The sequence below is a fragment of the Gordionus sp. m RMFG-2023 genome, chromosome 1 (assembly GCF_954871325.1).
Source record: "Gordionus sp. m RMFG-2023 chromosome 1, tfGorSpeb1-WG-v2, whole genome shotgun sequence".
Classification (NCBI taxonomy): Eukaryota; Metazoa; Nematomorpha; class Gordioida; order Chordodea; family Parachordodidae; genus Gordionus; species Gordionus sp. m RMFG-2023.
The window spans coordinates 26,341,751-26,630,108 of record NC_088775.1 but is presented as its reverse complement, the minus strand read 5'-3'; the positions used below and the strand labels follow the sequence as shown (position 1 = coordinate 26,630,108).

General features: G+C 26.9%; 4 protein-coding genes and 1 long non-coding RNA gene across 21 annotated transcripts; 1 reads left to right on the top strand and 4 right to left on the bottom strand.

Moving 5' to 3' along the window:
- Positions 1 to 2,510: 2,510 nt before the first annotated feature.
- LOC135923630 (uncharacterized) lies at positions 2,511 to 5,891 on the bottom strand. The gene is made up of 4 exons (XM_065458484.1): positions 5,691 to 5,891; positions 4,837 to 5,639; positions 4,242 to 4,696; positions 2,511 to 3,961 (listed from the first exon to the last, which is right to left on the bottom strand). The coding sequence occupies exons 1-4, from the start codon at positions 5,889 to 5,891 to the stop codon at positions 2,511 to 2,513; spliced, it is 2,910 nt and encodes a 969-aa protein (XP_065314556.1).
- A 26,519-nt stretch (positions 5,892 to 32,410) lies between these two features.
- On the top strand, positions 32,411 to 58,725 carry LOC135922922 (uncharacterized). The gene is made up of 13 exons (XM_065457456.1): positions 32,411 to 32,549; positions 32,608 to 32,861; positions 32,944 to 33,054; positions 33,098 to 33,316; positions 33,360 to 33,498; positions 33,580 to 33,974; positions 42,844 to 43,397; positions 43,523 to 43,587; positions 43,687 to 43,977; positions 48,306 to 48,463; positions 54,904 to 55,228; positions 55,505 to 55,723; positions 56,510 to 58,725. Exons 1-13 carry the CDS (start codon positions 32,444 to 32,446, stop codon positions 57,694 to 57,696), a joined length of 4,023 nt encoding a protein of 1,340 aa, XP_065313528.1. The 5' UTR covers positions 32,411 to 32,443; the 3' UTR covers positions 57,697 to 58,725.
- Positions 58,726 to 63,861: 5,136 nt separating this feature from the next.
- On the bottom strand, positions 63,862 to 216,301 carry LOC135922630 (GTPase-activating Rap/Ran-GAP domain-like protein 3). 12 transcript variants are annotated; one of them, XM_065457041.1, is made up of 31 exons: positions 106,154 to 106,252; positions 104,343 to 104,404; positions 103,374 to 103,467; positions 100,950 to 101,082; positions 99,812 to 99,895; positions 99,094 to 99,181; positions 93,773 to 93,897; positions 93,218 to 93,282; positions 92,876 to 92,939; positions 92,487 to 92,513; positions 91,605 to 91,680; positions 90,380 to 90,478; positions 82,171 to 82,274; positions 81,703 to 81,823; positions 81,146 to 81,191; positions 78,536 to 78,642; positions 76,954 to 77,084; positions 76,158 to 76,265; positions 75,317 to 75,391; positions 74,228 to 74,291; positions 73,840 to 73,890; positions 73,283 to 73,381; positions 72,674 to 72,787; positions 72,308 to 72,471; positions 71,735 to 71,887; positions 70,982 to 71,054; positions 70,566 to 70,646; positions 68,978 to 69,096; positions 68,419 to 68,602; positions 66,316 to 66,588; positions 63,863 to 65,456 (listed from the first exon to the last, which is right to left on the bottom strand). In XM_065457041.1, exons 5-31 carry the CDS (start codon positions 99,878 to 99,880, stop codon positions 65,089 to 65,091), a joined length of 3,048 nt encoding a protein of 1,015 aa, XP_065313113.1. In that variant the 5' UTR covers positions 99,881 to 99,895; positions 100,950 to 101,082; positions 103,374 to 103,467; positions 104,343 to 104,404; positions 106,154 to 106,252; the 3' UTR covers positions 63,863 to 65,088. The 12 variants fall into 12 exon arrangements, with proteins under 12 accessions (XP_065313117.1, XP_065313119.1, XP_065313109.1 ...); XM_065457042.1 differs by lacking the exon at positions 106,154 to 106,252 and adding an exon at positions 105,897 to 106,040; XM_065457049.1 differs by lacking the exon at positions 99,094 to 99,181 and having other exon boundaries at positions 106,154 to 106,251.
- Positions 216,302 to 218,786: 2,485 nt separating this feature from the next.
- LOC135922659 (uncharacterized) lies at positions 218,787 to 233,115 on the bottom strand. Its single transcript, XR_010570988.1, has 3 exons — positions 233,038 to 233,115; positions 219,384 to 219,531; positions 218,787 to 218,894 (listed from the first exon to the last, which is right to left on the bottom strand). It is a non-coding gene; the product is annotated as an uncharacterized LOC135922659 (long non-coding RNA).
- An 8,893-nt stretch (positions 233,116 to 242,008) lies between these two features.
- LOC135931221 (WD repeat-containing protein 18-like) lies at positions 242,009 to 276,016 on the bottom strand. Of its 6 annotated transcripts, XR_010572971.1 has the most exons (12): positions 275,920 to 276,016; positions 275,636 to 275,878; positions 275,482 to 275,589; positions 275,306 to 275,439; positions 275,109 to 275,265; positions 254,414 to 254,560; positions 254,265 to 254,314; positions 253,518 to 253,642; positions 253,288 to 253,448; positions 252,635 to 252,710; positions 251,442 to 251,672; positions 243,509 to 243,564 (listed from the first exon to the last, which is right to left on the bottom strand). XR_010572971.1 is itself a non-coding variant. In XM_065468178.1 (11 exons), the coding sequence occupies exons 1-10, from the start codon at positions 275,920 to 275,922 to the stop codon at positions 252,681 to 252,683; spliced, it is 1,158 nt and encodes a 385-aa protein (XP_065324250.1). In that variant the 5' UTR covers positions 275,923 to 276,016; the 3' UTR covers positions 243,423 to 243,564; positions 252,635 to 252,680. The 6 variants fall into 6 exon arrangements, 5 of the variants coding, with proteins under 5 accessions (XP_065324249.1, XP_065324254.1, XP_065324250.1 ...); XM_065468178.1 differs by lacking the exon at positions 251,442 to 251,672 and having other exon boundaries at positions 243,423 to 243,564; XM_065468180.1 differs by lacking the exon at positions 251,442 to 251,672 and having other exon boundaries at positions 243,435 to 243,564; positions 252,653 to 252,710.
- Positions 276,017 to 288,358: the final 12,342 nt, after the last annotated feature.

Here is a 288,358-nt window from a genome sequence, read left to right as displayed (position 1 = left end):
GCTCAACCCATAATAATTTTGAAAATTTTGTCCTAGCCCGGCCGATAATAATTTGTATAAGATATTCCCAAGTCAGGTGCAAGCAAATATTAATCTTGAGGAATATTTTTCAAGCCCAGTCCATCCCATATTAAGTTTCAAAACTATTTCCCAAACCCGGAGATAGTTAAATTTCTAAATAATTTATAAGCACATGAAGGGGAAATCTCGGATTTACCAATTAGTGTGTTAACTCCTTTTATCAAAAAATTTGATAAGGGCTATCTATATCTTTTGTTAAGTACAAAAAAATGCCATCTATTTAAATTACAAAAATGCCATTCAATACTAATGAAACTTATATGCAATTTATTTATATATTTTTTAAGAAATTTTTTTTTCTTGCCATATAAATTTAGGTAATTTTTTTAAAAAATGATGAGGATTAATTATTACTCTGTGTGTCTGGTAAAATTAAGAGCAAATCCTTTATGACATTTTAATTTTTGATGGAAAAAACGACAAAATAAATCTGGGCAGTCGTCTGCAGAAGAAAAAATTAATGTATAATATCATCCCATTTAGGGTTTTAGGTGAAAGTAATGGATAATGACGGATTACCAAAGCAGTGTACAACACCCATTGCGTCCTGATAAAGCTGAGGCCCTGGACTACTGGTAAAAGAAGAACGCGAAATGATATTTCTGCCAAAGTGTCAATTTTGGTATCCCCCTCTAAAATAGAATCATGAACGACATTGTCAACTCAACCATAAAACGGTCGTAAGTATTGTTATAAAGGCCATGACAAAACTACCGCATAGTTTCCCATTAATAATGTTAATGAAATTGGCCGCACTACACATTCACGTTTGAACATCTCTCTAAATATTAATGAAAGTTCCTCAGGGAATCGGATAAAGTATTATTTATAATAACTCCTAATGAGGTGAATGATAGTAGAATTAAATGCTTATATTTGTTAAAAATTAAGCAGAGGTGGCATAGGGATTGTGGTAGTGGTGATAGAAATATCATTTGGAGGCAACTGGGTGTATAAAATAAACATATAGATATAAAACATTAGATAAAAAACAAAATAAACCTCCAGAGGAGTTCACAGTGCCTTATTATCTTGGCCACCAGTAACTCTAGAACGGGTAAGGCGTTTGTTGAATCGCCATTTTTTCCTTTGCTTATCTTTAATAATAGATTCATCATGTTTGGTAGCAATGTGAGGGATTAGGGTTAGCCTAGACAAATAAAGAAATCAGGCAAAAATATAAATATACTATTGTTGAAATTAAACAAACATTAAAATAATGTAAAACCGGTAGAAGGGTCAATATTAGATGCATATTTCTAATAAGTTGGAGGGCTATCATCAAATAAAATTTTTGGGGGACTTATCAAGTCTATTATGATATTATAAAAGTTAAAAAATAACATGATAAATGTAATGTTATTAAGATAAAGGTTAATTAATTGTAAGGTAATTAAAAAATTAGATTAAAAAAGGGGGGAAAAAGAAGGTATAAATTATTATATTATATAAATTAAAGGTGATAAGGTTTTGAGAAATAGTTGTTAATAGATAATAGAGATAGAAAGAAAAGAATGAGATAATAAAATTTAGTGATAAATAAAAATGTTTATATTTGTTAAAAAATAGGTGGAGGTGGCATAGGGATTGTGATAGTGGTGATAGAAATATCATTTGGAGAACTGGGTGAAAATAAAATAAACATAGATATAAAACATAAGATAAAAAAAACCTCCAGATGAGTTCATTTCAAGCGTATTTCTTTATTATTTTGTCTACCAGTAACTCTAGAACGGGTAAGGCGTTTGTTTATTCGTCATTATTTTCTTTGCTTATCTTTAATAATAGAATCATCATGTTTTGTAGCAATGTGAGGGATTAAGGTTGGGTTAGCCTAGACAAATAAAGAAATCAGGCAAAAATATAAATAAACATTATTATTGAAATAAAATGAAGATTTTTTGGAATAGATATAAAATAATATATAATATTATTTATAATAAAAATAATGTACTATGTATATTTTTTGTGCGTTATACAAAATAATCAGCAGGGATAATAGAGCAATGGTGGATCCGACAAAATGGTAAGCTTTTAAAAAAGTAGGATCCTTAAAAATTGTTATATTAATTTAGTTAAATTTTAAAAATGTACTTTGATATAATTTTCAATTAGACAAAATATTCATAAGAGATAAAAGGGCATATTGAGCGGCCCGACAAAAGGATGCTTAAATAATATAAAATTGTTTAAATTATAAAATAATATCATACTAAATAATGTTCATTTTTATTCGTATAAACCGGGATTAATCGGATATAACCTCATGATATACCACATTGGTAGTAGTCTTTGTTTTATCATTGGTTATAATCTTTAATTTATGTGGAGAACAAACTCGAGATATAGCCACATATAGCTGTCCATGTGAAAAAACAGGATGAGGTAAATAGATGCCAACTTTGTTCAACGTTTGTCCCTGAGCTTTATTAATTGTCAGCAGGTCTCACGGGAAATTGGCGGCGCTTAAAGGAAAATGGCAAGCCAGAATCTGTAGGAATTAAATTTATTATAGGAATGAGAACTTTAGTACTGAGAAAACTACCAGAAACAAATTCCGCCTCAATTATATTTGGTAGCAAAGAAGTTATAATCAATTTAGTCCCATTATTCAAACCAGAAGCAGAATTTAAGTTATGCATTAATATTATAGGTACCCCGACTTTGAGTAAAAGTTTGTGAGGTGGTAATCCTGATATACTTAAAGAGTTTAAAAATTCAGTGTGATAAAACGTCGCTTCATCCTCGGTTATCGTTTCATCAGCACTTATGTATGTAATTAAATCCCCCGGAATTTCGTTAATCAATTTAATATTTATAGAATCGACATCTACGTTTTTAGGGGTCAGGATTGCATTTTGAGCAAATGATGTTCGGTTAAATGATGAATTATCTTTGTCTATATCGTAAACAAAAGCAATAAGATCCTCGATATCATTGGAAGCTATACAACAATCTTGAGGAATTTTTATTTTATCCCTGGAGCCATCGAATGTTTCACAGCCTTCACCAACTCTTAAAAGAAATTTTGAGTATTTATTATTAATAAGATAATCATTTGCTTCCTGAAATTGTAGAAGTCTCATATTAATACATAACCTTAATGGCACTATATGTGACCATAAATAGGATCGTTTTAAGGTTGAGTTAACAATGTCGCATCTTCCACCACGTTTAATAACAGGTAAAATCTGTCTAAAATCTCCGCCAAAAATAATAATTTTACCACCAAACGGTTTGTCTAATTTCATTATATCCTGAAATGACCTATCCACGGCCTCGAATATATGTTTATGAGTCATTGATATTTTGTCCCATATTATAATTACCGATTGTCTTATCAATTCAGCTATTTGGCTTTGGTAAGTAATATTACATGAGGAACTTTCATGAATACTTAAGGGGATGTTGAAACGTGAATGTGCAGTATGGCCATTATGAAAAAGAGTTAAAGCAATGCCAGAAGATGCAACAGCTATAGCAATTTTACCTTGAGCTCTCAAGTTAAATAATATTGTATTTAATAGAAATGATTTTCCAGTACCACCAGGACCATCTATAAAAAATAAATTATGGTATGGAGTGGAGGGTACCGACATAATTTTGGCATAGATAATATTTTGATCCAGATTAAATAAATTGTAGTTAGCCAAATATTTTTTATACATATCATCAGTATCGTAGGAAATTTCCTCCCGAATAAGGTGACACCTAATATTAACTGTAGCAGATGGAGATTGGGTGGATAATAAAGGGATAGGCATTCCCAAAAAATCCTTAAGAGATTTACCATTTTGAATCAAAATTTGATTGATGTGGCATAGCGCGAGATTTTCGGTGATAAGGTTATCCGGTTCTGGTGATATTTTCTTGGAAAAATCTTCACAAAGATAAAATTTAAAAGAATTCCATAGGCCTAGAGGATTTCTCGGCTCACAATGTAATAAAATAACAGAAAATAACTGGCGCAATTGATATGGCATCTTAAATGAAAGACCTTCCTCTAAACAATGGTTCCATTCCGCATCATCTGATAACAGACCACGTCGAATACATGTATCTTTAAAAGTGTTAATAATAATTCCACTAAAAGAGCGTAGATCTTCAAAGCATATAGGCCCAGCTACATAATTATAATATTCTTAAATAAAAAACCTCACCCTCTTTAGGAGAAACTGTGCGTATACGGCCTATATCTTTATCACCACCCCTTTTTCGTTTTATCCACTGTTTAGATAGAGGTTTCCACACATAATATCTTACAAAATCTGCATAAATATAATGTCTGGCATCTGTGTCAAGTTGATTAATTTTAAACCATTCGGTTAATCTTGTACCAGGATTTTTAGTTAAGATATTATTTATATCAGTATTTGATTGAAAAAGGATTATATGTTGATTGGGTAGATGAAGGTCTAAACGATAGACTGCAGGAGAATGATCCTGCATTTCAAAATCCAAAGTACGCCATAGCGATTCTATGGCGGATATATATCGAGCATCAATGAACTGGGTAGTTTCATCAACATTATTAATGGAAACGGAAGCAGTAGTTCTGTCATGGCCTTTGTAACAATACTTATAAATGTATTTTATGGACTGGACAAACAAATTTCTACATTTATATGTGCATTATATTTTTTTGATAAATGTTTATTATAAGGAATAATCCAACTGTTGTTAAATATAAATCCGTTTAATTTTTTTTGGAAGGTAACGCCATCATTTCGTCGCTTATATAAAGGATAACCATACTTATCAATAGAAGAGGTATCCACAAATGATTTAGGATATTTTTTTGAGCATTTTCCATCAATCATGCAGGGACTATTAGGAAATGTTATACCACATGGCCCATGTGTATTAAAATTGCTAATAATTTGAAACAGCTTAGGCTCAGTTATTTTGTTAGGAATCTCAGAACAAACTACATCATCATAAGTATCAGCCGTTGGTAGCCTATGAGATTTATATAGTATAAGGCACATATGACAATGAGGCAAACCTCTTTTCTGGAATTCTATGACATCTATATAAGCGATTACTTTGCCAAGAACATGATAATAGAGCAAAACCTTTTTTAGACATTTTAATTTTTGACGAAAAACGCGACAAACTAAATCTGGGCGGTCGTTTGGGGTCTGATGAGGAAATAATTCACGCATTATTTCATCATTTAGGGTTGCAGGTGAAAGTAATGAATAATGATGGTTTACCAAAGCAGCGTACAATAGCCATTGCGTCCTGATAAAGCTGAGCATATGCCTTGGGCCACCGGTAAAAGAAGAAGGCAAAATTATTCTTCTGCCAAGATTGTCAGCATTAGTATCTCCCTCTAAAATAGCATCATGTATGCCTTGATAGAGTACGGCACGTAATTTGGATTGATTATTACGTATAAAATTTAATCGAAGCGTTTCCTGTTTGGCATAACTGTCGACGATAAATTGGTGAAAAAGACGTTTGGATCTTAAAATAACAATCTCATCATCCTGCCTGACTATAAAGCGATAGGCATAGTGCTTTCTGCAGGTAACATATTTATTAGTTGAGTTTCTCTAATGAATGGATGGGTGGTATCCAATTTTCGCTCTGGGAAATAGAAGAACATATTGCAAGGGATCGTATGAGGAATGGAGCTCATTAATACGAGTTTTTAAGATAATATCTCTATGGGCTATATGATCACTGCCATCACCAGGTAATAATACTGCTATTTCAGATGAGGTAGGTTTATTGCGATAACGTACGTCAAAACTTGGAGTAGATTTTAAGTTTAAGGATATGTTAGGAACGTCAGTAGCGATCATAGAAGATACTCTCAAAAATTGAGAAGCAAAGGGGTTGTAGGTGTGAACAATGTACCAATATGGGATTGATATTTATGCTGAGGCTAGTGGGAGAGACTGAATATCTATGGAACTAATAATAAATAAATAAATAAATATATGATTATTAATAATTTCTAATACTAATTCACTACTTTTACTCTTTATTCAACTTCTATCAAATCCAAAATAATAATCAAAATATAGTCTGTAAATTAATAATCAAAAAAATCATCGGTCAATAAATAATAAAATAATTTTCGAAGAATCCAAATTATCCAAAAACTGAACTTTTTTGAATTAACAATGTATATATATATATAAAAAAATTAAACAATTTTCGAAGAATTAAATATATAAAATTTGCATATTTGAATATATATATAAAATTTATAGAAAAATATTATGTTCAATTTAAGATTATTTACATAGACAAATTACCCCAAAAATATTATCTTCGTCTACCATTTATTTATGAATAATCACTTTTCAAAATTAACATTCGAATTTGCATATACAACACCTCCTTCCTTTAGATCTCCCTTGCCCCCGAAGTGTTCGCTGATTCCACCATATTTCGCATCGGTAAATTCGTATTATTATTCGCTGTCAACTCTACACTGGGACAATATCGTAACTTGTGTCCTCCCTCACAAGCCCAACATTCCACTCTCCTTCTTGTGTTATATGGTGCTATCCTGTGAACCCCTCTCGTTGGCGTCTCTTGTAGCCAATCTCCATATCTTTGTTTTGCTTCGTTCCTAGCGGCTTCTACCCATCTGTTGGACTCTTCTGAACCGTCAACCTCTCGGATCTCTATCTTCATTATTTTGTTACCCACTATAACATAGGAGGCCATCTAAATCAAATACTTTATACACATATATATATATATTCTTCGACTTTCTTCTCTAACTCTTTATAAAATATAACTCTCCTAATTAAGTCTAACATCCCTTTTATTTCCTACAACGTATGATTCTCCTACTACGTCTATCATCACGTTATTCCTTTCCAAATTATGATTCTCCTACTATGTCTATCATCAATTTATTCCTTTCTAAATTATGATTCTCCTACTATGTCTATCATCAATTTATTCCTTTCTAAATTATGATTCTCCTACTATGTCTATCATCAATTTATTCCTTTCTAATTCTTCGTATATTTCTCATTTCTCTCTAAGGCCTTAAGCTTCTACACCTTACTTGCTTCAGGTGCCTTGTAAAGGTTCCTTCTTGTCCTTCAATCTTTACTTCTACTTTTTTCTTTCCTATATTTTTGCTTATTACCCCCTTCCCCCATTTAATAGGACCATCAAACAACAATACCCACACCAAACTTCCTACTGGAAATCTTTCACTCTCTGCTTGTTCTCTCTTATCACTTTTTCCTTTAAAAAATCTAATTCTGATCTCGTCTTTCTTCCTAAAAATATTTCAGCTGGTGACTTTCCTTTTGCTGTTTCCGTACTGTTGTATGCTAACAATGATAACCACCATTGACCTTCTCCATATTTTGCCTTTTTCAACCAACTCTTTACTAAAGCTACCATTCGTTCAGCTTGTTCATTGCTTCTTGGGTAATAAGGTGGTGATAATAAATGTCTAATATTCCACCTATCACAAAATTTATCAAATGCTCTACCTTTAAACGCTGGACCTCCATCTGATACTATCGTCTTCATCAAACCATATTTGCCTACAAAATCCTTTATCTTGTCTAAAGCTACTCTTGTTGATAAACCTGAAACTTGCTGACAATCTATCCATTTTGAACCTGCATCTACCATGATAAAAAATCTTTTCTTCTCATATTCTAAAAAATCTACATGTATTCTTTCGCATGGAATGTCTGTCTTTGGCCATTTATCTTCCTTATTCTTTGCTGGAACATTAGCCCACATGTTACAGGTTTCACAGCTCCTTGTTAACTCTTCTATTTCCTTATTCATCTTAGGCCACCACATATATTCTCTTGCTTTATTTTTCATTCTTTCTATGCCTTGATGACCTGAATGTATTACATTTAAGGTTTCCTTTCTTAATTTATTCGGTATCACTAATCTATATCCTCTCAATAAACAATTGTCTTCTATATTTAATTCACTCAACTTTTTTAAACGCTTTATCTTCATTTTTCCATTCTATATCTCCTTTTAAACAAGCTTTAATTCTTATTAATTCTTCATCTTTTTGGGATATCTTATCTACTATATCAAATGTTATAGGTTTTTCTCTTGTATCTATTCTCACCGCTCTTATAATATTACCATTTACATTTTCTTCTTCTTCTATATATTCTAAACTATTGATTACTGGTTCTTTGTCTTCAATGTCTTTATTAAACAATCTTGATAAAATGTCCGGTAAGCAATTTTGTTTACCTTCTCTGAATTTTATTTCAAAATCGAAATTACCAACTAAAATTAGCCATTTTTGCAACCTAGGTGAAATCATAAGTTCCTTATTCTCTTTTTTAAATAAATCTACCAACGGCTTATGGTCCGTATACAATAAAAACCTTTTTCCTATCAGATATTCCTTACATTTTGTAAGCCCGAATTTCAATGCTAGAGCCTCTCTTTCTATCGTTGAGTAATTTTTCTCAGTGCTATTAAATCGTCTCGATAAAAATAAAACAGGTTTCTCCACATTATCTATCATCTGCAACAAAACTCCTCCTATACCTTCATTAGAAGCATCTACTGCTAAAATAATATTTAATTTCTCATTAAAACAACTTAAAATAGGCTTCTCTACCATCTTTATTTTCAACTTTTCGAAACTTTTCTCCTGTGCTTCTCCCCATTCAAATTTTTTATTTTTCTTTAATAAATCATACAACGGTGTAGCAATTTCTGCAAAATTTTGAACAAACCGATGATAATAATTTGTTGCTCCTAAAAACGCTTGTACCTCCGCTTTATTATTCGGGGCTCTCATATTCATGATCTTATCTATATTCTTTCCAATTGGCGTAATCTCATTTCCCTTTATAACATGTCCTAAATACTTTATTTCTTTTACTCCAAAAACGCTCTTCTTCAAATTAGCTTTTAAACCATTTTCTACTATAATATTTAACACTTTAACTAATCTCGCATTGTGTTCTTCTTCTGTTCTACCAGATATCAAAACATCATCTAAATAATACATTATTCCTTTTATTCCTTGAAATAACGCCGTCATCGTTCTTTGAAATATTGGCGCTGATATTTTCAAACCAAAAGGTAATCGACAGAATGCAAACAAACCTCTATGAGTTGTAATCGTTAGTATCTTACTTGTCTTTTCACTCACCTTAATTTGCAAATACGCATTCGAAAAATCAATCTTTGAAAACAGGGTGTCTCCTCTTAAATTCGCTAGCAGTTGTTCTATTCTAGGTAGTGGATACTTTTCATTTATTACGCACTTATTAACTGTTACTCTATAGTCTATACACAATCTTAAACTGTTATCTGGTTTCTTTATGGGCACTAAAGGTGTTGCCCATTCACTATGCACTATTGGTTTTATTATTCCGTCTCTTAACCATTTATCTAATTCTTTATCTATCTCTTCTATCCAAGAAAACGGTAATCTTCTTATGCCGCAAAACTTAGGTCTATAATTTTCTTCTAATCGTATATCTACTTCAAAATTTTTCAGAGTGCCTAATTCTTCTTTAAAGACTTCATTATACCTATTCAAAATAATCTTTATTTCTTTGTCAACCATATCTTCAACAACATTCTGATCTACCATATTATTAATTTCTTGTTTAATTTCGACTGAATTTACCTCTATTATCTTTGTATCTCTTGTTTTCTTATTTTCTTCTAAGTTGCTTCTATATTTAATCAAAAATTCTGGTGTTCGATTTCTAAGTTTATCGAGAACTAATTCTTGTTTATCCTCTATAATAGGTAACTTAAATCTATCGAAATCTATCCTTTCACTATTTTCATCATTACTTACAGGGATAGTATCGAAAAATTTCCACCAATTATAAACTGGACCTAACGTTCTTATATCATACCATCCTAAAATCGGTTCAATCTTCAACGTCGTTATCCACAAATTTATACTTTTATTAACTCTTGGTAACCTTACCCTATAATACCCTAAAATTTTCACCATGCTACCATCCAGTTGTTTGGCTCTTATCTTTTTAGTAACAAACTCTTTCTCTGGCCAAAATCTCATAAAATCCTTTATACTTATTAAACTAATTTCTGCTCCTGTATCTAATAAAAAACAAATTTCTGCTTCCTCCATGTTTATCTTTACTCTAGGGCATATTTTTCATTAAAAAATCCTCTAATTCCATTTTTAGTACGTCTACCCTAGTTGCCTTTTTAATTCTATATATTTCAAAATCTCTACTTTTTATCTTTATATCACTTCTATTAATATCAACGTTAAAGCACTTTTTATCATCGCCAAATTTCTCGTTCTTATTACCATAATTATTCTTACTTGCAATAGCATTATTAACATTATCAAAATTATCATTATTAAAATTAAAATCTTTATTCTTATTTTCTACTAAATTATCAACGTTAAAAAAATTATTATCATTACCAAATTTATCATTATAATTAAAATATTTATTCTTACCTGAACTAGAATTATCAACCTTAGAAAAATTATTATCATTACAAAATTTATCATTAAAATTAAAATATTTATTCTTACCTGAATTAAAACTATCAACATTAGAAAAATTATTATCATTACAAAATTTATCATTAAAATTAAAATATTTATTCTTAACTGAATTAAAATTATCAACCTTAGAAAAATTATTATCATTACAAAATTTATCATTAAAATTAAAATATTTATTCTTAACTGAATTAAAATTATCAACCTTAGAAAAATTATTATCATTACAAAATTTATCATTAAAATTAAAATATTTCTCTCTTAGTCATTTATTGCAATTTTCTTGTGTGTGTCCTTCTTGGGCACAATTATTGCACCTTACAATTGAATTGTTTACTCTGCAACTTATAGCCACATGGCCATTCTTGCCACACCTCGCGCATCTTAGATTCTTCGTTATCTCACACTGGCGCGACATGTGGCCCGGCTGACCACAACTATAGCAAATTATTTGTCTGTAATTATCCGTTCGTATGAAGTTGTTTATATTTCTTTTCTTATCTTCCTCTCTTAATATATTCTTAATATTTTCTAACTCTTTAATCTCTATCTTAACGTAAGTCGTATTTCTTCCTATAATTAAACCTAACGTGAAACTTAAAATTAGCACCAAAAATATAATTATACTTATATTTTCAAGTATTAAACTTAATAAATTTATTTGCGTAATATACATTAAAGTGTACTCAATAACCACTTGATTAAAATAATTTTAACTAATCTTAAACAATTAAATAAATATAAACATACGAATAAAACCAATACCAAGATCCAAAATTTATATAACATCAATAAGAGAACCGAAATTATCAAAAATTTATATATATTTTTTATTATTTTTTTTTACCTTGTTCCAATGTATAATTAGACTGACTTTTGATCTTCTAAAGCCTGGATCAATCGCTGTAAGGCACCACTGTACCAATATGGGATTGATATTTATGCTGAGGCTAGTGGGAGAGACTGAATATCTATGGAACTAATAATAAATAAATAAATAAATATATGATTATTAATAATTTCTAATACTAATTCACTACTTTTACTCTTTATTCAACTTCTATCAAATCCAAAATAATAATCAAAATATAGTCTGTAAATTAATAATCAAAAAAATCATCGGTCAATAAATAATAAAATAATTTTCGAAGAATCCAAATTATCCAAAAACTGAACTTTTTTGAATTAACAATGTATATATATATATAAAAAAATTAAACAATTTTCGAAGAATTAAATATATAAAATTTGCATATTTGAATATATATATAAAATTTATAGAAAAATATTATGTTCAATTTAAGATTATTTACATAGACAAATTACCCCAAAAATATTATCTTCGTCTACCATTTATTTATGAATAATCACTTTTCAAAATTAACATTCGAATTTGCATATACAACAAACAATATCCTGCAATTCCATTAAAAGACAACGATCTAAAAACGGAACCTGGTTATATCTGTTTTCTATCTCATTTATACTATCATGTATATATAATTGGGCAAATTTAGGTGTTTCCCCTAATGTTGCTAGGAGTGAACCAATGCGATGATGAACCTGTCCATTAATTTGAAAGGTATAATTACCTGATCGCGAATTGGATAAATTATTATTTATATTAACTCCTAGTGAAGTGAATGACAGTGAGGAAATATAAGCTCTTATGTTTGTTAAAAAGTGGGATGATGAACAATGATTCCCGGTAAATAAACGTAATAAATTTGGTGGTAATTGGGAAATTTTAGATAAAAATACCTTCCCATTCAAACAACATGTAGAAAACTGAATATTTATACATTAGCTTTTTGATAATTTTTCTCCATTCCACATTTTAGCATTGCAGAAGGCGCATATTTCTGTCATATTTCCGATATTTAATATAGGTGAGTGGTGGTCATCAAATATATGTCGAAATATACATGGTAGAGGTGCCATAGGGAATGTGGTAGTGGTCATAGAAATATCAGTTGACGGTATCTGGGTGATTATAAAATAAACCTATATATATAAAACATTAAAAACCTGCAAGGGAGTTAATATCAGGCGTAGGTCCTTATTATCCTGCATACCTGTAATTCTAGAACGGTAAGGCGTTTGTTGAGTCGCCATTTTCTTCTTTTACTATCTTTAATAGAAATATCATGTTTTGTAGCTATGTGAGGGATTAAGTTTGGGTTAACCTAAAAAAAATAAGGAAATCAGGCATAAATATAAAACATTATTATTGAAATAAAATGAACATTAAAATACTGTACTGAACCTGTAAAGGGGTCAATATATGCATATCTCTAGTAGTTGGGAGGCTATCATCAAAAAATAAAATTTGTCTAGTTGGGGACTTGTCAAGACTATAGTGTTTTTCTGAACATATATTTTGTATTTGTTGATTATTAATGGTAGATATATCAATATTTAAACAATTATAAGGAGAAAATAAAGAAGGGTTTGTTATCTAAAATAAAAACAAAAGAATAATTTAAAAAATATAATTGCATTGAACGTGAAGAGGAGTCAATATAAGGTTCAACTCCCTAGAAATAGTGGGGACATTATCAGAAGCTAAAATAGATGTATTCTATAATATAAAAGAGTATAAAAAAATATATATATAAGGCTAACTTTATTTTGAGTTGTTAGTAGATTTTGTAGGGCCTTGCTATCCCTAGTGCGTTTCTTTTTTTGATTGATCCGCCATCTTTTTCTTTTATTAATGACGGATAAATCACCACCTGTACAATCAATAACTGAGGTTAGGACATGGCTTGTTATCTAAAATAAAAACAAAAGAATAAATAAAAAAAATAAATGCATTGAACTTGATGAGGAGTCAATATACCACCTGTACAATCATTAAATGAGGGTAAGACAGGGCTTGTTATCTAAAATAAAAACAAAGAATAATATAAAGAATATAAATGCAATGAACCTGAAGAGGAGTCAATATTAAGTTCAACTCCCTAGAAATAGTGGGGACATTATCAGAAGCTAAAATAGATGTATTCTATAATATAAAAGAGTATAAAAAAAAATATATATATAAGGCTAACTTTATTTTGAGTTGTTAGTAGATTTTGTAGGGCCTCGCTATCCCTAGTGCGTTTCTTTTTTTGATTGGTCAGCCATCTTTTTCTTTTATTAATGACGGATAAATCACCACCTGTACAATTATTAACTGAGGTTAGGACATGGAGAATAAATAAAAAAAAAAAAATGCATTGAACTTGATGAGGAGTCAATATACCACCTGAACAATCATTAAATGAGGGTAAGACAGGGCTTGTTATCTAAAATAAAAACAAAGAATAATATAAAGAATATAAATGCAATGAACCTGAAGAGGAGTCAATATTAGGTTCAACTCCCTAGAAATAGTTGGGATATTATCAGAAGCTAAAATAGATGTATTCTATAACATAAAAGAGTATAAAAAAAATATATATATGGCTAACTTTATTTTGAGTTGTTAGTAGATTTTGTAGGGCCTCGCTATCCCTAGTGCGTTTCTTTTTTGATTGATCTGCCATATTTTTCTTTTATTAATGACGGATAAATCACCACCTGTACAATCATTAACTGAGGTTAGGACATGGCTTGTTACCTAAAATAAAAACAAAAGAATAAATAAAAAAAATAAATGTATTGAACCTGATGAGGAGTCAATATACCATCTGTACAATCATTAAGTGAGGTTGGGACATAGCTTGTTATCTAAAATAAAAACAAAAGAATAAATAAAAAATATATTAATGTATAAACCTGAAGAGGAGTCAATATTAGGTTAACCTCTCTAGAAATAGTGGGAATATCATCCATCATAAGCTAAGTATTCTAAAATGAAAAGTATAAGCCTTTTTAGTATATACAGATGAATAACTTTATTTTGCATTTGGTAGATTTTATTGGGCTTGATGTCTAAAAATATTTTCTATAAAAAAAATAAAATAAATTCAATAAAAAAATAAAAATAAAAATAAGTACGTACCGATGACATGACGTAGCAATGACATGACGTAGCAATGACATGACGTAGCGATGACGTAGTGAGGACATCGGAAAATTATAATATAGATTTTGGTTGTTCATATGATTGTTCAAGTCGTTCATAAGTCATTGTAGTCGTTGGCTTGATTCTATCACGTTGGTTTGTTAATATCGTTCTGAGTACGCTGGCTCGTCGTCAAGCTCCGTCGTTATCATTGTCAATTTTACAAAATTGTTATTATCACCAATTGTAAAATTATCATTATTAAATAGGATTTCGGAATATATGAATAATTAGAGAATCAATCAAATTTGGATGTTAAAATAATAAAAGGATGATAAATCAACAAGGTTGTTTGATAATATTTTTAGCGTTTTTTTATTTTTTATATATATTTTTTTAATAAAAGATGATAAGATGATATGTATATCTGTACATCCACGTCTGTACATCCATCTCTCTCTTCAGAAATTTAAACTTTATGCCCTTATTTTTTAATTTAAAAAGTATTTTGAAATAATAATTATTCATAAGATTGTTTTTAGTAAAAAAATAATTTTTTGAGCCTTAAATTTTTAGAAAAAGATCTCTCCATCACATCCTTGAGTATTATTCTAGAATGAAGATGTTTAGTTTTTATTTGACTTCTCTTAGTGATACTTTTAATTGTCTTCAAATTTATAAGTCTCAATTTTTTTTATCGCATTTAATAAGAGTTTTTTTAATTTTATTATTTTCTTTAATCTTTGTTTCATTGTTTTCTTTAATGTTTATTTCCTTTTTTCCTATAATCACGAATATTTTAAATTTTATAAAAATTTATATAAAAAAAATCAATCTACACAATTTATAAAAAAATCAATTTATATAAACATTAAAAAAAACAATTTAAAGGTTAGTATTAATCGGTCATATCAACAATTAACTTAATATTTACCTTACGGACTGATTTTATTATTTTTTTTTATCTACATTATATTAACTTAATAGTTCCTTATATTAGTCGATTAACTGATTGTTATTATTATTATTTTATATTAACCGATTAAATAAATTCTTAAGTTAAATTTTATATCTGTTATAGATTGAGTAGTTGAAATTTTTTAATATTAAAATAAAAATAAAATGTTCATATAACTTTTTTATTTATTGTCTTACTCATTGCCTACCTTAACAGTACATAAGAAGTATATCACAAATAGAATTATACATCATTAAATATTTGTGTCACGAAATAAAATACCATCTCCATTTTTTAGAAAAATGTTTGCTAATAAATATATATATCTATTTTATTAATCGATAAAATAAATAATAATAAAATAATAATTAATTATTAAGTTACTCAATATGTAAATGAAATGTTCTTTGTTTAAGATTAAATTTAACTTAAGTAATAAAATAATAAAAAATGTAAATTATAACGATAAAATAAAACAATTATATAAACTGATTTTTATAGTTAAGAAAAATTTTTTTTTGTTATTGCGTTAGGTATAAAATAAATATCTTTGAAATAAAACGAAAACTTAAAATAAATATATCTAACATTCCACTCTCCAAAAAGAAACCCCGCATAGGTTCTCCTTGGACATAAAAAACATTTTGCTCGTGATCTTGTACGCAAGTTTGTTCAAATCGTCGCTTAACGGTTTGCCTCTTGTCCATTTTGTTTATAACGATATTGTCATATATAATGATATATGTGATGTGAAATAGAAAGAATAAAGAGGAAATGGAGAGCATTCATTCATTATGATCATGCGAGATTTTTGATAATTTTATAATGATTTTTGTTTTTACATTATATTAATATACTGCTCTTTATTTTCTTATATGTATATACACCAAATTGGTATATACTTATAACAAGGGTGCCGGTGACCAAAATCATTGAAATAACGAACCTGAATTACAATAAAGAGATTTTTAGAAGAATTTTGAAGTAATTGAAGTATAAAAGGTATATTAAAGTAATTGACATAAATATAATTTAATAAATGGAGGGATATAGTAGATGAAGAATTAGATAAATAGGTTAAAGAAGGTATAATTAGACAGGTTGGTAATAGTGAGTGGGCTAATCCGCTGGTTCCAATAAGGAAGCCAAACGGAGATTTGAGACTATGAGCAGATTTTAGAATAACCCTGAATCTCTGTATAATGGAAGTTAAATATCCATTACCAAGGATTGAAGAAATATTAGCGGCCTTAAAAGGGGGAAAATATTTTTCCAGATTAGATTTTTTAAACGCATACTTACAATTGCCGGATAGTAGATAGACCAGTAGGTTATTGACTTTAACCACGCCAAAAGGATTATTTACTTTTTTAAGATTACCGTTTGGTTTAAGTATTTCAGCTCCAGTATTCCAAAGAACTATGGCTGGAGGAATATAAAGGATTAGTTGGAGTATTTTTTTACATAGATGATGTATTGGTAACAGGAAAGACTAAGGAAGAACATGACGAGAGATTGGAAGAAATGTTAAAAAGAATAAGAGAGAAAGGATTGAGAGCAAGTAAAAGGAAGATTATATTTAGGGTGAAGGAAGTTGAATATTTGGGCGCAAAATAAGAGAAGATGAAGGACCCGTTAAATGGCAATATAGAAAGTATAAAGAAGATGAGACCACCTAAGAACAAAAAAAAAGTACAATTCTTTTTGGGTATAATAAATTATTTCATAGGTTTATAAATTCATTTGCAGAATTGTCTAATCCGTTATTAGATTTGAATGAGGAGAGGAACAAGATGGTAATTTTAATAAACTTAGGAATTAATATGAAGAAAACCGATTTTAACTTGTTTTGATAGAGAGAAAGAAGTAATATTTGCAATAGATGCTTCAATGAAAGGAATTGGAGGAGCATTATTACAGTTAGTGGATGATTATGAGAGACCAGTTATTTTTTTTTTCGAGGAAATTGAAACTAGCAAAGGAAATTTATTGGGTAATAGAAAAAGAAGCATTGGCTGTAATTTTTGGTTTATTAAAATGTAAAGAATATGTTATGGGTGGAAGATTTACGATTTGGACAGACCATAAGCCCTTAGTAGGATTATCTAAATGGAGCACGAGGATTGATGCTTTACACTAGGTTACAAAGATGGATCATAATGGTAGGAGGTTTGATGTGGAGATTAAATATAGGAAGGGTAGAGAGAATAATCTTCCTGATGTTTTGTCAAGAATGACAATAGGGGAGGGTAAGGAAGATGATAAAGAGGGGGTAGAAGAAGTTATTAATAATCAAATGTAAGAAGGATAACTAGGATAATTCAAAATAATAAAGTAACATGGGAAGATATAAAAGAAGAGACTTTAAAGGATAGAAAGATAAGTAGGGTAAAGGACTGTTTAACAAGGAAAGAGAAATGTAAAGAGCAGATAAAAGAATTGACAATAGAGGATGATTGTATATTAAGAGGTAGAAAATTAGTGATTCCAACCAAATTAAGGCAAAAAATAATTGTGTTGTTACACGCAGTTCAACAGGGGATAGAAAGGATGAAAAGATTTGGAAGGGAGTATATGTGGTGGCCAGGAATGAATGATCAGGTAGAGGGAATAAGTTGAAGATGTGAAACGTGTAAAAGATGCCGATAATAAGGAATAAGGATAAGTGGGAACCGTCGAAGGGACCAGGAGAAAGAATAGATATAGATTTTTTCGAAATAGATGGAAAAAACTTTATAATCACAATAGATAAATTTTCTAAATAGATAGAGTGGGAAAAGGTGACTGGGTTAACGAGTGAAATAACGATAAAGAAATTGGAGTTATGGATGGGTAGATATGGGTTAATAAAGACGTTATTATCAGATGGAGGGCCGGCATTTATAAATGCCAAGTTCAGTAAATTTTGTAAAGGTTTAGGTATTAAACATATTTTATCACCACCACATCCAAGCTCTAATAGACAAGCAGAGTGGATGGTAGGGTTAGTGAAGTCGTGGTTAAAGAAATCGAGAGAAGAAGGGGGAGAAATATATATTTTGTGGTTATATTACAATAATAGTATAAATGATATGGGCAAGACACCGTCGGAAATGTTTTTGGAAGGAGAACCAGATTATTTTTAGACACATAAAGGGAAAAGGATAAAGAACGGAGAGAACAGTGTTTAACACGATTCGTGGAGGGTCAGGCAGTTTGGGTAAGAATGTTTACAGGAATAAATAGATGGGTGAAAGGAATAATAAATAAAGTAGTGACAGGGAGTAGAACTTATTTAGTATTAGTTAATGAAGTTAGTATGGTCAGACATGAGGATCAATTAAGGAGAAGAGAATAAGTAAAGAAAGGGGTAAGTAAACAGTTAAACCCATAAAGAATTACGAAGGATGTAATATTTTTGTATTAATAATCGATGCGGAGGTTGGCGAATATAAATATAAGTATATTCGTAAGAGTCGAGATGTAACATTAAATTATTTGATTTAGGAAAATTCGCCAGAATAGAATAATTGAATTGAGCCTTGAATAAATAAAGTAATTCGACGAATAATTTGAAGAAGTATTCAAGTCGAAGGATTCAAATTGAATAAGCTAAAGTAGTTAACGACTAATACGAAAGATACGATAGGAGTAGAACAACGACTCGATTATTGAAATTATTCGAATGGGAAACAGAAGGAAAGAAGAGGGAAGAAGGAAATAGAAGACAGGGTCAATGAAAGGGGAGGAATATAAGGAAATAAGATGAAAAATTGAGCAAGAGAAAGAAGAGGAAGGAAGGAGAGATAGGAGATAAGAAGTGGAATAAATGGACGTTATATTAAAAAAATTAAAAAAAAGAAAGAAGGATTTTGTATATATAGATAAATTAAATGATTCATAAATATTTTTTTTATAAATACAAAGGTTAAAATAACAACATTTGAATATTTGTAGTCAATTGATAAATTTGATAATATATATTAGATAAAATAAGGACATTTGAATATTTGAATGAAATTGTTTTATTAATAATGAATGACACATTTTTAATTTAAATAAATAGCATTTTATGTTTTTTAACAAAAAGATATGACCGTTATCAAATTCTTTGATAAATAATTTCGGAAATTTAGGATATACAATAAATTTATCTGAAAAACAACAATAAGCCAAAGGTATACAACAATTTATTTTTTAGATATAGTTTAATTTTAATTGATCATATTACAAAAAAGTATAAGAATCATTTTTTTAAATATAAAAACGTGAATAAATAAATATATTAACTGCATATCTCCAATAAAACGAGGTAAGATTTGGGTTAATGATGCTTACTACCAAGTGAATGTATGGAAATATTTTAAATACCAATCTAATTTGCTAAATACCGACCAAAATTTATTAAAATGTAATAAGACCCTTATTATTTAATATATTAATACGGAATCACGTGGTCGAGTCCGGCCTTTTATATATCATCCCCCCAAGGATGGAACCACCAAGTTAGAATAAGAAAAAAAACATAATCATTCCCGGGATTCGAACCCGGGAGCATAGGATAAGTAAGCTAAGCTCTTGCCTACTAGGCCATAGAGGCTATCCAAAAATCACGATTTTTCAAATATATATTGTAAATATATTTGGTAGTGCCTATCCAAATGAAAAATGAACAAAATTCAAATTTGATAGATGGTACCTTAAGGTACCAAGCATCATTAACCTAAGATTTGTTATTTCTTATTAAAATATTAGGAAAGACCTGATTTTTTTCAGGATTCTCTATTAAGAGGTGTGCCCAGGGTTTTCCAGTTTTTCTATTACGTATTAACGTTTTTTTTGTATTTATACCATGAGCTAACCGGTAGAATGCCTGGTGAATCAGAGATTTCTCTTCATTTGATGATAAATTAATTATAAATTTAACTATCATCTGGTTTGGGAAAATTTTTTTAAATTATTATGGGTTGGACCAGGGTTGATAAAAAATTTCAAAACTATTTTGGGCTGGGCTTAAGAAATATTTTCAAAATTATTAAGGTCTTGGAAGCTTGATAATTTTTTAATATATTGGAAAAAATTTTTGCAGACCTGGACCGGATCTGATCGAAAATTCAAGGCCATGAAGATCTCTGATTCTGATTGCATTTTTAAATGCATTAATATTTTTTAAAAATTTTATTTTGGTTCTGAACTACCAAAATTTATGGTATTGGACCGGGCTTGGGGAAATTTTTTCAAAATTATTATGGGCTTGGACTTGGCTTGGAATTTTATAATATTAAATATTAGCCATAGGTAATCAGTAATATTTTAATAAAAAAATTTGATATGGGTCTCAATTAAAAGCTAATTTTAATATATTTTGACTTACAAAATATCACTCTTAGTCTTAAAGGATTGGACTTGGCCTGAAGGGGAGGTGGTAAAAAGAATAAAAATTGGCTATTGTTTTTAAATAAGCGGTAACATCTATCGAAGAACGAAAAAAATTATCATTACCTGTCATTTTTGACAGGCTATCTATTAGTATTAGATAAAATAATGACATTTGAATATTTGAAGTCAATTGATATAAATTTGATAATATATATCGGATAAAATAAGAACATTTGATTATAAAGTGATAATGAAAGATTAATGGAATAAAATTTTTGGAGTTAATAAGGATATGAGAAAACAAGAGGTTTAATTCGATTACATTTATAGTTGTACATCAAAGTACAAATAAGCCTACATGTTAAGGAAATTAGGGTAAGGGTGAAAATAAAGAAGTCTCTTTATTACGATTGTTGAACCAGAATTATTTATAGGCGTACATCATAATACAAATAAGCCAACATTGGAATTAAAGAAAGTAAAAGGGAAGGTTATTTTATTCAATTCTGGTTGAATAATTTTTTATAGGTGTACGTCATAGTACACTAAAGCCTACATTACGAATTAAGGTAAAGGGGGAAATTATTTTATTTAATTCTGGTTGAAAATGTTTTATAGACCATGGTTGGAACAGGATTTTATTAATTAAATTTTTAAGAATAACGTGGAACTTTTAAAAGAAAATAAAGAGGAATGATAACTTTATTAGGATTAAATTTTCTAATATAAAATTTATTAATAAAGTAGAAGAAAAGAGTGAGAATCAAGATGACGGATTTTGATGAAATTCTCACAGTTAAGGGAATAATAATTTTAAATTTAGAATTCATATAAAAGGGTATAAGGGAGGAAGGCATAGGGAGGACAAATTTATATATTATAATATTTTTAGAAATTATGGGGAAAATAATTTTATAGTGAAGGAGAGTTTGATGTTATAAATAGGGAAATTTAATAAAGAAGGGATTTAAAGGTTTATGATGTGGTGTAGGGGGAGGAGTAGTTGGAAATTTTTAGGTTAATTATTAATTATTGGGAGAGAGAAAAGAATCAATGGAAAGGGGGAAGAAAGAATGGAAGTGATGAATAATGGATAGCAGATATATAGGCTAATAGGAGAGGGGTGATAAGATAACATCGAACATGAAAAACAAAATAGAGACCGAGAAGCAAGCAATAAAGATTAGAATTTTCTTATATTGTATTATCTATTATATTTAAATTTTATTTTGGCCTTGATTGTAATTAGTCAAAATTATTTATAATATGATGTTATATTTTCACTATCATTCAGTTTTATACAATTCAGGGAAAATAGTGATAATTATATAATTTACTTAGGAATTTTAAGTTATAATGGCTCTATCTATTTATTAACTAAATGGATCAGTCTTTTTTAACATAAATTTATATATCTATATAATATTGTAATACACACGCACACAAACAAAGTATACCATAACCATATTGTTATAATCATAAACAAAAATACCCGATATTGTATTATATAAGACATACATAAACATATTAATTTGTAATTCACAATTACTTAAGCAAATTTCCTTTATTGTAACAATGATCATCATCAATTAGACTTATGCACGATTATTTACTACTAAGATATATAGAGGAAAGGAATTTTGGGGGAAAGAGTGAGAATGGAGACGAAACGAGAAAAAGAGCCGTTAAAAGAGGAAAAAGACAGATGATTGATAGGGGAAGAAATGGCGTGTAAAGGAAGTGATAACGTTGAAAAATAAGACAAATGGTGATGATGGAACAAAGGGAATTGTATTAATCGAAATATGATGATGATGAAAGGATTGGAGCATTGATGTACGAGTACATCAGATGCAGGAAGTATTGAAAAAATAAAAACCTGGAAACTAGTGATCCCAAAGTTAGGATTTTAGTTGTAGGTAAGTCAATACTTAGAGAGTAGGAGGAGAGAAACACGGAAATGATGAAGGGGGCAGGGCGAAATAAAGAGGGGAGATGTCATATATGATGATATATGTGATTTCGAATAGAAAGAAGAAAGAGGAAATGGAGAGCATTCATTTAATATGATCATGCGAGATTTTTGATAATTTTATAATGATGTTAAAAAATTTGATTATATTAATTTTTTGACTTACATTTTTTTTTGGATGATAATTATAAACAATAAAGAAACAATAAAGGTTAATTTTGTTTTTACATTATATTAATATACTGTTCTTTATTTTCTTGTATATACACTAAATTGGTATATACAAATAATAGAAGTCATCAGCTAGTGGCGTCACTATAGAGGGGCGCACAGGGGCTCGAGCCCCCTGAAAAAATTTTCAAAATTAATATTAGCTTGCACCTGACTTGGGGATATCTTTTACAAATTATTAAGGGTTGAGCTGAGCTTGAAAAACTTTTTTAAAATTATAAGGTCTTGGATGCTTCCTAATATTGTGAGCTTGGATCGGCTCTATCGTAAAAAAATGAATAAAAATCTCATCCCCTGTCATTTTTGACGGGCTTTCTACTAGTTTAAATTATTATATAATTCTAATTAAATATATATAATAATTTATTAATTGACAATTAACAAATTTAATATTGCAATTAGCCGAGTTCAAAATCATCAACTATTTTATTCATTTTTAAATTTAATTACCATGCCTCTTCCAAAAAATATTTTCAAGGTCCAAATAAGTATAAAAGATTTTTTTATAAAAAGTAGGTTAGATATATAGTTTATAATCCTCTGTTATATAAAATTGGCTATAAAATATAAGGTAAAATGCAACTTTTACAAGCTTATGTGACAGTTATAAAATATATTACAGTTAATATTTTAATAAATTTTACTAATAAATGCTTTTGAATATAAAATATAGGTATCAATTTACGTTCAATTCTTTAACGCCATCTATTTATTTAAAAATATTATTAAAAAATAAATATCTTATTATTCATCCCACAATAGATGCAATAAATTAGCTATCTTTCTTCTCTTTTTTTTACGTGTTTTTAGAAAAGCTATTTTTTATTTGAAAAACAGTTTTGAGTTAAATTTTAATACGAGTATATTTTTTATATTGTTACAAACTACTATTATTTTAAGTTATAATAATATACCAACTAGAGGTGGTGCGACAATAATATATAAAATTTTAATTGCTTTCAACATATCAATCTAGTTTTTATTTTATAGTTACAATGTTTCATTTATAATATGGCATAATTGCTGTATAAATAACTTAAGGCTTCAATATATTTGCATAATTTATTCTAAAGATTTTTAGTGTTTAAGTTTTCAATTTATCTAACAATAAATTCTGATATGAGTTATCATCGTAGCTATGACTGCAAATTAACCAGCATATAATATATGTGTGGCTATGTAAGTTAAGGTTATTACTACAGCTGCTGAGAACATATGATTGCATATTTTAGATAAGCAATAATGGTCAACTGTGTAATCGATTAAATATCATTAAAAATGGAAGATAATCTTGTGGAAATTTAATATCTCACAATAATTTTTCGATTACTTATCTAGCTACCATCATGTCATCTAAGTGGAAACTCTAACCATCATATAGTTTTATGATTTTGATTGGTCGTTTATATTTTCTTATTCAAGAATTGTTGATTTGGTTAGGCCTATAAATTTTTCTTATTAGTCCATTCTATAAAACATTTTCCAAAATAGGAGTTATATTGGTTTCATATCTTTTATCAATGTAAGTTGCTAATAATTATATTATATTATGTGGTTTTTAAAACCATTATCAATTGAGGCATACGTTTTTTTATTACTTGTAATTTTTAGACGCTAAATTTTTTATATCAGCAATCGAAAATATAGATTTTGTATTAAAAAATATTATTTTTAGAAATGTCTTATATTGTTTAATTATTTATATGCGAGTCTATTTTGTATGCATTATGAAATTCAGAATAATTGTTTAGAGTTAGCACATTTTAAAAAGTACAAAGTAGTTAAAATATAATTTTTAAATGGATCTAGATATAGATACAGATACATAGTTATCACGTTTTCCGCTTGCAACTATTAATTTACTACAAATTTTCTTTATTTAACCAAAAAAAAATATTACAATTTTTTAAAACGAAAAAAATTAACTGTTAAAAAAATTAATTCAAAAAAATGAATTCAAAAAGATGAATTGATAATTTACAATTTCGCTTCCCTTTTATAAGCAATAATCATCACAAATAATTAAAATTTAAGAATCTAAAAATATCTTCTTTTATAATTATAAAGGACCTAATCATTCCTATTAAAATTATAAGATAAAAATACATTTTTAGAAATTATAAATTATCCCATCATCATAATGACTTTACAATAATTAACTTTTATAAATCTAAAAATAAAATGTTAACGTGATTAAACTAAAACATAAAATTATAAAAATAACAATGACTCACCAATTTAACTAAAACATAAAATTATAAAAATAAAAATGACTCATCAAACGCAATACATACTGACTTTACCAAAAATCAAATTCTACAAATCAAAGTCTCCCAATTATGACACCCCCCCCCCTCATCAGCTTGATCATTTGGAATAAACGTATACGAGATTATATGAATCTGATAAGAATGTTGGAATATTTAAAATTATTGAATATTGAATTCCTCAGGATGATATTAATCTAAATTTGAATAAGAATTTCATAAAGATATAAATGTATTCACGTTTTATGTTTTTTCTCAAATTTTTAATAACTTAAATATTTAAATATATTGATCCAAGAAGAAGAGCAGAGAATAGAGCTTCTCCCTCCTTAAAGTTTCAAGGAATTTTAAATTTGAATTTTTTCATCTTTAATTGAAATAAGATTTTAAAGTTCTTACCATTACTTTTTTCTTCATAAATTTTATCCTTAAAATATAATGTACACTCTTCGTTCAACCCTAATATTTAAATTCCCCATTCCTCTTGGAGTTTATGAAAATGGGATCTAAGTCCTTATCGAAAATATTCTAAATCTTAAATTTGATGAAATAGCATGGACACAAGCCTCTTTACCCACAAAGATGGGAGGTCTCGGTTTCAGATCTCCGTCTGATCTCGCCTTAACAGCCTTCATATCCACTTGTCTTTTAACTAAAAATATAGTAAATTCTAATTCTTTAAAACCCGACTCGTCTTATAATAATGCAATAATCGAATGGAAGACTCGAATTATTGCGGATCTCTCCCTTCCTGAATCGAATAGGACTAGGATAGGCCTATTATTGCATTTTGCATTGAATCCCTCCTTTCCAGAATGCAATTATCCGACCGTCCCTTATTCTCCTCACTGCTTAATGATTCAGGCCATGCTTGAAGCTATTCCGTCTATTAATCTGCAATTACAACTGAACCAAAACGAGCATTACTAATATATATAATATTGTATATATAATTTATATTTTAAATGTTTTATTTAATCACATTTAATATCATTTATAATAAAATTTTAATATCTAATTTAACTATGCAATAAAAAATATGCAATATATTATTATTGTTATTTAATATTTTACATATAATTTTTAATATATACTAGTAGAAAGCCCGTCAAAATGACGGGGAATGAGATTTTTATTCATTTTTTACGATAGATGTCATGCCAGGTTCAAGCTTACAATATTAGGAAGCATCCAAGATCTTATGAATATTAAAAGGTTTATCAAGCCCAGCTCAACTATTAATAATTTGTAAAAGATATTCCCAAGTCAGGTGCAAGCTAATATTAATTTTGAGGTTCCAAGCCCAGTCCTACCCATTATAATTTTGAAAATTTTTCCCACCTCGGAGATAGTTAAATTTTTAATTGATTTATCATCACATGAAGGGCTGATTTACCAATTAGTCTAATATGCAAAAAAAAATATGTGAATTCCGTATTAAGGGAAACTGGGAAGGCTTGGGGAACTTATTAGAGAATCATGACAAATAAAATAAAAATAACCATCTCTTATACTTTTTGTAAAATGATCAACTAAAATTATATCTAAAAAATGAATTGTTGTTTATTATATAGGGTTATTGTTGTTTTTCAGATAAATTTAATGTATGTCTTGCATTTCCGAAATTATTTGTCAAAGAATTTGATAAGGGATATATATTTTTTTATGTTAAGTAAAAAAATGCTGTCTATTTAAATTACAAAAATACCATTAAACACTAATGAAACTTATATGCAAATTATTTATATATTTTTTAAGATATTTTTTTTTATTGACATATAAATTTAGGATAATTTTTTTTAAAAAATAATGAGGATTAATTATTATGTATTTGATAAAACTAAGAGCAAATTCTTGTTGACATTTTAATTTTTGATTGAAAAAGCGACAAAATAAATCTGGGCGGTCGTCTGGAGAGGAAATAATTAATCTATAATTTTATATCATTTAGGGTTGTAGATGAATATAATGACGGATTAACAAAGCAGTGTACAGAACACATTACGTCCTGATAAAGATGATATGCCTATGCCTTGGGATACTGGTAAAAAAAGAACGCAAAATAATATTTCTGTCAATGTCAGTATTAGTATCCCCCTCTAAAATAGAATCATGAACGACAATGTTAACTCAACAATAAAACAGTCGTAAGTATTGTTATAAAGGCCTTAATAAAGTTGATGAAATTGGCCGTACTGTACATTCAAGTTTGAACATTCCTCTAAATATTCATGAAAGTTTCTCAGAGAATCGGATAAAGTAATATTTATATTAACTCCTAGTGAAGTGAATGATAGTACAGAATTAAATGTTTATATTTGTTAAAAAATAGGCGGTGGTGGCATAGGGATTGTGTTAGTGGTGATAGAAATATCATTTGGAGAAATGGGTGAAAATAAAATAAACATAGATATAAAACTTAAGATAAAAAAAAACAAAATAAACCTCCAGATGAGTTCATTTCAAGCGTAGTTCTTTATTATTTTGTCTACCAGTAACTCCAGAACGGGTAAGGCGTTGGATTAATCGTCATTATTTTCTTTGCTTATCTTTAATAATAGATTTATCATGTTTTGTAGCAATTTGAGGGATTAGGGTTAGCCTAGACAAATAAAGAAATCAGGCAAAAATATAAATAAACTATTGTTGAAATTAAACAAACATTAAAATAATGTAAACCAGTAGATGGGTCAATATTAGATGCATATTTATAGTAGTTGGAGGGCTATCATCAAAATTTTTTTTTTTTTGGGGGGGGGGACTTATCAAGTCTATTATGATATTCTAGAGGTTTATTTTGCATTTGTTTATTAATGGCTGATATATCAATATTTGAACAATTATAAAGAGGAAATAAGATATGGATAGTTTTCTAAAGTAAAAAAAAAAAATTTCTCAAGTTAATTTTATAAGGTAGGATTAAAATAAAATACCATTCGGAGAGACCAATTGGCAAACTTAAAAAAAATAGGATCCTTGTGAATAGGTATAGAATAATTTAAATAATATATAAATACCGTAATATGTATTTTTTTGGAATAAATATAAAATCCTAAAAATAGAAAACTCTGTTTAGTATTTTTTACTGAAAGAATAAAAAGGAGTATTGTTAAAAAAGGTAGGATCCTTAAGAATAAATATATAATTTAATTGAATAAAAATAAATATTGTAATATATATTAAGTTTTTGGAATAGATATAAAATCCTATATAAAATTATTTATAATAAAAATAATGCACTATGTATATTTTTTTGTGCGTTATACAAAATATTCAGCAGGGATAATAGAGCAATGGTGGATCCGACAAAATGTTAAGCTTTTAAAAAAGTCGGATCCTTAAAAATTGTTATATTAATTTAGTTAAATATTAAAATTAATGTACTTTGTATATTTTTCAGTTAGTTAGACAAAATATTCATCAGAGATAAAAGTGCATAAATGGATAGCTTTAAAAATACATAGGATGCTTAAATAATATAAATTTGTTTAAATTATAAAATAATATGGTTAATGATGCTTGGTACCTTAAGGTACCATCTATCAAATTTGAATTTTGTTCATTTTTCATTTGGATAGGCATTACCAAATATATTTATAATATATATTTGAAATCGTGATTTTTGGAAAGCCTCTATGGCCTAGTAGGCAAGAGCTTGGCTTACTTATCCTATGCTCCTGGGTTCGAATCCCGAGAATGATCATGTTTTTTTTCTTATTCTAACTTGGTGGTTCCATCCTTGGGGGGATGATATATAGAAGGCCGGACTCGACCACGTGATTCCGTATTAATATATTAAATAATAAGGGTCTTATTACATTTTAATAAATTTTGGTCGGTATTTAGCAAATTAGATTGTTATTTAAAATATTTCCATACATTCACTTGGTAGTAAGCATCATTAACCAAATAATATCATATACTAAGTAAATTCTAACAATATATTTTTTATAATGCTTAATGATTTTTATATTTTTTTTGTACTGTGATCAAGGTTATAATTATATTTTGATTTTATAAATTTATAAAATGCTTTTATAAAAAAAATACTATTTAAAAATAAATTAAGACTGTTGTATTTTATTGAGTAAATGTATAAAATATTAATGATTATATGAATAATTTGTAATATTTTGTAAAAAAGATATATTTAATGTATTACTTTGATATCCAATACTCATGAATATTGTAATATAATGTTATAATGAAAATATTATGTACATTTATAATTATTTTCACTAATAGCAGCTTCTTGAGTAATAATGCTTAATAATTTTTATACATTTTTTGTACTATTGGGAAAAATTTTCTAGCATCCAAGATCTTAATAATTTAAAAAAAATTTCTCAAGCCCACCTCAATCCCTAATAATTTTGAAATCCAAGCCAATATTAATTTTGAAAAATATTTTTTAAGCCCAATCCAACTCATAATAATTTTGAAAAAATTCCCAAGCCTGGAGATAATAAATTTATAATTAAACCCAGTCCAACCCTTAATAATTTTGAAAAAATTTTACCAAGCCAGGAGATATTAAATTTATAATTAATGAATGGGAAATCTCTGACAAATTAATCTATGAGTTATTCCTGTTCTGCAGCAATATTACAAACGTACATGAAAATATAATATTATAAAAAAAGACGTTAAAATATAAAATGGGAAATACATAAAAAATCATGACAAAATCAGGTTTGCCCTAAAATTATTATAAGAAATAACAAATATTACCTATTATTATTGGAGATAACTCCAAAAATTAAGTTATGGAGAAAAAATCTCACATACAAGTTAAATTATATAAAAAATTAATAATTTGTAATATTTTGTAAACAGATATATTTAATGTATTACTTAATAATATTTTGTAAATAGATATATTTAATGTATTACTTTGTAAAATTTTGTAATGATAAATTATAAGAATATTTAAGGTCTTAATATGGCATCCTACAGTTGCATAGAAAACTTAATTTATAGGATCACCTGTTTGCATAGAAAAAATAAATAAATAATAAGTTGTAATATTTTGTAAATAGATATATTTAATGTAATACTTTGATATCCAATACTTGCATAGGTTGTAAAATTTTGTGATGATAAATTATAAGATTATTTAAGGTTTTAATATGGGATCCTACAGTTGCACGTAAAACTTAAGTTATAGGATCATCTGTTGTATGGAAAAAATCAACAAATAAAAAAAAATATAAATAAATACGTACCGATGACATGACGCAGCGATGACATGACGTCACGATGACGTAGTGAGGACATCGGATAATTATAATATATACTTTATTATCAAATGATTGCTTTATTTTCTGCAATCGTAATAAGAGAAAAGTAAAAATAGTGGAAAAGGAATAGTTAAATAAAAATAAAGAATTGAAAAAAGATGACAAGAAAAATATAGAAATTAGTTTAAAAAAGATAAGAAAGAATAAAAAAAAAATATGAGAGGAAAAATAATCGAGAAAAGACTGCGAAAAATATATTAGAAATGACATAAATTACAGAGAGAGCAAAAATAGGAATTAATTATTAAAAAAAATAAAAACAAATCTAACAAAAAATAACATTTCAGGATAATTAATGCCTAACAAAAAAATATTAAAAAAAATATAATAAATATGATTTTCCTTTCCTTTCCTTTTCTGAATGTGAATTTTATTTTTATTTAATTGAATTTTTTTTCTAGTAGCACTTTTGTTAAATAGAAGACTCACCATTACTGTTGACCCCAACTATGGATTCCATCCCCGCCTCAGATTCCCCTTGAAATATGTAGATCGAAGTTCCTAAGCATTATCTCTTCTTTATGGCGACATATTCTTTTATATAATTGTTTATATCCAATTTTTATATAATATATGTTTTAATAAAATCTTTTAACATATATTTTTTAAATAAATTTTATGAGTTTAGAAAAATTTTCTTAATGGATATATTAAAATTATGCTAAAAAAACAATTTGCACTTAAAAATATAAAAAGTAAATCGTTAGTAGACCATGCCGTTTGGGTCTATATTGTGGGCTACAATTTATTTTCCCTCTTCTTATATAATTTTATCCAAATTATCTAGCGTGATGTGAAGATAAATTAAAATATATAATAATTTAATAATATATATTTTTAAAACTAAAATTAATGCTTGATGTGGCTTATGGAGAAAGAATAATAGTAGTTTACAAGAAAATACAAATTCTAAGAAAGATCTAAAATTTAAATATCACATGGTATCAAAACTACTACTACACTTGAAAAATTAAAAGGATTTCGAAATTTGACTTGCTCCAGTTAAAACGCAATCCTGTTAAATTATAAGATAAATATTTGATTTTAAAGGTGTAATCTGATTGTTTGTTAAACAATAATAAAATAGATGATCAACTGCTTTAATATAATTTACACATATGGAGCGTTTTGAGTTGTTACTGATGTGATATCTCTTCCCCTATTATATAATTTTATTATTTTATCGTACACACATTTTTTTTTTGCATTCTTTATAGTTCAAATATATTCTTTATTATAATATGAAATAATATATGATTAAAAAATTAGATATACATAATAGTTAATAAGGTAGAAGTTGAAATAGATTATCGCAAAGTATTAAATATTAGATAATTTTAGTATTAAAACATATAAAATGTAGAATATTAGGATATAATATAGCTATTTAATATTTGTATTTACATCGGAATCAATGTTTGTTGCAAAAAAATTATACAATAGGACCTAGAAAAGAAATAAAAATTTAAAAAAACTTAGAAACTTAATAAATATTATTACAATAATCAATTGTACAATATGCAATATCTTTTTAATTAAAAAGTTTACATTAATTAATAAATTATGGATTCTATTTATTTTTTTAGCACATTTACATTTAACGCGTTCAACAATTTTTTAAATCTACAATTTCATTTTTCCAAATGTGTTTATAAAGCTAAATTTATTAAAAATGTTTATGATTGCTTATTTTCTTTAATGTTATTTTATGGACATATTCAATTGGTTTGATTTATTATAATATCTAAAAAATATTATCGCAAAAATATACAATTCGTTTAGTTTGGATTAGCATGTAATAAAAAATGGAGTTGGATTCATATTCACGTTTCGATAAATTATATAAAAAACTTCTCAGTATTGGGTTTGATGAACAAGTGGCTGCTTATATTTCGAATTTGGAGAAAGAAGGTAGTATACATGTTTATTATTAAATTAGAGATTTTTTATTAAATATTGGATTGCTTAGGCATGATAACAGATGATGAATGGGATACAAAAGCTCTCGAAGCATTAAAATCGCTCCCATCAAATGCCGCAATATCATTATTAGAGAATCTCAAATCTAGCAATTATCGAAACGCCATAAATAAAAGCGCCTATCTATTCAGTGCAATTAAAGCACAAAGACAACGTTTAAGTGGCGAAAGAACGAACACCCCGACATTATCCACTAACGGCAATATGAGAACACGTTCATCTAATTCTGAGCAAAAAAATTATGTTATTATTTTTTTTAGAAATATATGTTCTATTTTTTTTTACAAATAAATATGTTTTAATGGAAATATACATTAATTTAAAGCGATCAAACGAATCATCCCCATCCTTTTACACAGGGATGGCACTTAAAAGATATAATTTTTCACACTCAAATAATTCACGTATTACTGGTTATCCAGACAAAGGATCAGAAGTAGATTTCATTTTTACTTTTATAAATTTTTTTGATTGTTAAGATTGTTTGTAAAAACATCCCTAGATGTGTTAAAGAAGATGATGTATTAGGGTTAATGGAAAAATTAGGACAAGTGTGGGAGTTGCGAATTATTACTCATGATCCCAAAGCAAATTATAATAGTTTAAATGGGAAAAGAATTAAAGATAAAAATAATTGTTATGTCACTGTTTATGTCACATTTATGACTAAAACAGATGCTGAAAAAGCTTTAACAGAGGTTTTAAAACTTTATTTGATACATCTAATTCTATTTTAACTAGCTCAATGGTCAATATGTACAAGGAAATACAATTAAAGCAAGCTGGCCTGAAAGTGATGGTCCAAGACGTTTACAGTTATTTAATTTTGATCATGAAAAAAGCAAGCCTAAAATATACGAACAAATATCATCATTAACAAGTAATATAAATATTTGATATTTGAACAGGTCAATTATGCTATAAAAAATAATTATATTATTATTTAAATGTAAACACAAAGATGGCTTAGTAGATGTCATTTATAAACCTGCCAATGATATTTGCTTATTGGAATATGAAACCCATTCTTTGGCTCAGATTGCCCTTGAAAGATTATTATCAACCACTGTTAAAAAGCAGAATTTTTATAATTGTAATGATGGTAAGACTCATGAAAATGGAAAAGGTTCCATGTCTTCATCATCATCACTCTCAACACCAGAAGGTGATAATGAAGAAGAGGAAGATGATGAACATTCTATGTTTGTTGTGGATTGGGCATCTGGCAGAAATTATCTCAATAACAATAGCTTTAATAATAATACAATAGCCAATTATACAAACAATAGTTTGTCAAATAGTTACATAAACAATTTCAACAGTACACTTGCCTACTATGAATCTCGACCTCAAGAAGTAAATTTATCTTTATATATTAAATGATACTCAATTTAATGAAATTTTTAATAGTAAATACTTTTTTCAATATTAGATAATATCTCACTAATTTATTAATTATCTCACTAATTTATTAAAATGCTATTTCATTATGATACGAAAATTACCTTCTTTGCCTTTGTTTCTTATCTTTTAGCATTATGCAATACATATATTTTTTTTATGTATAATTTATTTTTATCATATATTAATTACACAAGATTTCCCCAAATTTTATTGCCAATATTGGCCCCATTTTTTATTTGCTTTTGGACTTTGTGGAAATAAAAATCAATTTGATCTAAATCATAAATTAAATCAAGCAATTTTTTTCTTTAAAAATTAATAATTTTAATTAATTTATGCGTGAAATAGGTTTAATTTACAGATGCATGCTAGATAAAATTCATTAAGTATTGATGCTTGAGTTATAGCTAGCTAAAAACTAACCTAAACCATTTTTAATCAGCTACAACTAATACCAGCTATTATGTATAATACAATACATAGGGTATATTGGATTCTTTTAAATGACCTCATGCACATTTTAAAAAGAATTTTGCTTTATTATTTTTTAAAATTTGTGATGGTACTTGACTTATGAACTGTAGACAATTTTGCTATAGAATTTTGGAGTAACCTTAGTTAAAATTAAAATTGATTTAAAATATGATAAAGTTGTCTGATTCATTTTTTAAATGATTAACTATTAAACGTTAAAGATTTCAAAAATCTTAAATTAAAATACTCCAACATATAAATTTTTATTTTAATGTGTAAATAAAGAAGATTGTTATTTATTAACTTATTATTATAAGGGAAACTTATATTCATAGTTTTTTAAATATGATTTTATAGCTTTAAATTATTTTCATAGTTTTTTAAATAAATGCTTAGTTTTATTTATTTCATAGTTAATTAAATTTGCAGTTTAATTTTATTAGACACCAATCCCACTACATTTGATAAAATTTAACAGTTACTTTGCTGAGAAGCATGAAGTAGCTAATAAAGTTTGTCGTTTTTACCTAACTACATGGTCCAGGCAAGACACCAAACTCTTGAACTGCATGCAAGTAGCTTAGAACTATGCAATAAAGATAAGGGTTAGTGTTTATATTAGATGAGGAATAATAGTAATTTTATTAGACATCACACCCATCACATTTGGTAAAATTAAACAAATACTGAATAATTCTATTTGGAAGAGAAAACATGAATTAAAAATTGAACAAATTGGTTTAAAAAATGTGAAATCAATTATAATAATATGAAAACCAAAACATGAATTAAAAACTGAAATTGTTATAAAAGTGGTGAAACCAATTATAAAACTGAAAACATGAATTAAAAATGTTAAATCAATTATTATAAAACCCTTAAACTAATAAAATTGTGAAATTTGATTATTTATACCCCTATTATATATTTCTTTTATATTTGACATGGTCTTAGTTTTAGTATTTTTTATTAAAAATTTTATTTTTGGAGTGGAACTAATATTGTTAACTAGTGAATAGCTTATAATTGAACTGTATTTATTATCATTACATTTTGGAATTCTTTAAGTAGAATTAGCTCATATGTCATTTATTATCTGTATTTCAATATCATTCACCTACTTATTTTTGGTTTCACACAAACTTTGATGTAAATTATGAATAGGGGAGACATGGGCTAGTTAGCACAAGGGGCTTGTCGATTCAGCAGATTTTATTTTAAAACCAGATATGTTTAGAAATTAAAATTTAATTATGTAATAGCATTGTATAATATGTATATTTGAGACTAAAAATATTTTATATCCCTAAGCTATTTAAAAATTTTTATGATAAAATATGCTTAGGTAAAAATCAAAATGTTTTTACACCACAATACTAGGTGGCATTAAAATATGAAAAGTTTAAAAATAATAAAATTTGAAATTTAAAAACCCTTTTTTATATTTCAGAAAGTTTCATAATCATGTTTCGTGTTTAAATATATTTTTAAAAGGTATTAATAATATTAGTAAATAGGGGCTAGTAGAATCAGGGCTAATTGGATCAATCAAATTATGCTTACAAATTTGGTATTTTATAGAATTAGGAAAAATAAAAAAAATTTAAAAATTTTACACATTTTTCATAATTCAAGTAATGAAATATTTTGTCATTTTTATATGAATTATTTTTATGTAAATGGTATATTTGTATATCAATATAACATTGATAATGAAAATAATGGAATAATAGTATTAATTTTTGGGAGACTTAATAAAGTAATTGAATCTATAAGCCCCAGGTTTGGAGCTTGTTGGTTCAAAAATTTCCTTTACTAGAATCAATTTTGAGAAAAAAGTATAAATAATTTTTTAAATTTAGTTAGGTAGATGTTTGGACTATTTTATGGTAATTTGTAAATTTAAATACAACAATATTTTTCTTGACCTATGATGATTTTGACAAAAATTGTGTTGACTAAATGTGGTCTCTACATTTTTCACTGCTTGATTATATTTAATTTAATTAAGATAAAATATCAATAACAATATGTATCAATCAGCTGATACCAATTACAATTTTAATGAAATATGATTAAAAAAACTTAATTTTATTTGAAATAAAACCTTTTTCTCAGTCTTCTTTCCTACATGGATAATTTTTAATTATTAAAAATGTTTTTTTATAATACAAATAATTTTTTTTAAAAAAATATTTTGTTCAAGGGGAATAATTTCAGAGATATCAAGTTATTTAATTATGCATAAATTATTGATTCCTAATATAACATAAAATATAATAAAAGAAAAATAAAGAAATAATATAACATAAAAAAAACAATTAATCAATAACATATATGTCAAATTGCAAATACTATATATATTCTTTAAATAAAATAATTATGCAACAAAATGTGAAAGTTAAATACTTATTATTTCTTATCTCTATAAATTTCAATTTTTTTCTTAAGTATTAATGGTTTAATTTGGAGTCAAGTTTTTAAAAAAAATAATGATGTATAATTATTAAGTTGGATATTGGTTACTGGTATTCGTTATTTAAGTTCATACCAATATACCAATTAGAAATTGTGGGCTTGAATATGCCCCATAGTAATTTTTGAATTATTTATGCTTGATCTGACCTTAAAAATAATTTTTTAGCTTAATTCTGATCTTTAAAAGTTGTTATATGATGTGACCTTGCTTGTAAAAATATTGTGCACTGTTATCCAGTGCTTGACTTTTATATCAATAATAGGGCTTTTGGCGAATAGAGCACCTTTATATGTCTAGTAATTTCTACAGCAAATAAATTCAATTAAGATTTTATCACTCAAAATGTCACTGCAATTTTTAATAAAAGGGCAATCACATGTCGAATTGATAATTATATAACCCTACTTGATAAAATTTTTACATAATGAGAAAACATCAATTACAAGGGTTTTACAAAAATATAATTGTAACTTGTAGTAACCTAATTTATAGAATGGCAAAAGTTCTTTTATAAAATAAGCCAAATATTTGTATACATAACATTCACCATTTTTTATGATAATTTCTCAAATTGTTAAGATCATATTAGTAATATTACTACCATTGGGGTTAATAGAATTGTGGCTTGTCAGCACAATCAAACAATTTTTTATAATATGATATTAAAATATATAAAAATTCCAAATACGAAAATTTTAACCATAAAAGAATTATGAAGAAATAATAAAATTGTGTGAAAATGATATGTCATAATTAATATATATTAAGTTAAAATATGATATTTTATAAATATAATTATATATATATAAAGATTTTAATTTTCAAGATGTTTATTTATGCCTGATATTATATTTATTTTAGTGATCTGCATCGGGCCTAATTTTTCAAGCCCGGCCCGGCCCAAAATTTTTTTAAAAAAAGTTTTGCCGTACTGAACCCGAAATTATTTTAAAAAAATTTACCGGCCAGACCCGAATTTATTTAAATATAGAAATTAATTTTTATAATTACTTAAAATAAAAGACATATGTTATATAGCGTTTAGTTTCAATAAATTAAATCAAAAATTTTTATTATACATAAAAAATTCAATATAGAATTGATAAATTTAGATATATTTAATAAAATTTCCAAGGTCCGACCCGATCTGGCCCGAAATTTTTTTAAAAATATTAGGTCTGGCCCGAAGTCCGTTCGGGCCGGGCTTAACTTTGCAGATCTCTAATTTATATTATGAAAAATTACATTGATAAATTTATATATATATTGTGATATGATATATAAAAATTATATATTATTGATATATATAAAATTAAATATCTTATGATTGACATATTTGATTAATTCAAATTATTATTATATTAATCAATCAGATATGAACACTTATTTACCATATATAAATTAGCCTGATAATAAGAAATTCTAGCAAACAAAGATTTATATATATCGTTGGCCTAGAATTGAAGTGTTCCACTTGCACAAATGTTTAAAATGAGAAAATCAACATTAAAGTTTAAAATAAAATATAGGAAAACTATTGATCAATTCTGACAGAGCTATAACTTTGGCAAAAATTAATAATTTTTAATCTAGTTTTTATTTTTATATATATTGGGAATAAATAAATTTATGTCCACTTCTAACTCAAAAATTTTGAAAATGTCGAGTGGAGCATTCCAATTCTAGACAAACGATATATCTATTATATGATTTAAATTATTACATCTAAAGATATTTGACCTGATAATAAGATTCAAATATTGTTATATACAGAAGACAGGTTCTTCGAAAAGAATCGATAAACAAATTCTTTATGAAAAAATAAATCTTCACATACCAGTATCTTTTTCAAAATATTAAATAGATACTTGTATCTTTTGCTAAATTCGAGTATTTTTAATATATGATATTTTTAAATTATCATTACCAATTAAATTAGAATAGTTTATAAAATACAGTTTTTATTATTTATTTGTTAACATAAACACATATATATGAATAAATATTTACAATAGTTAATAAAATATTTAATGATGAGTTATTTATAATAATTAAGCATTTTAATATTAGTATTAGCCTATTCTTAATATGGATAGGGAAGGGATACTAGTATTTGTTGAAATAATTTGCAAAAGAGTATTTATAATAGATTTATTATTTTATAAAATAATCAAATTTTTCAAATAATTTACCATTAGATCTTTGTCATTTTGGCGTACTTCATTGTGTCAAAACTAAATAACCTATGGCCAAAAAATATTTATATGTATTTCATCTCCACCTTTAAAAGCTTATTTGACGGCCATAATATACTCAAAATATATAAGTAAAATGCAACTTAATTTGTAAAAAATATAAAAAACTTAAAATACAATCGAATTTAAAAATTATTGCGATTATATAAAAACAATAAGAAGGATTTATGTTGAATGTAGAAGATAATAGTTGTAATTAGGGATGTACCGATATTTTTTATCAGATCGGATCGAGCCGATATTTCACCCATTTTAAAATATCGGTTATCGGCTAATAGTATAAAATTTTCCGATCCGATATAAAATGGAGTCTTTAACAATAATAAAATGTTATAAAATTAAAAAAAAGTTATATCGAAAATCATTTATTTTTATAAATAAAATCGAAATCCATTTTTATGTAATATTTTTTTAATAATAATAAATTAATTAATAAACATTCTGCCATATTGTTATTTTTTGGGCATTCTCTTTAAAAAGTGTGCGATAATCTCTTCAGAATCAGTTTTTAGTGAAGCTGGTGATATTGACAATTACCATCGCCACAGGCTGACCTCTGATAAATTGGAAATTTTGATATTTCTAAAAAGAAATCTTTGATATATTAATGTTAAATATTATTTTAAATATTTATTTCAAATTTTATATATATTTGTTTATTACTTATTATGTATATTGATTAATATGTATTACTTATTATATAAAAGTGATTTAACAATAAAGATATTTTATTGAATTGAATTATAAACTATAACTGATCATTATAATATATTTAAATGACATAAGTTATGGTATAGTTAAATTATAGATGCTATACTAATAAAAAGTATATTAAAAATTAAAACCATTGGTATCTTTACAGAATACAAAATCAGATATGATATCGGATCGGTAATCGGTGGATATCAATTTAATTAAAAATTAAAACCATTGGTATCTTTACAGAATACAAAATCAGATATGATATCGGATCGGTAATCGGTGGATATCAATTTAATATTGAAAATATAGGATCGGCCTCCAAAAAGTGGTATCGTATTTATAAAAATAAATGATTTTAGATATAACTTTTTAAAAAAAATTTTATAACATTTTATTTTTGTTAAAGATGCCATTTTATATCGGATCGGAAAATTTTATAATGTTGGCCGATAACCAATATTTAAATGGGTGAAATATCGGCCCGATTCCGATAAAAATATCGGTGCATCCCTATCCCGAAGTTTTGGGCACAAAAATAGTTAAGCTGCGAGTTTAAGTTTGGATGAGCTAAAAAACTCAATATTTTGTGATAGATAACACATATATCTTCTTGAACTATTATTTTTAAATCACCCTCAAGTTCATCACTCTCAATTTTAAAAGACATCAGAAACTTGATAAGGTCCCTCACCATTTCATTCTATATTTTTTCGAGCCTAATCGACTCTTCTAGAACTGAGAATCTCCAATATTTCATTGAATTGATTAAAAATCGATTTAATCATTATAAGTCTGCTATTCCATCGAGTCTCAATACACAAATGGAGGGTTTTATCAATCTGATTAAATAATCTAAAATTTAATGTTATATTTTAATAAAAAGTTGATTTAACATACCCACTCTGTTTCATTATATGTCTGAACCTTGAGAATATTTTTATTATCAAAGGTTTTCCTTAATATTATATATAAAAGATGAGAAGTACAATTCAATCAGATTTTCAAATGCTTTAATCATATTAGCTCCTTGGTCTGTAATGAATTGCATTTCCAATAAATATGCACTTACTGTTTTGATTTAAAAAATACATTAATTTTTATAATTATTTTGATGAAATCAATGTCTAATAATGTGAAATTTCTACTAATTTCCTTTTTAATATTTTTACCCAAATTTTTTTTTCTTCAAACTTGCATGTAATCATTACAACTTTATTAAGTTTTCAAGAATCGTTTAAGAAATCCAAAAGTCTGTGGTGGCTATAAAAAATTGTAAATAATTTAACCATATTTTCATATATATTGTTACTAGCACATCTACCTTTTTCATATATGCATAATTTCAAAAATAATTTATTGCGTATACCATCAGCAGTATCTATTAAATTTCTAGAAGTTGTCTTGACTTTTAACATCAATATTTCTATATATTGAGCCAATTTTGGCAACAATCAAAGCCTTTCCCATGAATTGTGTCAAATGATCTTACCACAATGGTAACCACCTTGTACACTCTTTTTTAAAATTTGGTACAACTTTTCAGTTTTTTGGGATCAATATCAAAAAGGCTATCAATTGTTAATTGAGTCTTTTTACTCTCTATTTTTTTGTCCTTTTTAGTTGATTTGTGCCTAATAATTTAATTTCCAATCCTCAGATTTGACATTTATTCATTTATTCATTCATTGCTTTTAATCTTTTCACCAATTTTTTTTAAGTTGGCATCCATTAAAATAATTTTTTTAATATGAAATTGTGCCTATTTAATTAAATATATAGTAAAAATATTTTATTTAACTTGATACTATCGTTTTAACTCTGCAATGCAACAAAAATATAATTAAACAAAATAATTTTTTATATGGTTGTTATGTAAATTACAAAATAATAATTGAAAATGACATATTATTCTGGTTGAACTTATTAAAAAATGATATGGGGTTATAATTGACATTATGAATTATAATTATTTAGGATATTTATATTTATTTTTCGGGCCGGGTCAGACAGCTATTACAACCCCCCGAAATTTCCGGGTCGGGCTACGAACAGTTCGCGCAGTATTGGTAGTATTTAATGAATTTTTTATTATTCCTCCCCGTTAAATTAGAATTCCGCAGATAACGCATTTTGCAAAATTTTCTTTGTCTTGTAAAATATTTTCATAATTCAGATGCCATATTTAAAAATAGTATAAATAGTAAAATTGGCCTTATTATTTTAAATTTTTTTAAAAATAAATAAAGCTTTTGGTGTTCTTTTCCATTTTTATAAAAAATAAATAAATCCTTTTTTTTAAAATAAATAAAAATTTATTTATAATTTTTTTAAAAAAGATTTCGAATCTTCAATTTTTCGATTTTAACAGGTATCCGCCTCATGCGATATAAACGCTAAATATCGGTGCCTATCTGATATTTTTATTTATTATCGGCACAGCCCTAAAAATTCTTTTATAAGTAAACCTTTTATAATTTTCATGCTCAAGAAATTTTTCAAGATAAAATAACAAATTTTTAAAAAAATATATTCAAAAGATTCAATCTAAAATTTTTTTAGAATTTTTCATTCACTAATTTTTCAAAATATTTTTAAAGAATTAATTTTCGAATCGAATAATGTTTTTATTATTCAATTTGTACAAATACGAATAATAAAATTATTCAGTTTGTACGTATACAAATAATAAAATTATTCTATTTGAAAATATGAATCGAATATCCGTAATGTAAATATTCGAATTGTATTTTTGTAGGTATAAACTCATAATCCACGTTGTCATAACATTATATTTAAGGCCGTTTCATAAAATTTATTTGTTTAGAAAGAATCGAATTCCATAAATTATAAATTTATTATTAAATTTTATTCTAACATGTTTTTATAATTATTTACACTTCTTTCCCACCAGATAAAGGCTCTCCATGTACGAAACCTGACGGAGCAAGTAGGTGAAGAAGAATTACGAAAAGCGTTTGAGTCCTTTGGCAAAGTTGAGCGCGTTAAAAAAGTTCGTAGTTTTGCGTTTGTCCATTTTCAGGATCCCCTACGAGCCTTGCAGGCCATGCGCGAGCTCAACAACACAGCCCTGGTTGACGCCCGAATCCAAATTACCGTTGCCAAAAAGCCGTTCAACATTGTCATAAACTCTCACACCCATCACCATGCTCTCAATTCGCATTCCAATCCCCACACTCACAATTCTATTGGGTCTGTCTCACCCAATGGGCACACATATAGTCCAATGGGTATTGGGACAGCGTCTCTCATTAATTCGACTAAAATTGACTATAAAGAAAACCAATATCACCGCAATTACTTTTCATCCCCTGCAGCTGGTGTTAAAGCTGAAGGTGGAGGGGTCGCGTCACTTACTGGCTATCCTAGTGTTGACCCTACAGATAACAAGGCCGCTTATCAACATCACCTTGATTTCCCCTATTCTAGCCATGAAGTGGCCAAAAAGTTTGCTCCACAAATTTATCTTTTTATACACCTTAATCTCCATTAAAATATATCCTTTATTCGTTTTAGCTGTAAATATATTTTACATTTATAGATAATTCATTTTATAAAATATAATAAAAAAGCTATCTACTCATGCCAAGTTCGGGTCCCACAAAATCTCACCAACGAAATTCGCATTTACCGAATAGTTAAATCATCTTTCTATTGATTAAATATGTTTCTTAGAAATATGAAAAACCATCATGAATAGTCCATATTTTTTTTTGTTGATAAATCAAATAACTAGGTTACTTGACGCAGGAATTATCGTCATCGTTGCCCTCAACATACCAAAAATATTACGCCAATGATCTCAATTGTTCCGATTCTCCCATTGCTAATGGAAATATTTACGCGCCCGTTCCGCCCCCATTCCATCGCGACTCTCAGCATTCTCATTCTGCTGTACCATCCACCAAACAGGGTTTTGTTCTGGGACGAAATCTTATCAGCTCGACAAAAAGTAAAGTAGCTTCCCTTCCACCCCTCATCTCCAAGCTCCAACCCATTATAGATAACGTCAAGGAGCCTCTTATAGGTAGGTATCATCTTGTTTTGTTAAAATTTCAATAAATCCTATGAAATCTTCTATCCTGATTACTTATAAAAAACAGTTGAGTTTCTATATAGCATAATGAAATGGGATTGCATAAGTGCAAAGCCCACCAATAATGAACGGCTGAATCAGAGTTTTATCTTGTATTTAATTGCTGAAGAATCCGAAATTTTCCTATCTTATAATAAGCTTATATACTTTAAAACTTGACGGTTATCGGTTTTCAACCTAACATTTGTAGCATATAAAAAGAGAAAATGATATAATGGAATTTATAATATAAAAAAATTTACCAAAAATGTAGGCAACAGATATTTCCAAAACTGCCAAAGATACAGGATTTTTACTCATTAGTCTGGTATATCTCAATAGGAATTTCCTATTGCCCAAATCAAATATAGGCTTGAATTTCTCTTATTCGAATCAAAATTTATTATGAGATTACTTTATAATATTTTGGGGATGTTTTTATGATATTTCCTATATTCTTGTTTCTTTTTCCAATAAAATTTTTTTTACATCTATTATTGTTTGGGGATAATTTATAAATTTTATGAGCAGTGTTTAGGATTAAAAACAGGGGTTCAAACCGAACTTAACCACAAAACGGAATGAACCGTTATGATTTTCTGAACCGTAACCTTAACTGAACCGTTATGAAGAAAATATTAAAAGAGCGAACCAAACCATTATAAATATTTTTAACCGGTTCAAAACGGGTTTAAAAATAATTAATTTAAAATTATTAACCTAAATTTAAAATTTTAATTTTCCTTGGGGGCATTTTTTAAATTGGTGATTTCTTTTCAAATTAAATATTTCCATATTATCAACATTATATATCAAATTAAATATTTTTATATTATCAACATTATATATCAAATAATACCAGGTTTGTTGTTTTTTCTTTGAATACTTAATTTATAAGAGATTAGAAAATTTATCTGTTAATAAGATAAGATATCTTAAAATCAGACATAATTATTCTTGGCTAAATTAAATTTTTTATCTCATTATAAAAACTTGGATCATAGAATTTAAATGACAATAAATAAAATAGTCAGCAATATTTTAATGATATAATAATTTTTTATTTATAATCATTGTTTTTTTAAATTCAGAATTCTAATATTATAAATTATTTATTATTATTATATGTTAGTTAGCATTTACCATTATCATATATGCAAAATAAAAAATGAATATTTTTCTAAATCTGTATTTTTAAAATCTTACTATAAATCGTTTAAATAAGTTAATTATATTGCATTAAATTATTTTTATACTTTTATTTATTTATTAATGTGTTTTATATTTAAATAACTTACAGTGAATTAAAAATAGGAATTACATTTTGATGTTAAACTAAATATAAATACTATAGTTTAACTTAAATTACCTATTCTGTCATATTATATTAACATCTAACAGAAATAAAGTACTGACCAATTTTTATATAATATTGTTTTACAATAATTTCTTATTAATTGATATATTCAAAAAAAGTTTATCTTAGTTTATATAGAATATATCAGAGTGGGTAATTTGAATTAAACTATACTAGTTATATTTAGTTTAACATCAAAATGTAATTCCTATTTTTAAATGTAAGTCTATTTAATATAAAACACAAATAAATAAAAGTATAAAATAATTTAATGCAATGTTAGTTAACTTATTTAAACTGAAGATTTATAGTAAGATTTTTATTATTTAAAAATACAGATTTAGAAAAATATTCATTACAAATGCCATTCTTTAATCATATTTTTTTTTATTTTGCATATATGATAATGGTAAATGCTAACTAACATATTATTTTAATAATAAATATTAGAATTCTGAATTTAAAAAAAAATATGATTTTTATAAATAAAAATTATTATATCATTAAAATATTTATTGCTGACCATTTTATTTATTGTCATTTAAATTCTATAATCCAAGTTATTTAAAAAAATAAAAATGAAGGTAAAATTGTTTCTATTAAGCTTTTTTATTTATTCTATTTATATAATAAAAGATTTTCATCTATCATCATATAGCTTTTTAGTTATCTATTAAATGTTCGGGAAAAGCCAAATCCTGTGCGTTCCTATTTTAAATTAGATATCATAAAAAATCAATCTATTTGTAAAATAGAAGATTGTGGTAAGATCTTAACTGGAGACCATGCTGCAAATCTTGAACGACATATAGAAAGATTTCACAATAGGGAATTCAAATTTTTAAGAAAAAAGAAAGAAAATTTGACTATTAAAAAAAATTCAAATAACCCAGTATAATACAATCCAAGATGCTTTTAAGTCCAACACTACTACAATACAAATCAATATAAATAAAGAAACTCTAATAACAGTTCACGGTAGGCCAATAAAATCAATTGACGACAAAGCAGTTCGAAATATTATAGATCCAATAATTATAGGATTGGGTGGAAATTTAACTATCAATTCGGAAAAAAAGATTTTTCTCTAAAATTAATATATACATGGTTAATAATGAATTTTTTTTAAAATTAAATTTATAAAAACCGGAACAAACCGAAAAGAACCGTTATAAATTATGAACCGAACCGAACCGATATGATTTTTTTTAAAAAACCGAAATGGAACAAAACCTTTATAAAATTTTAAACTAAAAACCGGAACGAACCGAAACGTTATACTAAACGGTTCGAAACCCTGATTAAAAATCACCATTCATTGAACGTTTATTTATATTTTATAGGAAAACATTTTGTAGCCAGGATATTCATTCTATCAGCGTCTAAAAAGCATGTTATAAAAAAGGCAGAGTAAATCTTTTGCTAAAAAATTAAAAAATCTTTTAAGATTATGATATCTGAATATTTTTTACAATGAAGATTTTTTGAGAATGCTCAAACTAAATTTATGATCATTTTACCTTTAATTCCAAATTATTTTTGTAAAAAATCTTTTGTGAATCTTTAGTTCAATAAATCTTTCACAATCAAATGAAGTTTTGTATAAAATATAATATAAGTATATATAATATTATTTTTAAACTATGAAAAAAGGTATAGGCGAGAATGCTCAAACAGAATTTAGGTTACCTATAATTCTAAATCATTTATAAAAATTTTTAAAATATATTTTTTGTGACTTTTATTTATTTTTATGTATTAATAGTATTCTTAAACTCAAAAAAAGGTTTAGCCAAGAATGCTCAACAGGATTTATGATCAAATTTTACCTATAAATCCAAAATTTTTGTAAAAATATTGTGTAGTTGAAAATGTTCAAATTTTATCTTATAAATCTTATAAATCTAAAAAATATTTTATAATTAAATCTATATAAAATATAATACATATGATAAAATTTTTAACCTTGAAAATTTGTAGTTGAAAATAATTTTGAATTTTGAAAAGGGTGTTGATAAAAATATTATATAGTAGTTGATAACTAATAAAATTTTTAAAAAAAATCAGTGCATTTAAATATCGAATATCAATGTAAAATTTAAAGATTTCTTATTCATCTAGCATAATATATAATATTAATTACTATTCAATTTTTAAAATTATTTACAGAATGGGAAATAAATAGATAAAAAATACATCATTCATAAGAATTCGTGGGGCAATAGTAGTCGGTAACTCGTAAGGTCGATTCCAACTCCTGCTATTTTTGTACTTTTTCACAAAATGTGTCATGGCCTTTATAATGGATATAATAATTACAGTGTAATATATCATCAATTATTGATGCCATCGATTCATTTATTAGTACATGAAGCAAATCACACCTTCCAGTGAGATGAATCTCCTTGTCATATCACTAAATCTGCATTCTTGAAAGGAAGGATTTTTTGAAGAATAAATTAGAGTCTATATACAAATCGATATCTCAGAATTACTAGAATTTTATTAATTCAATGCCACAAAGAATTATTGTCGTTATAGAGGCGAAGTAACACGATTTTAATATATGGCAAAAACATCACATTTTAGCATAGTAGGGCGCTAATTTACAGTTAAATATTAAATTATATATGCTATTGCTAATAATTTAAATATATCCATATTAAATTATGTTCATTATATATTGGTATTTTATAATAGTATAGTTTTTGAAAGATTTTTGAGTGTTCATGAATTTATTTTTTTAAGTAAGACAAAAAAAATTAAGTGTGCCGGAGTATCAATTAAGCCAGAGAGTATATGTATATTGTAATCTTCTGGAAATATGGAATCAATTGGTTACTTTTATTCTAACTTATTAATTACAATTATTAGCATATTTAATGATTAAATTTATTTCGCCATTATATATTTTATCACACAGGCCTGAAATATATCACCGAGTACCATTCTTACAGCAATGGGATACTAACAACTCGTTACGAATGCTCTGTTTGCGACATAACTCTAAACACCAATAAAATACCACAGCACAAAATATTAGATCACATTCGAAGCAACGACCATATTAGGGCCTACATTGTAATAACAGTAATTTTTTTCACTAACTACCACACTGCTATAAATTATGATAAAAATAAATGCTACATATTGACTTAGGATTTTTTTTAGATTTGATTTAAAAAATTTTGGCTTTTAAAATGTCTTCAAAAAGGGAAAAAATAATTTTAAACAAAATAAAAAAATCTCTAATTTTAAACAAAATAATATGATGATTTTACTTTTTTTTATGTTTATATCTTGCACATTTTGAAAAATAAATAAAAATTTATCAATAATTTTTTCTAATCATAAAAATAAAATATATTAATTTTGATAAAGATGACTTAAAATAACAAAAAAATAACAATAAATGCGCAAAATTAACTTCCCTTCCCCTAAAATAGATATAACTGATACGCCCTTACTAATCGAAAACCGAACGTCGCACTTAACTTCACCCCTGGCTTAATTATTTCATCGTATTTTCAACAATTCGAATGGTAGTTATTTGAGTATCCTCTCATGTTAATTTGCTTGTTCGTAAAATTTACGACCCGATTTTGTGCTCAGGTAGGTCAGCTCTGAGCACAGACCCTGGGTTTAGACCTGGCACAAAAGCCCATTTATTTTTAGTTGTTTTTGTTGAACTTAGAAAAGTATATACAAGATTTGTTCATTAGGTGAACAAGCATTCCCCATCAATAGGCTAATTCAGGGCTTCGGAGGTCAGGAATATTATCCAAAATTATAATATGGGCATCAAATAAAAGGTGTTTTAATTATATCTCGACTGTAATCATAATTATTCTAAATGGGCGGGTCTAGGTCTTGAGGGCTTAGGAATATTTTTAAAGCAAAATATTGACAACTGATTACGATAATCTATTGTGTTTATGAATATATTTTAACATTATATTTTCTAATAGGCCTAGGGCAAATATAATATGCGATAAATTGTAGGATTTTTTTTTGATTTCCTTTAAAAGAATTTGTTGATGCAAATTTAACTAAAAGAAATCAATGATTTTAACTACAATTCTTAAAATATGTGATTATTATATCAATTTTCTTATTCTAAACGTAATAGCTACAAATAGTATATAACACATTGTTTTAGATATTAAAAATTATTGTTTATAAGAGACAGTTTAAAATTTTTTTAACTTTTATTTGTTATTTAAAATAATAAGTAAACAAAAAAATGCTTCATGAGATTTCATCATTTATAATACCATAGTGATATACTGGCCATTCCTCCAGATAAAAAAATAAAATAGATAAATTTTGCCAAAGTAACTTATAAGTATCGAGGTGATAAACTTATAAATTCTATGGTAAGCAAGATTTTAGAAATTTTGATATCTATTTTTTAAGAGATATTGTTCTTTCGTAGTTAACATAAAACATCTTAAAAATCGAAAAATGTGATGATATTTTTTTATAATTTATATTTAAACAAACAAACGAATACATATAACATAGTATTATGATAAACATATGAAATAAAAAATAATATAATATGCATCTAAAATATATATATTCAAAACGCATATAAAATGAATGATATGTTAATAATTCGATATAAGTTTATTCCATTTTACAATGTTGCCAAATTCCGATAATTATACATTAGGAATGAATCTTGCAAGGTAGATAAACATAGCATAAAGCCCCGCTTCAAATAATATTTTAAACAAATATATAAATATTATTAATTTTATTGAGATAAATAATATTATTATATGACATGCATGAGCATGACAACACACTTAGTGTTGTTAAATGGCTCTAACTTAAGAGATTTTTAGAAACAAATAATTCACGATTTTAGCCAAATAAATATTACGTGTGCCTGGAGTTTAACACGAATAATAAATTTAAACTATTAATAAATTAAGCACAAAATAGCCTATTAGCAAAAATATTATTTATTAAATCAATTTCTAAATAAGTGTATTACATGTATACCTGACAAGTTATTGCCATATTTCATCATAAAAAGACATTATATCTATGTCCCAGGAAGAAAGTGATATGCATTGTTTTAGTATTGAGTGAACCATCCTGTTCCTCAGTTTGGACATAGTATTACTGGCCAGTGAAAAACCTTTTTTCGATGCCACCAACGTTTGTTGGCATAAAAAGTCCTTGGCCATCATTGCTAAATGAGGAAAACAATCAGCATTCCCTCTCCACCAATCTAATGTATTCGTTATCATCATTATTACCATTTGATGCTCCTTTTCTAAATATATAAAATCTCAAAGATATTTGATTTTATCCTAAATCTGATTTTATCTTCTCTTTTTATAGTCAGAATTATTAAAAAACAAATATTAAATAATAGACACATATGTGAATGTTAATTTTATTTCAACTTAGAATCTTTTTCTCTTCTTAACGATGCTTCAAATTAATTTTTATTTTCATTATTTATTCGGAAATCAAATTTTAAATTTAGCGTGAAGTTAACCCCCGATATTGCAATTTTGACATTTTTCATAACAGATGAAAAAAAGTTACACGAATGACATGGTGGGATCTATGTGACCCCAAGCTCCAAAAAAACCCTTATAGCTCTTGAACTACTGAAAAAAATCAAAATCAATTTTACACACGCACTTTATTTAAAAATGTTAAGCTATTAAAAGATTCATTCAAAAATATCGAAACAATTTTTAAGTAATAATGTTTTAAAATAACTGGGGTCTGCATAACCCACCTATGCAATGAAGGGCAGAGCCAGTCTGATATTTTAAATATGATACATTTTTTAAATTCAGGCTTATATTTTGAAAATAATTTAAATTCAGGGGACTCTTCAAATTTTTGAGAGGACTCTATGCTATAGATATATTCGAAATTAGGCATATATTTTTAGAGACCTGCAGAGATACCATTTGCACGGCCCAAATTTAAAAAAAAAATTTAGCCCAGCCCGGATTATTTTAAATATTCTATATTTATTTTTAATTTTATAGATAATAATGGCAATTTAAAATTGGTTTTTTAAAAGAAAATTTTTAGGCCTGGCCCAGGTATATTTAATTAAAATACGGCCGCCCAGGTATCGGGATCCGACTTAGGGTAAAGTGTGATTTTAATATAAATATATCTTGCAGAAAATGATATCTAGATTAGAGGTCTGCATTGGGCTGGTTTTTGGACCAAAAGCCCTCATCCAATGTTTTAAAAAATTTAACCCGCCTGCCCAGCCCATTTGTCTAAAATTCCTTACCTGGCCACCCGCCCATTAGTCTAAAATTTTTTACCTGCCCTCCCATTACACTCTGTGACAAATTTCGACTTGATTTTTTGGGAGAAAATAAAATAAACATGTTTTAAGACAGTTTTTTAAGCATATTCTAAATCCGCTGTCAGTTTTTTTCTAGCACGTCAGGTTTTTTATTTATTTTAGGTTAAAGTGGCCAAATAGGTCATTTTTAGCACTTTTTGAAGGTTTATAACTTCGGTTCTAATGATCCCTACCTACAACTAAAAAAATATCTTAATTTTTGCAGCAAACCTTCCTTATTATTATTATACATTTTTTAAAAAAAAATCCTTACTCAATTTTAAACAACCTATATTTTTTAAATTTACCTTTATTTATAAAATCTTTTTAAATATAGCTTACATTTAATATATTTATTTTAAAAAAAATTAATGAAAGAAATTAAATGTTTATGAAAAATTAAGTGCGAAAAAAAATAATTCTTCTCCTTTCTTCCTACTCGTTATTTGGCATTATTATTTATTGCCCATACTACGGGTTCAAGGTACTCCATTGGAAAATCATATATTTTGATATAAATTGATTAAAAAAAACAAATATTCTTAAAAACATCAAAAAAAGATAAATATTAATAAAAAATATGAAAAAATTACCAATTATTGCATTTTAAATGAATTTTGCTTCAAAAATGCTCAGTTCAAAAAGAGTACAAATTAAAAAAGTGGGTACAGATATCTGATTTTGGTATAAATTGATCATAAATGCATAAAATATTACTAAATACAACTAAAAAAGATAAATATTACCTTAATTTTGCTTTAAAAATGCTTTATGCAGAGAAAATTCAATAAAAGTGTACAAATTAAGAAGTTCGAAAATATCTGTACCGACTTTTTTAATTTATAGATTTTGGTTGAATTTTCATGGCATAGAGTACTTTTGAAACATAATTAGAATTAATATATAATCTTGAGCATAAGCAAAATTATATAAAATTTATCTTCTAAAGTTAATAATTTTGATAGTAATTTAAATTGAAAACTTAAGACCCCCAAAACAAAATTCTTTACCATTTTTCTCAAAATCCAATCTATAAAAAATTATAAAAATTAGTAAATTTATAAAGAAATATAGTTTAACACTATCACCAATTTTCAGGGATTTTTATTAGATACTTTTTAAAATATATCCGTATAAAGACCTAAATTTTACCATTTTTGAGATTTCGAAAAGTTGTCTTTATACGGTAATATTTTTAAAACTTGGCGTGTAGGGAAAATTTACTCAGCGTCAAATTCTGCACCAAAACTTGTTTTTATTATCTTCTCCCATTTTTCCTGTCACACAGTGTTATTTATAAAAAATTTTAACCCAAGCCTGCTTATAAAATTTAATTATGGTTATTCTTTCATTTTTTTAAGCATCTAATAAAAATATTTCATTACTCTACAAAAAGTTTATAATTTAGGAAATTAATATAAGTATAAAAATAATCAATGTAAATTATGGACAATTTATTTGATCAAATTGAATATTTATGAAAAAAATATAAATGTAAAATTAATATTATATGTAATTATAATGCAAAAATAATAATGAATCGACATTTTCTGGATTCAAACACGTTCTTCTTTGTTCTAAAAATATTTCCAGCAATGCTAAATCCGCGTTCGGAAGAAGCACTAGTTGCAGGAATTGCCAATATTTTTATTGCTAATCTTGATAGCTTTGGCAATCTCTTTCTTGTTGTTTCCGCCAAAGTAGGATATACGTTTGAAGTATATCCTCTTCCTCAATTGAGATCTTTAAATAAAAGTGAAACCAATTATAATAAATTTAATAAAGTAATTTAAATTAATTGTAATATGCAACTTAAAATTTTGCTAAATTATACATATCAAAACTGGTTACTTTAAGATTTAAATATTTTGTTATGTCATTAGGTACAATACTCTCCTCTGTAACAACCTCATCCTCCCATATGTTGGGGTTTAATTTTGAAGCGGATGCTATTTATTTCAAACATTGCATTTAATAGAACTAAGCAATTTTATAATTTATTAATTAATACGCTTTAATTTGATTCTCTTTGCATTTGGGGAAAGGGGTAAAAAAAGATAAACAATTATTACTAAAATAAAATAATACAATGCAGATTGCAAACCCAAAAAAAGGAAATTTTAAGAGAAAAGTTTTATTACATTCCCATAAAAGGAAATTTTTAATAGACAAAAATGTTTATTTATTCTAATATAAAAGTTTATTGTTGTGTTTATTACATAATATAGTTAGGTAAATGTTCTCCACTTAAAAAAACAATTGGTACAATAAAAAAGAAATATTGTTATTTATAGTTCATTTAAACAATTAATTTTTTTAGTTTGTTTTTGAACAAAAATTTTAAATTCCTTAACCCGCCCGCCCATTGTTCAAATTTCTTAACCCGCCCGCCCAGCCCGCCCATAGTTTAAATTTTTTTTAACCCGCCCGCCCATAATTTCAAATTTTTTTAACCCGCCCGCTTGCCCATTTTCGAAAAATTTTTCACCCGTCCATCCGCCCGCCCACTTAGATAGGCGGGCAGGCCGAAACCCCGCCCAATGCAGACCTCTAATCTAGATACAATCGATCTCTATCTAGATATATTTCTAGATGATAGTCATTTAATATTTGAAAAATACCATTTAACAAATAAGCTTAGAATCAAATTAATTTGTATCTTTCATATTATTAAAAACATATTTATTATATAATAATTATAATATTACAATATGATATCAAATAAAAAGATATCAAATACTGATATAGCAAGTTGGTATATCATTTTTAATGTTTTATTTCTTAATTAATATATCGATGTTAGAGAAATAAAAGTTACACAAATTTGGTGAAGTAAATGAGGACCTCACAAATAAGCTATATAAATTATGGAATTCCGAGAGAAATATTTTTATCAGAATCATATAATGATTATTCTTATTGCCGTGCCCTGTTTGATATTATTTTTCTCATCATCATCAAGCACTACCTTTATACCTTTAATTCGATTTTCAATGTAGATTAAAAAAAATTTTTTTGTGAAATTTGAATGAAATGTTTGGAATTCACTATCCAGCAAACACTAAGTTTTAAAATCTTTTTTTCAAATTTTGTAAAATTGGTTCTCCTTTTTTTGAATCAATTTTTTATATAAAAATTTTATCTATAATATTTTAAATAAATTTTCAACACAATTTTTTTAAAGGTGAAGGACCATGCTGACATCTGGAACGCGCTCGTCAATCTAGCAGCCAGTCCTGAGGCAAATGCTTCTCTCAACCGTGTTTTTTCAGGCTCAAGTCCACCCTTGTTTCTTTCCCCCGTGGGTGGTAGCGAGGGTGATAACATGTCCTCCCAAGACTCCCTCGCCATAAACCACTCGGTGACGCCCCCAGTACCCTCGTCTTCCACCATGAGCTCATTTTTCCCACTCGTGGTAAGCATGATAGAGGCTAGGTATAGTCGCCAAAAAATCCACGTTAAACATGACCCGAAATTTCAGCCTCGGACTTATTCAGCAGTTGTCGATGGTTAAAATTCTAATATTTGTAATTAGATGAGCTTTAACTGAGTTCTGCTAAATTTAATATCAACAGATAACTAGTTACTTGTAGCTGGATCCCATGTCTAACAAATTTTTAGGGGAATGTAACATCTAACCTTAAAAAAATTTATACAAATTATTCTAATTTATTTGTAAAGCATAAGACTTTTCGATAAAATAAACTTTAATAAAAAATTTCACAGACGGAAATCATTTATGGTGAATTATTATTTAATTTTTTGTAAAATTCGACAATTTATAGCTACTCCTTCTTCTGGTTTGCCCGCCTACGAGGTAAATAAGCCCGTATCTCCACTTTCGCTTCCGCTTGCTAAACGGATTGAATCCATTGCAATTGATGGTGTTCGCATAAAATCACCCGGCCAGCATGATCGCAGCATTATACAACAGCTTTTGGCCCGTTTAAATATCGACTCCAAACTCGTAGTTGCGCTAAATAGACCCATCGAGAATCTGGATGGTAATCATATTTGCTTTAAAGATAATTTTATGTGGTTGAATTAAGTAAGCATCAAACCATCAGGTTTATGTTTGATGATTTTTGATTTTATACTAAAAAATAAAATTTAAACTAATCATGGATCAGGATTTTGATTATCTAATTTTTAAATCGCAAATCCCAATTTTCATATTTTATTTCATGTTATGCTCCTAAGATCATATTTTTTCCCTATTCTTCTTGAGAATAAACTATAAAGTACAAAATTAATATATCTTTTGTAAGAAAGTAATCATATTTTCTCCGGATTCTTCCTGAGAATAAACTTATAAAGTACAAAATTGATATATCTTTTGTAAGTAGTTAGAAGGATTTATTGTTATAAATATTAAAAATTAATATGATAATTTTATTGAGAATAGATTTTCATCAGACCTATTTTAACCTGCTTTTGAAAACACTTATACAGTGCTGAAAAAAATATTTTTTAAACAACTGGCAGGGTGGGTTATCCTAGAATATTTTATTATTCAAACTGTTAAAACCTGCCAATTGTGATCTATAATTCTAAACAATTAGCTCATATAAGGTCTTCGCCCATTTTGAATATATACTAACATTAAGCTACAATATAAAAATAAATAAATCTACCAGATGTTGTTATTATAATTTACAAAAATATAATAAATAGTTTTTTTAACGATTTTCTAATTTTTAAAAAATATTTTTCATTTTTTTACTACTTGTCGTTTACACAATTATTTTTTTACATCCTAATGCCTGAGAAATTTGCTTTTTTACTAATAGTGCACACTAAATTTGTCCATAGTAAACGTGCAAACATCATTCCTGATCTCGGCCTCATGAACAGCAGCATTATAGGGAAAGGTCGCCACAACAGTGCGGCAGGGATAGACGACTTGACTCTTCAGGGCTCCAGATCCAACCATGAAGCGTCCCCAAATTTTTTGGATTTTTATGCTGGAGTCACTGAGACTTACTTGTTGAAGAAGATGGTTAGTAAATACAACAGTTCCCCATACGAAGAAGACATCGATAATGATTTTCACCTTGACCACTCCTTAGCCCAGCATCTGGTTCACAAATATCCCTATGGTAAGAGTGCCACAGATGATTATAAAACTAAATCTCTCAACTTTGATGACGGCCTAGTGTATGAAGCCGCCCCTGTCGATAACCTTAGCGCAATGTACCCCCGCGGGTTCAACGCCTCCACCCCCTTAGACGACCTATCGATCGAGGCTCGACGCAATGTAATGGGATCGCCCATTGCTGCCGCTCTCTTTTTTGGAAATTCTGGTAATGGAATAATCGGTAAATCATTTACTTCTCCCCCCGTTCATCAGGTACAACACAGTAACCCTTTCACATTGCCCACATTTGATCTCAAACTCATGTCATCATCTTCAGCGACTGTGAATCTTCCACTAGCTCCCGCCTCAGCCAATCCTCATTTTCGTTCATGGCAAGGAAACTCTCAGGTCCTGCAACACCCTCCACAACAACCCTTACATAACTACCATCACCAATTACAGCAACAACAAGCGGTTTCCAATTCGTCTGTTATACCTTACTCTGATCCCGCCCATCAAACCTCCACTTACTCCTCTTTTTTCGACCACGATGAGTCTAGCAGCATTGATTATCTCTTACTCAACCGAGCTACCGCTGCCTCTAATTCCCGTACTCCTATCCACAACAACGACCCCTTGGCAGATCATCTCAAAAGCGAATCTATTGTTGATCCCGCCCTAAAATATGCCCATAATTCCGATTACAGCAACAACCTTAACCGTATATTCGATTACTACAACGCCTACTATAATAACTACAATACCAGCAATATTAATCAAAGCTATAGTCACGACGAAGGCTTAAACGTGGATAATGACCATCCCACTCTCGTCAATAACACCCATTCAAACAACGTTAAAATCGATGCTAATGTTGACAATTCGCATAATTACTTATGATATTACCATTTTTTAAAGTTTTTTTAAAATTTTGAAGGCACAAATTTAGGTCGACCAATCGTAAAATTCGTTATTATTATTTTTTTTATAATCGATGATAGAAATATGAAATAATTCATATATATCTGTATTTTTTTATTTTAATTTATGAAACATAGCATAAAGAACATACAAACTTATATAATATATTATATTGATAATTTATTGACGTAACAAACCGGAATTTTTTCTTATTGCACATTTGTTTTTTTGTTATTTTTGTTATTCTCTTCATTTATTTTATTTCTCATTTTTTGGATTTTGACAATTTGAAAGATAATAATTATTATATCTTGTTTTCTATCTACTATGTACACCTAAAATAATTATATTCACAAACATAATCAATCGTTATCCTCTAGTTTAGCCCCCCCCCCTCTTCCCAGTATGCCTTCTAATGTTTTGATCCGATGATTTAAAAAAACTTTTATAATATATATTTTGAATATTTCTTTTTTATATTAATCGTAACAAAAAAATTTTAAATTACGTATCGTATTTTAGACAAACATAAATAAGGGTTTACTATTTTTTGCCCACTTTTTTTTAAAAATATATATATACATATATTATATAATAATATAATCATATTTAAAAATAATTAATAATCTGAGGAACCAATTCATTGATATCATGACTATTTGTCATTATTTCATTTCAAAACATAATTATTAATTTTTTTTTATAATTCCTTACCAAGTATTCCTATTATCAAGACGACATTAAAATTATTTTATTTTAGATTATAACAATCAACTTTTGGCTCTTTTTTGATATATATTATATATAATAAATTTTAGTAATATTATCTCCATTCGTTAGTTATCACGTGTTATAAAAACATCCAGCCAATCGCATAATTCGCTCTATTTTTTATTAAAAATAAAATATATTTTCATTTTCTTATATTAAAAAAATGTTTCTGGAATAATATTTATTCTCATTCATTTTAATTATTATGGAGAAATCTGATACGCCCATATAAACTCCAATTTCATCATTTTTTTTTACTATTCGTTATTATTATGATAATAATATTTTAAATTTATATTATTGTTCATTGTTGTTATTATTGTAAAGTTTTGGAAAAGAAATACAAAACCATTTTTTTAAAAAAAAAATAGATAAAATCATAATTAAAAGTTGAAAACATCTGATTTGTGTTGTTTTAATTGCCCATAAATTGTTAAGATATATTTAAATTAGGGCTGTGCCGATCCACATATATTTCACCGATTCTATATGATTTGGTTCAAAATTGTTCATATTGATTTTTTACCACCCCCCTTACTAAATGTTATTTTAAAAAACCATATTTTCTGTGCAAAATGTCGAATTATGCATTTAATTTAATTTTAATATTTTTATTTCTACAATTAAGACAAAAATTTACATTATAATAGATAAAAGAAATATATATAATGTATGCATTTATTTTAAATAGTATGGTATATATAAAATAGTAATATTATATAAAATTATAATATATTAGATTTAAAAAAAATATTAGAGCCTATAGATTTTCTGTCAATAAACTTCTACGATGTGGACTATATATCCCCTGCTAGAGAACTGCAAAGTAATTTTTTCGCAACCCGAGCCCGAATAAAAAAAAATTTTTTGTCCGAGCCCTACCCGAGCCCGAGCACACATTTTTTAGTCCGACCCGAGCCCGACCCGAATAAAATTTTGCAATTTAAGTTTTAATATTATAATAACCAAAAAATAATTTATGTGTATTTATTCAGTTCAGCCACCTTAAATAAAAGTTTATTTGACGGCCATAATCTATTCAAGATATATATTAAGTTGCATTTTATTAAATTTGTAAAAAATATTATAAAACGATTAATATACAAGCGAATTTAAAAATTATAACGATTATATAATGCATCATTTATGCGAATATAGAAATGATATAAAAGTTAATAAATATATAAAAAATATAATGAACATATTATATTATATTGACTTCATCAATATCATTATCAAAATTAACACAAAGTGAATTATGATATATAAATAAAGAGGCGTCCAGTTTATCTGGCTTTAAACGAGTCCTTCTCTCCTCAAAGGCCCTACCAGCAGCTGAAAACGCCCTTTCACTGCTAGCCGCCTAAAATAATTTAATAAGATCATATTTTATGTATAAATATCTAACCTGTTGTTATTGAATTATATACATAAATAAATTTTCATATAATACAAATGACATAATTAAGTTTTTCTTTATTCATCATATATAAATGAAAATTTCTTCCATACATCGGATTTTCCATTAAGATTCTCCTTACTTCATACTCTTTTATCTTAATCTTTTCACCAATTTTTTTTAATTTTGCATCCATTGAGATATTTTTTTTAATATGGCTTTGTCTAAAATCTAAAAAAAATATTTAAAATGACTTTAATCAATTAGACTGAAATAAACAGAGTTGGGCAGTACTGTGAATACTTGTATCTAAAGATACATGATACAAGATCCCTTTATATCTTGTACTCAGTATATTTTGACATATTTAATAAGATACTGATATCTGTATCTAAGATCCTTAATTCTGAAAAGAATCTTGTATCTTTTTCATTTTCTTGACAAAAGATACAGATTTTTTTTAATATTCATGTTTTAAATTTTACATATCACAGTATACATCTTATTTTCTTTGAGAATCTTGTATTAATTTCCTAATTTTTTTCTGCCATATTTTAAAATATTGACAACCAAAATTAGCTGGAAAATTTACAACTCATATTAAGGTAGATAGATAAAAAAATAATAATACCAAAACGAAATAAGTAAAGATTATATTTTATATATAAATGTAACTTAGAATATCATTACCAATTTTATATAATATTTTTTAATTTCTAGGATGATTAACATTTTTGGTAGTGAAATTTAAATTAGAAATAAGTTCCCCTGAATCAAATCCCAATCTTAAATTTTATATGGAAATTTTTTAAAACAAATGTTAAAAAAGACAATGTATAATAGGCTAGATAAATAATGAATAAAACTTATCTTTAGTACATAAAATATGTCTTATCTTGTAATTCACGGGAAACACACAATTTAGTGATAAAATAGTTTGGTATCCGGTTGTTAGGTTTATAAAATAATAATTAATAATGACATGACATGTTAATATGATTGACAATCCTAAAATGTGATAAATATTAAATAATATGATTTTATAATTAATATTATAAATTATACTGACTATTTAAGATATTAATATTATTATTTATTTTTGGGTCGGGTCGGGTTTTCGGGTTGGACAGCTTTTACAACCCGACCCGAGCCCGAGAAAAATATTTTGGTCGGGTCGGGCTACGGACAGCCCGTGCAGTTCTCTATCCCCTGCCTTACTGAAGACACTCAATTGGGACCCTTGCTGCGGGAGGCACTAAAATGTTGCATGCAATTTTTGACAAAGTTGGATTTTCCAGCATTAATTCGCCAATAGTCAAGTGGATCCACACCTGATATAATATTCCTATTACAGTTATCGAAATAAACAGATATAAAATTAACATGATTAAAATAGTGGGTTTCATACAAACCTGGGTTTGGAAAAATAATCAGATATCGCCCAAACAAATGGGTTGAATAATTCAGTCAAACAACACTAGATATAATATATTGTTGCCATTTAGATTCAAAGATTCTTTTAAATTTTCCTTTCTTTCACGCACAGTAGATTATATGACATTTCAATCTATTTTTATCTTGTTTCTCTATGATTTTTCATTTATATGCATCCCTTTAAATTGAATTTATTTTTTATGCTATGTGAGACACTATTCCATTACCTAAATTATCAATAAAATCTAAACTTATTTTTAAAAAAATATAAAACTTTCCAAATCCTTACTGGGAGTTGGAAGTTGCACATTATCATTTTTAACAAGACTCGCATGCAATCCTGAGCTCAGTATATAAAATGTTTTTATGTAAAAAGATATATATGATAGTATTCATCTTAAATATCAAAAACCCGATTCTGATTGATTATTCATGGTTTGCACACCTATCAATATCTCCAATAATTGTTAATTCACTTTTTAGAATTTCAACAAGGAGTATAACATTGCTAATTGAACATGATTCCGTACTTATTTCTTTTGTTACCCTCTGAATTGGTTCCAAAGCACTACCCTTTCTGCTAATTCCCTCATATTATGAAAGATTCCTCAAATTAGGATTATTGATAATGACTGTGCCGCCTGTTTATTTTATATCAATCGTTTGAGCATGTAATAGCTAGAAATCCAACGGCATGTCCTAGATTAATTTGTGCCTAGTGTTAGACTCATCAAATTTCTTTTATAGTGCACACAAATTGAACGTTTCGCCGCATCGTTTCAAAACGTAAATTGAACCGTTAATTTTTATTTTTTTTAATATGAAACGTTTAAATTCAAAACAAAAAAAAATGCTTTCCAATTTAAATGAATACATTTAAAATGCATTATTTGTGTTTTGAAATACTGCGTTGAAACTTAATTTGTGCGCACTAGAAAAAAAATGTTTAAAGTCCCCTACTATTTTTCTCACCGGAGCGAGCATGCCGGTGATTGATCTGTGATAAAACTGATGGCTACAACTAATAATAAAAATGGGCAAAACAGGAAATGTTTAGGAATTTCCCGTTTTTCATGGTTAAGGCTATATTAGGTAGAGATCTGTAAATCACAGCTCTGCCCAAAACCGGGTATATTTTTAAAAAAATAATTTCGGTTTGGACTGGGTCTGGCTATTTTGAGTAAGCTTAAATTAAATTTGATATTACATTTTGTCAAAGAAATTGATATATTTTAAGAATAGGTGGATAAATAATTTTTCTTTTGAGACAAAAAAAATTCGTTCGGGATTGGGCCAGGCAAGATATATTTTTGAAAAAAAATTTCGGAGCGGGCTTTAAAGATTGGCCTGATGCCGATCACAAATATTATGTGCATTATCTTGAATGGATTAGGTTTATTTTGTATTTTTTAATCCCCCAATGATTAATCTAAAAAATGAGCCATGTTTATTGTTATATTTGACATTAAATGTTTTAACATTTAATTTATTCGTTTAAAGTCGGTTTATATAATAGCATGTTAATAAGTTCTGAGAATCGCCACCTGAATTTCTAGTCAAAAATAAATAATCCTCAACCAAAATTTTTTCCAATTTTTCTGGAGAGTTTCTCATTTATATCAAGAATAACACCTTGCAAAAATACTTTCTATTGGGAATAATTTGGACATAAATGATGTAAAACCCTTTAAAGCCGTCATCGATCAAGATATCACTGGCTATCATATCTCCTATAAATTTAGAAACAATTATGGATTTGGGATTAGAATTTTCTAAATATTTGTATTATTGCGCATGGCTAATGTTGTAGATAACTTTCGAGGTTCTTCTTTTTTAAAATTTGAGATTTTTTTTCTAATATTTTTGGTTCTTTTGGTATGAACTCTTCATATGTAGTTTGATGGAATTGTTTTAAATGTTTTTGGACATTGGTAATTGTTCTTCCCCTTGAAATTAGAGTTCCGCAAATTATCTTCCTTTATAAAAAATGTCTATAACTTAGTTGCAATATTGAAAAAAAAATCAGAGACCTGTAGGCTTGGCTCCAAGTCCTTTAAATATACCCGGGCCGCATTAATCTTTTTAAAAATTTTTTTTTAAAATACCCATGTTAGGTCGAATATTTTAAAACAAAATATTGTGAATCGACATCTGTAAAAATAAAATAAATATCTTTAAAAAAAATCCGGGCTGGGCCACTTCTGGAAATATTAATACCTCCGCAAGTCTCAAAAAAATTATAATAAAAATTTGTTATACGTATCGGCCCTATCCAATATTTTTTGATAAACAATTTGTAAGGAAACAAATATTATTTTAATTTAATAACATTTTTTTTATGTATTATAAATAATAAGTTTTATTTGAGATACAAATACACTATTATGCATTAAAATTTATATGTTCAAATAATATAAATTACGATAAAAGAAACTATTTATCATTAAAATTTGATACATTTTATTTAATAACAAATATAAATAACAATATAATATATTTTTAAAAATTATGTATATACAAAATGGTCAATAACAAAATAATCAATATAGATTTTTTTTTCTATAAATGGATGATATAATAATTAATTGAATAATGCATTTATAATCGGTCGGTATAAGTATATAAGGTCCCAACAAATATCCGATAAAACATATAAATGTTTTAAAAAGATAATTGATCATATTTTTAGGATTCTGAATTTTTTTTTGTTATATCAATGATAATTTGATTTAATAGTTAATAGATTTTATTTTGGATTTATTTTACAACTAAACCTTAAAATATAAATCCTATAAAAATTTAATTTTAAAAAAAAACCAACAATAAATTCTAAAAATTTGTGACGGAGTTTGGGACATATTTTATACTTATAATTTATTGGAAATCCAATCTAGAACGAACAATAAAATATAATTTTTTTATATGTCATAATTGTGATATGGAATTCATTGGGATTAGAAATCCCTCGATTTTAAATAATTAACTGGGGACAATTTTAAATATCAGATTTGACCGAAATATATTAAGTTACTGTATAAACTTCAGATAATTGTCGCCATGAATGCATTATTTAGTTTAAATGATTGATAAAAAAATTAATATAAACTATTACAATCGACATGCTTATTTGTAGTTTATTATAATTTTGTGTTATTGTTTATTTTGTGTTATATTGTTTATTTTGTGTTATATTATTAATTTGTGTTATATTGTTAATTTTTGTAATATTATTAATTTTGGCAATATTATTAATTTTTAGGATCAATATATAAAAGAAGAAAAAAAAGTGAAAAACCATTATTATATTTTTATTTTTTAGTTATTCTTCCATTTAAAATTATCGAAGAATTTATTTGTATTGTCGAATTACCAATAAAGTAATAAAAATATCAAGGGCATGAAACATGTTTAAAAGGTAAAAAAAGGGGGTATATTAGAACAAGAAATATTGGGATGATTTAAAATAAACAAAAAGTAGTTGAAGGGATCACTGCAAAATTACTTGAATTTCATATTGTGGGTACACCAAAAATTGCTGAAACGATCAAATCACATTTTCAAATTTAAGAATTGTCATTAGTTATTACACCATGGATTCATATCCCAATATAATATTAATATATATATAAAATTAATATTTTTTAAACTCAAAAAATCGAAAGTTGATTTTTTAAAAAAATAATAAGGGTTAGGGTCATGAAAAAAAAAGAATTAAAAGTTAACAAAATAACTTCATAAAATAAAGAGAGAAAAAAAATAAAATTTTTTTAGGAATAGGAATGCTTTTTTTTTGATTCGTTTTTTCCCGAGATTATCAAATTTTTCAACTCCGACTTAGAAACCCTTTTATTTTGAGTAACCGATTGCCGAGAGCTTCTGGTTTCCGGAATAACCCTTTGAGCTCCTTGGGATTTTGTGGTTGAACTGATGGAAATGTTTTGAGCCTTTTTCTTCAAAGTATTATTGTTATTGACCACTTGGTGGTCGCCTAAGTTTTCGCTTGCTGATGTGCAAGAGCGGAATTCTCCCTTTACGGGTGGTCCCATAACTCCATTTTTCATTTGGAGGAAGATATCGGATGATTCCACGGAGAAATTAGGAGTGTCTTTGTTGCCACATTTTGTGTCAAGGGAAGCTTAAAATGATTATTTATACATATAATTAGCATATTAAATTCGAGTTTATCGTATTATTGCGTATAATATTTTGGCGTCAAGTGTTTATTATTTTTTTAAAACTTTAAATTATTTCTTGAAAGCGTTTTTTTAGTTTTATAAAAACCAACTGAAAATATATTAGAGCAAAGGTTTAGAGAACCTAACGCCATGAATTAAACAGTTTTGTCAAAAACCTTTTTCATTTTTAATTGCTACAAAAAAAATTTACGGAAGAATTAATATTTAAATTCATAGAGCTACTACGGTGTTCTACATTTTATGTGTCATATTGTTATATGGATTCCATTGAGATTCGAGATATTTCAATTTTAAATCCTTTATTGAGAAGGAAATTATTAATTTTGGAAAGTCTGATTTCATCGAAAAGGTGTTCCAACATGTTTAAAGTGACGTCCTTAGGAAGTTCAAACAATTTTCGCTTATGCGTTTTGTCAATTTATATAAAATTATCTATAAAAAATGATAATATAAAATAAGTATATTTCAAAATTTATGAAATACTTATCTGAAATATTCAGTGTGGGTATTTCATACTTGCTAGAATATATTTTCGGCCAATCGGATTTTATAAAATTCAAAAAATTACCCAATCCAAATATGACATATACATTAGTGGGCCTAAATATCAATGAGCCGTGCTCGAAATTTTAAAAAATTTTTTTTGTCAAAGCCCGAACCAAAATTATTTTTAAAAATTAGACTCACCTAAGACCAAAATAAATTCAGACCCCGGAGGGTGGAGGCAGGCCAGGCCTTGTAGATCAATATTAGAATACATTTCTGTGGAAATGAGATTTTTTAAAATAAAAAAATAACCCGAGTTAGAGGAGGTGTAGCTAAGATGATCGTTTGCGAGGTCTTTACATTCAATTCCATGATTTATATCGGAAGGGCACGTGTTACTATCTGGGAATGGGGGTTGTCTTCGCCTCCGCCTAATGGTAGCAGGAGATACCAGATTCAAATTGTTCTCGTTGCAAGCGCTCGAATGTCGAGTGACATTGTGGGTTTTATTGTTGTAAGCATAATTATTGTGCGTGCCCAGAAAGGAGTTTATGGATATTTGATAAATGTGAATAGGGATTTTGGCTGAAGAACAAAATATAAATATTTTACCCTATTTTTTTAATGCAATAGTTGTGTCTTATAAAGGATTTTGAAAGAAGGAAAGATAATGGAGGTATAATATAATTGTAGATAAGACAAAATTTTATAAAATGGAAAATTATATAAAAAAATAATTTTTATGTTCAATTTTTGCTCGAGGTAAATAAAAACACTAGTGCGAGTAGCATTCATGTTTTGGTTTTAGACGAATATCGGACATATCGTATCTCGATCTAATCTGGTCTTTTCAGTTCTAGACTGGACCATGATCTTACTAAATAAACAGGCGCGTACGAAGCGGGGGGGCAGGGGAACAAACCCCCCCCCCTAGGGCTAATGTTGATGAAGAATTTCATATTTTATATGTTATTGTTGAGTCAAAAGCAGAGCTATACGTGTTTAATATTTGTCTCCCTCGACTTGCAGCAAGGCAAGCTCTTTGTTAAAACATTAATATAGGATCAGTAGAAGAGTATATCTTAGATACAGATACATTTATAACCCAAATAAATGAAAGGTTTTTAATTCATCATGCAGCACTTACCAATCGAAAATATTACTTCCACAAAAGCCTTCCCAATCTTTTTCAGATGGTGATAGAAAAAAAATATTTGTATTTTAATCATGAAGATGCTAGTATCTTATGATGCCTTACTAGGTGAATACTATGTTTATAAGATTAACTATGGTTGATATAGTCCCAAAAAATACTATGGATGCTCTGCATAATTTCAAACACATTTTAGATTATATTCCCAATGTATTAAAAGGGTTTATATATATTAGCAACTCTTCCTATTAGTAAACTAATGAGAGAACATTCTCTTTTTTAAGAAGAATAATAGAGTCCTGCAGAAATACCATTTGCAAGGCACGGCCCGAATTTTTTTAAAATAAATTATATTTATTTTTAAATTTTATAATCTAATAATAACGATTTCAAATATAGACTGTTTTAAAATATACAGTCCGGCCTGAATATTTTTTTAAAATTTTCAGGCCCGGCCTAGGTGTTTTTTTTAAAAAATTTCGGGCCCGGCCCAGGTATATTTAAAAACCCGGGGGCCGGGCCTGCAGGTCTTTGAAAAACATACCAAGAAATAAAACTTCTGAAAGTAGATTGAAAGGTTTGGATCTTTTAAATATTCATAGGCATTTGACCACAATCAAGGATGAGATAATTGAAAAATTAGCTCAATTCCAACGAAGATTGGATTTTACATTGTAAATATATAAAATACAAAATACAATTATTCCTAAGAAACATTTTGTGTATTAATTTATATTTCCAACATTTGAATTTTTTATACTTTATATATAAATTTTAAAAGCCCTCAAAAGATTCAAATTTCTATTTTGGGTCATTTAAGTGTTTCATAGTGGTTATATTCACTTTATATTTTTTAATTCACATTTATTTTATAGCTTTTCACATACCTCCAGTTATATCCGTTTAATATTTTTTAATTCACATTATTTTATAGTTTTTTATATGCAGGTTTATACATATAATTTTTTTATAATTCACATTAGTTTAAAATTGTGTATTAGAAATAATTATTAGTCCTAATAAATTTATTCTTGATATTTTTAAAAAATAATAATATTTCTTAAAAAATTTTATTATCCCCCCCCCCCCCCCCCCCCTCAGACCAAATTCCTGCGTACGCGCCTGTAAATAAAATACTTTATTTATAATCAAATGAAGTTATTTTTTTCCACATATAAAACACGTGAAGCTTTCTCAATTATCAAATTTTAAAGGAGCATTAAATTAATTATATTATTTGCATAAATTATTATTTATTTTACTCGAGGGTGATATTGGTGGACTATTGCAACTAAAATTAGTGTCCCAAGTGTTGTTATTTTGATTAACGTTATAATTAAAACTACTTCCGGCTTGATTTTGGGAATGCATATTCTCCTTCTCTTTTTCCCGCGATCGCATAACTACGTAAGCGTCAGGGACAGGTGAGTCGAAGAAAATATCATTCTTGATTTTTTGTTTCAAATAATAATCAAATTTTTTTAAAATATTTTTTTTTAGCGTATAAGAGTTTTTCATAAACAATATACATATAATTAATATATACCCTCTTTTAAAATATTTATAGTTTATAATATAAAAAAAATGTTTATTGATGAATTATATAACGATAACGAGATTTATTTCTTTCTCATCACTATTTTCGATATTAAACTGCATAACTTGATTAAAAAAAAATTATATTTTATAACCCAGAATGTTGTGGAACACGAAAATGCCAAATTTTGGAACATCATCAGAACAATTGGAACGGAAACAGTTTAAAATTTTAAAATAAACAGGAACGAAAATATAAAAATAAATAAAAAATTGTAAAAAAACTTTAGAACATATCAGTTTAACACTGGGTAATTCAATCGTATCCACCAGGTTCCCATTTATCGCTAACCGTATTTCGATACCGTTCGAAGTGAATCCCAGTATATAAGGAAAAGTGCACACTTTGTAAAAAAACCAAAATATAATTTAAAAGAAAGAGTGATGAAAATATTTTTTTGTAATTAAGAAGTTTTAAATTTAAAAAATCGAAAAAATTCTAGAAAATCTTGAAGATAATATCGTTATTGATATTGAAAAGATATTAGGGAAGGTAATATATAGTTATATTTTAAATAATTTTTTTTAAGAGCTAAAATGGGGGAGATTTATAATACATTTAAAATTCTGGAAAGTTAAATAAGAAATCTAGTTTTTACTTTTTAGCGATTTAAAAAAAAACTCAATTGAATTACCTTTCCCAGAATCTATGAGTATAATTTTCGAGATTTTCTATAATACATAAGAGGTGAAGGTCACGATTCGGTTGGTCCAAACCGGAACATATCACGGCCCTAAAATAAAAGACGGGTCTAGACTTTTTTAAATTTTTTTGCTATTTTAAAAATATTTTTGTTTTTACTTAATTTAATATTTCTTTTAACATTTTATTAAATGTAAAAGTATTTTATGTTAACAATATCAAATTAATATGAATAATATAATAAATAATAAAAATTTTAATTTAAAAATCAAATCTTATTTGACAAACTTTTTGTGTTCATAGTATAATGCAATTAAAAAACGAACTAAAAAAAATAAAAATCACCAAAAACTAAAATAACTTCTCTAAAAAACTATATGAATTAAATAGTAAGGCTAACTAAAATGTTAATAAAAGATCGGCCCGGAAAAAAATACCGTTCCTGATTGCGGCCCTCGAAAAATCAGACCGACAATCAGTCCAGTTCCGATCTAAGACCGATAGGACCATATATTTGACCTTCACTATATATAAGATATATTGTGAGTTTTTTGTATTTCAAACGGGAACCCTAATTAGCATTGAAAAAAGGCTATATTTTTTTAATAAAGGGTAACATGTCTCCTATAAAAAGAGCATGTCACTAATTTTATATCACATTTTGGATGATGATAATTTAAATATAAGTCTTATCATCTCGATTCTGTCAAGATGAAATGTGGAAAAATTTTCATGAGATATTTATGCTTCAACAATTTTGATTATTTTTCATTAAAAAAATGAGTTTAACAGACCAAATCAAGTTTTAACATCAGATGTTGAATTGCCCTTCAAAATAAAAAATCAAGAACTTTTTCGATCAAATTTACATAAAAATTCAAAATATTGTTTGTAAAAAATCTTTTATAAGTAAATCGTTTGAGATTTTTATGCATAAAACCCTTCATGATGAAATCACAATTTTTTTTGAAAGAAATTTTGTAAAAATATTCAATTTTGTGATCACGAACTGCTCTCAATATTTTGGGCCAAAAAATTCTTTTAAAATTCTTCGAAGATATTTTTTTTCAAACTCTTTTCATTCTTTTGTTAACATTGATTTATAAAATATATATGTTTGATTGGTAAAAAGGTATAGATATCATGCCACCTGATAAATATAATAATCACCTATAGAGTCTGGGATGGAGTTCCAGCGAAATTCGTAACATTCTTCTTCTTCTTCAAAAGGCTTTTTAAAATATACGTTTCCTAATATAAAAGAAAAAATGAGACAAATTTTTATAAATCGAAAGAATATCAATATTGTTAAAAATATTATTTTTTTATTAAAGCAAATAAATACTTTGAGACCCCTAGTATAATCAAATTGTTACCTGTTCGGATTTAAGGTCCGAACTGGGTTTAAAACTCTTTCTTAGGTTCGGCCCGAGTTTTGTAATTAATTTTTAACCTCGATCCGTCTGGATTTTTAAATCAAACTATCTTGGCCGGCAAAGAAAGGAAGAAGGAAAGAAAGAAGGAAGGAAAGAGAGAAAAAAAGAAAGAATGAAAAACTCTGAAAAATAAAATTGCATTCAACTTACGATTGTAGCAGAGCATAACTTCGAATTCATTGTCTTCAGTCACATCGATGATATTCAATATGTTGTTGTTAGTCTTTTTGTTTTAAAATGTATTATATAATAAATAATAGCGTTTGTAAGGAAGGAGTTGACAATTCGGAAAAAATAAAATAGATAATTAATAATTACAATTCTTTATAATAAATAATAATGAGATTCTCACCCAGGGAAAAAAATCTTATAATGTTGGAATTTTTAGAGGTGCTGCCATTTACCATGATCACCGCTTTGTTTAATCACTTATCCGATTAAACTGTTGACCAGCTCCTTAACATGGTCAAAAATGAACTCCCATGAATGTTTTATTAAAAATTCTCCAAGTTCTCTGATTGCCGTTTAATGAAACAACATTGTCATCTCAATTATACACTCCTTCGTTGAGTAATTGCTTTATTTTTAGTCCATAGATCTTACCTATAAAAGCTCCACTCGGCCTCGGGATTCATCTTAAAAATATAGCTAAACTTTGAATAAAAAACCAAAAATAAAATAACTGGCGGCTTATTACTATGAGTTTTTTCGAAACGCACGTTTTAACTAAGCCAAATAAGAAGATTTTTCTATTACACAAATATGTTTCATAGATTTACTCAATAATAATTAAACAAAAATTATTGTCTCACATACTATAGGTGTTTAATATTGATATGACAATTATATAGGCTCACAAAATGATAGTCAAAAAGAAAATTGAATCATGTTATATTTTCTAACTTTGTTGTCTATAGTCAATAGTCTTTCCAAATGTGACGATGATTCATTTATTATATCGAAATAATTCTTGTAACCGGCGCATATATAAGTATTTTCAGCCTTTTCCGCGTCCAACCAAACCATCGCCTGGGGAACGTCTGGCAAAGTTATTTCCTATCGAGAAAAAAAAATCAATCATCAAAATTCATTTTACAATCATAAAAACAACTTTTTATCTATATTATAACTATTAGTTATGTCCAGAAGGTTTAGCAAGTAAGGGTTTTTTAAAAAATCTTTAAGACCATAATCATTTGTGCTTTTTCTTTTAAAATTATGAAAGCCTTGATTTTTGTGGGAATCGTGGCCCTAAGAATATTCGACAATTTTGTAGTGAAATTTTGAAATAACTTTAATTTATATCAATTTTTTTACATAAATTAAAAAATACCTAAAAATTCAGAACCAAATTGTTTAAATGGTTAACTGAACGTTTTAAAAATTTTCAAATACCGGGGTCTATGAAGCCTAATCCTGAATTTTTTAAAAACTGTAAGATGTATTCACCATGATATTATAGCAATACTATTTTACCTTTATGTATTGAAACCCTTCTACGATATCGAAATCACTTTGAGGGTACCACGACGACCAGTAAGCCAAATGTTTCCACTCCATCAACAGGAGTTTTTTAGATATACAAACGGCCACTTTCAATCTTGTGGAAGATGGTCTATTTGCCGCGTACATATGGCACCCTATAATATATATTATTTTATACGTGATATTTATTAAATAATCATATAAAAAAATTTCCGATATTAACTTATTGACTAATGTAATATATTCTGGATGTGAACACCTATGAATCAAATTTCTATATCAAATTTCTATAATAAATTAACAGAAATATTTTATTATATTTAAAAAAAATATCAAAAATGTTGAAACTGTATAAACCTCGAGTGGTCTCGATTTTATTTTCTTTACACTGATTACGATTGCGTATCAGAGTTTGGTTTTCTTGGCCTACGAAGTCCTTCAACTTATATACGATTATTTTCGATTCCCTGCCTTTTGATAAAACAGTTATTAGATATTTCGATGGCATCCGTATAATTCTCTCCATAAAATTAAAAAAGTAACGCAGTTAAACAAAATACATTTAACATAATCCTTTAAAACTCTAGAGCAGGGTTACACCCTTAGCAATCTTTCATATATCTTCTTTGTATTTTTTCCCTATCTACTTTCTATTCGTCTATTTTGGAATTCATTGAATCTTTGTAAATCTACATAATGACTCCCTCTTGTTTCGACCACAATAAATAATGCAGTCCAAGATGATTTCAAAAAAAGGGGGGAGGATCTATACTACTATTTTATTTAACCGATTTATCTTAAATACACAAACAATATTGTTATAATTGGGAAATATTCAAACAAAAATCACCAAGAATAATAATTAGAAATATCATTCTTCAACCGAAATATAATGACTACAAATCCACAAATAATTTATCTTTTTTTGAAGAAAAATTCCAAAATAATAAATTATATAGAAAAAACCCCTATTAGATAGAAATATGAGTATTCCATGTTCCTCAAAAACCGATAATTGTTTTGCCGTCACAGATTTGTCGAAAAGCATGCGTGGCTCACAGCCTTCTATAATAATAATTGTTAAGTATTATAATGCAAAAATGAGAAAATAAGTTTTTTGAAACAAATCTTAATTTCTTTAATTGAATAATTATAATAAAAATGAATAGATTAATGGGATCTTAGAAATATTTGGAGATCACCACGAATGAAAAATATTTATACTTTTAATGGCTATTTAATATAAGATATTTTTTCCCATAATACAATCTCGATATTCATTAAGGTTCTTCCAATAAAAATTTGATTTAAAAATAAAATACATATATGTGAGGTATAAATTATCTACTAACACCCCCCCCCCCCCCTCAACTTATGAAACTATGAACAACAAAGAGAAATTATTTAAAAAAGATCTGTATATACCGATTAAGGGGCTCAATAAATAATAAAGAGTACGGAGAAAAAATATTGAAGCGAATTTTTTACATATACAGAATAATCAAATATATTAATATTGTAACCTTCAAATAAGAATATTCCGGCATCTTTTGTCACTATAACGAGATTCGAACCTGAATAATATAATAATATATATTTTTTTATCATCCAGATTGAAATATTAAAATAAATTTGTAAAGAAAGAAAGAAGAGTGAGATCCCTTTCTTAGTAGCCAAAAAATAAAATAAACACCCATAATTAAAATAATAAATTGTTCAAAGAGGTATTATTTTATTAATTGAGGAAATTCGTTGTGTTACCGATTTGAGGGTAGAAATGGAAATGCTATTTTTTAAAATCTCAAACCAAGTCAATAAAAATAAAAGGTTCGAGTAAGTGGTCTATTAAAATATGGCAAAATCTTGTGTTTTGAAATATTATTTTTTTTCAAAAAATCGAATTAATAATACCGAAAGAGTCTCCGCTGATAATTTCGTGCATGTAGTTGGCGTAAAAGCAATTAGGTTCCCAGGGCTTTTGGTTGTTTAATTTATAATAACACACAAAATTATTACGCATGAATTTAAGATTAAGTTAAAACGAAAATTTTTATATCTCTTATAAGAAATTAAATAAGAATACGATTTTTGAAATATTTATTAATAAAAAAATATTGGTCTAATGTTATACAAAATCTGGCAGAAAAAAAATTCTAGAAATGACACTAGTAAACTTAGGGTTTAGTTTATATTTTAAAGAAATGCGTTATTTATTTTTCATTTGTTTATTTTTTACAATTTAAGGATTACAAAAACATTTTTACATAGGCCATTTCCAGACAGAACGTTTTTTCAAAGCGGGTTTTGAGTAATGTTACCAGCAATTTTTTTTATTTCCAAAAAAATGTTAAATTCTAGAATTAATTTTTTTTATATAATATAATATTTAAAAAAAACAATCTAGATCCCCATTTTTTTAATCGTAAATAGAAAACAAACTGGTTTGATTTAACGATTAAATGGCCTTTTGAAATGCCGAATTGTTTTTTATTTAAATATTATATTATATAAAAAAATTAATTCGAGAAGTTAGATTGCTGATAGCATCCCCCAACCAAAAGCTTTGTAAAAACGTTGTGTCTGGAAATGGCCTTATGCGTTTTTTATAGTGTATAAGAGCGTTCGCTAAAATAGACTGTATTCTTCTAGATTAAACTATAAAATATAAACTACCCTAAGCAAATATTAAACGAAAATTAAAGGGATAATAAAAAAAACAAAATAAATTATTCACTGGACATGTAAGAACGAACTTAATGATTTTAACGATAAAATTGAGAAAAATAGAAAAGATAATAAAACATAAAGTGACCATCTTTAAATTACCATTCGAGAATACATTTTCTAATTCTAAACTATCCGTATTCAGCGATTTAAAAAAAAATAAATATTTATAATTCAAGTAAGTATTTTAGAACTAAAATGATAAAAGTTGATCTCAATGATTTATTAAAAAGTATTAGATAAAAAAAATGGAAGATAATAATGCGTTATTAGAACTTCGCGTCTCAGTAAGCTGCTAGCAGAGATATTGGTTGGCGCATCCCCTTTAACAATGGTGTTTAGTTTTAGTATCTTGAATTCATTATAATATTATTTTTTTAAAAAATAAATTTATCAAAGAATAGATTTTATATTGTAAACCGGAATCATATTTAATTTGTACTAAAAATGAAAATAATAAGAGCATACAAAGGTTCACCAAAAATTGTCTTAAACTCACAATAGGGTAGGTATACTTATTTCCGTGCTGGAATAGATTTCGATAAAATCAGGTTATTAAAAATTAAAAGTATGCTATAAACGATTTAAGTTTTTAAAATGTTCTAAACCACATGTTTAACCATTTTGGATACTCATGTGAAGCAAGATTTCATATTTTATTATCATACATAATCAAGAATCAAAAATATGATGAAATTTGATAGATTTTACAAACTCTTTTTTCTAATATTTACGGTAAAATTATAATGTCTGAGTATAAATATAAAAATATGGTATTTAAGATTACAAATAATCTTGTAAGAATCTTTATAGGTGTTGCTTCTGCACAACACACTACCTCAAAGATGTCCCTGCTCATTTAATCAATTCGAAAAATTCGCCTTTTCATTATAGAGCAGTAGTGCAACATTTAATTTTTCTAAAATTAAGCTAATCGATAATGAAAGCAAGTTGCCCTTTTTTGTTATGATATAAGGTATAATAACGATCTAGAGTGAATACATGCGACATCTCAAATTTAATTATTATAATCTTGATGTATTGACTTATCAAGGTTCAATTTGGTCATTCCAGTGTAAAAGAATTCGTTATTATATCAAAGTAAAAATAAAAAAACCTGTCCAGTTCTCAAAAATTCGACTTGTTTAACATCTTCCTTTCTCTTGTTTGCTTTAGGAGATTCGATAAAAACGTCACTCAAAGCCCGCCTGTACATCAGATGGTTCTAAGAAGATATATTAAAATTAAATCTAGATTTATAATATTTAATTTTAATAAATATTGTATCCTTAGTTTTAAAAAAACCCTTATATTTATAATGAATAAATGCAAATTAAAAAAAATGAAATTGTGAAATGATAAACTCAGCTAGAGCTAGACCATTCAGGTCACTTTTCCTGGTTAAACAAATACTCCCCTTGAATGCATTCTGAAAAACAAGAATTTGATATACAAAAAGATCATTGTTTATTGAATGACAGCTGCTGTGTCTCAGACACCTGGACTGAGGAGGCACACCAAGATATTTCAACCTTAGTACGATTCCCGGCTGGACTAAATTTTTTTCTTATATTAACATCTTAGACTGTAATAGGGTAAGGTTAAAAGGTTAGAGAGATATGGGGTAGGGTTAATATAATATCTAAAGAAAGAACGGTTTATTAAAATTAGTCTTTGTTAATTAAATTGTTATGCTGTCACCCAAGCATTAGTATATCATTACCCCGCATTCTCAGTTACTGCCAATTCGCGGTGGAATACAAAAACGAATGGAAAAATATTATATTTATATAATATTTTGTATACTCCGCCGTGATTCGCGATAACTGTTAGCCTCTTATGGAATAAATGTGAAAATTAAGTAAAAGAAATATAATTAAACAAAAGAGAATAATAAGAAAAAATAACAATACCTTTTCTGGCTTAAATATTTCGCTACTTCCGACATGTATATCGTAATAATTATGGAGCAACATGTCCAACGTCCTTTCGCGTTTCAATTTGAAAATAGGGGTATTAAAAGCGGCTTTTTCACCATTGATTACTTTTCAAGATTAGGAAATAAGATAAAAAAAGAGAAAATAGAAAACATGTGTAATAACCAGTTGAATGGTTAATAACAGTGTTTTGCTTGATTAATATTTACAATCCTAGTTGAATTAAGATAATTAGATCCTTATGTAGAATTTATCCCCCCCCCCCTCTCCCCTTGGCTTACTAGTAAAATGATGAATTTAAATAAAACAATGTTTTTAAATACAAAACAACTTTGAACCATAAATTGTTTAAAAAAATGTTTGATCCGTACATCTACAAGCCAATGTTTTGATGGAAGATATAAGTAAATGTTTAGAATCACTAAAATTTTCTAAAAATAATGCTTTTAACACCTTTTTTTTAGCAAATGGTGACTGAAGTTGTCCAATGCGGATGATTCCTAACTGTACAAAATAAACGTTATTTAATTTTTTTACGGTTATCTGTTGATGGGAAATAATTTCCGTATTGCGTTTTATAAAGATATCAATGGGATGGATTGCTGATGACAAGTTCTTCTTCCAGGGAATAAGATTCTAAACATCGAGATTTTGACAAAAATGGTGTTCAAACCTAAATGTTTTAAGGTTAAGATGTTGGCGCTTAGCTTTAGAAATATTGTAGATTGAATTATATCTATGGCGACAGCCTTTAGAAAATTTGAAACGGAAAAAATGAATAGAGCCCCAAAAATTTGATTTTTAACGGTTCTGGTCAAAGATGAAAAGTCTCAGATCGGATTGAGGGTAACTTTAATATTTTCCTATATCCTATATAAAGTTAAGCGAATTCGAAAATAGGGGAATCATATGGTTATTGGTTCGAAAGTAAAAATTTCAGTGGAATATTCAAATGATAAAACAGTTTTAAATCCCATTACAAAGATAATATGGAGAACGACATATCGATGAATCTTTGCTGATGGAACTTATACATGTCCATAGGACTTATATTTTGACAACTCAATAAGAGTGGAATTACATGAATATTATAAACTGAAGAAAATCCTTAAAACTATTTAAGTTTAATAAATGGAGTTGTAATTCTTTTGGACTTCATTTATATATAAAAATTTTATTGAAAATTCTAATTAATTTTTTGCTTATGTGAATCGATTGAAATATCAATTAGGTAAATTTTTTTTTGTTAAAAACAACATATAAATAAAATAAGTATTTTCAATTATGATATTATAAAATTCATTTCTTATCTTTTCACTTGACAAAATCATAAAAAGAGGAGATAATATAAGATCAAGTTACGATATAATCATAAATTTAGTCATGACTCTTTCGAAAATTCAAATATAACCTAAAAAGTTAAATATAATCTTAGCAATTGACTAAAAAAGGTGAGAATCATTGACTATTGTTTCTGAAAACTTGGCTGGCTTACTTAAAAAATTGCATCAATAGAGAATATAGGAAGGGGGGGGGGGTGTTTGTAAATTTTTTTTACGTTTAACCAATAGGAAATCTCGGAATTCTTGGTGATTTGGAAACTCGGGAGAGTTCCTAAGCGGTGGACCGAATATTGGAACGTTTTCTTCGGAGAATACTTCTAACCTACATTTATAACCAAAATACAATATAAGGAAAAAAAAATGATCTTTATAAAGATCTTATTTCCGTAATTTTCCTAAGGCCAAATCCTCTTAATCTATTATAAAACTGATTTAAATTTTTGAGCCGGTTTATTATTTTTTAATACTAAGAAATCATGGATTTCGAAAAAATAAAATGAATACACTAAATGCATTTTGTTTTTAGAAATAATAGAGAAATATTGAATATTAAAGTTTTATTTTTAAACCTACTTCCAAATCTGAAGAGTTGTTAACCCCAATTTTAAAAGTAGCTGCTACCGGTATTTCTATTTGTCAAAAAAAGTAGCGCGCTACCGCTATAGCTACCCATCAAAAAAATAGCGCGCTATTAGCTTCTATTTTTTAAAATAGCTTTGGCTACTTGAAAAAATCTAGAAATAACTGTTTTATTTTTTGCTTATAAAGTATTTGTATAGTTTATAGTTTATAGTATATAATACATAAAAATCAACATTTATAAATATTAAATATAGTTAGTTTTGATTATAAAAAAATTTATGTAAAAAGACTATAATTTATGTAATAAAAATAACTATTTATGGATACTATCATTCCTAAGTCTAGAACAACGATCAGTAAGTTTCGCCTAACTAAATAATCTCTCAACACTAGCACTTGAGGGCAAGCCAGTATTTAATTTTACATACATATTTTTAATATAAAAAAAATTATCAAAAATACTCATTTGAGTATTTTTAGAATTAAAAATCGCGTCTAAAGGATTTTCTATTATATTAGTATCCTTTATTTCAAAAAAGTTATCAGTGAAAGTCGTTTTTATGGTTGTAACTAGGGCATATTTGTTTAATACGAGACTATTCAGCTTTATCATGAGCCTATCACCTTGATCTTTAGCAACACCGGAATTGATATAAGTCCAGCTTAGTTTAAAATTGGGATGAATTATAAAATTTATTTGCAAGTATATCGTATATCTTGCATCCTATAATCCTTTGAGGGCTAATGCTACATTAGTCAATGGCCTATGATTCCCAAATAAGCTCTAAAAATATTAATATATAAGGCTTTTACCTTCTGTTTTGTGTTCAAATATCTGTCGTGGTACATATATAGTATATCTTTAGCAACTCTGCTATTAGAGCATCTTTCATAATATCTTAATCATTAGTGTCTGGTGACATAAAATTGTTGTACCAGGGGATAGAGCTTAAATCATCATAATAAATGATGGATTAAGAACATTGGCTAAGCTGTATCAATTATCGACAATGACTGTATAAGCCAGTATCTGAGAAATATTGGCATGTGCAATATTATTAATCAATTTAGCGAATTGAATTGGTCTTTTTGGATGTAGTCTCCCCTATATTAAATTATTACGATGTTTTTCTATCTCTTAAAAACTATTGGCATGAACATTCTTATAAAATAAATACTATTAGAATTTAAAAATGACAGTTACCTTTAGGTGTTTTTTTGAATTTATAGATACTTGATTTATTTAAGGATATATTTTTTTTTACATTTTAAACAAATAAATTTGTAGCCACCTTTTGTTTTTACATTAATTTAAAAATATTTTTCAAATTTTGGAAATGGAAAATGTGTATTATTGTTATCAAGAACATTTTCTTCCAGAGTACCTTCCATTTCATTAAATCATCATTGTATGACTCACTTACATCGATTTGGATATCCATTCAGCATGACATTTTAAATAATTTACTCCAGATGATTTAGGTTTATAATACAAAATGAAAATATAAATTACAAATTGAAATATAAATTTAATGAAATAATAAATTATAAAAATTATAATTAATTATGATATTATATTTATATTTTCATGTTTATAGTTACATTCATTATATTTTTAAAATGTAGCTAAGTAGCGCAAAAAAAGAGCGCCTAAAAAAATTAATAATTGGGAAAAAAGTAGCGCGCTATTAGCTATGCTGCCAAAAAAGATGTTGTAGCGCGCTACTTTAACAACTCTGCATATCTAAAACTTTTAATTACTCATTATACCAAAATTAAAGTAAATACAAATATCAATTTGGATAAAGAAAAAAAAATTACTAGAGTAAATTACCCAAACTATTGATCGAATAGAATGTGGAATGAAAGCTTATATTATAAAAATATGAGTTAAAAAAAAGGAAGATACCTTATTTTTACATTTAAATATTTTACTGGTAAAAAAAATTTGAAAAACGGCAATAGTTAGGATAGTTTTATTTTAATTCATTAGGAATAAAAACAAATAAATCAAGTTTTGAGTGTAGTGGCCTTAAATAAAAAAAAATATTCAAGAATTTTACCATGTAAGATAATAAGTTAACATAAAATTATTATTTTTTAGGCCCATTCCAAGTTTTTATGGTCTGGCCGTAGACTTTTAAAAAAGCTGGAACCCGGATGTCCCCAATACATATATCAATAATTATATAAATGTATAAAATAAAACAAAAGTACAATAAAAAGTAAGAGGCATAATTAACCTGTAGCTGTTTTTTTCCTTCAAAAATGTTACTAGCGCGAATATATCTAATATAGATATAATAAAAGAAATGTCATTATTTTTTTGGCATAATAAAATAAACAGTGCCATTAAATAATAATATAGGTCAGTTAAGAGTTTGTTAAAAGCGCGACTAGTTCAATTTTTTTCTTCTTCTCAATCCGTGAGGCGTGATGGCCGATACAGGTTCCCTAGTTGAAATGTACTTTAAGAGAAAAAAAATCGGTTTCCGCCATACCCACTTAATTTTTCTTTCTTTTTAACCTCGGACTATAACTTTTTTTTTATTAGTCGTCAGGACTGGCCATTAATAAAATTTGTGTTATTATGAGTTTTTAAAATAAAAAATTTAAAAATTTCGAGTCATTCGAGCCCATTTTTATTTTAAAAGCCCATTTTGCTATTTTTTATTTTGCGATTTATATAAATATAAAATTTCATTAAAATAAATGGATAAAATAATTTATTTATTTAATCCTAGGGCTTTGATTTATTTTGATGACGATTTCTTAGAATATTATAATATATACTACGCACGCGTGAATTGAGATTTAAACATCCCTGGCTGAAATGTAGGTTTTTCGTGATGACCAGGTTCATCCCCGTCCTCGTAGATGATGACCACTATATCGTTGCCTATATGACGTTTTCTTTCTAGCTATAATATAGATAATAAGAAACATGTGTGCATGATAAATATTTAGCGAAGTAAAAATGCCAATGAAGATTTTTATATTCGTTATCAAATAAAGACCTTTAACCTTCTTACTCTGAATATAAGTTTTCGAGGAGAAAAATCCTTGGATTTTGCAAAGAAACGATAAATTCCGACCTTGCAATTTTATAAGATTTCTTTTAAATTATTAGATACAAGTTTAATATAGAGACAGATGGTAAAGCAGTGATATTAATTAATTTTTTTATTTTGGTAATTCAATGAGATGAAGATTATTAAGATGTTGATAACATTTAAAAAAAATAAAATATAACAAAAAATATTCAAACTTGTTGAGAGTTATCGTGTGAATATGGGAGCATTGTCGAAACGTGAAAAATGATTTCGTTTCCTTCGTAGAGAGTGAAGATGGTATCTTCTCCAGTGGTATTATCTGCAGTAATTACATTATTTTTGTATCTAATACTATATTTATTGTAATATAACATAAATATGATGTAGATGTAAGGAATGAGATAATTCATTAAAGAATTTTCCTATGGTCATTATACATTCTTTTCTTCAATGCATTATAAGCTCTATAGAGAAATTCAAAAGGCTAAAGGTGAGGAAAAAAAACATTCCTTACTGATCGTAATAAATTAATCTACGATGTTCTTAGATAAATCTTATAGCACTCTTTAATTATTGTTAAGCATGTTTATTTTAAAGGTTGTTGAAACTTAAATTATTTTTTTTTTAAATTTTAAATTTTTTTTGGAACTGTCGGGGTTAGTCTGAACTCAACTCTATATACGTTTTTCTGGATTAACATATTTTGTATGTTATACGGGATTATACCCGGCATGATAAATAAAAGAAATAATCAACCCCCCCCCCCTATCCCCTTAGGCTGTGCTTTCTTTTTAGAATTCTAAATAACTCTCTGAATAGGTGATAGGTGTTACTAAAAAAATAAGAAGAAATACATCTTTACCCTGAATCCCTTGTAAGCGCGAATTCGCGGCTAAGTATACCATGCTTTATTTTTTTCGCCACGAATTCGCGATAACTGTGAATGAGGGGTTATTAAAAAAAAATAAGGGTGTCCTAACTATTCTAAATAGAAAAATAAAACATTCTATTAAGAATCAAATACAAAAATTAAGAATAGCTGAGACATATCCTTTGAGATTCATTCTTGAGAAATTATGTTTTTAAAGTGTGAAGTGCTCCTTTCTCTGGATAGTCAATGAGATCATGAAAAAATGCTGTTAACGTTACTACAAAAAATACGCGTTACCATTACTCGTTAGATCTGAAAAAAGGAACCCCGTACCGTTACTCATTATCTTTTTAAAAAGGGAACACGCGTTACTGACTATTCAACAAAGTAATGGGTTACTCGTTACTTAAAAAATTAAATATTATATACAAAAAAAATATTATTTTTTTCCTACAATATATAATATAAATAAAACTATACTAGAAGAATATATTATAAGATAAGATCTTTTTATAAAAAAATTATATATATATATAATTACTGGTAGATAGTCCGTCAAAAATGACGGGGAATGAAAATTTTCTTCTTACTTTTATCCATGTTACCTGTTATTTGCAAATAATATCCAATTTTTATTCTTCTTACCCCCTTATCCCTTCAGGCCAGGTTTAATCCATTAAAACTAAATGCTATGGTTTGAGTAAAAATAAATTTAAAGCATTTACTTGATAATACCAATATTATTTGTTAAATATTACTGATTACTTATACCTAATATTTAATATTAAAAAAAATTCTCAGGCAAAGTCCAAAGCCATAATAATTATGAAAAATTCTTCCAAGCCCAATGAAAGATCATAATAATTTTGGTAGTTAAGAACTGAAATAAAATATTTAAATAATCATAATGAATTTGAAAATACAATCAAAATTCAGATTTTCATGGGCCTTGGTTTTTTGATCAGGTCAAGCCCATGCCTGCAAAAAATTTTGTTTTGGGCCAATGTCTGACCTATAATTAATAATAAAAAAATTCTCAAGTGTCCAAGTTCATAATAATTTTGAAAAATTTTCCCCAAGCCCAACCCAAAATTTACAAAAATATTTTCCAAGCCCAGCCCAACCCATAATAATTTTTTAAAAAAATTTTCTCAAACCTGGCCAACCGATAGTAATTTAAATTTTTTTTTCAAGCCTGGAGATAGGTAAATCTCTAAAAACCCTATCTATTTTTAAGTCTATTTTAACCCAGCTCACCCCCAACCAAGGCCAACCCATTAAGACTAAGAGTGAATACTATTTTTTTGAATAAAAATATATTTAAATTAGATTTTACCTGAGGGCCATATAAATATTCTGTGTTAAATATTACACCTATGCCTAATATTAAAAAAATTCCCAAGCCAGGTTCTTGCACTTGGTTTTCTCAAAACCGCAAAAGACCATAATAAGGACTGAAATAAAATATACAAAAAGTCACAATGCGTTTAAAAATACAATCAGAATATGAAAGTTGCATGGGCCTTAGTTTTTGATCAGGCCTTGCCATGTCTTCAAAAGAAATTTTCAGGCCAATTTCTAGTCCATATTTAAAATTAAAAAAATTACAGGAATCTTAGACTATAATAATTATGAAAAATGTTTCTCGAGCTAAGTCCAAGTCCATATTAATGGTGAAAAATATTTCCCAAGCCCAGGAAAACCCAAATAATTTATTTTGATCCAGAAAAATAGGTCTGATGAAAGGGGTTCGTAAGAGTTAAATTTGTCTAATTTCAAAATTATCATCAAATGAAGGGTAAATATCTGATTTACCTAGAATTCTACTGGTGAGCTCCTGGTATTTATATGAAATTCATGATTACATATCAAAGTACTATTCTGAAAATATGGTCATCCTAATTTAAATTTTAAACAAACCAAATGATTTATTACTTAGTTACAAAATATATAATTAAATTTAAGAAATTGTTATTAAATTACAATAGAAAAAATATAAAGATATGTCTAAGTTAACAAATAATAGGAGGTTAACTTCAATCATAGTTTAATTATATATAAGTAAAACAAAAAGGTCATACATTTAATCAAAAATGTTATAATAAGTTATGAATAACATACATTCTACAATTATGAAGTTATGAGTAAATATACAAAATTTTTCTATCTTATGAGGTGTTATTTAAAAATTTATATTTATTTTGGGGTTATTCTAAAATTTCCCTTTATTTTTATAAAATTTGTTAATGATATATTTAGTAATTTTATTTATGTTATTTATTTGTATTTGTAATTTATAATCTAAAAATCTTTTCTTGTTAGATAAGAGTTTGTGTTACCAAAGTGTGCTTTGTCCCTTCCATATCTCTCTTATCTTTTCTGAAACCTTAATATAATGGTATAAAATCCTAAATTATACATAAATAAAAGAATTAAAATAGTATTTAAATAAATTTCTTATTACTATTGAATGGGTACTTGCCATTTAAAGTTCTACCTTATTCCTATTGAATTGGTACTTGATGCATTTAAAGTTCTATTTACCACTAAATTTTCAGAAATATGTATAATATTAGGTGTGTATTCAGTGCATTCAATACACAGGCAAAATTTTAAAAATGTCAACTATTAATTAATTTATGAAAGTTGCATGGGATATGGTTTTTTGATCAGGCCTGGCTATGTCTGGAAAAAAAATTTCAGACCAATCTAACCCATATTTAAAATTCAAAAATATTAAAGCACCTCTATTTTAAATTTTATCAAATATGATTTCCATCACATTTTTAAATTTTGATATTTCTAATACATGCTCGCAGTATGCATTGCAACAATTTTACCTCTTTTACTCTTAAATTTTAATATTTATATAAAATTTATTAATAGAGTATATTTAATACCATACACACAAACTAAATAATTACCCTTCAACCCATGGTTTTTTGATCAGGCCTGGCTATGTCTGCAAAAAAAATTTCAGACCAATCTATAACCCATATTTAAAATTCAAAAATCTTAAAGCACCTCTATTTTAAATTTTATTCAATATGATTTCCATTAGAGATCTGCAAAGTTAGGCCCGGCCCGTACCCGGCCCGAACGGGCGTCGGGCCGGGCTCGGGGCCAATTCTATTTAAAATAATCGGGTTCGGGCCGGGTCGGGCCTAATATTTTTAAAAAAATTTTGGCCGGGTCGGATCGGACCTTGGAAATTTTTTTAAATATATCTAAATTTATCAATTTTATATTGAATTTTTATATGTAAAATAAAAATTTTTGATTTTATTTATTCAGACTAAACGCCATATAACATATGTCTTTTATTTTGAGTAATTATAAAAATTAATTTCTATATTTAGATAAATTTTTTTAAAAAAAATTTCGGGTTCGGGCCGGGCCGGCAAAACTTTTTTAAAAAAATTTCGGGCCGGGCTTGAAAAATTGGCCCGATGCAGATCAATAATTTCCATCACATTTTTAAATTTTGATATTTCTAACATTGCAACAATTTTACCTCTTTTACTCTTAAATTTTAATATTTATATAAAATTTATTAATAAAGATATTTAATACCATACACACAAACTAAATAATTACCCTTCAACATCTATAAAATAAATATTTTAAATTTAATTATATTCAAGTTGGTGCATGCGTGATATATATAATTAATATTTTAAATTTATTTATATTCAAATTGGTGCATGCGGTAAAGCATATGCCTTTGAAACGGGAGACTTTTCGATTCTCGTAGAGAGCAAAAAATTAACATTACACTATATAGTCTCCTTAAATTTAAAATACATTAGGGAGATACGAAAACGATTGTTTTATGATTATGGAGATTATATATATTAGATAATATAAATAAAATATAACAAAAATATATTATATACAAGATAAATCTTTTTATAACAATTTTTTATTTATTTTTAGCAACAATTGATTTTCAATATTTGATCAAACAAGAGCGCATAGTGTTTAACACAGCTTTCACCGTGCTAAACACACGTTCGATTGGGGCAGAGGATGGCAGAGTTGTATTATTAATAAACAAAATTTTTAATTCGGGAAATTTATTTAAAATATTTAAAGAATTATCTTTATTTTGAAAATTGCATAATATATTATCTTCACAAGGACCTTCATTCATTTCCTCATCAAAATATTTTTATCTTTTTCAGAAAATTTTATGTGTGTTGGATAAAGGTATTGTCTGCTTTTTCTTTATCATTATCTTTTCTCAACTGAAAATAAGTTCTAGCATTCTTCCTTTGTTGACCTCTAATTTTATCCAGGGCCAACACAATTTAAATAGAGGGTGAATTATTGCGTATAGTATATATTCAACTATATAGATGTGTTTGAATCTATATCAAAATATAAATTGTAAGCAATATTTTAACTGTATACCTTTTATTTACGTCTTCCAAGATTGAATTAATAAGCTGCTTACAAAACTTAAAATTATTTAAATCCATTTTTTTAAGTTTTAATATTATAATAGTTATCGTGGGAGTGAGATATCCCAAATGCATTTTTTCTTCGCTCTCTAAAATTGAAGGAGCAGTAGCAATCGGTTACATAACCTATAAAATCATATATATACATATCATATTTCTTAAGACACTAACCATACAATATTCATCCATGAACGACTTGTCGTTATTTGAAAATCTCTTTAATTGAGATTTATCACAAAATTTGTCAAACTTTTGACAATTCTCCTTTAAAGACTACCTATTAATTTCACGTTATAAAGAGTTCCATCTTGTCATAACCTATTCATTCAGATATCTTCCCGTGTTTTACCTAAAAATGGCTGCACAGTTTGAAGATTACCTATGTTTATTACACAATAGCTTACACTTAGAAAATGTAATTTTTGAAATCTTAAAATGGACATCGTTACCTGTCTTTTCAATGTCAACACTTGCAATGAGATTTAAAATGTGTGCTGAACATGATGCTTAGGTAAGTATATTATGATACTATCAAGTATTTTGATTTCCAAATAGATCAAATAATGGCAGAAGAACTATTACATAATCCGATTCCTCTCCTTTTTACATACTCTAATAAATTTTTATTAATATATTATAATTTTTTTACTTGAAAGCTTTTATATAATTTTTAGCATTGTCGGTAATGCATTTGGTCACTTTATTTTGTATCTTATATGTGATAAAAATTTCAAAGATTATTTTTGATAGATAATCAAATCTGTGTTTTTGGTTTAGCCTTTAACAAGCTAAGCAAGCTGAAACCCTGAGTTTCTTGGTGTAGCCAGTATACGGTCATCCCAAGAACTTTTTTAAAAGACAATGTGATCAATCTATAATATATATAATATATAACAATGATAAACTGATCAAGAATCCAAAGTTATATAGGCATTTTTGAGATACACAATAAATCCACTAATTTCTTTTCCATGGTGTCACATGCTTTGTTAATTTTTTATACGAGGGTAGGCCTAGACATCACATTTTTAGTTAGCTGCAATTTTTTGATAATATTAATAAATGCAGCCTACAATTGGAAATAGTTGTAATTCTTCAATTATAAAATTAAAAACTAATTCATCAACAGCTGATTGTGCTATTTTTATCTTTGATGTAGATGGATTCTGAATCTCAATGAGTGTGAGTTGATTGGCTTCGATTTTTTTATTACTATTCAAATTTTCATTAATCTCTTTCATTTTTGAGGAATGTACAGTCTATAATTTTTTAATTAATTCCTAAATTTTTTATTAAAAATAACTTAGCTTTTTCATTAATTGAAGATAAATCTTTTAAAAATTTAATTGCATTTTTAATCCCTCATTAAGCTTATTGTCATGGAAAACATTAAAAATTGAAATTATGATTGCCAAAGATAATTTTTCAATTTCCTATCTTTTCAGAATTGTCATTTAAAAAGGAATCAGGAAAAATATCTAGGTTCAATTCTCTAAAACAATATTGCTACATAGTTTTATTCCATATATATATATTCATTTAAACAATGTTTTTCAAAATCACTATTTTATTCTTTTTAAATTTATTTACAATTTGAAGTAATCCAATAGCCATACTAAAAGAAGAAATAGAAGATATTGTTTAAATCCAATATAATATTTTGAACCAATACAATATTTTGTTAATCTTGGGTTCTTAATGTTGGTTCCCAGTCCTATACTATAATATTATTTAATTGCTTACATTTTAATTTCATATTTAAGCATTTCAAAATATTAGGAAAGAATACTTCTTTTAATGGTTATTTTATAATACCCATGATTTAATATTCTATTATTAAAGTAATGTATAAAATAATAACATATTAATTGATATTTTTACCTTCATATGCCTTTTTAAGTTAGAACTGCTGGAAATTGAGGTTGAAATATTTGTGTTGGGACATAATTTATATTTAAAAAGTGTAGACTTTGTATCCTAAATTTTCTTTCTTGATGTAAAATATATTTCAAATTGGGTTTAGGGAAAGGTTAAATAACTTCATCTGAAAGAACTATGGACATAATATTCTTAAAATAAATTATAAAATAAAGTAATTATATATAATTAACATTTACTCTGAATTTTGATTGAATATTAATTAGATTAACATTCGACTAAATTTAACAAAGATAATTTAATAAAAATGAAGGAATAGTTTAAAAACTCGTAAATTATTTATATTAAAAAATAAATAAAAGTAATTTTATAGTACAATAAAATATGTTTTTTTTAAAAATATTTTTTAAGAAGAAATTTAAAGTAACGAGTAACGTTTTACTTTGCCGCTACTCAAAAAAAAATAAACTCGTTACTGTTACTCGTTACTTCTAGAAGGAGGTAATGAATGGCGTTCCTTTTCTTCAAAAATGGTACCACTTCTTTGATGGTACTTTACAGCACCATAAAAACCCATAATTGTTTTTAAAAAAAATAATGTCTTAAAAAAAACTTTAATTAAGTGATCATTCAAGAAGGGATTAAGTTATGGTCACGATGTGAAGCGATCTCTTATGAAGGATTTACTTAAAAAAAATAAGAATAAAATAACTATATTAGATGCAAAAAAAGAAGGATTCAAAATGAATTGAATGTATTTCCTTAGTCATTAAAATAAAAATAAAAACATGTTTGAAATTTGATAAGAGGAAAATAGAAAACCATATAGCCCTCAACTTTGAGAACTAATCTAAGCGCTTTTCTCCTATTCTACGAGAGCTTCGACAAATATCCAAAACTTGGATCTTAACTTAAATTTTTAATATAAAGAACATCAAATTTCTTCGATTTTTTCATGACAATTTTTCTCTTTACATTTTCAGGGTTACAGTATTTTTTCGAATAACTGCATATTTAAAACAAAATAAATTACATTTTTTTTAAGGATATAATAATAATTAAAAAAAATTAAAATTAATAATATATTAATTACAAAAAATCGATAAAATGAGAAATAAAATTTTTATTTTAAATAGAATACGCTATTGAAAAAAAGAGAAAATCGTAAAATAATATAAACAATTATGGCAAACAAGATAAAAAATATTATACTTTTTATATCCAATCCACCGCGAAATCTTGTCCACCCTTTTAACTTGACTTTTTGGCCTAAGAGATTGAGAAACTTGTTAAAATCCTCGCTTCCATGTTCTGCGTGTTTTGGGAAGTGCGGGAAGCAATAAATATAAAATATATTTCTTTAATTTATGAGTTAGAAGAAAAAAATATGGAGAGAAAGCTAATCAAAATCAAATCAAGAAAATTCGGTTTAAAACGTGCATAGAAAATCTACGGCACAATTGAAGTTCACTTCAATCAAGCATGTTTTGTTGTTTTTTTTAAATTTGTTTACAAATTTTATTTGGTAGCTTTAATACAAAGATACCAAAAAATTTGGGCCCCTCCTATTCCATCTTGCCGGGATCAAAACTTTTATTTTTAAAAATAAATTTTGAGTGTCCAATCAGATAAATAAATTTAAAGAAAAATTTTGGACTCAGAAATATTTAGGGAAAAGAGAAAAAAAAACTACAAGTGCTGGATAAAAATAAATTTCTGAATGCTTCTATTTAAACAAATATTTAGGTATAAGTATTAGGAAAAAATATTTAAATTATGGTGAGGTTCGAATCCACCCGGGGTGACCCGAATAAAAAATAATAATTGAAAATCATTGGCCCAACCACTTCAAAGAAAATGGGTGCAAGTAAACGGATCCAAGTTTGGTCAAAACAGGGTTAAATTTAATTTTATCAAATTTTAATTGTCCAAAATCTTAAAAATTCCTCATTGAGTTAAGTTTATATTAATTCGTGTATCGATTTTGTAAAATGTATATTTAATCTAGATATTTAAAAGTAAGTTTTAACAACTTGTATCAAAAAGGGACATTTTTTTTATATTCAACATTAATACTAATAATTTATGTAATTAAAAAAAATTTCTATTTTAAATTTATGTTTTATCAATTTTTTGTATTGTTTGTAAATTAAATTACCCGTACAATTTTAACATATATTTTGGCTTATTGTTATCTTTTGAAACAATTAGATAACTATAATGTAACAGTACTGTGACAAATTAATTTCAAGGGTAACTATGCATGAATTAGTTATTTTTTGGGTATTGTAACTTTTAATAACTAGTTGCATTTGAAAAGTAATGACAACACTAATCAATACTAACAAAGTTTGTTAATCGAGTTTAAAGATCATAGTCATGGAATTCTAATCAATAGAAAAAAAGATGCAAAATAAAAGAGACATTAATCAATAACCGTTGCTTAGCATTTCGTCATCAGATTTTTGGTCATGTTTAGCATAAACAACTCCGAACTTGAAATTGATTGAACCCTAATATATAAACAAATAAGCAAATAATAGTTAGTGATTAAACGAGTGTCCTAAGAATCTATAATGCGTTAACTTGCAAATTTCTCATACCGATTGATGCCGTTATGTTTTAAATTTATTTTACAAAATAAAATATACAGCGCTAATGATAATGGGATTCGTCGGACAATGTAAGAAATTTATTAAACAACGAAAAAAAATTATATTAAATCATTTTTTTGAAATATATAAATCATCCCGTATTTGGCGACACTTCTAACATTACCTTAACCAAATAACCTCATACAAAAGTTGATCAGACAAAAAAATTGAACTGGCCAGGCATTAATCCAGGGTCTAGATGAACATCAGTCAATTATTTATCCCTTTTAAAGCCCCAGTTTCTATTGTATGTTTTATGTTTTCTAGCACCAACCTATTGGACTAGGTTACCCCATTAGGATAAGGTTATAAGGTTAATCAGATATAGGATACGATTAATACTATAATTTTAAAAAATGGTAATAAAATTTGGTCTTTTGTTTAGTAAATTGCTATATGGCATAGTATCCCGAATCGGCATCTACCCCTAGCCATAAATAATTAGTCAGGGAATTGTCATCTCAAACTTTTACTTTAAAATGTATAAAGTATTATATTTTTTTTGAAATCCGATATCACAAGTGGGATTATGAGAATTTTTAGGGGTTATTTGTCTTTTAAATGATTGATAATGAAAAAAAAATTGGCTAAACACGTAAGGAGTCGGCTCAAGGGGATATGGATAAGATTAATTTTATTTTGTAATTTGTAATTAATTTTTTTACTTCTTGTTCTTCTAGTATTGCCAGATCCTGTATTCGATAAAGAAATAAAATGTATATTTTATTTTAATAAAAATTGAGACCTAATGCATCTAACCAATATTCAATATTCACTTACAAATATTATTCGAATAAAAAAAATCGAATTTAGTTGAATAATAATATATGAATTATGTATATTTGAAATACTCGATGCACTAGCCATAGCCTCTGAAATATCGCTTTTATTATTTGTAATTATATTTTAATCCCGGCCTGACGCCGATATTTAAAAATCCTATAGTATTTTTGAAGGCTGCATATTTTTATCATATCCACATCGCAAAGTACTTCCCGTCATTTTAAATATATATATATAAACTAGATTCACGATCTATATTATTTTTACTCACTTTTTGCAGATTTGGGTTCGTAATTTCTCTGGGACCTTCGATTTTATCGATAGAGGAAAAGGCGCTTTAGTTAAATAAAAAATTTCATTTTAAAATATAAATAGAGCGCTTAAAACTATGCAATTAAATTAATATAGGAAGCAGACTCACTACAATATATTTAGGAGGGGGCGGAGCTGAATGTAATATATAATTATTTTCTTTGAATAAAGTGAGTAATGGCCAAAACACCTAACTACTACGTCGAGAGGGGAGGGGTGTATGAGAATGCAGAATTTCTTAATAATGAAAATGTAACGATAAATGTATATAATATATATATATCATTTTTCCGATTATTACGAAAGTATAGCTTTAGTCGATAATGCCTTGTTCGGGATATAAGGTAAGCACATCTTTTCTGCTCCCTTAATATATATATATATAAAGAAATATAAATATATAAAGTTCTATCTAAAAACTTTCCAATCGAAAGTATAATTTTTCGCGAAATAAATTGAGCAATTATTTTGCTTCGCTAATTGCCATACTTTCATCATTTTTATTTTAAATTACGATAAAAACGTTTAATTTTAATTGCTCGCTAAAACATAGGCTTAAAAAAAGATGCCTAATTGGAAATTTTATACAACTTAAAAAAAGTTATTGTTGTAAATGTTTGGGTAATTTTTTAATATCCCCCTTCAATGTCAATTTTTTTAGTAATATAATTTGAAATTTTATTGATAGTGTAGTTATAGGGTTGAATATGAATGAATGCAATCTAACTAGAATCTAATCTTTTGCATATATTTTAAAAAAATTGGCTCGCCGAGCTTCTAATTCCGGTCCGGATACAATTTTTGATCCCCACTAGGGAATACGAAATATAAATGTTTAATTTTTCAAAAAAACAACCTTTTTAGTCCAAAGAATAGCTCTATACTGAGGTACGTTATGATTGTTGGCGTCGGTTAAAACTATGGAAAGGATAAAAATATCACCTTTTTCGGGCCCGTATATTCCGATGAAATTTTGATGCACTTTAGATCATGAAAAAAAAGTTATTGTGTAAAAATATAAAGGTAAATTATATAATGTAGTATATAAGTTTTTCGGGAATATGCGAGGATGAATTTCTTAATTTTAAATGACTGTCATTTTGTTTGTCTGAAAAATTTAACCGTTCTTTTAAAACAATATATTTTTTAAGGGTCCTTGAAAGTTTACGTAATATATGATAATATTTTTAAAAAGAATTCACAAAATGTATTTCTTCTTTTCATAAGTCATGTCATCAAAAAAAATTGTCAAACAAAAAAGGAAAATAGATGAACAACTGTCCAAATTAACACATATAGATATATTATATTACTACTTAAAAAAATATCATGGAAAAAAATAAAAATAAACGAAATTTATTAATCCCTCGTGGATTGAATAGCCTTTAAAAAAGAAATTGTCTCTTATTTTGCATTTTAAAAAAACAAATAATTTAAAACCAAAGATTTTTATTTTTTGAATTTAATTAATTTCTTTCTTAATTAATATTTAACTTTAACTATTATATGTTGGGGTTTCACTTTTAAGAGTTTAAAATTGATTCATTTAGAAATCTATCTAATAATTAAGAGTGAAAAGGCAAATCGAGAAACTTCGGCGGACCCATTTAGGCATTAATCCATTTTCTAATTGAATCATTTTATATTTTAGCTACCAGGTGAATGCCAGAGTTATTGATTTAGGGGAAGGAGACTAGAGGACACTGTGGTCAGTTGGTACGAAACTTGTATAAGCGGGGACTCGGATCACAAAATTAATTTTAAATTATAGATAATTTCAGCTCGTTAATTTTTTGCACAAGTTGCCAGGCCCAGTCCGTTATTTAAATATCCGACTTCGACCCTCAAAATTTTTTTTATAAATTTCTCAGCCTGGCCCGTTAAAATATTTTTATACTAACTTTTTGGCCATGACATTTTTAATGCCTATATTTAATTTCTATCTAATTTTTTCCAAGGTCAATTAAGGCTCTTATATGTCTAATCTATGGTTGTCTATTTCTATAATAACCTTTTTTAAATCAATTGTGTTTTGATATTTGTATCGAATATTTTTAAATGGAATAGGATCTATTTTGTGATTGACTATTTTAGATTTAGTTAGACATCTTTTACAAAGAAATGAGCATATTGTAATTTATTTTTAAATAGTAATCGAAATTAGAATGTTAGTTTGAAATTCGAAAATTGTAATAAAATTTTAGTGTCCGGGCTGGGCAATTGAAATTGTAGGCGTCCGGTCCGGCCTATAATTTTTTATAAAATAGGGAATAAATTATTTTATACTATTTATAAATTTAAATTAGTTAGATAATTTTAGAATAAAAGTAAAAGAAATAACCCATATTTCTATGTATAAATCGGTCCACCCTCTTAATTTTTTTAAACAAGTTTTCTAGCCCAACCCTGTTTCGTAACGCCTTGTCCGGGCCCGTTGTAATTTTTTAAAAAAAATTTGGTGGGCCAGGCGGGTAACGTTGGGGATTTCAGGTTTCTGATTCAAATTTATAATAATAATATTTTAAAAAATTTAAAGTGTTTCTATTATATTTTATTTCAAATCGTAACATGCAAGATGCCTCTTTATTCTTTTTTTTTGATATTTCAAATACAAATAATAAATATTCTTAAAATTATAAACACTAAAAAATACAAAAAAAAGTATTTAAATTTAGCAATTACTAATTTCCGCTTTTAGAAAAAAAATAAATAGTGCTAGACACTTGTATCTTAGTAAAACATTACATTAGCTTAACGAAAAGTAAAGTTTATAAAAATCTGCTTTTGGACGTTAATAAAGAAGAGGAAAATCAAATTTAGCTTCTTTTAAAAGAGAGAGTAAGTGTATCAAAAATCAAGAAAAAGTTATTGATTTCAAATGAGAGTTCGCCAATGTTATTGCACTTTTATTTATATTTTTTTTCCTTCCTATTATATCATAGTTATATAAAAAAAATGTAATTTTTATTTTTTTTAATAAAATATATAAGATATACAACACACACAAACTAGCTAACAAAAATCGGAGTCGAAGGATGCTTTTAAAAAGTTGGTAAAACATTATATTACAACACTATACATGTTATATATTTTTTTAAATGTTGCAAATCTTGACAAGAATAATATGATTGAACGTTTATTTATTAATTTCTTTTTTTTTCTCCATCAAATATATTTTTATTATAATCAAATTTCATCAATATTTTATTTATTAATTTCTTTTTTTTCTCCATCAAATATATTTTTTTTATAATCAAATTTCATCAATATTTTCATGGAATTAATATAAAAGAAAAGAAGACAAAGTGTTTTATAAAATGTGTGTTTATTAAAAAAAAAATTGTATTCATCACAATCTGACACTTTATATTTAGTTTTGAGCATCTCCAACATTCTTAAGGCATCCGCCTAAAAAAAATTTGTATATTAAAGTTAAAACCATTCAATAGAAATATAGATTAACATAAAATAGTAGGCTCTGTAAAATCCAGATCAAAATATTGACAAATACTTATGTAATAAAGTTTATTAAAACACACTGGAGTTCTAATAAACTGCACTTAATCTCTAGAGAAAACTTAGTATTTGTTAGGTAATTCGCTTTACGAAGATTTTTCAAATTTTATTTCCTAATTCTGGGATATTTATTTTACAATTAATTTTTTAAACACGAATAAGCAGTGAATTATATTAATGGATAATCACAAGCTTTTATTTGTTTAATGGGGTTTCATTAAAAATGTGAATGGGCAAATGGGGGCTAAATAATTTTAAGACCGACATGAATATAGGAGTTACAAAAAAAATTTAGGGAAAAGGGAAGGAAAGTGATTCTTCACTTTGGTTCGGTAAAAGAGACAACATTTAAAATGATTATTTTATTGATTTGATATTTTTTTTAAAAAAATCAAATTAATTTTTTTGTTTTTAATAATATTTTATTGATTTTATGTTTCGAGACATTTTTTTAAAAATAATACTTTGTGTGAAACGGGGGGTATAAAATAAATCTATTTAAATAACGATATTAATAATAAATATTTATTGTAAAGTTGGTGGGTAGGTTTCTAAATCACCTAATTTTGACAAACTCCAGTATAGCTTGGTCAAGATACTAACCTAAAAAATTGACTTAATTCAACTTAGAGATAGAGAAGAATTTTTTTAGGATAAAAACCTGGCTAAGCTATTTAGAGTTGGCTTAAAGTTAGGTAGTCAGGCGTGTAAGCAGGAATTTGATCTAGGGGGGGGGGGGGGTAATAAATTTTTTTAAGAAATATGTTATTTAAAAATATTAAGCATAAATTTATTAGGACTAAAAACTATTTCTAATAAACAATTTTAAAATGTGAATTATAAAAAAATTATATATATAAACCGACATATAAAAAACTATAAAATAATGTGAATTAAAAAATATTAAACGGATATAACTGGAGGTATATGAAAAGCTATAAAATAAATGTGAATTATTAAATATAAAGTGAATATAACCACTATAAGAATCACTTAAATGACCCAAAATAGAAATTTGAATTTTTTGAGCCTTTAAAATTTATATATAAAGTATAAAAAATTTAAATTTTGGAAATATAAATTAATACACAAAAAGTTTCTTAGGAATAATTGTATTTTGTATGTTATATATTTACAATGTAAAATCCAATCTTCGTTGGGATTGTGCTAATTTTTCAATTATATCATCCTTGCGGCATTAAATGCCTATGAATATTCAAAAGATTCAAACCGTTCAATCTACTTTCAGAAGTTGTACTTCTTAGATTTGTTTCAGAGACTTGCAGACCCGACCTTCGAGCCGGACCGTATTTTAATTTTTTTAAATATACTCGGGCCGGGCCCAATTTTTTTTTTAAAAAAACACACGGGCTGGGCCTGAATTTTTTTTAAAATAAATATCCGGCCGGGCTGTATATTTTAAAACCAAATATTTGAAATCGCCATTATTAGCTATAAAACTAAAAAATAAATATAATTTGTTTAAAAAAAATTCGGGCCGGGCCTGAAAATTTATTTTTAAAAAAAGCTGAGTCGGGCCGAAAAAATTTTGAAAAAAAAATCCGGGCCGTGCGCTGCAAATGGTACCTCTGCAGGACTCTCTTATTCTTCTTAAAAAAGAGAATGTTCTCTTATTAGTTTACAAATGGGAAGAGTTGTTAATATATATATATATATAACCATTTTAATACATTGGGAATATAATTTAAAATGTGTTTGAAATAATGCAACGCATCTATAACATTTTTTAGGACTATATCAATCATAGTTAATCTTTTAATCATAGTTATTCAGCTAATAAGGTATCATAAGATACTTTAACATCTTCATGATAAAAATCTAACAAATATTCATTTTTTTTCTATCACCATCTGAAAAAGGTTGGGAAGGCTTTTGTGGAAGTAATATCTGCAGTGAATTAAAAACCATTCATTTATTTAGGTTATAAATACATCTAAGAGAGGTGACATTTGTTTTATAATACTCTTCTACTGATCCTATATGAATGTTCTGACGATGAGCTTGTCTTGCTGCAAGTCGAGGGAGACAAATGTTAAACACGTATAGCTCTGCTTTTGACTCAATAATAACATATAAAATATGAAATTCTTCATAAACATTAGCTCTAATTTCCTTGAGTTCTAATAAAATGCTTCCGCTATTCTCATCTTCTTAATCAAGTCATGTCATGTTTTTGAAAAGTATTATTTAAAATAGTTGTATAATTAAATAATACATGAAATTTAGATAAATATTACGCTACTAGAAATTTAAAAACAATAGGTATTACGCCAAGGAAAACTTAAAATCGAAATTAATTGACAAAATAACTTAGTAGATGAATGTGATAAATAAATGTAATTAAATATATATATGAGATAGGAATAAATATTAACAAATATAAATTAATATAAACAATAATATTTTTGAAAGATATAATCCGGCATCTGCATTTTTTGGCTTTGGGGGGGGGATTTGTCCCCCTGCCAATCCCCGCAGCGTACACGCCTGTAGGTATTTTAACAAAACTAGGTAGTAAGTAGGTAGGTATGTAAAAAATGAAGAGAGATTTGAATCGATTAGCAAAAAAATTCCTAATAAAAAACACATGTCTAATTTGTGGTGGGAAAAAAAATGAATAGATAAAAAAATTTAAAATACTTTTTCCTAAAAAGTATTTGAAATACCATCTTGTTTGAAATTCGGGGTTTTCGAGATGGACAGGTGTGTTAGGAGGAGCAGATATCGTCTGTTTTACAATTTTCACAAATTTATTTAGAAATAAATTAAATAAATATATAAAAATAAAATATGCCTTTAATATTTATGTCCATATCGTCTAACATGCTCGAATCTTTGATCGAATTTGATCAAATCAGACTTCGTAGTTTCCAAAGGGTGCACTTAAAAGTCCCAAGTCTGGGTTTAAAATAAAAGTGCATTCTTGACCTGATTCACATTCTATTAAAATTTAATATATTTCAAGTCAACCCGGGTTTTTTGACTATTTTTTAAAAAAAAATCATTTTCCCAGAATTTTTAAAATATGCGTATTCTTAATAATTAAACTATATAATATTTTGTAAATGTTTCATGGTTTTGTATAAGACTTGCTTCAAAACTTTAAGACTTATGTTAAAGTTTAGAAACTTTTACAAAGTTAAAAAAATAGGCCACGTTTTAAATTTTCTATTAAAAAAAGCTTATTTCGTGATTTTCCAAAATTTTTGAAAGTTTTTTTGATGTTTTTGGACCATCTGATTTTTAATAACTAGTCAATTAATATAATAAAATTGTAAAAATTTGAGATTGATCAAACCATTTTATGTTTAAATTTGTCCTATTGCATGATTTTACATATTTAAAAATAACTCATTACCTGACTATTATCGAATTCGCCATATTCTACCTTGAACCTCGTAGGGTAATTTGTATAGCCTTCAGGCATTTCGTGGCTTTTAAGCTTAAAAATTATTTTTATTTATATATTTTTTAAATTTAAAAAAAACGACTTAAATATTGTATCTTCAACATGAGAAATTAATCATAATTGTTCTAAAATAAACAAGTTTAAAATTGTCTCAATAATGCTAAAAGATACAAAAAGTCATCTTTTTAAAAATAAAACAAGGTATGCTACGACAAACCCTAATCCCACCGGTATATTAAATCAAATGAAAAGCATAATTTAAAAAAATATATATATAATGCTGGAAATCAAATGGTAAAAGGTTAAAAATAACATAATAGAAAACCAGAGTCAATACAGGATATAATTCACACACACCTACGATTTAAAGCAGAAAAAAATAAACATAATGAGAAGCTAAAAAAAAGAATGGAGAAAAAAAAATAAAATATGAAATTGTCGAGATTTCTCACGGCACAAAACTAACTTATTATTCTATATTATAAATTTTTTTTAAATGAGGGTTATAAAAAAAATTACATTTAAAAGGTTTTAAATAATAATAAAAAATATCGAAAATATAACATATATAAACCTAAATTTAAAAACTAATTTCCCCCCTCTACTGGAGGCTCAATTGACCCGTCTTTAACCTGACCTTTAGTCTGGGCTAAGGCCAATCAGTAGTTGATGATCTCCATAAAGCATCTTCTTTTTCTTTTTCTAAAATCGACAAGTCAAGAATTATAGGAAAAAATGAATGCTGAAGTTCAAGCTAGGTTAATATCGAATTTTTTTAAAGTCATCCTCTGTTTATAAACTTTGGATGATACATAAGGCAATACGTGAGACAAAAATATCATAATTTATTGATAAATCGAAGAGGAGAAATTTTATGCTGATGGAAATAGAACCAAGAGACCGCCATTAAAAATTTAAAATATTGAATAATGAATACACAGAAAAAAAAGAATTTACTATTGACTAACTCCTTTGAGAGAAAATATTTTTTGTCTCCTCAAATTAAGAAAAATTTTTCGTTAGCCCTTAAAATATTTAATTCTCTTTTTTATACAAAAATTATATGTTTTTAGGTTTGTCTACTCACCGTTTCAACACTGCCATAATGCTTTCTCGAAATACCGGTCCGCTTGTTGTTTTTATTTTTTAAGTTGGGATTGATGATAGAGGTGAGATCTAACACATTTATTTGTTGGTCATTATATTCGTTTGATGGCGAGCTTTCGTTTTGTTTATTAAAAAACATAATATTAAATTAAAAATAATTGTGAGAAACATGTATATTGTAAAAGTTCTGCCAACGCAATTTCTTTTTATGCCCAACTCCGACACGGAATAAATTTATTTTTTAGACCCAAAACCCGCTTAAGCTAATGGTGCTAGCACCTCCCCCCCCCCCCAATTTCCTCACCGATTATTTATGTGTACTATGAGCCCTCCCCCCCTACAATTTACACAACATTAAAAATATAAAGTTGAATAAATAAAATAATTTATACAATAATTACGAAAACATTAGTATATGCATTTTTGATTTTTTTTGATAGAAAACAAATTATAAATCCAAATTCAGTTTTATCTTATAGCTATTATTATCATGTATTAAAATGGCGTTATTCAAATTCAATGCGGTAAGGATGATTAAAACATAAATCCAGGTATGGAAAAATAGGGTTAAACGTGGTACCTTTAAATACGGGAACTCCTTACTTAAGATTCTTAAAAGTATAATCTGTTCTTCCCCCTTTCCCTTCCCTCATATTTTTTAACGTTGTTATAGACTAGCTCAAAATCATAAGAAAAACAGAATTTATAATAATTTAATTATTATTTTAAGAATATAATATATACCATAAAGTGATATTTAAAATATTCATATAAAATAATATGCGGGCGCAGATTTTTCTAAGGTTTATGGGAATAAAAAGTAAGATAAAAAAATAATTAGTACTTTATTAAATATGGCTGAGTGTCACGTGGACCGCATATATGAACTGCTTCCCAAATATTATGAATAACTGAAAAATCGTAAAGATTGAACATTTAGTTTTTGTTTGTTTAAAATAACTTTGACCGGGAAAATGCCATAAATATATTTTGATAATGTATTTTATTTAATTAGAAGTATTAAAATGGGAAAAAATATTGTTTGTAAATTAAATGTTTTGTAGGAAATGAAGGTAGAGAAGGAAAAAAAAACAATATATTTACACAGCTTTTGAGAGTGAAAAAACATATAAATGTTATTTATTGGGAGAGAACAATCGTTTCAACGATCAAGTTATCTCCCTTTTACACCACTCGCTAGTTCATTTCTTTTTTGTTCGAATTAAGAACGGTTATATGTTACCGGCAGTGTACAAATGGAGTATTACAAGTATTTCCTAGGCAATATGAGTCATATTTTAAATTGTCGGAAATTTAGTTTTATACATGCTGGGTAAAGTTTCTTGTAAAATATAATTTTTAAAATAAAAAAAAGCTTTAAATAATGCATTTAAAGTTGGAAAATAGCGTAATCAATTGGTTGAGTGTTCATTCTTAAATTTGTAAAATCTGATTTAAAAAGATATTCTAAAATGTGTAAAATACTTATCCTATAAATCTCATGCAATTTGCTCATTAATTTTTGAGACACTTTAAATTTACATATAAGTAATGCACATATTTTTGGTGGCCTATCGCTTTTCCTAGAGATCAAAGGATTATATTTCTTAGGGAGCAATAACATTTAAGACACATTTATACTTGAGAGGGGAGAGGGAGCCTTTAAAGTTTTCAATAAATCTACCGCTATGTTATTTTTTGATAGCCGAACTAGCTGAAACAAATATTCTTTCAATATTCATTTAGTGGTTAGGCGAAAGTTAAGTAAAAAGAAGTAAAGGTTTGCGAGGGATTGGTGTCATCTAAATTTTTAACAAATATTAATTTAATGTTGTAGCCAACTCTTCATCTAACATTTTGAAGATATTGGATCTTATACTAATCGAAATCATTCATAAAATAGGTATTTGAGAAATTTATGCCTCTATCGTGCGAATTCTTCCTCTTTATCCCCACCCCCTTTTTAGTGTGTAACATCTCAAACCTTATTCTTCACAAAATCTCATCAAAACATTTTACACTTTTCTATCTTTTTCCTCTATATAAAACTTTGTGGAATTAAAGGAATTAAAAGATACAAGCTACTTAAATGCCATATCTCGTAATCAATAACCAAAAAATATATATTATTCAATTTTTACAAATCTTTTTTTGCTATTTTTGAATAGCACATTAAAAGTGGTTCGATCTCTCATTCAAAATTCATATTAAAAAAAAACATTTATATTATGATGCACAAGAATATATTAAGTCATCGTGAATAAATGCAATAAACCAATTCAGTTATATTTATCTGGATTGTGGAAATGAGGTATATTAATCAATTTCTTGATTTCCATAATAGATATTTAGAATAAAGTTAGTAATATAGGTTTGGCGTTGGTAATACAATAATAAATATTACTTCTTAGGCCTTTTTATAAAAACTTTTATTCTTCAGTTTCCGGGTCTGAACTTGTAATTTCCACTATTTGTGAGAGGTTCTTATATCTAGACTGCTAGTAATGTTTTTTTAAAGAAAGGGATGATAATAATAATAATATCATTTTAAACTAAATTTTGGGTTACATTATAAATCAACATGCAAGTGCCAAATGCGATGAATGTTAAATTATTGGAGCGGAAAACTAAGACGAACCGAAACAATTTTAAATAGGTGTTAAAATTGAGAATTATAATTTACAATTTAAAAACGAGATATTTTGGGTAATCATGACAATATTATATAATCGGCCGAACACAAAGAATATTTTTATCCCAAAGCATAAACCCATATCTCAGGCTAAGAATAAACTAGAAGGTTCTAGCATTTTAGCGTTCAAGCTCATAATGTTAAAAGCAAGTAAAAATCGAGGTTTTTGAAATCAATTCTAAAAATCTAGACATTTCGAAAGTTTGCCCATTTATTATGTTAAATTCCTCAAACTTTTAAACTCTGGAACGTTCTGGGATATTCTTAGTTTTGATCATTCATAGAAACGTGTTTTTTAAACTCATTATTACGATAAAATTCTATTATTAATAATAAACGATACCTTGAATTGTTTTCTGTCTTTCCTGAATAAATTTCAAAATATATTGCAACTGACGACTCTGTGTACTACAGTAAACTTCGTCGTAATTCGGACAAATATCTAAATAAAATGGGCACCTCATTTGACTACCTTATAAATTTGGGTACAGTTTAGAACACCAATCATATTCATTTATTAGTTAGAAATGTTTGTCAATTCGGAAATATGCAGAAAAATAATATAATTTATTTATCTCTGGTATTACAATAAATAATAAAATTTTACTCCCGAAATTTAAAAGAGCTAAACGATTTTTATTTTGTAATAAAAAGTGGCATGACCTTGAAAATTTGAATTACCTGTCCAATTTGGGTTAGATCGTGCACCCCAAAAGTACCCAAATTATGGAAGTTTTGATATTCTTTTGCAAAAATCGATAATTAATATTTGAAAAAAATTTAGTCATATATATTATCATTTTTAATTTAAAATTGTATGATAAATTTTATACATAAAGCCATTAATATTTGCATTATCTTATTAATTAATATGCAAATAAAAGGTGACTAAATATAGTAGATATTTTTTAAATAACTGTTTTAAAAGGTTATGCTCAAAAAAAAAAGAATTATAGCTTGCATTTTATAATCTAAAAAAATATCAAAATCGAAATTTAAAATAATATATTTTTATTATTGATAATATATATTTTATCCAATTTTTATATAAAAAAAATTTAAATTTATAAACCTGATTTTTTTTTTATTAGAAATTATTGGAGGCAAAAAGAAGAATAAGACATTAGAAATGTTTGATCACCGATCAAAAATTAGGTTGGAAAAGATTTAGTATAGCGACAACCTGGGAACCGAAGGTGGTAAGTTTTTTTTTATAAAATGGGGTTGGCTTAAGCCAGACTATAGGTAGATAATTAGAAGAAAAGAAAGTTAACTAGTTCAGTTAGTGGTAAGAAAACAAAGTATAGATTCAATAAATCAGCTATGGCATACTTATCGAAGGTTCACCCGCCATATTGAAATTTTTTAAATAACTTCAGCATCAACCTTTCATACTATTCCTTGCTCACCAAGTTTTTTTCTTATTAAAAACTTTTTTTATTATTTCAAAGATTCAATATCGATATTCGTGATATTTTTAAGGGCCAACTCAAGGCCATAGGGAAACTCCTAAGCTTGATTTTTTCACCTCTCCTTTGGATACAAGCTACTTTACTCAATAACATCCGAAGTATCAGTGTTGGCTCACTAACACTAAGGTTAGCATGTTTCTACAGGAACTCAGTGCATGAAGAATTCATAAAAAACAAAATGGGTATGAGTTGCTAAAGGCCATACTAACAATAGTTATAGAACTCTTCAAGAATTGTCTTTTAGTTACTCCTTTTCAGTGTTCTCTTTGTCATAATCAAATGGGCATGACCCTCTCCACTGTAAATTCTCAAAGGGGTATCTACAGAACATAAAATTGTAAGTAGGCAGGCTTAAAAACATCCTCGACCTCAAAGAATAAACCCAGAGGACAATATAAACGCCCTGAGGAAATATATCTCCTTTCTTGATAACTAGACTGGCGGGGATTATTATGGCTTCATCGAAATCACGGAAACCAACAAAATATTAACATACTCTTCTTTTTTCCAAATCTCACCTTTAGCTAGATGGTAAGCATTGTGTTGTTAAACAGTTTAATTGGAAATTTTCAAAAATGGCTAACTCAAGATTTTAACCAAAAAATATTACCTAAGCCTAAAGATTTTACAAGTTTGATTGGCTAAATCTTTAAACATAGGTATAATATTATTTTGGCCATAATCTTGATTCAACAGTTTTTTAAAATAGGCGAAATCGGGATTAAAAAGGTTAAACAAATATAATGAAAAATTTTAAATTTACAAATGGGATCAAATTGCTTGACAAGCCCTACGGTACAACTAGCTCTGTCTCCCTACCGTGTGAAATTCAAGTAATTATGCCGTAAGTTTTTGAACTACTTTTAATCTATATAAGTTTATATATTATTTTTTTCTATATAAATTTAAAAAATATAAATTTATGAAGAAAACGGAAATTCACAAGGTAGGCTATAGTCTATGCATACTAGAAATTAAAAAAACTTACCTTATAAATAATTTATTAAAAATTTTTAAAACCTTGGTCAATGAAGCATAGTACGACATATATAACCAAAACATGAGATAAAAGATTATGATTCTTGAAAAGTCTCCGATTGAGCGCAAAAGGCTAAAATTTGAAAGGAAATGCTAATCCACGTTTGGTAATAAGTTTATTATTGGTCAAAGTTGAAATCTATAATAGTATAAAAAATCTCCAAGAAATATGGTCTTGAAAATATAATAACACAAAAAAATGGTTTTGATTTAATAATTTATATTATAATAGTTTAATATGAAAGGCGGAAATTCTTTTCTTATCCATATACACATTTTTTTTAAGAAAAATGCTTTTAATTTTCAAAATTTTGGCAAATCATTTCATATTTCATTCCATATAAATATTATATATTTATTTAGACTCTTAATCTTTAAAGAGCATGTAATTATAATAGTATATATTAAAAAAATATTTTGAAAATTTGGCTTGCCATTTGAATATGTTACCTGTATATAAAAGCCTTATAGTCATCTGTTTTAAGAATATGCCTTGTATTGGTATGTTATCATTAGCTAAAGTTAAAGAACTGCTTACCCAAAAAAACGCTTTGAAGACATTGGACTAACTTTTTAACCAATTCCAGGTATTAAGCGAAAAATCAAGTTGGGCCCCTCCAATAGAGAAAATAGGAAGTAGGCATTTGGGAAATTCATTATAGGAAACAATCATGAGGAGTTGGAAGAGAGTGGTTTCGGAATCCAAATATATAATATATTTAAATAATTTTAATTTTTTAAGTTAAAAAAGGGTTTATTCGGATCTAAACATAAGACGTCATTTTATATATTTTTAATTATATAATTTATAGTATAGCATATTAAGAAATTATAAAAACTAATTATAATATACAGGAAAGAAAGAAAAAGATAATGGATTAACGAGGGAAAAATAACGAATATTTTTAATTATTTTTTCTACTATATAATAGAAATACAATTTCAAAATAAAGTAAAATGAAAATTAATTACTATTATAATTTAATACTTACAGTGTCAAGATTTTTTATCTTTTTTTGTCAATGAAAATATAATATATCTATATTACAATTCTCTTTTTTCGTTTAACGAAAATTTTCCCAGTTTCAACCAGGTAATTACAGTTTGTTTTTCTAAGATACATAGCGATTCTATATGTATTATATCTATCTATAATGGACGAGTTAATTAGTTAGCCCAAGAAATTGGTCTTTCACATCGTGGTAGATAAGGGTAGTCACAGCTCGACACTAATCTTTATATAATCGATTCGATTTTTTCTTAAAAAAAATTTCGAACTTTATTATTAGATAAGATATCGTAAGATGAGGGAATACAAATAGAATAATATTAAATTTTTTTAATAAATGGTAATAAAATACTTTATCTGCCAAAAATTAATCCTATTCCCTAAAAAAATAAAGTCAAATAATCTTATTTTAAGAAAGAAATAAAGTGGAAGCTTTTAGAGATGCGCATATTATAAAAATTTTAATTGACAAGTATTCTACGTAATATCTTAATTCAGGCAATCTAAAGATGCATACCGAAAAAAATCCAGTGCTTCGAGGCGCGTGTAATTTTTACATAAAGTGGCTATCTTTCTAGAATAGGAAACACTAATTTATTAGTGTACAATAAAACAAACTGGTTAGAGGATTAGCTAATTAGTTAGCTAAACTAATTAATCACATAATTTTTTGTTAATTTTTTTCTAAAAAAGTTTCGGAATGTGTATTTTTATTTTATGACTTTTAAAATAAATTGTTAATTTTTTTCCCTTTTTTTAAATAATACTTTTGTATATTTTCCCTATTTTTTTAATATGTTTTAAAGGCATGTATTTAAATATTCCTTAATTTTACATGAAGTCCTATTTTTATACTAAAAATCTATCCATAAAAGAACAAAAGAAATAATTTAATATTACTTTATTTTACATGATATCTCTCTTAAATTTTTAAAAACAGGGGACTATTATTCTTAAAAGAACTAGAGTAACAATTTAATATTTTTTTATACAAAACTTCAAATGTAAATATTATTAAAATTACATAAAAAAAATCGGTATTTTATTTAAATATTTAAGGTGGGAATGGGCATATGTAGGCCATTCATTAGCTACACACTATCTAATTTTTAACTCACTCTATGGCTCATTTGTATTAAATTTTGGTATTCTTATAAAAATTACAAACATAGAATAAATGTAAGCATTGCCACATTCTACCCCCACCAAATAATTGTTGGCATATTTAAAAATATTTTAATAAAATATATATATTCCACGTTTTCTTTTTGGCCTATTGGGATCTGACGTGAACAGGCAATGAATATCGTGCTAATCAGCTAGTACTTTTGGGTGTTCAAAATAAAATTATATTTTTTAAAAGTTGGGTAAATGAGCAAAAGCTCGTCATCCAGTCTTCGTGATTGAAGCACATTTCATTCATATTATGCATCCTTTTGAAATTGATCAAAATCAATCTATGTTTTTGAAGTTCTATGGTGTAAATACAGTGTTGTGATTTTAATGAAACATATTGACGATTAAATTCAAACCCATTCATATAAAATTATAATATTTGTAGAAAATAATTTTTTTTTTTTTTTTGTAGAAAATAATTAAAATAACAAAAGGTATATCAAAAGAAATTTCAATAATGCTTTGTCTATATTTTAATTATTTTTGCAAATATTATAATTTTATATGAATGGGTTTGAATTTAATCGTCAATATGTTTCATTAAATCATCACAACACTGTATGTTTCTCAATATAAAAGAAATATTATGGCCAAAAATGTGTTGTGGTGCTTGAGGATATAACTGGATAGCAAATATTATAAATTTTAAATAGAAAAATCATTTTTTTATAAATATTTTTTGTTTTTCCTAAAAAAAATCATTGATTTTTAACAATAAAAAAATATTTATCAAATTTGATTTGTAAATAAAATAAATTGCTATAAGTTAAAATTTTCAATATAAAAATCATTTTTTTAATAATAAATTTATAAATTTAAGGTCGAAAACACGTTTCTTAACGGTTAATGGTAGTCACTACCAAGGCAACGTATAGCCATTTTCTAAATACCAACCAAATTTGCTAAATACCGACCAAAATTTATAATAAACCCTTATTATTTAACAAATATTATAACAGAATCACGTGGTCTCCGGACTACTATATATCATTCCCCCAAGGACGGAACCGTCAAGTTAGATTAAGAAAAAAAACATGATCATTGCTGGTATTTGAATCCATAACCATTGGATTGGTAAGCGACGCTCTTGCCCATTAGGCTGATTTTTCAAATATATATTATAAATAAATTTGGTAGGGCCTATCTAAATGAAAAATTAACAAAATACAAATTCGATAGGTAATACCTTAATGTAATGACTATCATTAACCTTTCTTAACATAATATTTTTTTTCATAAAAAATCTTAATTTATAAAATTAAAATAAATTCAGGGAATCAAACTGAACCTAAACCGAACCATTAAACCGGTATTAACGTAATTATTTGCCAAACTTAACCAAACCTGAACCGTTAAAAAATTGTCACTTGAACCTGAACCGAACCTCTAAAAATGCCGAGTTGAATCTTTTGATATATTGACTTTTTTAAAAATGAGAAATAATCAGTGTTGAGTGTAATTAATTTTAGTTATATTTCTATATTGTTATTGACGGTGCCGCTACCCAAGTTGGCATATATATGTGCTGTCAACCTTAAAATTTATTCCACCTCCTTTCCTTATAGATATCTGACAAACCAGAATCTTGAAAATATTTTAATTGTATATAGCTCAATTCAATATCATATTTTTAGAGAATAGAGAAAAAATTTGAAAAGATATTCTTTTTTTAAAATTATAATATGTTTGTAATGCGAAAAGATTTTAGGTTTGTTTTTAAAGATTCAAAATGAACGGATATTATCAATGTTATTTTTATCTGGACCTAACAGATATTCATTACGATTTGAATCTCTGAATAAATTTAAGCACTTTATAAAATTATTTTTGCTATTTTTGAGTGTTTTATAAAATTTAACTTTTTTTTACAATTTTTGTATTTTTTAAAACATATATTTTGATTAATTTTAATTTTTTTTCTAATTTCCGTCAATTTTCGAATTTATTTTTATCCATTTTTGAGTATTTTGTAATAAAAATAATAACTTCCTTTTCTATATTTAATTATTTTTTTAAACATTTTTGAGTGTTTTATCATTTCTAATTTTTTTTCTAATTAACTTATATTTTCATTTTCCTGTATGCTGCAATGCTTAAACATACCAACACATTTTAAGTTCCCCCTTTTATTTTCAAAATTGGGAATCCAGATTCTAATCAACCAGGAACCTAGTATAACCAGTATTGCAAACCTTTAAATGGTTATTATTTCAATTTTTTTTATTCCATTATATCGATTGTTTCAGTATTGTGTTTGGTTTGGGAGGGGGAGATGGCTAAGGTTTTTATTTACTTATAATATTCTTTGCAAATTTATCAAGGACTCCCTCTGGTTACGGCAATGTCTAGGGAGTGGTTTTATTAAATGGCGAAAACCCTTTTCAGCTTGTTTTAGCATCATATTCGACTTATATAATCTGAATTCTTTTTGTGTTTGAGTTTATACTAAAAAGAGTAAATATCGCCAAGAAAGCAGGTAGATTCGTTGGTCTGCCTAAGCATTGTAAGATATATACCAATATCAATATTTTAGTTACATAAAACTTTTTTAAAAAAATGAAAAATAAAGTAAAACCAATGGGGGAGGGTGGGGGGGGGGTAGAAGTAGACCAAAGGGGGACTTTTTTAAATATAAATACTCATAAATGGGTGGGAAAATGCAAAATCGGGTGTAAAAATTAGGCTTTTTTTAATACATAAAATTTAAAAATATTATATATATTATATATAAGGGAGAAAATATTTAATATTCAAAAACAAAGTTAGAAAGTAATTAATAAAATAAAAATCAGCTAACTATTTTCTATACTAGCCGACTAATTTGGAAACTAGCTGGTTATTTTATAAATTAGGTAGAAAAATATCATTTCAAACTTTACGAATAATTTTATAGGTTTGAATGATATCCTCGCTGTTTTTTTAAATTAGAGGGGCCATATATTTTAAAATATTTCCAACATTAGCGAAAAGAAAATCCTATCTATAATGTATAAATATAGGTAAAATGATCTGTTTATTACACCTAACTTTTATATCTTTTCTGTTTGTTTGACAAATTTATTTTATCACAATAAGAAATGTGAGAGCCTTAGAGAGATAACAAAGATGAGAAGGCAATTATTTTAACCTTTAATAAGCTTCTTCTTTTTTTAAAGATAAAATTTTAATAATTTATGACAATTTTTATAAGTTTAAAAAAGGAAAGTACAAAATATTATATTTGTAAAGTATTCTATAAATAATTTCTTTAATAAAATAAGTATCTAGAATGAACTGACAAACTTGTTAAATTTGGAATTTTAAAAGGGCAAGGGGGGGGGGTAAAGTGCACCACGATCTATTTATTAGTTAGACGTGGTACATTTTTATTTATTTATGCAGATTATTGAATGGTTTTGATTTTCACGTAATTTTATCAATTTAACACTTTGAAGTGATTTCCTTAAGTCAACTTATTTTCTAAAATATTTGATGTATCAAATAGAAATGTTATAACACCAGAATTACCCTATATGAATTTTGGACAATTTCGTTATTTTTGGGTCTTTTTTAAAAAAATTTACATGAAAAATAAATTAATATTTGAAATTTATAGGGTAAATACTCTTCCCATACTAGAATACATATTTTCCCAATGTAAAAATCCAAATGATCTAAAATTGAGGGATTCTAAATTTAATTCATTGAGAACTCTATGACTCTAAAAAAAATTAAAATCAAGTGAATTTATTGATGTCGTTTATTATTCTGCTCCTAAAAGTATAATGATAATGTTGAAAAGCTTTTACGCCCCCCCCCCCCTCTTCCTCCATCATGTTTCTCATAAAATTTTGCCCTTTTTCTTCTTATTATTTCCCATAATATATATCTCATTTTTCCAATTTGAAAGATCTCATTACATCAATATTTTCAAGCCCGGTGAAAATCTACGGGTTCATGTTGCCAGTGCTTGATTAAAAATTGTATAAAATTATAAAATAAAATGACCAATATAACCTAACCTTGAAAAGTAAATTATTTAATATTATTATTATTATTATTAATATTATTATTATTGTTATTAATACTAATATTATGATTATATTGATAATTATAAAAAGTGTGTAAAAAGGGATTAATACTTTTAATAAGTATAATATAACTTTATATAAATTTTATCAGTAGTAATTTATAAAAATATAAAATAAAAACCATTCATATTTCTTAGCATATTTCATCCAAAATGGATAAAAAAATATTAATCATATCAAGTTTGATTATTTTATAGATGAATTATTTATTAATATGTTAAATATAAATAAAATTATACTTTTAAAAAATTAGATTTTATGTAAATGATAAAAAATATAATTTAATATAAGTTTCTGCGGTTTGTTTAAAAAAAATTGGAATGAAAAAACGTTATAAGGAAAGAATAGAAATGGAAAGAAAAATGAAACAAGATAAATTTTCGAATATCTAATTCATTTAGTAATTTTAAAAAAGGGAAGAAGAGGGGCGGGATAGAATTTTATTCATAAAATTTGACTGACTTGTATTATATTTATTTAGCATAGCTCGAATTTAAAGGAATAAATTTGGACCATTATAAATTTTTTAACGTACAATTTATACGGCATAACCAGCCATGTTCCGATATCTCTAAGTCCCATTTTACTATCTACAACACTTATACGGAAACTCTTCGTCTAGGGGTAATTTAGGCCATGATTAGTTGGTAATTATTTCTCTCCCTATTCTCCAGCATAGACCAATCGAAATCGATTCAACAATCGTTATACATTAGATATGAATGATAGCGGCTTAGTTTCAAGGTTAAATTGGCCATTTATCATAGTTATGATTTTTTAAAAATAATCTTTATTAAAATATTAAGTTTACGGAAAGTTATAAAGTTTATTTTCATTTCAACGATTAATAATTATATATGATAATAAAAATGAACACTGTATTATATTTATTTCTATTCATTCATCAATGGTTTTTATTTTAATAATATTAAAAGTCAGATTTTTTTTGTTGTTCAAAAATTGACAAAATGAGCTTTTTTAAATAAAGTGTATGGGTTCCCTGACACTAAATATAACATATATCAATCCATTTGTGCTTTTTATGCAGCAACTCAACTTGCAGCATAATTTTATCTTTCTTAATCCCTTACATTTTTAAATTTTAGCCTTGACTGAGATTTACAAAATATATTTTATTGATCTGGGTGTTTTTATTTTTTAGACGGGCCTGGATTTTTTAAATTTTGATTATTTTAAGGTCCTGCTCGGACTTTTAAAGTTATAATCTTAAAAGGGGCATGTAGGCCTATATATCTCACGTATTCAAAAAAGGGTTATATAATATATTTGACCAGGCTTAATGTAAAAGTTATTTGATTTATTTTTATCTTATAGAGCTTATTTAAATTTATGCTATATATATTCTTAAAAGCATTATAGCTTTTTGTGTTTCATGATACAAATGTGAAATGTATTAAATTTGAAATGATATATAGAGCTACCAATTTGAAATGATATTTTACAAGATAATAAAGATAAAACAGAATTGAACATCTAATTCTAACCAATATTAAATTATCCTAAAATTTGAATCTAATTTCTCATTTCAAAAAATTCTCTTATTGAATGACCATTGATGATCTTATTTGGTCATTATTATTATTCCTAAAAAAAGTATAGGAGAAAGAATTATTAGGTTGTATAATCCCAATGCTTCTTTTATAACGTTGAATCCCCGATTTATCTTTATAATTTCATTTAAGGGGGAATTTTTTTTATTATTTAAAAAAATTTTTAAAAGTCCCATTTTTTTATAGGTTTTGATTCAAGTTTTAATTGATGATTTGAATTAAATTGTAATCTTTTCACTTCTTCACAACAATAATATTATTATCTCAAAATATGGTAATATTGGCAAAGTAAGAAGAAAAGGAATTGCATAAAATTGAATTTTGAAATCTTGAGACCATTGGGGATATTCGTATCGTATATTTGAATATCATTTTATAAGGGGAATTAAATGATCTCAAAATAAAAATAATCACTAGTTTTGTAAATTGAATAAATTTACATATAAAAAAAATAATAAATCGGAGTTTGATTGGAAAGAAAAAAAAACAAATTTTTTGATTGAAAATGATTTATTTACTACGATTATCAATAAATGTTGGACCGGGCTATGTAGGTGCACAAGTCTTATATTTTGAAGTAAACTTTATATTAAAATTTCCATAGGCCGGGCCACGGATCGGGACCTAGATCCTAAAAAAAATCTCTAAGGAGACTGCGGGCGAGTTAGAGGGGCCAAAAAATTTATATTTTGCAGGTCTCTAGTAGGTACCATGCACATGCTGGAATATATTTCCCGGTCGAAATTGAAGTCTTTAAAAAATTTAAAAAATATATAAAATAAAACCAAATGTATTCATTTATTTATATACAATTTTATTTTAATTTTTTCTTGCCCCCCCCCCCCCTCCTTCTATCTTCCCACCATATCATATTATTAATTTTTTTGTATATTTCGAATTATTGAGGACGTCGTTGTTTTTAATTTTGAAAAAATTGATATTATAAAGCCTCCTTTTCTGTGTCATGAGTCAACCTAAAATTGGTTTTAATGATAGGTTTTAATTAATTAAATTTAGTGTATTATTTATTGCTTAAAAATACCCCGGAATTTTTTTCACTTTAACAATATTATTAGATGATATTTTTTTTAAAAATTTACAATTAGAAAAATGATTTCAATTTTTTTCTTTTTCCACAAAATAATTATTATATGGTCTAACAAAATATACAAGGGGAGACCGGGGTAAAGCGATTGACCGGGTAAGAATGTTAACGCGAATAAACTTTTTAACCCATGAGTATAAAGACTTAAATTTGGTTTGAAGATGTATTTTTATATCTGATTTCTTACCTACGTTTATCCCATGAAGAACTTTCCTGGTTTGGCATATTTTGCTAAAAAACCATTTTTACCCAAAAATTATAAAAATCACCCTTTAGTTATTATACTTTTAGCAAAATATATTAAGGCTTATAATTTAAAAATTTGAATAAATGTTCCTTCAAGTTATAGCTACATATAAAATTTATCACAAGTTTATATCTTAACTAGACACGCAATAGCCATTTATATAAATATGTCATCCAAGGAAAAAGTTTTTATGACAGTTAAAATTTTCGTCTGATTAAAGCTGAAAAAGATAATTTTAAATAATAAGCTCTACACATAAAACATTAATAAATGGTTAGTTGTACGATATACCAAAATGAGCACACTCAAAATGAGCTATTTTTGATAAAATATTTTAAAATTCTCGCATTGTTTTGATTAATTTATACCAGGCGCATAACCAATGGGGGAGGAGGGATGGGGGAAATTTTACCTCCCATCGCAAATTTGACTGTTTTCATAAATATCATTTTAAGCTAATAAAAATTTTACCTCCTCCACCCCCCCCCCCCCCCACCCCGTCAAAATTTTACAATATCAATCAGAGTTTATCTTTGCTGCTGCTTGCATTAATAAATTATTTTCCTATAGCTCACTACTTTGTAGAAATTTACAAAAACCAAATTTAGATTTGGTTCAGATTATATTTGGCGAAAAATGTGTATGAACAAGTAAATAAGAATGAATATAGATGAATATTTCATAATATTTATCTAGATGTTAAATTGAAAGCTAAATCTTATGATATAACACTAATTAAACCTCGTCTAGTACCTAGGCAATTGATGTAATATAAATTTTGACTCAACTGAAGAATATTATAAAATATCCATTTTCATCCCATTCTTAGATACTTTTTTATCGCAAATTAAAGTACGGTTTTTAGATAAAAAGTCTTTAGCAATCTTCAAATTTTATTACCTAAAGACTCTTCTTCATTTTCTGATGCCACTATTGGTAAAATTAACCATTTAGCAAAATTGTATATGATATTGATACTGAAATCAATTTAATCGGTGAATTCGAATTTTGGTATAAATATTTACTACATTTGGCTATTTTACCTAAGCATGCTATTGATGCGCTCAATCGGTGTAAGGAAACTTGGCTCAATTCTATTTTGAAGTTGTTTTATATATTTGCATATTTGCCTATTATAACATATACGAATGAAAGGACCTTTTCTAACTTGAGAAGATTGAAAACTTATTTACGAAATACTAATTCAGAATCTCGGCTAAATGGGTTAACTCTGTTAAATATCCACAAAGATTTCGTTCCAACGACAAACGAAATTCTTGATGAATTGGCAAATTTCCCACGAAAATTAAAAATCGCATTATAATTATAGTATTTAATAAATTTTTTGTATAATATTGTATTTGAGTAGAAGTTATAAAAACTTGTTTTTTAAAGATTTTCTAGCCAATATTTTATATACACTACAGTTAATATTTTCAATAAAAAATTTAATTCTATTTATATTATATGAGAATTTAAGCTGAGGCTTGTTTTTAAAGCCAATTTTATAAAAAAAATGACACATCTCATTATTATATTTAAAAAAAAATTGGGTTATAACCTTTATTTCTTCTTTAAATATTCATAAGCGCGAATTAAATAAAAGCGAAAAATATTAATATAATTATGGAAAATTTAAAAGAATAGCTCAAAGATATGTCCCTATCTGCAAAAAATAGGAAAATCCTGGATACGCCACTGATTTATACTTAAAAGTGATGAATGGATGTCAGAATTGCAATATTTTATTCAATAAAACAATATATGTTCAATTTTATTTTAACCACTTTAACCTGACGTTTAGCCATTTTAGGGTATGGGGTAAATGGTTGAAATGACATACTTCACATAATTAATCATAGCTTCTAAAGTATTATAGGTAAAGAGCTATACTTTTTTTATTTTGTAGATGAGGGATTTGGCTACATATTAATCTATAATTTGTTTTGTTCTATTTTTGTTAAATATTTTGGTAAAAATACAAAATACCAATCGTTTTACTCGTCCTTCCCACTATCTGATATTATAATGTTAATTTTGGTGATTTAAAAGATTTCTCAATGCTCAAAAATAGACTTCTTCCGGCATCATAATTGTCAATTCTTCCTTTTTCCACCAAATTATTTGCTTAGAATATTTGGATATTTTTGCAAAAGCAATATTTTCATTATCATGAGATTTGCATTTTTGATTTTATTATGAATATCCTTTTATAGTAATAAACTTTACAATCCAAAGTAAAAAAAAATTTAAATTGCTTTGTATTATACCAGTTTTTCAGGCTAGTTTATGTTTTCCCAAAAATTGATATGGATATCCACCTTAAATTTGTTGGAACTTTTTTCAAACATTTTTATAATAATATGATATATATATAATAATATTATAAGTGATTTTTATTTTTTATATTTAAAAATAAAGTTTGAAGAACCTCTAATAGCACATCCCGAAGAAAATATTTATTTGCTTTTTCCAAAGTTGAGTTATATTTCAAAGCCCTACGGATTCAAATATAATTATGTTGAGTACCCCATTTTAAAAACGCCTCCCCTAAATAAATAAAAAACCAGTGGGGTTTCTGTCGTTACCAGAATAATTTTATAATAATACAAAATATTGATTTAATATTTATATAAAATCTTTTGAAAACGAACTCTAATACAAAAAAACAAGTCGTTAACTTAGGGTTAGGGTAAGACAGGATATGGTATTAGTATTAATTTAATTTTTTTTAAAAAGGGTTATTTCTGTAATTTTAAAATTAAAAAAAAAATTTCTTATAAGCTATTAATTTTTTAAGCTTTACAAAATTTTTTTAAAACTCATTTTTATTTTACCCTACCGTCCAAAACTATTAGGGAAGGCTTCTCCTAGTGCTGCAAAATCGGCTAATCCTAGCTCTTTGAGGGCACTAGCCACTAGATTTAGGCTAAAAAAGTTGGAAGACCTTGGGGTCAGCTGAAGAAATAGAGTCATTTATCAAAATTTCTCCTTATTCCTTAGAATTTTATGGCGGCACCCAAAGCTTATTCAAGATTAATAGTCCAAGAAATAAAAAACAAGTTGCGGCTTATTACATTATTGCCCACGAAAGTTAATAAAAAGAATGATAAGCCCAGGATGGAAAATCTTATGAGGTTGAGTAACAAGGATTTTAGAGTATCTATTTGCAATATTTGTTGAGGAGATATCCTAACTTAGAGGTTCTGGTTCTTAGCGATTACTAAATATCAAGATTTTTTTACATATATCGTGGACTTATCCAATAATTTTCTATTCATATTCTACAAATAATGAAATTCTAATCTGGTTTATTATTCAATTCGTTTCAAAAGAATCGAATACGAAAAATTCATTATTCGACTCGTATTTCATTTTTTGAATAGGCTTATATTTCACAAAAGAGTAAGCCCAAATTAGGCAGACTTTATATAATTTAATTTAATTTAATATAAATCATGTCAGTATAATTACGCTATCGATTTTTAATATAAAAAAAAAATATTTGACAAAAAAAAAGAAAGAAATAGAAAGCAGAAAAAGGTGAACCCATAATGAACACAAATGCATGAGAAGAGAATGAAATACAAATACGAAGGTATTATAGTAAACAACAAAAACAAAATTTTTTTGTAAAAACAGATATTAAAAATAATTTGTTTTTGGATATAATAATCAGAGTCTTGCAGGCCAGGCCCTAACCCCGGTCCGGGTACACGGCCCGGGCCTAAATTTTTTTAAAAAATTACTTGGACCGGGCTTAAAAAATTTTTTAAATTACCCGGGTCGGGCAGGACCGAATACTTTAAATCGCCATTATTATTTATATAAATTAAAAATAAATAAAATATATTTAAAAATCGTGTATCATAGAACAACACATTCATTCACTTATCATATTTCTGATTTCCATTTTTTGATCCTTAAAAAATATTTCTGGTAAAACATTATTCAAATTTTATTGACTAATGATTATTTTAGGTGATATTCAATCAAATTAAAAGCAACAAAGATACAGTCAATATTTAAAATATAATACACTTTTTTCTGAAAAATTTATTTTTGATAAGTATCATTTTATATCTCCTTTTCACTGTCCTAAATTCAGGCAATTACGCATGTTGCCAGAGAGAGAGAGCGCAAATGACTGATATATAAATGACTATATTAAATAACAAGAGGGAGGAAATTGGAATTACCATCTACCAGTCAAATTGAAGATGTGATGAATCAAACTCACTCCTTCGATAAATGAGAGATAAGATAATTTGAAAAGTTATTATATATGGATTTCATATTTGATGAAAAATGATCCATAAAATGCCGAATAGGTATATAAAAATACATACCTTGGCAGAATTATTTTTAAAGAAATCCGGATGAAAATTTAAAAAAAAAAAAATCCGGGTTAGGTCATGCCAAAATTTTCTTCAAATCCGGACCTGGTCGTGCAACTGATACCTCTGCAGGTCTCTGATAATAATTATATCTATTTTGAATTTTTTTTACCTATACTAAAACTAATTATGGCATCTGGTAAAAAATTAAAATAAACACATTGTTTGGCATTGCAGCAGAAAGAAGAAGGGGGGAGGGTGTTTTTCTTTCTTAAAATAATATAAAAACCAGTCATTTCACAAAGGTTCTAATCTAATCATGTTTTGTTTTTGATTTTCCTAGTGTCACCGAAAACCTCAATTTTTCGGCGATTTAAAAAAAATGGCTACACTGGTAGATTTTAAAAGTAGATACATGGCCTTTTAATCAAAGTCAACATGACATCACGCTGACATAAACCAAATAAATTGAAGGCTCGCAGCCCCTTTATAATATATATTTAGTCATAGATAAAGCGAACCCCTTCCATTAGGAAATTGTTTTTACAAATATCATTTTAAGCTAATATTTTAAAAAAAATCCCTCCTTTTCAAGAATATACAAAATATCACTATAATTATAAATAATAATTTAAAATATTTATTTTAATACTATGATTTAAAATTTTTACAATAAATGGTAAATACCCAAAATAATTTTAAAAAAATGTAATATAGCCAAAGGCCTGTAATAATTTTATCTAAGGACCTCGAATAAAGCTTAAGTGCGAAACACCATTTAATAATGTTTCCATTCCCCATAGAAAAAGCCTGGCTAACCCTCTATGTATATATTACTTTAGCCAACAAACCAGAGGGGAAAATGGGACAACTTGCCTATCACCTTGCAGCTTCATCGCCCCCTTATTTTTTGACGATTACTAAGATTTTGAAAACTTTTAGCCTCCAAAATACGAAATTTCACCAAATGAAGCCTTAAGGAATTTTATGATTTTGCATTTTTTGAGAAAGTTAATCATGTAAATTTTTTTTTTTTGGGGGGGGGGGACTAGAAATTAGATTGAATGATTTTCAAATGTTTACCTGAAAGCACGATCCCTTTGGCAATCCTCTGTCGCCCTATTCGTGACCCTAAATTGAAATAAGAATGGCCCGTTGGCCAAAGATCTAGAACGATCTCTCACGAATTTCATTTTTTATAATATATTTCTTTCATTTAAAAAATAAAAGCTGATGATATATGAAACAAAAATTTTTTTTTGGTTAATATAAAATAATTCTTTTTTTAAAAAAACAATAAAAATACCTTTATTTTAAGAAAATATTAAAAAATATTTTAAACAAAAAATAAAAATTAAGATTTGTTACAATAAAAATGCATATAGAAAATATTATATTATTTTTTTAAAAAAATTCAATAATTTGATATATTTTTAGTTGAAAATATAAAGAAAAATAATAAAATCAAGAAAGAAATAAAAAATTTTATTAATTATTAAAATAAATAATATGAAATTAAATTTAGGAAATAATAAAGATTATTTTATTTTTCGTATATCACCTGGGTTGGATTTGACGACAAAAGATTATTTAAAAAAACTAAAAAAGTAAGGAAATCGAGTGTTCAGGAAGGAACTTGATAAAATTATAATCAAATGATCATTCCTTTATTGCTTTGATCACGCATTATAGTGCGCACAAATTGAGCTTTTGCGTTTTGTCAAACTTCTTTAATAAAAAAAACGTAACGCGTCTCGCGTTTAAATTTGATTGCCTTTCTATTATTATCGTCGATCCAAGATTTTTTTGGTTTTTATTTTATATTAACGTCTGACTTTTTATTTCATTAATTTTTAAATATTCCATTTTAAAAGATAAATTATTTTTTTACATTCTATATAATATTAAATTTAATTCATTTTTTTGAATTTAAAATTTTTGAAATTATTATTATAATCTCATTTTTTTAATTATTTAGAAAACTGTTGTGCCCGTTTATCGGAACACGGGAAGGGCAGATATTTTATAAATAAATTAAAATTAATATTCAAATAATGTGAAGATAATATAAATTATATAATTTTTAATTTAAACTATTAACTATTAATGTTTAATAATATGATATATTTAGTTCCATTTAAGGAAAGGGGAGGGCGGGGGTAATACTTTTTAATTTAAGTCAATTTTTTTGGAACATTATAGATTTATTATAATAAATCACCATATAAAATTTATAATATTACCAATCATATTTTAAAAAATGACAATTTAAAAAATGCAAATAAGGAATATTGGAAAATACAAAAATATTTAAAGAGCGACTATTGGTTAAAAAATATTATAGCAATATAAACTGGTATGTAAATCGCGGTAAAATATAGCATTAAACAAACAGTTAAAAAATACTTTTATAAATGAAAATTTAATCTTCTTTATGATCGTACCAACATTTCTCTATTGGGGATTTCAATTGATTTTATGAAGTCATACTTTTTAGAGAGGCTCTCCGTAATGAAGGAAATGACCTCTCATTTGTTCACTAATTGGTATTGTTGCCAAAATATACAGTAATTTTAATATAGTAGGAAATAATTCAGAATATACTTTAAAGCGTGCAATGCTTCCATTACGTTTCTTGGAAGATTATCTACTAAAATTAATCTTATACAAGATTTAAATTATAAAATTAAGACCTTAAGATGCATTTATATCTCTCGAATAAAATTTAGCAAAATATTTATACAATGAATAGATCCATATGATTATCTAACAGATAATTCTAATATGTAGTTAATATTATTAAAAGATTTGAACTCCATGAATGATTTGCGCTTATATTATTCTTTAAAATTTCCTTCTGAGGTTTGGTGTATATTAATCTATTTGAATTCCATTTTCATATGGGGATAATGTAAAGTTTCCCTGTATTTTTGCATTACTCTTCTTAAAGTTGTTCTAGGAATATTATATTTAATGATAGTGTGGAATTTTTTATTAATGATTATATCATTAATTGCCTAACTTGTAAGCTCTAATTTTTTGTGTGAATAATGATGAATGCTTATGGATTATATTTATATAAAATATCAGTATACCCCCTTTTAAATTTTAAAAAGTATTGCTTCGTAATGGCTAATACTCACCCAACAAAACACCTACCCCAAGTCTTCATATTTAATCGAAATTTAATTTCAAGATATTAAATTAGCATAAACATTGTCAATATTTTTTTTATGCATAATAAAATTGAGATTTACTCTTGATCATTTAGAAATAGTCAGTAACTATTATAAAAAAAAATTTTTCAGTAAAAATGTAGAAAAGTTATTTTTGAGTTAAAATGGATATTTATAAAATAAATGTGAAAAAATAATTTTTATAAAAATCTTACTAATTTAATATCATGAAATTATTTATAAAATAAAATAAATTATATAATTATGTATACAATTATCCAAAAGTGATAAAAAATATCTGATCGTTTTTTAAAAAATATAGGCACGATCTGATAATATAATTTTGAAAAAGCAAAATATCGGTGCCGATCCGATATTTATATAGACCTAGCCCTAATAATTATTCATTCAATTTTAATAAAAATTAGTACTAAATAGTAAATATCAGAGTTGATAAAGTATCTAGTTAGATTTTTTTAAGTATCTGTATCTAATATTATTTTAGAGGTAACGTATCTGTTTTTAGAGACTTTTTATTTTAATTTTGATATACTTTTATTTAACGCTTTTTTTATATTATAAATAAAAATACTTGAATGCAAAATTTATTTTATTTCATATGAGAATATAATTTAAATATATATATTAAAAAATATTAAGATTATTATAATAAAAAATTATAAAATATTAAAACTTATATATATATAAAATATTAAAACTTATATAAAATATTAAAACTTATATATAAAAAAATATATATAAATATTCATTAAATATTAAGTTCGAGTTTATCAATAAACCAGACAAATTTTCATATTACAATCCATCTCAAGGAATTTGCCATTTTTATTTTCAATGGAATTTGTTAATTTTATTTTATTATACTAATTTTAAATATTTATTTTAGATTAATATTAATAGTGATGAAGAGGAAGAAGTAATAATCAATGAAGCATCAACAAGTTCAGACATTGTTTTTCCATGGCCAATTTATAGAGCATAATTTAAAATAATATCTCAAAATAAAGAAGACAACTCTGAGAGTAAAATGTTTGTCATGTCTACCAAAAAATACGAAAATTTTAGTTAGCATCAACTTGCAACATTGTTTAAGGGTATAGATACTAAATAAATGCTTACAATTGTAATTTTAAACTTTAAGAGATAACATCAAACACTGTTAATGAAAATAAAAAATGGGAAAGGAGAATAAATTTATTAAAGAAAATATTGGACAGGGCTAATTGTCCACTGATATTTTTGCCAAGAGACTTTAACCCAAACCACTTTAGATGATTTAATAACTGATATTATTATATATTCAGCCATTTTCAATTGTTGAAGATCCTTTTATGTGATCAAAACATTAGCTCCACAAAAAAATATAATTTGCCGACAGACATTTATAGAATTACCCAAAGATGGGAAAATGAAAAGAAAGAAATCATAAAAGTCTAATAGAACCATCGCTAATATGCACTAACAGCAGATTGTTGGAGTACCTATTGTCGGTATAACTAACATTTAAATTTGTATAATAATTTATTATGAACAGATTATTTGAGCAGTTTTAAGAAATGTAAGATTAGTTGATGAATTATCAAGGTCTTCAAGTGATTGCAAACAAATAACCTGTGAAAAAAACAAATAACCTGCGAAAAATGCAAATAATTTAATATCTGATTTTATCACAGTAGCAGATATGATTGTTAATTAGGATTTAAATTTTGATACTCAACAAATTTTAAATAATATTTTTGAAAATGAATGTCGAGATTTTAATATTTTTAAAGAATATCCTGATATAAAATTGTTATTTATAAATTATAACAACACAATCCATTCAAGCGCCCCGGTAGAAAAACTCTTTAGTATAGCTAAAAATATCTTTTATAATCGAGGATGCCTTAATGACCAAAATTTTGAAAATATTCTATTACTGAAACCTAATAATTATTTATAATCATTTAATAATATATTTTCTTATATTATCTTATTATATTAATATCTAAAAAATCATTATTTTAGTTATATTTTTTTGATAAATGTAATATCGAGTCAATAAATTTTTTAGCTCATTTCATGAATTTTCACAATAGAATCTTATTTTAGGGTTATGCAAACCATATATAAGATTATAATCAAAATTGTATCTCTATCTAGATAACTTTTTACACGATGTATCTGTATCTAAATAACTTTTAGACATGTATCTGTATCTAGATATATTTAAAAAGTATTTTTTAACAACTCTGGTAAATATTAACAATATTTTAAAAACAACTTGAAAAGTAATAATTACTTTAAGAACACATTTAATAAAATAAAAATAATATCAATAATATTTTAATTAAATATTAAGAAAAGAAAAAAAAGATATAAATTTAATCATTTTTAGTTTTTAAAGTGTTTATAAATATTTACCTTTAAAAAATAACATTTTAAAACTTGACAATGGATTTATTTATCAAAAAGGGGATTTTATTATTGAGAAAGTTTTGAGATAATGACTTTATAATATAATAGAAAATTACTAAAATTAAATGTGTATTTTTTTGTATTTTAAAAATATGAAACAATGTTATTTTTGGTAAAAAGAATATTATATATAATAATTTGTGAAGGGAAATTTTTCTTTCTTTTTGACAAAAATATTTATATAAAAAATCACTAAAATTTTTTTAAAAAATGTTGTTTTTTCTAACGAATTTCGTCATTAATACTCTTTTGTTTAATGAGATATTATTTCAATTTTCTAATTTCAGGAAAAAGTAGAATTTATATTATTAACATAATTTTTAATCTATTTTTATTTCTTTTAAGGTTTTTGAGTGGAAAAAATCAAAAATCTCGAAATATTAAAATGTCACGTGAAAATGTCGAACAATTTCATTTTCACGATATTTGTACAAGGATGCAGAGTCATGAAGAATTGACCCCCTAAAATCCCAAAAATGTCAGGAAGTTTAGGTTGGTCAGCAGAATCATAGGAACGGTTTCTTAGATCTCTACGAATACGGAGAAATATCAAGATTTTATTATAACTTTACTAGTCTTTGTTTTTACATGATATAATGAGTTTATCACTCATTCTTATTTAAACAAAAAATAAAAAGAAATAGTTGTACATGATGCAAATGAAATAATTAAAAGGTAGAAAAATACCCCTTGTGGGATATGCTATATTGATCCTTTATTTTCAAATCTAAATTATTTTTAGGCTCATGTTCTTTAAATTTCACCTAATTTGACGGAATCGTATTTGAGATTGTAAGTACAAATCTTGTGAATTACCGACAATTTCGCCATAAATTCTTTAAGTATTTTTTTTTTAAATTTGCAAGAAAAATTTATAAATATTCAAATTAAAGAGAAGTTCAAAACTTCAAGGCAAAATTGCTGAAATTTATCTGAGTAGATATTGTATATTGCTAGAATAAGATGCCTACAAAATCGGATCTTTCAGAAGTAAAAAAAATGCAGGCTTCAACTGATTTAATTTTAAAAATTTGCTAAAACCCATATTTATTAAACTACAAGTATATATTACATTATAATATACAAAATAGTTTGATTTTAAGATAACAAGTGGCTTAGAAGTAAGAGACCTACAATAAACCACATTAAGTTAAAAGCCCAAGGCCGTGGAAGTCATAAGTAATCGTGTAATTTTACCGTAGGGGGGGGATAAAAATTACTGGGTCTCTGCTTTGTTCCAGCAATTGCCTGCTTGCTCGCTTGAAAACACATAGAATTCGGGCTAAGGTTAGTTTATATTTAAGAGGTTTAAAAAAATAGAAGTTGACTATATTTTGTCACCTGTTCATATATAAACTAGTCTGAGGTGAAAAAATATATCTCAGATTGGTCCACTTTTATCTTGTATATACCTAACCTAACAATGTCATCTTCCATTGATAAAACGTCAACTCAATTTTTTTCCTGCGAAATTAAGGGGCATATTATCTCTAGGGAATTCAGGATTCGAACTTGGTTTTGTGTTATAATTTTTAATTATGGAATTTTTGATAATTGTCAAACATCCGGTTATAGTCAAGTACAAGACAATGCTTTCTATCACTAGGTGAAGTGGTAGGGTGCATTAACTCTATTCAATTGGGCGCTCATTTATTTTGATTCAAGTGACGAATTTTGGGTACTTTCCTCTAGCACCCTACCCTCACTCCCAATCTCTAATTATTTAAATTAATTTATAAATTTTTAATTGATGAAAGTATTAAAATTTAATAAAAATTTAAACGTTATTACATTCTTCTTTATATTTTAAAAAACGATAAGGGAAAGTATGTCTGAAAAAAAAATCTCGATTGCATTTGCGGAGGATACAATAAGGAGTAAATCTGTTTTAAAATGATAACTGGGTTTGATTGGGTAATTTTGCGATTCCAGAATAAAGGAGGTGGTATTAAATAAAGATATGCGGGTAAGGATAATTTCGCTTGAATGAATTTCTGATTGGTCCCTTTAATAAGATAGAGAACTACTACGACAAAGAAGAAAAATAATTTTACATTTTTAACTTTTTTTTCGAAGACAAATATAATGTTAACTACAATATAATAATCAAATAGTTACCTTTAAATTTATAACTAAGAACAAGATAGTTCTGTTCTGATTTTTCCTCTAAACTTCTATTGAGTATTTAACTTTCTAATTCTAGTAACGTTCGCTTGATAGAATGGAATGAAAAAAATCAACTTTAGAGTTTCAAAAACATATGAATTTACGTAGATGAAGTCAAATTAAAGTGGCTATAATTATGCCCCTACCTTAATATTCCATTTTAAAGGCTGATTCAATTTAAAAAAATATATTGATTAGAACCATTTTAAATATTAAGGAATAATATAACTTAGAAATATTTTGCTAATTAAAGTTTTATATATTTTTTTCTAATCTTTTACAAAAAATTTTTACTTTTTAATGCGTTTCCTATGGGGGGGGGCACTATTAGGTAAATTTTTCCTTTATAAATTTTAGGCTCCTTTATTATAAGCCTTTGAATATGTTATTATAAAAATAATTTTGAAGTTTCATTATTTTTTTATAAAAATGTCTTTTTTCTAAAAAAAAAAAAGAATAAATTCCTTCCACGTTAGAACCACAGGGTCTTTTTAGATCTGACGGTAAACGTCCTGATGGGATCTCTCAAATCCCATGGAGGAGAGGCCAACTTTTGGTATGGGACTATTCCTGTATTGACCCCTTGGCCCCATCCAACCACGCCATCAACATCCTTGACCAGAAGGAACAACTTAAAATTTTTAAATACACAGAAATAGTAAACGATCATTGCTTCATCCCAATCATATCAACCACTCTTGGCACCTTTGGCAAACTCGCCTTAGCATTTTTCAAAAAATTAGGATCACAAATCAGCAAACTCTCAGAAGAACCTCGAGAGGGTTTTTTTCTTCGTCAACGATTATCCATAGCGATTCACAAAGCGAATTATATCAGTTTCAATGGTAGCCTTCTAGCCAAAGAGCTATCATAGACAACGCTTACGTCCCTTTTTCATTTTTGTTCCCCTGCGTCACACCATCTCCGTTCTTTTTTTTAATAGTATTATTATATATTTTTCAAATACAAAATAATTTAAAAATTACATTCATTATATAATATTTATAAAAATACTATATAACATTTTAGAACTTTATATAAATTTCAAAGATTTACAAAAAAATGCCAAAATAATAAATAAAAATCGTTAATTTAAAAAATTTATTATTTTTGCTTCAAAATATTGTTTATATCTATATATTTCCATTTTTAAGGAGAAAAGGGTGGGGGGTTTGTAGGAGGAAATTTTTTTATAAGTTTAAAATGTATCTACTAGACCAGTTAAGTTTTATATGGGGAGGAAAATTCCCACTTTCCAACCCCTTGGTTACGTGCCTATATACTATCTTATAGGATTTATGAATCCAGAGAGATCCAAAATCTTTAGATTTTAAATAATTTTCTAGGATGTTTGAATGTTGAACATCGAATTTCATTGATCAGCATGTGGGGAATACCCACTCTAGGAATTTCAAATAATTTCGCCGAATCTTGATTTATCTATTATTTTATATTTTAGATAAAATATTTACAAAAAAATGATTGCGGCAAATATTTAAAATTAATAATTATTGGATAGTCTATAATACATCCTGAACATCTGGCAAAAAAAAATTTCAAATTTCAAAATCTCATAATTAATCCAAAGAATCCCCATGAATTCAGGCCCATAGAGAATTTATATTCTTTACAATTTTAAGAAGTGTCAATGGTATTAGTGATCTGCGTTGGGCAATTTTTTAAGCCCGACCCTGCCCGAAATTTTCTTAAAAATGTTTTGCCGGCCGGCCCGAATTTATTTAAATATAGAAATTAATTTTTATAATTACTTAAAATAAAAGATATATGTTATATAGCGAGTTTCTGTAAATAAAATCGAATATTTTTATTTTACATAAAAATTCAACATAAAATTGATAAATTTAAATATAAAAAATTTCCATAGCCCGATCCGAACCGGCTCAAATTTTTTTTAAAAAAATAGGCCTGGTCGGGTATGGGCCCATTTTTGCAGATCTCTAATTGGTATAAAATAATAAAAAAAAATTTTAAAAATTAATCAATCCAAATTTCTCGGTAATTTAGTGTAAAGGCTAAAGATTTTAAACACCTTGAAAATTAAAAAAAAATGCACATCTATAATATAAATTAGTATCTTATATAATTTAAACTGAAATATCTTAGGTTCTTTGTCGAATCCAGCATATTTTAGTATTTTGATAAAAAAAAATTTCGGGTAAAATACACTTATCTTAAACACTTTTCAAAGAAGTAGAGTTTAAAATTATTAACAAAATTTATGAAATAAATTTTATTTAATGAATGTAAAATCTGATTGGCTCCAAAAATAAAACATAATTATTTGTAACCATTGTCCCAGGGAAAGGGAAAGCGCCTCAACAAACGGTAACTATTTTCAAAAAAAGATGTTTAAAACCGGTTGAAAGATAAATTTTCAGTTCACTTCTTTTAAAAAAATTAAACAAGTTTCCGTTATAAAAATGTACTATTTTTTTAAAAAAATATATGCATACAGTGTGGAGCTCTCAAGTTAAAACCGAAATATAATACTAATTTATAAGAACTTTAGGACTCCTAAAATCACAGGAAGCGACGAAAATAGGAAATTTACAGGGGATGACTTAGGCATGTCGGGCCAAGGGACACTTAAGTCAACCTTAATTTACTTTAAAATTAATTATTAAAAAAGTCTGAAATAATCCTGTGAAATATACATATATACATCTATCGGCAAAAAAAAATCCCTTTATGTTGACTCATTATAATATTGTATTAAAAGATATTTTTTAATTCCCTAAAAGTAAACAAATTTATTTTAGCATTTTTTCACTAAATTTTCAACGATCACCTTAGGTACAATAAATAATATAATAGATCAAATCAAAGTTCAAACATTTAGGTGCATTTTTTATGCTCCTAAATTTAATCTTCTATAAGTCATCTCTTTATTTACTACTATGATGCAATGAGTAATTTTTTATATATCGCACATATTTTTTCTGTAAAAAATAAGAGCTATTTTTTTTCTAAGGTTTTGAGTTACCATATAAAATCGATAACACTAACTATAGTTAAAGTAAATCTAATAATTACTATTTTACACCAAAGGAATCTTTAAAACTATTCTTTAAAAAAATATATTTCCCAATCGTTTATCTACAAAATTATCTCGTTTTCCCCTTTTTAAATTGTTGACCAATTATTTCAAAGTATATTATTAAATTTGGACATTAAATAATATGATTATATACTATTATTATTAAAATTAAATAATAGGTCAAAATTAGCCTACTAGAGTATATTATACAAAAAATGATAGATAAACGATAGTTTTTTCTTTCCTGAAAAAATTGAACGGTGAAATGGGGAGAGTTGCAAATTCTACCTTAGCGGCAAATATATGAATTTTTTAAATATATTATTTTATTAAAAATTGATAGACACCCCCTCCCCCCTTCCCCATAGATACAACCTTCAATAAGAAAATCTTGTTTAAACCTATGACGAATATCTCAATATATTAATCTTTCTCCCCCAAAAAATCGATTCGGTTTAATTTATAATAGGCAAACCAAAATGCATAATTTTAGAAGACAGAGTTGAAATGATCATCATTTTAAAATATATACTACATAAAAAAATGAAATATATTTTTATATGTTATAGTAATTCAATCTATAAATTGAAAATTAATGAATTATTTATACACAATTTATGTTGTGTTAATATTATAAAATAAATACATTTTATATCAACACAACACATAATCAAAGTCGCATTATAGATATATAATATTATATATACATATGTAACTAGAATGTATCATACCAGTATGTATGATATACAGGGTTGGGCAGTATCGCGGATATTTGTATCTAAGATATCTTGTATCTTTTTTAAAATTTTGGAAAGTATCTTGTATCCAGTATCTAAGATACATATTATTTAAAAGTATTTGTATCTTAACCATATTTGTATTCAAAAAGATACAGATACTTTAAAAAAATTTATATTGGTTAATTTAAATAGTATTAAAATTTAAAATGATATTGTTTTAAGATTTAAATGAAAAATTTAATCAAAATTTAGATATTTTAAGATAATTTTTGATATATGACGTTGGTCGTCATATAGCAATTTGCTAACAATAGAACTACCATATTTGAATCGTTTTATATCTGTCTATTTTAAAATTATGGAAGAAGAAAATAGAATAATATGTTTATCTTCGTCTTCAGATGATTCTTCAACCGAAAATTATAACAATAAATTTAAACTAAGCATACTTAATGGCAAATTTTTTGAAGTACTTTAAGATGATCATAATAAAGAAATTCATCGTGACTTTGGTATTGACGAAAAAGTTATAGCAACTGTTACAGATAACGGCTCTAACTTTAAGAAAGCTTTCAAGGAGTTTGGATATTCTATGGAAGCTGTAGAGAATGACTTTGACATCAATGATGATGAATGTATAGAATTCGAAATCATTGAAAGTATTATTTAATACTTCTTTAAAATTTATTATGATATTGTAAATTTAGTAAAAAAATTTATTCAAATAAAATTATTTATTTGTTTATTTAAGAGTCTAAAGAAGCCTCAATAACATTGCCTCAACACATTCGTTGTTTGTGCCATACGATAAGTCTAATTGCCACAACAGATGTCGAGAGAGCTATTATCCTAACATTTCTAAAATTCATCATCCTGCAATAGCTAAATGTACTAAGCTATGGAATGCAAATAATAGGCCTAAAACTGCAGAACTTATCAAAGCAGTTTTAGGAAAACAATTAGTTACACTTTGTTGCACTAGATGGAATAGTTAGTATGATAGTCTTCATAGTTTATTAAAATTTAAAGGCGAACTTCCTAAATTATGTCAAAAATTAGAATTTCCTAAATTAAGAGATATTGAAATTCAATATTTAGAAGAATATTGCAATATAATGGCCCCATTGGCTATAGCGATTGACAAAATACAGAGTGAAATCAACTGCTATTATGGAGAATCAGCTCCAATTTTAAATGTCGTTAAAAAAATTACAAATTTAATTCAAACCAATCTACAATTTTGCAAACCATTAGCTGTTGCCATAGAAAATTATTTAAATAAAAGATTTAAAAATATATAAGATTTTGATTACAATTTTAAGAGTGCATTTTTGGCAACTATTTCTCATCCCTATTTTAAAAATCGTTGGATTGATGGTGAAAAAGAAAAAAAATACCTTCAGGATTTGTCATTACATGAAGTTTTAATTGATTTTAAAAATAATATTGAAATTAATACTTCAACAAAATCTTCAATTGATGAAGATGATGATTACTTTTGCCTTAAAAGTACCACATCCAATTCTAATAATTCAATAAATGATATATAAATAGAGGTCCTAAATTATATGAGATGACAGGCGGAGTATAAATATGTTAAATAGTTATAAATATATAAAAGAAATATTTATTAAATATAACACAATATTACCCTCCTCAGCCCCCGTTGAAAGATTATTTAGCTTTGCTAATATGGTTAATAGACCAAATCGTCAAAGATAACGAAAAATTAATAATATTAAAAAATAATGCTGATTTATGATGCTGATTTATTATTATTTACTAATTATATAATTACTAAATGGAATATCGCATTATCTTTTATAATAAATTTGTTATTTTCTACATATTATTTTAAATATTTTTTTATAAATTTATATTATAGATAAGAAAATAAAGCTTTATACATTTTTATTTTGACTATTTAAAGTTTTTTAAAAAAGTATCTTGTATCTTAGATACTTTTTTTTAAAAAAAATACAAGTATCTTGTATCTTATATCTTATTGAAATTTTTATAAAGTATCTAGTATCTTGTATCTTAAATACAAAATTTTATAAAGTATCTGTATCTGTATCCGAATACAATTTTCTGAAAATTTGCCCAACCATGATGATTACTACCATAATTACCAATAAATTTATTTAAAAGATAACGGTGCATAAGTATGGAAAACAAAAAAAGTTTTAGTTCATGATAGATTACCTAATATTCTTCTTTATACAACTTACTTTCTTCTTAAAGTCATAAAAATTAAGATGTATTGTTTTAAAATAAATATTTAGTGAAGGATAAATTATATTTGCACATTCATTAACACATTTAGCTAAGATAGGTTTTTAAATATGAATGAGTTTAAAGAAATAATCTAAAAAAAAGGATGTAATAGTCAAATATAAATTAACATGTGACAGGCTTATAATATAAAAATCAAATTATTTATATATAGGATATATGCGTCCAATCGCACAACTAGCAACTTCGGAGGTAAAGATAGGGGAGGCGGGAAGTCAATTTTTTAAAAAAGAAATAAGAGTTAAATTACTAAACCAGTATTCATAATTTTGAGACAACCAATATTTAAAACCAATAGGTTTCCATTAATTTTGAAAAAAAAATAGGAAAATATTTTTATGAAATGCCAATGTTTATATCTTGATAAATTTAATTATAACTATTCCCTATTAATAAAATGAAAAATCAAACTAGTTGGGATCGATTTACTCTCAATATGCCTTGATTGAGTATCGTCATAGAAAGATCACTATTTTGAACCAACTTGGTGTTTTTTAGGTAAAAATCACAATAAAATATTGTCAAGATTAATATTGATTCATTTCAAAAACATTGAATGTAAAATTTGCATAAAATTCATCTTAGATTATTTACTCGTCTTATAATCAGGCGATAAAGACAAATTGAACGCAATCTTAGAACTTGGGTAAAAACCAATTTGACTATAATATTATTAAATCCATGTTCTTTGAATGACCCCCTCTTTGTTTATTTTCAAGTTAACTCTTTTTGTTTTCCTAGTCAAATATTAGGAAAAAAAATCTTTCTCTTGTTCAGTCTGATCTTCTAAAATTTGATCATGTAAACGATTTCAAATGTTCATATTTCTTCTTAGCATAGTTTTTTAACCTTTTTATTATTATATTTTTTCCCCTCTAACTTTTTTCATCCGAACATTTCAACTCATTAATTTAGATAGATCGATTTTATACATTGTTCTCATATTACTAATACACGATTGCTTTTATTTATTTATAATAATTTAGACTTATATATTTTTTTTAGTTATTTATATAATTAACAACTCATAATTCTTTATAAATTTATATTAAAAAAAATAAAATAACTTGCCATTATTAAAACATTCTGATTAAAAAAGTCTCATGCGTTCCTAAGAGACTATGTCTTAGACTAAACGAATCCTAAGGTTTGCATAAACTTAAATGGAACAAAGAAACATCCTTTTTACCCTAGTAAAACGCTTAAACTTTTTTTAAAATTTTTATCTTGTAATTTCAATCTCCTCCTAAAACAATGACACTGAGATCCATCTAGGGAAATTTTAGTAGTTTAAGCTAGTGGGCAGTTATCCTTGAGGCGATTTCAATACAACTACGTTTTAATTTGTACTTGAGATTAAGTTGGAATGCTAGATCTCAAGAATTGGCTACTTTATCATGATTTCTGACTACATTCGTAATTATTTCATTACATATGTAATCTGTTTCATACAACAGATCTTAATTAATCCATTCATATTAATATAAACACAAATTATTTTTATGTTTTAGCTTGATAATCTAATATTCCCTTCAATGTTATCAATAGATATTTAAAAAAAGGGTTTCATCAATAATTATAACTTAATAGTCCTTACATTGGCCTTTATATCTTTAATATATGAAAGGAATAATTAAAATGATAAATATATCCATAAAAGTTATATATTTTGAAATTATTACCTTAATATTAGTTAGATTCTACTCGAATAAAATATAGAGTAGATGCACTAAGGAAAAACTAATATAAATTAAATTAGGTCAAAAAGTTTATGGCAATTTTTTTTTCTCCCAAAAAATAACAGAGTAGGTTTTATATACATATTTTAATGTATTTCCAGCAAAAAAGTATTTTTTAAACTTAAAAAAACACGTTCAAAAATAATCGAAAGTGGAAGAAATACATTGAACGTTAACATATATTTCAGGAAAAAAACTAATAAAAGTTTTATAATAAAAAAAAAGCGAACTTTAAAAATATGTTCAATTTGTATCTTTCAATTATAACTGTTGAGCGGAGTCGAACCTAAAAATAAATAATAAATTCAGGCAGTCAGGCTTAAATATCAATATAAATTTCTGGCCAGTCAGGGAACCAAATAAAAATTGAATACGGCTTTTGGCTTGGAACTCTTTATTTCTATCCATGTCAAATTTAATTTTGATCTTTTAGAATTTCATTGATTATATCTTGTCTATGTCTGTACTCTTTTGATCAGCATTTCAAAAACTACCCTCGAGGCATAATTAGATTTAAAATTAAAAGAATTAGTTTAAATCTTAATATAAATTTAAAAGATTTGTAATAAAAATTTATAAAAAGCAAATGGTTATTTGGCTTTATATTGGTATTGGTAATGATTAAAAATAGGGGATACGTAATAACAAATTAATGTAAAAATAACTTTAACATGCGACATTTTTATTTATTGATTTGGGATTATATTAGTTAACAACTTAAAATTTAAATAATTTATTATAGATTTAAAAAATATATTAACATTATATATTTATAATAATATATATATTTTTGAAGTTTGAGTTATAATTAAAATAAGAAAATTAAAATAACTACGGTGAATTTATTTTATTGTATAAAAATATTGAAAATTTAGGGTCTCTATCCTCTTGATACATAACAAATAAAAATTCATCATATAATCAAACAAAATACCCTCCCCCCCTTAGTATACAAAACCCTTAACATGACACTTTATTTTAGCCTTTTCATTCACAATTTTCTTTCTCTTTTATTTATCTCCACCTTGAGGTCTGAAATGGGAGGCTGCTCTTTGCTACACAAATCATCATGCACAACGCTTGCAATTCGAATTAAAATTTTGATAGTAGTCTAGAGTCATTAATTAATATATTACATTTTTGAATAACTCCATTTTAATTTCAAATGTAATCCCTCATATTGGATTATTTTATATTTTATTTTAACTAACTATCATTAAAATCTGATAATTAAATATTAATTTTAACTAACTATCATTAAAATCTGATAATTAAATATTAATTTTAAATTTAAAAAAAAAGATTTGTTTAAACATTTTGATATTTGATTACCTCAAAATCAATAGAACTTATTGGAAACCTATTGGCTTTGTTCTATTTTGATTTCAAATGTTTTCGAAGGTTTTATACATAAAAGTCAAAAAAAAGTGTGTGGGGGGGGGGGTGACCTTAAAACTTTCTTCTAATTTAGCTTAATCTCTATTTAAAAAAAAGAGTAAAAAACAGTTTATTCATGATATATTTATTATAAATACTAGTGATAATTTTGGTAATATTTTTATATTTAATTTTGTCAGAATATTTAAAATATTTTCAATTAGATTTTTGTTAAGCAGGTTGTGATGTATGTATTTACGCAAATAAGTATGTGGAATTTATTACTAGAAAACATATTGTTAATAGTACTCGCTTTGGTGATTTTTACTTTTGTATTAGGGTTAACGATAGGAAGAAATACTGTATATATTAAGATAGATAATAGATAACTAGGAAAAAATAAGAGTATAATAAGAGATGAAAATAAGACAAGACATATAGATAATTTAGACCGATGATTTGCTTTAGTTGTGACCAACATGGCACAAGTCACAACAATGTGTTAAAGATGCATTTAAAGATTTAAAGTAAGCGAAATGGGGACGTAATTATCATGTATCTTTTATAGTCAAAACAATCGGTATCTTTATTTTAAATTCTGTTCTATATATAGTGTTTTATAATTATGTAATTTAACTTCTAATAATATGCAATTATATTGACCTCCATAATATAATATTAAATGTAGGAAAGTTATTAATATAATATACAATTAACGTAACCTTTAAAATATATAAGATATTAAAATATAACATATCTTCTTTCCCACCAAGTTAAGATCATCTATCAATCTTTTTATTTAACAAGTTCAAGTTCATCTATTAATCTTTTTGTTGACTTTCGTTCCCTCGTTGGATATCGATGTTGTATTCCTTCTTGACTAAGTTCCATTGTTTCTACTGTTTTATCATCTCCTAACTTTATATTGTCATTTGTTTTTATTAATTCGGTTTCAAACCTTGGTCGTAATCGGCGTGTTTACGTACGATTTTACCTTTTTCTTCTATGTTATAAGAGAATTTAGCTTGTTGGCTTAATATCTTTCCTTCATGCCATCCCTTTTCAATTCGGGTTTTTACCCAAACTAAATCCTTTTCTCCAAAACATCTCTGTACGCCTTTGTCTAACTGGTCAGATTTTACTACAGAAGTTTCTAATTTTTTCAGTAATTGAAGGTTTGACCCAGTCTAATAATGTATTTAATCTTACATAAATAGCTTTGCTGGTATTCGCCCCGTTGAGAAGTGTTCGGAATTTCTATACGTAAATAATACTTCATTTAGGCATTTTCCCCATCATTCGTTTGTTCTCTATTTGCGAAATATCGATTTTTGATAGTTTGTATGCATCTTTCTACTAACCCATTACTTCTCGGATGGTACGGGGTAGTTTTTATATGTTGTATATTCTTGTTTTTACACCATTTATAAAATTCATTTGAAATAAATTGTGGACCATTGTCCGTGACAATTTGACGTGGAATACCATATCGAGTACCCCATTTTTCTAATCTATTTATTAAATTCTTACTTATGGTCTCTTTAATTCTATCTAACTCGATCCATTTTGAATACGCATTGATTCCCACAAGCCAATAAAATCCGTCTAGTGGTCCGGCAAAATCTAAATGTACCCTTTCCCAGGGTTGTGCTGGCGGATTCCACGGGTATACGGCAACTCCTGGTATATCTCTGCGATGTTTTTGACACCCAATACAGCGGTTAACTAATTTTTCGACATCTTTATTTAATTGTTCCCGCCATATATAATATCTTGTAATGGATTTCATTTATGTAATACCCGGATGTCCCATATGCAATATGTGTAACACTCTTTTCTGTAGTGAGTACAGTATGATTAATTTACCATTCCAAAATAAAATACCGTCATCATTTTCTATTTCATCTATTCATGTTCTAAAGCTTGTAATTCTGGTGCTTGATTTTGTATATTTGTTGCATTTATTAATATTTTTACTCTTCTTAAAATTGGATCTTTCGCAGTTTCATCTCTAGGTTCTTTTCTTGATAGAGTTAATGTGTCATAAGTAAGATTTCGTAAATATTTCACTGTTTTATTTTCGCTTGTTATTTTATCATCATTTTTTTCTATTGGGTTGATAAAGCATCTGCAATTTTTTTATTAACGCCATTCTTGTATATTATATCATAATCATAAGCAGATAATTTATAAGCTCAGCGTCATTGGCGTACGCAGCGGGGGGTAATGGGGACAACTCCCCCCCCCCCCCCCCCCCCCAAAGCCAAAAAATGCAGATGCCGGATTATATTTTTCAAAAATATTATTGTTAATATTAATTTATATTTGTTAATATTTATTCCTATCTCATATATATATATTTAATTACATTTATTTATCACATTCAACTACTAAGTTATTTTATCAATTAATTTCGATTTCAAGTTTTCCTATTTACCTATTATTTTCAAATTTTAGTGGCGTAATATTTATCTAAATTTATAGTCAATTAATAATTATCTCTGAAACTCCTTATCCAACAGGGAGAAAAAAATTGCAAGCTTCGAGTCTCCACTATCAAGCAGTAACAGCTATTATGGAGTTAGAAGAGCCGATTATTAATGCTATCTGAAATATCACAATGGCTTGAAAGAAATATTTCCTCAGAAGCATGAAAATTATTGGATTCAATACTTATTCCAAATTTTTTTTTCTCAATAGAATGTATTATTTAATTATACAACTATTTTATGTAATACTTTTCAAAAACATAACATTGACTTGATTAAGAAGATGAGAATAGCGGAGAGCATTTTATTAGAACTCAAGGAAATTAGAGCTAATGTTGATAAAGAATTTCATATTTTATATGTTATTGTTGAGTCAAAAGCAGAGTTATACGTGTTTAATATTTGTCCCCCTCGACTTGCAGCAAGCAAGCTCATCGTCAAAACATTAATATAGGATCAGTAGAAGAGTATTATAAAACAAATGACCCCTCTCCCAACCTTTTTCATATGGTGATAGATAAAAAATATAAATATTTGTTAGATTTTTATCATGAAGATGTTAAAATATCTTATGATGCCTTATTAGCTGAATAACTATGATTAAAAGATTAACTATGGTTGATACAGCCCAAAAAATGCTATGGATGCTTTGCATTATTTCAAACACATTTTAGATTATACTCCCAATGTATTAAAATGGTTATATATATATTAGCAGCTCTTTAGTAAACTAATGAGAGAACATTCTCTTTTTTAAGAAGAATAACAGAGCCTTGCAGAGGTACCATTTGCAGGACACGGCCCAGATTCTTTTTAAAATTTTTTCCGGCCCGGGTTTTTTTTTAAAAAAATTTTCAGGCCCGGGCCCGGCTTTTTTGAAAATAAAATTTTCCGGTCCGGCCCGGGTATATTATTAAAATACGGTCCGGCTCGGGGGCCGGGCCTGCAAGTCTACGAAAAACATACCTATGAAATACAACATCTGAAAGTAGATTGAATGATTTGTTTTGAATATTCATAGGCATTTAACGCCAAGCAAGGATAGATAATTGAAAAATTAGCTCAAAACATACAAAATACAATTATTCCTAAGAAACTTTTTGTGTATTAATTTATATTTCCAACATTTAAATTTTTTATACTTTATATATTTTAAAAGCTCAAAAAATTCAAATTTCAATTTTGGGTCATTTAAGTGATTCATATCGTAAGTTATATTCATAATTCATATTTATTTTATAGTTTTTCAATGCCGGTTTATATATATAATTTTTTTAATTCACATTAGTTTAAAATTGTGTATTAGAAAAGTTATTAGTCCTAATAAATTTATGCTTAGTATTTTTAATTAACAATAATAATTCTTAAAAAAATTTATTATCCCCCCCCCCCCCCAGATTAAATTCCTGCGTACGCGCCTGATCAGCGTAATAATCTTTGGTTTGTTAATGAGCTTAAATCTCTGTTATTATCATATATCTTTATTAAAGGTTTGTGGTCCATTCGTATTTTAAATTTTAGTTTATACAAATAGTTATAATATTTTTCTACGCCGTTTATTATGGCTTTGACCTCTTTGTAGATTGTTAAATAATTCTTTTCAGCATCTTGTAAAGTTCTCGAGGTGTAAGCTATTGAGAATTCGTTACCATTATCATATTTTTGCATGAGTTTAGCTCCAAATCCTTGGTTAGATGCATCTGTTTCTAATATTAACTCGAGGTCCGGTTTATAAAACTGTTTAGTATTTTGTTCTGTTACTATTCCTTTTGCTTTTTCAAATAATGCATCATCTTTTTTAGTCCAATTCCATTTAACATTTTTACTAGTTTTATTAAGTAATTGGGCTATGATTTCATGTATGGTATGAACCGTGTATAATAGTTTAATATACCTAAAAATGATTTTATGTCATGTCTGGAGTTGGTTATTTTTTTATTGCTATTATTTTATTTTTATCCGGGTGTATTACATTTTGATCAATTATGTATACTAAATATGATACTTTTTCTTTCATAAAATTCATTTTGCTTGTTTTAACTAATCCCGCATTTTGTAATTTTTTGAGGACTTGTTTTATATTCTCTATATGTTCAGTATCATTTTTTCCTGTGATTATAACATCATCTAAATAAACTGCTGCATCTTTACAATCAGCCAGTAATTCGTCCATATATCGTTGAAATATTATTGGTGCTATAGCTATACCAAAAGGTAATCGTAAATAGCGGTAGTATCCATTTGGTGCTACCATTGTTAATAATTCTTGCGATTCTTCGTCAATACTCATTTGTAGATATGCATCTTTGAGATCTAGTAATAAATTTATTTCCATTAGCCATCTTTGCGATTAATTCTTCAAACGTTGGTAGAATGTGATAGTCTTTTAGTAAAAATTTATTTAATGTTACTTTGAAATCTCCACATAATTGTAGTTCACCTGAAGTTTTACGTACCACTACCACTGGAGTACTCCAGGTTACTCTTGTTGTTGATGGATCTATTTTCTTTATTATATTATTTTCTTCCAAACGTTTCAGTTCATTTTCAATTTCTACTTTTAAAGGCAACGCTCTTCTATCTGGCAGTGCAATTAGTTTTGTATTTTTTTCTAATTGTAGTTTTACTGGTTCGACATTTTTTATTAATCCTAATTTATTATCAAACACCATAGCGAATTCTTTATATAGTTTGTCAATATTCACGTTACCATTACCATTATCATTATTATTATATTTATTGTCGATCATATTGATTTTTACATTTGTTGGTAACGATAAACAAATTCTATAGTCCATGGAAATCCAAATAGTGCTGCATCATTTGTTTTTGTAACTAATAACAGAAGCCATTTTATTTTATCATCTAATTACACTTTTACATAAGCTTCTCCCATAATTTTTTTTGTATTGTTTCCATATTTAGTTGGAGCTCTAGCCATTCTAAGTTTTGGCCTCCCAATTTTATTCCATATTGTTATAATGGTTGCTGCTGAACCTGTATCATATTCCATTTTAATTTCGTGGTTGTTTATTAATACCGTAATTGTTGGGTGCTGTCCATATTTGTAGATTTTTCTTATTGAGAAATCTGAATCGTCGTCATTTTTATTGTAATTTGTACCGATTTTCCTCTAGCTTTACAACACATGGCAAAGTGAGTATCTACGAATTGTAGAGGATTTTGACAATAATTTGAAATGCTCGAAATGAGGACAAGAAGGGTAATCTCAAGGAAATATAATAAATGACTAAATGAGATAAAGAATAATGTTATAAATAATAAAATTAAGAGTATGTCTGAATTTTTTAATTATAATATTAAATTTATGTAAAAATGAAACAGATTACATTAATTTAAAAATGTAAATAAAGATATTTTTAAAAGTGGTAATACTTTTGAAAGAGAAATTGAAACAGAAAATGTTTGTAAGATTGAATTAGAAGATATAATAAAGAGAAAGTAAATCCCGTGGATCAAAATAAGAACAGGAGAAATTGAAACATTATTTTTATTAGATACAGGAACCGAGATCAGTTTAATGAGTGTAAAATTTTTTAGTAATTAGCCAGAAGAAAGGTATAGCAAGAAGAATAAGAGTTAAAGAATTAGACGGTAGTATCGTAAAGATTTTAGGTTTTTATGTGATAAAATTGTTAGATATAAATAAGGAGATAACGTTATGGATTACAATATTAAAGATAGAGCCTATCTTAGGTTGGAGTGACATTAAGAATATAGGTCCTAATAATAATTGGTACTATGTTTGAAACTGTCATTGAGAACAACAATGTAACTGAAGAAATATTACAAAGGGAGAATTATAAGACTGAGTTACATAGTTTAGATATTAAACAAGAGGTAGTTCTCGATAAACTGAGAAATTGAACACCAGAAATTTTGATTAGATATAGAAGTAATATAGAAGAAAATAATGTATAAAGAGATATAAGGTTATTAGAGGTAACCCCAGTTGAAATAAAACAACAAGAATTGAAAATAAATTAGACCCTGAGGAAATTGTTGAAATAAAGTTTTGCAATAAAATAAATGATATATTAAATAGGTACAAAGAGGTTTTTAAAGATGAATTAGGTACTCTAAAAGATTTTTAGGTAGATATAAAATTATTGGAAAATTACTTGCCTAAATTTTGTGGCATGAAGATTACCTTTTTCTTGGATAGAAGAAATAGATAAGGAACTAGACAAATGGCTAAAGAAGGAATAATAAAACCAAAAGTTCATAACGTTTGGGGGACATCGTTAGTCCCCATAAGAAAACCAAACAGTATAAGGTCATTCATAGACTATAGGGTATAGTAAACCCTTGGATAATGACAGTGAAATATCCTTTACTAGAATAGAGCAATTACTGGCTATAATAAAGAGAGCTACAATTTTTTCGAAAATTGATTTTTCTAATGCCTACTTACAAATTAAGGTGAATGAAGAAGCAAGTAAGATATAAACGATAACGACACATAGAGGTTTGTTCGCATTCTGCAGAATGCCTTTTGGGTTAAAAGTATCAGCACCAATTTTTCAAAGAACAATGGCTGCTATATTCCAAGGATTAAGTGGAATCATTTATTACTTAGATAATGTTTTGATATCAGATAGAACAGAACTAACGCATAATATGAGATTAGTTAAAGTGTTAGGTAAAATTTAAAAAAATGGTCTGAAAGCTAATATAAAAAAAGTATTTTGAAGTAAAGGAAGTAACCTACTTAGGACATATAATAAAGGGAAATGAAATTTCTCCCATTTCAAAGAATATTGATGAGATTAGGAACATGAGAGCACCGATTAAGAAGATGGAATGCAAGCTTTTTTAGGAGCTACAAATTATTATCATCGGTTTATACCTAATTTTGCAGAGATAGTTACGCCGTTGTACAAGTTTTAAAGAGAAACACAAGATTTAAATTGGGAAATAACATAATGGTAGTTTAAAAATACTTAAGATAAAGATGGTAGATAAACCTATTCTGCGAGTTAGATGTTATATTAGCAATGGTTGCATATAATGAAGGCATAGGAGGAGCTTTGTTGCAAACGATTGATAATGTTGAGAAACGGATCTTATTTGTATCCAGAGAGTTTAATAGCGCTGAAAGAAATTATTCTACCAAAAAGGAAGCTTTAGCCGTTAAGTTTGGATTAACAAAATACAAAGAATATCTGATTGGAAGAAGCTTTTTATTATATACGAATCACAAGCCGTTAGTTTATTTGTTTAAAAAGGACAACAAAGAAATAATGATTTCACCCAGACTACAAAAATGGTTGTTATTGGTAGATAGCTTCGATTTTGAAATAAGGTAAAGAGATGTAAACAAAATTGTTTACCAGATATATTATCAAGACCATTTGTTAAGAAAATAGAAGATGAAAAAATAGAACCCAAAATTAATAGTTTGGAGCAGTTTTTCGTAGAAGATGATTTAAATTATTATATTATAAGAGCGTTGAAGGTAGATACCAGAGATAAGCCTATAACTGTAGAATTGTTAGATAAAATATCCAAGCAAGATTAAGAATTGATAAAAATTAGAGCATGTTTGAAGGGAGATATAAAATGGAAAAGCGAAGACAAATCGTTCAAAAATATTAAGAGTGAATCAAACATAAAAGACAATTGTGTAGTGAGAGGATATCGTTTAGTAATTTCAAATTTATTAAGAAAGGATATATTAGCAGCAGTTTATGCCGGATTTCAAGGCATAGGTAAAGCAGAGAGTATATTTGGTGGCCCAAAATGAATAGCGAGATAGAAGAAGTAGCTAAGAGTTGTAATACATGTAACATTTGGACAAATGTACCAACAAAAAACAAGGAAGATAAATGGCCTGAGACGAGCATTCCATGTGAAAGAATAAATGTAGATTTTTTAGAATATAAGAAAAGATATTCTAACATGGTAGATACAGGTTCAAAATGGATAGATTGTCAACATGTTTCAGGTTTATCAACAAAAGTAGCTTTGAATAAGATAAAAGATTTTGTAGGTAAATATGGATTAATGAAGACGTTTGTATCAGATGGAGATCCAGCAAAGGTAGAGCATTTGATTTGAAAGATTCAACATTTAGTTTCTCCACCACATTATCCAAGAAGCAATGGGCAAGCTGAGCGAATGATAGCTATAGTTAAAAGTTGGTTAAAAAAATATGGAGAAGGAAAATGGTGGTTATCGTTGTTAGCATACAACAACACTAAGACGATCAAAGGAAAGCTTAATTGGATTTTTCGAAAGAAAAAGTAAAGCAAAAAGAGAATATAGGTTGTGAAAAATTTTAAATGGGAAGTTTAGTTTGGATACTACTGTTTGATAGTCCAATTAGTGAGGGAAGGGAAATATAGGAAGAAAAAAAGTCGAGGTAAAAATTGAAGGACAAGCAGGAACCTGGTCAAGACATATTAAACAGTTAAGACCTAGATATGTAGGGCAAGAATAACAAAGTGTTTGAAAATTGATGATAGACATAATTGATTTGTTTTTTAACAAGTCGTGTAGAATTTTGAGAATCATAATTTTGTATTTTGGAAAATTGATGATAGACATAATTGATTTGTATTTTAACAAGTTATGCCAGAATTATGAGAATCATAATTTTATGTATATTAAATTTGATGATAGGCATAATTGGCTGTGCTATAATTATGAGAATCATAATTTTGTTTGATGATAAAAATGTTTGACAACAAGTTATGTTAGAATTATGAGAGTCATAATGTTTTTGAGTTTAACAACATATGTTGGGTAAGATTATAAAAATTTGGGAAGCTGAAAATAGAGTAAGAAGGAGAAAGAATATATGTTATATATAGATTAATTCTTTTGTAGATGGCTTCCTATGTTAGAGTAGGCAACAAAATAATAAAGATAGAGATCCGTCAGGTAGGTAGATCGGCGGAATCAAGAAAATGGATGAATGCCGCTAGGGAGGAAGCCCAATAGATATATGGACAGACCATGCAAGACACGCCCATACGTTTTTTCTCTGACAGAAGAAGGGAGCCAGACTGGATAAAAAGAAAAAAATATCGTGCTGGTCATGTGGAAGTGATACTTAATGAGACAGTGTCCAACAACCATAAGTAAAAGGTCCGATAAGAGTAAAGATAAATTTTAAGCAAGGGGGTGTTGTGATAATTTGATGTTGTACTTCTGTTATTCTTAACTATGATTTTATATGATAATTTTTTGTTATTCTAATTTTTATGATTTTATATTATTCATAAATTTGGGAGTACATTATTAATTTTTATAGTTCGTTCATTGTTTATAGTTTTTTTAATATTTATTTTAAAATAAAGTTTTTTTTTATAATTTAAATTTGAATAGTTATAATTTTTGTATAAAATTCAGACGATTGTTATGTTTTTATATTATGATGCAATGAGAAATTTATAATTTTTTATATAAATCAATAAATTTTTGATTAGATCAAACATATCAATCTTATTGCTACGACAGCTCGTGTATTTTATAAACCAAAATCAGAGATGCTAGGAAAAGAAAGAATATTTAAGAAAATACTCCTTAATCTTATTCATTATTGATATGGGTCTAGAGATTATTCAATTCTACCTTGTGATTGAGAGTAGCAAACATTTTCACCAATCATCTCGACCACCTCTCAATATCAATTTTGATTTTTGTAAAATTGTTATTTCAACCCATTTTTTTTCTTTCTTGTAAAAAGATTAGAAGTACAAAATAAATCGTCTTATCACCCTCACAACCTCCTTCTCCCTTTTCGGATATTACGTTATACCATGGTTATACCCCCACCCCTACCCCCAACACAATTTTTATAGCACAACGCAAATATATACCAATAGTGCTGTTAAACGACTCCATTTGAGCCGATTTTTAAAAACGGGTAACTCAATATTTTAGCCAGAAAAATATTTCTAAAGGCTCGAGATTTCGCTAATAGATGTCCAACCTTTGTACCATCTATGAACAAAATCTTTAAGCCTGCATAATATTTTCGGAATAAAATATTGAGTTAACCGTTTACACAACACTATATACTAATAATCCAATGATGGGTTAGGTATTATTTTTTTCCTAAAAAAATTATTTTTATATTATAATAATGCATACCAAGTACCATTTACGATTTAAATACAAAAAAAATAATATAAAATACAGTAAATATCTATTAGTAAGTGTTAAAAATGTCTTTAAAAAAAATATAATTTTATCAAATAGAAAAGCGATTAACAAAAAACCTATTATATTTCAAAATAATTATCGTTTGTTATCATATTAAAAAAATTTCGAAATGTAATTATTATGTATTGTAGGAGGGAAGGAAGGAAGGAAGGAAGGAAGGAAGGAAGGAAGGAAGGAAGGAAGGAAGGAAGGGGGAAGAGAAAAGGATTCGTATTAGTAAAAAATTCATCTCATCTGTAGATTAAAAAAATAATAATATAATTTCATTTCTATTTCCAAAAAATAAATATTATATTATATCAGTTTCTGTTATTTTCAATTCATACTCAACTCTTAGTGACAAGCTTTTGATTATTTATCGTGGACCAAAAATAAAGAAAAATTAATATTGGCTTTTTATTAATTACCGAATGACAATCATTTGAAAGTGGTGAGATAGGGGGGGGGGATTAAAAAAACACTAGATATAATTAAAATGTAATATTTATTCTTCAATCTTTATTTTTTTACAAGAAATATCATAATTACGTTCTAATTTATTTTATATTTATAAATTATATTTAAATTTATGTATCTAAAACTAAAATAATGAGATATTTTAAAAAAAATTTATATGAAAAAAAAAACAATTAATTTTTATAGATTTTAAAAATTTATCAAAATCCTTACTATTACAAGGATGCCGAATAAAAAACAATTTATCAATTTTTGAGTAATTAAATTGATGTGGGTAATTAAATTGATGTGGTCAGAATTTACAAAAATAAATAAACGATCTACCGCTTCACCATATAGATAGTAATAAAAAGTTCTTCGGATGGTAATAACATTTTAATAAGAGATATTCATAGCTAAATAAACCTTAAAATAGTCATATTTAAAAAATATAAATGGCCAGCAAAACAATAAGATAGATTTAAAATTTGCCGAATTTTATTTAAAGTCAATATTTAAAGATTTTTTTCTTTAAAGGAATCAATAAGATTATTAAATTCCCCTCTATAGAAGAAAATTTCCAGCGATATCATTACTAAAGTTGAAGGAGAGGGGTAATTGTGAAGACATTATCATCATTAGGAGATAAGGAGTAGGGGGTATTACTTGTATCTGATTTTTCCATAGTAGAGAGTATGAGGAGAGAGTGGTACAGTTATTAACTTGAGGGGGGGGAGGGGTATAGAAATTCCTGATTCTACCCTAATTACTATGAAGCAAACTATTATAAGATGAAGACGAACAGAGCAGCAAGGCTTATATATTTCCCACTTACAATGTCCAAATTTCTAAGAAAATTATATAAACTGGAATTCGCTGTTTATAAATTTATGAAATGTTAAAATTTTTATGTTTCTCTGAAAATTGATTATAATTCTAAAGGTTAAAATGATTTTTTAGAACAAATCTTGTTGAAAAAATAGACTGCATAAGAAAAATTTGCAAACAGACATAATGTTGAAGAGTTTAAGATTTAGCGTTCCGTTGCGGTTATCAATTTTAAAAATTAGGTATTTGATAATTTTTATTCGATCCCATCATAGTAGTTTGTTCCAATTTGAATTATTCATACAAGTTCCTTTCAAGTTGTTCTTTCATACGAAGTTATGATAGAAAAATATTAAAACAATAATTAAAACTTTATATAAATATATTAATAGAAAGGATAAAGTGCGCAGTACAAGAATACTAAGTAGTTTAAAGGTAGTGACCATTAAGACTGTTAGTGGCAAACAGACTTAGGTGGTATGGGCACACAATGAGAAGGCCTATGAACTACATAGGAAATAAGGTTGAGAGTTTGGAAGTGATGGGCAAAAGTAAAAGAGGAAGGCCAAAACTTCAATGGAGCCATAAAGTTAGAGCCAATATAAAGAAGTATAAATTAGATAAAAGAGATTGTATAAATAACAGAAAGTGGAGAGAGATGTTGAAGGAGCTTATCACCAGAAAAGGTGAAAGCTAAAGAGAAATAAAAAAAATATTGAAAATTCGATTTTTTTCATAAAAGTATATTTTAAAATATTTGAATTAAAAAAATATGCTTAACCAATAAGTTTATAGTATATGGTTCCCAATTTTTTTAATAAGTTTTCTTATAATGATTTTACGCTTAGAAATTATACTGGTTAATTCCGGTGGTTAATTCGGTAATATATTATTAAAAAAATTTGGATAAATTTTTCTGACATTAAGTTTTTTTTAAAAAATGTGAAAATTTTAATTAATAAAATATATATTTTACCTTTCTTAAAGAAAATTAATTTTCTAAAATCTAATTTAAACAAAAAATATAGGGCTGGGCAAAAAATTCGTGCTAATTTTCACATTTTTTTAAACCTTTGAATAAAGAAAAATTTATGATTATTTATTCCTAAAAAAATTATTACTGCCCGAGCAACTTAGAATTTGTGCAAAAAATTTTTTAAAATTATTTACCAGTCAATTTGGGTCGGGTCATGCTGATCTCTAATTTTAACTTTAGTTATACAGTCGCACTAGTTTGGGGGACATTAATTTTAATTGGTCAATCACTAAATTTAATATGTATAGCATATTCCCATAATTAATTAAAATTATATTTTAACGATTTCAAATAATAATTCCTCACTCAAGTGTTTGGTCCATTGGCGTACGCAGCGGGGGGGGCAGGGGGACAAATCCTCCCCCCAAAGCCAAAAAATGCAGATGCCGGATATATTTTTCAAAAATATTATTGTTTATATTAATTTATATTTGTTAATATTTATTCGTATCTCATATTAAATATATATTATATTACATTTATTATCACATTCATAAGTTATTTTATCAATTAATTTCGATTTCAAGTTTTCCGGCGTAATATTTACTTATTATTTTCAAATTTTTAGTGGCGTAATATTTATCTACCATTTTCAAATTTCTAGTCAAATAATAATTATTTCTGAAACTTCTGGTCCAACAGGGAAAAAGAAATTGCAACCTTGTCCAACGAGATAGAGCCTCTTCCATCAAGCACTAACAGCAATTAAGGAGTTAGAATAGCCAATTATTTGCTATTACTGAAATATTACAATGGCCTGAAAGAAATATTTCCTCAGAAGCAAGAAAATTATTGGATTCAATGCTTATTCCAAATTTTATTTCTCATTAGAATGTATTATTTAATTATACAACTATTTTAAGTATTACTTTTAAAACATGACAATGATTTGATTAAGAAGATGAGAATAGCGGAGAGCATTTTTTCAGAACTCAAGGAAATTAGGGCTAATGTTGATGAAGAATTTCATATTTTATATTTTATTGTTGAGTCAAAAGCAGAGCTATACATGTTTAATATTTGTCTCCCTCGACAGCAAGGCAAGCTCATCGTTAAATTATTAATATAGGATCAGTAGAAGAGTTTATCTTAGATGCAGATACATTTATAACCCAAATAAATGAATTTTTAATATATCATGCAGCACTTACATCTGCAAATATTACTTCCACAAAAGCCTGCAACCTTTTTCAGATGGTGATAGAAAAAAAAAATATTTGTTAGATTTTTATTATGAAGATGTTAAAGTATCTTATGATGCCTTACTAGCTGAATAACTATGTTTATAAGATTATAGTTGATATAGTCCCAAAAAATGCTATGGTAGCTCTGCATTATTTCAAACACATTTTAGATTAAATTCCCAATATATTAAAAGGGTTTATAAACTTTTCCCATTAGTAAACTAATGAGAGAACACTCTCTTTTTTAAGAAGAATAACAGAGGCCTGCAGAAATACCATTTGTAGGGCACGGCCCGGATTTTTTTTAAAGATTTTTTACGCTATTTTTAAAAGAAATTTTAGGCCGCTCGGCTTTTTTTTTAATTTACAGGCTCGTCCCGGCTTTTTTTAAAATAAAATTTTCAGGCCCGGCCTGGATTTTTTAAAAATAAATTATATTTATTTTTGATTTTTATAGCTAATAATAACGATTTCAAATATAGGCTGTTTTAAAAAATACAGCCCGGCTTGGGTGTTTTTTAAGAAAATTTAGGTCCGGCCCGGGTGTTTTTTAAAAAAATTTTTGGGCCCGGCCTTGGTATAATTAAAAAAATTAAAATATTGTCCGGCCCAGGAGCCGGGCCTGCAGGTCTCTGAAAAACATACCAAGAAGTACAACATGTGAAAGTAGATTGAAAGGTTTGGATTTTTTGAATATTCATAGGCATTTGACGACAAGCAAGGATGAGATAATTGAAAAATTAGCTCAATTCCAACGAAGATTTGATTTTACATTGTAAATATATAACATACAAAATACAATTATTCCTAAGAAACATTTTGTGTAAAGGCTCAAAAAATTCAAATTTCTATTTGGGTCATTTAAGTGATTCTTTACATATAATTTTTTTATAATTCACATTAAATTAAAATTGTGTATTAGGAATAGTTATTAGTCCTAATAAATTTATGCTTGATATTTTTAAAAAACAATAATATTTCTCAAAAAAATTTATTATCCCCCCCAGACCAAATTCCTGCGTACGCGCCTGATTTGGTCGGATGACATAGGCTTTGTGATGGCTTGGTGATTGCTGACAGCTCATTGAATTGACTCGTTCATTATTATCGATTGAGCTCCTGCCGATATATATTCCATTTCAATAGTTTTTTCATCTCCTTAAGATCATGTGTCATCAATCCTTCTGTTTCCTTTTCTGGACTCCCAATTTCCACTCTCCTTGTAGGTTTTTGGTCAGCACCTTCCTAACAACTCTGCCTCGTAAGTAGTCTTGTTAAACGGCAAAGGCTAATTTTATCTAGAAAAATATTATGCAAGCCTGAAGATTTTGCTCATAGAAGGAACAAAGGTCTAAACATATATTATCGAAATCTCGAAGCTTAGGCAATATTTTTCTGGCTAAAATATTGAGTTAGCCGTTTTAAAAAATTGGCTCAAAACGAGCCGTTTAACAACACTACTCGTAAGAATAAAATCCATTCTTCTTTACAATATACCCTTCCATTTCGGATTTAACTTATTCCTTATCCAAACCGGTTGTTCCGTTTAGTATTCTCGTTGCATGTATTCCTTGTTTTTCTTTGACTCTTTTCGATCTCCTTTATCAGATTTGATTTCAACCAATTTAAATTGGTTTTTAAATTTCTTCCTAACATTAATTTGGCCGGAGATTTCTCAGTAGTACTGTGAACACTCATCCTATAAGTTCGCAAGATTCTACATATTATTTCTCTTGGTTCATCGTCTCTTTTATTCATATTTTCCTTTTAGTATATAGTATGTTATCTGTCCATTAGATTTGGGATGATATGGCGTGACATAGAGGAGTTGAATATTTTCATGTTTACAAAATTTTCTAAACTCCGTCAAAATCTATTGAGGTCCATTATCAAACAGCATCTATCTACGCGTACCAAATCTCGCAAACCAATTTCTTAACACCCTTATTAAATCCTCGGACCGTCATTAATTTCAGTTCAATTTCCACCCACTTGAAATATGAATCCACTCCTACTAACCAATCGAATCAATAGTCCTTGTAAAATAGATATTCAGCAGCTGGAATTCCTAGAATAACCCAAGAGTATAATGGCGTTTCTGCAATTCTTAGTCATGTTGTTTGACATCCCCGACAATGATTAACATAGTTCTTTACATCACAATCGCAATTCGACAACCAACACTAAAATAGTAGTATCGTCTTTATGGTCTCAATTCCTGGATAAGCACTATGAAGTGTTTAAAAATTTTTTTATTGTAAGCATTTGGAATAACTAATCTCCCATTCCATTCTATTATACCGTGACCTAAGGATAGCCTATTTCGTTTTCTCGCAAATAGTTGTAGTCTTGAAAATTGTGACCAAGCTCTATCCATATAGTTTTTTTTAAACCTTATATAGCATCCTATCTTTATTGGCCTCCTCTATTGAGTCTTTCTCTGCCATGTTAATAATTCGTATTTCTCGAACATACTTTTTTCATTATTTGTTTCATTTACCTCATGGGTAATTACGATAGTGCATCTGCTAGCACACTTCCTTTTTATATATTATTTCACTATTATAATTACCCATTTTTTAGGTCCATATTGATAGTCCGTTGTTCACAATTTTTGGCAGATCTTTATCTCCTAACGGTCTCTCAAATGATTTGTGGTCTGATCTTCAAATAAATTTTCTTCCATATAAATATATTGAAAATTATCCATTCCAAACAGAAGGACCCAGCGCTTTCTTATCAATCGCGGAATAATCTTTATAGCGTCGAATAATATGCGCGATTTCCAATGCAGGAATACTTCCTAAATTCTACATTTGAAGCATCCCACTCCATCATTGATAGTTCCAAAAATTATGGCAGTGGCCACAGGGATGGTGCAGACCAAAAAATACAAATTATACTTAAAAAAGTTTAAAAATTACTTTATACAAATATATATCTTAATAGAAGTATTTTTAATAAAATTTAGTTTAATATTATTCTTAACATTAAAATATATATTTTGTGGAAGGATATTATATTTTTATCAATTACAGTAAAAAGTTATTTTTTATTAAAGTCTGATAATAATCTTCTAAATTATAATTAGATATTATTGATACCTGCTCTAAAAATATATTTGTTACTTCTTATTAAAATATGGTTCGAAATTAATAATATAAAATAAGATGGCGCATAAGTTACATCCTGATGTTTATATTTTTGTAATACTACTATTCAGTGACGAAGCGTCAAGTTTACTACTAGAAAGCAATTCAAGAATATTTAAAATAATAAATAAGCAGTATTAGTCTTTGTTTTGAGAAAATTTCACTTGAATCTATCATACTTTCAAATCGATTTTTGCCAAATGATTTTAATTGAACCATTGACTGCGAATGAGCGGTTGATTTTTCCTGGTGTTAAACTGCCTTCAAAAATATTCGCATCCGAAAATCCATCATTCCTAAAATATTTTTCCTTTTGGCCAACAATATAGAGAATTAGAAAATCCACATCTAGTGAGCCACTCATATTTTTATTTATTTAATAATTATTGCTTTTAGAGAAGAGGAAATTTTTTATTTGAAAAAAGAAAATATAAAAAAATTTTCATTCTCTTTTATTTATTAAAAAAACATTTTTTTATTTGCTTCCTCAACCAGGGTTGCCAGGTCAAAATTTTCCAATTGCGGGAGAAATTTGGTATTTTGCGAAATAAAAATGAAATTGCGGTAGAAATATAAAAATTGCTAAAAAAACGGCCCTCAAAATGCCGGCCTTCGGCCAGGATTTTGAATTGACTTAATTATCCGCCTAATTTTATAATTAGTTTATATAAAGACAAAGTCGGTAACTATTTTTCAAAATAAAATAACATCTTGATTTATTAAAATATATTAATTTTATAAAAAAAACTAACGATCTTTTTTAAATATAAAAGAATGTAAACAAGATAAAATTTTATAAAAAAACAAATGATTTTAATTTTATAATTTAAAAAATATATTTTATGCGAATGTCCCGCAAAACGACCGCAATTGGAAATCTACCGTGTGTGTTTATAACTAGGGATAGGCGCTTAATTATCACGTATCACGTTTAAATACATAATAAGGTAATATTGTACTAATTTCAATGATAATTATTTTATTTATTATAATTCAATCACATTATTATAATCAGTGAGAGTGTATCTACATCCATTGCAAAACAAAAATATTCTCCAAAAATAAGAAATAATACAGATGCAACTACAGTTGCGGCAATTGTAATCACTTATCTTGTAACATTCACAGAGCTACTTATCATTACAATGTGGGCAGAATCTTTTCCCCATAATATTTAACAACTCCAAGATAAATAAAAACTTTACTTGTAGAACAAAAATAAGCAAGAATATCATCAATGTTTTAGGACCTGAATCCAGGAGGTCATTTCTTGACGATTTGAAAGATGGGCATACATATGCAATTCTAACAGATGCATTTAATAAGGGAAATATTAAAATATTTCCCTTGATCCTCCTCTATTTCAACCAAATTAAGGTCGTTTCAATAAAACTATTAAATATTTTCCCCTCAAATAGTGAAAAATCCAAAGACATAGCTAACCATATAATGGTAAATATAGCAGATTCGGGATCAATAAATTGCATGTCAGCTTTCTGATCTGATAATGCCTCAGTGAATTTGTAAAAGCCAGAGTGTATTTACAGAATTGGGTCAGCACAATGTTGGTTTTGATATGTTCCTAATACCCGCCATCGATAGAATTTTAAAATTTTATAAACCTTTAAAAATATATTTTTTAAATAAAGATTATAAAAGCTGTCCTAACATTTTGAAATTTTTTTTCAATAATTAATGGCAGAGGCATATTTAGGAATGATTTCACATGTAGGAAATCTAGTACATGCAGTTTATGTGCAGTTGCAATCAGAAGAATTTTAACAAAGATTCACCAAGTTATGCTGCAGATGTGTTCATCTTTACAATTAAAAATTGACAATATGCTAATAAATGTTGAAATATTTTAAAGATACCGATAGACATTGATGTGATGTCTTGTTTGAGGAGATTGTAATGTTCTCTATCAGGCGCGTACGCAGGAATTTGGTCTGGGGGGGGGGGGGATAATAAATTATTTTGAGAAATATTATTGTTTTTTAAAAATATCAAGCATAAATTTATTAGGACTAATAACTATTCCTAATACACAATTTTAAATTAATGTGAATTATAAAAAAATTATATGTAAAGAATCACTTAAATGACCCAAAATAGAAATTTGATTTTTTTGAGCCTTTACACAAAATGTTTCTTAGGAATAATTGTATTTTGTATGTTATATATTTACAATGTAAAATCAAATCTTCGTTGGAATTGAGCTAATTTTTCAATTATCTCATCCTTGCTTGTCGTCAAATGCCTATGAATATTCAAAAAATCCAAACCTTTCAATCTACTTTCACATGTTGTACTTCTTGGTATGTTTTTCAGAGACCTGCAGGCCCGGCTCCTGGGCCGGACAATATTTTAATTTTTTTAATTATACCAAGGCCGGGCCCAAAATTTTTTTTAAAAAACACCCGGGCCGGACCTAAATTTTCTTAAAAAAACACCCAAGCCGGGCTGTATTTTTTAAAACAGCCTATATTTGAAATCGTTATTATTAGCTATAAAAATCAAAAATAAATATAATTTATTTTTAAAAAATCCAGGCCGGGCCTGAAAATTTTATTTTAAAAAAAGCCGGGACGAGCCTGTAAATTTTAAAAAAAAAGCCGAGCGGCCTAAAAAAAATTTTAAAAATAGCGTAAAAAATCTTTAAAAAAAATCCGGGCCGTGCCCTGCAAATGGTACTTCTGCAGGCCTCTTTATTCTTCTTAAAAAAGAGAGTGTTCTCTCATTAGGTTACTAATGGGAAGAGTTTATAAACCCTTTTAATACATTGGGAATTTAATCTAAAATGTGTTTGAAATAATGCAGAGCTACCATAGCATTTTTTGGGACTATATCAACTATAATCTTATAAACATAGTTATTCAGCTAGTAAGGCATCATAAGATACTTTAACATCTTCATAATAAAAATCTAACAAATATTTTTTTTTCTATCACCATCTGAAAAAGGTTGAAGGCTTTTGTGGAAGTAATATTTGCAGATGTAAGTGCTGCATGATATATTAAAAATTCATTTATTTGGGTTATAAATGTATCTGCATCTAAGATAAACTCTTCTACTGATCCTATATTAATAATTTAACGATGAGCTTGCCTTGCTGTCGAGGGAGACAAATATTAAACACGTATAGCTCTGCTTTTGACTCAACAATAAAATATAAAATATGAAATTCTTCATCAACATTAGCCCTAATTTCCTTGAGTTCTGAAAAAATGCTCCCCGCTATTCTCATCTTCTTAATCAAATCATTGTCATGTTTTTGAAAAGTAATACTTAAAATAGTTGTATAATTAAATAATACATTCTAATGAGAAATAAAATTTGGAATAAGCATTGAATCCAATAATTTTCTTGCTTCTGAGGAAATATTTCTTTCAGGCCATTGTAATATTTCAGTAATAGCAAATAATTGGCTATTCTAACTCCTTAATTGCTGTTAGTGCTTGATGGAAGAGGCTCTATCTCGTTGGACAAGGTTGCAATTTCTTTTTCCCTGTTGGACCAGAAGTTTCAGAAATAATTATTATTTGACTAGAAATTTGAAAATGGTAGATAAATATTACGCCACTAAAAATTTGAAAATAATAAGTAAATATTACGCCGGAAAACTTGAAATCGAAATTAATTGATAAAATAACTTATGAATGTGATAATAAATGTAATATAATATATATTTAATATGAGATACGAATAAATATTAACAAATATAAATTAATATAAACAATAATATTTTTGAAAAATATATCCGGCATCTGCATTTTTTGGCTTTGGGGGGGGGGGGGATTTGTCTCCCTGCCCCCCCCCCGCTGCGTACGCTAATGCTCTCTATTTATGATATATAATGTAAAAATATATTTATTTTATGCGAATATATAAATAAGATTTTATAAAATATAAAAAAAATATGGAAAATTAAATAGTTATAATGTTAATTATATTTTATTTAAGATTTAAATAATGGAACCAAACGTTTACCGTCGTTATTGAGATATTTTTAAAATTCCTGGCATGATATATTATAAATTTGTTTAACCATTAACTCGACCTTTAATGTTGTTAAAGCAATAGGTTTCTCTCCTTTTTCCAGGCAGTTCTCATCAGGCTAAAAATGCGCTCCGATGAGGCATTAGAATGGTAAGGAGAAAACATACTCGCGTATTTTTTTCAAGCATGGGGATTTATTGTTATTAGTTATTATAAAAAAATTCTACCCATTTCTCCTCTGCTTTTAGCCCACCTTAAGTATTCTAGCGAATCATAAAAAAGAGAGAATTACAATCTCCTTCTTTCAGTATTTTTAATATATTTATTAAATTAAAAAAACCATCAATTGATGGTTCCTTTCCAAGGTCATAATATTTATACATTTTTAAATACAGTTATTAAAATCAAATTTTGATAGCAAATATTCTAAAATTGTCTTATTAAAAATATATACTTCATTTTACATTAATTAGAGTATTATTTGAACATTTTAATATAATATTTTTAGCAATAGTGTCATAAAATTTATTATTAATTTTTAACTGTGTAAAGATGAACACAGCTGCAACATAATTTTGTGAATCTTCATTAATAAAGAATATTCTGATTGCAACTGAATATTAACTGCATAAAGTAGATTTCCTACATGTGAAACTAATCCCAAATATGCTTCTGCCATTTCATACTCGAAAATTTTTCAAAATTTTAGGACAGCTTTTAAAATCTTTATTTAAGAAGTATTTTTTAAGGGTTTGTAAAATTTTACATTTCTATCGATGGCAGGTATTAATGATAACCACCTGATAGCTAAATATCCAACTCACACCATTCCAAGTCAGACCACTCCACCAACTCTTTTAATTCATTAGACATCCACAGATAGTACATTCATTGCCTTCTTGCAAGAATTATGTAGTATATGGCATATATAGCCAATTGGTACTAATTCGTTATTGTGCTGCCTCAATTCGGTAAATACACTTTGGTTTTTGCCAAAATTTACAGAGGAATTATCAGCGCAGAAAGCTGACATGCAATTCATTGATAACCCTGAATCATATTTACCATTATGTGGTTAGCTACATCGTTGGATTTTTCACTATCCGAGTAAATAAATTTTAAAAGTTTTATTGAGATGTTTTTATTCCTGTTGAAATAGAGAAGGATCAAGGGAAATGTTTTAATATTTCCCTTATTAGATGCATCTGTTAGAATTGCATATGGATGTCCATCTTTCAAATTGAATTGACCTCCAGGATTCAGGTACTAAAACACTTGTGATAGCCTTGCTCACTTTTGTTCTACCACAAGTAAGGCTTGCACTTATGTTGGAGTCGTTAATTATCATGGGAAAAAGATTCGACTCACATTGTGATGATATATAGCTCTGAATGTGAACTACATGATAGGTGTATACGATTTCCGCAACTACTGTAGTTGCATCTGTATAATTTATTATTTTTGGAGAATATTTTTGTATTGCAATCGATGTTGTACTCCCCTGTACTGACTTATATGAATGAAATGATGTTGATTTATTATTGGATAAAAATAAAACAGGTTAGAAAGAAATTTACAAACTAAACATGTTTTTCGAATAAATATTTAAAATTTATTTTAAAAAATATAAAATAATCAATTACTATCTCTCAAAATTATTATTTATATAATAAAAACGTTAAAATACTAAAAAAAAATGCGGAAATTAAAAAATGGCTGTAGATTTCCAATTGCGGTAGTTTTTCGGAAGAGAGATGCCTGCGTGAAACTAAAAAATTGCGGGAGTCTCCCTCTGATGGGGGGAGGCATGGCAACCCTCCTCAACGCTTATTTTTTAAGAGTTATATAATTAACCCCAAAAATATATCGTATGAGCATAATTTTTTACTTTTAAATATTTAAGAAAATACGCATTATAAAATTAGCTTCCCTCATTTATATATTTTTTAACTTAGTAAAAAATAATGGTGAATTTTATAACGTAGTAAAAATTTTATTAATTTTTCATTTTTTAATGAAGTCAAATTAGTAATAATTATTTAATAAAGATTATATTAATTAGAAAAATTTCAAGGGAAGCAATACTTCCCTTGCTTCTATGGACGCTTCGTCACTGCTACTATTAAATACAATTACAGTGATATATTTGGTTACATTTTTATCAATAAAATCATTAATTAATGATAAATTTAAAATACGGCATTAATACTACTAATTATTCCGAATTTTACGAAATATTATGACTACTACTAAAAATGTGCAAAAGTAAAGAGAGCAGTTATTTATTTTTATTTATATAACCTCCTGTTGACTGATGGATTTTTTTTATTTAACTTAAATTGTTATTATAGCCTTAAAATATATATTTCGTTTAAATTATTTTTTTATAATACATATATATATATATATACCTTATTTTATATTTATTTTTAGTATCATTTTTTAGTTTTAGAATAAAATAATTATAACTTAAAACCGTTTTTCTTACCATCGTTATTGTTATATAACATGGTGCCCCGGAATGATAACTCACAATGATATATAAAAAAATCTCATATATATTGTGCATATGCCGATAAATGATACACACACAAAATTGTGACATGGATGATTCAACTGGGAAGGAGAATTACTAAACTTAATATCAAACTAGACGAATCTATCATGGATATGAGTTGTTATAAATGGAAATGATTACTAAAATTGGGTATATGAACTTACAAGAACCAAAATGATAGTTAGACAATAGGTTATGAATTCTATAGAGTAAAACCAATGACGATTTATAAAATATTCTAAACCCAAGTAAAAAAAAGAAAAAGGAAAGTTATTATAAAATTCCAATATACTTAATAAAATAATTTAATAAAAAATTTAAATATAAATCAGTCATAATGGCATATATGAATACTTAGATAACCTTATAAAATATTTACTTAATAATGAATTAACAGTTAAATTTCTTGATGACCTACCTTGATATTTTTCGTATTTTTGATTTCTGGGATAATGACCATAAGTGGGAATCAGCGTCTACATGACAGGATTTTCACTGGATGCAAACCCCCATCAAAAACCTTTGCCTACCCCCTAAAAAATTCCGTCGCCTTCGGCGGCGGTGTCTGTCTATTATTATTTTCACCTTTTTAATTTATTGATACTCTTTTTAGAGAATTTATCTAGGATAAATTAAATTAATCCATCTCTACTACCAACTATCAATATGTTGTGAATATACTGAATTTATTTTTTAGATAATAAATTCAATTAAAACCTCCCTTATTTACAATGAATTAATTATTATATGAGGTTGCTGAAATATCAATTTTTTAAATTACATTTAAAAAGATAGCAGAAAGTTTTATTTGAAAAACAATGTGTATGATTGTTTGCAATATATAGATTTGGTCGATGAATTGTATTATAATAATTCTATAATAAAAGTATTAATTTTTACAGCAATAAATTTTGTCTTATTTCATCTCAAAATTTAATAGATAACCCCCCAAAAATTTTATCCTACCCCCATTAAAGCAGCCTATCCCCTACCCCCTTCAAAAAATATGATGCAAACTGTTCCTACCCCTCCCGCTCATGTAGACGCTGGTGGGAATTAACTAAATTGCCTAAAGATAAATTCTTAGCTACAATTAAAAAATATTACGTAAACAGGCCGTATTTAATTCAATTCCCAGATCATTATAGATTTCATATTGACAAAATTCAGTCTAAAAAAAGTTATAATACTAGTGACATATGTTATTATAATAATAATAGAAATATTGATTATAACAAAAGAAATTATAATGATTATAAATTTAATGAGCATTTTAAAAACAACTTTGGACGAAACTTTGTTAAAAGATATGATATTAATTATAATAAAAATTGCAACAATAATAATTTTAGATATTATGAAAATTGTAATTGTAGAGACTACAGAAATTTTAACTTTAGATGTCATAACTGTGAATCTCATGATGAGAAAAATAAATTAGACAATAATATGATAAAGAAACACATTATAATAAAAGAAATTATAAATCTCTTAGTAATGAAAAATTGAAAAATATTGAATTAAAACCAAATATTCAAAATGAAAGAGATTCTTATAAATTAAAAGAGATAAATTATATAATAAAATTTGAAATATTCGTGATTATAGAAAAAAAGGAAATAAACATTAGAGAAAACAATGAAACAAAAATTAAAGAAAATAATAAAATTAAAAAAACTCTTACTAAATGCGATAAAAAAAATTGAGACTTATAAATTTGAAGACAATTAAAAGTATCACTAAGAGAAGTCATATAAAAACTAAACGTCTTCATTCTAGAATAATATTCAAGGATGTGATGAAGAGATCTTTTTCTAAAAATTTAAGGCTCAAATAATTATTTTTTTACTAAAAACAATCTTATGAATAATTTTTATTTCAAAATACTTTTTAAATTAAAAAATAAGGGCATAAAGTTTAAATTTCTGAAGAAAGAGATGGATGTATAGACGTACATATTATCTTATCATCTTTTATTAAAAAAATATATATAAAAAATAAAAAAACGCTAAAAATATTATCTAACAATCTTGTTGATTTATCATCCTTTTATTATTCTAACATCCAAATTTTATCGATTCTCAATTATTCATATATTCTGAAATCCTATTTAATAATGTTAATTTTACAATTGGTGATAATAACAATTTTGTAAATTGACAATGATAACGACAGAGCTTGACGACGAGCCAGCGTACTCAAAACGATATTAACAAACCAACGTGATAGAATCAAGCCTACGACTACAATGACTTATGAACGATTTGAACAATCAAAATGAACAACCATTTGAACGGCATACTTTCTATGATAGCTCAGCTGGATTATGGGAAGGCTTTTCAGAAGAAGGGGAATGTTGATTGATTGATTTTTTTATTTAACTTAAATTGTTATTATAGCCTTAAAATATTACCTTATTTTATATTTATTTTTAGTATCATTTTTTAGTTTTAGAATAAAATAATTATAACTTAAAACCGTTTTTCTCAAAAAATAAACTCAAATTTATACTATGTTTTTCTGTAATCAATGTTTAAACATATTTTGGATAATATTTTATTAGTGGATATATAAAAATTTAACACCTCAAACAACAAAATATGGTCAGCTGAGAGGGGTAAATCAAATGTGTATTTTTTTTCGCAGATGATTTATGCCTTGTTGGTAAATCGGTGTCAGACATCCAATTAGTTATTAACTGTATCATTGTAGAGGCAGGACACTTTGGTCTGACATTAAATAAAGAAAAGACGAAAATGATGACATCGTTTTATACTTCTTCGCAGGCAACCCTAAGTATTGATGGTGATACGATTACAGAAGCGGATATTCTAAAATATTTAGGGGTCCTATTGGATAAGAAAGGTGGTACAAAGAAAGATCAACACCTTAAATTGAATAAAACTAGGGTAAAGTACAGGTCTTTGATGAAGATTTGGTCATCTATGCAAATATCTATTCCTTTAAAGATAAGACTCTTTAAAGTCTTAATATTAGCTTCCTTATACTATGGTATGGAAACCTGCAACGACAAATCTGATAATAACAAGATACAAGTTTTTATAAACAAATGTTTAAGATATTTAACTAGGACCTTTTACCCACGAAACACTACTAATTATATGTTATGGGCGAGTTGCGATATCCTTCCTATTCATAAAACAATAGAATATAAGAAAATTGAGTTGGTGGGCCATATTTTGAGAAACCCCTTGAATAATTTAATCCATCAGGCACTTATAGATCAATCCCCTGAAGACACTGCTCTAAACCCTTTTTATTCCATAAAAGTAGTTGGTTTGGGAGAATTTTAAAGTCCTTGACTGAATTAGATTTATCTTGGGATTTCCTAAAGAGAGCTTCGATTGACAGGAAAGAAACATATTTTGAGACTTATATATGAACATATGATGAATACATGCTGAGGACTTATATTTCTTGTAAAGGAGTTTCCCAAAGGAATCTATATCATTATTGGAACTAATATCTTGGAGTTCAAGCCTCTATTTTAAAGATATAAGTTAATTATTAAGATATGGAGTTGTATTTGGTTATTTAGTAAATTGATAATGGCACCTTTAATATCCCTTATCGAAATATTTAACTTAAAGTAATATTTTTAGATCACTGTATTTGGAAGATCTCCTTTTAAAATGACTTTCTATTTTATTCTACTTCTCATTATAACTTATTTATATTTCTACTTCCTGCTAATTTTAAATATGCTACTATATTGGTAGAGGGTTTAGTTCCACTCATAAATTATTTTTTTGGGTAATAGGTTTGTCGGTATCCTGAGAAAAAAAATCGGCTTAATTATATGAAGGAAGGGCTTCATATAATTCACGTTCACTCATTTTGGGCAGGTCTGTGACCAACGTGCAAGATAAGATCACATAACCTGTCAGATTTGGGTTAACGATGCTTACTACCAAGTGAATGTATGAAATATTCTAAATACCAACCTAATTTGCTAAATACCGACCAAAATTTATTAAAATGTAATAAGACCCTTATTATTTAATATATTGAACGTTAAAAGTAAAACATATATACGCCTTCTATATATCATCCCCCCAAGGATGGAACCACCAAGTTAGAATAAGAAAAAAAACATGATCTACCGGGATTCGAACCCGGGAGATGGTATCAGTAAGTCAAGCTCTTGCCTATAGGCCATAGAGGTTTTCAAAAAATTATGATTTTTCAAATATATATAATAAATATATTTGGTAGTGCTTATCCAAATGAAAAATGAACGAAATTCAAATTTGATATTTGATAGGTAGTACCTTAAGGTAGTATGCATCATTAACCTCAGATGGTTTTGACAATTTATTAAACTCTTTTTTAATATTCCTTACCCTTAACCCATATCTCTTAAACCTTTAATTAATAATAATCCATATATGTCTAACCTTTAATTCTATTTACTTGTTTAACTTTATATATATGTTTCATCCAATTAAAAAAAATCCTTGAGTTGGGTTTAAATGCTATGTCTTTATATTTTAGAGCACACTTAATATAATCAGAATTTTCTAGCTTATAGCTTAATTTCTTGGAAAATGGTATATAATAAGTCACGTAATATACTTTTGAGTAATTCAAATTTCTTTCATCATCAAGAAAGTTTATAGATCATTAATATTATACATACACAAAGTAATACAATATTACTTAATTGTATAGTTATCATAAAATAATGCATATGAGATTAAAATTTATGTTTATACTCAGAATTTATCTTAATGTGATTATTTTAATATTGAAATAACACAATTTATCTGCTTTGCTGAAATTTTTAAAAAATAATAATGAATTTTTTAAATATAATTACTCTCATTTCATATCCCTTTTATAATCAAAATATTTTAAGTCTTATGTTTTTATTAACAATGGGCATTTTCAATAATTATAAACTTATGTCATATATATTCTTAACTCAATTTATACTTACATATATTTAAACTAAAATAGCATTAATTTATTTAAAATTCTTAAGGAAATTTTATTAAAGTTGTTTTTCAGTTATTCCTCTGTTATTTCATAGTAGTTAAATTAGTAACTTGACACAATTTGCTTGTTTTTCTAAAATATAATAACCTTACTTTCTATTATATTTATGATATCTATATCAATATAATATATCTTAGTATATATTTAGATACACCTGAATGATAATATTTTAATTTTTTATTACCAACTCCCTAGTTGTTATCCACAATAATATTAAAACATGATTTTTAAGATAAACACGGTCGAATACCATGCAAAATAACTGAAGGCCAATTTCAAGCTACGCCACTGATTATCAAACATTTTGCAGCCGTCATCATTTTTTTAATCCGACAAAAGTTGCTTCTTCTTAATTAGTCCAGACCCAAAGACTATTATACTTGTTATCCTATGTAATGGTGCAATAACTCCATGTAAATTTGGTAGGAAACGTTCCTGGTAATTTATTAACCCAAAAATGTTTCAAGTTATCACTTGTCGCGAGCTTCTTGAATAGCTATTCTCTTTGGTAGGTATTTATGATTTCTTTATGTTGAAACCCAAAAACTTTTCAGAATCTTTCAATGTTTTTAGTTTGTTTATTTTAGCTCTAATACCTACCTCTGTAATTCGTCGAGTACCCTTTCTACTGCAGGGGATCATTATCATCCTTTCCATTGATAATATTATCGTCCAGATACACGATTGCCACTTAGGCCTGATTTTAATAAGTTGTCCATAAATTTTTGAAAAATAGTAGGAGCTGAGGATAGTTCAAATGGGAGGTGAATTTGAAGTAACTGAGATGGGTCGCCATTGTTTAATATTTTTAGGATCCAAAATTCCTATTTGGAGATAAGCATCCTTAAGATCCAACATTGAATATTTCTGTCTTCCTCCAATATTTGCCAGTAAATCATCCAACTTTTTGAATTAAATGATAATCCTACTTGGCATATATTCGAATGCTCCCATCCATCTTCCGCACTCTTTTTGCTTATAACTCTTCGGTATGCTCGGGTCAATGTCTAATTTACCTTGAAATTGGTGATCAATCGTTTCCATCAAATACTTTACTATATTTGACCAATAAATATTCCCACCTAGTCCCAATCTATTGTATTCCACCCATTCTTAGAATTCCATTTGAATCCTAACTATTATTTCGCCTTTAACTATTAACTGTGAATTTCCATATGCTCTCATGATATAAGAGATAATATTGGATTTTCTGGCTAATTAAAGACACCTGAGCTCCTGTATCAAAATTTCAATTAAGTCACATATTTATTCATGCTGTTATCTTGTCCTTATTAATTTTTCCCCTAATACCTGGTACATTGAGTCTGGTGAATTATCATATGGCCATTATAATTGTTATACCCCTGTTAATTCCCTTCCCTCATATTATTATTATTTCTATTCATAATGCATCTCTAGAGTTGTCTGTATTTATTATTCCAATGCTCTTGCAACAATGAAAAAATAATCTTTTCTCACAAACTTGTGACAAATCACGGCTGGACATTTATCATTCTCTCCATGTTAAAATTATATTTTGTGCATCTCTTTTCTTTATCCTGATAATTATCATTCCAACCTTGTTTTCTGTTCTGATTATTTGGTTTATTGGACCAATTATTAACTCTAATTTCCCCTTGATCTCTGATTACTACCTGATCTACCCTCTCAATAATGAATGCCAATTCTAATATTTGAATAAATGTAACATTAGATGTGTCTATGTTTTTAACCTCAGTAAACCGACTTCGAACTTTGCTTTCAAATTTTGAAAGATCAATGCTTGCTAAAAATTAGTCTCATAACTTTCATCAACATTATCTGTAAACTGACAACGATTAAACGCTTTAAGTCTATTAGTAAATTGCATTATTTGTTGGCTGTCATCTGCATCTAATAAACTTCATTCGGTTATAGAGTAATATATTATTCTTCTCTAATGCCTTATTTGCAATCTGGAAATCCTTATAATTCAATTCTATCAATTTAGTTGTAAATATATTTCTCGAACTCACTTAAGATTAAATAAGCCAATAAAACTAAGTTTATCATTTTCTTCCGTTATGCCTACCTAAAAATCGCCTCTACATGAGCTAAGTATAACTCAATATCTATTTCACTTTTGTAAGATACTAAGTTATTGAATTTATACTATAAGTATCAACGATTTTTCAATTAATAAAAATATGATAATCAATTTAATATATTTACCAATCCAAAATAAGGTGCATAATTTTAATCTATAAGCATTTCCATTAATATAGGGTGTATTTAACTCAATGACATATAATTATGTCAATGATTTAACTTCCATTATTTTCTTAAATATAATTTTGATATCAATAATAATCGTCTTGCCTTGTCCTTCACTGGGGAAAACACACAATTAAGTGGCTTCCACCACCCAAAAGAGGGTCCAGTGGAGTGGATTTACATCCACTGTATGGCAGTAATTTACCCTACTGTAAGGACCCATATAATTAAAGAGGAATGAAGGTACCTCTCGTGAATAAGGAAAGATCCATTAAAAAAAAATTTTTTGACAGTAATTTACCTTTCTGACAGGGCCCATTTAATTAAAGAGGAATAATAGTACCTCTCGTGGATAATTTGGGGTCCACTAAAATGATAGTAGTAAAAAGATAAGTATGGAGAAAAAAATAAATGGGGGATATTAGTGTTATTAATATGTATAGAAAAAAAAATATATTTTATTTTAATTATTTATTTTTTTTAAATTGTCTTTAATGATATCTTTTACATTTAATAACTCGTATATTTATTAATAATGTAAAACATGTCAATAACCAAAATATATAACATCTGTCATGCATAAAGTTAACTTCATAACGTTTATGAAAGTAATTTTAGTAGGATAGGAGAGAAAAATGTCCGACCTTAGGTTGCCATCGCCACTAAGGTAGTAATATATATAAGATGATAATTTTTTAAATATGATATGAAAACAACTGTTACAAATAGGGAGGACAAGCTAGATGTTTTATTTAGGTATGGGGTAAAATAGTTAAATGTCATAGCTGGATGGTATTTAATTCATGTAGACAGACACTGTGTAGATGGTAGCAGTAGCATCACCAGGAGGAGCGTAGGGACTTATACCCCCTGAAAAATATGAAGCGCCCCCTCAAAATTTTGATTTTTTTTATAACACTAAAAAAAGGTGATTAGGATAATTTTAGTTTTAAAAAAAGGTAATTTTGGAAAATGTTAGCTAAAAAAAAGGTAATTTTAATAATTTTTCGAGTCCCTAAGTTATGGTAGTATGTAAACTAGCTAGAAACTTTAACTAGTATGCAAACTAACTAGATCTGGCTAATATGTAAACTAGTTAGATGTTTTCGTTATTATATTAATAAACTACACGTTGTAATTAGTAGTAAACTAGGTAGATGTTGTGGCAAATATGCAGAATTCTATTCGAAACAGTAGGTAGACTAGCTAGATGTTCCGACTCGTAGATAAATTAGATAGATGTTCTAGCTAGCATGTAAATTAGCTAGATGTTCTAGTTAGTAGATAAACTAGTCAATTCTATATAGTATATATTCTAACTAGATATTCTAGCTAATATATAAATTAGCTAAATGTTTGTAAACTTAAACTAGGTAGATGCTCCAGATCATATGTAAAATAACATGTTTGAGCTAGTAAGTAAACTAACAAAATCTTTTAACATGTAGGTAAAATATATATAAGTTAGATTTTCTAGATAGTATTAGTATGTAAACTAGATACATATTATAGCTATAATATAAACAAGTTAGATGTTATATTTCTTAGGTAAATTACGGATAAATTCCTGCTTGTAGGTAAACTAGCTAGATGTCCTCACTAGTATACAATAACCAAATGTTGAGTTAATATATTGGCTAGACACTTTAGTTAATATGAAAACTAGGTAAATGTTGTTACTAATATGTAAAGGAGCTAGATGCTACCCTAACTCAAGGAATCTGCAACTCAAGGAAATTTAATTGGATGAAATATATTTAAAGTTAAACTAGTATGCAGGATTAAAGGTTAGGGAGAGATGGGTTAGGGTGAATTAAAGGTTTGAGAGATATAAATTTAAGATATATTAAAAAATAAAATTTAATCAGTTTTATTATGAATTTGTGAAATCTGTCAGGTCATGTGGATAAAAATACTTTCCATGAATTAATCCAAAATCAATATTCTAGCTAGATATTCTACCTCTGGCTATAAGTTCAAGCTAGTAGGTAAACTAGTTAGATGTCCAACCAGTAGATAAGCTCTGTTCTAGCTAATAGTAACTATTATATAAATTAGCTAGATGTCCTACATCATATGTAAATGAGATAGATGTTCTAGCAGGGCTAAAATAATTAGATATGCTAGTAAGTAAACAATTTAGGTGGTTTAGCAAGTAGATAAATTAGCTACTATCCTTTTTAGTTTGTATGAGCTAGATGTTCTAGCTATTATGTAAACTAACTAGACGTTTAGTATGAAAAAGGCTCTAAATTGGTAATGGGTGTATAAACTAGCTAGTAAGTATACAAACTAGCTAGATTCTATTAACTAGTTTTCTAATAGGTAGTAGAGACCTGGAAATGGGAGTATTTTAAGGTCCAGTATCCTCGCATCCCAGATTAAAACTTAGCTTTTGTGCGGCTCGGCTATATTTTTACCCAGCTCAATCCGTTTTCCAATTTTTTCCAGTGTCGGGTTATTTTTAATACAAGGTCTAACCTGAAATGTATGTAGTTGAACACCAAAATAATCAACTATTTATAATATTAGGGAGTGGTAAATTAAACACAACACTTTATGGATTTCAATCAAATAACAGAATTTATCAATATATAGCCCAATAATTTTTTTGCATGGCCCAAATAATTTTTTATCTAACGTTACCCGCAGATACCGGGCCGGGCATAACGGGCCTTCAATAGGTAGCGCATCTATCTAGTTAGCCTACTAACGAAGATATCTACCTAGATTATAATACAGATTAGATTCTCTAGCAAGTTTGTCTCCTATCTTGTTAATCTCAGCAGAAAATTAAGCAAGTTTACATACTAGCTACATGTTATAGTAAGTAAGAAAATTAGCTAGATATTCTAGCGAGTAGATAAACTAGCGGGAGGTTCTAGCAAATAGGTCAACTAGCTAGATGTACTAGTATTTATTTTAAAAAAGGCCCATTTAAGATTTTAGTCAAATTAATACTATGTAAGTCTTGAGATTTGGCAAATAGAGGCTCAAACCTTTCTGCCATCTATGAGAAAAATCTTCAGGCTTACATAATCTTATTTTTGCTCAAATCTTTATCGGGTCATTTTTAAAAATTGGCATAACACTAATAGCTAATCCATAGCTAGATCTAGTAAGTAAATCAATTATAAGCTAGTAAAACCATAAAAAAACTAGCTAGATATTTTAATTAGTTTGTAAACGAGCTATATGTTCTTATTAATATGGATTAACTTATTCTAGTTAGTATCTAGCTAGTATATAAACTAGCTAGATTGTAAAAGCTAGATGTTCTAGCTACTATGTAAACTAGCTAGATCTTCTAAATATAATTTGAACTAACTAGAGTTTGCTCTAGTTATTAAGTAAGTAGGCTAGCTATTTGTTTTTGCTTTGGACTACTGACTGAAACATCTAGATTACTTATTAGTTAGAACATCTAGCAAGCTTATCTGATAGGTGGAAAATCAAGCTAATTTACATATAAGCTAGATGTTATAGCTAATAGATGTTCTAGCGAGTAGATAAACTGGCGTACTAGCTATTATTTATATGTTCTACCTATTAGGAAAACTAGCCCAATGTTTTAGCTAGTAAACTAGATATTCTAGATAGCAGAAAGACTAGCCAAATGTTTTCATTAGTATACCTACAAAAATACGAATCGAATAATGGAATTATTCGTATTCGTTTAAATCGAATAATTTATTATTTGTATTCGTACGAATAATAAAATGATTATTCGATTCGATTCGGTTTGAAAATTTTATTTACCATGAATTAAAAAATATCTATTATAAAATTTATTTTGTAATTTAACTAAGGATAAAGACAAACAAATTTTATTAGTGAGACAAAATAGAAGCATACATATATAATATATTTATATACAATGTGGAAAAATCAATATAATATTCATATCTATAATGTAGAAGATAAATCTGACAACAGCCAATTTTTCAAACATAAAGTTTTTCGGATTGTTTCCTCCTATAACGACATTCTGTATTTTGTAACCATATGAGCTCCATCAGAAAAGAGTGGCTCACATGGGGTTGAAGCTCCCTGTATCGACAATATGTCCCTCGCCATTTTAAATAACACGGGAAAACGGTCTCCATGTAGTTTCCACCATTCTAGTGGGTTTTTATTTGACGTTATTCTCACTTCTTTCAAATATGTGTCAATTTCAGAAATTGGTATAACATTCTGTTTAAAAATGACATCCATATTTGATTGTATTAAAGGTTTACTTTTTGATACATCATATTTAATTTTATATTCATCAAACATTTTCTCAAAATTATTAAATATAGTTGTAACGTTTATTTAATCCCAAACACTACTTTGTTGTTATTAACATAAACTAAAATAAAATATAAGTCAAAGTAATATTCTTTTTAATGTGGGGAAATAATAAATTGTCAAAAAGCTATGCAACTTAAATAAGTACGAAAAACTCACATTAGCAATATTTTACAAATAAAGTGGTAAAAACTTTAGGCAAAAAGTCAAATTTATGATTTCTCCATCATCAAATGAAAGAGAAATATCAGGTTTGCCCGTCATTCTTGATGTGATGAGATTAACAGTTTATTATAATTGTATATGTTATGTGTTATATAAATTACCTTCTTCGTCCATCTCTATCATAAAAGAAATTTCTAAAGTAATGGTCTATTATGAGATAAATTAAAATGGAGTTTCAAAATTTGGAGCAATTTTCATTATTCCACTAGGAGATTTTATTAAATTGAAATAATTTCAAATAATTCCTAATAATAATATATGATTTATATATGATTATTTTCCAATATATATTAATACTATAAATTATTTTAGTCGAATAATCTCGAATAATTCGATCGCATAATAGATAAAAAATTATTCGACGAATAATATATTTTCCCTATTCGAATTCGATTCGAATCGAATAATTGTGTTATTCGTATTCGTAAAATACGAATCGAATCGAATAATTGTGTTATTCGTATTCGTAAAATACGAATCGAATCGAATATCGATTAACAAATAATTCGTTTTAGGTATATTCATTAGTAAGTAAAGGTAAACTAGATAGATTATTTAACTAATTATTGACAAGCTAGTAGAAGAAAGATATTCTAGCTAGGGGTTCTAGGTCATATGAAAAGTAGTTATATGTTCTAGCTATGTTAAACCACCTAATGATAATGTTCATGCTAGTATGTTAACTAGCTAGTTGTTAAACTACCTAATGTTAATTTTGTGGCTAGCTAGATATTTTACCTAATATATAAACTAACTTGCTAGGTAAACTAGCTAGATGTTCTAACTAGTAGGTAAATAACTAGATGTTCTATCTAGGAGGCAAACTAACTAGATACTCTTAGTGTCTATAGGAGAAGGGGGGGGGGGAAGTAGGAACAATTTGTTTCCAAATTCTTTGAGGGGGTTAAAAAAAATAAAAAAAGTGAACCCAAAATTATTTTATAAAAATCTAATATATCCAAAGACTTACAATAAGTGGTCTTTAAGACTATCAATAAGATATGGGTAAAAATTTTATAAGTTCCCCCTCCTCCTTAGAACAATTCTGGCTACACCCATGTCGTGGTTAATTAAAACTAACTAGATATTCTGATTAGTAAGAATCTTACTAGATGGTAATATTAGAAACTTAAGATATTATAGTTAGTAAGAAACTTGCTAGAGCGAATAGGTAAATAGCTAAATATTATATAGTTTATATGTGTAAATTGTATTTTCTTGCTAGTATATAAACCATCTATAATTGACTAAATATATAAACTAACTAGATTTTGTAATTATAAATTAACTAGTTAGACATTCTAGTTTATAGGCAATGTAAAATAATTAGATGTTGCAATTGGTAAATTAACTAGTTAGCAATTCTACCCTATAGTTGAGCGAACCAATGTTTTAATTAGAATATAAACTAGCTAGATATTGATTAATATGTTAACTAGCTTAATATAGTTGCTATTATGTAAACGATATTTTTTCCTAGCTTTTATAAAAGCTAGCTATATATTGTAGCTAATATGTAAACTAGCTATTTGTTGTAAGCTATTATATAAAGTAATCAGATTTCTTAGCTAGTACCGTATGTAAACCATACTAGTATGTAACTAATATATGGAAGATAAAAAATAATAGTAAATAAACAAAGTAGAGGTTTTTGATAGTATTCAATTAAATCGAGTATATAAAATCAGATATCAGAAAGAGAAATCCATAAAAAATTGACCAAAAAAGAAATCCAAACTAAACTTTCGTAAAAAAGGAAGTTTAAGAGAACATACTCCCTTTCGTATTAATTCAACCACACCTCTCATATTATTCTAATCACCTTGGCGTCTTCAGAACATTGTTACATTTATAATCACATGACAAAATGTATGGAATGTGAATAATTAATTATTCGATTAGGCCTAATAGCCAGTATGAGAACTAGCTTAGATATCTATTATGTTGGCTAGTTAATATATAAGAGATTTAATGTAAACTAAACTAGCTAGCTATATATTGTATGTAGTGTTGTTAAAAAGTCGAGTTCTTACGACTTGCGACTCGAGTCGTAGTCGTAAAAAACGGCTCCGACTCAAGCCGATCAAGGAGCCGAATGAGCCGACTCACTTAGTCGGCGCATGTATATGGCTCGCTTAGTCGGCTCGTGTATTCGACTCATTGGGTTTGCTCAATTTTTTTGTCTTTTTATAAAATCTGGGTAAATTGCTAAATTTTGGGAAACTAATTAATGTGAACAAAATTATAATAAGAATATTTTGTTTTTAAAGTTTTTCGAATTTTTTTGACGTAAATGGGCTAAAATAAGCATTGCTAACATGTTTAAATAAAATTTTAGTGAAGATGTACCATAGATAAGTGACAATTGTCATAATCGTTGTTTTTAAAGTTCGATTTTTTTTGACGAAAATGGGCTAAAATAAGCATTGCTAACATGTTTAAATAAAATTTTAGTGAAGATGTACCCTAGATACAGGGTTTCCCATTCAAAATAAGAAAATCATAATATTTTTTTAATTTTTTGTCAATTTTTCTTAAACTTTTATTTATTTTAGTTATTCCTTTATTTCTAAATTTTTGCGATTTCTTTACGTTTTTTTTCTTACTGTATCTTTTCTCAATTTATTTCAAACCTTTTGCGATTTTATTTACTTTTATTTTTCTTACTATATCTTCTCTCAATTTATTTCTTCAATTTATAAATTTAGGTCCATTTTTTTTAACAATTTACGTTTTTTTTCATCATTTTTAACCTTTTCGATCTGGTCATTTTTAATCTTTATTTTTTCTTCTCATTTTTGATAATTATTTTTGCTAGTTTAGTTCATTACAAAATCCTAGTACATATAATTTTGTTTATTAAAGACCATTTAGTTAAAACATTTATTTTATATCTGACTTTGATCAAACTAATTTATAAATTTAAAAAAAAAAATTAAGGACGCATTTTTTTTACTATATATAATCTTTATTTATAAAATAACTTACACTTTATATTATAATAATGTATAAAAATAACTCGAATTAAAATCCATGGAAATATAAAAAAAAATTAATTTTATTTAGTCTGTTTTCCTCTCCTATTGTTTTAAATAATAATAATTTTCTAATGCGTTTTAAAAATATGAATTTAAAAATAATTTAGCAATTGTAATTATATTGTCTGCCAAAAACATTAAATATAATTTAAAATTTTTTTTATCAAAAATGAGAAGAAGAAAATTGAGAAGAGGTCAAAAAAAATTAAGATTAAAAATGACAAGATTGAAAAGGTTAAAAATGTATGTAAAAGGTTAAAAATTTATAAAAGATTACAATGAAAAAATCATTAAAAGAATATTGTATCTGTAACGTAAAAAATTGTTAAAAAAATGGACCTAAATTTATAAATTGAAGAAATAAATTGAGAGAAGATATAGTAAGAAAAATAAAAGTAAATAAAATCGCAAAAGGTTTGAAATAAATTGAGAAAAGATACAGTAAGAAAACAAACGTAAAGAAATCGCAAAAATTTAGAAATAAATTAAAAAGGAATAACTAAAATAAATAAAAGTTTAAGAAAAATTGACAAAAAATTTAAAAAATTTACGATTTTCTTTTTTTGAATGGGAAACTCTGTATCTAGAGTACATCTTCACTAAAATTTTATTTAAACATGTTAGCGATGCTTATTTAGCCCACTTGCTTTAAAAAAATTCAGAAAAGTTCAAAAATAACGATTATGACAATTGTCACTTATCTATGGAACATCTTCACTAAGATTTTATTTAAACATGTTAGCAATGCTTATTTTAGCCCATTTACGTCAAAAAAATTCGAAAAACTTTAAAAACAACGATTATGACAATTGTCACTTATCTAGGGTACATCTTCACTAAAGGTTTACTTAAACATGTTAGCAATGCCTATTTGAGCTAATTTACGTCAAAATAATTCGAAAAACTTTAAAAACAACGATTATGACAATTGTCACTTATTTAGGGTGCATCTTCACTAAAATTTTATTTAAACATGTTAGCAATGCTTATTTTAGCCCATTTAGGTCAAAAATATTCGAAAAACTTTAAAAACAACGATTATGACAATTGTCACTTATCTAGGGTACATCTTCACTAAAATTTTACTTAAACATGTTAGCAATGCTTATTTTAGCCCATTTATGTCAAAAAAATTCGAAAAACTTTAAAAACAACGATTATGACAATTGTCACTTATCTAGGGTGCATCTTCACTAAAATTTTATTTAAACATGTTAGCAATGCTTATTTTAGCCCATTTACGTCAAAAATATTCGAAAAACTTTAAAAACAACGATTATGACAATTGTCACTTATCGAGGGTACATCTTCACTAAAATTTTATTTAAACATGTTAGCAATACTTATTTTAGCCCATTTATGCCAAAAAAATCGAAAAACTTTAAAAACAACATATTCTTATTATAATTTTGTTCATATTAATCAGTTTCCCAAAATTTAGCAATTTACCAGATTTTATAAAAAAAACAAAAAAATTGAGCAGACCCAACGAGTCAAATACACGAGCCGACTAAGCGAGCCGACTACACGTGCCGACTAAGCGAGCCGACTAGTCGACTTGAGTCAAAGTCGTTTTTTCGACTAGAAACTTGGTTCGAGTTGCAGCTAAGTTGACTCGGCTTAGCCGTTTAACAACACTATTTGTATGCAATAGCCAGTTATTCTAGCTGATATGTAAACTAGAAAGTTGTTTTAGCTAGTATTATGTTCAATATGTTCTAGCTAAAGTAGTATGTTGGCAAAATGTTTTAGCTAAGAGATGCTGGTAGTTTAATACCCAAGGCGCAATAAGCATTACGCCAAATTGAATATCAGCTATTGTATCAAGAGAAAATATAATGAAAAAAAATATATTTACCTTAACATATTAAAAATAGAGGTAAAGTTAGCATTATAAAAAGCTAAGTTAGATACGAATGCATCGTCTAAGAATTTATCTAGATACAGGCAAAAATACCTCTCCAAATAATTTATTTTTATCTAAATACATTCTTACAAAAATACCTCTATCTAAATATATTATTACAAATGTAGGTTAATGAGTCACTACCTTAAGGTAATACCTATCAAATTTGTATTTTATTTATTTTTCATATGGATAGGCACTACCAAATTTATTTATAATATATATTTGAAAAATCATGAATTTTGGAAAGCCCCTCTGGCCTAGTCGGCAAGAGCGTCGCTTTCCGATAGTTATGGGTTCAAATCCCAGCAATGATCATGTTTTTTTTCTTAATCAAACTAGGTGGTTCCGCTTGGGGGGGGGATGATATATAGGAGGCCGGACTCTACCACGTGATTCCGTTATAATATATGTTAATTAATAAGTGTCATATAACATTTTAATAAATTTTGATCGGTATTTAGCAAATTAAGTTGGTATTTAAAAAAATTGCTTTGACTTGGTAGTGACTATTATTAACCACAAATGTACCTAAGAATAAATACAATTTTCCAAGGTACCTTTTTATTATAATTGTATATGTGCATATATAATGCATAATTTAGGGTTCTGTTGTTATTCAAATTTTAAAGTGATCTAAAAATTATTTTATTGTATAAATTTTAATAACACATATACAAAGATAATAATTGTTATAGTACACTATCTGGATATATAAACTGGCTAGATGTATAACGTGTCTGTAATTTGGATGTAATTTAGTTAGAATCGAAACTATCTAGATTTATTGACTAGCCTCAAATTACATTATAGTGTTAAAATTTTCATTATGATTTTTTAAATTTTAACTTAACTTTAGTTGACATTACATAATTTTATAGTTCCTTGATTTTTATAAACTTTTTATCCAAATAGGACAAATAAAAATTATACTGAGATCAATACTTAATCTACCTTTTGCCATCTTCCGAGGACTAACCATAGTTATAACCATCATTTTGCTTTAAGCCTTATCAAATTTTAATAAAATCAGATACTTATAACTGCTTTTAGTTTTATATATTCGCATTATTGCTAGAAACTCTACATCAAATAAAATTCAGCGTGAAAGTAATATTTATAAATACAATACAATAATTTTACCTGACAGTCTCATAAAGACTAACACTAGCCCAAATTAATAATTATCTAATATCTATTTTTGGTAAGCCCATATGATGCTTGGATCCATACTAGAACTCTGCATCAGATCTATTAATATAAGTCCGGCCGATTCGAAAAATAGTTTAAAAAAATTTCCGACCGTTTCAATCCAAGTTATTAATTTCAAAGACTTAGTTCAATATGATACAACATTTCCAAAATGGATCCAAAGTGGTAAAAGAAAATAAAAACTTTTGGTGAATATTTATAAAAACTTTAGAAAATTAAAAATAATTAAAATTTTATCGAGGTCTGAGTGGCCTGGTCCAAATTAAAATTTTATAGTTAAAGTCTGACGGGACTGATTCTTACAAACGAGTGCGACCCACTTGAATTGTATACTTCACCGCGAATTCGCGCTAATTGTGAATTCAAGGTTATGCCGACGGTAGCATCAACTAGATACCTAAGGCTCATTGCAGCTTTTGAGTTATCAGATTAATTATATTGACAAACTCTACATGTTATCAAATAAGTTATATTTATGACATAGCCTTAGCAGTATAATCTAACCCTACCTATATCAGGGACCTCTATACCTAGACCTGTGCGTCGATCGGCATCATGCCGAAAACACTGCCATTTATAAAAATCATGCAGACGCATAAATTTTTTAAAATAATCTTGTATATTTTAATCTAATGATCAGTAAAGTAAACATCACTGTTGTAATTATAGAATATCGTCAGAGAGAATATTTAAATGGAATAGATCTAACATTGGATATGCTAGATCTTGATAGTACTGATCATAAAAAATTAAATTTAAACTGTAAAAAATCTTAAGAATTACTATAATATATTTAAATTATAATTTTAAATAGATATTTTTTTTAAATCAGTAAATTAGCTCCCGGTTTGTTAAAAATCAAAATTTTGAAATTGATCTGGAGAGGTTATATATACCAGAAATACTCAGATGTGTATATTGTATACATTATTAGTTACAAAAATAAAGTTTTTTTAAAATTTATTAAACTTTAAGATTGAAACAATAATAATATTTTCTAATCCCGTTTATATTCCTATTATATTGTTAATATTATACCCATTCCACACCTTTCATCTTTTTTAAACATATTACTTCTCCTCCTTTAAAACTAAGTTAAAACTAGGATAGAGAAAAGATTTTTTTTTTATTAAATAAGATTCTTCAGGGGGTTTCTCCTAGAATATTAAACTTATAATTTTTATTGGAACATGGATTATATATCTCTTCTATATTGGGTTACTTAAATTTTTAAACACAAGTATTTTTTTTTAAAAAGGTTACATTTCCAAACGTAGTAAATTTTGAAAAATGTAAATAATAGAGGTTTTAAAGATTAAAACATATTCTATATAAATTATATTTCACCGGAGCAAAAAATATAAATAATCAAAATAAAATTAAAATTTTAAAATAATGTGAATGAGGTTAGTTTTCAAAGGACACGAGCCATTAAAACATCAATTTTATAATTTATAATATGTCCATTATGATTTTGAATATTTTTCAATATATTATTTTTACATTAAATAAATATCTTATGAATAATGAATCATATATGAAAATAGTTTAAAAAGTTCTCACAACATCCCCATATATAAATTCATTCAGGAATAGGCTCATCCTTTCCGGAATTTCATTTATGAAAGAAAAAGACTCGTATGATTGCCTATAACTCGAGCCAATTCCAACAAGGCTTACCCTAGATTTGAATAGACTTTTCTCACTTAGAGCAAGTGTGAGCTAATTTTTCTGCCCTCGATATTTTAGCCCGGTTAGTCTCAAGATAAAAAAATGGCCTTAAGCTGGCTAAGTTGGCAAAATTTGTTTAATCTTGAATAATTTTGTCCTAATATCAATTTAATATAAAAATTTACAAAAAAAGATTATTCCTCGCCTGGGGTCTTATCAGAGTGAAAATTCATTTATACCCTCGAGAAAGTAATTATGTGATTTCCATTACCTTTTAATATTAAATATAGGAAAAAAAAACAACTTTTTTTTTAGTTTCACAATATCTCTTAATATATATTTTATTTTAAATGGGATATCGATTTTGTACTAATTAATTAAAGTAGTTATAAATATTAGAGAAAAAAAAGGGTTATTTAAAATTAATTATATAAATGAGAAAAAATAATTTTCTCTTTGTATATATTTTTAAATATAAATTCACATATAATTTAAAAAAAAATATCTTAAAATAACAACGACCAAAATATGCTATAACATGTAGGGTATAATTGCCAAAATTTAATGGTCAAAAAAGACGCAAAACAATTGTAAATTTTTATATTTCTGACGTTGCGAGTTTTAAAAAACATGTTATCTAATTTTCCATCTCTATTGGTGACTTATATATGTTTTTTTGGATAAGATAATAACTAAGCCCACACCAAGCCTTAGCTCAGATTGATAATTTCCCACTACCCACAAAATAAAAACGGCAAGATAAAATAAATTTCTAAGCTGGTATTGAAACCTGGACCAAAAGAAATGTTCAGATATGTTTACCGATCTATTTGAGCTGTCTCTACGTCTTGCCTTAGTAAATTATTGCTCAAGGGTGGCACAAAAAGCGATAAAAAAGGGGTGGCAAATCAATAAATAATTATAATTTTGTAGATTAATTAAATTAGCATATGAAATGGAGACTGGATAGCAAAGACTTTGACATGAAATATGTTTTAAGCTTATTATTGCATCTTTATTGTGTTTTCAACACAAATCCTTTCTTTAGAGAAGTAAGTACTTTATAGATGGCATTGACTAGTAGATTTTTAAAAGTTTCATAAAAAATCGATTTATTTTAAATTTCGAGAGATATATTGCTAGATACAACATTAATCAGGTTTCTAGTGGTAAAAAAAAGTAAAAACAAAATATTTCTTTTATATAAAAATAAATATTTAGTTGCATTTTTTTCATCATTTGATTTTGACAATCATGGGTTATTTATCATTAGGGATGTAAAAATTAATATAAAAAACAAAACAAAATATGTTTAAAAGGATGAAATTTATGTGAAAAATTCCGAACATATTATAAAACAAAATTTTCAGTTGCCTGTTGTTGAGACCTAGGAAATATCCTCACTAAGTCGCACATCATATCATTGATGAATTAGTAAACCACTATTTTATAATATACCATATTAAAATATATTCACAAGTATATCTGACTTATTAATGTAATTTTAATGAAAAAGTTGAAATTTTAAATACGACAAAAAAAAAAATGTTTTTAGTTGTTCTAATTTCGAATGATTTTCATATTTTAAAGTAATAAATAGGTGAATAAATAATATTTTTAAAACTTAATAGTTTTAATATTTTTTTTAATAATTACTAACAAACGTTTAATAAATTTTTTAGCCTGCAATTGCTTATCTAAATTTTTGAGAAAAGATATTTTTACTCGTTGATGGCTTGCTTTATGTTAGCATTATGTGTTAGAACTCTCAAAGCTAGAACACTCTGATATGGCGTTAGTCTAAGGAGAACCATTACAAAGATATAATATTATAAAATAGCGTTTGCAAATTAAATTTTCATAAATTAAATAAAAATTACTCACATTATAAAACAACAAGAAAAAAAGATCCTTTATGATTGATTAAAAATGTTTTTGGACATTATAATTATCACACATAAAAAAAATAAAGTGATAACAAAAATAAATTTGATATAAACAAAAAATATTAAAAACTTAGAAAACTCACAAATAAATTAAAATATATATAGTCTCGATTTTTATTTTATGAAGAATTTTTTTTAAAAAATTTAGATAAATATAATATCAAGAACTATGTATATTATTATATTATATTAATTTTGGGTGTATTATGAATATGATATAAGTACACTATTTATAAATTTTCTTAAATTTAGGATAAAAATTAATAAGATTTTAAAACACAATTTAAAAGCACGGCAAGCCAAATATCAATAATTATATATAAAATATAATAAAAGAATTAGTGATCTTTCATAAGACCTAATTTTTCAAGACCGGCCCGGCCCGATCCCGAAATTTTTTTTTTATTTGTCTCGAAAAGCCCGACCCGAAATAAAAATATTTATTTTTCCTCCAGGTCCGGCCCCAATTTATTTAAACATAAAAAAATATAATATTTTTAATTGTATTCTACAAATAAAAAATATTGGCACCTTGTTTCTTGTAAGAATTTAAATATATCAATTTGTTCCATATTATTGAATGATATCATATTAAAAATTTAAGCCCGACCAGGTCCGGCCCAAATTTTGTTTAAAATATTAGGCGTGACCCAGCCTGAACCTGAAATTTTATCTGGGCTGGGCTGGAATTTACAGATCTCTAATAAGAATAACAAATATAATAGTTGCTAAAATTAAATCAAAATTATTATTCGGCTGGGAAAAAAATATCTAATATGAATTCCGGGTACACTCAAAACCACAAGACTAATCGAAATATTCACTCCCCGACAAGCGTGTCATCCATAACATTTATGGCCCAAGCCTGATAGGAGAGCGAGCACATTTCATACCCAGCCCCTCTTAACTGTTTAACGGATTTAATCTATTGCATCAAATATGAGATAAATTTGTTTTTAAAATAAATTGGTATACATTAATGCCTAGCAATGAACGGATTTTAACCTAAATGCCCGTCTACTGTTTTAAATTTTTTTATCCCCTTCGCCCTCCCTCCCATGGATCATTCTTAAAATTTACCCACCCGCCAATCTATCTATTGTTTAACTTGACTGCCCACCTATTGTTTTGAAAACATTTTTTAACCCGCCCACTGGCCCAATGTTTAAAATCTTTTGTGTTTATTTTTAGATATGACAATTCTCTATCTTTTCTAATATTAGATCAATAATTTATTTTGCGAGAGAATATTACCTCATTAAAAGTTCCTCGAAATCAGTGACTCTCCTAATGATGAGTTTCAGAGATTTCCCTGACTTCAATTTATAGGAGGTGATAACGCTTAGGTAATGAAGATCAAAAATGAAAGTCGCAAATTTGTATTAATTCAGATAAAATGGGTAAGAAAAAACAGCCTATACAAATATACTTGTTTATTATTAAAGAAGGGGAATTTAATTACATAGAATAACTTAAATAGCAATTAAGGAATTATGGACAAATTAAACTATAGAGGGCTCACTGCCAGGTGTCTTTGCTATATCAAATTAATTTTTTAAATTATATAGATTTAACTTAGCAAGATCACTTTTATCCTGTGCCCGAAATTACACTTCTAAAGAAATATCATATTATGTATACCTAAAAGGGACCGAATTCGTGCTTCGAATTGGGTAAATTTGTGGATCTTCTGATATTTTGGATGAATACAAATAATGTTCAAGTTCGTTTGTTTTCCGTTTAAATTTCAGACTGTGACTGTTCACATCCCTACTGGATGATCTAAGATTTTTCCTAAAATTGTCAGTGAGATGCGGAATGATTGGCGAAGAAGGGCAAGATTCAATCGAAAAATCGTTGAAGTATTTTGTGCCATCATTATGAGAAACGTTCATATCCTTGCCATACACTTCTATATTTCCCTTTGAGTTGAATTTTCCATTTCTTAGGGGAAGATTAATTTGGGTTAAAGACGATTTCATTTCCCGATCTTTAGATGAAAATATAAATAAAGGTTTTAGTAGAATCACGTGAGATTTGGCAAAAGCATCGTAATTGTATTCATGGTTAAATAAATGTGAAGAAATTAAAGATGAAAATATTGTGAATTTTGGGTATATGCTGGTGTTATACTCAACTAAACCAACTTTGGAAATCTTATCAGATTTGACTGAGTCTAACGGCGCCCTTATCATAATTATCGCATCTCTCTGTTTTGTACTACGCTTACGGAAGTCTGGAGTTGATAGCAAATTCAAGCTATCTGGAGATGATTTATTTACATCTAAATTGGGATTAAATGAAGGTAGAATGCGTTGAAGTGATCTCATGAGAGGCATATTGACACTTTGATTGCTAAGGTGGTTAATATTTGAGTGGCTGTTTAAGGGTAAATAAAAGTTTCGAACTGCGCTTCTTATTCCATGTATAGTTTTCGCTCTATGGAAAATGTGGATATCATTAGGGATATAACCCCTTTTAGTTTTATTTGGGTTCAAATCTTCATCTAATTTCATGCTATTAATGTTTTCTACTAAATTAACACCAACATCCTCTCTTTTTTCTATTGATTTGTCTATACTTTGGTTTCTACAACAAACATTGGCACATGAAACATCATGATTTAAAAATATTTCCTTTTTTGCTCTATTGATTAAATCATCCTTTGTTTGATCTAAATTTTTAGAATATTCATTGAGCGTTGGATTCTGGAAACACTTGTTAGTATTCGATTTTGCCTTATAAAAAATAATACCCTCTTCGTTTAATTCCAGGATAGGGTGACTCTTTAGAATAAATTTATTTATATTGCTAGTTGGCGCAGGTGAATTTAAGGAGTCTGAATTATTATAGTTATGGTAATAATCAGTGATAGAGGCTTGAGGGTTAAACTTTCTCACAATTTTAAAAGATTGAGAAAGATTCGCCCTTAAACTGACAGGCCGAATACTATGATAATTTTCAGACGCATCAATAGAATTAGGTTTAACATATTTATGAATTTGAGAATCTGATTGTATACATTTTTCATCGATATAATCGAACATCTTTGTTCCATCTGGCATTAAAGGGTTTTTCACAAAATCCTTAATATGATGCTGACTTCCAGATAAGTCCCCTTCAGAAATAAATTTAGATTTTGTTACATTGTTATCAACAATATTCATAGGTCGTCTCCGAATATCAATATTCAACTTAAATTTTTCCTTTTTATTTAGATTGGATGCGTTTTCTATTTTAGAACTACCATTGTTATCATTTGAGCCCGTTATCTCCTCATCAATACCTTCAGGTGGATCTATTCCCGCGAAATTTAAAGCGCAATTCGAAATTGATAGGAAGGATGGGTGAGATTTCGACGAATATTTTGAGGACGAATGAATGCGCTTAACGGATTTTTTGATCCTACTTATCATAATTATTATTTATAACAACTTTATGACTAACTAAAATTACATTTAAGATTAAGATTTTATTTTTGGTTTTTCATATGTCAAAAGGAATGTAAGATTTTAATTTTAGAATCCCTCAGATTAAATTTTATAATTTTTATATAAGTATTTTTTCAAATTTGTTTTTTATATTTAATTTAATTAATATATATTTCTTTTTATTGTTTATTATTTTCTATGAGCGTTACTAATAACGCTATGATTATTTAATTAATTTTTTTTCACAAAAGTTTTCTACCGCATAATTTTATATTATACTATAATTATTTTTTTTGGATTTTGAAAAGGGGATTGTTATACCCATTAAATAATTATCCGATTATATTTTGTAAAATCAATCTATGAAATTTTTTTAAAAATTTTTATTATACAAAGTTATTAGGTTATTAACTATTAATATAAATAATAGATTCATTTTAATGACTATGTAATTATAAATTATTTGTTTTTTTTAAAAAAAAATTATGTTTTGTCCGAATTTAATTTTGATCTTTTTAATCCATTTCGCCGTCTTAATATACTTATATAAGATTTAATCCCTAAAAGACATAAGATTATGGGTTTATAAAAATGAAAGATTTTTCATTGAAGAAAAAATGTCAAACTAAATAAAAATATGATACTTTGTCATGATCTTATTTATTAGAAGGGGATGAAGAACGCTGAAGACATAACGAGTATATTGTAATCGATATAGATTAAGCAATATATGGATATTTAATAGAGTTGGACTAAATATTATATCACCACTAATATTTGATTAAAATTAAATTTTGATTGTATAATTATATGCTTTTTTATTACATAGATAATATGCCACTTCTCTAAAACTCTCATTATCTTAACCTAAATTTGAAAGAAGAAAAGTTTATACGACCCAAAATTAAAATCAACGCCTTTCACCACCCTAAAATTGAAAAGGGTTAAAGTAGTAAAAAAAAAATTTTTAAACTTTTATAACTGAAAAGAATTTGAATAATATACCTTTACTTCATTGTTATATATGTACGCATATAAAATTTTTAAAGATAAAACTTAATTCTTAAAGTTGAAATTTAATTTCTTGCCAGGATAAATATTTTTTTATTTCTTATAAGAGGGAATTGAGATTTTATAAATGGAAAATCGTGTAGAAGGGATTTGGGAAACTTATTATATATATTAAACTTATTTGTTAAAAATTTGTAGATGGGGGAGAGGGGAAAATAAAATTGATATAATAAACAGTCCCTAGATAATAAAATATATAATATGCTATATAAGTTTGAAAATGGATAAATCTTAATTAATTACATTATAGGCTTTTAGATTTATATGAATAGCTAAAATTATTTATTGGAAAATTGAAAATCAATAAATATAATAAAATGGTTATAATTTTTATTATTTTATTTTCACTTTTTAAAACTTTTCAGCATAAAACATTATAAAATATATGTTAACATTAGGTTTAAAAATATCGTAATATTAAATATTTAATATTTATCTATTAAAAAGAAATTAAATATAAATACGAGGATATTTTAAAAATTCAGTCAAATAATTTAAAAAAAACAAATTTTAATTAATTTTTGAAAAAGATTATTTTCATCACTGTGTTTATTTTTTTTTGGCGAAAGTAATATAAATTCAACTAAAAGCTCAAACCCATAAGTTGTTCCTCTTGTAAACCCTCTCCCCCGTTAAACTAAGACCTCTTAGATGTGTTCCCTCTCTTCCAATGCCTAAAATATCATGACCTTTAAGGCAGTAGAGGTGCAGCAGCCCATTTAAAGAATCAGGAAACTGTTCATGGGGTTTTTATTTAAAAAAATGTTTTATCGTCAATGCACTTATTGCTATTTGATCTTAAAATTTATTTCCGATAGATAAATAAAAAAGAAATGTTGTATTAAATCATAAGTTCCTATCTTTATCTTGGATACAAACCTCCATAGGATCAAATCTCAGAGGTTCATCCCTATGCTCTTGTATTTGACTTCTTTCATCAATTATTGAATTTCAATAAACTCTGAAACTATTTAAATATTCTTGATTCACATCAACTTTCCACCATTGATCCGAGTGAAAATACTCCTAATAGAATTTACTCAAACTTCTATAAATAAAGAGAAAGGGACTCATAATTTTTTTAGTTGAATATTTGATTCCCTATCCATACCTCCAAATCAAACCCTATTATTTAAAATTTAACTTCAAACCATCTGGGTTATAATTGGTTAGAAGTATAGTTGAGTAATTGGCTAAATGTCGGCTAATTCGGCCCAACAGACGCTTGCCGGCGAAAATCCGTTAACATTTAGGCGTTTTAATTTATATTAGTTTCTTTCAAATTTGAGCTACTATTATTAAGAAAAACCCCGAGGCCAAAGAGGTATTTTTCTGAAAACTCGTGGCTTAAACTGTTAAAAATATAATAATTACCCAACTATAGTTAGAAGTAATAACTAAAAGCTATCCATCCTACTAACTAACGAGAAAATTAGACTCTGGAATCGTAACTCCCACTTTTCACTTACTTTGTAGATCTTTGGTTATAATATTTTATTGTCATCTTTCAAGAGATATGCGGCGAGTTCCATAGCATGTAGAATTCATAGGGCTAATAATATTTCTTCTTGCCTTAAGCTTCTGGCCTCAGCCCTGGTAGTTAAACTAAGCTTCTTCTAATCCCTTGGAACCGAGGTCGTAAAAACTCCAAATAAATAACAATATGAACAACCAATTCTCTTATCTAAGTCTCTGACACCTATGATTCATATGAGTCACTAAGCTATTTTGTTTCATAAAGATTGTAATTAGTGGAGATTTTTATGAAGGTTTCTATGCAGCAAAGAAATTTAATCTAAAATTTTCGGTCAAATTATAATCACTTTCTAAAAAAAATAAATTAAAAAAATAGAGTATTTTTTGTCATATTTTATGAGCATTTATTAATTTTGCTATTATATAAAATAAAATGTATGTCAGTGTATTAATTAAAAAGATATTAATATAATTGCAAGACATTAAAAAAATTGCAAAAAATAGAATGATAAAATAAATTTTTTTTAAAAAACATTTTATTGAATAAGATGTTAAAATGTCATATTTTTTTGTTAAATTTGGATAATGTTAGATGGTATGAAAACCCATATAAACCTTTACGCTATCAGTGTAGAATTAAATTAATTAGTAAAGTTGCAAGCGTAAAGTTAACAGATTAATTTCAAAATAGTAATATTGAATCCAATAATATCAAATCCTTTTGAAAAAAAATTAACTTCTTTATAGCTCGAAATTATGAATGTAGACTGTGTTCTGATATTCAATTCCTTTCATGCAAATAAAAAATATGATCTGATCGGGGCAAGGCATATTGCTCGAATCTAAAAAATTAGTGAGGTCCACGTACGACGTCTTAATCACCTCACTACCGCCTTTTCAAAATAAACCTTATTTGAATTTGTATATATATTTCATAATAGTAAAATCTTGTTATGGTATTTTTTTAAGTTGTTTTTTTCAATATATCTATCTTAATTCAGACCCATGGTTTAGGCTATGTATCCAATAATAATAGCATAGGTATTTATAGAAGAGGTGCTTAGTACAAAGCTAAATAATGTATTACATCTTTTAAATATATATCTCAATAAGACAAATTTAAATTCTTTGATGGCGAGTCGTTCATTCTATTGAATGATCCATTGATCGTTAACTGACATCTAACAATCTCAAGCTTACTCATCCGTTACAAAATGCGAAAATGAAAAATGTCCTTTTACTATTATACTTGCGTTTATTGAAGGAGCAGGGATACTTGATATATATTTTCACAACCTAGTTTTTTATTAATCCTTTGGAAATAAAAGGTTGCGAATTTTATGACATATGTCATTATGTTTCTTCAAAGGTTTTTATTTAAAAAAAATAGTTGAAAAATTTAAATAATATTAATCATATAATAAAGCTCGGATATTTATATATTAAATTTAAATAAATACATAAACATATTTCCGTAAAAATGAATGACTGGGCAGAAAGAATATACTATCAATTAAATATTTAGTTTTAACATCTATTATAATAATCCTCAAAAAACGTCAAATTTAACCAATAGTATTCTTTTAAAAAATATTCGTCCAATGATAATCATCATAACAATTTTAAGCCAATAATAATTCTATCATGTGATTTACGGATTATATATTATAGATATTTAATGGCGATAATGGCGAATACTCAACTAAGATATTGGTCATTTATGTCACAGATGATTTTCTATTAATGAATATTTCACATTTGATCTCAAAATGATATGAAATTAATGATTTTGTATGAAGAGCTATATTGAAAAATTTTACAAAATGTGAATCAGATTATGATATGAAAATAATGATTTTGTCATTCATAAATTTTGTCTATTTTTCTTCCTACTGCAAAAAATGACGTTAGCTACAGGTGAAATATTCATTTTTCAAAAGTATAATATTTAACAAATTTTATTTAGATAATCAAATCTCAAAACACATTATACAAGGAGTGCTGTGCTGTGCCTTCCATTTTAAATATTCCCACAATCTAATAAATATTTGCATTTTATACAATTATATATCTTGTTAAAATTTTAAATTTCTGAACATATTAAAAAGGCAATTTTTACGCACTATTTTATCATGAATTTCTTTATATAAATAAATATTTGCTTTTATATGATAATTAAAATTTTCTCCTTAATTGATGAATGAATCAGAAATTTCCCTCATATTCTATGTTGGATAAATCAAGGCTTATACCAAAATATATGTCAGGGGCGGACTGGCCATAAGACCAAGTGGGCATTTTGCCAACGATGCCGCAAGAAAATGTCGATTTTTGAGGCAGATCAGAGGAAAATGTCAAAAAAGTTATTTTTAATGATATCTCTATTATTTGAATATCACATTCCTTGAGAATTATCATGTCGTTTACTATATTTTAATGCATAATATATCAATAACATCGCTTGACGCTATACATCATTACCACGTGCTTTGTTTTTCAAATGACGTGAAAACGCTTCCTTTTGAGTTTGAGGAGAGTGAAATCTGATTAATTTATTATATTATATTTTCATACATTGATTTATTGTAGAAATAATTTAGCCAACATTTGTAATTGTATTTCTTGTTCTTAATTTATTGATATTAAATAAAACCCAGATAATAATTTTAACAAAATAAATTTTTGATCAATTTGATTTTCTAATGTTTCTTTTAAATATCAATTAATTAATTGTTAATTTATGTTATTTTATTACTAACTAAGCTCAACGAACACAGATTTACAACAATTTACTTATCATTTGCAAAAATTTTCAGTAAAATTTATTGTACAAACCAAATAAATAATCAACTATATATAGCTATTTTTACACTTATTTATATGATCATTGAACTGAGATGTATGTAAAAAGTCAAAAGTAAGCAACTTATTTATATTTCATACCCATAGACAATAATATTTTTTCATCAGATTCTTATAAAAATAAGTTATTTTATTCACATCTTGAGATATAGCCTTAAGTTATAAATTAATAATAGTAAATGTTTTATGCAACATCATATGAAAGGATAAACTAACATGATGACTTTATTGCCTTATATTAAAATACAGTTCTTTAAAATAAATTATATTTAATTTAATTTTAAACTTATCTTGTTTATATTTATCATGGGTAGTGTACACAATATATTATTTTTAGTTAAATTGATATATTTTTAAATATCATGCATAGAAATGCCAAAAGGAAATAAAGGTGGAGCTGAAAAATTAAGAGAAAAAAAATTCTGCTGGTCTCAAAGCAGCTGGTGCTGATCCAAAACAACTTAACTTATCTTTCTTTAATAAATCAATATCAGATATTTCTAATACTATTACTTCATGTAAATTTTTTTTAGGAATATCAACAACTGCCTCCCATTCACACCTACCTGAAACAATTACAATGTCTGCAACATCTTCATTTATTATTGCATCAGTTTAAACATTGCCAACCTACCTAAAACTATATTATCCGCTATTACAGCAGATAAATCATTCACATACCCTGAAAATACATTATCTACAATTACAACAATTCCATCTTTATCATCTTCACACTTGTCAGATGCAACTACATCAATAATGCCTTCAGATATTTCACAAAGTGGATTATTGATATCGGAAACAATTTCACCATGTATAGGAATATTAATGTCACATTCACCTGTAACAAAGATATGCCACAAATCGATTCAGGAGATCCTACAGTATCTCCTTCATAATTGGATATGCATACACATGAAAGTTTTAAATTGCAATTAACAGTTACTAAACCTCAAAAACTTACGTTTTTATGCAACATCCTATACAACCAATAAATAGTAAATATGATAAATTATATTGACGAATGGTAATGAGTGAAAAAATACTTAGAAAATGGATTACAATAAAACTAATATGCAATAAAGTAAGTGCTGTGTACTGCTCATTCGCATGTGCGAAAACACTTTCACAACAGGCTGAAGAAATTTTCGACATATACATTCTGTAATTAAGATACATGAAAATTCAAGAGCATATTAGTGCAGTCGAGGCCTACCTCAGAGCATCAAAAAACAAGTCATTTGATAATTCAATGTGTTAAAATATTAAATAAAAAAAATCTACAAATTTATAACAATGTCCACTTATTAAAACAAATATTCGATACAATAAAGTTTTTAGGCAAACAAAACTTACCCTACAGAGGATCAAATGCTAATGAAATACTTAGCCACTTTGAAAATTAAATTTGAATCATGGGAATTTTCTGGAAATGATTCGTATTATATCAAAGAATGATCAAATACTCAGAGATCATTTAGAGAAGGCTATTTTAAAGAGAAAACGTAGAAAAATAAGCTTAAACTCTCTGACAAATCAAAATCGAAGGGAAGAGGTTCTCTCATAACCTTGTAATCAAAAACGTTAACAAAGTTATTGATGTTGTTCTTGATCAAATCAGGAATTTAATAAAAAAGAAGATATTAGCATTTATGATCAACAACCATTTGCCTACGATACATATATAATGGCAAAATAGCAAAATAATAGAAAGGCTTTTCGCACTTACAAACTCTTCTGGAAAAGGATTTTTTTGATATCTTGAGTGAATACTTTTTAAAACATGGAAAAATGAGAAATATAATTGGAGAATCATTTGATGGTGGTGCAAATATGCGGGGTGAATTTGTTGGGTTACAAGTACTTTTTAGACAAGAGGCTCCTAGTGTGTATATTTGGTGTTACAGATCTCTGAATATATGATATTTAGATTATTGAACAGACTAGCAACTTTCTTTTGTGAAATGGATGCTTGGGTGAAACAGAATAATTTATCTGGCCAAAATTACTTGAGAAGGCTTCAAAAAATAGGTGATACAAGATGGTGGGCATGTGAAAAAGCCCTTAGATATATATAAATGGTAGAGAGAACTTGCTCCCAATAACGATAAGTGCACTTCAATTTATAATAGATAACAAATCATTTGAGGCAAAAACCTCATCAGTAGCGCAGTCTTTACTATAATTTATGTAAATTTAAGACTCTAAGTCTATAATATATTTGGAAATTTTTAAAATAATGGGGCCATTGTCATTATATCTTCGAACTAAAAATTTAGATATTTTGTCAGCATGGAAAATGATAGAAGATGCTAAGTCTTCTGTATCATCGATAACTATTACATCGATTCAAAATAAAGCAATAAAAATGGCTTCTAATTTAAATGAAACCCTTTCATATTTAAAGCTCCCGGTGAGTATCTGGGTACAGACTGCTCTGACAAAAAATCGAATAGGACGAGCGAAGTGAATATATAGTGACGAAGGCCAAGATGAATTTCCCAAAGAATCGATTGACTTTTATAGGGTCGAAGTATTTCGTCCTATAATGGATCAAATTATAAACAGCTTGTCGGAACGGTTTTCTACGAATAGAGAGCTTATTTTGAATGTGCAATATTAGCATCCAAGACATTTTGATGAAATAAATAGTAAAGGTTCTGAAAAGGCCTTAGAAAAACTGGCACAATTGGCAAATATATTGAGTGTTAAATTAAATAACGAATTGTGTTCATTTGCCAGTGTATTCAAAGATTTAATTATGAATTAAATAAAACGGACGATGATCAAATGAAGATTGTGGAATATTACAATATGATAATAACTCAGAGTGTGATAATAAATGTAACAAGTGTTTAATATGCGTGTATGAAATTCTTAAAAGATACAATATGCACACAAGTGCATACACCAATTTTAATTTTTATGAATACATTTTAACTTTGTCATTTACGCAGGTTAATTGCGAGAGAACATTTAGTAAATTAAAAATTATAAAAAAATAGGCTGAGAGATAATAAAGGCCAAGAAAAATTAGAAGCTTTTCTAATGATGCCAGTTGAACGAGAACTATTAGCGCAGATTGAACTAGGAGATATTCTGTTTATTTGCGCAAAGATTCAAAGTTAATGAGAGATTTATTAACGTAAAAGTTATATATTATTAATTCTTATATTTAAATCTTATTTATATCTAAAAATATGATCGGTGTCTGATTTTATAAGGGCAGCATTTTTATTCTGTGCAATATTGTATAATTACAATAATTTTATTTGTATAATTAATTGATTTTATATTTTGAGTATGTATTATTTTATATTTAACATGTGATGTATGATTTGATTTTATAGTGCAATATCGTTGTAAATCTAAATATAAAATATATATGTGCAATGAAATTTTTTTTATATGTGCAATGAATATGATTTTAGATGTGCAATTTTTTAAAATAAAATAAATATATGATTATCGTGTCATAATATTCTTTTTTTATTAAAAATGTAAATCGTTTGAACTTATTTTCAAAAATGAGAAGTAATAAAAATCATGTAATTCGAGGGAGCCATTTAAGGGAACCCAGCCCCGAAGGCCAAAGAAAAGCGGGCTGAAGGCCTGCAAAATGAGGGATATGGGGGCAAAGCCCCCATAAAAATGAGGCCGCTATGAAAAATGCTCACGAGGCCGTAGCGTCGTCAGTTCGCCCCTGATATATGTTGATTAACAGCAATTTATAATATTGGAGAGTGGTTAAATTAAAAACACTATACTTTATGAATTATCACTTCTATAAAATATTAGAATTCAGCAAATATATTTATAAAAAAGGCAGGCAACCTTAGAAAAAAAATTGAAATTGTGCCAAGCAAACTTGGGATGGGCATTAACTAAATTCCTATTGGGCCTGAAAATATTGTCATTTCAGACCTCTGGTGGTAAATGCATGGGAAAATAAAATTGGCAGACGTATATCATTTATAAATGGATCTTGGTAAAGGTAAAATCCATTATGATCTGCTATTTCCGATGTCATCCTGACTAGAGGTCTGCAGTGGGCAGGTTTTGGTGCACCTGCCTGCTCATTTATTTAAAAATTTTATTTAACTTGCCTGTCCAATGTTTAAAAATTATTATATTGGTTGATTTGGATTTTTATGTATTATGTTATTATATTTATTTAAACTTATAAATTATGAAATAAAAAAATAATATCTAATAATAAATAGAAGTGAGTTGCTCATTTTGCCTGAAATATATTTCAAATTCACCTACTTATTGTTTTAAAAATATTTTTTAACACTCCCACCAGGTCTGGAATTTTTTAAAATATATTCTATTTATTTTAATTTTTATAGATAATAATGGCTATTTAAAATATACAGCGGGTATCCAAAAGATCTGAAGGTACCATTTGTACTGCCTGCCCTGGATTTTTTTAAAAAAATTTTTTGGCACGGCCTGGTTTGATTTTTTTTAAAATGATTATATTTATTTTCAATTTTATAAATAATAATGGTTTTAAATTATACAGCCAGACCTGGGTTAAGATGTTTGGGCCCGGTCCGGGTATATTTAAAAAAATTAAAATATGGCTTGACCTCCTGTACCTGTATCAAAATATATTTCTTATAATAAAGAACATTTTGAAGAATGAATCTATATCATGAGAAGATGCAAACTTATTTAAAACTCTGTGGCGAACATTGTAGCTTCCATTGTTGATAAAAATCCCTTAAGGAAGGATCCATTCCCACAATCTAATGAATATTTGCATTTTATATGATTACTAGCTGATATTCCATAAGACTGATAAGGAATTAGTATTTTCCCCTTAATTTGATGATGGATAAATCAGAAATAAGCCTATATGAGGAATGAATCAGATATTTACCTTATTTCGATGAGAGTTAATTCCAAAATTTTCAATATTCTTATAAAATATGTTAATGAAGTATATATATACTTATTGCATTCAATATGAACAAATATTTGAAACATGTTTGAATATACTTTTATTAATTATATTAATTTCCTTATTTTTTTTTAATTTTTATTATTTATGTACTCAATAAAAAATTTAATCTTGCTAAATGAAGGTTTTGTATATTGTTATCATGGGAACAAATTTCGAATTTGGACTTACTAAGAATGAGTCTTTAAAATGGCTAAGAAATTGAAAACCAATTATTTTAAGAAGAGCACCACAGATTGTTCCATCATCAAGATACCAAATATTTATATCCAAATCAAATTTAGATTTAAGATAATAGATGAGATCATGAATACCAAGGTAAAATAAACGAGGACGTGTGGCCCCTGTTGGATCCTTGCGCCAGAATCTATGGCATGCTAAATAAAGGAGTTTCAATGTTACAATATGTCTAGGAATTTTGAATAATCAGGAAATTTGGGATAAAAAGAATTTATGAAATGTTCACGAAATTTGTTATTGAAAGCATTTTTAAAGTGTTCTTTGATAATATCCATGTTAGGAAGAAGATTTTTGATATAATATAAATGGCATGTGAAGCTATTTTGCCTTCTCCCAGTTGAGACCCGGGTTTTGACCCATGGCAATTATTTTTTCCAATAATCTTCTAAATAGCCCATTGCAATGGGTGACCATAGTGTTTATGAGATAATCCACCATAATTGATTTGAATCTATGATGGCAGGTCTTTTTTTAAAGAGTATTTAGGAAGGTTTTAAAAGCATTTAAATGACTCTTTGAGGTGAATGTCGATTTTATACGAAGTGAGAGGGCAAAAACCATTGCGTCTGGATGTGAAAAATTTGTTAAAAGAATTAATAAATATCATAACTCACAATTCATATTTTTTTATTCCATATTTTCCATAATATATTTGGCCTTTTCTCTAAAAATTTATAGAAATCTTGGAAGAATGAATATCGATAATTTACTCCTCTCATTTGAGTTACTGATTCATCCATCGTCAAATAAAGGTAAAATTTATTATTATCCATCATTAAACAAAGGAGAAAATTCTGATTCCCCTTGATTCTTGACGGGCTATCACCTAGTATTTTATAATAAAGAAAGCTCATAATTTTTAATTTATTAAAGGCTATAAAATAATATTTTATCCGAAGAAGTTTTTAATTTTTTGAAAAAAATTGTTTTCACGTGTTATATTTTTTATACAAATAAAATTCGATAAATTTTTATTGAAATAATTTTATTTGAACTGATAAAAATCCAAGAAATACTTACATTAGTGATTTGCATCGGGCCTAATTTTTCAAGCCCGGCCCGGCTCGAAATTTTTTTTAGAAAAGTTTTGCCGGCCCGGCCCGAATCCGAAATTTTTTTTAAAAAAATTTACCGACCCAGCCCGGCCCGAATTTATTTAAATATAGAAATTAATCTTTATAATTACTCAAAATAAAAGACATATGTTATATGTCGTTTAGTTTTAATAAATAAAATCAAATATTTTTATTTTACATAAAAAATTCAATATAAAATTGATAAATTTAGATATATTTAAAAAAATTTCCAAGGTCGAATTTTTTTTTAAATATTAGGCCTCGGTCCGAACCCGATTATTTTTAATAGAATATGGGTTAGGCCGAACTAGGAGAAAATTGGCGCCCTTGGAATCCTCCAATAAAAGTATTCTAATTTTAAAGTTTTTAAAACATGTTTAGCACTTAACAAAAAAAAATGCCAATTTAGCTTTTTAATAATTTATATGAGCACCACATAATTGAAACAGATCTTATAAGGGTCCCTAAAAACCCAGTTACGCCTAGTTTATAGAAAAAATTAAAAAGAATAATCATAATGCTTAAATTTTTTTTAAAAAAAATTCTACTGCGCTGGTAAACTATTATTTTATATCCTTGATAAATATAAAATTGAGATTTTTTATATGTATCTAATTTTTAAGGAATTAAGAATTAGGGGGATGCATAAAAGGCCTTTTATTTAAGGAGTGATAATACGGTATTATCATGTTTTAACCGTGATTACGAGGAATCTTATTTTAAGACGGATTATAAGCGCGATTCGCTTTATTTATTTTGAATATAATTATTATTTATTTTCAAAGTTGTTTATACTGGCCTTATATGAATATAAGTAATTAAAAGATTATCCAATTGGAGGTTAACCTCCCCTCTTAACGGATGAGTCTAAAGGGGCCAGGAATACTTTTATCCACCCAAAATGGATATGTATATCAAATAAAATTTAATTGAAATTAAATAATAATATTAATTCTTTGTATTATTGAAATGGAGAAAGGGAGGGGGGGGGGAGGTTAAAACACAAAAATTTCATATGGATATTAAATAAAAGGCAGTTGATTGTAATAATAATTATTACTCTAAGTAGGTGGGTCTAGGTCTGGGGTGAGGGGGGGGGGGTGGATTCTTTTAATTTTATAACATAAACATTCAATATGGGTAATAAATGAAAGCTAAATTAAAAATTAAATATAATTTGAGCGTAATGATAGCATTCACATTTGGTATTATTTGGTGGGACTTGGTCTAAGGGGTTGGGTGGGGTGAGGGGTTTAAAACATAAAAATTTAATATGGGTAACAAATAAAATTTAATTAACATATCTTTTGATTGTAATGTTAATTATCACTTTAAGTGGGTTGGTCTAGTCCGAGGGTGGAAGGCATTTTTCATTTTTATAATGTATTTTCAATATGTGTGTCAAATGAAAGCTAATCAGATATAATTTGAATGATAGTATTCATATTTGGCCTTAAGGGTGGGATTAAGTAGGAAGGGAGGGTAGTGGGGGTGGATAAAACATAAAATTCGAGATGGATTTTAAAGAAAAAAAATAGATTGTAAAATAATCATCACTCTAAGCAGAGTAGTCATAAGGGGTCAAGATTAATTTTTTAAAACTTTTTAGTAAAAAAAATTCGAACTCTAAAACGATTGATCCATAATATTTAATTAGTTTAAAATGACATTATTTATTAAAATGTCATTATAAATTCTCCTTATCGCAGTTATAAATCATTTAATCATATTGAACTTTTGTTATAGATTTATTTAACCCACCCACCTAAGTTCGCTCACTTAAAATAATGATAATCCCGCCTATTACGGCAGTCAAAAGTATTTTAATTAGCTCTATTTTAAACCCTTATACAATATTTATGTTATAAAAAATTTTAAAATTCCTGGCCACCCAAGACCTGCCCACTAGGTTATAAATAATTATAGCCAAAATATATTTGAATCATCCTTCATTTAATACACATACAACATTTTTATATTATAGCCCTTAATCCCCCCCCCCCTTCATAGACCAAGTCCCAACTATTATTAAGACCAAATGTGATTACTAAATGTAAATTTTTATTTAAAATTTATAAACCACCAAAACTCTAGACCCACCCCCTTAGAGTGAAAGTTACTATAAAATCATAAGATCTTTTAATTACCTGAATAATTAACACTACACTCATGACATATTTGAATTGCCTTTCATTTGGAAACCCATAACAAATTTACCCCCCCCCCCCCCCCCCACAGACTAAGTCCCAACTCATTAGGACCAAGAGTGAATACCATTTCAAACAAAATATATTCAATTAGCTTTTATTGGATACCCATATCATGAAAATAACTCATATAAAATTAAAAATAAATAATGAAAATAACTCATATAAAATTAAAAATAAATAAATCTAACGGCGTTTAAACGCATTTTAAACCAAGATTTCTCGTTATCATGGTTAAAACGTGATGATCGTGCTGATCTTTACACTTTAAAAAATCGAATTCTTAAAGGGATTCCTCTAAATTTCGTGATGATCCGGTTAGTTCTGATTCCTTTAAAAATTACGACATTATATACCAATTGTTTTTTTTGGGCCGGCCCGATATTTGGGGAAAATTTTTTTTAAAAGATAATATTTTCGCCAGCCCGGGTATATAAAAATTTTCGATTAAATTGTTTTGAAATGATATAGGAATGAGAAGTGAATGAATGTAATATATTAATTAAAAAACTTTTAAATACATCTTATTTTATTATCATATTTCATTTATTTATTTAATCGCTATTTAAAATTTTTGGCTCCACCCAGTCTGAATTTATACGAAAAAATTTTTCGGCCCGCAAAGATATTGTATTTTTATTTATAAAAAATTTATCCGGTCCGTATCCCAGCTTTGGGCCGAGTCTGCAGGTTTCTGATAAAAATGTTGAAATCGAAATATTTTATAAGATGATGGAAGATTCTTGCTGCTCAAGAATTTAATTTAATTATAAAAAAAAAGATAAGACACACCAAAGATAAAAAGAAATATATTTATAAATTTAATATACAAATAAATATCAGAGCTATAATGCAATTAATCATGTATCATTTGTTAAGATAAATCGTAGTAATAAAAATTTTAAAAGATAAAAAAAAATATATAAATTTAAATTTGAGAATCAAAAAAGAATTATAACTAAACAATATGCAACAAAAAATAAAATAAAATAAAACAAACTTAGTATAAATAACTATAATAAAGTATAACTCAGAGGGGCTGAGTTTCAAGCTTGAGCAATGGGATTAATCTAATTAAATGCATTGAGAGTTTTTGTGATTTAAATTAATTAGGCTTAAAAAATTTGAAGAAGTCAATTTTTTATATAATATTATTAATTTAATCATATAATCAGGCGCTTAGCCAGTAGAAAAAGATAAGTGATAACTCCCCTCTTGGAAAAATTATAAATATATTTTAATTCATAATTCTAGGAGAAGGGAAAATTAAATTATAAATAAATATATTTTTTGATAAAAATTTAACCCTGGGTTTTTATTAAAATTAAAATTTAGTAAAATAGAATCGATTGCAAAATTTTAATTATATTTTTTTAATCCTAGAGAGCGCAGATAATTTTTTTAGTTACTATCGTCTATAAATAAGGGCTCATTTAAGCGAAAAATTAATTATATATGACTGAAATCCAAGGTAGGGGCATATAATTTTGGAGTTCTCTAGCCTCGCTTGCACCAAAACATACCCATCGCTTCAATAATGATATAGGGGATTAGGTGCTACTTTGGGTCATTTTTAACTCAAAATGCTCTTTCTAATTTATACCAAATGCTAAGTCCCCACTCATCCATCAGTAGGTATATCAAGTTTTGGTATTAAGAATAAATATTCAACTCAATTATATTCTGAAGGTATTAAAAGCTATGAGGATGTATTACTTGCAGAATTTAAATTATTTTATATAATATTAGTGCACATAGATATTTGCCAGGAAATGCTATGAACGCTTTACAATTTATACCAATGATACATTAAATTTGTAAAAAATTGATTTATAGTGGCAATATTTGAGTTTTTCCATATTATTTTTTAAGATATTTTGTCCCCCCTTTTATTTAATCATTAGTTGTATATTCTTATAAATATACTTAAAATTCAAATGTTAAAATCATTCCAAGGTGTAATCCTTGCTGAGTATATATTACCCATTTATAATGAGTCGATCTTTTCATAGTTATCTCACACTTTAAAAAAAATTACCCAAATTAATTTGAAATTCAAATTTAAAAAAAAATAAAATTCCAAAAATATATTTTAAAAAATAAAAAAAGCGAATAAATGGAATTTTTTTAATGTTAAAATTCTTTGAGATCTTAAACCAAAATATAGCAATTTGGAAAAACTATGTATACTATTTTTAAAATAATTGAAAATATAAATAACAAATAAAAATTAAAAATGGAGGATGAATATAAAAAATAATTAAGGAGGAAACATATTAGAAGGACATCTGAAACCCCTTGAGAATTTTAATTTGGACTAATTATTTTAAGTAATAAAATACAAGAGGATTCCCTATAAGGAGATTTAATTGTAGCTTAAAGAACAGCCAGGCTCTTCTACTATAACCGGGATAAAAATATTATTACGTGGTATATCAGAATAATTATTGATTTTTTAGAATTCTTATTAAAAGGACAAGGTCCATATGTTATCAAAAAACTTCATAAAACAGCTATAAAAAATATTTTTTAAACAAAGAATTAAGAATGGAATCACCATATCCCCTCCTATCTAGAACACATAGCCACCTCTTCCTCAGGGTCACCAGATTTCCCTCTCCCTTTCAAAACCTTTTTCCTGCGCTTCCAAAAGTTAACTCACTTTTCCAGGCAGAAAGTCGGGCTTTGGAATAAAATATTATTTCATAAAATATAGGTGGTGGTATAAATATGGATCAGCATAAGTATCGGTATCCCTAAAATATCAGAATCTGTGTTAACTTTGATCTCGATGAAATAACGGTAATGTCGATTGAAGGTTCTGGCAAAAGTTAAACAATTTTCCAAAAGAAAATTTGCCTAATTTATTATTAATCTAGATCGTTATGAACTCTAATAATATTAAAATGAAATACAATCGATTGATTAGAATATGTGGATGAGCAGTTTCAATTAGAGGTCAGTGTGAAATATTTTTACGGATTGGCAACTCAAACATTGCATCATTGAGGCTGCATCGTAACCTTGGAAATGGATCAAACCTTTGATATTATTTAAGAGTGACATAAGAATATATAAGGTGAATCTAGATCATATTGATAGCACAAGAGTAATTTATAAAGTAAAAAATAAATCTTAAGCAAATACAGAAATCCTCGGGTGTAGAAAATATTATCAGCTAATCAAGTTAAATCACTTATTATTAATTATCGCTCTAACAAAAAAGTAGAAATTCTAACCTAGTATAATAATGAAAATGTTAATTCGTCAGCAACAGATAACAGAAACCAGATGCATTTTTTTAACTACCTTTTTGTATCAATTACAAAGGGGCGATACTCAATAAAAAAAAATTTTTAGACTTTATTATTTTGGGGGTGTTCTAACTTCATTTTCTTTGACCACATGTAGCCTGACTAGGTTGATTAATTCTTAATTTTATTTTTAAATATTATTTACACACTGCTTCCATTGCAAGTATTTCCCCGGTCGGTAAACCTATTACAAAGCAATTAACAACATCATCCTAGAGGCCTTTAATAAAGCCATTATATCTTCCACCCTGGACCAATAGGTCCTTTCAGTTTCAAAAATCTAGCTGGTATCATCCTAATAACATGATCAACTGACTACCCCCTTGACTGGGACTACACTAACATCGACTTTTAGGCAAAATCCAATAATTCATCCCTAAAAAACAAATATTCAAACCTAAACAGCTTAATTTTTGTCTCAATCGTCCCCAATACATTAGGAATATTTGCCGATGAGGATATTCCTTTATTTAAATTATTGGCAGAAAAAATAACTATCAATAGTGGAGATCTCGATGAGGAGTTCTACCTCCGCCAAAAAATCTTCTTGGGGATTTTAGCTCCAATTTCCTGAGCATCCATCTCTCTCAGATCCTTTCCATTTTTTTAATAATATATTCATTTAGTTCCATTCCTAGTTTATGATTTTTCAATCATTCTTTTATTAACTTCTTTTTTTTTAGCATATATTTTTACATAATACTTCAATTTTTTATTCATCATTAAAAAAATATAATATTACAATTATAGAATTAGAGAAAGATATATTACAAAACGAAACAAATTATGATAAAAAAGAAAAACCAATAATAAGGGAATGAAAAAATATAGTTGAGGGGAGGGGTATTTTTGGAGAGGGAATGAGAAAAATTGAGATAGTTATTCTTCAATATTTGAATGACTAATCTTTGCTTTAGATATAACTCGCTCGAGGGTCATATGTTTTGGCAGAGATAAGTTTGTTTGTCCAGGTCCCTTATAAAGATATAGGCATGAGCATTCAATGCAGTGAGAGTGGAGATAATAACTGGAGAGAATATGTAGTCGACATGGATGCCAACATATTTTACGTATTTATCTGCTTCAGCCACTAACATATGTCAAGGTTTTGGTTGGAATCAAAAGGATGAAATTAAAGGCCCAGGCAAAAAGCTGATCTTTTCCCCATTGGGATATTGATTTCCTCGTCTAAACAGAGAGAATCTTTTAATAGGCCTGCTTTTCAATATACAAAGATACACCAGGTATGAATTTAAGCATTTAACACACTTGATAATATGATAGATTTAGATCTTGGGACTTTGTTTTAGAAATATGAATCTCGTGTTTCGAAATCCCATTAAAGTTCATTATACTAGAATCCTATAATTCTTTTGGAAATATTTTTAATTAAAATTATAGTTTAATTTTTTTAAGAGTTAATAAATGACATTTAAAAACCGAAATACTTTGTGTTATAATTTAAAATTGGGGGAAAAATTTTGAAAAGGCGAGAAGCAGGGTTTAGTCCAACTCCAACATAATTGGCTATCTATCTCGTTTTTAAAGAAAATCGAAGGTTTTGTTTGTTAAATTTTTGCATTTTTATCTCAATTCCTAAAATTTGACCGGATTAAATTATTTGAGGATATTAAGTTCCATATATTTTTTAAAATACTCGATTTCTTGTATTTAAAACACAACATTTTTTGATTGAAGTCACGAATAGAATTTATTTTAATGATGTCAAAAATAAAGAGAAAAAACCTAAATAATCACGTGATTTATATAAATTTCTAATTGTCGAGATGTAAAAAGCGGTAGTTTGGTGGATATATAAAGATTACATTTAGAGTGGGTTTCAAATTAAAAGCCATATGGGAAAAGATACATTTTGGTAAAGGGGATCAGAACGGTTGATAAAGATACTTGTGTTCATGTCCCACCAAGAGGTTATGAGTAAATGAAAGTTTAGGTATTGGGGAATCAACTATGTCATAAGAGTAAAAATAGTATAAATAAAGCAGACTATAATTGACGCTAAACTTTTGCATATAGCTCAGTAATATGAGATGGCTATCTGTGAAGGGGGGATATTCCACTCTAAAAAAAATATTATCTAACAAAAGAAATAATATGCCTACATTTGTTTCTGTACTCAAAACCATTGAGTGAAAAGCGAATTGCCATATTAATGATAAAAATAAGGAAAAGTTTTGGGAAAACAGAAGGAGGTAAAGTTATTAATAGGAAACCTGGGGAAGGAGGGGGGTGCATACATTTAAACATAGCATCGATTAAAATATATATAGAATAGTTGACAAATCGAAGACCAATATGGCTCTCTTTATAAAGGCAATGACAGGTCACAGAAGGAAATAACGTAGCGTATATCAAGATAATAAACAAGCATAATACCAGATCAGACGTACAAAATAAAATAAATTTCCAGGATGCTGTTTAAAGTTATTAAATATCCAGGAATGCAAAGTAAACTGGAGAGTAATTAAGAGATGGAAAGATTTCATTTTCAGAAGCTTTTTAATTCTTAAAATTGCAAAAAAAAGTTAGATAGATTTAAAATTTGCTAATATGGTTAACAAAATAAGTGAGAAGTAAGTTAATTGCATGTAAAATGGAAAAACGATTGAGCTTAATTAGGTACTGACAGAAGCTTGGTATCGTGTCAAAAACTAGGGTTGAGGGTATTATACAGATTATATCAAATACTAACTGTAGGCATGATATCGAATGAGCGGAGAAGTAGAATGATTAGAGTTATTTAAAGCAAAAATGGATTCAAGATTGTGGACACTTAAGGAATATCAAGTTGACTGTCATAAAACCCATTCTCTCAGGGATAATGAAGAAAATTATGGAGAAGGAAGAAATTGTAATATTATTTTTCTTGATTTTGGAAAAATGTGACCCCTAGTTATAGAAGTGATCGGATGTACCTACTACAAAGATATATTATATTCCCAAACTTCTATGAATGTTATATCCGAAATATGTAATAGTGCTCTAAAACCTTCTTTAGAACTATAGTATATTCCAATAAGTTTTCTATGAAAAACTAGTACCTTGGCTTATAGTATACACATAAACATTATTTAATGTGTTGAAATGGAGGAAAAGGGGTATAAGAGTGGTTAAGGATTAGTAAAATAGATTAGAGGAAAAAATATTGCACTTGACAAAATTAATAATTATTTTTTGGATTTTGGTTACATAAAACTGGGACATGACAAAATAACATCCTCGATGACTATGGATAGAACAACACTGATATACGATATATTAAAAATTGATCGAGATGGTAAAACCATATCCTGTGAAGAGGCTCAAACGGAGGATGTTGTCTCTGGAAGATGCTGGCGTGAGGCTATTTAAAATAAAATCAAGTGGTAGAAAGATTATGTGGATTAGAAGTTATAGATATGAGTCACACTTCCTCTGGAGAAGGATCAGAAAATTAGACTGGGACCGTTAATTAATTAAAGAACGTAGATGAAATATGTAAGAAGTGGGTAAATTTCTTGAAATATGTTAAAATAATTACATTTAAAAATTTTAAACAAATATATTTTCAAACTTTTAATATTTTGTACTGACATAAATATTTAAAAATATTTTATATTGATTTTCTGCCGTTATGGCTGTGTTAGCAAAAAAGTTATTATTGTTTAGACTCATCTCTATTATTTTCCTTACTTATCAACATTGAATACCTTGGGTACTGGTTACGCTTTCAATTGCTCCCATTTCATTGGTGCAATACCTATTTGAAAGAAAACTTTTATCGATTATTTTTAATTTTGAATAAAACACTCTTTTTTAAAATAATCAAAAACAGAAAATTTTACCTATATAATTTAATCAAATATAATATTTTTATTATTTCTCAACAAATTCTGAAGTTACATTATCCTAGAATATGGTCAAAAATGTGGCAGCTTACATCCTAGAGATAATATTGAATTAAATAGTATTTGCAATGCTTCAAACAAAGAATACAAGTGACTATGAATTTGCACGAGCACAATAATAAAATTGGCGAGCATATGTATCAGAAAATAATTCGGTAATTTTGGAAAATTTGATTCCGCCTTTCAAAATTTAAATAAGAAAAAATAACTTACGTTACTATAATATGATAATATTTTTTGAAATTTTAATGTAAGGTTAAATAAAAACTTATTTATTGCCCTCTTGTGAGCTTTGAGCTTTATATTTATAAGTGAGGAAAAAAAATTCAAAAAATTGTTTTTAGTTACTAGATAGATAATCTATTATTAATTATTAAACCTTCTTTTATTATTACTAATATATGTATAAGTAATAAAAAAAACAAGAAACATAAAACTCTGAAAGCTATTCTCTTATATAATTTATGAATATGATGTCCTTCTAAATAAAAATTTTTTAAATATTATATCTAGAATATATTATCAACAAAGAAACCCGCAAAACAATTTTTTCTTTCTTTCTTTAAAATAAGAGAATTTAATAAAAAAAAATTTTAAAATAGATAAATTAATTTTTTTTTTACATTTTTGAGCTTCTTTTAATATTTAAATTTTGTAATTCGCAAAAAACAAAATAATACGTTGTGTATATGGGTAGGGGATACTTTTCCATAAATTTTGAGCTATCTTTATATAGTTTTTTAATAGTTAAGAACAACTTAGTTAAAACCATTCAAATTAATAGATTATGAGAATTTAGGTTAATTCTTTCAAATATTTAGGCTAGACTTTGCAAATTGAGGGCAAATTATGTGAAAATTTAAGTGAAAGGACTAAAATTCTGGACAAAGTGGGGATTATGGGCGGAAAACACTTCGAGTATTGGACCTATTTATGTTCTTAGTTTGTTCATTTTATATATGTAGTATTATAAGCTTAAATAAAGCTAGCTATATTGAATGATGTTTTCCCCATCGAGTTCGCCATAGCAAGATTATACTATTTAATCTGATTTAAAAAATGACCCTTTATATTTTATGATTATATTAATCGACTAAAAAAATTATAATTATAACTTCCAGGTTCACTACCTTTTGTAAGCAAGAATGTACCAAAATCCGATTGTCTTAAGTTTTTATACGTTTGCAAAAATGTGCGGGGTTATGGCGAAGCCTAGAAGGCAAACCTTAATAAAATTAAAAGTATTTTATAATTTTTAACAAAAAATATCTCATTTTGTTCAGCTCTATTAGTTTTATGATAGGTTTAAATTTCAAATATACATATTTAATACTTTTTTCAAAATTTTATTTATTCTGGAATTTTTTAGGGAACGAGTGAACCCTACCAGGGGACGAACGACTCGGGGCTATTAAAAGCTCTGCTTAATTTTCCACATAAAAGTTATATTTTTTATTAGAACATATTTAATGATTTAAAGCATAAGAGAAATATAAAATCATTTATAAAACGAAATAATGGGAACATTATTCACAATTTTTGCAAATTAAAAAAGGATAATTGCAACATCTTCCATGTGACCATAACTACATTTACGACATTGAAACCAGTCTTGATTGTTATGCTGCTTGTAGTAATGTTTTTGCACACTAAACAATTGTTTTTCTTATTAATAACATTTTTTGATTTTTTTCTTTTATTTGCTCTATTCATGGCCTTTTTTTCCATGTTAAAATTTAAAAAAAAAGAGAATAAAAGGCTCGTTCCAACCTCATACCACCACTTTGATTAAGATCATATTTTGAAGTATTTATAATATCAATTTTGCTCGGGTAAATTGTTATTCTATAAAATAGGATTTTTTCTTTTATATAAGATGATGGGTGGTAAAAATGTATATTAATCTTTATTTTTGAAAAATAGTAAAGGTTTAAAAAGTTACTTTTGCAGGTACGAATCATATAATGCATTATAAAAATTTTTCAAGCTGTCCGATAGAAATAAAAATTATAGCTGCGTATGCATTATATAATTATATAGTTTTGATAAAAAAATTATCCCTTAGAATTTAATACTCTAGAAAATAAAGCCACATCTCATTAAACCCCCAGTTCATTATATCCCCAGTTTTCCCTACATATGGTGAATTCCATATCAAATCAACCAAGGTTTCAACCCGACCCCCTTCAATTTTTCTTAAATTTTGTATACTGATAGTTATACTATTACTAAGAAAAAAATGAAATTTTACCTTCCAACACTGTTTATCCGCTAAGATATGGCCGTTTAAAGCGCGGAAAAATGGTACATTTTTGACAAAATGCACCTCAATTATTTTCAAATATCTCGAGAAATATAAGTTATGTAGCTTAATAAAAGTTCTTTAAAATGACATAAAAATTAATATGATGGACATTTTATTAATATCGAAAACCGGATGTGTAAAACCGGAAATGGCCATAAAAAGGTATTTTTTTTTCAAAATTTTTTTTCTGTAGATAGATACCACACTGCTTTATATTTGTACAAAATCCTAGACTGGGATCAACATGGGTTTAGGAATTATCACTCTTTATATGGCTAAAATTGAACAAATTTAATATTAATATCATCATATTTTAATTTGATGAATAGTTCTGAAATAATGTTAATTTAAAAATTATGTCTAAATGATAGGCCCTTACTTTATTTTATCTTTATCAAAATTTTTGAGAAGTGGCTGGAATAATGAGCTTTGTTTAACACTTTTTAAATTTTGTCTCAAAGTTATTTGACAAAATAATTCTAAACATATTTATAACTTTATTTGCCTCAAATTGCATTACATATTATACAATCAAAAATTTATAATTAAAATATATCATATATTATAATCATCCAAGGAATTTTAATAAATTATAACTTTTGTTTTCATCTAGGGGAATAAAAGCTTGGAACTTTGTGTTCCAGAAATTCTCATTGCTCTCAAAAATCTGCTTTCAAGATGACTTTCTATGTTATTCGTTATTGCTCACAAATATATAATTTACCCCATAGATATTATTTCTTGCATAGTTAAATAAATCTATTGTTGTCAATATGTGATGTTCATATGGACGTTGCAAGCTTGCTCGAGCTGCTAACAGTTTAGTAATGGCCCCCAAAATGTCGCATGGACTTTTACTTTGTGTGGTTTCAAAAAATGTCACTCAGCGTTTATCTCAAAATCATTTTCATGATTGTAGAGATTAATGAAATCTTTTATCTTTATATTGGTTACTGCTCCATCAGAAAAATAATAAATTTTAGCCACTCTATTAAATCTTTCCTTCAAGAATACGATCAATTTTTAAAATAAATAAAATGCACATGCGTTGTGCATTAAACAATCTGATATAACCACTAAATTTACATGTTTTATTATGTTGTTCTCACGGTAATAAATTATAAAAGAGTTGAGAGTGGCTTGATTATTGGTCTGATTAAATTCTTGTGCATGGTTCTGCACTACAAATGCACAGTTTTCTGAAAAGTCTGCAATAACTAAGAATTCGCCAACATTTAAATTGAATTTTAAAAAGTTTCGAATTAATGATTATCGTGAGGCTATAATAAATGAGGAATTAAATTGTACAAATTCATCAGCGGATTTTGTCAGTGTTTTGAGGGTAGTTTGATCAACTGCCATCCATTGTTTGAATGTTTTATAATCTATAGAATTCTCGTCAAATAATATTTAAGCCTTTCTTTTAATAATATATGGGGGAAAATTTATTGTTGAATTTCAATTTTGGTAGATTATTTTATGCTAAATAAAATATTTAAAATTATTTTGTCAAGTAATTTTAATTTCGAGATAAAATTTAACTAAAGTTTTAAACAGCTCATTATCCCAGCCACCTTTCAAATTTTTTTTGATAAAGATAAAAAAAAGTAAGGGCCTATTATTTAGACATAATTTTTAAATTAACATCATTTCATAACTATTCATTAAATTAAAATATGATGATATTAATGTTAAATTTGTTCAATTTTAGCCATATGAAGAGTGATAACTCTTAAACCCATGTTGATCTCAGTCTAGGGTTTTGTACAAATATAAAGCAGTGTGATATCTATCTACAGAAAAAAAAATTTGAAAAAAATACCTTTTTTTCTATGGCCATTTCCGGTTTTACACATCCGGTTTTCGATATTAATAAAATGTCCATCATATTTATTTTTATGTCATTTTAAAGAACTTTTATTAAGCTACAAAATAATTTAAATTATATTTCTAACACAATTATTTCTCGAGATATTTGAAAATAAATGAGGTGCATTTTGTCAAAAATGTACCATTTTTCCGCGCTTTAAACGGCCATATTTTAGCGGGTAAACACTGTTGGAAGGTAAAATTTCATTTTTTTCTTAGTTATAGTATATACTACCAGTATACAAAATTTAAGAAAAATTGAAGAGGGTAGGGTTGAAAATCGACTTTTTTTTGTTGACTTGATATTAATAAGCGGTTATTCCTTATCTAGGTAGGACCCTAAAATTTCCCTTAAATATATATATGGCCTAAGCTGGGGTTCGTTAAATCAACATATAATTGAAACTGAATGTAAAGTTAAAATATGCATTTTATTAATATCGTAAGAATATAATGGGAAAAGATTTTGTTTTGTTACGACAAACAAAATATCATGGCATTAAAGTCTCCGTTTAAATAAAAAATTATTTTGTTTTTAATTGGATTAATTATATTTTTTATATATCATATATTATTTATAAACTATTATTTTAAGAGTTTTGAATGTATTTTTTCTCGCTTATTATATAATGTACCTTTTTTGAAGAATAAGCTAAAACGTGCATGAAACTATTTAACTAATATTTTCGTCCTTTCTCTATAGTTCCATTTATGGACGCCCCAAACGTGATACCTAAATAAATAACTCTTTGGCCAAGTTGTTGCTTCTTTGAATATACTATTAAACCCATTCAAAGAAATAAATATAAGAGCCAAAAATAAAAACTCACGGAAATAGTGGAAGACCCCTGATCCAAACAAATTTGTTTTGCTCTTTCTCCACAATTCTTTTCACGGAAGCCCTAAACGTGGCCCGACGATCTATTCATTGATCTGCAATTAACTCAAAGATAAATATAGTCGTCACAAAATAGAACTCAAGAAAGAATGGAAGAGCACTGGTTTTTAGGATTAGAAACTATTTTAATATTTGGAAAAGCATCAACAAAATATTCTATAAAAAGTGCAAATAATTAGTTTCATATTCAGATTCATTTTTAAAGGGTTTATTTTGTGTTTAATTTTATAAGTTGTTTTTTCATTGCTGTATAATTGAATATGGAATCGAGTCAGAACCTGTAACATTTTAAACATTCCAAGTGCAGGAGCCGGAACCCTAACCTTCTTTAAAAAATCGTTTTGATCCCAAAACCCGATCTAGAACCACCTTTAAAAAATATTCAGAAGTTCTAAGTCCAGGTATCTAAGTCTGATAATATTATATTTAGCATTTAAAAAAAATGAAGTATATATTCACCTTTCTGTTAAAATTGAACATTTGATAGCAACAATATAAAAAACTTTATTTTCTCAAGCCATACTAACAAACAGCCCCAAAAAGCAAGGGGAATAAAAGCAAGTGGAATAAAAATTTGACCAAAAAATTTGAGAATTTGCAGCTTAGGTAGAACTTAACAAGTAATTGAGTTGAGTCTTGGCTAATAAATTTAATAAATAGGGCATAGGGCTGTGGCTTAATTCTTTTTTATAGGGCAGGCCGCCGGGCTATTAAAAAAATATATAAACTTCAAAAATAAAATAAAAATTGATGTTTTTGTTTCCTTTCTTAAGATAAAGTAACAATTCGAATATCTTTTTGGATAAAGGAATTAGTGATTTTTATTCAATTTAACTTTATAAAAATGCGTTTAATTTATGTTTTTGAAATAAAAACTTTCACAAAATAAATAATAGTATTATCGCTAAAATGCAAATCTGTATCATTTGATCCCGGTCTCACCTAACCAAAAAAAATATTCGTGTTGTAAAACATTGCCTATTAAATAGCAGTAAAACAGCTTAGAGAAATTGATTCAAACCTCGATTTAAAAGATATAAAATATTAATATATTTTTCTAATTTTAACATATATTATGTCGGTAGCTGCACTGTACAGGGCAATCTAAAGCCCGTCGTCAGATCGAACAGAAAAAAAGAGCCAGGCCACTTGTGCAAAATATTTTTCTATTCTGGCCAAGAATTTTGCAATTTTATTTAACCTTGAATAATTAAAATTACGTGCCGTTGGTTTACAATATCAATACAATTGTATTGTATTGTATTAGTATTGATATTGGCTTCAAAATTTTATTGGTAAGCAATATTTCCTCTATATTGACGGTATGTATTGATTTACATTGGTATTGGTTATAATTAATATTCATGCAAATTAAAGGAAATTAAAATTATTATATCATTATTATGAAAATTCTTGATTGTGTTCTTCAAAATAAACATCATCATTTGCAAAATGGGTTGGATTTATAAAATAGTTCTCTATATCTTTGACTTCAACTGCGATATCATTAAATAAATAATTGATATGAACATATTTACATACATAGATGTAAAAATATTGTAGACATAATAAATAAATAGATACTAATCTCAAAATAAAGTCAAAATTCATTAAATAAATCTAAAAATATAAAATATTTGTATTAATTAATATTTTGGAAATTTATTGGTATTGCTTTTTAAATCAATATATCATTAGTATTAGATTGATTTATCAGCTATTGGTAATGGCACAGGTATTTTTTTAAAAACTAATATAAATTGAGAAATTCAGATTCCACATGGATTTCATAATTTTTTAAGTCTCATTTCATGTGACATAATTTTATTACTTTATTTGATATTTAGAACATATTTGTCTTATTGAATAAGGGATATAAATCAAAATTTCAACAATTCTAGATAAAATTGCCTCAAATTCACAGTAGGGGTACTCTGTGCATTATAGAATATATTTCTGGTCAAATCAGATTTTTTCAAATTTATTATTCGTTCTCAATAAATAATTCAAGATTAAAAAATCCCGAATCTCAATGCGGCCTAAATTTTAATATATATAATTTAATTGATTATACAATTATTTATTGCAATTTTTTTAAATTAATTTTTTGCCTTTAAATTATTGAAATAATCAAATTTTTGCCTCAATTAGTATATGTAGCAATGACAAATTATTCATTATAATGTCTCATAATTCTTTAATTTTCAATAAATTTTGAATTATTTGCAGTTACTCAAAGGAAAGTAGTTGCAGTATTTTCTACTCGAAAATGAACAATTAGTTACTTTAACAACTAGTAAATATATAAAGAATTGTATCATATAATGTAAAAATAAAAATTAACTCTAAATTCACAATAATGGTGTTTTTAAATTAATAAATTAAATAAATATAAAAAAATAAAATATTGATCATTCATTTGAAATTATAAATTTTACCTCTATTAATATGCATATCAATTAAGTTTAAGAATGAAAATCTGTATAAAATCTCGCAAACGATTTTTTAAATTAAAATAGCACTTTATATTTAAAAAATATATTAAATGTATATTCGCTTGAGTGTTATAATTAATTTATATCATTAGGTTAAAATAAAATATGACAAGAAAATATTTTAATATTTAGAAATATTGTACATATTTGCTCTTATCGAAAAGATAAAAAGCTGTAAGATAATATGACAATAACAATTATTTATATTTTTTGAAAAATGATTTTAGACCTCAAAACATTTTTTGTAAATTTACAAAAAAATGTTAGAAAAATCAATCTTAAGAAGACGATAATTTATAAATATTTTAAATTTTATTTAATACTTGTCACCAATACTCTTAGTGTTTTTTGGTGAAGAATTCCTTAAATTTATCACACCAATATGGAGAAAATTAACCCAATTAAGTGGCGATCGTAATGAAGCCTTCTATTTAAAGCAACCTATTACGATGGCTATTCATCAAGTAATTGCATTGCTGTTTTTTAAATTCTATATATATATATATGTGCTATACCTTTATAATCGTGATTAGTTTTTTATATGACTTTTGTTTTAAATTCTAGCAGGCCCCACCTTTGGCTGGAAATATAGCAAACAAAATTTCGAAACTCGTCAGTTCATAGCTTCCTTTCGAATTTCAAACTTAGTTTTGCAGCATCATCGAAAAATCATACGTATAAAATTGAATATAAAATATATACCTATTGAAAATATGCTAAAAATGGTAGTCTTGTGATAGAATATATGTATCTGCCGAATCCTTTTCAAGTTTTAGATGGATTTCATCAATAACATCAAAGATTGAGAGATATTTTCCTACTCGATTTAATTAGGTTCATAAATTCTATGTAAAAATTATATATGTTTTGCTATATGCTGCTTGACATTTTGGTGAATAACAAAATGGGATTCTACTTAACCAAATCCTTTGAAAAGCCGTATTTTTGGTACAGAATATTTGAATTTAATTTTGGTCTAATATTAAACTCAGGATTTTTGTAGAGTAGTAGCCAAATGACTTGATCCAAAAAAAAACTCATTCAGTATTCGTTTAAATAAATGAAGGACCGGTCGAAAATATAACGAGGAACTTACTTTGAATACCATACGAAATCATGTATTAATGTTTTAAGTGTTGGGAAGGATGAAAATAAATAAGGGATAATATAGATATAAAATAAATGTGGAAGAGAATTGTATCTTCAAAAAATGAAAATCGCTAATTATGCATTTCTATGCTTAAGGCACAAAAAAATCTCCTTAAATAAGCCACTGAAACCAAACAATCAAGAATATTAATTTAAGTTTGTAATGTAGAGAATTTATAAACATTAAAGAAATTAAAAGCACAAGTAACGGTGAGAATAAATATTAAGGTATAAATTATTACAATTTAGTTATAGTAGAAGAAAAATAAATATTATTCAAAAATTTATCGCTTTTATTTCCTCACGTAACTCGAAGAATTGAAAAAAAAATTTCAGATAGTGTTGTTAAACGGCTCGATTTTAAAAACGGCCAACCCAATATTTTAGCCAAAAATATTACGCAAGCCTAAAGATTTTGCTCACAGATAGCAGAACGGTTTTGACATCTGTTAACGAAATCGCTTGCATAACATTTTTTGGCTATAATATTTGGTTTGCCGTTTTTAAATATCGCTCCGTATAACAAACAATACTAGTTTCAGAATATAAATTTTTTTTCTTCAAACAATTTTTCAATTTTTTTATTTCTTTTTTTTCGTTTGAAATTACTTTTTTATATCATATAAATAAATATTATATCAAGCATTTTTTTTAATAATTTACATGTTTTTGCTGATATAGATTTTTTAAAATCTAATCTAATCATATTCTCGACTATTTTATAATATCTCAATACCGTATTTGTAGACATTTTTAAATTTTATGCATGTACAATTTATACAATATAAATATAAAAAAAATAAATAAACCTGACAGAATTGATTTGACAATCGCTAGGCGGGTGATGTTTAAGGAGATTATAGTATATAAAATAGGAGCTAGAATTAGGTATCTTGACATTGGAATCAAAACTATTACTCTTAAAATCCATAAATTTTCGTCTAAAGGGAATCATCATATATTTATTATATTATTTTTTAAAATTTTTATTTTACAAAATTTAATATTTTAAATTAATTGAAAAGAGAAATCAATTAAGATAAAATAAAAAATTTTCTAAAAATATAAAATAAAAAACAAAAAACACATATAAAATTTTAAAAAACAAATTTTTTGGTAAACATTTTATTTATATTTTTTTTATTATACTAACTTTTTTAAAGTACAATTTAAAAATATCTATTAATTTTTGTTTTGTTTAAATTTCTTATTAAATTTAACTCTATTTTTTCTATTATTTTTTCTTATAAATATTTATAAAAATATGGTATTAATTATATCAAATCATCCCCATAAATATAAATTGGAATAAAAATAATTATAGTTGCAAATGTGTAATCTATTCATTCTTATAAAATATTTTGCTTACCTTATTTTACAAATTTATTATCCACTATGATTTAATATAAGCTGATTTTTCGTAATTACACCTTTCCCTTAAATTAAATATTAATCCAAGAAAATATCTAAGCTAAAAACGTCGTATTATTTTGATTCTATAAGTTTAATACCAAGATATATAATAAATTTAATATAATGGATTTAATTTTTAGTGATTATTTCATAAAAAGCACTTAAAAGAAAAGATTTTAAAATACGCTGTATTATCCAAAAATCTTTCATTTTAAAATCATTTATTTTATACGATTTTTAAATTTGGGAAAATTTGATATGCCCAAAAATGTATTATAGCATTTCTTTCTTTCTTTCTTTCTTTAGAGTCAAGGTGCTTACTTCATAGGGACAGCAGGGCTCTCTCCCCATTTAAATGTTCTACAAAATAGATATTAAAATATGGATATAACACTCATACTAGAATATGTTGTCAAATCACGTTTTTCAAATTTAAAAAATTACCATTAGTAAATTATTTAAAATTGAAGGATTTTGAATTGCCACTGATTATATTGTATTAATTCTATATTTTGTAATCATAAATTATAATTAAAGATTTTTTATTAAATCCCCCCTAATTATTTGTCAATCCTGTGAAATTTTATCATTTAATATTTTACGCAATGTAAATAATAGAAATTTTGAATATTGGTTAAAATTATCATTTCACTTGACATCCATTTGTAGGGTATGGAAATCAGTTTAAATTTCATTGTCGTTTCACATTTAAATAAGTGCAATAAATTATTAAATTATTTGAATAAGTTACCAAGGTGTGTAAATAAGATTATATGAACTCTAGAATCTGCCAATGAATTTATAATTAATCCATTTATTTATGTGCTAACAAGTTACATTGCTCACAAAACCATCCTTACAATTTCATTAATTATATATATATGCTTCTCTTTTTAGAAAAAATCATAAATCATATATAAAAGTAATTTATTTTTAAATATAATATATAACTCCTCTGAGGTTTTTTCATTATAATGATTTGAATAAATAAAGTAATTTGAATAGAATTTAGGTAAAAACTGCTAAAAAATACTTGTCAATCAAATTATTGGTTTCCTTTCGTATCTGATGTTGAGAATGGTCTGTAATGGTAATGGTATGATAAGAGTTGTAGGACCTAACCCTATTGGATGTTATGTTCTGAGGGATCACAGAAAAGCGCAGAGAACAGATATATAGTAGAAAGAATGAAATCTAACGATTAGGATTATTATTATATAGTTCAATTTTCCCCTCACAAATTGGGAGAATATTAGCTAGCCTTTTTTAAAATTGATTTTCCATAGATGATCACCACCTATCATCACAGATGAAGGGGAGAAGGCTTTGACTGATAAGATCCCATCTTTATAATTTTTGGAGGTTTTTTTTTTCCTAAAAGTGTTTTCTTTCAATCGATTTTTTAAAATTAAAACAAAACCTTCCTCAGACACTTAAAAAATAATTTATTTCAAAAAAATTTCCCATGCTGTTGAATAAATGAAATTATTTGGTATATTATATGTCAAGGGTTTGGCAAATTCAGTATGCCTTCATAAGCCCGGGTTTTTAACAAATTTTAGGAACTTAAATTATTTATGGCGCGACTTTTTTAATTTTGAAAGATCTAAAAATTTTGTAGGCTTAGTAATTTAGCATTACAGCTTGCCAAACCGATTTTTGTAAAATCAGCTATAACTCCTGTACTCTATTTAGATATTGAGAAGAGCAATATATATGTCGTTACCTATAACTACACTCTATAAAGAAGTCTTGTAAAACCTTTTTTAAAATTGATCATATTTTTAAAATTTCATTTTTTTAAAAAAGTGCACATTTTCCCCAACGAACTCCAATAGAGGGTAAAGCAAACGACTTTGTGGAGCTTCTTAAACTATTAGCATTTTTATCTTATAATGAATTGAAATTATATATTTGTGAATAGTATTTTTTTATTGTTCAAGTTATCAAAATTGAGGCGATTTATATAAAAATTGGAACAGTTTTAATTATTTTTATAAATATTTTAAATACATGAAAAATTTATCAATTGAATATGTTCCATGTGCCCATTCTGTAGCATTCTGCATTGGAAATAATAAAATTTAATAAATTTATATAAGAATAACTAGTCAACTAACAGGTAAATTTCAATATATTATTTACCTTATTGTTAAGGTATATCCAAATGACATATTTAATACCTAGACTGACGATTCATATTAAAAGTGTACATCAATGCAAATCAGCTGGAGATCCATCTTGGTTACACTAATCATTATTAAAATTTTAAACGAGAGCCAAATTTATTTCTTTATCTGATGCAAACTTTATTAAAGAATTACCGGATCATCGAGATAATAAGGAAACAAGTTATCAATTTAATAATAGTTTTTAACATGAGAATTCACTATATGTACCAAAATGGCGGGTCCAGCTGATTTGCTTTTAACGCTTAAAAATGCATTTTAATGAATGAATCGTCAGTCTAGGTATTATATATGTCATTGGGTATATCACACCAATATATAAAATGATAAAAAAATAAATTTATATCTTTTTAATTGAAAGACCATAAAATATTTTGCTAGCTTGAATTAGACAATTAGTTATAGTTCTTTCTTCATCTTTGAATATTTTATTTTTATTTTGATCCACGCTACTAAATGAGCCAGTTTCTTGCTATTAAATAGTCTCATAAAATTAGATCCATGTGTATGCCTAAAATAAATACCAATGAAATATTAATTTCAATTTATATAAAAATAATTTCATCTATTCCGTGAAATTTTTTTCTTTATTTAAGTGAATATATCTAATATGCTATAGGATAGGATAGGTGCTTTACAATATAATGAAATATAATCCGGTAAAATCAGAATTTTTAAATTTAAGAATCGCCCTCTGCAAATGAGTTGAATTTGAGAGGTTGCAAATCCACAAGGATTGTGAAACCCTATAAAACCTAATTTACAAAAGTTAGTTATGATATAAACGGCATTATAAATATCTAATCCTTATCATTTCATATTTTAATAAAAAGCAGATCTTGCTATCTTATTAACAACTCTAAAGATAAATGATATATTTAAAAAAATTAATATTACACATTAATAATTAGTAAATATTAAGATAATCAATTATAACCTTAAATAATTTCACTCATTTGGACACCTTTATAGGTGGAGATTAGTAAACCATCCACCCTCCAACTAGTAGGTCTACACAATAATAGTTTAAAAATACCTAATGGTATTGCCTTAACACATTGGCCTAATCTTCCCCTATCATGTAAACCTTTTTTTTTAATTTCTCAACAAAATCAAATAACTCAAATTTTGCTGGCCACCCCCAAAATCTTAAAAGACCATACTGGGAGAATATATGGGGATGGACCTTTCCATTTAATTATAAGCCTCGGGAAAAAATAAATGTAGATACTGGAGATCTAAGTTTAAATAACAGAGGATCTCTTTAGAGATCTGTCAATCTAACTTCCTTAGCATCGGCTCAAGTTCACGATAAAATAAACTCAATCGATTTGGAAGACCCCACCCCTATTTTTTAGAAATGATTAATTTAGTTTATTTCTTACAGTCCCCTTTTAATCATTTCTTTTAGCTACTCTTTTAGAAAAAAAAATTTCAGTCATTTTTTTTAGAAATATTTTATACGCTTCCATAATTCTTACAATTTATACCTAATATTATGTTTTTTATATAATATTTTTGTTATTTTTATCCAATATAAATATATATACAAATCTTTTTAAGTAAAAATAAAAAAGAACAATATATAACAGAGATCGGCAGAGGTACCATTTGCACGACCCGATTCGAGTTTTGTATTTTCAAACGGCCCGATCCGGATTTTTAAAAAAATATTTTATTTTTAACTTTTATAGATAATAATGGCGATTTAATATATTCGGCCTGGCCCGGGTATTCTTAAAAATATTTTAGGCCCGACCCGGGTATTTAAATTTTTCTAGGCCCAGTCATTTTAATGTGGGCCCATATATACGGGGCGCGCCGGGCTTGCAGATCTCTGATATTTATCATTTATTTTCTTTTTTTTTAAAATTGTACTTGATGATGTTCCATAAACCCTTTTGTATTTTAAGATTTCGGTGTCAAAGATTGTTATTTAATTTTTTTATTTTTTCATATTCTGCAATTTAAAAACTTGTCAAATTATCTTTAGCATTAAGAATAAATGCCAAAAATTATGTTAGTATATTCTTTAATAATTTATACTATCAATGAGTCAAAAGAAATCCTTATAACTGGTCTAATAGGGGAATTTTGGAATGACAATGGTATAATTAATCATAATGGTATTATGGTATATTAAAATCATTTAATAAAATTAGAAATATTATTAAAAAGTAAAGGATTTTTTAGGGGAAAGTCCCCTACAAATGATTCGAATACTTTTCTGACCCAAAATAGGAAGAAGATATTCTTATTAGAAGAATGTGGAAGACGTACAGGCTGATATTTATAAACTTTTAAAGGCTGTTTTAGCCGCACAAATTAGTGTGTATAATATCTTTTTTGCCCCTGAAATTTATTTCAACCCCGCAAGTCATAGATGATTGATGAAATATTAGAAGATATTTTAAGTGTACATTTAAATAAAAAATTTAAATGACTATATAAGTATATCATATTATAGTAAATATATAATTATACTATTTTTCATCTAGATTAAATCTTAAAAGAGTTTTTTGGTCCAAATTAGCTTATATACGTAGTTTAATCATCATACCTTGCTTTTTAAAAAATTATTTTACAAAAAGAATTTAGGGAATTTATATTTCTGTCATAAAAAATAGTCTTTTTAGAATATATTTAAGGAATTATCACTTATCTCACACACACTCCGACCAAACTAAAATGTGTTTCTTAACCCTAAAACCGAATCAGACTTTTAAAAAAAATCAACCTGAATTCATAGTAGAACATGAACCCGGCAAGTAATATAAAACGGGTTCAAACCCCTGAACCTGAAGAAAACCTAGAGTGAATAAAGTTTGTATATATAGATCGTGGGATAAGAGATTTGAAGTAGTTAATCAGCTATAAAAAAAATATCAAATGGTATATCGCTAGTATTAGGTCTTATAATAATCACTTAAAATAACTAAAAATGGATCAATCTATATTGAATTTAATTTCAACTATTATTTAAAATATTTGTTTATGTATATATATTATGATGCTTTACATATAATATTGCTAAACTACTCAGCTTGGTTTGGAATCCAACTAGAGTCCTCTGATTCCATAAATAGAATTAATAACATCAAATATTTAAAAAAAAATATATAAATATGTTTATCTTAAAAAATATTGAAAAAAATATACTCCTCTTTCTTTTTATTCATTTATACCTTCAAATCACTTTGCATTGAATGAAATAAATAGGTATAGAAAAGGTTGGTGAAAACGAAAGGTTCATAGGAATTATATAAAATAAAAGTTTTTTAAAAATATTATTATTTATTTTAAACCCTTTGGATATTGCGGGCAGCGACGTGTTAAGTTTTTATTCATTGCAAAACAAATCTAATAATTAAATATTGTTATTCATTTACTTTTTCTTATTAGGCTGTGCTTAGAATAATTTACACAAATGATTATTTTATAATTTATTTCAGTTATCACATTCACGCTCTCGTCAAATTTATTTTTTAAATTTATTTATTTATTCCTGTTTTTTTATTACCGATAATATCTTGTTTGTTTCAAACAATACAACTAATTATTTATATAATTTAATATTGAATATGTTTCTTTGATTGATGAATTTTCAACTATAGATGGACAGATAAAAATATTTAGATTAGTTAAGATTTTGTATTAATTTAATTATATGCACTGTATCTATATTTTTTTCTAAAGTACAATTGTTTATAATGAAAATACATTTTCTTATATAATATCACACTCAATTAGCTTATAATATAGAATTGATATATAGAAGGAATAAAAAATAAATGCACAAAATAAAACTGAATTTTACATCATATACATTATAAATAAATTTAAAAAGTAACATGAAATAAATTTATTTGGCTGACAGCACCGATGATCGATACAGCCTACTATCAGTATTTCATGATGGTCAAAATCTTTCTAGATGATAGCCTGAGATTACTTATAATTCTTAGTCTTTGTTGGGAAGAAATTATTATTTACCAAAGTAATCAAAAATGTTGGAGAGTATTAAATTACAGTGTTTGATAAATTTTTATATTTTTTATTTATTAGTTTTATTGATTTTCTCTTTGATCATGGAATAGAATCTAAGAGAATGGGTAAATCAACACAGATTTTGTACGACTAGTGGTATTCTATTTCTTCGAGATATGTAGAATCATAAGTTTCAAATAGAATGGCTGAGTGAAAAAATATAGTGATTGTGTTTATCATAGGGTAACGAGGATTTTGGAGCAACAAGCAATGGAAGGAGTGATTAGCTATAGCATTCATAGATAGCTTGTAGAAAATACAGGTAGGCAATGTCACAAACAATGAGGGCAAATATATTCTGATTTGCTTATTTGATAAAAGCAAACTAAGGTTGAAACTCAGAATCACTTGCATGTCTGATGGAAGGAAGATCACGATATCCATTATTCAAGCTCTATAAGGAAATACTGCCACCAAGGTTCTTGAGGTAAAGGAATATCGAAGAAGAATATTTTATGTATTCAAGGTTTAACCTTTTGTTGGGTAAATGAAAGTGGAAAATAAGCAATTCCGGGCGTTTTTTCCAAAATCAGAAGGTTATATTTTGATGAGTTTTTGCAAAAAATTTGTAAAGTTTTATGATCCAATGTCATTTTACATGTGAGAAGAGAAAGGAAAGCTCAAAGTTAAATACTCGGAGAAAAATATATATAATAACAAATTTGGTTGAAGGAGCTGCCTGCATCTATGGGATCATAGGTGTAGCTAGGATTTTGCTAGGGGGAGAAGGGATATTGGGTGAATTTTCCCACATAATTGTTATTGTAGGTCTTTAGATACATCTATTGTAGTCGGCCTTTGACTATGTTATATCTTTATAAAAATAATCTTGGTTTTTCAAAAACTGTTTTTTTCTAAAAATTTTCAATTCGATAAATAATCTTTTAGAGATAATTTTTTTACTCTAATTTCCAGGTTCATTAGTAAGCAGTGTCTAGATTAGCGGGGGGGGGGTGAAATATGACTCCATATATCTCTCTGTGGTGTAAAATTAGGCTCCTAATGGGGTTTGGAGTAAAAGAAATTTAGGGGTGGGAGGGGGTGAGAGGGAGTAAATTCAGGCATCTTGCTTTCAAATATATTTTCTCTAGAAACTCTGTTAAGTCAAAGAAGAGGAATGGAGGTGTAGAACGGAAGACATTAAAATCTTAGGTATATAAAAGAAGCTTCTTAGGGGATTAATTAGATAGTAAAAAATTTTTTTAATTAGTTATTATATAATCAAATTATTAAATAAAGAATCAACTGATAAAAATACAAGATTAAATTTTATATAGTTATAGTAATCTAATATTTAAAAATAAACATCATTTTATAAAAATGAGAAATTCATATCCTTCTAAATAATAATATTTTTTTTAGAGTATAATTATTAGCCAATAGTAAAAAGTACTCAATTTAATTACTATTTAAATCAAATAAATATGGGGGGTGGGGAATCGCATGTAGGCGTATCCAGAATTTTCCTATAGGAGGGAAAAACACTATTAAGTGGATTTTTCCGACATACATTTTATTGTGTATCCGTCTCTTCTTTAGATTTAATAAATAGTTCGGCGTATAGGTTTTAAATAAAATAAAAATTTAAGTGTATCTGTTTGATTGGCCATTGGCCACGACTGTCATCCTACCGATGTTTTTCTTCTCATTAACCTTTAGATGCCTTTTTTTCATCAAAAGATATATAAAATATTTTAATATATCTTATTATACCCCGCCTCCCATCCCCTTCTCTAGGAGATAATGAGATATTACTAAGTAAGGCACAACTAATTCTATGTGATTCCCCTACATTAGGCAAGGAATCATATAGAAAGGATTTTATGTAAATGTGTAATAAATTTATAGGAATTTTTCTAATGGATTTACTTTTATAATTAATTTCTTTTATAATCTTGTCGATTCAAATGGTATTTTTACCCTTGAATATATCTTTCAAGTTTTTGATATATAAAATAATTGTCATTTTGGTTTTAAAAAATGCTTAACCATATTGACACCTAATCGTATTACTTAAACTTATTTTATACATTCTTTCCATTACTCGGAGTTTTTATTTTTATTGAAAGTTTATTATTATATTCTTATAATACATTACTAAACTAAAAGTAGGGATTTAGATTATAAGGTCATTTGATATCAGCAAAAAAAAAGGAAACTTTATATAAATAAATAAATATATATAACAATTTCAAATGTAATAATAGTGTTGTAGAATTTATATTCATTAATCCTATTAATAAATGACCATCATTTTTCTTCTACTTATTCTTTAAATTCAGAGACCTGCAGAGGTACCATTTGTACGGCCCGGCCCTGATTAAAAAATTTTCAGCCCGGCCCGGATTTTTTTTTCAAAAATTTTTTACGGACCGGCCCGGGTCTACATATTTTAGACCCAGCCCGGCTCGGATATTCAAAAAAAAAATTTTGGGGGCCCGGCCTGGAATTTTTAAAAAAATTTTTTTTTAGGCCCGGCTCAAAATTTTTTAAAATTATATTCGACCTGGTATATACAAAAAATTCATTATTTCGTATTTTATCATATTTTTCGGCGAGTATTATCATTTAATAAGCAAGTATGTTAGCTAATGTTGTTAAACGGCTCGTTTTGAGCCGATTTTTAAAAACGGCTAACTCAATATTTTCGCCAGAAAAATATTGACTAAGCCTCGAAATTTCGATACTATATGTCTAGAACTTTGCTCTTTCTATGAGCAAAATTTTCAGGCTTGCATAATATTTTTCTGGATAAAAAACTGAGTTAGCCGTTTTTAAAATCGGCTCAAAACGAGCCGTTTAACAACACTTTATTTTTTTTTTAAACAGATATTTAGTCAAATTGATACTATAAAAAAAATAATATTTTGAAAATATACTATGTATTTATCAGAGCGCTACCGCTATCGCTATTTGTTAAAAAAAGTAGCGTGCTACCGCTATCGCTATTTGTCAAAAAAAGTAGCTCGCTATTAGCTACTATTTTTTAAAAGTAGCATTAGTACTTTTTAAAATATATTTACAAACAAATTTTTTTTTTGCCTATAATGTTATTGTATAGTAAATATATAAAAATCAACATTTATAAATATTAAAATATAGTTAGTATTGATTATAAAAAAATTTATGTAGTAAAAATAAATATTTATGGTAATTTATTGCATTTTAATAATAAAATCATTTCAAATTATTATCCCCAAGTCTAGAGCGACGATCATAAAGTATAAGTTTTGCCTTACTAAATAATCTCTCGACACTAGCACTTGAGGGTAAGGGCGTATTTAATCTTATATATATATTTTTAATATAAGATTGATTATCAATTATTTTATTTGCAAGTACATCGTATGTCTGGCATCCTATTATCACTTTGAGGGTTAATGCCACAGATCTTCTTTTTAAAGTCCTAGGGTCTAGCCAATGGCCTGTGATTCCCAAATAAGCTCAAAATTATTTAATCAGATCAATTATAAATATAAATAAGTTTTTACCTTCTGTTATGTGTCCAACTATCTTCCGTGGTACATATATATGATAACTCTACTATTAGAGCATCTTTCATCATTTTAAAGTTATCTGCTATTTCATTCATTAATGTCTGGCGGCATAAAATTGTTGTACCAGGGGATAGAGTTTTAATCATCATGGTAAATGATGGATTATTAACTAATAACATTGGCTGAACTATATAAATTATAAAATCAACATTAACTTTATCAGCCAATTTCTGAATAATATTGTAATTTGGTGAATTGAATTAGTCTTTTTGGATAGTCGCTTATACCAAAATTATTTAGATGTTTCTCCATTTCCTTAAAACTCATAAACAGTCTTATAAAATAAATTTTATTAGAATGTAAAAATGATAATTTACCTTTAGGTGTTTCTTGAGGTTATAGCTACTGGATTAATTTGAGGAAATATTATTTTTTTACATTTTAAACAAATAAATTTGAAACCAGTTTTGGTTATATATTTATTTTAAAAAATTTTCAAATCTAGGGAATGGGAAATTTGTATTATAGCTATTAAGAACATTTTCTTCCCTGGTATCTTCCATTTCATTAATATCATTGTCTGAATCACTTTCAATGATTTGGATATCCATAGGCGATGACATTTTAAATTATTAACACATGATTTAGGTTTATAATACAAATGAAAATATAAATTACAAATTGAAATTATATTTCAATTTCAAAATTAAAAAATAAATCATAAAAATTATAATTAATTATGATATTATATTTCAATTTCAAAATTAAATAATAAATCATAAAAATTATAATTAATTATGATATTATATTTAAATTTTCATGTTTATACTTACCTTCATTATATTTTTTAAAAGTAACGAAGTAGCGGCTACTTAGCTACTTTCAAAAAAAGTAGCGCGCTAAAAAATTAAATAATTACAAAAAAAGTAGCCGCTATTAGCTATAGCTACCAAAAAAGTTAGCGCTTGTAGCGCGCTACTTTAACAACTCTGGTATTTATCAAAAAAATAAAAATGATATTTTAATTAATCAAAAATATAACATATATTATATAATAATGTATTTAATCCTTTGCGTATTTATTCCATGGCAGGAAAACTATAATTTTATTATGTAATAGATACTATGACTGTTAGCTAGTGTTAACTTTCACCAAACATTATATTAATCATAACTATATATAATCATTATAACCATATCTAATTGACGAATATAATAATTCATGTTGTATAAATTTTTAAAATACGGCCCGGCCCGGGTATATTTTAAAAATTTAAAATACGCGGGCTTAGGGCCGGGCCTGCAGGTCTCTGCTTTAAATTAAGTCTTGAAGGTAAAATTGTTATTTATTGTTATACTATATACACTATTATAATATAATATTTTTTTCCCCTTAAATATTTATAATTTTTTAAAAAAATAATGATTTTTATATAAAATTAAAACATTTTTGTAAAGTAGGAAGAATAGTAAATATTTCATTTTAAAAAATCATATGAAAGTCTGCAATTTCGGTCATTAATTCCATAGTGAAGACTTTAGTAAAGGGAAAAGGCACAAAGGCTACTTGTATTCTTCACTTTCTTCATTTAGATTTTCTGCTATCATCTATCTAAATTTTTTTCCCCTTAAATATTTATAATTTTTTAAAAAAATAATGATTTTTATATATATTAAAACATTTTTGTAAAGTAGGAAGAATAGTAAATATTGCATTTTAAAAAATCATATGAAAGTCTGCAATTTCGGTCATTTATTCCATAGTGAAGACTTTAGTAAAGGGAAAAGGCACAAAGGCTACTTGTATTCTTCACTTTCTTCATTTAGATTTTCTGCTATCATCTATCTAAAATAACAATCGGAAACTTCTTCACCTTGATATCTTTAGTTTGGAATAGATAAAATTTAAGCAGCGTTTTTAACAGAGTTGGAACCCGAATCAACGGAACTGAGCTAGAATATAAGAAATGAGATATTTTTTTTTTCAAAACATTTCAGAACCAGGATAATAAAAATGTTGCAAACTATATTTAATACTCATCGTGTTCGTTACTGAATACTATACAAGGCTATTAGTTAATTTATAAAATAAAAAAAATTAAAAAGGACATAGTAAGTAAAAAGGCACTAATATAAAAAAAAAAAATATTTGAAAAGAGAAGGGTAAAAAAAAAGTAGTATAGAAAGAAAATAATGAAATAAAATTTTCATAAAGGTAAAAAAACGAATCGATAAGAAAACCAATAAAAAAAGTTCAAGAATTTTTTTAATGTAATAAATATAATCAATCTGCTATTTCGAAATTAATCTATTTGTTAAAACAATTCACTTTTTTAAAATATATATTAAAAACTACAACAGAAATATCGTTCGACTAAGAGATCCATTGGTTATGACTAATATCCTGAAGAGGTAAAACAAATAAGGAAAGGATATTATTCTGGATATCACCAAAAGTCAATTCCATATAGATGTAAATAGAAATGAGACAACAAAGAAGGATTATGAACCAAAGTATCATAGAAACAGACTCGGGGGCAGACGTGCAATCGAGATGTATAGTGCTCAGCTGCGGAGGTTATATGCAGTTGAAAACTCCATATTTTGAAAACTCGCATACGCAGGACTATTTATAATGCAATCATTAAATCAAAAAAATACCAAATATCCCCCATGGGCAGTGTATCTACTTCCTAAAGGTGTCGAGAAGGGAAACCAAGTGTCCTAATGAAAGTAGAGATTAGAGCGTAAGCGAAGGACGTAAAATAAACTTTTTCAAAAAGAAAAGAAATATATTAATTAGCAGGAAAAAATTCGTTATTCATACAAAGAAAAAAATTTGACAGATGAATAAAAATTGAGCAGAAATGAAGTTTATGTACTGTAAATAAATAATAATTAATATTGCGTTAGTTTAGTATATAAATGAATTAAATTAACAATAATTTACAAAACTATAGGTATACGAATCATAAATTTCTTTAAAAAAATAAATAAAATAATTATCAATATATATTAATATTTAAAAGCATATATGAATTTTTAAAAGCAAAAGAAACAAGGTATTTCTAATATACTATAATATTTTCATAGTGGGATCAAAAAATAAGGTTATATATACATTCAAGACAAGACATTGTTTCCGTATTTACTTAAGTAGGCTATGGTTTGAAACCACAATATCTTAGTTGAGAATCCACCCATGGTTGATATAAAAACATATATAGTGTCATAGGAATAGTGCTAAATATAAAAGCACATTTATAGCTAACATTAAAATTGTAAACTGAAAATCTCTTGTAGCTGGCAAACTATTTTTTAACTTTACATTTTCTGTAATATTATCCGCTTATAGGTTCTACTATGTATGGCTCCTGGTAAAATTAAGTGGTTTGTAATGAATGTTTAGCCGATTATTTATAACAACCTTGTTATTTAGTTTTAGAGTGATTCTATTATGCAAAGTTTTATAAAATTTCTTGATTATAAAAAGGTTAGCAACAGATGTTATCAAAAATGGAATAAAAAACATTATAAAATGTAAGTATTTTCTATATGTAATAAACCAAAAAGCTTTAGGGTTTGGTGAATGAGTATATTCAATTATATATTTCTTTTTAACACATGGATTTAAAGTTTTCCTTAGGCTATCATATTTATCATCAAGATCTATATTTTTAGACAATGTGTTGTTGATAATTAACGGATTATATAGTAAATTTTCTATAAGTAAAAGAAAATTCTAATGCCAATAAGCGGTCTAAGGATATAAAGGCCCTCAATACATAACTAATTCGTAAAAACATCTATTAAAGGGAATCCAATTATTATAGAATATAACGAAAATAAGCATGATCTGCGGCAGATATGACAAAATGCGAAATATATAACTGGTACTAGAAAGTTTAGGCATAAGAAATCGAATATGGCCAGAGTCTTGATATACAAGTATGTATTTTGCCTGAATGCCATTATATAAAGGTTATTTTTTATATAAAAAACGTAAAATAATTATGCATCTAAAAAGTGTCTAAATTAAATATATAGATACTTCTAAAATAGTATCCATATACAGATACCACATTTTTATATTTAGTTAAACACTTTTATATTTATTTGTGAAAAGACAAAACAAAGATATAAAAGAACAAGCTCCAGAAAATATTTAAATTTTAAATATATTTACATTTAAAGGAAAAGTTGCGTTAACAGCATTGTTCTTAATTTAGTGTTGAAAGAGGTTTTCAAATTTGTATTAATATCACCATAAAAATGCAAATGATAATCTTTAAAGAATGTCTTATGAATATTTAGATGTGTTAATCAATTATAAAGACCAATAGATAAAAAAAATTCTCGATAAAATAGAAACGAAAAATAATATTTTTCAAAAACTCGCTCCACAACGTTCCGAAATTTAGAATTGAGGAAGAACAAAATACCTTTCTTACGGGTCCCTATTTTGAGTATATTAAAAAAAATGCCTTGAAATATATATACAATGTATTACAGTTAGAATAGCTTTATGCTATATTTCAAAATGTCTCAAGTCTTTGCTAAATGTTTTTCGCTACTGCTTAAACTTATCACCCAATGCTAAATATACCAAATGCAGACATAACTCTTGGAAGTCTATGCGATCAAGAGCAACGTGAGCACGGCATGAGCACCTAAGTTTTTTATATTATAGTATATAATGAAATATTAAATTAATTTTGTGGGGACGTTTTTATTAGATTAGATATTTACAAGAATTTGCCAAGGTTATAAAGTTTTTTATTTGCTGCATTAGGACATGAAAAACATATTTTTTTAATCAAAAAATGTAAATAAATTTCTAATTTATTATGTATTTACCTAAGAACAAAGAGCTTGTTGATGAATGATGAGATATTCAAATCCTATATATAAATATCAGAAGAACAAACTATAAGGTTAATGGTATATATTATTAATTGTTAATATTCCATAAATGAAATGTTTGTTGATATAAAATTTTATTTAATATGTTAACCCTAAATTAAAATCTTTTCTATTTAAACTGTTTACCAGTTCTTAAATAAAATATCAAAACATTTATAAATTATTTATACATTATATAAATTTGGATTGTGTGTTGAAAAAAAAAATTTAATACAGAATTTAAAATCAAATTATAATATTAACCCTGGATTTCGATAGCGTTTACATTAAAGGGGTCAGTCTCCAAACATTTTTGAAGGAGATATCGGTGGAGAGGGGAGGGCTGTAAATATCACGCCATCTTGAATTTTTCTCTCTCTTGTAGATACTGGGTTTTGGAAACCAGTTTAAAAACTCTAGGTTAGGGATTTTGAAATTTTATTCTACCCGTACGATTTCAATTTTAAGTTTTCAGTTATATTGACCCTACATCTTGCTGGTTCAATTTTTAGTTAATTCATAATTTTTCCCTTCAATATGTGTACTACATTCATAGATAACAGAATACATCAGTGGCGTAGCTAGGAATTTTCCTTAGAGGGGGTCCATACATATAAAAGCCTGGGAGGCATCGCCCCCAGACCCCTTAAACGGGCCTTCGGCCCTTTTGCGCCTTCGGCCGGGTTTATCTTACAAATCATAACCATATCTTTGATAATATGTAATAAATATATTTTTTAAATGCATTAATAATTTGTTTTATAATTTAGTAGATTATTCTCAATGACTTTATAATAATACTATCCAAAAAATTTCAATAGTAATATAATATCCTTCCACAAACATCAAAACCAGAAAAATATAAATATTATTGGTATTTATTTGATATAAAGTCACCACTTATAAGTCTTTTGAACGTATAATCTAAAAATAAATTTTTGTTCTGGGAGGGGTCCAAACCCGAAAACCACCTCCGTAGCTACGCCACTGGAATACATTGACGGATGAGATCACCCGAAATTTTTTTTTAATCAATTAGAGGCCACTATAGTTTGCTCTTATCTAATTGTGAATTTTTTTCACTTAATAATTACTCTAGTATATTATTAATGTATATTACACATTATTTTACTAATTCATTAATTATCACGCCAGAATTGCATAAAAATTTATCTTCCCCTATGCAGGAGGGATGAATATGCATGGTATTGATCTATTCGTTTTAATTTAACAAAAGGGTTAGTTGGTGTCAATATAATTATTTTTTGCTATAGAGACCCTCCAATCAGGCCCAAAACCCAGCCCTTGAAAAATATTTTTGAAATGGGGTTGAAAACTAGGACTCAACCCAACTTTTTATTGTTGGAACCGTAAACCGTTTCTGACGATTCAATAACCAGAGTCTTCCAAATCTCTTTAAGCCGATGACTTTCAGGCCTCTTAACTAAATATAAAATGGATACTGACAATGAATCTATATGCTCACCAAAAAACCCTAAAAAGTGAATAACGCAATTATGCCCTAGCCCCCCCCCCCCGTTAGAGAACCCTGACAGAAAAGTTATATTTACCTTAGAAAAAGAATTTCAATAACATGAAGATTTTCATTTCGTTTCACTAATTTTTAAAAAAAAATCTAAAATAAGAAATTAATTATTTAAAAAATATAACAATGCTTTTTAAAGTTTTACTCTTAGATATTAATCTCTATTTTTTTTAGTTTTCAAGATATAATTAAAAAGAATAAAACTTAAAATTTAATAATAATTAACATATAAATTAAAATATTTTGCTCGACAGAAATATAATTAGTAATATAATTCTCTTAAAAATAGAATTCCTGGATAAATAATTGAATTTTTTTAATTTAATTTATGCAAATTTTTATTAAACCCATTGGTTAAAAGTTTATTTTTTTCGATAAAAATATATTTAGAAATCTACTTTTTTTAAAATATACTTTTAACGTAAGTTAAGTTTGTATAGTTAGTCAATGGGTAAAAAAAGTTGGCAAATACGGCTCGAGTTCAAGGCAGGTACTAAATTCAGAAAACATTGAAGCGCTAGCTATTATGCTTTTTTACGAGTTGAGTGTATATTTTCAAAAATTAAAAATCCGAGGTGATAGTTTTCGATTAACAACTAGGTTTCGCCGTTATTTGAGCCAGCTAAAATGGAGCAAACCTAAATATAGTCATTAGAGATCAACGAGGTGTGAACCGTTAAATAAAAGGGTTACAGGCCCAGAAAGCTATTTAGGGCTGCTAAATTTGATCCGTTTTTATACTAGTTAACCGTCTAGCGCTTAAAAAATGACATGTTATAAAGGAAGTAAAAAAAATCATAAATCAATTATTTTGATAAAAATCTTAATAAGCAGTTTTAGTCAAGGAGGTTTGAATGAAATTAAATTTTTACTTAAGATTTTTTTATAAATAAATTTTTTGTGAATTTTATGACTTTTTCGTTATTTGAACCATAATACATTCATAATTGCAAGAAATATTTTTCTTGTGTCACAATGCACTACTACAGTTGGATAATTGCTCTATTTTTAACCAGCTTATCCTAAACTGTGTTTGATTTTATTTGTGAATACATCTCAACTATGAATAAAGGATTAAAAAAAATTAATCGGGTCTCAATGCTTAGAAAATTCTTCGGCACGTACCTCTAGATTTAACCAAATTCGTTGATTTTAGCCATTACCCAACTATAAACACGGCAGAATTTTCGATCCTAGTAGGAGTTATTCAATCCTTAGTTTAAAAAAATAATACTTAGATTGATTAACATTTAAATAATTATGAATTTGCTCGATTCTCCCCATTTTAAATTAGAGATCGGAATCTAGACTAGAGGTCTGCAATAAGTGTTTTTAGTTTACCCGCCTATTCTACGGCCAGGTATGGTCTGGCTTTCTAAAAAATGTTAAAGATTGGGAGCGTCAGCGGACGGGTAAATTTAAAAAAATGTGAGTGGGCGGAGGCGAGCGAGTTAAATTTTTTAAAATAAAAGCTGATGGGCGTTACTTTGCTGACCTTTAATCTAGACCAAAAAGTTTTGATGCAAAATAGATTTGTGAGAATTCGGAATCGAAATTTCATATTATAAACTCATGGCTGGGTCATGAGTTTTCGATGATAATCTAAGTTTTAAATAATATCTATAAAGCTTTTTTTAAATAAAGCAAGTTTGAAAAGCTTACATTTAGATGTATAATATGGTGTTTGTTCACTTCTTGGTTTAATGATCTAATTCAAGCATATTTTTTCCCTAAAAATTAGTTAATTTTTTTATAAAATATTATTAGTTAAAAATTAACTTTATAATATAGAGAATATAATAAAATATGTCATATATCCTTTTAAGTTAAAAAACAAAAAAAGATTGATACAAATGTATATTTTTTTAAAAAAAAAACATTTAAAAAAAAATAAAAATATCAAATGGCGAGTTCGGGCCATGATGTTTTAAATATTTGATAATTAGATCTAATTATAGATACGGCGATTTTCTGCTTGATTTTGTAAAATGGAGAAAGGTATGATTTTTTTATTGATTTGGATATTGTTTTGAATAGATCTAAAGCCGCTTGTCCAAAAGAGCAGGTTGATGTGGCTGCTATAGGAACAAAATGGTTATCACACATTAGGTGTGAGTATTTTATATATTTTAGAGATTCGGCTCTGTTCAGGGGATCATGGGAATTATTAGATGGGGCCATGGGATCAATGCAGGTAAAATCCCACATTAAAGGCTTTCCCATGAAAAAAGGTACGACGGTTTTGCCGTCAGGGCGTTTTTTATCTAAAAAGGATGTAAGTTCTAAAATACAGGGAAAATTGGCTTTATTTAAAAAAGAAGCTATTATCGCATTAATTTTATCATGTCGGCTGATTTTTGATATAAATTTACGGTGGAGAGCGTGTCTACCATACGCGTCTGCCGATTGATTGCATTTAATGAAAATATAATGGTTTAGAAAAGGTACGCCCAAGCGTAAATTGATTGCATAACGAAAAGCGTCGTTATCTATTAACTGGTTATTTAAAATACTGGGATGAATTATAAGATTTTAAAAATGCGCTTAGATAAATTTTCTGTTGGCAAATAGCACAATCATTTTTTTAAAACGCATTTTAATGATCTGATTTTGTCAAAAATGTGATGTGTATGTAGAATATCTATCATGAAGTTTATGTGCTGGCAATATACGATTTGACTAAAATTTCAGTTAATCGCCTAATAACTTGACATAAATATACAGTAAGAAAAATAAAATTAATCAAATTCTAATATCATGGAAATCTAAAAATGATGAATGATTTATAATATAATAAAGAATTTGGAAACTTTCGAATGTCAGAATTTTATAAAACTTAATTAATAAAATATTAAGAAACGTCTATATTTATTTCATTAGTATCTTGTGTTAATGAATAATATAATAAAAATACCTTATATTTTTAACAAAATTATTTATTAACCGTTTAGTAGTCGCGTGGGGTCTATAGGTTCCAAGCGTGTTAAATTTTTATTACTCGAAAATAATTATCATGATCTTAAGATCTTCAAAAATAGATTTATTAAATTCATATTGTATAATCAAAAATCTATTAATTTTAGATCGATAATTTTTAATATATAAGATATTTTGTGAGGGACCAATAAATTTTTTGTAAATATTTAGAATTATATTATCTTTTTTAAAAATTAGTCATAAGTGATTTTTATTTTCAATATTTTTTAACTAATCAATAATAAATTAAATAAAATAAATATTTATAGCTTAAGATTAATAGTAAATAATTCTCATATTTGCTTGTAACAGCACCTTTGCAGACACATATTATTATTTTTTTTCCTTAGCTTTTACCTTTTCTGGTGGTACTCCTTCAACATCTCTCTCCACTTTATGTTATCATACAATCTCTTTTGTCTAATTTATACTTATTTATATTGGCTCTAACTTTATGGGCCCATTGAAGTTTTGGCCTTCCTCTTTTACGTTTGCCCATCACTTCCAAACTCCCAACCTAATTTCCTATGTAGTTCATAGGCCTTCTCATTGTGTGCCCATACCACCTAAGTCTGTTTACCATTAACTTAGTCTTAATAGACATAACCTTTAAACTACTTAGTATTCTTGTACTTCGCACCCTATCATTTCTTGTTACCCCAGCAATCATCCTCAGCATTCTCATCTCCATGTAGACTTCTCTCGTCTGATTATTTAGTTGGCCATGTTTCCGAACTATACTGTAAATTTTTCCCTTCAATTTGTGTGGGATTCTTTTGTCAAAGAGCACTCCAGATAAAGATCTCCAATTTAACCACCATTGATTAATTTTACTCTTTATCTCTTTCTCTATTGTGCCGTTTGTTTGTAGTGGTGCTCAAATATTTGCAGCTTTCAATTGCCGATATCCATTCATTTATATCAATGCTCTCTATTTCATCTCCTCCTATCACCATATACTCCGTCTTTTCTCTATTTACTTTTAGTCCTTGCTTTTCTAGGATATAATCTTTCTTTCATTTCATCCTTGACATGGGGAGTGTTCGTCTACATGTAGTATATGGGGATTAAAGTTGAGAAGCTCCTGAAAATATTCTTTCCATCTATTCATTATTTCTTTTTCTTTTATTATCAATTTCCCATCTTTATTTTTGATTACTTTCGGAGCTCCGTTTATATCCATAGAATTCTTTTCTCGCTGTTTGGCTAATCTGTTTAATTTATTTTGCCCTTTTTTGGTATGTAGTTCTTCATGCATGTCATCGTATGCCATAGATTTGGCCCTAGCCACCGAGTTTGTAGCTATTCTCTTGGATTTTTTGTATCTTGTCTTGTCATCTGGGGTTTTGGATTTGTACCATATTTTATAAAGGGCCTTTTTCTCCTGTATAGTGGTTTGTACCTCTTCATTCCACCACCATAGTTCTTTGTATGATTTGTTACCTCCCCTTGTCAAGCCTAGTGTTGATTTGGTAGTGTCTATTAATCTAGATGAAAGGTTTGTCCACATTTTTTCACTGAATTGTGAGGAATCTATTGTCTTAATGTTTGCATTGATTGCAAAGGCATCTGTCATTGTTTTTATTTTACCCCATTTAATGCATGGTTCCAGTTTTATCTTGTTATGATTGGATTTATTTGTGATGTGTAAATCCATGACAGTAGCTTGTGTTGCGCGGCCATATCTTCTCCTGGGATGACTTTGCAGTCTATTACATCTTTTAATCTTCTGCGAGAGATTAGCATGTAATCTATCTGTGTTTTCCTTGTAACACTTTCATATGTTATTAAATGACTGTCTTTTTTTTTATATTAGGTGTTGGTTAAAGTAAGGTCGAAGGCTTGCGCAAATTTCAGTACATGCACACCTTCATCATTCCTTTCTCCGTATCCAAAACCACCATGATACCTTTTGTAGCTATCTCTTGTTTTTCCCACAATTTATGTCACCACCTATTATGACTAGGTCATCCTTAGGGATTTCCATTACAGCTTAATCAAGGATAGCATAAAGGCATCTCTTCTTCCTTGCAACCAGTTTGAGGAGCATATACTGAAAGGATGTGTAGTATTAATTGACCAATGCAGAGTTTTATCTTCATTATCAGAGATCGTTGACTTCTACTACTGAGGAGGTTAGATCTTGACTGAGGATGATGCCAACACCGTTCCTATTTCTAACAATTCCATTATAGTACAATTTATACCCATCTTCAATCACTAAAGTCTTCTGACATTTCCTTTCGTCTCTTGTATGCACGCTATATCAACTTTTCTCTTGTTCAACATTGATGCCAATTCTCTTGTCTTACCTTTAAGTGCCCCAATATTCAAACTTGCTAATCTTGTCTTCTTTGCTTTGACATTTATTTTACTTTTCGCAGGATGGAGGTCTACACCCAGCGCGTCGTTTGGAGGGAAAGCCCTAGCTTTCATATTTTCATTTTGTTTATTGGACAAGTATCCTTGGCACCCGTGTGTTAAGGCCTGTCGGTGACCGGGGTGCCATCTCTAAGCTCCGAAATTCATCTTACCATATGTCTTTACACATCAGTCATCGAAGACCTGAAAGTTTTTATGCTCCTTGCCAGGATTGAACCTGTGTCCTCTGCGTCTTTCTGTTAGCATATATCTAACCCTTTAGGCCACCCCGGTGATGCAGATACATATTATAATGAATATTATATTTTCTGTCTTTCTGGACATTAAATATAATAAATTTTAACGAATTTTTACGGCCTATAAAAAATGGTTTATATCTCATTTTATTTCCCTTCTTTATTTAAATTTACTAGATAATATGGATGGGACTGGGAGAAGATTTTGTCGATATTCCAAATACTGTACATTTACGTTTAAAATGTAAAACGCATTTTCCATATTAATCCCTATAGAAGTTATGAGAATATGAATTATAAAATGTCCCCTAGTAAGGGATGTATTGTAGTGTAGGAGGGAGGACTTTTTTTATTGAAGGATCACATTTGAATCTTTGAATATTTATTTTTTCCTCCTATAAAATTTTTTAATTTTCTGCAGTAGTTACTAATAAACTCTTGAAACCTTTCGTTTTAAAAACGTAAATGATAATATTCGGTAAATATACTCCCATATTTTAAACTGCTATATCTCAGTCATTAATTTTTTTGTCATGGTTTTTATAAAACATTTTTTTAAAGAGATCTAATATAATTATTTTAAAATATGATCCATTAATAGAAATACAAGTTATTATAATCAAATAAAATTAAAAATATTCTTCGTATAAAATTATTTTAACATAAATAAATAGTATATATATTTTTATCAATAATAAATTAAAAAGTTTAATAGTCCAAAGATTCCTATTTATATTTAAATTGTAGCAAAAATTTTGAGCTAATTAAAAAATTTTTAAAATCCCATTTTTTACCAGTAAAATTTTTAGATAAAAAAATAGTGCTTGATAACTCTTATTTTTGTAAAATTAACTTGTTTATTTTTCGATCGACAGTTTTAGTGTTTTATGATAGATACTGCCAAATGCAGTACCGAGTGAATTAGTATTTTGTTTTTTTCATTTGAATAGAGACCGCCAAATGTATTCCTAATTAATCAACCAACAAAGTCGATTCTCACCCCTACCCCCTTCGATAATTTTTTAAAAATTTGCATATACATGACTAATAAAAATGTAAAATTTTACTTTTCTAATTGGTTTACTTATTGAGATGTCGTCTATCTTTAGAAACGCTAAAATTCCAAAATACGCTATATCTAATTTAAAATATCTCAAAAAGTAATTAAGGTAACATCATAATTTAAATTTTATTAAATACTCTAGAATAGTCCTTTAATATGATATAAAATTTATTTTATTAAAAATAAGTCTATTACCAAAAACCTGAAATTGAAAACCGGAAATGGCTATAAAATAAAAATTGCTCTTTTTTCAAATTTTCTTTTATAGATAGCCATTATAATTCCTAATATGTACAAAATCCTAGATTAGTACAAATACTGGACCAAGTGTAATCACATTTTTAATATAAGTAGGCAATATTATGTGAATAATAGCATTAAAACTAAAATCCTAAAAAATTAAAAAAACGAAAGATAACATTTACCAAATTGTATTGTATTATTTTAAATATAACGCAAAGTGCCTTAATTTGGAAGCATTATAAGGGGAATAAATAATAAGATTTTTTTAAAAAGTAATAACGTAGCAACTATGACAATAAAAAGTGAGTTCAATAGTCTCTTCACCCCACATAGAGGTCGAATAAAACAAAATTTTTTATAAACCTCTACAACCATTACAATAATTTTCATCAAGGCAGAATGGCATTTTTTGCAACTGCACGTGGCAACTCCTTGCGATAGTTTATGAATTATTAAGATGTATGGATTTATATAATTATGCGGGAACTAATATCCCGGTGATTAATTATATATTTGTCAGCAACATTGAATATTTAAGAATGGAAACCAATCTCGAAAATAGATTTTTAACGGCCAAACAAATTCCTGACACAAAAATATAATGCATTTATTCCAATGAAAGAAAAAATGGAAGTCAAATTTTATTCTAATTCATTAGTTTATTTAAAGTATGATATTATTTAATTAATATGTTTATTATAATAATAATTTCCCATTGATATTTATGTAATATAAATAATTTTTAAAACTATTATCTTTCTAAAATAAAATAGCTAAACTTATGTTAAATAACAATGTCTACTAGTGCTGCATAGGTAATTTTTCTAACTCGGCCCGATACCAAACAAATTTTTTTTTATTTGTCCTGACACCTATTTTTTTATTTTCTTTTTATTTAAAAAAATTACTATATATATTTTAATAAAAATGATATTTATTAACGAGTTTAGCCATATTACTTATATTTAAAGTGTAATACTTTTGGCTCAGGCTAGGATTTTGTACATAAGGTCTATTTGTAAAAAAATTTAGAAGAAAAAAAAGCAATTTTTAATTTATAGCCATTTCCGGTTTTTAGTAATAGACTTATTTTCAATAAAATAAATTTTATATCTAATTAAAGGGCTATTTAATAAAATTTAAATTATGCTTATAGCTTAATTACTTTTTGAGATATTTAAATTAAATATAGTTTATTTTGGAATTTTCGCGCTTTTAAAGATGGCCACATTTCATGAAGTAAGCCGAGTTGGGAATACTACCATCAAACAAATTTTAAAAAAATCGAAGAGGCTCGGGTTGAATTTTCAGTTGATTTGATATGGAGTGCAATATATTTAAAAAATCGTAATTTTCGGAAGTCGTTTGCCAATTCGCTGGGTTAGAATCCAGCAAGGATCATTCTTTTCTGAAGCCAACTTGGTGGTTCCGTCCTTGGAGGATGATATATTAGATCGGATTCTAAAAAAAATACTTTTGGCAGTTTTTATCAAAGCAAACATTGTGAAATATCGATTCATTCGGTTATTGCCTTTGGCGGTGCTTATCATTTACCTAATTTGGTTTGAATAATATACTATTTTTTTTATAAGTAATAAAGTTTGAAGTAGCCTTAAATGGTAACTAACATTGGAAGGATTAACTTTTTAGCTTCGTTTTTCATAATCTTCAGCTTAATATATTTTAGCATTTTTATTGTGGGTATATAAAAATATAGTACTGAGGAATATTTGTTTAAAAAAATTATTTTGCAAAATGGTAGATATTGAACACTATAATATTCAGCCGATATTATATTTAAAAAAACCAGTATACTAGTATTTTATGCTACCATTATCGCGTAATTCTCAATTATTAATATAGTAATCAATAAATTCGTTGGTTTTTAACCGAGAGAAGTATAAAATTAAAAGATACATATATTTTTTATATACTATAATTAACTTTAATTATATATATATATATATATAATTATATTCTAGCATATAAGACTCAAAATTATTAGTAAAACAATTATGGTCATGGCCATCAAATTATATATATATATTGATATTAAAACAAAGTAATAACGAAAAAAACAATACATTTAACGAGAATGAAGAAGACACGAATCAAATTATAACTACTAACAAAATATTTAAGTGTGAATATTTCTCCAAAGTCGGCGTGGTCATGTCAGAAAATCTTTTCCATTAGAGACCCGGAGTGAACCGTAACGAACCGTTAAACCATTATAAACCGTTATAAATATCAGAACCGTAACCGATAAAATTATTTTTTGAAGGAGTAAAAAGAACCTTTATAAAAAAAAAGGTTAAACCGGTTCAGTTTTTATATTTTAGGAATCAAAAAAATTTTAATGTCCAGAGTAATATAAACTTGCTTTTATAGTACTGATGGTTCCCGCAACACAAGTTTCTGTTGAAAGGGCCTTTTCGGGGTTAAATTTGTGTTATCGTCACAACAAACAAATATGATCCATTTATATGAGAAAATATATTACATATAATATATTTAAAAATGAGTTATTTTAAATCTTATATATATTTTTTTTATATAATTCATAGATGCTTATAATAAAAATAAATTAGACGATGGTGTTGCTTCAATAAAAAAAATATTTTTAACCGTAATGAACCTTTATAATAAGCTGAACCGAACCGAACCTTTGTAAATTTTTTCTTAAGAACCGTAACCAAAACGTAACCATTATAATTTTTTATATGCTGAACCGTAACATAACGGTTCGGGTCCCTGTTTTCCATGCGACCTTTAATCGGTATGTAAAAAAACGAACTTAAGTATATTGGACTGTGATCATCTTTAATATATTTTTAACCATTTTATTATATACATACTATTCAGGTGTTTTGGACAAAAAATAATATTTGGTTTTCCTTAATGGTGTTGGTGTGTAAAATAGAATATAAATTTGTTTATGAGGTGGTGATTAAATATGTAGTATAACTAATTTAAGGTTTTAATAAAGTAATAATAATGATAAAATATCTCCTAACTAAAAATAATAGACATCCTTAAAAAAATAAGGTACAACAAAAAAGTGCATTTTAACCGAAAAATGTAAAACATCCATATAATGAATTCGTTCGCCCGAGAATATTAAATACTAAAATAATTTCGATCAGTCATAACAAGCTAAAAGGATGGTGTATGTAATTATTTAAAATAATAAGCAAGTTGTTTGAATAACCTATCTAGGGAATTTGTGCAGGGATAGATATATTAAAAATAACAGGTAAAAAAAAATATTTTACGCGATGATTCAAAAATAATGAATGAGAAAAAATCGACAATAATCATAAATCACGTGTTAGGTCTACCATAGCCATTTGGTAAAGCTTAGCGTTTTTCCGCTTGAGTTCCTCGATTTCGCGAGCCAAGGCGTTCGCGTTGTCAGTCAAGTGATCGAATTCAAACCCGCCGATGATGTCGGTTTCAGAATAATCCTCGGGTTTTAGACCGCATATGGGTGAACTCCGACCTGGTATGGCTATGATAGGGTCGAATTCTCCGTTCGCAGATTCTTTTGTATCGGGTCGAGAGTTATCGAAAGATGGGTGCAAATAAGTTTGAAGGCCTTTTTCTGTCGTCTCGTCATCCATTAGGAACAACTTAAAACCGATCAAGGTCACTTCGTTTCCGATTTTCGTAAATGACAAACACGGGGAGAGATCATTTTTTTAAAAAAAAATATAGATATATAATATAATAAAACGCCCGATTAAATAATAAACATTTTTTGAGCAAATAACAGAAATCGTTAAAAATGAGATAAAACTCATTACCACTTTTTAGGCGACACCGATACCAAGATCGAATACCAAAACCGATATTAACATGGTATAAGCCGATACCAAATATTAAAACCATTACTAACATACCAAAATCGATGACCAATATCCAAAATAATTTGAAAATGGCTAAATATCAAAATCGAAAATATAAAAAGATTTCTATGGACCAGAATATAGGGTGTCCAGTTCAAAACTGTAAGTATAAAAAAATAAGTTGAATCAGGACACGATTTATAGATGAGGATTTCTTTTAAAGGCAAGAAACCAGCAGAAGTCAAAACTTTAGTGGATAAAAATAATCTTTAAACTCATCCTGATTTTTTTTAGCCCGGCCACAATTTATTTTTATTATTTTGAATAAGTTTTGGCTGTATTGTGCAAATTGTTTCAAAGGGAAATTGAATGATAAGTAAATGAATATTAAATTCCCAATTATTTGATTTTCTAACTCATCAATTGATATAATTTAATTTTTTTAAAAATTATACAATTTTTTCACCATAACAAGGTTTGAACTTATAGATTCTTTGTGTCCCGAAAAAAATAGGCCTGTTTCACATGCCCAAAATATTTATATATTTTTTATTTCATAGGAAGAGTAAGTAACGTCATTACCCCCTTCCCCCCCCCCAATAGGCGTAACGGCGTTATTGAAATAATAAAGTAAAACTAGTTACTTTTATTATCATAATATTTAAATAAGTTTTATTATATAGTAATATTTATTTTTTTAAATTATATAAATAAAAAATATAAAACTGAGTTTTTAAAAAAAAATTATATGTGTTTCTCATTTAATTCTTGATACATGTTTTTCAGATATAATTGAATCGATTAAATATTGTGGGGAAGTGATATTGATTGGGTTTTAGCTAGTAAACCTCGATCTAGATTTTTATAAAAAACGGCTATCAAGATTTTAATCAAAATAATATTATCTCAGGCTTGAGATTTAATCAAAAGGTGGGGAGAAAGGGTTAGCTCTATTCTGGCCAAATCTCGAAGTTTAATTTTTTTTGGCGAAAATATTTATTTATCCGGTTTTTATATCTGCGAAATCGAGGTTTTAATTATCATTACCTTGGCCTGAATATGACAAATAATTTCGGGTTCTAAAAATATATAAATGGAACTATTTACAATGTGATTTGCAATCTTTATTCTCGCAAAACAACGTTGCCTACAATTCCAGGAGGTTCAAGTCAGACAAGGACATAAATAGAAAGATTAAAAAAAATGTTTTTAAAGTCACAATAATCTAAAATCATTCCCTGAAATGTAAAAGCCTAAATAAATAAACATGTCGAGGGTGAACTTATATTGTCATTTATAATTAATCAATAGACTAGTAGAAGTGCATCTTTCAAATTATATTAAGTCCATTGATGAAATAAATTATGTTATCTTTTTATTATTCGTTATTTTATAAAAAAAAGTATTAACTCCCAAAATGTAACCTAATTGAACATGCATTCTTAAACATCTATTTTTCGTATAATTTATTAAAGAGTATTTCATGCTAGAAGTCGTCCGGTCTTGCTTCTTTCACATTTCGTTTAAAATTCATTCGATATTTTTGTAATTCTAAAAATGTTTTAATTTCCTTGCGTATTGATTATTTTTAATAAAATAATAATTTAAAGCTCAATTAATTTTTTTCTTAAACATCATTAGGCTACAAAACATAAAATCTTGTTAATTTTAATCATATATTAGGCCTAAAATTAATAATCGCGTGAAATTGGAAGAAATTAATAATTGAACGTTAAATGAAACGTGTACCATTTTTGGCTTCCTATCTATCTAGCGCACGCAGCGGGGGGGGGGGGCAGGGGGATAAATCCCTCCCCCCAAGCCAAAAAATGCAGATGCCAGATATATTTTTCAAAAATATTAATGTTTATTTTAATTAACATTTGTTAATATTTATTTCTATCTCATATTAAATATATATTTAATTACATTTATTTATCACATTTATCTATTAAGTTATTTTACCAATTAATTTAGATTTCAAGTTTTCATTGGCGTAATATTTACCTATTATTTTCAAATTTCTAGTGACGTAATATTTATCTACCATTTTCATATTTATAGTCAAATAATAATTTTTCTGTAACACCTTGTCCAACAGGGAGAAAGAAAGTGCAAGCTTGTCCAACGAGATGGAGTCTCCGCCATCAAGCAGTAACAGCTTTTATGGAGTTAGAAGAGCCGATTATTAATGCTATTACTGAAATACCACAATGGCCTGAAAGAAATATTTCCTCAGAAGCAAGAAAATTTTGATTCAATACTTATTTCGAATTTTTTTCCTCATTAGAATGTATTATTTAATTATACAACTATTTTATGTAATACTTTTCAAAAACATGGCATTGACTTGATTAAGATGAGAAAGCGGAGAGCATTTTATTAGAACTCAAAGAAATTAGGGCTAATGTTGAAGAAGAATTTCAATTTTATATGTTATTGTTGAGTCAAAAGGAAAGCTATACGTGTTTAATATTTGTCTCCCTCGACTTGCAGCAAGGCAAGCTCATCGTCAAAACATTATTATAAGATCAGTAGAAAAGTATTATAAAACTATAATCCAAATAAATGAATGGTTTTTAATTCATCATGCAGCACTTACCAATCTGCAGATATTACTTCAACAAAAGCCTTCCCAATCTTTTTCAAATAATGATAAAAAAAAAATATTTGTTTGATGCCTTATTAGCTGAATAACTATGTTTAAAAGATTAACTAAAATATAGTCCTAAATGCTATGGATGCTTTGTATAATTTCAAACACATTTTAGATTATATTCCCAATGTATTAAAATGATTATATATATATTAGCAACTCTTCCCATTAGTAAACTAATGAGAGAATATTCTCTTTTTAAAAAAGAATAACAGAGCCCTGCAGAGGTACCATTTGTAGGGCACGGCCCGGATTTTTTTTCAAAATTTTTTTCGGCCCGGCCCGGTGTAGCGTGTGAAAGTGATTGCCGTGAGATTTCGAATTCTCACACCATCAAAATCTCAAGGCTCATACCGTGTGAGAGTGATTTCATGAGATTTTGATTTTTATCGCTTCAAATACATTGGGGGCCATTTAAATATTCAGAATCTCACGGCTATTCAATATTTCAAAATCTCATGTATTTTTTTAAAATCTCACATTACGAATTCAATATGAATTAGATTTTCTCAAATTTAAAACGTCAGATTTTAATGTATCTGTCAAATTAAAAATATTTCTATATAATACATTTTAATTTGAAAAGAAAGGAATATTTCCTGTAATGAAGTAAGTTTTTAACTAACAATATATATTATATTTTATAAATATTTTTAGTGATAATTTTTCCAAAATAAATGAATTTTTTAAATTTTCAAAAAATAATTATTTTATATAAATTATTTATTGTATATCAAGGTGTATATTAATTAATAACAACAAATAATGTTATTTTGAAAACAAAATACAATCTACGCAATCTAAAAAAATTTATTGTGCGAAAAAATGAAGATTCAGATGAAAATGGTAATGATTTTTTCAAAATCACATTTTTTTATAAAGTAAAAAAATTTTTAGATACAAAGGTTAATATTTAATATTATTATAATTATTTTAAGTTTTTATTATAATGTATTGCCTTTAGATATTGGTTCCCTAAATGTTCAGCTTGAAGATGTAAATTTCCCACTTCGTACAGATTTTATCGATCCAAAGTCTCCCATAGTAGGTAATGTTATTTTTGATATATATTCAAATTATTTTTTGAATATGATAATTTTTTAAATAGCACATCTGGGTGAAGATATATGTAATACATTACCTATTGACAGTGGTTCTTAGAATGTTGGCTTTGAAGATGAAAATTTCCCACTTGATACAGATTTTATCGATCCAAAGTCTCCCATAGGTAATGTTATTTTTGATATATATTCAAATTATTTTTTGAATGATATGATAATTTTTTAAAAATATTTTTATAAGCAGCACATCTGTGTGAAGATATATGTAATACATTTCCTTTTGACAGTGGTTCCCAGAATGTTGGCTTTAAAGATGAAAATTTTCCACTTGATACAGATTTTATAGATCCAAAGTCTTTCATAGGTAATGTTATTTCTGATATGTATTTGATTTATTTTTTAATTAATTATGTATATAGAATTGGATGATGATAATATGATAATAAATAAATTAGAAAATATCCCTAGATATTTTTTTCCTACAACAAAAGCATGGAAAAAATATCATGCCAAAATATATGCTCTAAAGCCTCCCAAACATTGTCGGGATGTAGACTATGGTAAACAACTTGGTGAACCAACTATCTTGGGGCAAATTGAAGGTGATGGGAATTGTTTTTATAGGTAGAACATATAAATATAAAATTTTTTATTCTACTTTATAAAATTTCATTTTATTCTACTTTATAAAATTTAAGGCGATTAGTGTGGAGATCACAGGGGCTCAAAATTCCCATATTATTCTCAGGCAATGGTTGGCACAATTTATGCTAACATTTGAGATGGAAAAAGTAATTCAGAATTACATTTATGACACAAATAAAAAAATGGATATAAAAACGTATATCGTAAATAATGTTATAACAGGACGGATATGGGCTTCTGACACAGAAGTCAGGGCTATGGCCACAATGCTTACTCCTATTTTTACATATTTAAAATATAATAATAACTTTGTATGGGCCCGATATGACCCATTTTATATTCGTGATAATATTAAAAAATTTTATAATAATTTTATTTATATAAAAAATGGAGGAAACCATTTTGAAAATATTTTTGATTGCAATCATTTATCTTCGCTCTAATCATTATTTAATACATCTTTATAAGTTTTAAATAATTTTTATTATAAAAATATAAATACTTCAATATTATAATTTATATTCCTCATAATATATATTTCTGCAATAATTTATCATCCATCTAGTCATTATTTAATATTTCCTTATTAGGATCAAATAATTTTTATTATAAAAATATATATATTTCATTCATATTATAATTTATATTCAGCTGATATATTTTTTTTATGAAAGTTGTAGTTTATAAATAAAATTCTATATATATATTATAATGTGCATTATATGATAAATAGTTATATCAATAAAGTTCTTCGTCTATTTGCTTATTAGTTTGTGTGACCCAATTCAAATATAAGTATAAAATATAGAGATGGATTTTTAAAAAAAATATTATATTAGGTAAACAAAATAAGCATTATGATTAAGTTAAGAATTTATCTTACCATTTCTTTGCATTATTTAAAAAGGGTAGGTAATGATTTTTAGAGGGTAGGGTAGAAAAGGGAGGTATCATAAATTAATATTGATATAGGAAATCTGAGGAAAGGTCAAATCTGGATAGTTATGATTGTAGTCTTCAGTTTTGGACCTATTTAAACTTAAATTTGTTTTATATTATATAAATTTCATATTGTGTAAATTATAATATTAGTAAAGATATTTTTACTTCCTTTACAAATAATAAATTAAATAATATTCATATATTGCCAAGGCAACCCACATAGCCTAAAATAATCAACCATATCACCCCCACTCTTTGGTATGAAATACAGACTAGATAGGCAGCATAGGGTTATAAGATATGCCGAATTTTGTGAAAAATAAAAAGAACAAAACAATCAGATTTTCAATTTAAAAAAAAAAGTATGTACGGGGATTCGAACCAAGATTTTGTAGGTAGGTAGTGTAACATATAACCAATAAGACTAATCTACATAATTATAATATTCAAGTTTATTTGTATATAATTATAAATAATCGACTATTCAATTATATGCAATTTAATTTATATATATTAAAAATAGAAATTATATAAATCCTTTACTTTATTGCTTAATGGTGTTTATTTATTTGATATATCCCAGTATTCGACTTATTAATCTAAAAATACAAATTGAACACTTGAAATGAAACAAATATATCTTGCAAAGCAATCAAAGATTATAATTAGACAGTTAGGGGTATATAATTATTGTCACTATATTATAATATTAGTAATTTTAAATACTTGTCATGAAAACTTTTACTTTTAATTTATCGCTTCAAAAACATTGGGGGCCATTTAAATCAAAATCTCACAACCCATCCGTGGGATTTTGATGGTGTGAGATTTCGAAATCTCACAGATCATTTTCACACGTTACACCGGGTTTAAAAAGAAATTTTCAGACTTGAACAGGCTTTTTTTAAAATAAAATTTTCAGGCCCGGCCCGGATATTTTAAAATAAATTATATTTATTTTTATAGTTAATTTCAAATATTTGGTTTTAAAATATAAAGCCGGAACCGGATAATTTTTTAAAAAAAAATTCACGCCCGGCCCGGGTGTTTTTTAAAAAAAATTTCGGGCAATTTCGGGTCCGGCTGGGATGTTTTTTTAAAAAAAAATTTCGGGCCCGGCCCGAGTATATTTAAAAAATTAAAATACGATCCGGCCCGGGAACCGGGCCTAAAGTTTTCTGAAAAACATATCTAAGAAGTACAACTTCTGAAAGTGGATTGAAAGATTTGGATCTTTTAAATATTTATAGGCATTTGACGCCAAGCAAGGATGAGTAATTGAAAAATTTGCTCAATCCCAACGAAGATTTTTTACATTGTAAATATAATATAAAATACAATTATTCCTAAGAAACTTTTTGTGTATTAATATTTCCAACATTTAAATTTTTTATACTTTATTTATAAATTTTAAAAGCTCAAAAAATTCAAATTTCTATTTTGGGTCATTTAAGTGATTCATATGGTGTAGGCGCGTAACCAATGGGGGGGAAGGGGGAAATCCCTCCCGTCGCAAATTTTTATAAATATCATTTTAAGCTAATAAAAATTTTACCCCCCCCCCCCACCCCCCAATCAAAATTTTACAAATATTTGAATATCAATTTTCCAACATATTATTCAAAAATATTAATAAAATGGAAAAATATTTAGTCAAAGAGATTGAAATCAAACGATAATTTATTTTATTATTATATATATTTATTTTATTAAATTCAAAATTAGTAGTGAGTTAGAATTAATAAGTATTTTTAATAATATTTTAATTATTAATATATATCTATAATTTTTTAAATATTTTTCATTTTTACTTCCATTTAGTAGAACAGAAGAAATAGAAAAAATACAAAAGTTAAATAAGGCTAAGCATGAAAAAAAGTAATGTGTCGTCAGAAGCGATATCATTATTGAATTCAATTGATCAATCAGAGTTTATCATTGCTGCTAGTTGCATCAATAAATTATTTTTAGCTCACTACTTTGTAGAAATTTACAAAAACCAAATTTAGATTTGGTTCAGGTTATTGATTTGGCGGAAAATATACATGAACAGGTAGATACAATAAGAATGAATGTTAGGCCATTATTGAGATGAAAATAAATATTGGTTCAACTGAAGAATATTATAAAATATCCATTTTCATCCCATTCTTAGATACTTTTTTATCGCAAATAAAAGTATGGTTTTTAGATAAAAAACAAGTCTTTTGCAATCTTCAAGTTTTATTACCCAAAGATCCTTCTTCGTTTTCTAATGCCACTATTGGTAAAATTAAATATTTAGCAAAATTTTATTCCTATGAGATTGATACTGAAATAAATTTAATCAGTGAATTCGAATTGTGGTATAAATATTTACTACGTTTAACTATTTTACCTGAGCATGCTATTGATGCGCTCAATCGGTGTAAAGAAACCTTGGCTCAATTTCCTAATATCTTGAAGTTGTTTATATTCTTGTATGTTTGCCTATTACAATATGTACGAATGAAAGAACTTTTTCCAACTTGAGAAGGTTGAAAACATATTTACGAAGTACTGAATCTCGGCTAAATGGGTTAGCTCTGTTAAATATCCATAGAGATTTGATTCCAACGACAACGAAATTCTTGATGAATTGGCAACATTCCCACGAAAATTAAAAATCACATTATAATTATAGAAAATATTTTGTATAATATTGTATTTGAAAAGAAGTTAAAAAAAACTTGTTAATTTAATTATTTTCTAGTCAATATTTTATACACACTACTATTAGTATTTTCAATAAAAAAGTTATGTTCTACTTATATTGTATGAGAATATAAGCTGAGGCTAGTTTTTAAAGCAAATTTTATAAAAAAAATGACATAACACTTTATTTCAACTTTATATTTAAAAAAACTTTATTAAATATATTATGCCTAACTTGAAATAATAAAAAATAGGCTTGTAATATCCATAAGCACGAATTAGTAAATAATAGTTAAAAATAGAAATATAATTATTATCAAATTATAAAAAATTTAATAGAATAGCTAAAACATAAGACCCGGCCGAAGGAGGGGGTAAAGCTGGCCGAAGGCCATGTAAAAGGGGTTTGGAGACGAAGCCCCCAAACCCCCCCCCCCCCTATAAGAAAATTCTGGATACGCCACTGATATGGTGGTTATATTCACTTTATATTTTTTAATTCACATTTATTTTATAGTTTTTTATGTGCCGGTTTATATATATAATTTTTTTATAATTCATATAATTTAATAGTTATTAGTCCTAATAAATTTATGCTTGATATTTTTAAATAACAATAATATTTCTTTAAAAAATTTATTATCCCCCCCCCCCCCAGACCAAATTCCTGTGTACGCGCCTGATTTACATTACATCATCGTTTTAAACGCAAAGTGAAAAATGCATGCTGGGATGAGCTATTAAAATATTTAATATTTTATAATAATTTTAATACATTCTGATTCTGAGTACATAATTTATAATAAATATACAATTGTTATTTTTAAGTTTGATTATATTAATAATGTATAGACCAGAATTAATCGTCATCAGCATCTGATAACATATAATACTTACCGAAACTGATTAAAATACTTTTTGAAGTGTTGTCGCTGAATACAAGTCAAATGATGTTACAACCCTTCTTGGTTTTCTATAGAAGAATTTTATAAGAAAAAATTTAATATAAATTATTCACATGGGAAATCAACGTGGCGTTATTGATTTGATATACATTTAAATGAATGAATCATATAACCAGTGGCGTAGATACGGGGGTGGTTTTCGGGTTTGGACCCCTCCCAGAGCAAAAATTTATTTTTAGATTATATGTTTAAAAGATTTAAAAGTGACTTTATATTAAATAAATACCATCAATATTTATATTTTTCTGGTTTTGATGTTTGTGGGAGGATATTATATTACAATATAAATTATTCTGGTAAGTACTATTATAAAGTCATTGAGAATAATCTACTAATTTATAATAACATAATGATGCATTTAAAAAATATATTTATTATATATTATCGAAGATATGGTTATGATTTGTAAGATAAACAGGCCAAAGGCGCCCCCCCCGCAGGTTTTTATATGTATGGACCCCCTCTAAGGAAAATTCCTAGCTACGCCACTGCATATAACAGCAATAATTATAAAAGTATCTTAATATCAATTCAATTATAAAATTTTACAATTAAAATTAAGCAGACCAGACCCGTTATGCTCACCTGATGGGTAGACTTGTACGGCTCATAAAGTCTGCGCAAGAAGGAGGGAATTGTTTCGCTTTCAACCCCGACCTGATTTGCGGCTAAGACTCGATTCAGCCAGGTAACTCCCTCCCAAATGAAATGCATGGTTGTCATTTCCGAAATGAATCCATTAAATACTGCCACATTTCAAGCGAATAAACAATTATTGGCATACATATTTCTTTTTAAAATAAATTTAACATTACTTTTGGTATCTAATGTTTTCAAGCACTGAAAGGATAAAAAGTTCCACGTTTTGATGAGTCCCGCTTCGCAGGCTGATATCAATTGAAATTTATGAGATAGCGTTTCTAATCCTATAATCTTGGAACTATTTAAAGAAAAATTATATGAGATTCTAAATGTCGGAAAAATCTATTTTAAACTTAAAGTGCAGCATTTCAAACATTTTAAATATCATTTTTGGGGGCTAAGGCAATACTCAATGTTTCACAAGTGTTAAAAGATAGTAAGCCAAAAATTGAGTGGTGGAAAAGATCGTTTTCAAAAATTTGGACATTTAAATTATATCGACTGCATACTAGTTTACATTTTAATTCGATAAATATTGATACTTTAACGAGCCCGTAATTAGGAAATATATCTCAAAATATTTATTTTATTCTCTAATTTAAATGTTATGCATTAAATCAAAATATTCAAGCAAAAACTTTGATAATTTAATGTATTTATCTATTTTTATTACAAAATATGATATGAAATATTTCTCACTTCCTGATTTATTTTAAAATTCAATTTACAATTGTGATATTCAAACAGACAAAAGGAAGAACAGAAAGGAAATGTAACATTACAGCTCAATTTCTCAAATGCTTTGTATTGGCATAGTCTTTAACCTATTATGTATGATTAAATACGAAAAATAGTTCGCAAAGTTTATTTTACAAAGCCTAATTCGTAAATATAATTTAAAAAATGTAGACGTGATTTACTTGTGTCCTTTATATACCAAACCATCTTTCGCAAAGTCTTCTTTAGAAGTCTATAAATCACGTAAAATAAATAAAAATTCGTATAAAAACCTAGACCCGGCCTGTTATCTGCAAATTTCCGATAATTATAAATAACGTATTTTTTTTACCACGCAAGTGAAATCAACTCTATATATGTCTCCCACGAGTGAACCGAAGAATAATTGTGTTTCTGAAGACCCGGAAGCGAGTTTGGTGAGAGGGCTGGGGAAATCTACGGAACATAAAAAGGTTCCCTTTAAAGCCAAATCATAAACCTATTTATTTTTATTTATAATTTTAAAATTCTTCACAAATTAGCGAAACTATTAAAGTGACAAAAAATAAATTGCCTTTTCCTTTTATAGAAAATTACGATCATAGAATTTATTATATGATTCTATTAAAAATTTAAAAAATATGGGTAATATAAACCGGAAAAAGAATATATAATTATTGATTGTATCAATACTCGGACCAAATTTCTTTTTGAATATTCAAGAAAAAAATAGAAATGCACAATATTTGGAGCAAAAAATTATGATCGATTTAAAATTGAAAATTATTCCCCGGAAAAAAAGATCCACAATAATAATTCTTAAAAAATAATTCCCCAGAATTGATTTTCTCAAAATTTTTAAATATTTTATTTGAGGATTTTTATTTCGTGGATATATTTATAGGGAATTATTTCTCCTATTTTATTAATTTTGTAATTTTTAATATCTTAAAAAACGGGGATTTTTTATATATTTTTTGTTAAAATAGTCTAAAAATTGAATTATTTATAATATTAATAATTTGAATCCTAAAAATATTATCAACATTACCTAATAAACATATATGTTGTAAAATATCTATAAATTATTAGGTCTAAATAGCCTAAAAATTGAATTATTTAATATTAATAATTTATAGATATTTTACAACATATATGTTTATTAGGAAATGTTGATAATAATTTTTAGACATAGCCCTTTTAAGAATAAGTAATTCATATGTTTGTATGCCCTTGGAGGCGGTCTTTGGAACATCTGTAATGTAAAGGACGGTGTCTTGAAATCTTATGATAAAGAACAATTAGATTTTTGAGTGGAATAGCCGACAGCTATTCATCGCCCGATTTAAAATTCTGAATAGTTTGACTGAGATATTGTTCTAATTAATCACTTGATAAGAGAAAATCGACGAACTTATATTTTTCATATTCAATTAATATTTTCTTATTTTTTTTTTAAATCAATCAACGTTAAAATAGAACAGTTTGAAAAAAAATTTGTGATTTCATCTTGAATGATTTTTTATGCATGGAAATTACAAAAATAGAGAATAAAATTAATTTTTTCAGTTTGAGATTTTTACTACATATTATTTTACAAAAATTCGTGTCATGTGCCATGCCAGGCCTAGATCTAAAAAATTCCTGCCATCCAGCCGTAAGCGGGCTTGAAACAAAAAGAAATCGATTTTGCAGATCTCTAATGCCAAAATTATTTAAAAATAACATTTTTAAAATCCGGGTCAGGCATAAATTGATCGGAATTTAAAAATTCCGACAGGGTTTAAAAACAATATTAAAAAACCCATACAAATCTTTTATTATGCAAAAAAAATCATCTTCTTTAAAAAAATTATCTAAGATTTTTTGCTCAAAATTTTTGGTGAATATTTTTTCCCCTCCAGTATTAATAATTTTTTAAATAGAATATTTTACATAAAGCTTCTTCTCAAAGCAAAAAAAAAGGGAATTATCTTTATTGATTGATAAACATAAAAAAAACTGTGTCCAAATTTAAATTAATTTTATTATCTTTTATATATTATATTTTATAATGCAGGGCTATAAGCAGATAACTAGTATTTATCAGTATAAGTTGATTAGTAAAATTTAACGGAACTGGCTCAGACAACTCCACAATCTAAAAAAAAATTTAAAAAAATATAGTTGGTAGAGATCTACAAGAGTATTTTTTTAAATTTGGTTAAAGCTGGGTAGGGTCTAATATTTGTTTAAAAAATTCAGGCCAGGCTTAATTATAAATTAATATGATCAATTTTGTGAAATAAAATTGATATATTTTACAAGAAACAAGGCACAAATATTTTCTTTGCAATTAAAAAAATATTACATTTTATTTATTTGTAGAAGACTAGACAAAAAGTGTGAAGAAAGGGGCCACTTATAAAATAAGAATGTTTAATGTTTTTTAAAAATTAGTATAAAATAAAATAACCCAAAATTTTGTGTATTTATCTATTGTTTATACCATTGTTTTTATTAAAAAAGAACTTATAATAAATTATAATCAGACTAATTTAAATTTCATTAATTAACCCTTCATTGCACAGATGGGATTATGCAGACCCCAGTCATTTTAAAAACGTTATTACTTAAAATTCTTTCAATATTTCTGCTTAAATCTTTTAGTGGCTCAATATTCTTGTATATTTATGCAAAATTAACTTTGATTTTTCAGCAGTTAAAAGTTATAAGGATGTTTTAGTTTAGGGTCATATAGATCCCACCTGTTGATCCATGTAACTTTTTCCCATGTTTTAGCATTGATATATTAAGCATAAATAAACACTTTTTTATATATCATTTTTATTAATTAAAAGTTATATTATATTAATATTTGAACCTTAGATAAACATTTCTACATCTTCAATTTTATTTATATATTTTTTTATATCACATTATGAAATTTTAAAATAATTTGTCACTTTTTTGACTCCCTTACAAAATCTGTCATATAATGATAGAATAAAATCAAACTATTATAATAGTTAAAATCATTAACCTATAGTTTATCTAATATATTTATAAAATATGAAGACTACAAATTAATTTGATTTTAATATACAGTTTCTAAATTAAGGTCTTAGGGTACCCCACCTATTCACTCGAGAGATTTTTTCCACCTGTGCAAAGAAGGGAACTAAGGTATCGATATTTTATCTCAGATCAATTCTCTTGATTATTGGTTGGTTAATGCTCAAAAGTTTCGAATTTTGACAAATAGTTAGCATTTGGCATTTCCTAGTGTTCCATCAGAATCAGTCTTACTAATCATATTTAAAAATATGATATTTTTGAACATAAATAATAAAATATTGGAAAATACAAAATATTAAGAGCGAATATATTACGATTAAAAAATATTAAAACTATATAAACCGGTATGTAAATCACAATAAAATATAAGATTTTTTATAATGATTTAAAAGGTTAGTCAAAATATCGTTCATAAATAATAATTTAATTTTGCCATTGCGCCAAATTTTTATTTATTTTTTGTGTTACGGACTAAATTTCGATGAGTAAAGCTATATTCAATCAATTATAAGATTTATACTTTTTATATAGTTTTTATTCTCTGTAATGAAGAAAAGGTCCTTTCATTTATGCTTTTACTAATTGGTATCACTGCCAAAATATACAGTAAATTTATTATATTTGGAAAACTTATAAAATATATTTTAGTGTATGCAATGCTTTTACTGTATTTCTTGGAGGATTATCTACAAAAATGAATCTTTCATAACATTTAAATTCTGAAATTAATTGGCCTTCAGATACATTTATATCCTCTAAATAAAATTTAGCTAAATATTTAATTTTTCAATCAAGATTTGACAGATCAGAGGGAGTTATGGGATATAGTATTTATAAATTATATAGAGCCATTTGATAAATCACATTCATTGATATGAGTCAAAATTAAAAAGTGGAATAAAAACGGTTATTTTATAATGATCCATAATTGAGTCTAAATTAATATTGGAACGATTTCTTTGTCGATGAAAGTCGAGGCTTATGAATCTCAAAATTATATAATTTCACTTTCAAAAATCACATAAATCTGAGAAATTCTTGGTCGATATTATTTTGGTTTTCGAAGTTGTAATACTAATTTCAGACAAATTCTATTTCTTTGAAAAATATTGCATAAATTGTGGTATAATAAATATTTTATTAATACATTCCAATGAAAAAATAGTCAGTCACATTAAATCTAATAATGTACCAGCTTCAGATTAAATATGTGTTTCAGGTGATTCTGATATTTCCACGGGCATACAAAATAGGCTTTTCATATCCAAAAAATGCTGTAACTGCTTGATGTTTGCAGGCTTTTTGCAGTTTCCTTTTTCATATAGCACAAGTAATTATATTTAACAAATCCTGTCTAATCGGATATTTGAATATATACTCTAGAAATTTTCTAATCATAATTATTAGTAGGGATAAATAACAGTTTTTTTGGTTGATAATATTTTCTTATATCCATCAGTGTTTATAGTTTAAAAAATGTAGGAAAATACATTTTAAATTTTTTGAGATAAAATATTAATATATAAGAAATCATTTAAATTAATTTTAACTTTTTGCTAATATTTAGAATAGAACATATAATTTTTGAAATAGAATGCTTGAAATTCACAATTCATAAAGTTCTTTTATAATTTTTCAAAAATTCTTGCTATGGGATGGGTGATTTTCCCCCCCCCCACTGGCTACGCGCCTGAGCTCTTAAAAAATAACCAATATTATAATTAGGGATGTACCGATATTTTTTATCGGATTAGATCGGGCCGATATTTTACCCATTTTAAAATATCGGTTATCAGCCAATATTATAAAATTTGCCGATCCGATCCGATATAAAATGGCGTCTTTAACAAAAATAAAATTTTATAAATTTTTTAAAAAAAGTTATATCTAAAAATTTATTTTTATAAATAAAATCGAAATCCATTTTTATGTATATTTATTTAAATAATAATAATTAATTAATAAACATTCTGCCATATTGTTATTTTTTTGCGCATTCTATTTATAAAGGTGTACAATAATCTCTTCAGAATCTGTTTTTAGTGAAGCTGGTGATATCGACAATTTACATCGCCGCAGGCTGACCTCTGATAAATTGGAAATTTTGGCATTTCAAAAAAGAAATCTTCGATATATTAATGTTAAATATTATTTTAAATATTTATTTCAAATTTCATAATATATTTGTGTTGCATTTTTGCGTTACAAAAAAATGCATTATTCAAATCGTAAACAAAAATAATGTTTTATTAAAATTATTAAGTTATTATTTAGATCCGAAAAAAATGCGTGATATTTGTAGATTTTTTCATACTTTAACAGTTTTAACAAGTGGGATGTAAAACTTTTTATTCTTCGCTTGGGAGACTATGTAAATGTTGATTAAAGAAAAAGGATATATAATGGAGAAATTATGATGCGAAAAATTATTATTTTTTGTTTAACTTAGATTATAATTTTTATTTATTTTTGGTTATGTTTTCACTTTATATTAATTATATAATTTTTAATTAATTTTTGGTATAAGTATTTAATAAAGAATTCAAACTATAATTTTAGTATATATTTTTATTTTATTTTTTTAGGTTCCAACTTCCTTGATATTACAGCTCATCCCAATTGTGACAATGATGTTGGAGAGAGGAGGCGACAGGGCAATTACAACTTTTCAGTTTAATGCAAATCAATATATACGGTGGGACAAGGAGACGTGTCAAACTGTATTCTAATACAAAAAAAAATTCCAGAAGAACGTAAGAAAAATATGTAAATAAAAGTAGGAAAAATATTTAGAGAAGTATTCTAAAAAGAAGAAAATTTATATTTTGAAATAAAAATTGGATAAAAAAGAGATTTAGATTTATTTTTAAAGATGTAGGTTGAAAAAAAAATTATTTTGATAAGACTATGTTTATGTAGGAATATAAAATCTAAAATTAAAAACAAAGAATTATAAAGGTAGCATTCATATTAGATAAGATATAAAGAAGTAGTGTGGTTAAAAAGTCGAGTTCTTACGACTTGCGACTCGAGTAGTAGTCGTAAGAAACGGCTCCGACTCAAGCCGATCAAGGAGCCGAATGAGCATACTCACTTAGTTGGCGCATGTAGTCAGCTCGCTTAGTCGGCTCGTGTATTCGACTAGTTGGGTCTGCTCAATTTTTTTGTTTTTTTATAATATCTGGTAAATTACTAAATTTTGGGAAAATGATTAATGTGAACAAAATTATAATAAGAATATGTTGTTTTAGTTTTTCGTATTTTTTTGGCATATATGGGCTAAAATAAGTATTGCTAATATGTTTAAATAAAATTTTAGTGAAGATGTACCCTAGATAAGTGACAATTGTCATAATCGTTGTTTTTTAAGTGTTTCGAATTTTTTTGACGTAAATGGGCTAAAATAAGCATTGCTAACATGTTTAAATAAAATTTTAGTGAAGATGTACCCTAAATAAGTGCAATTGTCATAATCGTTGTTTTTAAAGTTTTTCGAATTTTTTTGACGTAAATGGGCTAAAATAAGCATTGCTAACATGTTTAAATAAAATTTTAGTGAAGATGTACCCTAGATACAGGGTTTCCCATTCAAATAAGAAAATCATAATATTTTTTTAAATTTTTTGTCAATTTTTCTTAAACTTTTATTATTTTAGTTACTTTTTTAATTTATTTCTAAATTTTTGCGATTTCTTTACGTTTTTTTTCTTATTTATTTCTAACCTTTTGCGATTTTCTTTACTTTTATTTTTCTTACTATATCTTCTCTCAATTTATAAATTTAGGTCCATTTTTTTTAACAATTTACGTTTATTTTCGTCATACATACAGATATAATATTCTTTTTATGATTTATACATTTTAATCTTTTGCATACATTTTTAACCTTTTCAATCTGGTCATTTTTAATCTTTATTTTTTTGAGCATTTATCTATTTTTTCTTCTCATTTTTTAAAATTATATTTAAAGTTTTTGGCAGAATATAATTAGAATTGCTAAATTATATATTAATCGTTTGGTTTACCTTAACTGTAATACCAAACGATATTTAAATTAATAAAAAATAATCATTTTTAAATTCTTATTTTTACATTAGAAAATTTTTATTATTTAAAACAACAGGGAAGACAGACTAAATAAAATTAATTTTTTTTAAGTATATTTCCATGGATTTTAATTCGAGTTATTTATATTCAGTTGTACAATCATCACAGTCCCTACAAGAAATTGTATAAATCATAAAAAGTATATTATATCTGTATGTATGATGAAAAAAACGTAAATTGTTAAAAAATGGACCTAAATTTATAAATTGAAGAAAAATAAATTGAGAGAAGATATAGTAAGAAAAATAAAAGTAAAGAAAATCGCAAAAGGTTAGAAATAAATTGAGAAAAGATACAGTAAAAAAAACGAAAAGAAATAGCAAAAATTTAGAAATAAATTAAAAAGGAATAACTAAAATAAATAAAAGTTTAAGAAAAATTGACAAAAAATTAAAAAATATTATGATTTTCTTATTTTGAATGGGAAACCCGGTATCTAGGGTACATCTTCACTAAAATTTTATTTAAACATGATTTACGTCAAAAAAATTCGAAAATCTTTAAAAACAAAGATTATTATATAGGGTACATCTTCACTAAAATTTTATTTAAACATGTTAGCAATGCTTATTTTCGCCCATTTACGTCAAAAAAATTCGAAAAACTTTAAAAACAACGATTATGACAATTGTCACTTATCTAGGGTACATCTTCACTAAAATTTTATTTAAACATGTTAGCAATACTTATTTTAGCCCATTTATGCCAAAAAAATTCGAAAAACTTTAAAAACAACATATTCTTACTATAGTTTTGCTCACATTAATCAGTTTCCCAAAATTTAGCAATTTACCAGATTTTATAAAAAATCAAAAAAATTGAGCACCCAACGAGTCAAATACACGAACCGACTAAGCGAGCCGACCAATACGGCTCATTTAGTCGACTCGGCTTAGTCGTTTAACAACACTATAAAGAAGTTTGTGTTTAGTTATTTAAAGGTGATAATTAGGAATTTTATATTTAGAAGTTACTGGGATATTTTAGATTTTAGAATTATTATAAATTGATCACTAGAAATAACTATGACAAAGAAAAAGAAACATAAATTGCAAAAAATAGTTTGCTAAGATATAATAATTTAAAGATACAGCGAATAAGATTTGAATATAAATTTATTGTTAGAATATAGTTGATAATTAAATTCTTATTGAAGATTTATGTTTAACTTTTATTTTAAGGTCTGCGAGAGATAAAACAGCCTCAAGGATTAGATATGTGAATGTAGTATAATATTAGGTTGTAGATTAACCAAAAATCTTCATAAAGAGAAACGGCTTTCGTCATTAGAAAATTTATGCCGCAATAAAGCTCAATTAGAGATCGGATTTTTATTTTTTTGAATCAAATAAGATTTTAAGGCAATTAGGCAAAGTTATTCTAATAATAGTAAAAAGATAGGAAAATACTAAAAAAGAAATAATAAGATTTTTTAAAATTGTTTTAATCGGTTTTAGATATAAGAAAATATCGTGCAGAATGAAGAAATAATTTTTTTTAATAATGATATGGATATGAAATACTTCGGAAAAATCGGAAAAATAAAAAGATTTTTTTTTTGATAAAAAAAAAAGTAAGAGAATTCAAGATGTTTTTAAAAGAAAAATTTTAGTGTAATATACTGATATGTAATTGTGAAATAAAAAGTACGTTTTTTTTAAACAAGTTGTGCTAGAATTAGAGAATCATAATTTTGTGTTTTAAAATTAATGATAGACATAATTGTGAGAATCATAAATTATATGGAATGAAATTGATGATATACACAATTATGAGAATCATATTTACAGATAGAATGAAATTGATGAGACATAATTATGAGAATCATATTTTCAGATAGAATGAAATTGATGATAGAAATAATTATGAGAATCTTGATGTGTATTAAATTGTTGTTTTTTGTAAAATGTTTATTTTTATTATTATTATAAATTTTGAGATTAATTTGAATAATAAAGGCTGATTTTTGATTTTTTACATTACAAAATAAAAGAATAAGAAAAACTCGTTTACTATTAAAATACATTACATAAATGGCGCAGTCTATAAAAAGTCTAAGAGATTCAAACCTGTGTTACAAAGATTGGTACAACTTATTTCAAGAATTTAAAAACACACAACCAAGTTTAACATTATCACAAGAAAAATCTCTGTTATTAACAACAATAGGGTGTGATACGTACAAAATACTGGTAAATTTATGTGCACCTGATAGTCCGGGAAACAAAGAGGTATTAGAAATACATAATATTTAATAAAGCATTTTTATCCTAAACCTAATACAACAGTAGAGAGATATAATTTTTATCAATATAATCAACAAAATGATGAAAAACTAATAGACTAGATACAAAATCTAAGAAAATTAGCAACGACTTGTGATTTTGGGGAATATTTAAATACTGCATTAAGAGATAAATTTATATTCGGAATAAAAAGTCCAAAAATTTTACAAAGATTACTATCCGAAGATGATATAGACATAAATAAAGCTATTCAGATAGCTACTGCAGTAGAAACAGCAATAAAAAATACAAAATGATGAAACTAAAATCGATCATTTAGAAGAGGAACATAATGATAATATAAATAAAATTAAAAAAGTTAATAATGATAATGATAAACAAACAAAATCATATAATACTAAAGATAATGGTAAACAATTAAAATCATATAATAATTATATTGCGAGCTACAAAAAACCAAATCCAATCCTGCGGCGGAAACCACAGAAGGGAACAAGAATGCCACTTGTTATAAATGCAACAAAATTGGGCACATTGCTCGAGTCTGTAGAAAAGAAATAGTGAATTTTATTAATAATAAAACAAACGAATATAATCCAGAATTTTGGGTGGATGTCAAAATAAACAACAGCGATATAAGAATGGAATTGGATACTGGAGCTGGAGTCAGTATAATTAACGAAATAGATTGGAAAAATAAACTTAATCGTCCTGAATTAACAAATTGCATGCTAAAACTTAAAAGCTATACAGGAACCAATATACCACTATTAGGTCAGACTGTAATAAAAGTACAATATAAAGGGCGAACATTAGAACTACCTCTCATAATTACAAAAGGATATACCAAAAATCTAATTGGAAGAAATTGGATAATTAAATTTCCCAAAATGACTGAATTACCTGAAAGGACCATACAATATTAATATACAAAATGAATTTCCTCAATTATTTACCAAAGAATTAGGCTGCTTGAAAGATTATAAGGCACAAATATATATGAAAAACGAGAAACCAATTTTCTGTAAATCACGTCCAGTACCATACGCATTAAAAGATAAAGTTGAAGAAGATTTAGATAGATTGCAAAAAATAGGAGTACTAAAGAAAATTAATCATTCGCTTTATGCATCACCCATAGTAATTGTTCAAAAAAAGATAAAACATTAAGAATTTGCGGGGATTTTAAAAAAAACTACAAATCAAAATATTAATATTGATTCATATCCAATCAAGAATCCAAGATTTATTAGTCAATTTGGGAAAAGGAGAGGAATTTTCAATATTAGATCTTTCAGATGCCTATTTTTAAATTAAAGTGGAGGAAGAGTCTCAAAAATATCTTGTAATCAATACGCATAGAGGATTATTTAAATATACAAGACTACCTTTTGGTATATCGTCTTTTCCAGCAATATTTCAACGAGCCATCGAGAATTTATTAAAAGGTTTTGAAGGAGTAGCTTGTTATTTAGATGATATTATAATAACCGGGAAAAATAGAGAGAAACACGAAACAAATTTAAAAAAGGTACTAAAATGTCTAGATGAAAATGGAATCAAGCTAAAAATAGAAAAATGTAAATTTTTCAAACAAAATGTCGAATACTTAGGACACAATATTTCAAAAACTACCGAAAAAAATACTGAGGCAGTAAAAAATACGCCAGAACCAACAAATTTGAAACAATTACAGTCATTTCTAGGGTCAGCAACATACTATTCAAAATTTATTTTGAATTTTGCAGCCAAAGCCAAACCATTATACAAATTATTAGAAAAAGCAGTTGTTTGGAAATGGACTAATGAATGCAAAGATGCGTATAAAAAAATAAAGAAAGAAATAAGTAGTACTCCAATATTACAACATTATGATCCAAAATTACCCATTATATTAGCAACAGATGCATCATCTATAGGAATTGGGGCAGTAATATCACATATAGAAGGGGGTAAGGAGAGACCAATTGCATTCGCCTCAAGAACACTAAATGCAGCTGAAAAAAATTATAGTCAAATTGAAAGAGAAGCACTTGCCATCATATTCGGGGTTACAAAATTCAAAGAATTTATATATGGAAAAAAATTCACATTACAAACAGATCACAAGCCATTAATGGTTTTATTTCATCCAAGAAAAGATATACCCACAACATCAACTGCCCGAATACAAAGGTGGGCTTTATTATTAGCCGGTTATCAATATGAAATAGAAGTCAAAAGTAGTAGACAAATAGCAAATGCTGACATGCTATCTAGACCCCTAAAGGGAACTCCAATATCAAAAGAAGAAGCGCTAGATTAAATACAGGTGGGAGAAACACCTTTAAATGCAAGCGAAATTGAAAGAGAAACAATGCGAGATGATATACTTTCTAAAGTATGCAGATATACAATAGATGGATGGCCAATAAGCTATGATGCATGTTTAAAGGAGTATAGCCAAAGGAGAGGTTGTTTATTATGGAGAACGAAAATGATAATACCGCAACAATACCGAAACAATGTGTTGGACATGATACATCAAGGACATATCGGAATGGTAAAAATGAAGATGAGAGCACAATACGCGTGGTGGCCTAATATAAACCAAGATATAGAAACCTGGGTCGAAATAGAGAATGCCAGGAACAACACGATATGCCTCAAAAGACAGCAATTCAAAATTGGCCAAAACCACCAAAGCATGGCACCGAGTACATATTGATTATGATGGACCATTTCAAAATCATTATTGGTTGGTAGTGATAGATGCTAGCAGTCGCTGGCCAGAAATAGTTCCCATGACTAGCACTACAACCGAAAGCACGATAAAAATATTAAGAAATATTTTTGCAAGATTCGGATTTCCCAAAATAATCGTTTCTGATAACGGACCCCAATTCAGCAGCAAAGATTTCAATGATTTTTGTGAAAAAAACGGAATTCAATTAGTGCACGGAAGTCCTTACCATCCTCAGACAAACGGCATGGCCGAACGTTTAGTTGAACTTTTAAACAGAGTATGAATAAAAGAAACGAGAGGGATTTAGAAACCAGCCTAGCTATTTTTCTCTACAATTACAGAAATACACCAGGAACAGAAACTGAACAAAGTCCCGCTGAAATACTACTAAAATTTAAACCTAGAGGAATGTTAGATCAAATTTTCGAACGGGGAAACAAAAAGGAGAAGTTTGAATACCACAATCAAAAATTTCAGATAAATGAAAAGGTTTGGTTGCGCCTTTACAATAATAAAGAAAAAAAATGGGAAGAAGCCATTATTAAAGGCATACTCTGATCACAACGTTATGAAGTAAGTATAGCGGGTAATACGATTATACGTCATACGGACCAATTAAGGAAAAGAACAGAAAATGTATTAATTAAAGGAATTAGAAGAGAGTACTGAAGTAGAAGAGAAAAAGGAAGATATGGTAAACAAAGAGGATGTAATAAAAAATAAAGATGAAATGAATTCAAAGGAGAGGGAGGAAAAAACAAGTCAAGATCGATATCCCAAAAGGATACGATCGAAACCAGATCGACTGGGGATGTGTATTAAATTGTTGTTTTTTGTTATTTTTTGCAAAATGTTTATTTTTATTATTATTATATATTTTGAGATTAATTTGATTAATAAAGGCTGATTTTTGATTTTTTACATTACAAAATAAAAGAATAAGAAAAACTCGTTTACTATTAAAATACATTACAAATCTTATTTTCAGATAGAATGAAATTGATGAGACATAATTATGAGAATCATATTTTCAGATAGAATAAAATTGATGATAGACATAATTGTGAGAATCATAATTTATAAAGGAACAAATTGATGATAGACACAATTATGAGAATCATGATTTCTGATGAAATGAAATTGATGATATACATAATTATGAGAATCATATTTTCAGATAGAATGAAATTGATGATAGACATAATTATGAGAATCATATTTTCAGATAGAATAAAATTGATGTTAGACATAATTGATTTGTTTTTTTTAACAAGTCTGCGAGAGTTATGAGAATCATAATTTTGGTGTGTTGAGAAACAACGAGACTTGCGAGAAGATAAGTCAGTTGGTGAAAAAGAATAAAAAAAGATATTTATAACAGTTGTTTTTGAACAATTGACGTGAACATCAGAAAAACAAATATTTTAGTTCTCTTTAAAGAACGGGCGTGTACCACAAGATTACAAGATTTTTTTAAAAAATTTAGAACCATGATTTTTTTAGATTCTAGATATTCAAGAGAATTTTAGATATAGATTCAACGGTAGATAGACATGTTTGACAAAGAATGTGGATTGATAGCTAAAGGACGATTACCTACAAAGGGCTCAAGGAAGATATGGATTTGAACTTCATTGAGAGTAGAGGGGTGATAGAATTTGACATAATAGTAAAATTAATATAGCGTATTTTGACTATGTATTATAATTTTAAGATTTAATTTAGAGAAAAAAAAAGGAGAAGTATATCGAAATTAAGCTATTTAATAGATTATGTAAGGAAAAATTAGATTAGAGGAGATAACCTTAAACATTAAGACAAAGTGGACATATGATATATATTATGGCTATATTGGATTTGAGAATGAATTTATAAAAAGTGACAAAATATTTCAGAAGTAAAGTAAATAGATTATTTTAGGTAGATGTTTTAGATGCGATTACCCGAAACCTTAAGACAAAGATCAATGAGAATAAAGATATCTTAAGACAAAGTCGATATCCTGGCAAGTGCAAACTGTCGTGGAAGACTCGGAAATCTAAAAGATCGATACAGTTACAAGAATTAGATGAAAGCTAAACAATTAAAAGAGAACGTTAGAAACAAGAGACTAGATAGAACAGATGTTCAAGACGTTCACGCTACAATCGTTAATCGCTGACAAATATAGCCAGGTGTTTACTGAAACTCTAGTCTAAGATACGAAAGTCGACGACCTTAGAGACAAGAATTCGTGGAAACAATAGTAATCGCAGACAAATTATCGCCAATAATTTTCCGAGAAAAAGCGTTAATCAATTACAAGAGAACATTTGAAACAAGAAACTAGATAGAACAAATGTCGAGACATTCATGCTGCAATCGTTAATAGCTTACTAATATCGCCAATTGTTGACGGAAACTTTAGTCTAAGATACGAAAGTTGATGATCATAGAGACCAGAATTCTGGGAAACAATCGTTAATATCAGACAAATTATCGTCAAGCATGACGAGCCAATAGGTTAATACAAAAGAACGTTAGAAATAGGCAACTAACAAGAACAACTGGTCAATGCTGTCAAGCTACAATCGTTAATAAAAGTCGTCATCGTTTACCAGATAATATGCTAATCATTAATTACCAGAAACCGTTAGAAATAAGCAAAGACTAAGATAATTTACCAAGGTTAAAACGAAATATAATTAAAGAGACTAGAAGAATGTATCGGGAATCATGATAACAGAAGTGAATCGAGTTCGTCAATTGCCTAGAGATCAAGAGATAATCGTTTACAAGGAGTTGACAAGAAACAGAAGGATTTAAGAATTTCAGATTGTAATCGAATAAAAACAGTCCTTAGAAGTGAAGAATATTAGAAAATAGACCGCCGTCGTTAGAAATTAGAAGATATTAACGATTAAGACGAATAGATTTGGTGAAGATACAAGATCTGTAAAGTCGAAATCGAAAGAAGTTGGTCATTCGCTGATTGGTGGGTCTAACTTAAGTGGAAGGGTGTTGCATTTTTGCGTTACAAAAAAAATGCATTATTAAAATCGTAAGCAAAAATAATGTTTTATTAAAATTATTAAGTTATTATTTAGATTTCCGTCTATGTAAATGAGAAAAAAACGCGTGATATTTGTAGATTTTTTCATACTTTAACAGTTTTAACAAGTGGAATGTAGAACTTTTTATTTTTCTCTAGGGAGACTATGTAAATGTTGATTAAAGAAAAAGGATATATAATGGAGAAATTATGATGCGAAAAATTATTATTTTTTGTTTAACATAGATTATAATTTTTACTTTTATTTTTTTGGTTATGTTTTTACTTTATATTAATTATATAATTTTTAATTAATTTTTGGTATAAGTACTTAATAAAGGATTCAAACTATAATTTTAGTATATATTTTTATTTTATTTTTTTAGGTTCCAGCTTCCTTGATATTACAGCTCATCTCAATTGTGACAATATTTGTTTATTACTTATTATGTATATAGATTAATGTTATTACTTATTATATAAAAGTGATTTAACAATAAAAATATTTTATATACTTTTAGAATTGCAATAGAAATGAATATAAACTAAAACTGAAAACATTATAATAGACATAAGTTATGGTTAGATGTAATACTAATAAAAAGTATATTACAAATTAAAACCATTGGTATCTTTACAGAATACAAAATTAGATATGATATCGGATCGGTAATCGGCCGATATCAATTTAATATCAGGAATATCGGATCGGATCGGTCTCCAAAAAGTGGTATCGGTACACCCCTAATTATAATTATTTTATATTTCATTATTATATCATTTTATCAATTGATATTAATATTTAATTTGCTTTTACTTTTTATTCAAATAAAGATATATAGTTTGTTATACAGAAAATAAAATTGTACTTACTGCGACCAGTGATTCGGCCGACCATCTCAAAAATGAATGAAACTTGGCATGTTAGTTATTTATGTTGTAAATGTTAATAAAATCCAAATTTTAGAGCCCCAGCTCAACCAGATCCAAAGATATACGCCTTCAAAGTAGAGAATCGCGTAATGCGTGATTTCTTATATCTTGTTTTTCTTAAAAAATACTTACAAATAATATATCACTTTATAGCCCTTAAAATTTTACATTGGAAAATATTGGAAAAAAGTTTAAAAATTTTTTTGTATTTCCGGTAAAAATAAAAAATTAACATTCCTGGGAAGGGATTTTTTTTTGGTGTTGATACTCTCTAAAAATGTTTATTACCTTTATATTAAACTATTTAATGAAAAATCTCGATAGCCACTTTTGTTTTTTTAATTTTATTAAAATTTTTATTATTTTTGTAAATAAAAAAGGATAATATAGATGGCGTTATACTAAATTTATTAATAATATATTATATTTAATAATAATATATTTTATATCGGTATTAAAATCAAAAGAAATCGATTAAGTATAACCAGTATGATGTCCTGGGGCAATAAATGAGGAAGCGGCCCATATAAATATACTTTAAAATTATATTCAAGCTATTATAAAAATATATCTATTTATCGCAATCCATTTTGCGCTTAAATAGAAATTCTTGAGGCCGTAATTTGTATATATTTCACACTTCTGGATCTACTATCGTTATTATTGAAATTAAAGATTTTATCATCTTATTTTATTTTTCATTCCTTTCTTTCTATTAAATTTTTATATCGATAAATAGGAAATTTAATTATCAATCATGATTGAAAAGAACATAAGGATTAAATTTTTTAAATTTAAAAAATTATATGAAAGAAATCACTCTGTAGTAATCCATTCATTAGAGAAGGCCATAAGTCTATTTCAAAAAATCTACAAAAGGTAAGTTTATTTATATTATGGATTAAAACCTTTTTAATTTTAGATTCTGGATTTTTTACTAATATAATATCTTTTTTATTATTGGATATCGTGATTATTTTTATTATATATAAAATTAGGTTACACCAAAGATGATTAAAAAATCCAAAGGTTTATTAACAATAGGCCAATCATTATGTCACTCATGTCGCTTATATTTGATAAATATGGAATCCATTGAGGATATATCTGAAAATGAAGAGCCCGAACTAGCCCCATAAAGTTCAACTTTGGATATAATAAATGTATCGCTAGAAGAAATAGGCCAATCTCCAATAAAAAAGAATAGGAGAAAAGAAATATCCGAAAGAAAAACTTAAAAAAATAACAAAAGCATTAAGTCAAAACATATTAAGAAGCAGCCTTCCTGAGTTTGATATACAAAATAATAAAAATGACGAACTTCTTTGAAATTTAAAACATCATTATCCAATTATTTCTAAGGAAAAAAAATATCAACTTCTTACTATATTGCCCCCTTCTTGGACCTCTAAAAAAAATTGAGATGGAGTTCAAAGCCACGAATTACTTGGTAAGAAAATCAAAAAAACTAATAGATAAAAGGATTTATGTCATCTCCCAATATAAAACCTGGGCGAACAATTGATCACCGTGAATATTATAGAAAAATTTTACTCTTCTGATGAAGTCAGTCGCGCGATGCCCAAGAAAAAAAGACTATAAATCCATAATTATGGGGAAAAGAGAGCAGTCTCAAAAAAGATTAATTTTAAACAATTAAAAGAATTATATGAACGATTTAAAGAGAGGTACCCGATAATTAAAGTTGGATTTTCTAAATTTGCAGATTTACGGCCAAAAAATTGTATTCTGGCTGGAGCCAGTGGAACACACAGTGTGTGTGTTTGTGTAATTCATCAAAATTTTAAGCTTATGTTTGTAGATGCTAATTTGGCAAAACTATTAGCTATTCCAGAATATCTATTACATAACTATAAAAATATTTTAGCTCAACAATATGCAATCCAGCACTCCCTATTTGTTATTTAGGAGATTGTAACTATTGTCCAGGCACATTCTCAATTAAAAAACAATTAGATGTTGTATTTGCCCAAAATGACATAGATCATATATACTTTAAACAGTGGGTGTTTGTTGATAGAAGTAATCTGGAAACAATAATAAAATCTTCTCAAGAATTTTTAATTTTTTTTTTAGAAAAAAAACCTATGTTACGTCATTCCTTTATCGCTACCAATCAGTCATCATATATTTCAAAACTTAAACATTTTTTACAACAAAATGAATTTATGATAATTTGTGATTTCTCTGAAAATTATGCCTTCGTAATCCAAGACGCTGTTCAAGGATTTCACTTGAATAATCAGGCCACTATCCATCCTATGATAGCATATTATAATAATAATAACAATATAGAAAACCTTAATTATGTGGTAATATCAGAGTCACTTCAAATGATGTTATTGCAGTACATTTATACCAGACTGAAATGATAAAATTTTTGACCAATCATTTTAACAAAAAGCCATGTAAAATCTATTACTGCTCTGACGGATCGGCTGCTCAATATAAAAACAGAAAAAATTTCATAAATCTGTGTTATCGTGAATCAGATTTTGGTGTAGCAGCTGATGAAGGTCCATGTAACGGCCTTGGCGGAACATTAAAAAGATTAGCAGCACGTTCAAGCCTTCAGCGCACCAGTTCTGGACACATTTTAACACCAGTTGATTTATATCAGTTTGCAAAACAAAATATGCCATCAGTAAATTTTACGTATATAACCAACGAACAATACAATTTAGAAGAGATTAAACTACGAGAAAGATTCAATTTAGCTCGTCCCATGAACTCGGGAAATACATGCTGTTTTTCCTTTGAGTTTAAGTAAACTTAAATCAAAAATATATTAATATGCAAAGGACTTTCAAATTAATAATATCTCAAATGCCGATTTGTCTTTTGCCGATAATTTGTGTTTTGCTGCTATTAAAGGATTTGTAACATGTGTTTATGACGATTTTTGGTGGTTAGCCACAGTACTGAAAAAGAATGAAAATACTGAAGAGATATATATTTCCTTTTTACATCCCCATGGACCATCACCATCCTTCTTTTATCTCAAATTGAGGGAAAGATATGGTTGCCCATGAATCAAATAATAACGATAGTAGATCCTATAACAGTGACAGGACGTACCTATAAATTATCGCTTCAGGAAATTCTATTAATAAGTGCAAAATGGGATAAGATTAAAACAAGAGGTATTTTATTTTATAATTGTTTGTATATGAAATTTTATATGTTTATTTTAAAATATAGCGTCCTAATAACCATATCCGTATGGGCCGCTTCCTTATTTATTGCCCCAAGACATCATACTGGTTATATTTAATCGATTTTTTTTGATTTTAATACCGATATAAAACATATTTTTAAAAAATTAAATATATTTTTATTAAAATTAATATAACGCCATCTATATTATCCTTTTTTATTTATAAAAATAAAAATTTTAATAAAATTAAAAAAACAAAAATGGCTATCGAGATTTTTCATTAAATAGTTTAATATAAAGGTAATAAACATTTTTAGAGAGTTCAACACCAAAAAAATATCCCTTCCCAGGAATGTTAATTTTTTATTTTTACCGGAAATACAAAAACATTTAAATTTTTTTATTTTTTTTAATATTTTCCAATGTACAATTTTAAGGGCTATAAATGATATATTATTTGTAATTTTATCTTAAGTATAAATTAAGAAAAACAAGATTTAAGAAATCAAGCATTATGCGATTCTCTACTTTGAAGGCGTATATCTTTGGATTTGGTTGAGCTAGCACTCTAAAATTTAGAATTTACAAATATATACAAAATAAATAACTATCATGCCAAGTTTCGTTTATTTTAAAGATGGTCGTCCGAAAATCGCGTTTTTTTTGGTCGATTTGACGTGGAAAGGCTAAAATAGATATGTTAATTCTGATCATAATTTTAAAAAATATAATAAGAAATTATATTTATAATTAATCCTTAAGTGTTATGACTTATAAAATAAGACATTATTTACTATATGTCATTTAAAAGTATAAAACCTTTCTACAATTTTAAAAATAAGACATATTTTAGAATTTTAAAACTTTGAGACCTTTTTTGATTTTTAAGAGTGGGGATATGCGAATATTCTGACTAAAATACTTCAAAAAATTTATAAATATATTTTTATTATTCGCACCAGTGAAAAAATATTGGATTGGTGCAGCCCTTATTAAATTAATTAATAAAATATATTATTTAACATAAAAGTTGAAAAAATTAATATTATAGAGAGAATTTTATTTTTTTTTAAATATATAAAGAATTGATTATATAAATGTGTGCCCCATTGAGGTAAGAGTAAAATTTTAAGATATATTTATTAAAAGATCAAAAACTCAAAACATAAAACTGAAGGTAATTAGTAAAAAAACAAAATATAATATTCCATATTTAAATAAATTTGGGCCAGATAAACAAATAATTTTGACTTTGGAATGGGCTTTTAGGGGCAAATAAAAAAAATCACTCAGGATAGGACTGGAAAAATTTTTGAGCCTGACAAGGCTTGAAGAATTTGGTTTGATGCAGTCCATTCAGATCAAGTTTATAAAGGAAATGAAATCTAGTTATTTAGTAGATCAAATCTGGTTCCCCTGAACCTTAGATAATAAATAGATTTAACCTCCTCATTTTGTGTCTAATATATAGATTAGATGTACCTTTTAATTAATCTGCTTTGAAAATGATTAATGTTAACAGTTTGATTTTAAAAAATGGCTAACCCAATATTTTAGCCAAAAATAATCACATAAGCCTAGAGATTTCATGATGCCCGAAAGGTTTAGACATTTATTAAAGAAATCTCAGTTCGATAATATTTTTTTAAATATTGGGTTAGCCATTTTTAAAAATTGAGCCATTTAACACTACATAAAAAAAATCTAGCCTAATATAACAAATATATTAGTATTAAAAAAAGATCTTTTTATTAAAACAGCAGGATAAACCTTGCATGTGTGGTCCAATGATATAGTGTAGATTCTAGATTTCCAATTAAGTCCTGTTTTACTTACATATATATCAGTTATAGGTAAAGAATGTTGATTCCATATATATATTGGTTCAACTTCCCCAATTGACATAGGTAGAGCTTGTTTTGCTAATCTAAAACATATTAAAATATACATGATAATGTTATATTTACTTTGATAAAGACCAAACATAGACTAGGTTATCCATCCCCCCTGTTATTACATAAGAAGAATCGTGTGTAAATTCTATGCATGTTATATCTTGATAATGATAATCCACATTACATAACATTTGGCCTGTATTCAACTAGATATAAATAATCATTTGAAATTAATCTTATATATATACTTTCCATATTTGAAAAATATTTTTTGTAGCTAAGGCTAAATATAATTTGTCATAGGACACTTTAACAATTGAAATTATATTATCAGTTTTAAATTTACAATGCAAATTCTAATAAAAGAAAAACAAATTAAAACGCCAAAACATTATTTAATACATAATTATTTTTCAAATTATAGATGTTTAAGAATGTTTTGTTACTCCAAGATGAAATGATATAGTCATGCCCGACAGCATCAAATGATAAAAATTTTGAATTTATAATTTTATTAGTTTTTAAATCTTGAGCAAAAGCGGGAATTTTAAGCGATAATGTTTTCAGCCCTGTATCTAAATTCCAGATAGTAACGTTTGGGAACGTACTTAATGCATTTTTAGTAAATCCGTTTGCAATAATAACCTAAATTAAAAAAAATAAAATTATAAAAAAAATTATTTTACCATTTTATTTTGGGTTGGTATAACTTTCAAATTGCGACTTTATATGGTATATGAGTGAATGTATGGAAATATTCTAAATACCAACCCAATTTGCTAAATACCGACCAAAATATTAAAATGTAATAAAACTCTTATTATTTAATATATTACCCCATTAATAGTCAAGATGATTTTTCTAGTGGTTAAAATGCTCAATTTTTTCAAATTATATTGATTAATGCTCAAATATGATATTCTAAAAAAATCAGCCAAAAAAAATAATCCTAAATAGAAAATCTAGCCTGGTGCATATATGCACCGTTAACCATTAAGAGGTTAAAAAAGATAAAAATTATATAAATACTATAAGATCAAAAAACAACAAATATCTTTATTCTTTTTTTGTAATTTATAATAAAAACGAGAAAATGTTTATAAAACATTTAATATGGAGTATGATTTGACATGTTTGACACATATATCTTGAGTGCGTATGGCAATATCTGCATCTTCGTCTTTTTCCATCTATAATTTTGGATAAATAATGTCCAGATGAATCAATAGGGTTTTCACACTGTAATGCAAACTGGCTGGCGTGACCTGTACTTGAATTTTTTTCAATTTTTACTGGCGTTCGAAGGAGGTAGTTAGTAACTTCTCGTCTAAATGCAAGCAAACTCTTCTTGTCATCTCGATTCACGAATTTCCAGATTTTCCATGAATTTACCAAAGCTACATCAATAAAATTGGTAAATATTGGCCACCACCATTTTTTTCCTCTTATTTTTATTCTATATGTAGATATTAGATTATCACATAGATCAACCCCACCCATGTGTTTGTTATAAGCAGTTACCATATTTGGCTGAGGAATTTTTATTTTAAAAGATATTTTCTTAGAATACCTTGAAACATTAGAAAGCAAAGAGATAATGTGGCATGTCGATGCAACGGTCACCACCGAATTATCATTCCAACGAACTACAAATATTTCGTTTAATTTTTCAAACCTATAATCATAATATCCTCTATCTTTTTTTGCTACAACCTTTATAGATTCAACTGGGCAATGCTCTATTCTATTGTCCCTCACAGTTCCAGTTGCAAAATATCTCATTTGTTTTAAGTATGACAAGAGTTTAAATGATGTAAAGAAATTATCAAAATATATTTTATGATAATTTGGTTTTTGCAATGCCTTTAATAATTTTATGATTACATTTCCACCTAATCCATATTCATATTTATTTTCGCTTTTTCCTTGATATATATCAAATGAGAATACGTAACCGTCGGAAGAAGCCAATATCCAAGACTTGTATCCAAATCTAATTGGTTTTCCTTTTATGAACATTTTGCAAGAATGTCTTCCTCCATATGGTATCATCTGTTCATCTATTGATAAATGATGTTTGAAAATTCCAAATTGCTGAAATTTATTATTAAATATATTAATATAAGGCCTAACTTTATAAAATCTATCATGTATATCTATTTTAGTATTGTCTGCCAAATGGATATTATATTTCAAAATTGTAATTGGGTCACATTGTATCCCGGATTATTGGAATAGAAATATCGCTATCATTAGACCAGTACATTCTTTCTTGTGGGAGAGAATGATATCCAGTAAATAATAGAATTCCAATAAATCTCTGAATATCTTGGATGGTTATGCATATGTTAGGTCTATTCATATGTTTAGCATAAATATTACTTTGTTCTACAATTAGGGAATATAAGTCTTCTCGAAAATTAAAGAAAATATATCTGATGGACTTTTACCATGTAAATCATTTTCAAGTTTTATTACATCTTCCTTTTCTCCATTGAAAGGGCTTGAAGAATATATTGCATCCGTTTTTCTCCATTTTAAATTGTGAGAAATTCGAGAGTAGCTTCTTGTAGAATATGGTTCTGGAAGGTCGTCATCAACTGAATTATGAATCTCCAATTCTCCAGCTGTATCTGAAGGCAAAACTCCGACATTTGTTAAGTCATTATCATCGAAATCTTCTTCATCACTAACTGCAGAGGGGTTTGGCGGAATTATAACCATATCTCTTTCTTCAATTGGTTCCTCTTCAAAAAGTTGAGCAAGCGCTTGTTCAATTGTTAGAAAACGTTTCATTAAAAAAATTTATTAAAAATTAAATATCTAGACAAATTATTTTCGTAGAATCTTGATTTTTTTATTAGTCATCTATTATTTTGATAATTTTGATTGAATTGACAAAACAGGTGCATAATATTTTATATAAATAAAATAAAATCTTCAGAAAGAAAGAGGCATAATTTTAAACTTTTGAATATTTATGAACCTAATTTCATATAATTTGATCGGGATAAAAAATTATAATAGGAACAATATATTATTCGATTTAATCTCAGGGGGTTAAAAATTTTTTTTTAATTATTTTCAAAAGGTCTTTTTTTGGGTATAAAATTTTTTTAAAAAAATTCTTAGGGGGCTCGAGCCACCCACCCCTCCTCCCACCACCCTTAGTGACGGTAGTGGTTTTAAGTATAATATAAAAAATTATAATTCATTATGTTAAATTTCATTTGTTTGAATTTTTTTAAATAATTTATACTGCTAGATGGTTAACGGTGCATATATGCACCAGTCAACTTTATGTGGTTATCTATTAAAATTTTATTTATTTAAAAATTCAAAAATGATTGATAAATATTGATATATCTATAAAGAATATATACACACTAGTTTTCATCGAAATAATTTTATAATATGCTTGTGAGATCACTTAGAAAATTTTGCATTTTAGACCTCATAAATTCACAAAGTTTGAGGGTTTCTTAGGGACATAAAAAAATATTTTTTTCATATTTTTCTTTTCCAGTTTTGAAGTACAATGTCTGAACTATATAAAAATCTTTTTTATTATTTTTTAAAATAAAAACTACTATGTTAAAATAAGGTATATAGGAGGTGGTGCATATATGCACCGTTAACCAGTAACGGGAGCCAATCTCTTGTCTACTAGGCCATAGAGGCTTTCCAAAAATCACGATTTTTCAAATATATATTATAAATACGTTTAATTTTTTATAACCAATGGGTATAAAGTCGCAATTATCACAACCAATCATAAAAAAAGTCGCAATTATTCTCAGTCGCAATTTTTTATATGAAAGGTTTTTATATGAAAGTTAGGGAAACGTTTATTTTGAGATGGCATGAGACCGTTCATGAAAAGGTAAGCATTTAATAAATAAGGAATTGCGTGTGTCAATCAACTACATATAAAATTGATAGAGAAGCTATTTATAATAGGTGCAATTTTTAAATTGGTTAATTCAATAATGTACATATACTACTATATTGGCAATTCATTTGTTAAATTTATTTTAAAATGTTCATTCATAGGAGTAAGCTGTAGCGCCATTTTGAAATATTTCCTGTTGATTTAAATTGAATTTGTAAATAAAAAAACATCTAAACTTAAATTCATTTTATACAACCTTCGAGCTAAATGTATTTTTTTGTTTTAGCTATCTCACTTTATTTTTTAAATAATTTTATATTAATTTATTCAAATTAACTAATCATTTTGTTATATATCTTAAAATTTGTTTTATTTTTTTAATTGTAAACTTTCAGAGATTTCTATATTCTAAAATTATTGCTGTTCGTCACTTGTTACATAGTGGAGCGACTATCGTTTGAAAATTAAAATTTTATTAAAACACAAAGATGAGTTTCGTGTTAATTATTTCTTTTTTCTAAGACGATAGCTTTTGTCTCAAGATCCTTATTAAAATCTGAAAGAAACTACACCAGCAACCAAAGCGATGCTAAGCAATCATTTTTAATATGAAAGGATTCCAGTGGTTCCTAATCGGAACAAAATTTATAATTATCACTTATCATAAGCCTTTGATCCACATTTTTTCCAAAGGTTTATGTCATCTATGTTGATGTGATTGCATAAATGGAACATTAAAAAACGACTTCGAAATAAGACATAGAGCAGGTAAACACAACATTGTACTAGATTGTTTATCAAGATATACATTAACACCTACAGAAGAAGAAATAAATATCATAGATGATTTAAATGAAAATAATGACTTATGGGTCTTACTAGTTAACTTCAAAATAATCGCAAAAGAAACTTCTAATGATAGAGAATTGATGGAAATAAAAAACGATATTAGAAACGGTGATAATATAAAAAAATAAAATATATAATAATATGATAATGACAGAATTGTGTATTATTGGAAATTGTCTATTTAAAGAAAGATCATTACAGAAAGATTTAACAAAGTCATGCTACAACATTTGCACGAAGGACATTTGGGTGCTAGCAAAGCCAAATATTTAGCAAAAGAATACCTATGCTATGGTGGCCTGGAATTATTAATGACATCGATAATCAAATAAAAGAATGCAAATCTTGTAATATTTGAGCAGATATTCAAGTTAACACACAGCATCAACGACGATACCGTTCGAAAGAATACACGTTAATTATGCTAGGCCATTTTATAGCAGATACTAGTTTAATGAAAACGATAAGCTTATTTGGCATTCCAGAACGGACAATGGCTCAAATTTTTCAAGTCAACTGTTTAAAGAATCTGTGGAGACCACGATTTACATTACTATCTGACTTCATCCCACCATCAGCAGTCCAATGGGCAAGTCAAAAGGATGGTTAGAACTTTCAAAACGCTAATGAAAAAGTGCATGGAGCAAAGTAATATAGACTTAGATATCGCTCTTATAAGATTTTTTCAATTACAGAAATACACCTAACAACACGGCAAGTATTCCTCTAAGGAAACTAATGTTTAACCATGACATGCGGACCAAATGGGATTTTTTAAATATAAAAAAGACAAAGATAATATTTTACTCACGACTATACCAAAAAACAGAACTATGGAATGGATATCGGAAAAAAAATTGGTACAAAATGTTTGGTGTAAACAAATGGGACAAAGGCATATTCATAAACAAAGAAAGCAATATGCTATATCAAATAAACACAAAATATGGGGTATTAAGGAGACTTTTGGATCAACTTAAAAAAAGATTTACTACAGATAAAATTATCACATATGAAGAGAATATTTTACCTACGGTCACATTTTACAAGAGGGGAAGTGTTGTAAAAGATATAATCAACACGGAAAAATTTTTTGACTAACGTATCGAAGCCAGTTTGAAAGTGAACAATAACCTTAGGGTAAGAAGATTATATCTTAAATACAAAAAATTCACAATAATTAACATCAACACACAAAACATATACATTATACAATTATAAGTAATACGCGTACTTATAATAAAAAAATTTTTGATAAATATTTGAATAAAAAATGAAATGATTTAGCAGAATATTGATCGATCAAGAAATTTAACGACTTCAAAGAACATGATCATGAAAAGTAACGATATCGTAAGATATTAAGAATAATTAATATTGCAATTTGAACAAAGTAATCATAAAAATAAAATCTATAAATGGTTACGATATTTTTTTTGAGTGAAGAATACTGATTTAAATTAAATTTGTGAATAAAAAATAATAATTTTAAAAAATCTAAACTTAAATTCGTTCTATACAACCTTATAGCTAAAAGTATTTTTTCGTTTTTGTTATAACAATTCATTTTGTAAATAATTTTATATTAAAATTAACTAATCATTTTTGTTATAAATAATTTAAATTGTGTTATATTTTTTTAGTTGTAAACCTTTATTATTTAAATTGAAATAAAGAGATTTCTATTTTTTAAAATTATTGCTGTTCGTCACTTGTTACATTCCCATAAATGACATTAATGTACATAAATAAGACAATTAGTCGACATATAAAACACAAAATACAGTTAAGTTGACTGCTAAGTATGTACAGTTTATGAATAAATTGCTAATTTAGTAGTATATATATATATCAATGGCAGTGATATCATTACTTACTGTAGTAATGCAAAATTACTTATTGAATTATGAAGATTGGTTATGCACATATTGCATATTTTGTTAGAGAAATAATATTGGTATGTAAATGAGGTGAAAACGCGTGATAATTATAGATATTTTATACTTTAAGGGTTTAACAATTGAGTTACTGATTTTTTTATTGCTTATAATTTTTAAACTTTTAATTTTAACTTTTTATTTTTTAAGATTTTTTATATTTTACTTTTTTTCTTATAATTTTTTATTTGGTCCCTTTTACCTTACAGATTATGATTATGATTATTGGACGAATAGAGATCATTAAAAGGTATTTAATTCAATATATATGTATATTTTAGGTTATTAACATTTTGTTTCAATCTTTATACCCCTCATTATTCAATCTATCAACTTCTACAATGGTGATTATAAATTCTACAGTTACAATCTCAAGTTTCAAATTATCTTTTTTTGGAAATATTTTTAAAGTTTTTTGAGTAGATATTTTCAAAATTACCTCATTTTTTAAACCTTTTTTAAAGTTTATTTAAGGAATTTTCTAAAAAAATCAAAGTATTTCAGAACCTCTTCAAATCTTTCAGAGAACATGGGCCCCTGCATAAACCCCCCCCCCCAGTGCAGCTGATTAATGGGATAACCCTAGATATGAATTATATTTTGGTGTAAGGCTTTATGAATTGACACGAAGACGCCCACTTTAAGCGGACTGAGGAGCTGCTCTCACTCTATTGACAATTTTCAATGAGTGTCTAATCCTCAAAGAAAAAAAATATTCAAAAAATAATAATTATGCATTTAAAAAATTTGATTCTCAATCTCAAATCTAAAAATGATGAATAATTTCAAAAAAATATTACTATTTTATTTTTTATTAGTTTATTGTCGTGCACTTTTCCCTTAATCGTTTTATTTCAAAAATATTTTCAATAAAACATTTGTGATAAAATGGGTAAAAAATTCAGTGTACAATCAATATTAGATTTATCTTATTTTTTCCTGTTATAATTGCGTTGATCGCATTAGAGATTAAAGGAGGCTATACCCTCTATAAATTGTAAACAAAAAATATTATTCGGTCACAACAAATTTTGGAATTACAAAAAGATATTTAATGGATTTAAAATTCATAGTAAAATTTCCACACATGGTCAATTTAATATTCTTGCTTGGAAAATAATAAGAGAAATCTGTTCGAGCTATGATTTCGCAAGTAAAATATACTGTTGTGATTTAAACTTATATGACAACTTGAATTTTACATTATCCCGCTAGAGAACATGATCCTTAAATTAAGATGCTAGTTATATGGATGCATATAAGGTATAGGAGGAGCTTTGGTTCAAATAATGGTAATGTTGAAAACCCTGTTGTTTTTATCCAGACAGTTTAATAGCGCTGAGAGAATTATACTTGACAATAGAAAAGGAAGCATTAGCAGTTAAGCTTGGTTTAACAAAGTGTCAGGAATATCTGATTTGAAAGAAAGTTTTATTATATACGAATCACAGGCCGTTAGTTTATTTGTTTAAAAGACCATAAAGATAAAGATTTTACCTATTTCTGCAAAAATGGCTTTTTTTGATTGGTAGCTTCGATTTTGAAATAAGTGTCAGAGTGGTGTTTACCAGATATATTATCAAGACATTTTGTTAAGGATATTGAAAACAAAATAATATAGCACAGTAGTAGTTTAGAGCAACCTAATCTAAATGAATAATTAAATAATAAATATTAATAACTTTTGTAGATACAAGAAAAGAGCCGATAACCATAGAGTTTGTAGTTAAAATATCCAAGTAAAATGAAGAATTAACAAGAATTATAGCTTGTTTGTGGGAGATTAGCTTATAAAATTAAAAAGGGAGTTAGATATACAAGACAATTGTTTAATTAGAGGATATTGATTAGTAATTAATGATCCGTTAATAAGGGAAATTTTAGATGCATTTTTATCAAGGAATATAAAGAATAAAGAACAAAGCCCGGGAATATATTTTGTGGGTAAAGATGAATAATGAAATAGAAGAATTAGATAAGAGTTGTGAGTCATGTAACATGTGAACCAATGTACCATCAAGAGATGACGGAAATATATGGCCAGCAAACATTCCATGCGAAAGAATTCACATCAATTTTCTAGAATATGAAAAAAAGATATTTCATTATGATAAATGCCAGTTTAAATGGATAGATTGTCAGCAAGTTTTAGGTTAATCAACGAAGGTAGCCTTAACTAAAGTAGTAGATTTTTATGGTAAATATTGATTAATAAAACACTGGTATCTGATGGTGAACGAGTTTTTAATAAATATATTTTAGTCAGTTGGGCGTCAGATGAATATTCAACATTCATTGTATCTGCCGCATAATCTGAGACCAAATGGTTAAGCTGAAAGAATGGTAGCCATAGTTAAGAGTTGGTTAAAAAGAGAGAAATAAGGAAAAGGTAAATGGTGGTTGTAAATGATAGCTTATAACAACATAAAGCAGCCAAACGAAGAGCACCAGCAGATATATTTTTAGGAAAGAAGACAAGAATGGAGTTAGATTTTTTAAGAAAGGGTGAATCATGGAAAATAAATAATTTGTAATGAGTATAGATATTTAGTATGGGTCATAATGTTCAAAGGTTCAATAAAATTGGGGAAGGGTATAGTAAAAAAAATATTAGAAGAAAGTAAGTTGAGGTGGAAATTGAAGGGCAAACAGGAATACGGACAAGGCATGTTAAACGAATAAGACCGAGGATCAAATCTAGGTTTTTTTTGGAAAATGATGGCTATACATGTAGTCAGAGATAGAAATGTAAGGAATAAGTGATAATAATTAAAATTGGATGTGTAGTGCAAGGAATTCTTTATCACCATAAACCAATGAAGATCCCCTCTATCCATTCTTACTCCAACCTCATACTTTCCTCTTTCCCCTATCTTCTACTTCATCTTCCTCATATAAGAGAGACTGGGGCTAGTGAAGCCGATATTTGCAAATCGGTTAAAACTCTTATGATTTTTTGGATATTATTTAGAACAATAATTATACTCTATAAATGCGCCTTATAAATATTTTTTAAAAAATCATATTTTTGAAATTTTATTTGTTATAAAAGTTGAAATCTTGCCCAACAAGCCCCAATAGCGGGGTTAGGCAAACCACTCTAAAGGGCTTCTTAAACCATTAAATTGAAGCTAATTTATAAAAATTGAAACTTAATTTTGGTTAATTTAATAAAAATTATGGACATATAAGAATAAAGATCTTAAGGAAGGATTATAATTTCTACCAATCATACACAGCTATAAAGTTTTTTTCCAAGATTTTGAAATTTTATTCATATTTGCCTTAATTGACATGTATGGTTTAGCAGGCTCCGTCAGCTTTAAATTGAATAATCATATCTAGACAAGATAAATATTCATAAAACTTACTTTAATAATAAAAAAACCTTTTTAAAAATTTTTACTTATATATAAATGATTATATAACTTAATAAAAATTAAAATTTTGTCAATAAAAATCTTTTGAATTTTACCTCAATAAGATTTTTTGTCAATAGATGCATAATAATAAAAGCGTTATATTAGGATAAAATTTAAAACTTCTAGTATCTAATTTTAAAATAAGATTAAGAGGTTTCCCAAGCTCCTGGGTTTACCTAACCCCAGTCTCCCAAAATTAGAAAAAAAAGAAAACCAAAATAAATTACTTCTTTCAATTTCAATAACGATTTTGCTTTATTACGTTAATACTACCCCCCCCCCCATAGAATGATCATTTTTATTGTAATTTACAGATTAAAAAAAGTATATTAATTGTTTTCGATCATAATTTATTAGTTAATAAGAAGCGATTTTTATTATCACATATAGCCAGTGCTGTAAACGCTATAAAAAGTAACGTAATTAGTTACCATTTTTAGAGTTTCTTTTGTGGAGTATGCCTTTTAAAATATGAAATAACTTAGATGTATGTGCTGAATTATGATAAAGTACAATTAGAGTTTGCCGATACTACAGCTGTTTATTATTTCTATTAGGCTGCATTCAAAGTGGAGACGGATCCCTTTTTTACATCCGTTTCGTCAAAAGTCAATCTCATTAAAAATGATAAATATGTTCATAGTGCGTCCGTTCCGATACCTTCAGTCTTAAAAACGGATCCGGCAAATTTTGAAGTCAAAACATTTTGACTTTTTCATCCGGCAAAGTTTATAGAGCGTTATAACGTTACTTATAATTTTTTAAAAATGAAAATCAATATATATATCATTTTAATGCGATTGACTTTTGACGAACGGATCCGTCTCCACTTTGAATGCAGCCTTAGTCAGCCTATAATGATACAAACCTATCAAGAAAACATAAAATAAAATAAAATTAATAAAAATAAAAATGTATCTAGATATACACAAATAACATTTATCTAGATACTTTCATAACTCCGTCACTAGGTCGGCTTAATTTGGATACTTAATTGCTTTTTAATATAGGCTAAAATATTTTTAGGACACCCTATTTTGGTTTGTTTTAAATATGAAAACATTTGTTTTTTTTTAAAAAAAAAGCCTACTTTAAAGCCATGGAAAAATCAATTTTGTTTTGAATGTGTCTTAATTGTTCATTTTGTTTTAGAGGGACAATATTGAATAATATAACATAATTATAGAATAAAAATATTATTTTGTTTAGTATCAAGAAATAAGTATAGTATATAATAAATATTTTTGTAATAAAGTAAATTTCTATGCTCAAATATACATAATTATCAGAGTTGTTAAGAAGCGGCACTACAAGATCAGTGCTCCTGGAGAGCGGCTACACTTTTTCCAAAAACACCTGGAGCGCCCTCTTTTTAGGAGCGGGAACGGGAGCTAGCTCCTTTAAGGGCTGGAGTGGAGGAGCGCGCTCCACCGCTCTTTTAAATTTAATGTATAAATTAAAAAAAAATTTTAAATATTAATAAATCTATTTATTTGTTAATTAAAATTCAATAAAAATGAAATTTATTTTATTAAAAATAATGCAATATTAAATGCTGAGCCGAGTTTTATATTGATTTTTCATCTAATCAGTTAAAATATTAAATATCAAGTTTTTCTTTCTTTTTATATTGAAAATTTCTTGGAAAATCTATTAAGTCATATTAATATTCATTTTATAGATATGATAAAAAATAGTTTTTGATATTATGGATCCAGACATCATAGGAGAACGGAATTGAATTTCCATTTCCATCATACAAAAAATATTTTTCTCTTCTAAAAGAGTTAGATCCTAATGCTCTGATGAAACGAATATTCAAAAATAAATGATTTAGAAGATTTAGAGTTTTGCCAACCTCTTGAGAGTCTCTTATAAACGGTATTAATAAAAGGTTTATAATAAAAAATAAATTATTTATTTAAATAACTTTATTGCAGATTTTCAAATGTTTATAATAATGAAAATATCATTGCAGCTATTATCCATCTGCATTCAAATTAAATTAGAAATGGATAAAAATGCACAAAATATATAACTAAAATACAAATTAATTAATTTTTTAAGAAAACAAATTCCTAATGCAAAAATAACTACTAGTTCACTGGAACTCTGCAATGATTTGGAAGATTTTTTTGGATTCCATGAAATTGATCATCAGGGATAATATATTGAATAAATATTTTTTAAATAATGATATCAAAATTACTAATTTTGATAAATTTCCATAAAAAATATTTTTATAAAATACAATACCCCGCTTCTCTAGTGCTCCTGTTGAGCGCTTGCTTAGTATTGCTAAGAAAATTTTAGGAGAGAAACGTGGATGTTTGTTAGATTTAAATTTAGAAAATTTATTACTTTTAAAGCTATCAAAAGATTATAATATTTTGATATATCATTTAATATAAATAAAATTTTGTTTCGTGTACTTTCTAAAAAAAATGAAAATCAAAGGAGCGGCTATTGGCACTCCATTACTTCTAGCAGGAGCTAGCTCCTTTTAAAAATTTAGTAGCGGGAGAGGGAGCTAGCTCCTTTGAGAAGGTAGGAGCGGGAGCTAGCTACTATTTAAAAGGAGCGTTAACAACTCTGATAATTTTGCTTATTTTAATATAAAAGTTACATTACCTTATCCTGATATAAGGTATAATAAGTAATTTAACTACCAATCTCATTTATTTAACTTATAATATATACATAAGAACATATTATTCTAATAGCTACTAGTTTAGTACAACTGATATTTCCTAGTAATCAGAGTTATTGTGTTCTTATCTTGTTAGTAAATTTTTTCTTTTTAAAAATGATTTTGATAAAAAATATTAAAATAATACAGTAACTGTATAATTTTTAAATATAATTAGTGTTGTTAATGTTAGTTAGATTTATTGGAGATATAATTTTGTAAAAAATTATTACTAGTTATTGTTGAATTTGATAAAATGCGCAGACACTATAACTAATTGCATTTTTTTAAAATATATAAAGAACGAATGAACTTTTTACTTTTCAAGTTACTTAT

Bases quoted from the DNA above. Each gene is read 5' to 3' on its own strand.
- LOC135931221 (XM_065468177.1), bottom strand. The intron at 253,643-254,264 runs GTAAATCACGTC...TTCTTTAAATAG, and splicing joins TTGGTATATAAAGGACACAA to TTCCAAGATTATAGGATTAG. The intron at 243,565-253,517 runs GTAATGTTAAAT...TCGGAAACGAAG, and splicing joins GAAAACATTAGATACCAAAA to TGACCTTGATCGGTTTTAAG.
- LOC135923630 (XM_065458484.1), bottom strand. From the start codon at position 5,891: ATGATCGCTACTGACGTTCCTAACATATCCTTAAACTTAAAATCTACT. The intron at 5,640-5,690 runs GTTCTTCTATTT...TCCATTCATTAG, and splicing joins CATACGATCCCTTGCAATAT to AGAAACTCAACTAATAAATA. The intron at 4,697-4,836 runs GTATGGTTATCC...ATATAAATGTAG, and splicing joins GATACCTCTTCTATTGATAA to AAATTTGTTTGTCCAGTCCA.
- LOC135922922 (XM_065457456.1), top strand. From the start codon at position 32,444: ATGGAGTTGGATTCATATTCACGTTTCGATAAATTATATAAAAAACTT. The intron at 32,862-32,943 runs GTTATTATTTTT...ATTAATTTAAAG, and splicing joins ATTCTGAGCAAAAAAATTAT to CGATCAAACGAATCATCCCC. The intron at 55,229-55,504 runs GTTAAAATTCTA...GACAATTTATAG, and splicing joins TTATTCAGCAGTTGTCGATG to CTACTCCTTCTTCTGGTTTG.
- LOC135922630 (XM_065457037.1), bottom strand. From the start codon at position 120,879: ATGAAATTCGTGAGAGATCGTTCTAGATCTTTGGCCAACGGGCCATTC. The intron at 75,392-76,157 runs GTTTTTTTATTT...AATGAATTCAAG, and splicing joins AATTTTTGAGAACTGGACAG to ATACTAAAACTAAACACCAT. The intron at 70,647-70,981 runs GTAAGTTGAATG...CTTTTATATTAG, and splicing joins AGTTATGCTCTGCTACAATC to GAAACGTATATTTTAAAAAG.